This window comes from Oncorhynchus kisutch, linkage group LG27 (assembly GCF_002021735.2).
Source record: "Oncorhynchus kisutch isolate 150728-3 linkage group LG27, Okis_V2, whole genome shotgun sequence".
In the NCBI taxonomy this organism is placed as follows: Eukaryota; Metazoa; Chordata; class Actinopteri; order Salmoniformes; family Salmonidae; genus Oncorhynchus; species Oncorhynchus kisutch.
In genome coordinates this window covers 11,493,271-11,781,628 of record NC_034200.2, presented here as the reverse complement: position 1 = coordinate 11,781,628, position 288,358 = coordinate 11,493,271, and the positions used below count along the sequence as shown (strand labels likewise).

Below are 288,358 nucleotides of genomic sequence, written 5' to 3'. Positions count from 1 at the left end.
GTCTTAAAGACAACTTTTATTTGCACCACTTTGTCCCTTTCATGTTGTACTTGCAACATTAGCAGAACATGACTTTGATCCAAAGCTGTCAAAGCATTGTTTGGGGTCTCCATGTTTGAAAACCAGGACTTGACACGATCTAGAATGACACTTGTGAAATTACAGAATTGTGTACGCCACATATTAGTAAATTAGTAGTAGAGCTTTTATTTTATTTAACAAGTTACACAAAGCAGTGATGCTCATTTTGTATTATTCATTTTATGGGGCTTACAGGTCAGAAAGAGACAGACAGGTTTGTCTAGTAGGGTTCTAATAAAACAACAATTCTCAAACGTTGGAGCAGAGATGATATAACACTCACAAGTACAGCATCACAGGAAAGGTAAAGCAGGCAGTCACAGTCAGAAACATAAAAAGGCTAAACATCAAAATAACATTTGCTCACCAATAAATCCTATGTCACCCTACCAACCCTTTTCTCTCATTAATCATGTTTTCTTCTATCTATTCCAAGAAAGAAACAGTGTGTATATAGAATAAAGTGTGGATGTGTTTCGCTGAATGGATCAATGTCGTTCTTCCCCATTCCTGGTCCTTTTCACGTCCTCTAACGAAACTGCAGAGGGCTGACACGCAGACCAATCACATCCTTTCCGATCTCAGTCACCTTGAAAACAAGAAGGTTACCGGTCAGCGATACCACTGACGGGAGAGGACATCTAAAATATATGTTTTAACACTCAGTTACAAAGCAATTAATACAACTTCATATCAAAGCAGGACACTTCTAAATAGAGGGGCATTCTGTACATGACAACACAGTAGGGCAGTTCTCTTGACTGACCTGTGTGACCCTGCAGACCTGGCCCTTGTAGGGGGGGCAATAGCAGGCCCCAGAGAGGGGGCACTTCTCCACTGGGCGTCCACGGTAGAGGGGCGTGTACGAGGCAGCGCACAGGTCAAATGGATTGTGGGGGTCATAGTTCAGCTGGTGGGCATCAGTCAGCGTCTTCTCGCATGCTGCCAAGATCTTGCGTGTCTTTAATACAGAGATGGAGAAGGTAAGAGACAGTGAATATATATAAATAATTTAATGTGTATAAAGGGACATAGCACACACACACACACACACACACACACACACACACACTTTGTTACCTGCTGTGCCACCTCTGGTTTGGGTCCTAGTTCAAGCAGACGACGGGCAAAACTGGCAGCGGTCTTGAAGTTCTTCAGTTTAAAGAATAGATTTAGCGCTGTACGTAAGACAAGGACCATGTGGACTGGCTGGAGACTGCAGTGGGTGAAGTAAGCTGCCATCTGGGAAAAACAACACATACAATCTTTAAAAAAGGATCAATGGATAGTTAGTAGTGAGCTCCTCAATGAATAGGGAGATTGCGGACTAATGGTTCAGTTGGGAAGTAGATAAGAAACACAATGACAATACCTCACACAGCCTCTTCTGCTGGTCCAATGTGTCTTTAGGCAACTTTTTCCTTTCCGTTTCCATGGTGAGGCCAACAATGTATTCTCTGCAGATTGTGATCAGCTGCTGAGCCTAAGAGAGACAGTGACCTCAATCAGGTTATCCCCACTACCATCTGGCCCACACTTGATTAACCTTAGTCTAAACAAATCTACGTACCTCTGCGATCTCCTGCTTGTTGTCGACCACCAGCAGTGGCACAGACAGCAGGATGGTGCGGAAGCGGTCAACGGCCTCCTCGAAGCGGCCGGCAGTGGTGAGCTGGTAGCACTGCTGCAGGCGGGCAATGAGATCTGAGAGACGAAGACCCACAGCGGGCAGCCCCTGCTTGGCCCCACAGTCTTTCCAGTTCCTCTGCGGGTTACCACGCAGGCAGGGCAGAGACGGCAGGCCCAGGTAGCATGTCCTCCCGCGGGATAGAGTCTGCATGAACAGCTGCTTATAGGGCCCAAACTGCACCACCCCAACCTGGTCATGGAGCAACTGAAAAGAGAAAGAGAGACTAGTATAAAGTATAAACCTGTATAAAAGTCCAGTGTGTGTGTGTGAGAGAGAGAGCTTACCCTCATGGCGGTCTCAAAGGAACCAGCCAGGACGTGGTCCACAGGGAGCTGAGAGTTGTTGCACCACAGCTGGGTGGGGCTCACGCCCTTGGTAGGAGGGACAAAGAAACCATCTTCAGCCCCTACTCCGGCACCAGCTGGCAACTCCTAGTGGGAGAGAGAAGAGGCAACATTCTCAGACTGACTAGTCATCAGTCATGCTATGAGTCCTGCTAAACCAAAGAGTGGAGATTTCATGTTAAGGAAGAGAATCATCTCACCAGCTCTGGAGGCAGGTCCAGATCCTCCTCTACCTCCCAGCCTCCTCCCTCCTCCTTCGTGGCACCTCCTTCTTCCCCTAATCCATCCTGGGCATCCATGAAACCATCTGATGGAAAGAAAGAGATGTCAAATAGAAATACAATATGGATGGCGTTAATAGATGGGAGGGGTTGAATGGAGCTTAATAGTGAAGACATCAAAACTATGAAATAACACATATGGAATCATGTAGTAACCAAAAAAGTGTCAAGGCAAGGGTGGCTTCTTTGAAGAATCTAAAATATAACTAAAATATTTTGATTTGTTTAACACTTTATTATTCTACAATGTAGAAAATAGTCAAAATAAAGAAAAACCCTTGAATGAGTAGGTGTGTCCAAACTTTTGACTGGTACTGTATATTTGCAAAAAAAATATGTGGGGGATTGGAAGTGATGCAGAAAATTACATTGATGGAAACTACAATCTATCTGAAATTATAAAGCTGATCTATCCCCTAAAAAAAATATACTAATAAATAGAGAGGAGATAAATGAGAGAAACATAGAAAGAGATGGGGTAAGAGTAGCAATCTAAAGTCTTGTCACCTCATTTAAGGATTTTTTGAGAGGGACTCACCCTCATCCAGCTGAAGCTCTGCGTCCTCTCCCCAGCCCTCTCCTCCTGGGGCATCAACATCCATGTCTGCAGCCATCTGACCAGCCTTCCCTGCAACACCCACAATAAAAAACAAATATAACAACTCCGCACAACAAATATGCTGACACGACACAATACACTACCCCAGGCTAGTCCCAAATGGCTAACACAAAATGTGCTGTCCGTGCAGGCGACCCACCCTTGGCTGCAATGGCTCCCTCGAAGAAGCCCTTGGACACAGTGAGCAGGGGCCAGTTGGTATCCAGGGGGTTGATGGGAGGTGGCGGCTGCAGCAACTGGGCATTGGGGTCCACCTCAGGGACAGTGTCCTTTTCTGGGTCAAAGGTCTCTTTCAGGGCTTCCGCTTCTTCGTCCATCCCGTGGGTGGCAGCAGTCAGATATGCCAGTGACTCTACAAATGGAAGACAGCCACAGAGTTAACAAGCAGTTTAGACCAAAAGCACCACAAACAAGAGTCCCATGTCAGAAACATTGAGGAAGTTGGAAAGAGAGAGTAAGAGGTGTGTGTTCATTTAAGAAGACTCACTCTGGCCACAGTTCTTCAGGATGCGGACTCTCTCGCTGACGTCCCCCAGATACAGAGCACCCTGGTAGTGTCCACTCATGTCCTTTCTGATCTCAGCTGCAACACAGTGATCAAACACTTGTCAGTCAAATAACTCTGGCAAACACAAGCACTATTGGTCTGAAACAAAACACACTCCTCTATCTGTCTAACCTATCTTCATCATCTTGCGTAGCTTGGCCAGGTTGCCGGTGATGAGGTAGAGGAAGGTGAGCTTGTCGAAGTTCTTGGTCCTCTGGTAGCACATCTCCACGACCTGGTGGTGACCCTGCAGCAGCGCCGCCTCACCCAGCCGCTCCCAGCAGCCCCTCTCATCCAGAGCCTTGGCGGCCTCCAACGCCACCTACAGGATCGGAGGGCAAATCACACCACACAGTGTTTCACACAGACGTTCTCTCAGAGATGTTGAATGAAACCTGGGGTCTCAAACTCACCTCAATGTTTCCACACTCCAAAGCCAGACTGAAGCGGGTCTTTTCATCCTTGACGAAGTGCAGGGCCACCTCCGGATAGCCCTTCTTCTGCAGGTAGGCGATGATGGACTGGCCAACCAGCTTGGCGTTACGCACCATGTGCAGCACCTGTAGGAGGTCAGGGGTCAAACAAAGTCAGTCAAAAAGTAACTCCAGAAAGGGAAAGAGAGAAGGAGTATCAAATGAACTCCTCCTCACCTCCTCATATTTGCGGTTGACCAGGGCCAGTTTGAAGCGGTACTCCGTGGGGTCAATGTTCAGCACGCGGGGCCTGCACTCACGGTCAAGACAATAGACACTGTTGCCTCTGACCCGGGTCACGTAGATGGGCAGATCCAGAGTCCGGATGATACCATGATCACTACAGAAAGAGGAGGAGTGTGATTAGAAAAGTTGGATACTGCTCTCCTCTCTCAAACTTGTCACTAGAGCGGTGTCTTGTGCAGTAGTGGTGTGTCTTTACCCTGAGGTGAGGGCGTATTTGATGTGGTTGGAGGTGGTGTAGATGAAGACTCCACTCTCATCCCAGGCTCCACTCTTCACACGGATGTTCTCATGGATGCTGCACAGACTCTCCAGCTTCCTGTTGCAGATCATAATGGCTGCCGGGGCAAGCAGACAATCAGGTTTACTAACAGGTAAAGGAAGGCTAAAATCTGGGGGTACTAGAAAGCGAGTGAACAGCTAGATAGGGTGTACATTTAGGATAGGTTGTTGACAACAGGTAGAGAGAGCGAGAGAATCTGTGAAAGGTTGGAAAAACAACTAGTAGGGAGAAAATCTTGGTAGCAAAACCCGAGATGAAAAGACTGATAAGATGTGTGTTTAGGGTGTGTTCAGTACATACCGTGTTTAGCCAGCAGGGCAACATGGCTGGTGTCGGCACTCCAGACCACATACTTGACCTTGGCGATCTTCACGGTGGCCAGCGAGCGTTTCTGCTGCACGTCAAAGAGGGTGACTCCGTCTGCGTCGCGCAGCAGCAGGGAGCCCGTCCCGGCATAGAAGATCTCCTCGCAGCTAGGTACCTGTACCTTCTTCACAATCTCATTCTTCAGGTTCTTGATCAGCAGCTGGAGGGAGAGCAGGGTTCACCATCATTACTAGTCATCCTCTGACCTCTTGACTGTACTGTAACCATATTTAGAATAACTACAGCCATTGGTCCAGACAATACATGCTATTTAATCATGTGCTCACACACACTTACCGAGTGCATGCGGTCCAGAACAGCGAACCGGTTCCTGGCGACCCAGACTGCGGTCAGACCAGAGGACCTTTTCCCCTCAGGAGCTGCAGGAGGGGGAGAAAGAATTAACATGGGTTTAGTGGGGTTATTAAATCATCTAAAAAGCAAGATATGAAATTGGAAATGCATTCACATTTCACAGATCGTCGTCTCGTTAAAAGAGAGAATAAGAGTGTAGTTTTTACCATCTGGATTCTGAGAGTCGCTCTCTTTGGGGATGGAGTACAAGTCATAGGTGCTGTTCTCCAGGTTAGTTGCCCTCTGCAATAGAAGAGACACGTCAATACATTTTCAACAACTAAAAAAAGTGTCTAAATGATGAGTATGTACAGTACCTTCAGAAAGTATTCACATCCCTTGACTTTTTCCACATTTTGTTGTGTTACAAAGTGGGATTAAATGGATTTAATTGTCATTTTTTTGGTCAACAATTTACACAAAATAATGGCAAAATGGAAGAAACATTTTTTACAAATGTTATAATTTATGAAAAACAAATATTGTGATTAAGTATTCAAACCCTTGAGTCAATACATCACCTTTGGCAGCGATTACAGCTGTGAGTCTTTCTGGGTAGGTCTCTAAGAGCTTTCCATACCTGGATTGTGCAACATTTGCCATTTATTCTTTACAAAATTCTTCAAGCTCTGTCAAATTGGTTGTTGATCATCGCTAGACAACCATTTTCAGGTCTTCCCATAGATTTAAGTCAAAACTGTAACTCGGCAACTCAAGAACATTCAGTGTTCTTGGTAAGCATCTCCAGTGTAGATTTGGCCTTGTGTTTTAGGTTATTGTCCTGCTGAAAGGTGAATTAATCTCTCAGTGTCTGGTGGAACGCAGCTTTTCATTTGTAATTTTTGTATAAAATAATAATAATTTCATTGACATTATGGGGCATTGTGTGTAGGCCAGTGACTAAACTACATTTAATCCACTCTAAATTCAGGCTGTAACACAAATTGTGTAAAAAGGTCAAGGGGTGTGAATACTTGAAGGCACTGTATGTGTAAGTACAGTCAGCTCCAAAATTATTGGCAACCTTGATAAAGATGAGCAAAAACGACTATCAAATAAATAATACAATAGCGTGTGCGTGGCCAAAGGGCTCACCTGACCATAGCACCGGTTTCAAGCCAAGTGGCGTTTACATTTGTTGAATGTAGGGTTGGGTGAGGTCAACCTTTGTCCTATCATGATTATGTAAACATAAAACATTGTGCTATATGATAGTAAAGCCTAGGGCTGTGGCAGTCATGACATTTTGTCAGCCAATGATTGTCAAGCAAATAACTGCCAGTCTCACGGAAATTGACCATTAACTAACAAAGACATGAGGCATCTCCTGGCTTCCACGTAATAGCCGACAAGCCATTGATGCAGACCGTTAGAACATCTAGTATAGTTGATTTGAATAAAAAACACAGAACATCTTTTTTTATAACCGACATACTGCTCTCCATTTTCACAACAACTTTGCCAATATGACTTGACCATGACGAGCGCCCCACCTGTTTTGAGCCCCACCTGTTTAGTTAAAATAATACAAAATAAATAATTTTTGGGGGTACCAGTTTGCATGTTATTTTGGCATTAATACAGGTCACATCAGTAAGGCAGCTCCAAAATGCAGGTGTTTCAGCCTAGCTCTGTGCTTTCTGTGGTGGGGCAGCCAGCAGAAAATACGGAGCGTAGGGGTTGGTAATGTTCTCTAGTTGCGCCGTGATTGGCTCAGTGTTCTGTCACCCATAGGGACACTACGTCACTGCAAAATCTAAGAGTAGAGCTCAAAAACTCAAGGCTGCCATAGTTACATTAGAAGTGCCCATCCAAGAAGGCTCAAGGTCATTGGCCACAGACAAAATGACATGAAATCATATCTACAGTAGCTTCGATTGATGTTGATGTTGATAGGATGTTGATATGATCAGTCCATACTTTCAAAATCTTAACTAGCAGTCATTATCATGAATCAAGTCGACAATCTACTGGTAAATCATTTTCAATCCTTGTCATAGCAAGAGAAATAATGAAGATAAAACGCATCGGTGCACATCGGCCATAGGACATAAACGTTACACAACAAGTTAGAAATCGCAAAATCAACAATGAGTGGTTTGGAAGGAATCAGTGGCTAACAAAGCATTGTAAAGCAATCACTAGCCTGCTGTTCAGTGGAGAGGGTGTGTGGTGCCAAGTCTGGGTTTAAATGTCTCTTTTCTCAAGCTTAAAAGGATAAACATTCAACATTGGCCATGCTGTCAATCCAGCATGACTTCTGCCGTACTCAAAATAACTGGAAACTCGTAACTGAGAAATCTGACAACAGTGCGTTCAAGACCACTGGGAACTCAGACTGGGAAAATAAGTTTTGAACGGTCCTCCAACTCGGAATTGCAAGTCGGAGCTTTCTAGAGCTCTGACCCGAAGATCACTGAAGTCATCATGATTCAACATTGTTTTTTTCAGAGTTCCCAGTTGTCTTGAAAGCACCATAAATCCAGAGAATGCCAGACTTTGATGACAAAATTTGCCCACACAAGGACCGCCACGCCACCTTCCTGTTAAAGTGAATACAGCACAACAAGGGGAGTGCAAAAATGTCTTGTATGCTGCTGCATAAATTATGTAATATGCCAGAGAGATATGTATACGGTAGCTAAGAAAGTAATACTAAATGTATCTTGTGTAGTAAGCTGTTAACTGTTGGTGGTGCGCATGTAGCCTATAGCCTGTTTTAGAGAAATGTCATCATTGAATATTGTAAGAGATTTCATTGTCTGCTTATATGCCCCCTTTATTTATCATGTGGTTCTGACTTGGGTGTACAGGGAGAATAATGTAAGAAGGGCCCATGTTCTGAATTCTGTCGCTGTACATTTCAAAAGTGCTGAACAAATAGTTGCTGACTACGTCCGTCCTAGCTCGCTCAAATTGCGGATTGCCTCTTATCTGATCGTCGTCCCCTTATGCCAAAGTTTCTACATCTCAATTGTCAGTAGAACCCACATTTGTTTAAGCAAGCCAGCCATGCCAGCATTTTTTATTTTTAAAGACTGCCAGACAAGGCTACGCTGACCGCCAGGTATAGCAGTGTAAAGGTGTTGGGACTCTGCTGTTGAGACAGCTTTAAGTAGGCCCCAACAGTTTGTGGGCACCGTTTGTTACCGTTATAGTGCAATTAATGTATTGTTTACTGTTGTGTTGTAGCATGCATATAGATTTTTTTTATCCCACCAAGATTTACATGCAAAAAAATGGCACTGTTTGATTCCCAGAGTAGCCCTCTACATGTTCATCACCAGACTCTTCATCAAACATCTCTCTGACCACCTTCCCGTGATCAAGCCATGAACTGTCCCTCTCCATCCTTGGAGGAGGCATACAGTCAAAGACTTGGCCTCTCTATTGGTTCACCTAACTATAGTTAGGCTACTCATGATGTATTGCTTGTTTGTTTACTTTTGAAGCACCTTGATAGTTCAGAAAATTGCTATAGACAATTAATAAATTATTTCTTCTAAGGCTACATATATTAATATGGGCCATTTCCTGAGTAGCTTATTGAAGATACAGTAGACATAATAAGGATAAAATTAATAATAAGTACATTAAAAACATTGTTTAGCTAATAGTCGGTTAATCAGGAGCTTGTGAGTGTCAGTTGGAGTATGTGTGTTTATGTGATGTTGGGCTGAAGCTACTGACCCGGAAGCTTGGAAATCTATAGACGGGTTGGTTGTTTAGTAGCAAAACGGACTTGTGGGCAACTATGGGGCAAAACCGACGGGGTTGGCTTAGATTGTTGATAACATGTAGACTATATTTAGTCGCCAATGTTTATTGAAAACAAAGTTGCACAACGAGCACTTCTCTCAAATGCATCATTACAGTTGTTGGTTAGTTAGCTAGCAAATTTTAGCCATATTATCATAGATGTGACAGTCAAAACACTCCAAAACAACCCATGGTATCAAGAACAAGATCAAACGAGCCATTTACGATTCGCCACATGGCAGTTTTCAATAGTTGCTAGCTATCTGGCCTCCAGAACCATAACACATGGCCTTATGCCCCTTTGAAGCGCGCCCATCGTTTTCGTAACGTTGTCAGCTAACCAGTCTATTACAGTAAGGTACTTAATTGTTACCCAGAAATGATTTGAGATAAAAACGGATGCATTGGGCCCTAAAATAGTATTTCTGAAGCAAGGTGTGAGCTAGTTAGTGATCGACCTTGCGGCTAAGAGTCTAGCTAGTTAGCTCCGCTAGCTGGAGAAAAGTGTGTGCTTCCCATGTCTCTCGACTGTTGAGCGGTGAAGCTAGGGTGGTCAGTCTGGTCAACACAGCATGTGTGAACGTGGGTTGAGCTAAATGCAAGAGGCGCGCTAGCAATTCTACCCTTGCAGGTGGAAAAGCTAGTTTGGTGTAGCTAGCCTTGTAGTGAGTTACCCGGGATAGCTAAGTCTTAAGGCAAGAGCTATCCCTTTGTAGTGTCGTTAGCTAGCTATTACATTGTTGCAGTTAGTAGTGCTGGTATGGTAAGCTTGCCTTACAGCAAGTAAGCCAGGTTAGCTTTAAGCCTAGTGGTGAAAGCTAGTCCTTTGTTAGCTAGCCAGGTTAGCCAAAGCAAGGGCTAACGAAGTCTAGATAGCTAGCTGTGTGATGCTAGCTACAATGGAGACTGACAAGTAGAAAATTAATTCTACTCGAAGCAAAACTTTCCTGTCGGTCAGTACTCAACACTATCGTCAGGAGCTGAGGTCCTATGTTCGGCAGCATTAACTTCTCATGGCTGCAGGGGCAGTATTGAGTAGCTTGGATGAAAGGTGCCCAGGAGTGTCCAAAGTGAACTGCCTCCTACTCCTCCCAGATGCTAATATATGCATATTATTATTAGTATTGGATAGAAAACAACCTGAAGTTTCTAAAACTGTTTGAATGATGTCTGTGAGTATAACATAATGCATATGGCAGGCAAAAACCTGAGAAGAAATCCAAACAGGAAGTTTGAAATCTGAGGTTGGTCGATTTTCAACCCAGCCCCTATTGAATACCAGTGGGATATGGATAAAGTTGTACTTCCACTACTTCCTTCCTACTTCCAGTAGGGCTTCCACTAGATGTCAGCCGTCTTTAGAAACTTGAATGAGGCTTCTACTGTGTGGTGGAGCTGGATGGGAGCTGTTTGAGTCAGTGGTCTGGCAGAGAGCCAGGTCCTGGTCATGCGCATTTCACATGATAGCGACCTGCGTTCCATGGCTTCTCTACAGACATAGGAATTCTCCGGTTGGAACTTTATTGAAGATTTATGATAACATCCTAAAGATTGATTTTATACTTAGTTTGACAAGTTTCTTCAACCTGTAATATAACTTTTTGAAGTTTTTGTCCGATGTTCGGCTGGACCTGCACGACCGTTTGGATTTGTGTACTAAACGCACTAACAAAAGTAGCTACTTGGACATAAATAATGGACATTATCGAACAAATCAAGCATTTACTGTGGAACTAGGATTCCTGGGAGTACATTCTGATGAAGTTCTTCAAAGGTAAGGGAATATTTATAATATGATTTCTGATGACGCCAACATGGCGGATCATTTTATTTATTTTCTGAGCGCCGTTTCAGATTGCATGGTTTGCTTTTTCCGTAAAGTTTTAAAAATATCTGATAACGGTTACATTAAGGAGAGGTATATCTATATTTCCATGTCTAACAATTGACTTTAACGACATTTATAATGAGTATTTCTGTAAAGTGACATGGCTTTCTGCAATATTACCGGATGTTTTTGGAACTAGTGAACGTAACAAAACATACATGTATTGTGTAACATGAAGTCCTATGAGTGTCATCTGATGAAGATCATCAAAAGGTTAGTGATTCATTTTATCTCTATTTGTGCTTTTTGTGAATCCTCTCTTCGGTTGGAAAAATGGCGGAATATTTCTGTGAGTTGGTGGTGACCTAACAATCGTTTGTGGTGCTTTCGATGTAAAGCCTATTTGAAATCGGACACTGTGGTGGGATTAACAACAAGATTACCTTTAAAACGGTATAAGATACATGTATGTTTGAGGAATTTTAATTATGAGATTTCTGTTTTGAATTTGGCACCCTGCACTTTCACTAGCTGTTGTCATATCGATCCCGTTAACGGGATTGCAGGCCTAAGAATTAACATCTTGGTTCGTATGAAACCAGTTCAGTAAGCAGACAGGAATCTAGTTGTGCTGAGGAGAGGTTCTTGTGAATGCAGTCACTTCCGCAAGGAAGAGGCGAGAATGACCAGCTGGCGGGAAGTGGCTCCCTTGGAAAGGGGCTCACCTGAATAGCTACTCGACCTGTCTGTCTCAACAGACGCAGTGTGATTGGATACTTTGAGCTCATCAAAACGAGTATTAGAAATAGAATCCCAAGAACACATCAAAATAAACAAAGAAATTGTTAAATTGACCACACAATCTAAATTCTGTAGTGGACATCTCAGTCTCCAGACTTTAACCCCATTGAAAACGTGTGGTTTAAACTGAAGAGACCAGTCCATATGCCAGTGTTGTGATCGAGACCACCTAAAGCGAGACCGATTCAAGACCAAGACCGGAGCAAATCGAGTCCGAGTCAAGAACGGAGTTCAAAATGTCCAGTATTTCTGAGTTTATATTTAAGAAATGGATTCTTTAGACATTCAGAAGTGAAAAAATGCATGCAGAGAGAAAATAGAGCCACTAAAAATGATTACTAACCCAAACACAGTGGGGAACAATTGGCCTTCTAAGCCTTCAGAGAAGAGTTTAGGATTTATAAAATAATAATTAGAATATAATAATAATGCTAATTATATTATTTTAAATTATGTTCTGATATAATCGCTTCAGTTAGTGTTGGAAAGGTTAACACTGAAGAGAGAAAAAGATCCAATCAGGATTTTTCTTTGCCGTCTCTGGGGAGATAAATCTAGCTAGCTAAGTCAGCCATTGGCTAGGCCATCAGGAGCTAGATAAAGGCATCTGCCATTCAACTGTATTAGGGCAACATTTTAGAGTGACAGTGAACTCAACTAATAACATTTTGACTTAAATGAGTGGGACAGTTATTTTTGTTGTTGTATTTTACCCCCTTTTCCCTCCCCAATTTCGATCTTGTCTCATCGCTGCAACTCCCCAACGGGCTTGGGAGGTGAAGGTCGAGTCATGCTTCCCCCGAAACAAGACCCGTCAAACAGCGGTTCTTAACACCAGCCCGCTTAATATGGAAGCCAACCTCACCAATGTGTCGGAGGAAACACTGTTCAACTGACGACAGAGGTCTGCCTGCAGGCACTCAGCCCGCCACAAGGAGTCGCTAGAGCGCGATGAGCCAAGTAAAGCCCCCCCCCTGCCAAACCCTCCCCTAACCCGGACGACGCTGGGCCAATTATGCTCCGCCTATGGGAATCCCAATCATGGCCGGTTGTGATACAGCCAGGGATCGAACCCGGGTCTATAGTTTTATTTATTGTATTTAACCAGGTAGGCTAGTTGAGAACAAGTTCTCAATTTGCAACTGCGACCTGGCCAAGATAAAGCAAAGCAGTTCCTACACATTCAACAGAGTTACACATGGAATAAAAATACAGTAGAAATCTATAAACAGCATGTGCAAATGAGGTACACTAGTGACACCTCTAGCGCTGCGATGCAGTACCTTAGACCGCTGCGCCACTCAGAAGGCCCTGAGTGGGACCATTTTTTATAAAAACATATTTAAAATTGAAGGCCAACAGGTCACTACACAATAGCGAGTAGTTGTCCCATGGTGTAGCTAGTTAGCTTTTGTTTTCTGCTAGTTTGTAGCGGCTGCAGTAGGTGATCAAAGAGGATGTTGTTGCTAATTTGGTAGCTTCTCCCTTTTCAAGAATAACTTTAAACAAGAAGTTCAGTTTCAAATGATCATCATCTGGTGAGTGGAACTGGGTTTATTGCAGCGCACTTTGATGTTAGTCATCTCTTTGAAAATAGCTTGTGTGTGAAACATTGTTGCATTTAAAGTGGAGCTGAGAGCATTTTAGCCACATCTGTTCATATACACCCCCAGGAAGAATTAAACTTAGATATGGTCATTTTCAAGTTATGAATTCTTACAATGTTTGGGAATTACGTATACTAATGCAGAGTAGGAAAGCGGCTGTGCGTTTTGACAATTAATAGACATATAGTGGTGTATTACATTAATCATGCATTGAACTGCATCCATCTATCCTGCCAACAATGCCTTAGCGTACGTCATGGAACACGGAGTCAAATATAACCTATTTTTAAAACATCTTATAAAGTTGGTTTTGTAGCAGAAACAGAGAATTTGATATTTATATATTCAAATATTGACTGATATTATGATTGCAGATATGAAACAGAGAACGTAGTTCAAATGCTGTCAGTTCCACTGTAAACTTAAGGTCACCGGTTACTTTGCGTGAAATGTTTTTTTCAATGGGACAAGTCTTGTTGTTGTACATTTTGATTGGGAAATCCTTAATGGTTGTGTTTTTGTATTCTTATGACTGGGACCTACTGGCTTATTATGTCCGAGTTTATGGACTGCTTATCCTTTAATATCACGTGTGTGACTGCTGTCTTTCACTCTATGCAGTGGCGTCTGTAGAAGTGGGTATACTCTAATTTTTCCAAAACCGCAAAGATATTGTCTGTGAGTGCCACAGAACTGATGTTACAGGCGAAACCCAGATAAAAATCCAACCAGGAAGTGCCGCATATTTTGAAACCGCCTCATGCCAATGACTCCTTATCTGGCTGTGAATGAGCTACGAATGAGTTTACGTTTTCCCCAAGGTGTCTACAGCATTGTGACGTCTTTTTAGGCATTTCCCTTGAAGAATGGCTGTAAGGGACCATATATGGCATGTGGTCACATGGTGTCTCCCGCAGAAAACCTTGCGTAAAATACTGAGGTAGCCATTTTTCCAATCGCTTCTTATGAGAAACCAACTGCCTGGACGGATATATTATCGAATATATTTGTTAAAAACACCTTGAGGATGGATCCTAAACAATGTTTGCCGTGTTGGTCGATATTATGTAGCTAATTTTGAAAAAAGTTTGGCGTTATAGTTGTAGCATTTTTCGGTCGATTTCTCAGCCAAGCATGGTGAAGAAACGGGAGCTTTTTCGCCTACAAAAATAATATTTGTGGAAAAAAGGAACATTTGCTATCTAACTGGGAGTCTCCTGAGTGAAAGCATCCGAAGTTCTTCAAAGGTAAATTATTTAATTTGGTTGCTTTTCTTATTTTTGTGAAAATGTTGCCTGCTGCCAGCAGAGCCCAACATAGCATTATGCCATGATAAACTTACACAAATGCTTGTCTAGCGTTGGCTGTAACGCATATTTTGAAAATCTGAGATGACAGTGTTGTTAACAAAAGGCTAAGCTTGTGTTTGAATATATTTATTTCATTTCATGTGTGATTTTCAATGAATAGGAAAAGTTTATAGGGGTATTTATGTCCGTTGCGTTATGCTAATTCGTTTGAGGCTATGATTACGCTCCCGGAGGCGGGTTTGCTCGTCGCAAAAGGTTAAACCACCATATCAAGGCCCATCCATGTCTACGCCCCTGATGCAAACAGGCATAATGACAATTGCGCATCACAAATAGCCTACTAACCAACACTTCAGACTCAGCTTTTCCAATACCTGGTTTGCATACCAATTGCTGGCTTAGTTAGCGTGTACTGGTAAGTTGAAACGTCTTTCCAACTCTACCGGCTACCGATGTCATTCTTCTGTGAGCTGCTCCATGCCAAAACCAGCTGAGAGCTGCACACTCTTGCTGCCTGCAGATGTTATTCCGCTGAAACTAGGTTTTGTGCGGCGCGCATGTGAATATATTTCACGTGCTTGGCGATTGTGTAGGCTACTTTGTGCATGATTTCTCTATTGTACTACATAATTGATAAGTCGTGGTCTCGAGACCGGTCTCAGGCACTACATACAACATTGCCGTAAGTACAGACGAAGGATATCAAGGATCTGGAAAGGTTCTGTATGAAGAAATGGTCTAAGATCCCTCCCAATGTTGTCTCCAATCCCATAAAACATTTTCGAAAAAGGCTCAGTGCCGTTATCCTCGCAAAGGTGAGGTAATGAAAACTGGGTTACAATTAATAAAAATAATAAAGACAATCTCTCAATGGTCTTAGTATAAAATAGATATAATTTCCCAATTTTATAAGTACACAATATAGCTCAGTATTTGTATTATTTATTGTATAGTCTTTTCTGCTCAGCTTGGCACCTGCTCAGGGTGCCAATAATTTTGGACATGACTGTATAACCTATTATGTGCACGCAAGTTTTTTAAGAGCGAGACTCACAGTGCAGAGCAGGACAGCATTCTCTGCGGGGTTGTAAGACATGCTGAACACTGGGAACTTTGACCCACTAGTAGAAAAACAGAACAGTGGTTAGAAATCACATCATGAGAAAACCAGCTGACCTCTCACATTCTTTTAGAAAATTGCAAGCAGTCAGTCTCATCCTTCAGAATTCAGTTAAAGGACAATACAGACTTGCAGTGTTATATGAGCATGCACACACACACACCTGCGCAGCTGCATGACGGCAGTGTCCTTGCTGCTGCTGAAGTCGAGCTGTCGCAGGAAGCGGTCCTTGACGTAGTAGAGCATGTTTCCATACACAGCGTAGGCCGGACGCTCACGCTCCAGCTTAAAAACCAGCATACCACTGTCATGACCTGGAGGACAAACAGCCTGGTTACGCACGCCACCTCTAATTAACAAATGTCTTCAACAACACACTGTCACTGACAAACAGTGAAATTAAGTGCAACAATATTCAGTATGTGTGCCAATCTGCATAGGAGGTGAGTCAAGAATACCACCATCTGCCTTACAATATAATCTACTTTGAGCACAATAAAAAGCTCCATATCAATTTGATTCGTTGTTATCATTATACTTTAGTCACTTACCGGCAGCAAATAGGTTGAGGTTGGGGTGAGCGCCCAGCACCCAGAAGCGGTCGTGGTCCCTGCGGAAGGTCTGGACGCCAGTCCTCTTGGACATGTCCCACACACGGATGCTCTTGTCCTCGGAGTTGGAAAGGATGAGCTCCTGGCGGGGGTGGAAGACAGCACAGGACACGTTGTTGTAGTGGCCCCTGCAGGTGTCCAGCTCCCATGCCTTGGACTCTGGAGAGGTGGGAGAAAGTAAGACAATCAAGTTATAAATAATTGTATGTGTGGGGTACAGAGATGATAAGGTAAGCATTCAAAAATCATGTTAAATACTATTATTGCACACAGAGTGGGGTAATGTGTGTAGGCCAGCGACACAAAAACTACATTTAATACATTTTAAATTCAGGCTGTAACAACAAAATGTGAAAAAAGTCAAGGGGTGTGAATACTTTCTGAAAGCACTGTACATAGTAAGACAATACGTCATCCAGTTAAACACACTCACCGTTCATCCTCCAGATCTTGACCTGCCGGTCGTCAGCCCCTGAGACGATGAGAGGCATGCTGGGATGGAAGGCGGCCCAGTTGACCCCACGGTCGTGACCCTGTAGGGAGAGGAAAACTCACATGGCTCATAGCTGGCCCTCAGACAGCTCAGAGCTAATCTTGGGCAGTACAAACTCCAGGGCCTACCAATTAAATATGTATTAATTTCAGTGATCTGCTCAGCTCACACCGCTCTGCTTCTCCAAAGACGGGCATATAGAATACTACATAGAAAATTCGGAGGCACACCACAACTACTTTCAGTGTTTCCCCCAGAACATTTAGCAGCAGCGGGATGCCCTAGCTACATTGTTGTCGCCACTACAATAAAATAAAAAATATAGAAATATATATGGCATAAACCTGGGATGGCATATATATATATATATATATACACACATATAGAGAGAGAGATCTAGATGGATAGACACACTGAACAAAAATAAAACGCTACATGCAACAATGTCAATGATTTTAATGATTTACAGCTCATATAAGGAAATCAGTCAATTGAAATAAATTAGGCCCTTAATTTATGGATTTCACAAGACTGGGCATGGGGTGGCATAGACCTAACCACTTGGGAGCCAGGCCCACCCAGTGGGGAGCCAACTCAGCCAATCAGAATCAGATTTTCCTCACAAAAGGGCTACATTACAGACAGAAATACTCCTCAGTCTGCGGTTGTGAGGCCGTTTGGACGTCATGCCAAATTCTCTAAAATGACATTGGAGGCAGCTTATGGTAGAGAAATTAAAATTAAATGATCTTGCAACAGCTCTGGTGGACATTTCTAAAGTAAGCATGACAATTGCACATTCTTTCAAAACTTGAGACATCTGTGGCATTGTCATATTATATGACAAAATTGCACATTTTAGAGTGGCCTTTTATTGTCCACAGCACAAGGTTCACCTGTGTAATGATCATGCTGATTAAACAGGCAAAGGAGAAAAGAACATTAACAAGGACCTAAAAAAATATGTGCCATTTAAATTTAAAAAAATACCCTTCATGTGCATATTTTCTGGGATGTTTTATTTCAGTTCATGAAATCTGGGACCAACACTTCACGTGGATTTATATTTTTATTCAGTGTGTGTGTGTAGCTTAGGCCTTGTGTTTAAGGTTATTGGCCTGATGAAAGGTGAATTCATCTCTCTGTGTCTGGTAGAAAGCAGACAACCAGGTTTTTCCTCTAGGATTTAGCTTGTGCTTAGCTCTATTCTGTTTCTTTTTTTATCCTGAAAAACTCCAGTCCTTAACAATTACAAGCATACCCATAACATGATGTAGCCAAGACAATTCTTGAAAATATGGAGAGAGGTATTCAGTAATGTATTGCTTGCCGCGGCATTGGCTACAAGCTAGCTAGACATGCAAACCAGATGACATGTTTTATATGATAGCTTGTTTCAACTCCGATTTGCTAGCTAACGTTAGGTAATGAAGGATCCAGTTATGGTGGTAATTCATGACCTGTCTGACTACTGCAGTGCTGCTTGTCCATGTGCTAGCTAACAGCAACAAGCTGAGACGAGCTAGCTAAACTTGGTGTCAGCATCCAGCAGTGATCAGCTGGTGGTTACATAGTAACGGCATCACCAGCCCGAATTCTAATCGAGCTGGCAGCAATTGTGAAAATGGGCTGCGCTGGCCCAGCTTGAATTTGATCATTACATTCGAGCCAACGGAAAGAGGGCTATTGAGTCCATGCAACGTATTACGTGACTTGTTTCACTCCTGAACAAAGGGGTGTAAATCTTAATGATTCAAGACCATTTAACCTTTAATATTTAATTAATTTGTAAAAAAAAAAAAAATCTACAAACATTATTCTACTTTGAAATTAGGTGTGTAGGCCAGTGACAAAAAATCTAAATGGAATCCATTTTAAATTTGTGTAAAAAGTAAAGGTGTGTGAATACTTTAATTTTAACCATGGTAAAACATTTTCAGTGTAAACCTAAAACGACTAAAACCAGACATAAATGATGTAGAAAAGATAATGGAGCTATATATATATATATTTTTAAATAAGATCATCTTTGAGACCTAACAATCAAAACAAAAACTACAGATAGATAGATCTTTTTTTAAGTCATGGCATGGAGCTCCCATTGGTTGTATTATGTTTGAGTCACTTAGATTGCATAAGAACAAAGCATAAAACATGGCAAATGTGTAGAATTGCAAGAAATTTGCTCTAAAACAGCAACATGTCTCTGTGGGCAAGAGGGCCTCTAAAAACCGCACTATTGACCACACCCACTACTACCACAGCCCCCACGCTAACTTTGCCACCACTGTTGAAAAATATCCTAGGGGAAACACTGACTTGACTTTCAACATACATCAATGACTCACCTCGAGCACGTGTTTGACGACGGCATCGGAAGCGCCGAACAAATCGACGCCAGAGATGCCTCGCACCTCAGTCTCCACGGCACTGGGAGAGAGGTTCTTCTTCCTCAGACCTGGAACCAACAAACATAGCACCACGCACAAGGGGAATCCATATACACGTTACACAGGGGAACCCACATACAGGGGAGGGAGAAAGAGACGGATTGGCACACGTTAATACACTCAGAGATGCCATCAGTGAGAGGAAAGGCAGTGCATGATTTGAGAGCTCTAACACAAAAACTTAGCTGTTGGAACATACACACACAGGCACTGAAAAGCAACAACACAACCTGTTTTCTCAGTGTGGTCCTAACTCGAGTCCAGGAACTACCATCTTTTTTTAACGGCACATCAAAACAGCCATTATGGAGTTAATTAATCACCAACACACAAAGAGCATCCCAGTTCCCCATCATTGGATCACAATTAATCGATCACAAAAAGATGATGTCCAGGACTCGAGTCAGAACACACACTTAAATATGGAGAGAACAGTTTGTGTCAGTTGTCGCTAGCCCAGGGAAATCATGTGGTGAACAAATAAGCCAACAGGATCAGGAAGAGGATTCATGAAGGAGAACTGCACTAGGAACCCATGTGCAGGTGTTGATGTTTCCAGGGAGAGCATGGGGACAGGTGACACAGGTGGGAATGGGAAGGGATGGACTTGGCTGATGGGCTGGTGGTTGGGGTTGTAAAGAGGTGCTCTGATTGGGCGTTGAATGTCAGGAGGGATGAGTAGTATTTTGGAGAGTCCATGCTTGGGTAAGACACTACTACAAACTAAACATCTTTCTGATGCTTTGAGGTTTGAGTCATGCCAAGAGTTCATGCTTACTGACCAACAAACCTATTAATTACAAGTTAATGTAATCTACAGCATTGATCAGGAAATGCAAAGATGATATTGAGAAAGTCTGAAAGAGGATGTTATGGCTACTTACAGTATTACTGACTGTGCCGTGGAGACATTGCGCACTGCACAGGTAGAGCATTATATCATGCATATATATGACTTATTAGTAAAGGGTAATAACAATTGGTAAGTTTGCGAGGTGATGCGTTATCGTCAATGGGAGCAGTTAATAGTGAGTAGTAGCACAGCACTGATGCCTAACATATTTCACTTAGGGTATTTGAGAGGTGAAATGGTAACGGCCAACTGAGCCTGGAGACAGTGGCTGGCTATCATGTAATCGGGGACATTCATGCGCACAGAATAGTGAGAATAAATAAGGGAAATCCACACCTCCCAGCTGCACAGGATTGTGAGCTACAGTACATATCTACCTCAATAACCTCGCACATTTACTCGGTACTGGTACCCTGTGTATATAGCCAAGTTATTGTTACTCATTGTGTATTTATTCCTTGTGTTATTATTTATTCTATATTTTTCCTTTATTGTTGGGAGGCACCCGTAACTAAGCATTTCACTGTTAGTCTACACTTTTTGTTCACAAAGCATGTGACAAATACAATTATATTTGGTTATGAGAAGTCACTGAAGCCATGCATGCCAACACTGATCTACCAAAGGAGGAACATAATTATGTGGTGTGTGTGTGAGTTGAGAATGAGGTAGGAAGCTTAGATACCTAAAATGGGTTAGTATGAGAAGAGTAAAAGAATAATGGAAGGACAGTCAAACACGATCAGACGACAAATAGATATTAAAACATGCAGAAGCACAGAAACACCTCTCCCATATTCTCTCTCTCTCTCACCATCTAACAAAGTGTTACCTTAGCTCATTTAACTACCTTGCTCTACAATTCTTCACTGAAAGGTATTTAGTTCCGTTCATAGCTATGCTCTCGTCATCCGCTTCCCCTATTCTAAAACTATATCCTTTTCAATCTCTCTATTCACCTGTCCATCTCATCTAAGGAGAGAGGTGTTTCTGCAAACAACCCATAGAGATTCATTCTCTACAAAGAGGAGAGGAAGGGGTTCAGGACATGTCCTGTCCCTGGCTTCCTTTCCAGACCACCCAGCCCCCTCCCCAAACCTCACCCCCACCCGCTACCCTGAGTCCCATCCCCACGGCCTCACCAGAGATATCCCACACGCGCACAGTCTGGTCCAGGCTAGCCGACACCACCAGGTCCTCAGATGGGTGGAACTGAGCACACATCACATAGTGATTATGCCCTGTCAGGACACTGCAGGAGAGAAACACAATTTACAATAGAAAAACAGACACATGCAAGCGTTTGAGTGAGGTGTCAACTCTTAGCTCAGGCACAGACTTACCACACGCATGTCCTGGACTGCCAGTTCCAGATGCGGATGGTCTGGTCATCTGAGGCACTCAGAATCCAGGGATAGTCCTGGAGAAAGGAAAGGAATGGGTTTCAGAACACATTAGGGCTATATGTCATTCTATACCAGAACATGAAACTAAGGGATAAACATGACATTCAAAAGGTTGGGCCTTAACGTAAGTGACAACAAAACGGATGTAGGCTAGCCATTTTGTATGTAAAAATGAGAAAGGACTCACATGATGGAAGAAGGTGGTGCGGATGTAGTCCAGATGTCCAAGAAGAGTGAAGAGGCAACGCCGCAGCTTGTAGTTCCACACCTGGTAAAGGGAGATAAACAGTTAATAGTTTCCCAGTATGTTTTAGGATGTATTCTCTGCTAAAACAAATATATGAGGGAGAAGGTGAGGGAGTATGAATTAGGGGTGTAAATGTTTAAACGTTCAAATGAAATTGGGATCCTTAACGTTAAGAAAAATCCCTAATGGAAAACAATGTTTTTTCCCTCTCACAAAATGTAAATCACAGTGCAGCTGGCTCGCTTGCTTTCTCTTCGCTAATGATGAGTGTGTGTTCCGTCTTCAGTCTGTTGTGTGTAGAATATCCTAGCATGTTCATTGATGATAGGCCCTACTTTACTGAAGTTATGAGATATAGGAGGCCAAGAAATTGCTAAATACAGTATTTTATTGTGAGATACAACTTTTGATTGCCGATAGATAGGCCTAGTTTATGTTTCTGACTCAGTCTGCCTGGTGGCCGATCTGCCTATATCGTGCGGGGGGGCACGCTCTCGGTCGCTTGCTAGGTCGCTAGGAAAGATGCTAAATGTTTGTGTTCTCGAAATTACGGAAGCTAATCAGTTTCTTCCGTTTCAAAAACACTGAATCTTAGGAGTCGAAGGGGTGTTCTCTTTCTACTAAACATCTTGGTAAGTCATAGTTTTTAAGTAACTTTAAAGCATTTTGTTACACTCGCATTAACATCTGCTAACCGTGTATATGCGACCAATAACATTGAATTTAATTTAGGAAAGAGTGGTCTGCCCGTAAGAAGTAGACAGGCTGTGTGCAGGCAGATTGAGATTATTTGTTTGACAGTTCTGGTCGCCTAGTGATGGACGTTAGTCCTGCTTCAGAAGCGGCATTCCTTTACAGACAAGTAAAATGCCCATTCAGTGGCGCTTTGATACTATCTACAGAGAAGGTTTTATGTCTGCATTTAAAAATAGAACAGCCTAGATGGTGTCAAAAAAAAATATTAAATTATATATATTTTTTAATGGACCCAAAAAATTACATCCTTCCGACTTTTCCTTAATGTTTGTATTTTATTTATTTACTTATTTAAGGACAATGTGATGTAGGACGTCGGTACCCAGCCAGGCCTAACAATGACAAGGAGGGTCAAGAGGTTAATTTAATTTAGAACAATAGCGTAACAATGAGTTTGCGTTATGCCTATTTAATCAGCATTGGCACTCATGTTTATGGCAAATAATTTGACCAAGTGCCTAGCAGGTCGATATCATCCTATTTTACATTTGACTTTTTTTAAATAAGCTTTACGAGACTGTTTTATTTACCATAATTCTATTATTACGAATTAAATTTACTGTAAGGGAAACAAAAACATCCTGTTGCAGTAGGCCTTTAGAATAATGCAGAACATATCTTTGACTGAGTTGATGAGCGAGCGGAAGGAAACGAAGCCAGTCTACCTGCATCACTTTATCAAATCCTCCTTCAGTCACATGCATGTGAAACTTTTTGATTTATATATAGTATTAAAAAGAACATATTCTGCACTTTCTGTGACACTAACTTCTGTCAAATAACTAAATTCAAGTTAGCTCTTTTTCCAAATATCACTTTCTCCAAGAATATCCTCGCAACTTTGCAGGTTGATATGCATCTGATGCGTATGCTAAAGGGGATGGCCGACAACGTTAGCAATGTTCTCTAGCGGGTACTAATAGGCTGAAAGGTCAGGCGGTTCTAGTGTTAAAAAGCCATTGTATGCTCTTACAGACAAACATAGCGCTTTCAAGGGTATATACACATGTAATAGGACCATTATTCCGCATTGTGAATTGACATGGAATTGTATGATTTTTTTTCCTTATAATTTTAACGGAAAAACTATATATATATTTTTTCAAATGGCAGTTTAAGAGTTAAGCAAAGATTGTACATTTTTCACATCCTTAATATAAATGTCTAACCTTGATTTTGTAGTCATCACCTCCAGACACAAAAAGAGGCTGCTGCTTGTGGAAATCAATTCCTCTGACAGGGCCTTTACAATAAAAACACAAACATCATAATCAATAACCAATCAAACTGGATCAAATTTAAAAGAAAATTGAAATTTGTTACAAAACTCATTTTACCATCATGTTCATCGAACTTGTCAATCAGTGTGCACATTCGATAGTCCCACAGCTGGATGACTCCATTGTGAAGACTAGCAAGGATCCAGGGCCGCTTAGGGTGGAAACTCAGCCCTATGGAAAAGAAATGGTTTTAGAAAGTTGACTTACTAGTCTTGTAAACCCGCCCCTTGGCAAAGCTTGACACATTGTAGGCGGTAACAAGTTTGCCTAGGGAGACTAGCTAGTTATACAACCTGTGTCTACTAGCTATGACACCAATGATTGGCAACATGGTCATCAAGTACACAATCAATGATTATTGGTGCTTTCAAGAAACAGGGAACTCGATGAACGATGTCAGTGATCTTCAGGTCGGAATTCTAGAAAGATACCCTAGTTTCAGATTTTAAATTCTGAGTTGGATGACCACTCAAAAAATATTAGCCCCAATCGGAGCTAGTTTTTCCCCCAAGTTCTCAGTTGTCTTGAACGCACTGAAGTCAGATTTCTGAGATCGGATGCCATGTTCAAAACATACACACACACATACATATAAGCTGGCGACTCACTAGCACGTGGGCTTGTGCTTGAGAGATTGTATATGAGACAGGTGTTCGTTTTCTATAATGCCTGAGTCACTAAAACTGTATGTGCATTATGGATTGTTCTAGTTACATTTGTAAAAGGGGATTTTTATATACAGAACTAAAAGCCAGATCAGTGATAGCCCTCAGTCCTGCCTCTCTCAGCCTATTGCAGACAGTCTGAGCACTGATGGAGGGATTGTGCATTCCTGGTGTAACTTGGGCAGTTGTTGTTGCCAGCCTGTACCTGTCCCACAGGTGTACCGATCCTGTACAGGTGTTGTTAAATGTGTTCTGCCACTGAGAGGACGATAAGCCGTCTTGTCTCCCTGTAGTACTGTCTTAGGCGTCTCACAGTACGGACATTGCAATTTATTGCCCTGGCCACATCTGCAGTCCTCATGCCTCCTTGCAGCATGCCTAAGGCACGTTCACGCAGATGAGCAGGGACCCTGGACATCTTTCTTTTGGTGTTTTTCAGAGTCAGTAGAAAGGTAGAAACACTCTTTAGTGTCCTAAGTTTTTATAACTGTGACCTTAATTGCCTACCATCTGTAAGCTGTTAGTGTCTTAATGACCGTTCCACAGGTGCATGTTCATTAATTGTTGGGAAACAGTTTTTAAACCCTTTACAATGAAGATCTTTTAAGATATTTGGATTTTTACGAATTATCTTTTGAAAGACAGGGTCCTGAAAAGACAGGGTCCCGTTTCTATTTTATATTTGAAATTCTTCAAAGTAACCACCCTTTGCTTTGATGACAGATTTGCACTCTTGGCATTCTCTCAACCAGTTTCATAATGCATTTCAATTAATAGGTGTTGTAGAATTTATTTCCTTCTTCATGCATTTAAGCCAATCAATCAGTTGTGTTGTGACAAGGTTGAGGTGGTATATAGAAGATAGCCCTATTTGGTAAAAGAACAAGTACATATTACGGCAAGAACAGCTCTAATAAGCAAAGAGAAATTACAGTCCATCATTACTTTAAGAAATGAAGGTAAGTCAATCCTGAAAATTTGAATAACTGAAAGTTTCTTCAAGTGCAGTCGCAAAAACCATCAAGCCCTATGATAAAACTGGCTCTCATGAGGACCGCCACAGGAATGGAAGACCCAGAGTATCCTCTGCTGCAGAGGATAAGTTAATTAGAGTTAACTGCACCTCAGATTGCAGGCCAAATAAATGCGTTACAGACATCTCAAAATTAACTGTTCAGGGGAGACTGCGTGAATCAGTCCTTCATTGTCAAATTGCTGCAAATAAACCACTACTAAAAAACTCCAATAAGAACAAGAGACTTGCTTGGGCCAAGAAACACGAGCAATGGACATTAGACTGGTGGAAATCTGTCCTTTGGTCTGATGGAACCAAAAATCTCAAATTTGGACACAACTGCCAAGTCTTTGTGAGCTGCAGAGTAGGTGAACGGTTGATCTCCGCATGTGTGGTTCCCACCGTGAAGCATGGAGGAGTTGGTGTGATGGTGCATTGCTGGTGACACTCAGCGATTTATTTAGAATTCTAGGCACGCTTAACCAGCATGGTTACCACACCATTCTGCAGCAATATGCCATCCCATCTGGTTTGCGCTTAGTGGGACTATCATTTGTTTTCAACAGGACAATAACAACACACCTCCAGGCTGTTTATGGGCTATTTGACCAAGAAAGAGAGTGATGGAGTGCTGCATCAGATCACCTGACCTCATCCCAGTTGAGATGGGAGTTGGACCGCAGAGTAAAGGAAAAGCATAAGTGAGAACTCCTTCAAGACTGTTGGAAAAGCATTCCAGGTGAAGCTGGTTGAGAGAATGCCAAGAGTGTGCAAAGCTGTCATCAGGGGAAAGGGTGGCTACTTTGAAGAATCTCATAAAATATATTTTGATTTGACACTTTATTTGGTTACTACATGATTACATATGTTGTTTCATTGTTGAATAATAGTGAAGACATCAACTATGTAGAAACTAGGAAACAAGAAAAACCCTTGAATGAGTAGGTGTCCAAACATTTGACTGGTACTGTTTTATCGTGAATCGCCCATAAGTTTGAACAAATCGAGATGTGTTTTGGTCATGTAGTGTCGTTAGCATTAGCGAAGATAGCATACGTTTCCTTGCAATCAGAGGGAAAAAGCTAGCAAGCGAAGTCATGAACAATCTAGAGATCGTGACAATGGCATTGCTAATATAATCAATAAATATGTCTTGTAAATGTACAACGACTAAAGATAGCAACATTTTACATTAACATGGGCAACGTCGTTAACTAGCTAACACAGGTTGCTAACTTAACGGCATTAACTTACCTTTCACACGGGCCGACTTCGTCTCGAATTTGGTCAACATCGTAAGAAAGCGGTGACAACCAACGTTAGCTAGCTATATTTTATTTCACGCTGAAAATGTATTTTTTAAAGTCTTTAAAACGGTTGTTTTTCGCAGACTGTTACCCAACCCTTCTTTAGCCCATTTACTTGCGCCGACTATTTCCTGACACGTCGACCTGTTGGTGCAATGTTTTTTTGCTTGGGAACAATAAAGTTCATACACATAGGTCTTTGCAGCTGATGCAAAAAGCTCCACGCCACCGCGCAGTGATGGAGTCACTATTACAGTCTACGGGTGGGGCTTGTATCCCAATAAGTTGTACTGTATTAATTCTGTGGCATCAACCTTTCCTCACAATTATCGTTTATATAGCTCACATAAAACCTCAATCATGTGAATTAATCAATTTGAGCCATTGAACATGTGGCATTACAAGGATTTGCCGTGAAATGCTTACTTACAAGCCCTTAACCAACAGTGCAGTTCAAGAAGATGAAAATATTTACCAGGTAGGCTAAAATAAAAAGTAACAATAAGAACAACAATAAGGAGGCTATATACAGGGGGCACTGGTACCAATTAAGTGTGCAGGAGGGTAATATGTACATGTAGGTGGGGGTGAAGTGAGTAGCAGCTATGTACAAAAGGGAGGGGGAGGTCAATGTAAATTGTCCAGTGGCAATTTTTATTAATTGTTCAGCAGTCTAATGGCTTGGGGTTAGAAGCTGTTGAGGAGCCTTTTGGTCCTAGACTTGGCGCTCCGGTACCGCTTGCTGTGCAGTAACAAAGAAAGCAGTCTATAACTTGGGTGACTGGAGTCTCTGACAATATTATGTGCTTTCCTCTGACACCGCCTACTATATAGGTCCTGGGTGGCAGGAAGCTTGGCCCCAGTGAGGTACTGGGCCGTTTGAACTACCCCCTGTAGCGCCTTACGGTCAGAGCAATTGCCATAACCAGGCGATGATGCAACCGGTCAGGATAAACTCTGGTGCAGCTGTAGAACCTTTTGAGGACCTTCTGCCAAATATTTTCTCCTGAGGGGGAAAAGGTTTTGTTATGTCCTCTTCACAACTGTCTTGGTATGTTTGGACCATGATAGTTCGTTGGTGATGTGGACACCAAGGAACTTTAAACATTCGACCCGCTCCACTACAGCCCCGTCGATGGTAATGGGGGCCTGTTTGGCCCGCCTTTTCCTGTAGTCCACGATCAGCTCCTTTGTCTTGCTCACATTGAGGGAGAGGTTGTTGTCCTGGCACCACACTGCCAGTTCTCCGAACTCCTGCCTATAGGCCATCTCATTCCTATAGGAGGAGGTCCTGGGCTTCCTGACAGGCCTGGACTTCCTGACGGGCCGCCCTCAGGTGGTAAGAGTAGGCAACAACACGTCTGCCACGCTGATCCTTAACACTGGGGCCCCTCTGGGGTGTGTACTTAGCCCCCTCCTGTATTCCCTGTTCATCCACGTGGCCAAACATGACTCCAACACCATCATTACGTTTGCTGAGGTCACAACGAGCAGTATGGCAACTGCTCGTTGTCGGTGATTGTGTCATCAGCAAATCCTGGCCACGCAGTTGTGGGTCAGGGAGAGGTTGAAAATGTCAGTGAAGACACTTGACAGTTGGTCCAAACATCCTGGTAATCCGTCTGGCCCAGCGGCTTTGTGTATGTTGACCTGTTTAAAAGGTTTTGTTCACATCAGCTACCGAGAGCGTTATCACACAGTCATCCAGAACAGCTGGTGCTCTCGTGCATGCTTCAGTGTTGCTTGCCTCGAAGCGAGCATAAAAGGCATTTAGCTCATCTGGTAGGCTCGCTTCACTGGGCAGCTCGCGTCTGGATTTCCCTTTGTAGTCCATAATAGTTTTCAAGCCCTGCCACATCCGACGAGCGTCAGAGCCGGTGTAGTAGTAGGATTCAATCTTAATCCTGTATTGACGCTTTGCTTGTTTGATGGTTCGTCTGAGGGCATAGTGGGATTTCTTATAAGCGTCCGGATCAGTCTCCCACTCCTTGAAAGTGGCAGCTCTAGCCTTTAGCTCGATGTGGATGTTGCCAATAATCCATGGCTTCTGGTTGGGATATGTACATACAGTCACTGTGGGGATGACGTCATCAATGCACTTATTGATGAAGCCGATGACTGAGGTGGTGTATTCCTCAAAGCCATTGGATGAATCCCAGAACGTATTCCAGTCTGTGCTAGCAAAACATTCCTGTAGTGTAGCATCCGCGTCATCTGACCACTTCCAAAATGAGCGAGTCACTGGTACTTCCTGCTTTAGTTTTTGCTTGTAAGCAGGAATCAAGAGGATAGAATTATGGTCAGATTTGCCAAATGGGGGGCGGAGGAGCGCTTTGTATGCATCTCTGTGTGTGGAGTAAAGGTAGTCTAGGGTTTTTTCCCCCCCTGGTTGCACATGTGACATGCTGGTAAAAAATGGGTAAAACTGATTTAAGTTTGCCTGCATTAAAGTCCCCGGTCACCAGGAGTGCCGCTTCTAGGTGAGCATTTTCTTCTTTGCTTTTGGCCTTATAGAGTTGGTTGAGAGTGGTCTTAGTGCCAGCTTTGCTTTGTGGTGGTAAATAGACGGTTACAAATAATACAGATGAGAACTCTCTTGGTAAATAAGGTACTCTACCTCAGGCGAGCAATACCTCGAGACTTCTTTAATATTAAACAGCTGGTGCGCAATGTCATTGACAAAAAAGACACACACCCCCATCCCTCGTCTTACCAGAGATAGCGTCTCTGTTCTGCCGGTGCATGGAAAATCCTACTAGCTCTTTGTTGTCCGTATCTTCGTTCAGCCATGTCTCGGTGAAACATAAGATGTTACAGTTTTAATGTCCCATTGGTAGGAAAATCTTAATAGTAGGTCATCAATTGTATTTCCCAATGATTGCACGTTAGCAAGAAGGACAGATGTCAGTGGGAGTTTAGTCACTCGCCTCCGGATTCTCAGAAGGATCCCTGATCTGTGTCCCCTTTTCCGGCTTCTTTTCTTCACGCAAAAGGCGTGGATCTGGGCCTGTTCCACTGAAAGCAGGATATCCTTCTCGTCGGACTCGTTAAAGGAAAAAGTTGATTCTAGTCCGCGGTGAATAATCGCTTTTCTGATGTCCAGAAGTTATTTTTCGGTCACAATAGACGGTAGCAGCAACATTATTTACACAATAAGTAAAAAAATAAGTTACACAAAACTTTCAAAAAATAACATAATAGCACAGTTGGTGCTAAAACGTCAGCCATGTTCACTATTTACAGTGTTTTCAACCAGCAATGATCTTTCTTCAGATCTGAACAGAGTATAAAACAAAAGGAAAACAAACTGAGTTGGTATGTTTATTCATAAACGTTGTTAGTTTATTTCATAATATACACTATAATGACCAGAAGTATGTGGATACCTGCTCGTCGAACATCTCATTCCAAAATCATGGGCATTAATATTGAGTTGGTCCTCCCATTGCTGCTATAACAGCCTCCACTCCTCTGGGAAGGCTTTCCACTAGATGTTGGAACATTGCTGCGGGGACTTGCTTCCATTCACCCACAAGAACATTAGTGAGGTCGGCCACTGCTGTTGGGCGATTAGGCCTTGTTCGCAGTCGGCGTTCCAATTCATCCCAAAGGTGTTTGATGGGGTTGAAGTCAGGTGCAGGCCAGTCAAGTTCTTCCACACCAATGTCGACAAACCATTTCTGTAGGGACCACAATTTGTGCACGGGGCATTGTCATGCTGAAATAGGAAAGGGCCTTCCCCAAACTGTTGACACAAAATTAGAAGCACAGAATTGTCTTGAATGTCATTGTATTCTGTAGGGTTAAGATATCCCTTCAGTGGAACTCAGGGGCCTAGCCCGAACCATGAAAAACACCCCCTGACCATATTTCCTCCTCCAGTAAACTTTACAGTTTGCACTATGCATTGAGGCAGGTAGCGTTCTCCTGGCATCCGCCAAACCCAGATTCTTCCGCCGGACTACCAGATGGTGAAGCGTGATTCATTACTCCAGAGAATGCGTTTCCACTGCTCCAGAGTCCAATGGCGGCGAGCTTTACACCACTCCAGCCAACACTTGGCATTGCGCATGGTGATCTTAGGCTTGTGTGTGGCTGCTCGGACATGGAAACCCATTTCATGAAGCTCCCGAAGAACAGTTCTTGTGCTGACGTTGCTGCCAGAGGCCGTTTAGAACTCTGTAATGAGTGTTGCAACCAAGGACAGACGATTTTTGCGTACTACAGGACTCGGTGGTCTGGTTCTATGAGCTTGTATGGCCTACCACCTCGTGGCTGAGCCGTTGTTTCTCCTAGATGTTTCCACTTTACAATAACAGCACTTACAGTAGACCGGGCAGTTCCAGGAGGGCAGAAATTTGACGAACTGACTTGTTGCAAAGGTGGCCTTCTATGATTGTGCCACGTTGAAATTCACTGAGCTCTTCAGTAAGGCCATTCAACTGCCAATGTTTGTCTATGGAGATTGCATAGCTGTGTGCTCGGGTGTGGCTGAATTAGCCGAACCCACTAATTTGAAGGGTTGTCCACATATTTTTGTATATATAGTGGATATTACAGAGTTTATTTATACAATATATTCAGGCAGATGATTGAATGATGACAGGGGAAAGACATGTAGCTAATCGGGTAAAGATAATTGGATGAACGACACCAGTCCTGAACAGAGGCTATCAGCTCTGACAGTGTGACATGTCTTTTAATTTTCCTCTTGCAGTAACATGTGGCAATAATAGGCTACCTTCATCTCCCCTCACAGCCATATGCAAATGGAAAGCCTATGTTATTTCTATCACACTCCTCTTCTTATCTGCTGTTCCATGAGTCTATCAACCTGATGTATGTTTACCACAAGTGATGCAAATTAAGTAAGTCACATTGTTTGAGGTGATCCGCTCTAGATGCCAGCTGCCAATACATTCTATGACCAGGATATGTCTGGATGTAGGGCATGGAAGAGGACATACAGGTAGTCTAATGAAGTCACACAATTTGACTAATGAAAATCATTACTAACTAAGGCTACTCCCTAAGATTCAGTCAATGCATATGTTGGCATATGAAATATAAGGAATGTCATGGTCACTCCATTCCACTCAGTCTAAACTAAAGAAACAGCAATATACTGGCAAACACGAGGGGGGTACTTCCACAGTATCTCTAACACAACTATCACTGTGCCCACAGCAAAGGCCACTGGGAAAATACATTTTTTGCACATCACTTAAAATCCACACCTGTAAAGGTTCTCAGAAAAGGTTTTAAATGTTTGTATTTGTATCTGTCGCTTTAAAAAACGAATACTATATATTATCATCATTTGTATTACTTTTCTTTAGATTAAAGCAAGGTCACATATCGGTAGTGGTACCGGTTTCAATACAATCGTGCAAAACACAGTATTTTCTCTTGAAGGCACAAATCCTATTTCAAGATTGTGGTCACGTTGGTGTCACACACCCTTTTTTCACAACGTCGGCATAAATTGTAGCGACATAAAAAGCAAAGGTGGTTTCAGTACTCAAAAAGTTAACAATCTTAGTGGTGTCTGTGGTCCTACTACTGGACAGATGACCCCGGAAATCTGGGGCCATCGTAACCCCGACGGTCGCTGACTGACCTTGGCTTTAGCCCCATCACGACTCGAACCCATCTAGTCAGAGTGCCACAGCCCCAAACGAACTAACCGGTTTAAACACTTGAATAATGTCCCTTATAAACACCTCATTTAAAAAAAATTAACTAGGCAAGTCGGTTAAGAACAATTTCTTATTTACAATGACGGCCGACCCCGTCGATGCTGGGCCAATTGTGCGCCGCCCTGCGGCACTCCCAATCACGGCCGGATGTGATACAGCCTGGATTCGAACCAGGGACTGTAGTGAGGCCTCTTGCACTGAGATGCAGTGACTTAGACCGCTGCGCCACTCAGAAGCCCCAATTGGCTGCATGACTGGCTCTGCGGCTGTGGACTCTTATCGATATAACAATGACTTTTGAACCAACATGAAAACTAGAGGTCAAATCATGTGCACAGACCAGTTTACCATCTCTGGTACAACATGGCAGCTATTGGGAAGATATAACTAACCAAGAACCCAGGTAAAGTCTCTAAAATCAGCTAGCCGTCTTGTGATTATGTTATGAAATTAGGAGGCAAGTTTAACTCTTCCATTTTCTTTTCCTTAAATAATTCAATGACACATTTTGTAAATCTAAACCAGTGGTCAGAAACAACCTGAATCAACCCGAGGTGTTAGTGTTACTTTATTGATGAGTGGAACCGTGAGACTGACTCAACAACCTTTGTTAGGCACGCAGCCCCATGATACAACTCAATCTTCACCCAGCAACTCTTACAACAGAGAAACCTAATATCCCTGCTGTAAGACTCATAACAGTAATGAACATTCTCAAATTCTGAAGAAAAATGTGCAAGGCACTGTTTTAACCAACAGGGCAGTTCAACCAGTTTCAATACTCATTAGGCTAAACAGTGGTGAGTGTAAAAACTGCCAGATAAGTCAAGTGCTAGTCAGTTGAGCTGTGCGTGGGAATGGTACTACCTGTACTATAAATGACCTGGAAGAGCCTATTATGACAAACCAAAGCAATTGACTTAAAATCAGTTATGTAATGATCAGTGAGTTACCGAAGGGTGTGGTCACATTGGTTTGTTTTGCCACCCTTCACAGTGCTCTTCTATTTTGACACAGAAACATATGTTAGGAGGAGAACAGTGCAAACAGTCTCGTTCTCCTCCTTGTCCTTCTGCTATAGTGATTGATGGTCCTCCCTCGTCAGCCCGGTTGCACACGGCCCTAGCCTGTGTATCAATTGAATTGGCTGCTCTGAGATCACATGATCGAGCACTGATCTGCAGCTCCAGTCCCAGAGGCTCCTGAGAGATTCAAGGATTCCAGGTCAAAGTTTAGGCCAGGTGGCTGATGGGGGAAAACAGATAAGACGATCAATTTAACGTTACTCCACAGCTGCACTAAATAAAGATAGGTTGGTAGACAAAGAAAGAGAGAGCGAGTGAGAGGAGAAACATACTGATTCACCAGCCAGCTCTTTGGGTGGTTGGCCCAGGTCTTGTAGCTGAAAATTCAGATAATAATTCAATCAATATCCATACACAGGAAACCATCAGTATGGATGACAACCAACAGTTCATGCACAATTTGTCTCACCTGCTGCATGATTTCCAGAATGCTCTCAAAGCTATTCTCCCCATCTCCCTCCTTCTCAAAGAGGCTGCAGATCTCTCCCATGACCCTGTGCTGCTGTTCGTAGCGCTGGAACTGATCTGGGGGGAGGGACTGACGATTGCTGTTCAGCCACTCAGGATACTGCATGAGGAGTGAATGACAATCCGTTATCCAGTTAGAAAGTTGGGTAAAGGGCAAGGTATATAAAAAATAAGAATAAGTATAATTTGAGGGAAAACCCAAACATAAGCCAAGAAAAAACACACACTAACCTTCTCAGTGATTTCTTTGAGAGACGGGTAGAGCACTTCCTTGGAGAGAAGATTCTGCATGATGGACTGCATGATTGGCAGGATGTTTCCATCTTGCCCGTCCCGCTCTCCATCCTCATCCAAATCCAGCCCTTCCAGAGTCTTTGCCAGATCCTCTCCAGCCAATCCTGCACTCTGATTAATAAAAACACGAGAACAGTCTGAAATGCATTGAAGTACAAAGAAAGGGGTATTCCACCATGGTCAATATTTTCAGAACATTGTCCAAGCGTGGTAATAACCAAACCTTTCATTACTTATTAAAAAACATCAAAATTATAATCATCTGAACTACCTGTAAGTTGTCTGCATTTTTAGCCAATCCACTGAGGGTATCTTTGAGACAGGAAGTGAATTCTTGTTGGGAGGCTACATCAGTACCTGTAAAACAAAATATACACTGCTCAAAAAAATTAAGGGAACACTAAAATAACACATACTAGATCTGAATGAATGAAATATTCTTATTAAATACTTTTTTCTTTACATAGTTGAATGTGCTGACAACAAAATCACACAAAAATGATCAATGGAAATCAAATTTATCAACCCATGGAGGTCTGGATTTGGAGTCACACTCAAAATTAAAGTGGAAAACCACACTACAGGCTGATCCAACTTTGATGTAATGTCCTTAAATCAAGTCAAAATTAGGCTCAGTAGTGTGTGTGGCCTCCATGTGCCTGTATGACCTCCCTACAACGCCCGGGCATGCTCCTGATGAGGTGGCGGATGGTCTCCTGAGGTATCTCCTCCCAGACCTGGACTAAAGCATCCGCCAACTCCTGGACAGTCTGTGGTGCAACGTGGCGTTGGTGGATGGAGCGAGACATGATGTCCCATATGTGCTCAATTGGATTCAGGTCTGGGGAACGGGCGGGCCAGTCCATAGCATCAATGCCTTCCTCTTGCAGGAACTGCTGACACACTCCAGCCACATGAGATCTAGCATTGTCTTGCATTAGGAGGAACCCAGGGCCAACCGCACCAGCATATGGTCTCACAAGGGGTCTGAGGATCTCATCTTGGTACCTAATGGCAGTCAGGCTACCTCTGGCGAGCACATGGAGGGCTGTGCGGCCCCCCAAAGAAATGCCACCCCACACCATGACTGACCCACCGCCAAACCGGTCATGCTGGAGGATGTTGGAAGCAGCAGAACGTTCTCCACGGCGTCTCCACTCTTTCACATGTGCTCAGTGTGAACCTGCTTTCATCTGTGAAGAGCACAGGGCGCCAGTGGCGAATTTGCCAATCTTGGTGTTCTCTGGCAAATGCCAAACGTCCTGCACGGTGTTGGGCTGTAAGCACAACCCCCACCTGTGGACGTCGGGCTCTCATACCACCCTCATGGAGTCTGTTTCTGACCGTTTGAGCAGACACATGCACATTTGTGGCCTGCTGGAGGTCATTTTGTAGGTCTCTGGCAGTGCTCCTCCTGCTCCTCCTTGCACAAAGGCAGAGGTAGCGGTCCTGCTGCTGGGTTGTTGCCCTCCTACGGCCTCCTCCACGTCTCCTGATGTACTAGTCTCCTGGTAGCGCCCCCATGCTCTGGACACTACACTGACAGACACAGCAAACCTTCTTGCCACAGCTCGCATTGATGTGCCATCCTGGATGAGCTGCACTACCTGAGCCACTTGTGTGGGTTGTAGACTCCGTATCATGCTACCACTAGAGTGAATGCACCGCCAGCATTCAAAAGTGACCAAAACATCAGCCAGGAAGCATTAGGAACTGAGAAGTGGTCTGTGGTCACCACCTGCAGAACCACTCCTTTATTGGGGGTGTCTTGCTAATTGCCTATAATTTCCACCTGTTGTCTATTCTATTTGCACAACAGCACGTGAAATGTATTGTCAATCAGTGTTGCTTCCTAAGTGGACAGTTTGATTTCACAGAAGTGTGATTGACTTGGAGTTACATTGTGTTGTTTAAGTGTTCCCTTTATTTTTTTTAGCAGTATATATATATACACACACACATCTCCGCAAAACACAGGGGGAAAAAAACTGACATGGATAAAAACAGACGGGCACGTAAAAACAGAACTGAAAATATGTGGATGCTTACCAACTTTCCCTGCTGCCTCTGACAATTTGTGAAAGTGTTGCAGCAGCTCAGGTTCTTCCTGTGCGAGTTCAGTCATGGCTTTCTCCCACTCTTCCTTTGCCCGAGAGGCCATCTCACCTTCAAACAGTGCCTCGAAGAACTGACTGTCCTCCAGTAGAGGGAGCTAGAGAGATTTGCATCAACAGGTAAACAAACTCTTGGTCAATTGATCTTCCCCCATTCACAGATAGAAATGTATAGGGAAGGGTTGACAGACATTGAGGAGACACTGAAAGATACCTTCTGTACCACAATCAGAACACCAACAACCAGAGTTTCTTATAAGCAAGCACCAGGCAATTGGTGAAGCTAGGGGACATTCTAGAAACCAGGGAAAAGATTCACTTACTTTCTCCTCGCTGCCCTTGGCTGGTGGGGGAGCCATGGCAGCAGCAAGGGCTGGGCCCAAGGGGGCCGAGTTTGTCTTCTCAAAGTCATCGAGTGCACCTTTTAATAGAGGAAAGACAGTAGAAGTGGAGATGTTGTGGCAGTTATCAGCATTTAGCAGGAGCAGGTCAAGACAAGGTGAAGAGATTGAGCAGGTAGCTAGAGGACAAAGGTCAAATCTTCAACGTCGGGGTCAATGTGCAATACAGTCATGTATTAGTTGATTATCAAACTCAGTATGATGAGGTCACTACTTCTACTTCAGAAACCCAATTGTTTTATACATTACCACCATTACCATCTCTGATGTTAGGAGTACAACTTCACCAACCTACTGGAATTATTAAAAACGTCAGATTATGATATGGTAATTGCATTCCTGCTATTAAGATAACAGTAGTCTCTAGTCTAGCAGCCGGCTATACAAAGTGGGATTGGTTACTAGTATGCAACACATTATGAATTCAAATGGGTTATCCAGTAAACAATGACAGAGCTGTCTGACAATCCAGATCACACTAGCTGTAAACCATAAAAAAAATCTAATAATAATAATTCAAGGGCAGCTTGAGTTTAACTTGCAACCACATTTGATGCCGTTCTATTTCTGTCAAATCGGGGTCAAAGCGAACGACAAATTATGATATCATATATACTGCGGTAGCGTTGTAATGCTAATGATGACCCCGTTGTAAACAGCAAAAGGCATGAGATTTTGTGAGATAATGCCTGGCTTTCGTTTTGGACTTGGCATGCAGGTCCAACCAAATTCCACCATCTAAGCTAGCTAAAGTTAGCTAGCTAACAAGGCGCGTTGATCCACGTTTTACACAATACTTGAATGAATGTATCTTTTGGCAGGATTGATAACAATCACACTTCACTCAGGGAGTAATGTAAAATCATACTGTCCAATAACTCATCCAGTTCTGTGTCTTGTCCGGCTGACCCTGAAGCCATCTTCTCTATCCAAACAACTGTGCCGTAGACGCAGTAAAATGACGTGAGTATAAAATGTTTTGTCAGAGTTCACAGTTCCTATTTGTTCTGAACGCGGCACAGCTAAATTTGCAGTGGGAGGGACGAATAAGAAGAACACATTCGTTCCAAAATGATGAATGTCAAATCATAGATAGTCAAAAATTGAATATCAATAGCAGCTTTGTAGAATTGTTCAATACATTTAAAACAGCAAACAAGTTGACCAATAGCCTATGTATACATCCCATCATTTTAGCTGTTTAATCGTATTCAAATGTAAATGTTTAGTATTACCAGTGAGCTCATACAATTTAAGGTTAATCTGTAAATCCTAAATGAATATCAGTTATTTTCCAAATCAGTGAATATGTCCATTCTTTGGTGTCATCTGGACCTTTTCAGACGTCATGTTATTTGAGGTGACAGAGATGAAAAATTATACACAAAACATTCGGAGCACCTGCTATGGCATACAATGACCATAATCCATTGCACATCTACTTATCCGCTGTTTTTCTTTTATACCTGCTACGTACGGAGAGATCTGAAAATACATGATCTAAGTGATTCATAGTTCAGAAATCATTAAAGTATGCGTTATTTACTTTGAAGAACTACAAAATAGTGAATTTGTCAGACAGCAAAGGCGGCAGCTCTATAGAGATGAGGTGATGACTTGGAATGAAATAATTGTCATCAAATAAAACAAATGTAGCCTAATATACACAACGGAAATATTTTATTAAAGTAATGTGAATACATGACGGTTAATAAGTGATAAGCAGTAAATGGGCAGTCACTACCATCATGGGACTTTTATTAATGGATTTATTCTGTGTTGAATACAGCATTCAATGCAAATAATCTAAATTATTTTCAATAATCGAGCAGACCTCAAAAGCACGAATCGCTCAGCACTAAGAGGCATGAGAGAATGGAAAATGACCTTCAAGAAATGTAAAAAGCAGTCTATGCCTGAATGTGAAACAACAATTATCCACCCTAATGATGAATATCACATGCCTGTAGGTTAGGAAAAGGGTTGGTGAAAATGCTCTCCTAACCTGCTATAAAGTCACTTTGGTTGTAGATGTATCGAAGTGGCGTGTTTTTAGAAAGTCCCCTTCTACCATGCTCTGACCGTGGATATTGCTCGTCCGTATACCGCGTTCAAAACAACTGGGAACTCGGAAATTTCCGACTTCAGTGTGTTCGAAACAACTGGGATCTCGAAAAAAAAAAAGAAGAAAAACTGGGAAAAATCGATTTGAACGGTCATCCAACTCGGAATTCCAACTCGGGAACTGAGGCCTCTTTATTGAGCTCCAACTTTCGGACCTGAAGATCACTGACGTCATGACTTGACCTCGTATTTTTCCAGAGTTCCCAGTTTTGAACGCAGCATAACTCCTAGCGTGCTTGTAACTGCGTTTGCTTGTCGAAAGCCAAACTCTTCATTGAGACAATAGTGTCACACAGTATGGGTCATAATGCTCATAAAACCTAGCGGTCAAACGGGAAATGGTTCCAATCGTTTTTTCCATAGGGGATTTTAGAAACACTTAAAGGGCTGTGTTTCGTGAAGGCTTACTCAGGAGTGGCGTTTTGATAACTTGTCCGAGAGACATTTACAAGGTTGACTTATAAATATATTAGTCTATTTACCCCCACACAAATTAAATGCTAATTAGCTGCTAATGTGGCTATCGTGAAGTATAAGCGCCATGATGATCTGGACGAGACTGCTGAATCGAGGCAAAGGTATGAATCTCTGGATTAACTATCTAATGTTAGCGTAAATGTAGCAATTAATAAATTGTCTACATTTCTTTAAATGGACAATTCTGTAAACTCTCTTGGGCAAGTTAAGTGACACAATACCTGTTAGTAGGTGTCATCTAGAGATGACGTGCAGGAATTTGTACTCTTGCATGATGTCTACTTAGATGCTATTTAGCATTTCTGAATAGAGTCGAATATACTGATAAAAGTAGTCTTGTTCGAAAAAGATTTACATGGTTATCAAAACGTTACGCCAGGGTTAGCCTACAGATAACACAGTCCTTATTTGAAGTGTTTCTAAAAATCCCCTATGGGGAAAATGAATGGTGTAAAAACTATTGGAACCATTTCCTTGTTGAACCATTTCCCTGTTTAACCGCTAGGTTTTATGGGTAGTACTACACCGCCACTGTGGGGCTCTATGCTGAAACCATAGAAATAAGAATGAATAGAATGGGCTTCTAACTCTGGCAATTGACTGGTAATCTCATGGGTACACTTGCAATGGCTGCCTGGAATTGTGATACAATAATGTCCATGGTATTTTGGATTTTTTTTATTTATTATTTAACCAGGTAGGCTAGTTGAGAACAAGTTCTCATTTACAACTGCAACCTGGCCAAGATAAAGCAAAGCAGTGTTACACAAACAACAACAACAACACAGAGTTACACATAGAATAAACAAACATATAGTCAATAACACAATGGGGAAAAAGTCTATATACAGTGTGTGTGCAAATTAGGTAAGTTAAGGGAGGTAAGGCAATAAATAGGCCATAGTGCAGAGCAAGGGAAACAACTACTTCAAGGTCTCAGAGCAAGTGACGTCACCGATTGAAACGCTATTAGCGCGCACCCCGCTTACTAGCTAGCCATTTCACACCGGTTACACAGGGAGTACAGGAGGGGGCTGAGCACGGACCCTTGTGGGTCCTTCACCACCTGGGGGGGCTGCCCGTCAGGAAGTCCAGGACCCAATTGCACAGGGCAGGGTTGAGACCCAGGGCCTCAAGCTTAATGATGAGCTTGTAGTCAATGAACAGCATTCTTACATGGGTATTCCTCTTGTCCAGATGGGATAGGGCAGTGTGATGGCGATTTGTGTTGCCTGTGGACCTATTGGAGCGGTACGCAAACTGAAGTGGGTCTTGGGTGGCAGGTAAGGTGGATGTGATATGATCCTTAACTAGCCCCTCAAAGCACTTCATGATGACAGAAGTGAGTGCTACGGGGCGATAGTCATTTAGTTCAGTTACCTTTGCCTTTTTGGGTACAGGAACAATGGTGGGAGAGATTGAATATGTCCGTAAACACACCATCCAGCTGGTCTGCACATGCTCTGATAGCACAGCACAGATTGAAGGGTACACTTCCTGCTTTAACTTCCTGGCATGGGTACACTCAAAATGGCAGCCAGTCCACCCATTACGCCATCATTGACTTGAGTGGAGATGTCCTTTCTATTTATTCTTATTTCTATAGCTGAAACATCAATCCATGGGCAAGTCGGTAGCACATTTTCATTTGTGCCAAAATCGAAATGAAAGAAAAGTTGTCTTGCAAATTCAGCAGGCTATCATGTAAAATGGACTTTATTTTATTAGCTTGTGCTTTGGTGTGGTTATTGTCGTGTCTTGACTATCATTAAAGTGAAGACTGTTATATTATCAAATCAATTCTCTGTGTAATTATTCCATGATTAAACTAATCATGTAAACATGAATTAACTATGAAGTCGGGGCACCACGGGAAAATGATGTTTAGAGTTACTATTTCACAAATTGAACTCTCTTCAGATATTTTCATATCTTATCGACAGTCACTTATTAATGTATTATTACCTCATCGGACATTCTGAACGTTGTACTTTCTTGTAGTCTGCACGAACCCTACTTTATGGATGAATCAGCGATACACAAATTAGGTCAATTATGTATTTACTAACTAATTAAACAATTACAGAATACACACTAACAACATACAGTAAACAGTCTCTAGAAGACTAACAAAACAGGACAGTGGTTATAACACGGTGGCGAATTCAGAGAGAGGAGGGGGGAGAAAGGGAGACAAAGGAGTTACTCTATCAGACATTGGGAAGCTGCGCTCATGAAAATACAAAATCTTAAGCACTCTAATAACTGCTCATTTGAAAAAAGAGAATGCAATTTATATATTTACGATTTAGCTGGCCTTGATCGTCGAAATCCTTTGGTCTCGGAGATGTTGGGTGTATGACTCTGGTTCAGGCACCAGAGATCACCATGTCCTTAGGTAGAAGTCGTGGTGGTGGTAAGAATTGATACTTCGACATACCCTGTACAGTAGTTCTAAGAGTTGATCTCGTTAGAATGCTTCAGAGGTTGCCGGTGTTCTCTTCCTGGGCTACATATGTTTTCAGCTGCAGACCGACAACGCGACATCTAGGATTTGCTTCTTCTGTAGTGATCGATAGTTTAGTTTATAACCATTTTGCAACATTCGGCTTGTTCTGTAGATGTAACCATTTCAAAGTGGAGACTAGCGTTCTCACATTCTCTGGTCTTGTCCTTTGGTGGAGTTGTAGTTTTAAACCATTTTGCAACATCTGGCTCACACCTTAGTCTGCTTGGTCTATAGAGTGGTAGATTTCTTAACCATTTGTAACGTATTCAGTTGGCGCTGCACGTAACTGGTCTAATATGTCAATTCTTCAGCAAGTCCTTTTAAACACTTGGGGAAAAAGGGTGTTCCATTATGTTTGGCATAATGTCTGTGCTCACATGGGCTTGGTTACTGACTGGATAAACTTTACGTTAAAAAACATTTTCTAATTTAGAAGACTTGAGTTACATTTCTATATTTTCAAAAGTATTCTGATACTTAATCATTCATTTTATACAACATTCAGATGTAAACCTCATAATTGAGAAGTGTAGACAGAGATACAGTTATGTGGTTATACTGTCTTTCATGGCGTCGCAACATAAAAACACATTTAACTTGAGGGTTATTTTAGTCTCTGCTGACCATTTCTAACAAATATAAATATTGTTTAATTCTCACATTTTGGGGATGCAGGAGTTTTGGCAGGAGATGATCCTTTGTTCTACTTAGGTCTCTCGCTCCATACTGCTTGGCAAGGAAAGGTATTTATGACCATCATAAAACTGGGGGGGTCTGAAGACCTTAGCCTAGCCGGCACACCCGATCTCCATCTCAGGACTGGCAAGTCATGATATTATCAATGCACGAGCACCTTTTTCCCCACTCCTATAAATAAAATAATAAGTCATACAAAAGTTTTACTGTGCATGAAGTTTCAAATGCATTTGTCATTACAAAATGTGTAATGTGATTTTAACGTGTCAAAATATTGAATCAGTTGTATTCCGCAAATGAAGTGGATGAGGATGCAGTTTTTGCAAGAGGGATGGAATCTGGTTTGAATTGGTCCTCAGAAAAGGTGAGCCGTTTTCGTGATACCAGTTCTCTCTCTGTGGGTCTAACCCCAAGAAGTTCTGGAAAACGGTTAAAGACCTGGAGAATAAACCCGCCTCACAGCTGTCAATGTCCCTTAATGTTAATGATGTGGTTGTTACTGACAAGGAGCACATGGCTGAGCTCTTTAATCACCACTTCATTAAGTCAGGATTCCTATTTGACTCAGCCATGCCTCATTTCCCGTCCAACATTTCCTCATCTCCTACCCCTTCTAATGTGACTAGCCCTGATGCTCCTCCCTCTTTTTTCCCCTGCCCCGCTACAAAGTTTCTCCCTGCAGGCAGTCACTGAGTCCGAGGTGCTAAAGGAACTCCTTAAACTAGACCCCCCCAGATCCTTTCTTCTTTAAGGTTGCAGCCCCTATCATCACCAAGCCTATCTCTGACCTTTTTAACCTGTCTCTCCTATCTGGGGAGGCTCCCATTGCTTGGAAGGCAGCCACAGTTTGTCCTTTATTTTATTTTAGTATTTTTTTTATTTTACCCCTTTTTCTCCCCAATTTCGTGGTATCCAATTGTTGTAGTAGCTACTATCTTGTCTCATTGCTACAACTCCCGTACGGGCTCGGGAGAGACGAAGGTTGAAAGTCATGCGTCCTCCGATACACAACCCAACCAAGCCGCACTGCTTCTTAACACTGCGTGCATCCAACCCGGAGGCCAGCCGCACCAATGCGCCGGAGGAAACACCGTGCACCTGGCCACCTTGGCTAGCGCACACTGCGCCCAGCCCGCCACAGGAGTCGCTGGTGCGCGATGAGTCAAGGACACCCCTACCGACCAAGCCCTCCCTAACCCGGGCGACGCTAGGCCAATTGTGCGTCGCCCCACGGACCTCCTGGTCGCGGCCGGTTACGACAGAGCCTGGGCGCGAACCCAGGGACTCTGATGGCACAGCTGGCGCTGCAGTACAGCGCCCTTAACCACTGCGCCACCCGGGAGGCCCCCAGTTTGTCCTTTATTTAAAGGCCAATTTCTATTTTGCCGTGTTTATCAAAAGTGTTGGAAAAACGTGTCAATAATCAACTGACTGGCTTTCTTGAAGTCAATTGTATTCTTTCTGTTATGCAATCTGGTTTCCACTCAGGTTATTGATGTGTCACTGCAACCTTAAAGGTCCACAATAGTGTCACCATTGCCCTAGATTCTAAGCAATGTTGTGCTACTATTTTTATTGACTTGGCCAAAGCTTTTCAGACGGTAGACCATTCCATTCTTGTGGGCCGCCTAAGGACTATTGGTGTCTCTGAGGATCTTTGGCATGCTAACTACCTCTCTCAAAGAGTGCAGTGTATAAAGTCAGAACATCTGCTGTCTCAGCCATTGCCTGTCACCAAGGGTGAAAAAATTAATTAGCAAAAATATTACATTTACATAAGTATTCAGACACCTTTACTTAGTACTTTGTTGAAGCACATTTGGCAGCGATTTCAGCCTCGAGTCTTCTTGGGTATGACGCTACAAGCTTGGCACACCTGTATTTGGGGAGTCTCTCCCATTCTTCTCTGCAGAACCTGTCAAGCTCTAACAGGTTGGATGGGGAGCGTTGATGCAGAGCTATTTTCAGTTCTCTCCAGAGATGTTCAATCAGGTTCAAGTCTGGGCTCTGGCTTGGCCACTCAAGGACATTCAGAGTCTTGTTCCGAAGCCCCTCCTGCGTTGTCTTGGCCGTGTGCTTAGGGTCGTTGTCCTATTGCTTGGGGTCGTTGTCCTACGGTCACAAGACGCAGGCCTCCTAATTGTCCCTAGAATTTCTAAGTAAACAGCTGGAGGCAGGGCTTTCTCCTATAGAGCTCCATTTTTATGGAACGGTCTGCCTACCCATGTCAGAGACGCAAACTCGGTCTCAACCTTTAAGTCTTTACTGAAGACTCATCTCTTCAGTGGGTCATATGATTGAGTGTAGTCTGGCCCAGGAGTTGGAAGGTGAACGGAAAGGCTCTGGAGCAACGAACCGCCCTTGCTGTCTCTGCCTGGCCGGTTCCCCTCTTTCCACTGGGATTCTCTGCCTCTAACCCTATTACAGGGGCTGAGTCACTGGCTTGCTGGGGCTCTCTCATGCCGTCCCTGGAGGGGGTGCGTCACCTGAGTGGGTTGATTCACTGTTGTGGTCATCCTGTCTGGGTTGGCGCCCCCCCCCCCCTTGGGTTGTGCCGTGGCGGAGATCTTTGTGGGCTATACTCAGCCTTGTCTCAGGATGGTAAGTTGGTGGTTGAAGATATCCCTCTAGTGGTGTGGGGGCTGTGCTTTGGCAAAGTGGGTGGGGTTATATCCTTCCTGTTTGGCCCTGTCCGGGGGTGTCCTCGGATGGGGCCACAGTGTCTCCTGACCCCTTCTGTCTCAGCCTCCAGTATTTATGCTGCAGTAGTTTATGTGTCGGGGGGCTGGGGTCAGTTTGTTATATCTGGAGTACTTCTCCTGTCCTATTCGGTGTCCTGTGTGAATCTAAGTGTGCGTTCTCTAATTCTCTCCTTCTCTCTTTCTTTCTCTCTCTCGGAGGACCTGAGCCCTAGGACCATGCCCAAGGACTACCTGACATGATGACTCCTTGCTGTCCCCAGTCCACCTGGCCATGCTGCTGTTCCAGTTTCAACTGACCTGAGCCCTAGGACCATGCCCCAGGACTACCTGACATGATGACTCCTTGCTGTCCCCAGTCCACCTGGCCATGCTGCTGCTCCAGTTTCAACTTCCACCTGACTGTGCTGCTGCTCCAGTTTCAACTGTTCTGCCTTATTATTATTCGACCATGCTGGTCATTTATGAACATTTGAACATCTTGGCCATGTTCTGTTATAATCTCCACCCGGCACAGCCAGAAGAGGACTGGCCACCCCACATAGCCTGGTTCCTCTCTAGGTTTCTTCCTAGGTATTGGCCTTTCTAGGGAGTTTTTCCTAGCCACCGTGCTTCTACACCTGCATTGCTTGCTGTTTGGGGTTTTAGGCTGGGTTTCTGTACAGCACTTTGAGATATCAGCTGATGTACGAAGGGCTATATAAATAAATTTGATTTGATTTGATTCTCTGCTTCTAACCCTATTACAGGGGCTGACTCACTGGCTTACTGGTGCTCTTCCATGACGTCCCTAGGAGGGGTGCGTCACTTGAGTGGGTTGAGTCACTGACATGATCTTCCTGTTTGGCTTGGCGCCCCCCTCAGGTTCGTGCCGTGGGGGAGATCTTTGTAGGCTATACTCGGCTGGTTGAAGTTGGTGGTTGAAGATATCCCTCTAGTGGTGTGGGGGCTGTGCTTTGGCAAAGTGGGTGGGGTTATATCCTGCCTGGTTGGCCCTGTTCGGGGTTATGGCCGGACAGGGCCACAGTGTCTCACCCCCCCCCCTCATCCTGTCTCAGCCTCCAGTAATTATGCTGTCAGTCTATTATATCTGGAGTATTTATTCTGTCTTATCCGGTGTCCTGTGTGAATTTAAGTATGCTCCCTCTAATTCTCTCTTTCTTTCTCTTCTCTTGGAGGACCTGAGCCCTAGGACCATGCCTCAGGACAATCTGGCCTGATGACTCCTTGCTGTCCCCAGTCCACCTGGTCGCGCTGCTGCTCCAGTTTCAACTGTTCTGCCTGCGGCTATGTTACCCTGACCTGTTCACCGGACGTGCTACCTGTCCCAGACCTGCTGTTTTCTACTCTTTCTCTCTACCGCACCTGCTGTCTCTAACTCTGAATGATCGGCAATGAAAAGCCAACTGACATTTACTCCTGAGGTGCTGACCTGTTGCACCCTCTACAACCACAGTGATTATTATTATTTGACCCTGCTGGTCATCTATGAGTGTTTGAACATCTTGGCCATGTACTGTTATAATCTCCACCTGGCACAGCCAGAAGAGAACTGGTCACCCCTCATAGCCTGGTTTCTTCCAAGGTTCCTGCCTTTCTAGGGAGTTTTTCTGTGCCTCTATCCCTGCATTTGCTTGCTGTTTGGGGTTTTAGGCTGGGTTTCTGTACAGCACTTTGTGACATCGGCTGATGTAAAAAGGGCTTTATGAATAAATTTGATTGATTGACTGGTTGATGCTTTTTTATAAAACACTCTTAGGCCTCACTCCCCCCTATCTGGGATACCTACTGCAGCACTCATCCTCCACGTTTGTATTTTATTTAACTAGTCAAGTTAAGAACAAATACGTATTTACAGTGATGGCCAAACCCTAACCCAGACGACGCTGGGCCAATTGTGCGCCGCCCTATGGAATTCCCCATCACGGCCGGTTGTGATACAGCCTGGAATCGTACCAGGGTCTGTAGTGACACCTCTAGCACTGAGATGCAGTGCCTTAGACTGCTGCGCCACTCGGGAGCCCATATACAACACCCGTTCTGCCAGTCACATTCTGTTAAAGGTCCCCAAAGCACACACATCCCTGGGTCGCTCCTCTTTTCAGTTCACTGTAGCTAGTGACTGGAACGAGCTGCAAAAAAACACTCAAACTGGACAGTTTTATCTCCATCTCTTCATTCAAAGACTCAATCATGGACACTCTTACTAACAGTTCTGGCTCCTTCGCATGATGTAATGTTGTCTCTACCTTCTTGCCTTTGTGCTGTTGTCTCTGCCCAGTAATGTTTGTACCATGTTTTGTGCTGCTGTCATGTTGTCTTGCTACCATGTTGTTGTCATGTGGTGTTGCTACCATGCAATGTTGTTGTTCTAGGTCTCTCTCTATGTAGTGTTGTGGTGTCTCTCTTGTTGTGATGTGTGTTTTGTCCTATATCTTCTTCTTTTTTATCCCAGCCCCCATCCCCACAGGAGGCCTTTTTCTATTTGGTAGGCCGTCATTGTAAATAAGAATTTGTTCTTAACTGACTTGCCTAGTTAAATTAAATATATATTTGAAATCCAAAGTTGAACATGCCAGAGGCATTTCACTGTACTTGTGTGCCACGTGACAATAAAACTTTAAACCACATTAGTAGTATAGGGCTCAGGTGTTCTTGTGGGCTCGTGGACATAGTCCTTATTTGCAAACAGGCACCAGCGTGTGTATGTGTGTGAGAGAGTGTGTTGTGTGCGTGCTTGCATACTTGTGGTGCAGCATTGTAAAACTTCAGATGCCTTCAGTCTGTTTCTGAGAAACTAGTCATTAGGGGAGTAAATAAATAGTGGTTTCCATGGGAACTGTCTCTGTTTCTTAGCAACATATACAAATAATGTCAACGACAACAAAGAAGTACCTGCAAAATAATTTCTTGGTAGCCATTGACTAACATATTGTTATAGGTTACAGATGTAATATTATACCATTTGAAGGACATTGCCTGCTATAAATATGAACCATTATGCCAAATGAAACTGTAATAACTAAATGACAATTGAATTAATAAACCTGTAATTATTTTCATTAATTTACAGTGCCTTCAGAGAGTATTCATACCCCTTGACTTATTCCACATTTTGTTGGTACAGCCTGAATTCAAAATGGATTAAATAGATTTTGTTTCACTCATTTACACACAATACCCCATAATGACAAAGTGAAAACATGTATTTCGAAGTGTTTGCAAATTTATTGACGATGAAATACAGAATATCTAATTCAGCCTAAGTATTCACACACCTGAGTCAATACATGTTAGAATCACCTTTGGCAGCGATTACAGCTGTGAGTCTTTCTGGGTAAGTCTCTAAGAACCTGAATTGTATAATATTTGCACATTATTATTTAAAAAATTGTTCTAGCTCTATCAAGTTAGTTGTTCATTTCTAGACAGCCATTTTCAAGTCTTGCCATACATTTTGAAGGCAATTTAAGTCTAAACTGTAACTAGGCCACTCATGAACAATCAATGTCATCTCGGTAAGCAAATCCAGTGTATATTTGGCCTTGTATTTTAGGTTATTGCTGAAAGATGAATTTTTCTCTCCCAGTGTCTGCTGGAAAGTAGACTGACCCAGGTTTTCTTCCATGAATGCTTAGCTCTATTCTGTTTATTGTCATCCTAAAAAAAATCCACAGTCCCTGCTGATGACAAGCATACCCACAACATGATGCAGCCACCACCATGGTTGAAATTATGAAGATTGACACTCATCACACTCAGTGATGTGTTGTGTTGGATTTGCCCCAAACATAAGGACATAAAGTTTATTCCGTTGCCACATTTTTAACAGTTTTACTTTAGTGCCTTATTACAAACAGGATGCATGTTTTGTAATAGTTTGTTTTCTGTACAGGCTTCCTTCTTTTCACTCTGTAGTTTAGGTTAGTATTGTGGAGTAACTACAATGTTGTTGATCCATCCTCAGTTTTCTATCACAGCCATTACACTCTTAACTGTTTAAGACCATGGGCCTCTTGGTAAAATCCCTGAGCGTTTTCTTCCTCTCCAGCAACTGAGTTAGGTAGGACGCCTGTATCTTTCTAGTGATTGGTTGTATTTATACACCATCCAAAGTGTAATTAATAACTTCACCATGCTCAAAGGGATATTCAATGTCTGCTTTTTATTTGTTACCCTTCTACCAAAAGGAGAACATGGATGTGGTTTATTTCTGCATGTTAAAAAAGTAAAATAAGTAGCATATCTGGATGTCATTTATAGTAGATATATCTGTCAAGATGTATAATCCTGTAATATGATTCTGGCCCGCAATGCCAAAAATATATTCTAATGTGGCCCTCCATGGAAAATGCCCAGGCCTGCTGTAACACAAGAAAATGTGGAAAATCTAAAGGGGTGTGAATACTTGCTGAAGGCACTGTGTATATCGGGTTGTTAATATAGTGATTATTCAGATACTGACCTATTGATGGAGGACGCACAGATCCAGACTTCTAGAATTTGGCAACACACTTGTAGCCTACAGAAAACGTAAAATCAATTCATCTTAGAAACTAGCCTACATAGTCGAGTGCAATTTTGCGTGGAGGAGGGATGGGATGGCGCGCAGTAGAAAGATGATGGCGACATTTGATACCTAATTTGGTTTGCACTGGGCGGGGAGCTGGGTGGATGTGCTTTTCTTACTATGACTAGGAAGAACGGACTAGGAGGGCTACGCTTGCAAACTCCCATTCGGTTGGAGATCCTGAGAGAAACTGAGGATATTGCAGCCACAACGTAACAAAGGTAATACATTTTTGGTTACAGTGTTATATTTGAGATTGTGAAATATAGAGGTCTATTCGAGAGTTTTGCTTTCTCTCAACACGATGACTACAAATTGTACAACCAGTTGAAACGTGTCCTAACTGCATGCCTTTTATAGTTTTAAACACGTCCTAACTGCATGCCTTTTATAGTTTTAAACACGTCCTAACTGCATGCCTTTTATAGTTTTAAACACGTCCTAACTGCATGCCTTTTACATTTTTTTGTTGTTTATCTTTCAGAGTCAGCTTTCTACACTATGCAATTGAAACATCCCTTTTGCACATCAAATAGCCTATAAGTATTTTGGACACAGGGATAGTCACGAAAATAACTTATGCAGTGTTGTAAAACTGTTTTGCCATTTAAATGTCTTTTGCTTCATATGAATGACTTGATGGGGGGATACACTCGTTTTGTTCTAACACTGAGAAACTCCAGGGCGCGGCACAATTGAGCGTCACACCCACCCCAGACTGTGGTTGTCAATGAGCAACCAGAATAACGGAAGGATAACAGTATGCTACGGATGTCAGAATAACAGGAAAGTAGTGAAACGATTTCAGATGAATATTTTGATTATGAGGGCTCTGGTAGTTTGTGGGAATGTGGGTGCAGGCGTTCCTATAGTCCCTACTATTGATCAGAACACTTGTTATAACATAAATATTTCCCCCTATATTGTTGCATCTTGACCAGCTCACCTATGGAGCATGGTGAAACAACGTGAACATTTTGGACACGTTGGTTTTAACAATACAGTACATCATGGCCAAGGGTATTTCTGTGACATCCTCAGTGACTAAAATATCTCAATATTATGGTATTCAGTGTCTCCAGTTTACATCATTGTATTGTATTTATTTTACTAGGCAAGTCAGTTAAGAACAAATTCTTATTTTCAATGACGGCCTAGGAACAGTGGGTTAACTGCCTGTTCAGGGACAGAACGACAGATTTGTACCTTGTCAGCTCGGGGATTTGAACTTGCAACCTTTCGGTTACTAGTCCAACGCTCTAACCACTAGGCTATCCTGCCACCCCTTTGCCTCTATTTCACTTCTTCTCCCTCTCTCTCTTTCTCCCTCCCTCCATTGTGGGATCATTAGCTGACAGACTAGAGTCCCTTGTGTCTATGCCTAGCAGTCTGGGAGCCTATGGCTCTTTATCTGGATTAAGGGTGAAATCGAGTTAACCATGTTGTGTCATGACAACGCTCTTGACCCCTGCCTCAAACAAACACTGAGCCTGCCCTCTTCACCCTCAAGCTTGTGTGTGTGTGACTGTGCAAAAGTATGCTATTGTATATCCTGTTTCCCCTCCTGTCCAGGCTATGTGTGAGCCTATGAGCCTATTTTAAGCACCTCTCTAAAGGAAAGGCTGTCTTTTCCATGCCACCCCCTAAAAGGTGGCTTACCCATTTTCCTAACATGATTTCATAAGTACCAAGTAATGGCTGGGAGTGGATGGATTTTTCCACTACTTCCTCCCATAGGTTTATTTTAAGTGGTTTACGTGATTGGTGTTTCTCTTTGATAGAGAGACAGAAAAAGACAGGGATACAGAAAGAGAGAGAGAGATTTATGAAGGTAAAAGAGTCAAATATTTAAAAAAGAGAGATCGGGAGAGGGGACTTGGCACCTTTTGACTCAGTTAGCAGTTCGGCAGTAGTCTGCATAGCTGGGATAAATAAACGAGTTGGAAAATCTTACAAGAGGGAGGGTGCGCGAGAGAGAGAGAGAGAGAGAGAATGAGAGAGGGAGGTGACTCACTGTTCTGCTATTCCTCTTCATCGTTGTGTTTAAAGTGTGCCTTTCTGAGATTAAGGCACAGGGATTTCCCCATTTTACTTACTTCAACTAGCCTGTTCTGCCTGACTGCTTTGGTCACTCTCACTTTGAGCTCGTCCATAGTTTAACATCTTTATTCATCTGTCTGTTTCCGCTATTTCTCTCTCTCCATATCCCTTCCCTCTTGCTCCCACTCTCTGTCCCCTGCTGTTTGAACAAGACATTTTGTTAATGTAAACAGGTGTGTCTCTTTTAGTCCATCCTACATTATGTAATCTGGGAGCATGGACTCTTCACCATTTGTGGAGGGGACTGGAAGAGAGAGTGGCTTGGGGGAGTGGGAGGGAGCAATAGTTACTCAGTCCTGAGTGTCTCTGGATAATGAGACTGTTAGTGACCGATGACAGATTGGCTGTGAGTTCGGGTGGGGGTCTCTCAGCACCACGCCTGTCTGAAAAGCGGGGGTGGGGGGTAAAAGCATGTCCAGTGACACTGACTCACTGACTTTTAGAACAGGAATCCCTCAGCGGATAAAGCCTTCTCAGAGAATGAAAATGAAAAGAAGGAACCTATACTTTCACATCCTCTTATACAGTTGAAGTCGGAAGGTTACATACACTTAGGTTGGAGTTATTAAAACTGATTTTCCCATGATGTCAAGCAAAGAGGCACTGAGTTTGAAAGTAGGCCCTGAAATACATCCACAGGTACACCTCCAATTGACTCAAATGATGTCAATTAGCCTATCAGAAGCTTCTAAAGCCATGACATAATTTTCTGGAATTTTCCAAGCTGTTTAAAGGCCCAGTCAAATTATTGTATGTAATCTTCTGACCCACTGGAATTGTGATACAGTGAATTATAAGTGAAATAATCTGTCTGTAAACAATTGTTGGAAAAATGACTTGTGTCATGCACAAAGTAGATGTCCTAACCGGCATTCCAAAACTATAGTTTGTTAACAAGAAAATTGTGGAGTGGTTGAAGTTTTAATGACACCAACCTAAGTCTATATCAACTTCTGACTTCAACTGTACATGGTTTTTAAAATGCGAAATCCATGATTGAATTGATAAACTTTTGTTTATTGTCACCCATTATTATGTTACATTTACAAGGAGATATTGGAAAGAAAATATAACTGTTGCCCTCATGTCGTCAAATATGATACACCATCACGAATGTTTTATGAAAACCATAATGGAATCAAGACTTGCCATTAGAACATTGTTTTTATATGAATGCATTCTGTTAATTTGTTCTTTGTTACTGAAGCTGCTCTCAATTCTGTGTCTCCTTAGAAGATCCCTCTGCACCCGATGCACCAAGAACAGTAGTCCTACAGTATTCCACATAAATATCTCATCTCCAGCCTATTCAGCCTTTCACTTTAATCTAACCCATTCTAGTTGTCAAGCATCATCCATATCCCATCATGCCGATAGTAGTGGTGCACTCCAACCCCCTGTTCTGGGTGCGTTTGTGTGCTCTGGTGTTCTCCTGTGTGGCCTTTGCTGTGACCGTCCATGGGGCCAACCTCTCCCATGGCACAGGGGACTGGTGTGTGTTCTGCTGGGCCTTCAGCTTCGCTGGGACCCTGCTGGTGCTGCTGGTGGAGCTGTTTGGCCTGCAGACCCGTGCCCCTGTCTCCTGGAAGAACTTCCCCATCACCTTTGCCTGCTATGCCTCCCTGCTCTGCCTCTCTGCCTCCATCATCTTCCCCCTCTACTTCCTCAAGGGCCAGACCTACCGCAGCGAGACTCAAAACTACCGCATTGTGGCCACCGTCTTCTCCTGCCTGGCAACCATCGCTTACATTTGTGAGGTGAGCATCAGCAAAGCCAGGCCAGGAGAGGTAGCAGGTTACATGGCCACCGCCCCGGGTCTGCTGAAGGTGTGTGAGACTTTTGTAGCCTGCGTCATCTTCGTCTTCATCAGCGACCCAGTGTCCTACGACTCACACGATGCACTGAGGTGGTGCCTGGCCGTCTTCTGCATCTGTTTCATCTTGTCGGCGGCCATTATAGTGCTGTGTATCTGTGAGTGCACCGGCTGCCTGCCCTTCCCCTTTGCCCGCTTCCTGTCCGCCTACGCCATTCTGGCTGTCGCCATGTACCTCTCCGCCACCATCATCTGGCCCATTTTTAAGTTTGACAAGAAGCACGGGGGATCCTCCAGGCCCTATGGCTGTGGCAGATATGCAGGGCTGTGCGACTGGGACAGGCAGATGGCTGTGGCTGTGCTCACCGCAGTCAACCTTGTGCTCTACCTGGCAGACCTGATCTACTCTGCCCGACTGGTGTTTGTTACTGTGTAAGAGGAAGGAAGAGGGAGGTAGTTGATTTGATTACAATGTAGAGAGAGGTTGAGGAGTAGAAATGAAGAGGTAACGAAATAAACTGCTTACTGTATTTTGCGTCATTTATATATCAATGTTCAGACAGAGGTCACCTACTCACCCAGAGAGGGACTATACATTGAGGGGATTGCTGTGGTATTTCATCCTTATACAATGATGGTGTTATGGACCCAAGAACTCAGATTAGATGGACCAGATCTTTTTTTTCTTTTTTTAGTTTTATCTCTGATTATCTGACACACAAATAAATACACACAGTGTTCCATAGACAGGATGGATTTATTGAGTATGTTGATGTTACTATAGTTACATCTTAACTTTGAATGGTCTTTTTATAAGCATGGCTTTTTAGAAATGATGCAATACTGTTAGTATATGTAATATTTAGTTTACAGAACAACTCACACCTACCTAGTTTGGAGTTAAGAAGTAACAACAACAAAAATGTCAATCAAACCCTTAAGTAATTCCTAGAAAATGTGTACACTGCTCCAATGTTTGAAAAAAATTAAAGTTTAGGAATTCATGTTAAGTTGTGTGTTAGCCTAGCTTTTTGGTGATTTTATATTCCTGTTTTCACATTTAAAAAATATATATTTTCATATTCTGCCAAGCTGTTTGGTCAAGAGTTTATTGTATGTTGAAAGAATATATTCAAAAGATAATGCGCATTTACTGTTTGCTATAACTCTGTCGGTGATGAGCTCAAAAAAACATCTTAGAAATAAAAAGTAAGTTGTTAGTTACAATTATTATCCTTAATCTGGCCCATTGGTTTGTACTACTGTGTCAGTCTGCTCTCGTGGATGAGAATGTCCACTTTGTCATAGAGAGGGAGATCTTTTCGCGGCATTGTCTTCGGCTCTACTTCCTGCTGTTACTGATACATGACCTTTGTCCTTTGTTTCGTTTTTTTTTATTCCACTGTGCCTGTTGAGAATGTGCCTACCACATCAGTGTTTTGGAAGAATATAATCCAGTGTTCAATAAAAGTCATGTGATATATTATTAAAGCCTGTGTGCCAGTCACTTCTTGTGTCTGTAACTATTTACTTGTGCTTGTGTCCTGTGAGAGATAAATTACGTATTTACTTCAGTTGTTTAATATTAATAGTTCATGCTTAACTATAGTAAGACATTTCTGTATCTACTAATGCTGTGTTTCTTTAAAGGAATGTTTCCACTCTAGCTACAATACAATATACATATAGGACAAATCACAGCGAGAGAGACAACACAACACTACATAAAGAGAGACCAAAGAGACCTAACATAGCAAGGCAGCAACACGTGACAACACAGAATGGTAGCGACACAACATGGTATAAACATTATTAGGCACAGACAACAGCACAAAGGGCAAGAAGGTAGAGACAACAATACATCACACTAAGCAGCCACAACTGTCCGTAACAGTGTCCATGATTGAGTCTGAATTAAGAAATTTAGATAAAATTGTCCAGTTTAGGTGTTTGTTGAACTCCATCCAGTTGCTAGCTGCAGCAAACTGAAAAGAGGAGTGACCGACAACTCATTGCTCAAGAAGAAAACAAGGTAGTCTCTCTCACTTGATTATAATTTTCCGCAACAGTCCTTGTTCATTATAAAAGTAAACCATTAACACCAAGATTATTTCTCAATCTCTCTCTCCTGATCTCTCTCAAAACACACTCACACACACACACACACACACCGTAGCATTCCACCCACATCCCAAACTGCTGTGGGAGGTGTGGTTGTGGGTTGCTGCCTTATATATATTGGTTTATAAATTAGATGCCACAGTCTGCTCCAGAGAAGTTGATGCAATCTCCCTCTGCCTCTGTGGTAGAGAATGGCACAAACAGGTCCTCGGATAGAGAGCAATTCTGCTACTCAATTTGAAGGAACCAGTAGCTATCCCCAGTGGACACAGCTACTGTACGGGCTGTATCAGGGGGTGCTGGGGTGAAGATGACTCCTCAAAGATCTTCAGCTGTCCTCAGTGCAGACAGACCTTCCAAGACCAATTCTGAAGAGAAACACAATTTTAGCTGAGTTGGTTGAGGAACTGAAGACAGGAGGACTTTAAGCTGCTCCCTCTGGTCAAAGCTGCCCATATGCTGGAGCTGGAGATGTGGCATCTGATCTTTGCCTCATTGGTCAGCTCAAATCAGTCAGATCCTGTCTGGTGTCTCTGGCCTCTTACTGTGCAGCTCACCTCCACTCTCCCAAGGAATGTCCTACCCCAAGAAAGGATAGACCTGGTTGAAGTGACCATGCAGCTGAAGGAGCGAATCTACTCTCATCATGACAGGCTTGTGTAGAACTACTGTTGTACTGATCAGTGTGTCTGTGTGTGTGATGCATGAGCACAGAAGCCATGATACAAACTCAGCTACAGCGCAAAGCACCAAGAAACAGGTAAGGACTGAAAAACAATCATCTCTTGCCATTCAACCTCAGTTGTTTAACCATGACAGAATATGGCCATTTCTGAAAGCATGTTATGTGCACAAAGAATACTTATGCCCATTCCTGTGACTGAAAACTATAAGGAAGCAATATGTTTGGCGCCTTCTAGACTGGGATTGATGGATATAATTTCAACAAAATTAAATCTAAATCTAAAGGTTAAAGGTAAGTTGCATCACAGTTGCATCACAGTGTTCCACCAGAGACTCTGGGTTCGAGCCCAGGCTCTGTTGCAGCCGGCCATGACTGGGAGGTCCGTGGGATGATGCACAATTGGCCTAGTGTCATCCAGGTTAGGGAGGGTTTGGCCGGTAGGGATATCCTTGTCTCATCGTGCACTAGCGACTCCTGTGGCGGGCCGGGCCATTGTACGCTGACCAGGTCACTAGGTGCATGGTGTTTCCTCTGATACATTGGTGCTTCCGGGTTGGGATGCGCACTGTGTTAAGAAGCATTGTGGCTTGGTTGGCTCTCGACCTTCGTCTCTCCTGAGCCTGTACAGGAGTTGTAGCGATGAGACAAGATAGTAACTACTAACAATTGGGGAGAAAAAGGGGGGTACAATTCCCAAAAAATATATAAATCTATAGAACTTTGTTTCCCATATTAAAATGTGAACTCTGTATCAGGGATCTGAGTGACTTGTCCATTCTGGGTTAAGGACTGTCAGGTGTCTGCCATCGGTTCAGGCAGTTGCTTTGAATGTGGCACTATGTTTCCACGTGCAAAGCATCTCCATCTCTTCACACTATCTGACTATGTATCACATCCGGCCATGATTTGGGTGGCACACAATTGGCCCAGCGTCGTCTGGGTTAGAGTTTGGCCGGGGTAGGCCGTCATTGTAAATAATGATTTGTTCTTAAGGTGCCATACCACCACCACCAACTGGACTGGAGTGTGGAACTCAGTTCATCTTCCAATCATCCTCGTGGGTATTTGCTCCTAAAAACCAATGAGGAGATGGGAGAGGAGGGACTTGCAGTGCGACAAGTGTCAAAAATAGAACTATGTTCTGTTTTAGCTCCTGGCTATGCAGACGCTCGTTGACAAGCGCTAGCAGTTTGAATGAAATTATTGAATAACATGTGTGTATAAATGTATTTTGAATGCGAGCGGTGTGGCCAGCATGAGTATACAGTATGTCACACCAGGGGGGCAACTTTGGATTTAGAAGTGGGGGGGACATGATTCTTCTTCTTCTTATATTATTTTTATCCAGTCGGATAAACACTCCAAACAGTCTACCCGACCACTCGGAGGCGTCCACATGGTCCTAAAGCACACCATTGCCTCGTTTTGTATCATATTCCAATGTGATACAAAATGCATTTTCAGAATGTGGGGGGGACATGCCACCCTCCGTCCCCAGTAAAAGTTGCACCCGTGTCACACATAAACTCAGTCATATTTTTATTTTATTTTTTATTTAACCTTTATTTAACTTGGCAAGTCAGCTAAGGGATCAGTGTCGCGTCCACGGGACGGTTGAGCTAATGTAGGCTATTGTGATTAGCATGAGGTTGTAAGGAACAAGCACATTTCCCAGGACATCGACATATCTGATATTGGCAGAAAGCTTAAATTCTTGTTATTCTAACTGCACTGTCCAATTTACAGTAGCTATTACAGTGAAAGAATACCATGCTATTGTTTGAGGAGAGTGCACAATTATGAACTTGAAAATGTATTAATAAACCAATTAGGCACATTTGGGCAGTCTTGATATAACATTTTGAACAGATATGCAATGGTTCATTGGATCAGTCCAAAACTTTGCCTACACACTGCTGCCATCTATTGGCCAAAATCTAAATTGCTCCTGGGCTGGAATAATACATTATGGCCTTTCTCTTACATTTCAAAGATGATGGTACAAACAAAACAAAATCGTGGTTTTTTTCTTTGTATTATCTTTTACCAGATTCTCCAACATTAATTTCACATTTACACAAACTTCAAAGTGTTTCCTTTCAAATCTTATCAAGAATATGCAGATCCTTACTGCAGGTCCTGAGCTACATGCAGTTAGATTTGGGTATGTCATTTTAGGCGAAAATTGAAAAATAGGTTCCGATTCTTAGTTGGTTGCCAATCGCCATATAAAGTCCAAAGAAGATGAAGAAGAAGAAGAAGAAGGGATCAGAAATCAGTTGTGTGCTGGGCCACGACTGGCATTGGAGGAGGACTGTGAGATGGCGGAAGCAGAAGTGTAATTTGAAGCTGAAAGCGGTAGAGTACAAAAAAGTCCAAGAATGGAACAAAAAGGGCAAAAATTGTTGTGGAAAAATGAATCATTCCTTGTAGCAATTTTTTGGGGATAAAGATGTGTATTTGGGAAACCCTTTGGAAGTCACGAGGATGGTGAAGAAGGCGTTGGGAAAAGTGGATGCAATCAAAGTAACCAGGAGTGGTATGGTGTTGATATCGTGTGTATCTAAAGAGCAAAAGGAGCGTGCATTGTGGCTTGCAAAAAATGTTGATGCATGAAGTGAACAGCTTTGATTTTCGGAGCAGGGCACCGGTAAAAGGTGTTATTTCTGGCGTCCCATTGGTCATTGATAATCAATATCTTTGGCAAAAAAATCCAGGAGTAGTTAACTGTTAAGGGTTAATGCCACACGGTCAAGGTTAAGGCTTGCATAGATCGGGAGGACCTCAGGAACGTTCCTGAGGTCAAATTGTGCTTCTCACCCTAAAGGTTCTCCCACTGTCACCCAAAAGCAAATTAAATTTAGGGCCAGGCTTCATTTTGGGCCTACTTTTTTCACAGTCGCTGCACTCAGTGCGAGCTACGGTCAAGCGGGGCATCTTGTTGAACTCGGCACGGCCTTGAGAATATGGGAATGCCATTGTAGGCTCTCTGTGTCTTTAAGCACTGCACTTTGTCACTCCATCCTTGCTGTCTGTGTGTGTGTGTGTGTGTGTGTGTGTGTGTGTGTGTGTGTGTGTGTGTGTGTGTGTGTGTGTGTGTGTGTGTGTGTGTGTGTGTGTGTGTGTGTGTGTGTGAAAGAGAGAGCTTTTCATTGACATCTGTTGGGAGGAATGACTGATTTACAGTTCATGAGGGTTACCTAGTCACACATATGAAGTTTGGAAAGATGTGACTTTTTTAACCCTTCGAAACAGACACTGTGACTCCAATTAAAGGCTCTTCCGGTTGGCACAGGAAGCTAAATGTAAACACATATCCTCCTTGCAGTATGCTTTTACAGAATCCTGAGTTTTAAGTCTATACATTAAGAACTGACTGATTTACACAGGGTTGAATGCACTATTTCTCACAAACTGCAGGTTGGGTATGGCAAGACACTTTTAGGGTGATTTTAACCACTTCTGGTTGCTCCTGGAAGCTTAGATTCAACACAGGTAGTAGACCTCATAGTGGCCTGATGGATTGTCATGGAAGACAGGTTCATAAGACATTCATAACCCACATAGGCTTCAGGTTGAATTTAGGGGTGCAGGAAATGTATTCCGAAGGGGAGAGAAGTTATTGAAAACTGTTTGATGTAAACACCTTCTTTTAACTTTTAAGGGTTAATGCCACATGGTCAAGGTTAGGCTTGCACTGATCGGGAGGACCTCAGGAATGTTCCTGAGGTCGAATTGTGCTTCTAACCCTAACTGTTCTCCCTCTGTCACCCAAAAGCACCTGCAATTTAGGGCCAGGCTTCATTATGAGCTCAGACCAAGCAAGCTACGGTCTAGCGGGCATCTCGTTGAACTTGGCACAGCCTAGAGATTATGGTAATGCCATTGCAGGCTCTGAGTGTCTTTAATGCTCCCTCTGCTAGCTCCTTCATTTAGTTTGACGTTGAGGGAGAGTTTACTTTCCTGGCGCCACTCTGATAGGGCCCTCACCTCTTTCCTGTAGGTTGCCTTGTCATTGTTGGTAATCAGGCCTACTACTGTTGTGTCAGGACCTGAAGCAAGGATACAGTATTCATATTCTTGATACTACTTGAAAGGAAACACATTGAAGTTTGTGGAGATGTGAAATTAATGTAGGAGAATATAACACAATAGATCTGGTCAAATATTTTTTTCAACTAAAAAACGTGAGTTTTATATTTATTTTGTCATCTTTGAAATGCAAAAGAAAGGCAATACATTGAGGTAGGAAGCTGGGGATTGTGTCCACAACAGGGAAACAGTGTCTGTGCAAAGTTTCAGACTGATACATTCAAGAATGAGAGAGCGACATAATATTTAGTATGAAGTCTCCCAGGTGTCCCTCACGGGTTTGCCCAAATGTACCCAGGTGGCCAAATTGGTCAATTGATACATTTTCAAGTACATAACTATAGAGAACATGCAAAAATGCTATGGTAATAAAACATTTAAGTTTACAAACTCCCAGGAATGTCATACATGATGGATCATTAGCTTCCCTTACATAAAAGGCACTAACAGGAGACGCGACGAGAACGCTGATCCAATGCCTCCCAACATAGAAGTGAACTATTTAAGATAAGGGCCAAGTTAGCAGCCAACACTGATCTAATGTCATAAGTGCACACACCACAAACCAAACACAAAGTGGGGAAAAAAACGATTTACACACTATTTACAATTTGAGTATTTATAACACCCACAGTCCTCCACACCAGATTGTGCTGCTGCTGCCAACTCCCATAGGAGTCTCTGTCACGACTTCCGCCGAGGTTGGCTCTCCTGCCCGTTCAGGCGGTGCTCGGCGGTCGTCGTCACCGTCCTACTAGCCACTACCGATCCCTTTTTGTGTATCTGTTGGTTTTGTCTGATTGGTTTCACCTGTGCGTTGTTTAGTTAATTAGTGTCTGTCCCACCTATGTCCCACCCTTGTTTTGTGCGGGATTGTTTATTTTGTCATTCATTTTCGTCTGTCGGTGTTATTGTGTTTCTTATTCTCCGGTTAGTCTGTTATCCTGTGTTGGATCATTTCACCCTGTGTGTGTTTGGGTTGACCGTGTTTGTTTTGTTCACCGGAGAATAAACTTTATATCGCTATCTGCTCTCTGCGCCTGATTCCACCCACCTTGATTAGACGTGACAGTCTCTTTCTGATGTGAAGCAGAAGGTAACAGCACAAGTAGTGCAGGTGATGGGAGATTTCTTGTGGCAGAGAATACAACAACGCCTCCCCGCTGTGCTTTTTCTGAGTGGGTGTGGAGCCAGAGACAGCAATCCTTCTTGGTCCTTTCACAGCCTGGAGGTGTGTTGGGTCATTGTCCTGTTGAAAAACAAATTACAGTCCCACTAAGCGCAAACCAGATGAGATGGCGTATTGCTGCAGAATGCTGTGGTAGCCATGCTGGTTAAGTGTGCCTTGAATTCTAAATAAATCACTGACAATGTCACCAGCAAAGAACCCCCACACCATCACACCTACTCCTCCACACTTCAAGGTGGGAAACACATGCAGAGATCATCCGTTCACCTACTCTGTGCAGACCAAAGGACAGATTTCCACTAATGTCCATTGCTGGTGTTTCTTGGCCCAAGCAAGTCTCTTCTTCTTATTGGTGTCCTTTAATAGTGTTTTCTTTGCAGCAATTCGACCATGAAGGGCTGATTCATGTAGTCTCCTCTGAACAGTTGACGTTGAGATGTGTCTGGTACTTAAATTCTGTGAAGCAGAGCTCCCGAGTGGTGCAGCGGTCTAAGACACTGCATCTCAGTGCTAGAGGTGTCACTACAGACACCCTGGTTCGAATCCAGGCTGCATCATAACCGGCTGGGAGTCCATAGAGCAGTGCACAATTGGCCCAGCGTCTTCTGGGTTTCCCCAGTATAGGCTGTCATTGTAATTAAGATTTTCTTCTAAATTGACTTGCCTAGTTAAAAAAATTTAAAGCATTTATTTGGGCTGAAATTTCTGAGGATGGTAACTCTCATGAACCTATCCTTTACAGCAGAGGTAACTCTGCGTCATCCTTTCTTGTGGAGGTCCTCATGAATGCCAATTTCATCATAGCGCTTGATGGTTTTTGCGACTGCACTTGTAGAAACGTTCAAAGTTATTGACATTTTCTGGATTGACTGACCTTCATGTCTTAAAGTAATGATGGATTGTCATTTCTCTTGCTTATTTGAGCTGTTCTTGCCGTAATATGGACTTGGTCTTTTACCAAATAGGGGTATCTTCTGTGTATCACCCCTACACAACTGATTGGCTCAAACTCATTAAGAAGGAAAGAAATTCCACAAATGAACTTTTAACAAGGCACACCTGTTAAATTGAAATGCATTCCAGGTGACTACCTGATGAAGCTGGTTGAGAGAATGCCAAGAGTGTTCAAAGCTGTCATCAAGGTCAACGGGTGGCTACTTTGAAGAATCAAAAAAGAAAAACATATTTTGATTTGTTTAACACTTTTTTGGTTACTACATGATTCCATATGTGTTATTTCATAGTTTTGAATGTAGAAAAAAGTACAAATAAAGAAAAACCCTCGAATGAGTAGGTGACTGGTTCTGTATATACAGTGCATTCGAAAAGTATTCTGACCCCTTGACTTTTTCCACATTTTGTTACGTTAAAGCCTTATCCTAAAATTGATTAAATTGTAGCCCCCCCCCCTCCCCCATCAATCTACAAACATTACCCTACAATGACAAAGCAAAAACTGTTAGACAACCCTTGAATGAGTAGGTGTGTCCCCAAACTTTTGACTGGTACTGTTTTATGTATTTGTTTTCTCGTTCCTCTCTCCTCGTTTCTAGAAGTGCCAGTCAATCTCTACATCGACTGAACTCACAGAAACACCCAGAATCACATTGGTTCCTCTGGGGGATTTTGGTAAAGTGTGACGTCGGTAGAGATTGAAGGACATGTTCAAAGGGGAATGGCCCAACAAATCTAGGGCAGGTGAGAATGGACACTTCACTGTCATTCTAACATTTTCTATAGAACATTACTACTCCTCACTGTAAAAGTCCAATTCTTATTCCTTCATAGCAGGCACAGTGAAACTCCTGCAGAGCCCCAGATCAGACCAGAGATCTTATTATACTTTAAGTCAGTTTCAACTCCATTAATGACAAGAGTGCTGCATCTGGTCTTAGCTCAGGGCTAAATCTGCATCGTGGCAGTGTTCTGTTGATTCTATTCATCCTCTTGTTACCATTCCTTTCATATTAGTGTTGTACTTTCCTAAACTGACTCCTCCTTTCCTTTCCTTCCCTCCATCCTCTTCCCTCGTAGATTCCTGTCAGCTTGTAGATTCCTGTCAGCTCAGCTTATGTCTGAGGAGAACAGGGTGGTGCCAGTGAGGGCCAGGGACCACTCCTGTCCTGACTACCCAGAGAGGTTTGATCACTGGAGTGCTGTGCACTGAGGCTCTGTCAAGTCACTACTACTGGGAGGCCGAGTAGAGGGGTAGTGGCATTAACATGGCTGTGGCGTACAAAGAGATGACCAGGAGAGGAGAGGGCAACAACTCCCACTTTGGACGTAATGAGTTTGTTCTGTTCCAGAAAATGTCTGGCACAATAATGTGGCCACTAGAATACCCACTCCAACCTCTAGGCCCCGGAGAAGAAGGCTGACATTGTACGTGTCCCCAATCGACAGTTTTTTTGTTAGTTTATTTGCGTTGCTTGTAACTTATTTTTTAAACGTATTTTCTACGTATTTTCTACATAATGTTGCCGCTATCGTCTCTTATGACTCTTACTCACCACGGACTGGCAGAATCCTTTTTTTACTTTAACGAGTCTGACAAGTCCGATACGAATGATATACTGCTTTCTCCGGAACAGGCCCAGATCCCTGTGATTTGCGTGAAGAGGAGGCAGAGAAAAAGGGGCCAGAGGGCGGGCTGCCTTCTGAGAATTCGCAGGTGAACGAATAAACCCCCACTTCCTTCCATTCTGCAAGCAAACATGCAAACTTTGGGGAATAAAATCGATGACCTACGCAGAAGATTAAACTACCAACAGGACATTCGAAACTGTAATATTTTATGCTTCACGGAGTCATTGCTAAACGACGACACTATCAACATACAGCTGGCTGGTTATACACGGTACCGGCAGGATAGAACAGCGGCTTCTGGTAAGCCAAGGGGCGGCGGACTATGTATTTTTGTAAATAACAGCTGGTGCACAATATCTAATGAAGTCTCAAGCTATAACTCACCTGAGGTAGAGTATCTCATGATAAGCTGTAAACCACACTGACTACCTAGAGAGTTTTCATCTGTATTTTTCGTAGATGTTTACATACCACCACAGACTGAGGCTGGCACTTAGACAGCATTGAATGAGCTTTATTCCACCATAACCAAACAAGAAAACGGCGGCATTCCTAGTAGCCGGTGACTTTAATGCAGGGAAACTTAAATCAGTTTTACAGAATTTCTATCAGCATGTTAAATTTGCAATCAGAGGGAAAAAATCTCTGGACCACCTTTACTCCTCACACAGAGATGCATACAAAGCTCTCCCTCGCCCTCCATTTGGCAAATCTGACCATAATTCTATCCTCCTGATTCCTGCTTACAACCTAAAATTAAAGCAGGAAGCACCAGTGACTAGATCTATAAAAAAAGTGGTCAGATGAAGCAGATGCTAAGCTACAGGACTGTTTTGCTAGCACAGACTGGAATATGTTCCGTGATTCCTCCGATGGCATTGAGGAGTACACCACATCAGTCATTGGCTTCATCAATAAGTGCATCGATGACATCATCCCCACAGTGACCGTACGTACATACCCTAATCAGAAGCCATGGATTACAGGCAACATCCGCACTGAGCTAAAGGCTAGAGCTGCCGCTTTCAAGGAGCGGGACTCTAACCTGGAAGCTTATAAGAAATCCTGCTATGCCCTCCGACGAACCATCAAACAGGCTAAGCGTCAATACAGGACTTAGACCGAATCGTACTATACCGGCTCTGATGCTCATCGAATGTGGCAGTGCTTGCAAACCATTACAGACTACAAAGGGAAGCACAACCGAGCGCTGCCCAGAGACACGGGCCTACCAGAAGAGCTAAACTACTTCTATGCTTGCGTCGAGGCAAATAACACTGAAACATGCATGAGAGCACCAGCTGTTCCGGAAGACTATGTGATCACGTTCTCCGCAGCCGACGTGAGAAAGACCTTTAAACAAGTCAAGTACAATCATTGAAATACTAACACCTTCTTGCTACGTTTTGAAGCGAAAAGAAAAGTGGATCCTGTTTCCCCATTCTCTACTCTTCATTTGTCATCATCACATCCCCATTACACATTATCCCGTTTAGGTCTTCTTGACCCTATCCGACCCTATCCAACTCTCTATCCCCAAAGCCCCCAAAGCCCAAAAACAGATTTGCTATAGTTAGTGTCCTATGAGGATATCGTTTTATATCAACCTCACTCAGGCTCTGGGTTAATGGCCTCACTGTTAGCCCAACGGCTCTTTATCATAAGCCTGATATCAGCTGTTGCCACCAAACAAATGGCGTACAAATATGTTATCATTTGCAGAGGATGCTGCTACCCCCTTGTGGTGGTGGTTTTAGTTGAATGATGTTTGGTTGGAAATGACTGTTCATATCAATGGCACTATCAATGACACTGATGATTTGTGTTTTATATAACACATGCACTGTGGTATGTTTTTATCAAAACGTGTCACAGGTAACCTCAGTGGCAACAGCACAGCATGACAGATTACTGAAGATCTACTGCCATATTGATCAGGAGGGAGTCTGTCTGCTGTGTGTGATGGATAAACACAGGGGCCACGATACAGTCTCAGCTACAGCAGGGAGGACAGACCGACAGGTGGGGCTTGTCATAGCATTCACACACCCCATAGGGACCAGAGGATATGAGTGCTGTATTATTCTTCTTAGTTGCGCAACTTTGTAAAGGGGGTGTGTTCTCTAAGTGTGCGAAAGTAAATATTTGTCATCACCCTCCGATTATGATTCAACATGCATCCTCTATTTCTTCATCAGACTGGAGAAAGAGACACAGAGAAGCATTTCCATACAGATGTAATGTCAGAGAACTGTCATCAAATGCATGGTCTTAAACCCATAAGAGTTTAAGCTATATGGAATTGTTTTCAGAAAATCATGCCAATGATAATTTTGCATTTTTACATGTATTTAACCCCTTATTTCTTACACTAAAATAATCTAAGCCCTGTCTAAGCTGGGGGAGGGGTTCTACTAAGCTATATGGAATTGTTTTAAGGTCATACCAAGGATCATTTTGCTATTTGATTTAGAATTTTAAGACCCCTTGAAGTATCCCAAAAATATATTAAAAAATATATTTGATTAAATGTTTTTGGCCTTACTGCTATTAGCCCATACAAATGCATTGAATAACAGATTGCCCACATGGAACAACAGATAGTCCCCCCCACCCCCCAAAAAAATGATCTAAAGGAAGTTTGATCTGAAGTGTGTGTCCTATATCTGAGAGAAAGAAGAAAGATCAGGAAACATATTTTTTTAAATACATGTATTTAACCCTTAATTTTTCTCAGTGAACAGTCTCCATATACTGTATACTTCCATGAATTCTTTTGACTGGTACTGGGAGACCTTCAGACGAGTCTTGTGAGCCCTGTCCTAGAACATGTACGTGTTCGTGAGAGCCTCACCTTTGCATAGAGGGGTCATATGAGTGTGTAGCCAAAACTGTTCGGACGCTACGGACAGAAGTTGGCAGATCAGCTGGACTGACTTCAGATGAGTCCAAAGACGCTTTGTGGGGGTCGTAGGGCAAAACGGAGGACACCATGGTGTTCTCATCTTCCCATAATAGTTTGTAGGCCAAACCGTTCGGACGCTACTGACGATTTTGTGAGAAGACGATTTTCGGGATGTCCCATGGTCTGACAAACACCGCTCTAGCTCTGTCACCTTTCACCGCAGATGTGGAAATGTCACATATGCAGATGTGGTGGATTGAGACGCATTCCAATGCAAAAAAAACGGACATCTTCATCTTAAACGGACATATTTTCATGGTGATGTTTTTATTATGCTAATTAGATTTCCGCAGGGGCGCAGACATCAATCCTCAGCGAGTTTCATATGGTTACCAATAACCCTTGTGGAATTCCAAAGTACATTTCTGTCTAAAAATCTACAGTAGTAATATTTTAGACTTGAGAAAGAAGCATATGAGTTGAAGAAAATCGTTTACAACCCTTGTGGAATTCCAAAGTACATTTCTGTCTAAAAATCTACAGTAGTAATATTTTAACATGATAGTCACAGCTTGCCAGTCCTTATCTCTATTTTTTATTTTCAATAGAGACAGTTGGAGAGAATTTGTGACGAATCCCAGGAGAAAATCCCAGGTAGAGAGAAGAAGGTTCAGGAGCTGAGGGAGGCTTTGGAATCTCTGTTCACTGAGCCACAATGTAGGGAGGAAACTCTGATCATCACAGAACGTTCTTGGCAAAAGCAAAGGCTTAATCATCGCTGTGACTCCTCTCTGTGTCTCCCACCAGCATTCTGCACAGACAGCAATGAAGGACGTTGAGAGGATCTTTAAAGTGAGGGGGATCTGATTCACTGCTTAGAGGTGCTGTGAGGTGAGAGAGCCGATCAGAGTCCAGGAGGAGACTGGAGCAAGAGGTAGCTTAGCTGAGGAAGAAAGACCGAGCTGGAGAAGCTTTTGGAGGGAATCTGATGTGATCCTGTGTGTGTAAAAGCTTCTCCTGCTCAGTCTTTCTTCCTCAGCTTCCTCAAGTATATTTGATCATAAAACTATATGGTTTTCGATCTGGATTTCGAATTTCTATCATTTTGTATCCTTCGCTCACTGTTCCCTCCTCTAGATATGCCCATTCCAGTCCTGGAACTCCAGATCTATCCAGCATCCCGATGGGTCAGACCTGTTGTTTTGGAGCGGTGTCAAAAGCCACCTCTGAACTAACAGAGAGACTGGAAGACGTCTGGAAAGAGAATTGGTTACAGATTCTAAGAGCAGGTCCGACACTGATATGTAAAATATTCAACACCAGCACTTAGAGTGCTGGCGCTTGCTTAAAATGCTGGCGCTTGCTGGACTTTCTTGGGCGCCCTGAAGCCTTCTTCACAACAATTGAACTGCTCTCCTTGAAGTTCTTGATGATCCGATAAATGGTTGATTTAGGTGCAGTCTTACTGGCAGCAATATCCTTGCCTGTGAAGCCCTTTTTGTGCAAAGCAATGATGACGGCACGTGTTTCCTTGCAGATAACCATGGTTGACAGAGGAAGAACAATGATTCCAAGCACCACCCTCCTTTTGAAGCTTCCAGTCTGTTATTCGAACTCAATCAGCATGACAGAGTGATCTCCAGCCTTGATGACATGATGTCAGCTGGTCCTTTTGTTGCAGGGCTGAAATGCAGTGGAAATGTTTTTGGGCGATTCAGTTCATTTGGATGGCAAAGAGGACTTTGCAATTAATTGCAATTCATCTGATCACTCTTCATAACATTCTGGAGTATATGCAAATTTCCATCATACAAACTGAGGCACCAGACTATGTGAAAATGTATATTTGTGTCATTCTCAAAACGTTTGGCCACGACTGTACATTTATGTTATCGCACAAGGTAAGGTCTATTCTACACCAATCACACATCCTAATTATATCTGCTCTGTTTTCTCCCTCTCCTCTCTCCACAGATTCCTGTCAGCTCACACTAAAGCCAAACACAGTATTCTACAACCTCCACCTGACTGAGGGAGACCAGGAAGTGACAATGAAGGGACCCAAACTGTGCCTCAACCATCCAGAGAGGTTCCACATTCTCCAGGTGCTGTGTAAGAATGGTCTATCTGGGGCCCACTTTAACTGGGAGCTAGAGTGGAGAGGGAAGAAGGCCTACATAGCAGTCTCTTACAACAACGTCAGCAGGATGGGCTTTGGTCCAGAAGCCCAGTTTGACCTCAATGATAAGTACTGGGGTTTACTTTGCACCAAAGAAGCCTGTAGTTCCCTACATAACAACATAGAGACTAAACTACCTGCCCCTGGCCCTGAGTCCTGTAGTAGGGTAGGGTTGTACCTGGATCACAGGGCTGGATATCTGTCCTTCTACAGCGTCTCTGAAACAATTACCCTCCTCCATACTGTCCAGACTGTATTCACTCGGGCCACTCAACCAAGGGGCTTTGGACAGAGCTACATTTATTTAGCTCCAGTGATAACAGATATTAGACTCCCAGGTGGAGAGAAAGGCAATCTATTCAAGCACACACAAGCACACTAAAGCTATATACACAAACAGACCCATAACAGACATTTACTTGTATAATTTATATTGAAAACAGGTTAAAAACATTAGTCTCCCTTATATAAACTGTAACAGTGACCTTCGATCATACTTACAACCGTGCCCTTTTATTTAATCCCCATTCAGTATTGCCATAATTGAGCAATACGTCAGAAACCAAGTGCATAGGAAAAGGTGTGATATGATATCAATAACGCACTTCATACTATAAAAACAGAACAAGACAGGACAGTACGGAGCTTGTCATCCCGGTTGGCTGTCCATCTGTGAGCCCGAATGGAAGGATCTGATGTCTTCTCCTATGAACTCATTCACTGCAGGCAAAAAGACACAGAAACAAGTCAGACATTTATATATGAATTCATGCTGTATACTGTATCAATACATCTATACAAACAAACATGGTACAAATGTATTGTTACTGTTGTAACGATGGAGATCAACACCAATGAGAACCTCCCACAAACTTCTCACCTTCCTCTAATGTAATGTGGTGAAAGGATGATGAGCTGGCAAATTCCAGGGGGCTCTCCTGCATTTTAGGTCCAGCCTGAGCTTCCCTTTCCCCAGGTCCCCTGCCCTGGTGGTCCCATACCTCATAGTGGGAGTACGGTGGTGGGTAGAAGTCCTGATATGGGCTAGGGTTGGAAGGAGGCGAGGGGCAGACCTCATGAGGGTAGGGGTAGTGGGGGAAGGGAGAGGTAGTCATGGGGGGACGAGGGGAGGAGGAGATGGGGCTGCTGGAGGGGAAGGGACTCAGAGAGGAGGAGTGGGAGGGAGAGGGGGAAGAGGACAGGTATGGGGAGTCCAGCCAAGGGGAGGGGGAGGGAGGCTGGGGGACTCTGGGGTAAAAGGGAGGCAGTAGCTCAGTGAAGCCCAGCTCCAAGTTCTCAAAGCTGGGGTGTCTCTCCGACAGAGAACCTCTGCTCTCCTCCACAGTTTCCGGCTTGTGGCAGTACTCCTGGTAGCTCTGGCCGGGGTAGGGGGGAGAGCAGGCTGAAGGGTAGGGGGGAAGGTGGAAGGCCAGTCCTCCCTCCTCGAGCATGGGATCATTCCCCCGGTGCACACCGCTGTCCACCCTGCTGGGCCCCCTCATGGAGCAGAGTGTCACCCCCTCCAGGGGCAAGGCAGAGGGATGCGACAGCAGAGGGTCCTCCTCTTTAAACATGACTGAGGGTGAAAAATAAGTGGTAATATGTAGTCTGGTCCCTGACCACGTAGATAAATACCATGGAGATGAATTGTTCAAAATGAACCAAAAACAACAAAGATAGTTCCAGTCTCAGCTGAGAGGCTGATGGATGAAGTGAGGCGAGACTCACCCGGCAGGTACTTGAAACAGTGAGTGCTGCTCCTTTTTCTCTTCCCGTTGGAGACGTAAAGGCACACAGATACTGGGCGGCTCACTGAGAGGTCGCTATAGGCTGGAACTCGCACACACAGCAAGCACTGGGGGAGGACAACATGAACAATGTACATTACAATTCTCGTACATGTGCATGAACACTTATGCTCGCACACTCAAACACACATACACCCAGAAACAGATGATTTACCTCACTACTGTTGTCACGGTCAACATGTGCCTCCTCTTCCCACTGTTGCTTTCCATCTGGTAAATAAGGATATAAATTATACCTTATTTAATGGATGGTGCACATTGAACATTGAAGAATTGTACACAATCATGATTACACACACACACACACACACACACACACACACACACACACACACACACACACACACACACACACACACACACACACACACACACACACACACACACACACACGTCATTACCTGTCCCTCTTTCCATAAAAAGCACTCTGGACATGGGCAGGAAGTTAGACCCACCCAACAGTAGCTCCTCCCCTCCTTCCACAGAGCAGGATGTAAGACTGACTGACTCCACCACTGGCAGCTCCTGAGCAGAGCGCTGGGCTGAGGAGAGAGATTGAGAGGAGAGAGAGAGAGAGACACACAGAGAGAGAAGACAGATGATTCGCTAGAATATTGATAAATATGATACCTTGTCAAAATACAAACTCAAAGAAAGTGTCAGGACAGGGAGAGTTGACTGTGATTGTTGGCTGGCTACTCACAGCACTCTATAGGAAGGGAGGCGACCTGCAGGGCCAGCACCCGTCCAGGCGGGGCCACGTGAGGGGCCAGGGGGAGGTGGGTACGGAACACGAGGCGCACACGCGTGTTCTTCCTCCCTACGTCCGTCTCTCCTTTCCTCAGCTCGATGTCCGAGTTCCTCAGCTTCAGAATGCCAGCACAGTCAATGCTGAGAGACAGAAAGGCTGTCTTATTCGCCACATAGACACACACTCACACCGTACAAAATACCATCTACACACTTACTTAGTACACACACATATACATACACAGGAAAGCTACTCTTTCTGCCTACTCTGTTACTCCATATAAACCTTTTGTGTCCATTCTCTTTGTTTCTCTGTTACTCACAGCGCAGTCATGTTGGTATCTGGGTTGAGGGGGATGTCCAGTATTTTGGTGCCAGCTTGGACGCTCTCCTGACTGGCAGTGCCCACCATCTTCCCTGTCACCCTGAGGATCAGAAGAAACGCTTTTACAATAAATACAAAAACACACCAAAACACTGAGGAGGCACATACAATCACAGATTCACTGTAGTATTGTCGCACGGTCGCCTACCTGTGAATCTGATAGAAAGGATGAGGCCGGATGGACCTGTCATCAGCTGTTCCCACAAACACCTGCAAAGAGAGCGGCTGTCTCTCTGTGTACCCAGTCAGCTGGGAGAGGCAGAAAAGAGAGTTATTGTTTAGATATATACTGAGGGTACAAAAAATTAAGAACACCTTCCTAATATTGAGTTGCAACCCCCGTTTTGCCCTCAGAACAGCCTCAGTTCGTCGGGGAATGGACTACAAGGTGTCGAAAGCGTTCTACAGGGATTTTATTTTATTTTTTTATTTTTATTTCACCTTTATTTAACCAGGGAAGCTGGCCAAGATAAAGCAAAGCAGTGCGACACAAACAACAACAGAATTACACATGGAATAAACAAGCGTACAGTCAATAACAAAATAGAAAAAAAGAAAGTCTATATACAGTGTGTGCAAATGGCATGAGAAGGTAAGGCAATAAATAGGCCATAGTAGCAAAGTAATTACAATTTAGCAGACTAACACTGGAGTGATAGATGAGCAGATGATGATGAGCAGATGATGGTGTGTAAATAGTGATACTGGTGTGCAAAAGAGCAGCAAAGTAAATAAAAACAATATGGGGATGAGGTAGGTAGACTGGGTGGGTTATTTACAGATGGACTATGTGCAGCTGCAGCGATCGGTTAGCTGCTCAGATAGCTGATGCTTAAAGTTAGTGAGGGAAATGTAAGTCTACAGATTCAGCGATTTTTGCAATTTGTTCCAGTCACTGGCAGCAGAGAACTGGAAGGAAAGGCGACCAAAGGAGGTGTTGGCTTTGGGGATGACCAGTGAGATATACCTGCTGGAGCGCGTGCTGTGGGTGGGTGTTGCTATCGTGACCAGTGAGCTGAGATAAGGCGGAGCTTTACCTAGCATAGACTTATAGATGACCTGGGGCCAGTGGGTCTGGCAACGAATATGTAGCGAGGGCCAGCCGACTAGAGCATACAGGTCGCAGTGGTGGGTGGTATAAGGCACTTTGGTAACAAAACGGATGGCACTGTGATAAACTGCATCCAATTTGCTGAGTAGAGTATTGGAAGCTATTTTGTAGATGACATCGCCGAACTCGAGGATCGGTAGGATAGTCAGTTTTACTAGGGTAAGTTTGGCGGCGTGAGTGAAGGAAGCTTTGTTGCGAAATAGAAAGCCGATTCTAGATTTGATTTTGGATTGGAGATGTTTGATATGAGTCTGGAAGGAGAGTTTACAGTCTAGCCAGACACCTAGGTATACAGTGGGGCAAAATAGTATTTAGTCAGCCACCAATTGTGCAAGTTCTTCCACTTTAAAAAAACGAGAGAGGCCTGTAATTTTCATCATAGGTACACTTCAACTATGACAGACAAAATTAGGGGAAAAAATCCAGAAAATCACATTGTAGGATTTTTTTATTCATGAATTAATTAGCAAATTATGTTGGAAAATAAGTATTTGGTCACCTACAAACAAGCAAGATTTCTGGCTCTCACAGACCTGTAACTTCTTCTTTACGAGGTTCCTCTGTCCTCCACTCGTTACCTGTATTAATGGCACCTGTTTGAACTTGTTATCAGTATAAAAGACACCTGTCCACAACCTCAAACAGTCACACTCCAAACTCCACTATGGCCAAGACCAAAGAGCTGTCAAAGGACACCAGAAACAAAATTGTAGACCTGCACCAGGCTGGGAAGACTGAATCTGCAATAGGTAAGCAGCTTGGTTTGAAGAAATCAACTGTGGGAGCAATTATTAGGAAATGGAAGTAACAAAGCCTACCATGAGTAACACACTACGCCGCCAGGGACTCAAATCCTGCAGTGCCAGATGTGTCCCCCTGCTTAAGCCAGTACATGTCCAGGCCCGTCTGAAGTTTGCTAGAGATCATTTGGATGATCCAGAAGAAGATTGGGAGAATTTGATATGGTCAGATGAAACCAAAATAGAACTTTTTGGTAAAAACTCAACTCGTCTTGTTTGGAGGACAAAGAATGCTGAGTTGCATCCAAAGAACACCATACCTACTGTGAAGCATGGGGGTGGAAACATCATGCTTTGGGTCTGTTTTTCTGCAAAGGGACCAGGACGACTGATCCGTGTAAAGGAAAGAATGAATGGGGCCATGTATCGTGAGATTTTGAGTGAAAACCTCCTTCCATCAGCAAGGGCATTGAAGATGAAACGTGGCTGGGTCTTTCAGCATGACAATGATCCCAAACACACCGCCCGGGCAACGAAGGAGTGGCTTTGTAAGAAGCATTTCAAGGTCGTGGAGTGGCCTACCCAGTCTCCAGATCTCAACCCCATAGAAGATCTTTGGAGGGAGTTGAAAGTCCATGTTGCCCAGCAACAGCCCCAAAACATCACTGCTCTAGAGGAGACCTGCATGGAGGAATGGGCCAAAATACCAGCAACAGTGTGTGAAAACCTTGTGAAGACTTACAGAAAACGTTTGACCTCTGTCATTGCCAACAAAGGGTATATAACAAAGTATTGAGATAAACGTTTGTTATTGACCAAATACTTATTTTCCACCATAATTTGCAAATAAATTCATAAAAAATGCTACAATGTGATTTTCTGGATCAGGGAATCACCCGCAGCAAGAGCGACATTGTTGATATATACAAAGAAAAGAGTTGGCCCGAGAATTGAACCCTGTGATACCCCCATAGAGACTGCCAGAGGTCCGGACAACAGGCCCTCCGATTTGACACACTGAACTCTGTCTGCGAAGTAGGTGAACCAGGCGAGGCAGTAATTTGAGAAACCAAGGCTATTGAGTCTGACGATAAGAATACGTTGATTGACAGAGTCGAAAGCCTTAGCCAGGTCGATGAAGACGGCTGCACAGTAAGGTTTTTTATCGATGGCGGTTATGATATCATTTAGTACCTTGAGCGTGGCTGAGGTGAACCCATGACCAGCTCGGAAACCGGATTGCACAGCGGAGAAGGTACGATGACAATCAAAATGGTCAGTGATCTGTTTATTAACTTGGCTTTCAAAGACTTTAGAAAGGCAGGGCAGGATGGATATAGGTCTATAACAGTTTGGGTCTAGAGTATCACCCCCTTTAAAGAGGGGAATGACCGCGGCAGCTTTCCAATCTTTAGGGATCTTGGATGATACGAAAGAGAGGTTGAACAAACTGGTAATAGGGGTTGCAACAATGGCGGCAGATAATTTTAGAAAGAGAGGGTCCAGATTGTCTAGCCCAGCTGATATGTAGGTTTTGCAGCTCTTTCAGAACATCTGCGATCTGGATTTGGGTGAAGGAGAATCTGGGGAGGCTCGGGCAAATAGCTGCGGTGTCCAGAGCTGTTGGCAGGGGTTGGGGTAGCTAGGAGGAAAGCATGGCCAGCCATAGAGAAATGCTTATTGAAATGTTAGATTATCATGGATTTATCGGTGGTGACAGTGTTACCTAGCCTCAGTGCAGTGGGCAGCTGGGAGGAGGTGCTCTTGTTCTCCATGGACTTTACAGTGTCCCCAACTTAAGAGCTACAGGTTGCAAATTTCTGTTTGAAAAAGCTAGCCTTTGCTTTCCTGACTGACTGTGTGTATTGGTTCCTGACTTCCCTGAACAGTTGCATATCACGGGGACTATTCGATGCTATTGCAGTCCGCCACAGGGTGTTTTTTTGCTGGTCAAGGGCAGTCAGGTCTGGAGTGAACCAAGGGCTATATCTATATCTATATCTATATCTATATCTATCTATATATATATATATATATATATATATATATATATATATATATATATATATATATATATATATATATATATATATATATATATATATCTGTTATTAGTTCTACATTTTTTGAAAGGGGCATGCTTATTTAAGCTGGTGAGAAAATTACTTTTAAAGAATGACAAGGCATCCTCGACTGACGGGTTGAGGTCAATATCCTTCCAGGATACCCAGGCCAGGTTGATTAGAAAGGCCTGCTCGCAGAAGTGTTTTAGGGAGCATTTAACAGGGATGAGTGGTGGTCGTTTGACCGCGGACCCATGGCAGATGCAGGCAATGAGGCAGTGATCACTGAGATCCTGATTGAAAACAGCAGAGGTGTATTTGGAGGACAAGTTGGTCAGGCTAATATCTATGAGGGTGCCCATGTTTACAGATTTAGGGTTGTACCTGGTGGTTTCCTTGATGATTTGTGTGACATTGAGGGCATCTATCTTAGATTGTAGTACTTCTGGGGTGTTAAGCATATCCCAGTATAGGTTACCTAACAGAACGAACTCTGAAGATGGTGGGCAATCAATTCACATATGGTGTCCAGGGCACAGCTGGGAGCTGAGGGGGGTCTATAACAGGCGGCAACAGTGAGAGACTTATTTCTGGAGAGATTCATTTTGAAAATTAGATGCTTGAACTGTTTGGGCAGAGACCTGGAAAGTATGACAGAACTTTGCAGGCTTTCTCTGCAGTAGATTGCAACTCCTCCCCCTTTGGCAGTTCTATCTTGACGGAAAATGTTGTAGTTGGGTATGGAAATCTCAGAATTTTTGGTGGCCTTCCTAAGCCAGGATTCAGACACGGCAAGGACATCAGGGTTGGCGGAGTGTGCTAAAGCAGTGAGTAAAACAAACTTAGGGAGGAGGCTTCTGATGTTAACATGCATGAAACCAAGGCTTTTTCGATTACAGAAGTCAAAAAATTAGAGTGCCTTGGGACACGCAGGGCCTAGGTTAACCTCTACATCCCCGAGGAACAAAGGAGGAGTAGGATGAGGGTACGGCTAAAGGCTAGCAAAACTGGTTGTCTAGTGCGTTGGGGACAGAGAATAAAAGGAGCAGATTTCTGGGCGTGGTAGAAAAGATTCAGGGCATAATGTGCAGACAGGGGTATGGTGGGGTGCGGGTACAGTGGAGGTAAGCCCAGGCACTGAGTAATGATAAGAGAGGTTGCATCTCTGGACATGCTGGTTATACTGGGTGAGGTCACCGCATGTGTAGGAGATGGGACAAAGGAGGTATCTAAGGCATGTTGATTGTGGCTAGGGGCTCCACATTAAACTAAAACAATGATAACTATCCTAAACAACAGTATAAGAGCATATATAAGGCATATTGACATTTGAGAGAGACATAAAGCGAGGCATAAAGCAATCACAGGTGTTGATTGGGAGAGCTAGCTAAGACAACAAAGGTTAAGACAACAACAGCTAATCAGCTAAGACAACAACAACAGGTAAAATGGCGATGAATGGGCTGAGAGGGTTGGTTAACTAGACACAGGGCCTGAGTTCGGGGCTAGGGCCGACAGATAAACAAAGGTAAACAAAGTGGAGTACCGTGTTAAATGAACAGTCAGCTATGTAGTCAAGGCATCAGCTATGTAGTCAAGTGATCATAGGGTCCAGTGTACAGCAATAGATGGAACAGGGAAGCAGCGGGGCAGTCGTTGCTATGCTAGCACGCGGGAGACACAGCGTTTAAAGTTAGCAGGCCGGGGTAAGTAGAAGCGTCTGCTCTGACGTCCAGCAAAGGCCGGTTGAAGGCACAGCTGATGGAATTACGTCTGCGGACCAGTCGTGGTGGTACGGCGGTGCGCCGTCGGGCCAGATGGCGAAAGAGGTGCTGGCCCATGTTGACTCCAATGCTTCCCACAGTTGTGTTAAGTTGTCTGGATGTCCTTTGGGTGGTGGACCATTCTTGATACACACGGGAAACTGTTGAGCATGGAAAAACCCAGCAGCGTTGCAGTTCTTGACACAAACTGGTGCGCCTGGAAGCTAATACCATACCCTGTTCAAAGGCACTTAAATCTTTTGTCTTGCCCATTCACCCTCTGAATGGCACACATACACAATCCATGTCTCGACTGTCTCAAGGCTTAAAAATCCTTCTTTCACCTGTCTCCTCCCCTTCATCTACACTGATTGAAGTGGATTTAACAAGTGACATCAATAAGGGATCATAGCTTTCACCTGGATTCACCTGGTCAGTCTATGTCATGGAAAGAGCAGGTATTCTTAATGTTTTGCACACTCAGTTCATACAGTATGTGTTAGTTTGGGATTGAAACCATAATCAATTTAATTGACTTATTATACCTTAACAACCGGATGTCCCCCTGGTGATGCCTTGACGGCTCCTCTGCTTCCCTCCGTCTCGTAGTGGGCTCGGTGGTGTGGGCGGGGCTGCACCTCGATACGCAGTTCATATTGGTCAAACTGAGTTGGCAGAGGCCAATCAAGTGGTGGCAGAGCATTGGATCTGTAAGAACAATGGACCAGTCAGATGTGTGGGCGGGGCTGAGGGGAACATCCTGGCCACCCAAAGAATAATAATGGCAACACACTATTGAGGGATACTGTATAAACACATTGTGTAACCTGAACAGAGGGCTGTGGGCGCTGGCTCTGGTCCTCCCCCAGCCCAGAGCAGGGGGCACAGACAGGTAGTCCATGCCCATGGAAGGGGCCTCTCTCCTCTGCTGCAGCGGCTCTGGGAGTGGGCAGTGGGAGCTATGGGCTGGAGCCTGCACTTGCTCCACCTCCCTGGGGGAAACCTGGAGGACACAAGCCAGGGACTTCTGGTTGAGCATGAAAACAAACTATGGAACTTAAGATCTACAAACCACCAGCTGACCTGCTCCAGTGACGTCTTCCTGGTCTTCTGTGGGATGCTCAGCTCAAAGCTGCTGTTGGGACCCTGTGACTGAGAGGTGGAGTCTCCTTCCTCCTGGTTACAGGAGTGGTCCTCAGAGTAGCTGCTCCTGCGGGAGGTGCAGGGGGAGGCCAGGGGGGAGTTCCTGCGCTTCTTACCCCCCGGGGAGGTTGGCCGGGAGGAGGGCGACAGGCAGAAATGGGAAGTGACCTCATTGAGATCCTCCTCCTCTACTAGCAGCGAATCACAGCTGGACGCAGGACTGAGCCAGCCGCGAGAAGAGGGGCTGGAGGCAGGGCTTGGGCTCAGGGACCCAGTGCCGGTGCCGCCGTCGCGGTAGCAGAATGGGTCCAGTAAGGGGAGGTAGAGGCGCTCCCTCTCCCAGCCACCTCCTGTGTCCCAGTAGTTACTTCCTGCTGGGGCAGTGTCATCCTCTGGAGAGATAGTAGTGATCTGGATGCTAGGGCACTCCAACACACGGGACTCTGAGACCTGGGAGAGAGAGAGAGAGAGATGGAGAAAACCAGACATACAGACAGACATATGTCAGAACATTGACCCAGTGAGTCCCACTGTAACGCCGGTACGATTTGGACTTCTAACCCCTTTAACATTGTGCGTTTGAGCTACAGACCCCTTGTACCAATGAATGTGTCTATTTCTTCTGCATCTGTTGGTAACAACCATTAGTCTGTGTGATTAACCGGGGCTAAGCTAGAGCGGTGTTTGTGAGACAAGGGCAGATCCCAGAGGCGGTCCCGGGACGGGTCTTTTTACAGAAACGTCTGTAGAGTCCGAATGGTTAGAGCTACAAACTATTAAACATATCTATGAAAAGCTGAGACTCTCAGAAACATGGACATGTTTTGCTCTATGACTCTCACAAGCTACATAGGAATCGTTGGATGGTAAGGGGTATTTCTACATAGAAGATCATAGCACATCTGAAGGACATAGCGTCTATTATACCGTAAAAAGCTCACATACTCCACACGGTTGTCACTGACTAGGTGGATATTCATTTCCCACTGAGAAAATAGTTTCTGTACTTACAGCATTATTATTATTATTATTAGTAGTATTTTTTTTGCTTTGCTTTGGACCTTTTTTGTGTCGACATTTGAAGGCGACAGTTTATGTCAAATGTTTTTTGTGTTGTACTTGTAGACCTTGTTGTCCTTAGAATGAAATGGTAAAACGCCTCATTGCGAGGCTAAATATAACGGCTAGAAATGCAGATAAATGAAAGTCATGTAAAATGAAAAGCTGATTTTTGCCAGGGTCTCGGGACTGATAGGGTTAACAATAGAGACATGTACAGTAGGGACCATGCTGTAAGGACAGGTATGGCTTCCAGCATCTCTGTCCCACTCTCACTGACCAGGAGACTAACTGGCCCATCTCTGACCACTCACTTGTACAGATCGCGCTGGAAGACTCTCATAAGTCCCGCTGAACTCCCTCACCAAGGCACGCCTGGGGGGCGGGGAATGCATCCCAGCCCTTTGACTGGCTGAAGAAGACGGTGGGGTAGGGATGCCGATTGGCTGGCCTACATGAGTGGCAGCCAGGTGGCTGTCTGTGACCAAACACAAAAGGTGGAACAAGTGTCAGGAGTCTCTCAGTTACAGTTGACATGGTAAGCTGTATCCTACTGAGTTCACTGTTAGGAGAGTAGAGACTAAATACATTCACGTTGAAGAGTGAAACTACTACTATAAAAAGTATCCCCTAACTCTCAAGAATGGTAATAAAATAAGTAAGGAAATGTCCCCTACTGGTGTTTTAACTGCACATTACACTGCACATTACCCTGCTGTGGTGTGATGGTGCAGTAGACAGTACCAGGGAGTTAGGGTCACTGTAAAGCACCGTGTCCACCACTGTCCAGTGTCCATTATGGATCATTGGTCAGCCTAGTGCAGCAGTGAAGAGGAACAGTACGCACCGTGGTAACTTCTCCTGTAGTACGTTTAAGGCTAGGGTGTGGTATGACTATTTTATGCCCAGTGTGGGCGGCAAAGAGATGCGTGGGTGGGTGAGAGGGGTGTGTATGAAAGCTGAAAGGGGGGGTTAGAAGAAAGGGGGTGAAGGAGAGGGAGGGAGAAAGTAAAGGAGGGAGAACGGAGGGAGGGAGGTGTGGTGCATGCTCGGTAAACAGAGATTGAGGTTTCAATCCAGATGGCAGCTGTTAACTTCACTCACACGCACAGCTGATTAGAACCACATTGAATTCTGCCCTTACACACACACACACACAATCACACAATATACAGGCAAGCACAAGCATGCAATACACAGCACTGCAACTCCATACACACGAACACACACATCCCCCACACACAGACAAGCACACACTAGGCCTACATCCAGACACATAACTTATCTATATCCAGGTAGAGAGAGAGAGAGAGAGAGGCAGAGAGAACAGGAGGCCTCATACTTTTACCAATGATGAACATACTCAGATCAAGTCAAACTAAATAATTCTCATGACATACACCACACAGAGACAAATCACTACAGTGTGGATTAGGCGTCAACATTGGGAACCATTGACCATCTTCTTTTCCCCTTTCTGTCATTCTCTCTCTGTCAATCTCTCTCTCACTGTCACACACATTCACACACACTATCCAAGAAAGTGTTCTAACCAGTATTGCTCGACGTTGGGAGCGACAGGGAGCTCTCTGTCCTCTCCCCTGCGACGGTGTGCTCCTGGTCCGCGTTGCGCAGCGGGGATGGGCCCCGGAGTTGGCGCGGCGGGTCCTCCTCAAAAACCAACTTGAACTCGAACTCCCCCTCCTCCCAGCCCGAACCCGGCGCGGCCCCCATCCCCTCAACACGCGGAATAAATCAGAGAGACTGATGAAGAGAACACCCTGGCTGAAAAGATTGAGATCTACCTAAGTGTGATCCAATAATAATAATACTTTCCTTGGTCCTTTAAAAAAAAAAACATCGACGTTTTCGCAAAATGTATACGTTCAAGGGTAGGTCCAACATTCGTTCTTGTGGTCGTTCTTACTCAGAAACTCTCTCTGTAACTTTTTATAATGTCTTCCGCCGATAAGACATCTTTTTGGACCACCGCTTCATCTATTTCATTCGAAGTTTTGGAGAAGACAAATGTTATGCGTAGGCTAGCCTATATCGTTGAGTTCTTTGAAATTCGTAAACGATCGGACCGTTATCTATCTATTCCATCACAGGAGATCAGTGTTTCATTCTATTGCTCTCTCGCCATCCTTTCTTCTATTCGACCAGAAAAAGAAGTGTATCAAATATTTTTGTAGTACTTTACCCTTAATTGCCTTTGGGTGGGTTTCTCAGCACAGTTGGACCGTTACTGGAATTCCATAGGACATTTGGGTTGTCAGTCAAGGAGACCCCCTCCCCTCTCCCCCTGCTTATGTCCATGAGCTGAGGAGGTTTGGTTGCTTTGAGATTTTTTACCAAGTTCTTATAAATAATCAATCAGTTATGTGGCATATACTGTAGATTATTGCATACATTTCCTCTGACAGTTTGACATCACATCCTTGTATTTCCAGGCGTTTTCTGCCTTCCCTCCCTCCCCCATCACCAAACTTTTTAAATGGCATCAACTCGAGTGTAATACAAGTAATGAACTGGCCCTCTTGAGCCAGATGTTTGGCTGGCGGGCTGTTCCTCCCTGCTGTGGCCTCACTGAATGTCCCAGTGCTCTCTGTCACAAGAAGGACAATGATGCTTCGCTGTCACTCAGAGAGCATGAAGAGGCCAGGCTGTTTCCTGTGGTGTTTTACATGACAGCCCCCACCCTTCTTCTGTTTTCTTCCCTTTCTCCTCCCATTACCCCTCTCCCCCTTTCTCTTCCGTGTCCCTCCTCCAGCTCTCCCAGGCTCACCCCCTCCCTCTCTTCCTCCCTTCCTCGCCTTGCCTTGCGAGATCTGTTTCTGATTATCCTCTGTAGTCTGTCTGCACTCTGTCTGAGACGGGAGACGAAAAGCTTAAATAAACATGCTCCCTCCCTCTCTTTCTCTATCCCCCCCCCCTTCTCTCCATCACTCACCCCTCCTCCAGTTCTCACAATCATTATGCTATACAGGAGTTGGAGGCTTTTTTTTTGTGTCTCACTTTCCATAGTTCATACTCTTGGGGATGTGGGTACCGGAATCTTTTATCCAAATTAAGATAGTTAAATTTGGTGAATGTTGTTGCACAATCAAGATTGAGCATTGCCTAAAGATCATTATTTAGGGTTATAGTTTAAATTAGGGGGGGATTGGGATAATTCAGTAGGTTTATGGTGTCTTTCAGAATTATCTGGCCTTCATGGAGTTTTGTCAAGAAATTAAAAAAGAGCTCTTTAGAGTTGATATAATCAGTAGCGTTTTATTTGGGAGGCAAATGAGTGTTACAAATTAGAAGGATGATATGTGGGTCAAATCCTCAGGCTGGGTTTCAGCTGATGTCAACAGTTGAATGTCATACTCATTGACGGAGGAAGATAGAATTATGTGGATATGTTGCCACCATGTGGTAAAAAGGTGGAACAGTCTTTCCATAACATTCCCAGAAAGGGAATATATACACTACAGGACAGGGGTATTAAAATCCTACCCTGGAGGTCCGGAGTACCGGCTGTTTTTTTGTTCTACCTGATAATTAACTGCACCCACCAGGTGTCACAGGTCTAAATGAGTCTCTGATTAGAGGGGAAGAATGAAAAAAGCACTGGAACTGACTTCGAGGTCCAGATTTGAATTTGAGAGGTATAGGAGATGAAAGAGTGTGGCAGGTAGCCTAGTGGTTAAGAGAGTTGGGCCAGTAACCAAAAGGTCACTGGTTCTAATCCCTGAGCCATATATGTTAAACAAAATCTGTTGATGTGTCCTTGAGCAAAGCACTTAACCCTAGTTGCTCTGGATAAGAGTGTCTGCTAATAACTCAAATCATATATTCAGTGTATCCAAACACCAGGGGGAAGGAAGTGTTTATGATAATACATTTATATTTCAACGACAGAGCTAAAATCAGAAAAGAGAGTGACTGGATGCATGTTTTGGTGGTGAGTGTGTTAGACAGGAACTGACAACTGTCAGTTCTGAAGAAATCAAATGTGTGTGTGATGGTGAGGTCCATGTCTTTATGTACCTGGACAAGGGAGTATCATTTTTCACTCACTCCTTAACTTTCCGTCTCTGCTTCTGCTGTCCTCTTTTTACCTTGTGCCCTACCCCGGAAATAACCAACATTCTTGGGTAAGTGTCAGAGCTCTGTGTGCAAGTGTGTGCATGTGTGTGATTAGTGTCTAATACTCTCTCTGTGTACATGTTTGCGCTTGTGTGGTTTTGGTGGATCATGGTTGTGAAAATGGTATGTTTGCGTCATCAACACACTCTTATAGGTACCCTGGGGATACAGAAATATCCACTGTGATGGATGAGAATGGGAAATGTTTAAAGATTGTAACAATTTGTACAGCAATTGTTTTTTAAACAAATTTTGCAAGCATAATAACATAATTGTTATTACATTTCACTAGCAGATTAAGTATCATTTGGGTTTCCGAGTGGCGCAGTGGTCTAAGTCACTGCATCTGAGTACTAGAGGTGTCACTACAGACCCTGGTTTGATTCCAGGCTGTATCACAACTGGCCATGATTGGGAGTCCCATAGTGCGGTGCACATTTGGTCCAGCGTTGTCTGGGTCTGGGCTGGGGTTGGCTGTCATTGTAAATAAGAATTTGTTCTTAACTGACTTGCCTAGTTAAATAAAGGTTAAAAAAATATGAGAGAGAGAGAGAGAGAGAGAGAGAGAGAGAGAGAGAGAGAGAGAGAGAGAGAGAGAGAGAGAGAGAGAGAGAGAGAGAGAGAGAGAGAGAGAGAGAGAGAGAGAGAGAGAGAGAGAGAGAGTGTGTTAGGACACACCTCTCTTGCCCCTCACAGCGTGGGGCAGCACAATATCAGGGAAAGCAGTTGTAAAGAAGAACATAGACTGTCAGAAAGAGAGAGGGATTGGGATACGAGCTGCCAGAAAAGAGAAACAAAAAGAGAGCATAGAAAAATAGAAAACTGATCCCACCACATAATACATGCCCTACTCAGATCCATTGCTCTTTATCATCATCTTCATCATCTTCTAAATGCTTAATTGGTTAATAAGGTGAGTGGCTGCAAATCTCCTGAACTTTTATCTGGCACATACTGTATTATCATTGTATGCTCATTGTCATTTTCTGTCTCGCTCTCTCTCTCTCCCTCTCTCTCTCTCTTTCTCTCTCTTTCTCTCTCTCTCTCCATATCTCTTTAATCGTTCCTCATTCATTTCCCATTCTCTTTTCATTCCTTTACAAAACTTTTACATTTCTTTCCTCTTTTCTTCATGTATTTTCTCATTGCATCAAGTTCCATCTCTCTCTGTCTCCTCTCTCCCACTCTTCTCCATGTGTTGGTGAGCCCTTCCTGTCTCTGTGTGGTTCTGTGTTCCTTGCTGTTGACCTAACTCTGCCTTGGTTCCTCATGTTTACACATCTCTACACTGATCTGCTTTTGAAAGACACTAAATAGCCTGTTAATAGCCTGTCAAATTAGTGTGATTGGCACGATTTCCACTTCTGTGAACCACTATTTGGTGTCCTTCCTCTGCATAGCTTGACAGAAAGTTAGAAACAGAACTTACAGGATGGAGGAAGACAAGTACAATGCCTTTGATGATAGGAGGATGGGATTGTGCCAATGTTGAGTATTGTGAGAGAAAGAGAGAGTCTTTCGAAGGAGCAGTGTTAACATTTGGCATGTTTTAGCATGCCGTCTCAGTGCTCTGCCAGTGTACTGTTGGCCAGGAGGCCTAATGTGAATATTTGCTTGCCTGATTCAGTGGCATCACATTTTATGTGTGCTGCAAAAACATTGTCTACCGCAAGGAGAGAAGAGTAATAGGAGATAGAGAGAGCTATGTATCTCCAATCCCAAATCAAAACATAGTCCAACCCTTTGGCACTTGGATTCAATTGGTGCAAACAATATGTAATATGCAAAACAATCCACCTAACTTGGGTTCGAAGATCAAGCTCGATGCCACTTCCCAAATCCAAGCTTCATAAGAACAGGTCGAATTTCACCCAAATAGTACTATATACAGTGCCTTGCGAAAGTATTCGTCCCCCTTGAACTTTGCAACCTTTTGCCACATTTCAGGCTTCAAACATAAAGATATAAAACTGTATTTTTTTGTGAAGAATCAACAACAAGTGGGACACAATCATGAAGTGGAACGACATTTATTGGATATTTCAAACTTTTTTAACAAATGAAAAACTGAAAAATTGGACGTGCAAAATTATTCAGCCCCCTTAAGTTAATACTTTGTAGCGCCACCTTTTGCTGCGATTACAGCTGTAAGTCGCTTGGGGTATGTCTCTATCAGTTTTGCACATCGAGAGACCGAAATTCTTTCCCATTCCTCCTTGCAAAACAGCTCGAGCTCAGTGAGGTTGGATGGAGAGCATTTGTGAACAGCAGTTTTCAGTTCTTTCCACAGATTCTCGATTGGATTCAGGTCTGGACTTTGACTTGGCCATTATAACACCTGGATATGTTTATTTTTGAACCATTCCATTGTAGATTTTGCTTTATGTATTGGATCATTGTCTTGTTGGAAGACAAATCTCCGTCCCAGTCTCAGGTCTTTTGCAGACTCCATCAGGTTTTCTTCCAGAATGGTCCTGTATTTGGCTCCATCCATCTTCCCATCAATTTTAACCATCTTCCCTGTCCCTGCTGAAGAAAAGCAGGCCCAAACCATGATGCTGCCACCACCATGTTTGACAGTGGGGATGGTGTGTTCAGAGTGATGAGCTGTGTTGCTTTTACGCCAAACATAACGTTTTGCATTGTTGCCAAAAAGTTCAATTTTGGTTTCATCTGACCAGAGCACCTTCTTCCACATGTTTGGTGTGTCTCCCAGGTGGCTTGTGGCAAACTTTAAACAACACTTTTTATGGATATCTTTAAGAAATGGCTTTCTTCTTGCCACTCTTCCATAAAGGCCAGATTTGTGCAATATACGACTGATTGTTGTCCTATGGACAGAGTCTCCCACCTCAGCTGTAGATCTCTGCAGTTCATCCAGAGTGATCATGGGCCTCTTGGCTGCATCTCTGATCAGTCTTCTCCTTGTATGAGCTGAAAGTTTAGAGGGACGGCCAGGTCTTGGTAGATTTGCAGTGGTCTGATACTCCTTCCATTTCAATATTATCGCTTGCACAGTGCTCCTTGGGATGTTTAAAGCTTGGGAAATCTTTTTGTATCCAAATCCGGTATTAAACTTCTTCACAACAGTATCTCGGACCTGCCTGGTGTGTTCCTTGTTCTTCATGATGCTCTCTGCGCTTTTAACGGACCTCTGAGACTATCATTTGCATTTATACGGAGACTTGATTACACACAGGTGGGATTGTATTTATCATCATTAGTCATTTAGGTCAACATTGGATCATTCAGAGATCCTCACTGAACTTCTGGAGAGAGTTTGTTGCACTGAAAGTAAAGGGGCTGAATAATTTTGCACGCCCAATTTTTCTGTTTTTGATTTGTTAAAAAAGTTTGAAATATCCAATAAATGTCGTTCCACTTCATGATTGTGTCCCACTTGTTGTTGATTCTTCAGAAAAAAAATACAGTTTTATATCTTTATGTTTGAAGCCTGAAATGTGGCAAAAGGTCGCAAAGTTCAAGGGGGCCGAATACTTTCGCAAGGCACTGTATGACTCTTTCTCTTTCTCTCTGTTCACCTCTCTCCCTCAGAATCAATAACAATCCCAATGGCCAATGACAGTGACTTCCTTCGTTCTTCCGACTCATCCATCTCCTTCCTTGATGTCTTCAATGACACAGAGATCAAAGATGAGATCAATGTCCTGTTCTCGAACAGCACTGTTGAGGATCCCAGCGTTGTGAGTAACAACGCCACCACAGCCATTGGGGCCCTCATCCTGGGCCTGGTCTTCCTCCTCGGCGTTCCAGGGAACCTCTTCATCATCTGGAGTATCCTGGCCCGTGCCCGCCGACGCTCCGTCACCACCATCCTCATCCTCAACCTGGCGTGCGCCGACGGCTCCCTCATGTGCCTCACCATCTTCTTCATCATCTATTTGGCTAGGCGGAACTGGGACTTTGGCACCTACATGTGCAAGGGGGTGTTTTACCTGTGCAACACGAACATGTATGCCTCCATCTTCCTCATCACGCTGATGAGCCTGCACAGGCTGGTGGCAGTGGTTTGGCCCCAGCGGGTAGCGGCCCTGGCCAGCAAGAAGATGGTAGTGCGGGCAATAGTTGTGCTCTGGGTCCTGGTGTTCTTCATGGCTATCCCAGCTCTGGTGTTCAGGGAGCAGAGGGATGATCGTAACGAACAGAACAAAACCCAACGGGTTTGTGCCTCAGATCACAGAATGCCTCAACATGTAAGTTTAAGAGATAAGTGAATATTAAGTTAATAGTGGAGTTAGGTACATAATATATTGTTCTGGTTTAAGTGCATTGTTATTTATGTTGATACAGGTACGGTCATGATATGACTACTAAAACCATAAATCCTAACCAATCCTACATTTTTGCTCGAGATCTTGTTATGACAGACTCATTCATGTTCAAATACGCCTGGTATTCCACTATGCTATCACTACATGTGAGCAGTTAATCGTTACCTCATTTTTCATGTTCAGTTGGTGTTCCAGTACACCTTTGAGACTGTAGTGGGATTCCTGGTTCCGTACGGGATTATAGTGAGCAGCTACGTCTGCATCCTGAGACGCCTCAGACAGACCAAATTCCATCGCAAGGTCCGCAGTGAGAATCTCATCCTGGCCATCGTTGTGATGTTTGCCATCTTCTGGTTGCCCTATCACGTCATCAACATAATACAGGTGTGTAATCATAAGGGATTGGTTAATTTTGACGTTTCACTCAGAATGTGGTGAGCAGCACAGGAAGTTGTGCTATTTTACAGTGAAGGAATGAAGGAAAGGTTTTGCTCTGTGGTTGCTTCTCCTAGGTTGTGGCTGAGCATTTGAAAGACGATTCAGCAACAAAAAAGAGGTAAGTGCTCACCAACTGACCCAACATTTCCCCTTCCATTTTAATATAACATAAGCACCACCATACAATGATAGTAAAAAGACTAATGGCAACATGAACTGCATCCCTCCCTCTGCAGACTATATATAATATGGCAGTCCAGTCGTGCTGTGACCTCCGCTCTGGCCTTCATCAGCAGCTGTGCCAACCCTATTCTCTACACATTCGCTGGGAAGTCCTACATCAGAGAGAACGGCATGGCCTTCATGGCTCGCCTCTTTGAAGGGACATCTCTGGACACTGGGATAAGGAAGGGCCAGCAGACAACCAGGGACAGGGAGGGAAAAAGACTCAAAGAGACATTGTCTTTCAGCAGCACTGGGGGCAATGCTATGATGAAATGAAAATAGACACTCATATGCAGGGTTGCACTGCACATGATATCCACTCATCATGACGATGCACTCCTGCACACAGACTTCTTAAAAAAAATGTGTATTGCTATATAGATCTGCTCCTCTACTTGCATATGGGACCATCTGAAACAATCCCTACAATATCCAGTGCACCTCATGTGAGACACAAGTTTCTCACTAGACCCAACTTCTCTGCCACAATTCTTTTGTAAATGTGTTTGTCAAATGTGCCTTTTTTACTTTAATTCAGTGTTTGTGCCGCTTGAATGTTTGTTGAATTGCACACAGGCATTCAACACCCTGCGTTGACAGCCACACACCCAACAACCACAGCACTAGCACACAAACACATATTCTCAACCCCTGCCCCATGGAGAGCATCACTCCAGACACCACACAGCCAGAGCAGCACACAGCCGGAGCAGCACACAGCCAGACACCACACAGCCAGACACCACACAGCGAGACCAGCACACATCCAGAGCACCACACAGCCAGAGCAGCACACAGCCAGACATCACCCAGCCAGACACCACCCAGCCAGAGCAGCACACAGCCAGAGCAACACACAGCCAGACATCACCCAGCCAGACACCACCCAGCCAGAGCAGCGCACAGCCAGAGCAGCACACAGCCAGAGCAGCACACAGCCAGAGCAGCACACAGCCGGAGCACCACACAGCCGGAGCACCACACAGCCGGAGCACCACACAGCCGGAGCAGCACACAGCCAGAGCACCACACAGCTGGAGCACCACACAGCTGGAGCACCACACAACCGGAGCACCACACAGCCAGACACCACACAGCCAGAGCAGCACACAGTGAGAGCTGACAACATTGTCATCCTGTGTGACTCCAACGACAAATATCTTGATGGAAGACGGTTTTTCCCAAAGAGAGGATCAGAGCAGAGACTGAGACCACCGACTCACATAATCATTCACACAGGGACGAAAAATCTCTGCAAGCAGGGTGGATGTAACCAAGGCTCTGACCAAGATGTTTTATTTTTCATTTTTTTTACTTCAGTTTAATTTAGTAAATACTAAATTGTTGGTTAAGAACTTGTAAGTAAGCATTTCACTGTAAGGTCTACAGCTGTTGTATTCGGTCCATCTGACAAATAAAATGTGATTTGATTTGATGTTGATCTATTAACAATTTTAGAGACATGGTTGAGTAGGAACATTTCTGACACTGAGTTAAAAATCCAGGGTTACATAATATATAGAATTGATAGGTGCACTCTAGGTGGGGGAGTAGCAACCTATGTCCTCGATAAATGACTGTCTATGAAGACTTCACGTGACATTGTCCCTCTACATTTTGAAGTTTTTTTGTTAAAATAGCTCTACATGTCATTGATTTACAGACCAAGTAGACTCCATTAACAATATTATCACCACAGTAATTGAATGCATTGGTCAAATTAATGGATCATGTTAGGTGACTTCAATAAGAATCTGCTAAGGATTATAAAACTATTTAAAAAATATGTACTTTACTGAATTAAAGTACCAAAATTATAGGCAAGACACCCCCAATAAAGGAGTGGTTCTGCAGGTGGTGACCACAGACCACTTCTCAGTTCCTATGCTTCCTGGCTGATGTGTTGGTCACTTTTGAATGCTGGCAGTGCTTTCACTCTAGTGGTAGCATGAGACGGAGTCTACAACCCACACAAGTGGCTCAGGTAGTGCAGCTCATCCAGGATGGCACATCAATGCGAGCTGTGGCAAGAAGGTTTGCTGTGTCTGTCAGTGTAGTGTCCAGAGCATGGAGGCGCTACCAGGAGACAGGCCAGTACATCAGGAGACATAGAGGAGGCCGTAGGAGGGCAACAACGCAGCAGCAGGACCGCTACCTCCACCTTTGTGCAAGGAGGAGCAGGAGGAGCACTGCCAGAGCCCTGCAAAATGACCTCCAGCAGGCCACAAATGTGCATGTGTCTGCTCAAACGGTCAGAAACAGACTCCATGAGGGTGGTAATGAGGGCCCGACGTCCACAGGTGGGGGTTGTGCTTACAGCCCAACACCGTGCAGGACGTTTGGCATTTGCCAGAGAACACCAAGATTGGCAAATTCGCCACTGGCACCCTGTGCTTTTCACAGATGAAAGGAGGTTCACACTGAGCACGTGACAGACGTGAGTCTGGAGACGCCGTGGAGAACGTTCTGCTGCCTGCAACATCCTCCAGCATGACCGGTTTGGCGGTGGGTCAGTCATGGTGTGGGGTGACATTTCTTTGGGGGGCCGCACAGCCCTCCATGTGCTCGCCAGAGGTAGCCTGGCTGCCATTAGGTACCGAGATGAGATCCTCAGACCCCTTGTGAGACCATATGCTGGTGCGGTTGGCCCTGGGTTCCTCCTAATGCAAGACAATGCTAGACCTCATGTGGCTGGAGTGTGTCAGCAGTTCCTGCAAGAGGAAGGCATTGATGCTATGGACTGGCCCGCCCGTTCCTCAGACCTGAATCCAATTGAGCACATCTGGGACATCATGTCTCGCTCCATCCACCAACGCCACGTTGCACCACAGACTGTCCAGGAGTTGGCGGATGCTTTAGTCCAGGTCTGGGAGGAGATCCCTCAGGAGACCATCCACCACCTCATCAGGAGCATGCCCAGGTGTTGTAGGGAGGTCATACAGGCACATGGAGGCCTAATTTTGACTTGTTTTAAGGACATTACATCAAAGTTGGATCAGCCTGTAGTGTGGTTTTCCACTTAAATTTTGAGTGTGACTCCAAATCCAGACCTCCATGGGTTGATACATTTGATATCCATTGATAATTTTTGTGTTATTTTGTTGTCAGCACATTCAACTATGTAAAGAACAAAGTATTTAAGAAGAATATTTCATTCATTCAGATCTAGGATGTGTTATTTTAGTGTTCCCTTTATTTTTGGAGCAGGTTACATTCAGGTGTTCTTTCAGTGATCATTCCATCATCTACTCCATTTGGAGAAATTAAGATACCCAAAGCACCACCCAAATGGATTATGCTTGTAATTATACTTCAGTATTCCACAGTAACATCTGACAAAAAATATCTAAAGACACGGAAGCAGCAAACTTTGTGAAAATTATTATTTGTTCTCAAAGCCTTATTATTCTCAAAGCCTTTGGCCATGACTGTACACTCTCAAAATAAGGCCCAATGGGCAAAAAGTGGTAAAAATGTTGTTTCCCTGTGATGACGTTGAATCAACGTGGAAAACTGATTGGATTTGCAAAAAGTCATTAACATAAGGGAATTTCATATTTTTTTCACCTAACTTTTACCCTAAATGCAATGACATGGTGACATATTTTGTTGATTTCATGTTGAATTCACGTTAGTTGACAACCAAATGTAAATAAAAACTAGATGTTGAACTGACATCTGTGCCCAGTGGGAGGTGCTAGTTAGTTCCAAAAAAAGGGTTTTTAATTTTGTCCCTGCAGGCCAGGGTAACCCCTTTTGGAGCTGTGGAGGACTGATAAGGGAATTTATATGTTTAAGGTAATGACTAAAGAATTCCACCCTGAAAAGTAATTATTAGATTATGTAACATATGTAATAAATTAGAATGATAAACTTCAGTCTAATAAGGTTTGGTCGAGACAAGTAGAAATGTGTGTGTCTAGGAAAATACAGAGAACAATTCAACTATGTATGACCTGACCTGGTTAGAAACTTACAACAGGACAGGGAGTCTTGTCAAGGTTCCTCTAATCTCGGGAGGAGGGAACTGCCAGCTTGGAAGTGATAAACGAGTGGTGAGAACTATGGGGAAAGATACATCCCATCTACTGTTTGTGTGTATGTATGTGCGTGTAGTAGGTAGGGAGGGAGTGAGTTATAAAATGGCATGTCTTTGTATTATGGACTTTAGAACGTTCTCGTGAATAAAGAGCCAACCTTTTGCACAAGCTGAGTCTTTGCCTAATTATTGTTAAACCCAGGGTCTTACAAACCTCGGGGATTGGTCAAAGCTTAAATAATTGTTAGTTATCATCATTGGGATTGAAAATTCTCGTGACAAGGACCTTTTAATATTGGTTACTTGAATAAACATTTGTATGGTTCTTCATTACACTGATAGAGCCAAAAGGTTTTCATTACACTGTAAAAATCCTGGCTACTAGTTGCAATGAAAATACAGAAAATATACAAAACATTGCTGTATTTTAAGAGCTGGATTGAGGTATTTTTTGCAGCCTCTTTTGCAGCCTCCAGTGTTTTTGTACCTGGCCGTTCTTGTAGTCCCTCTAAAAAGTGAATGCTGCGGTGGATCGGTTTGTCAAAGTGGGCAAGCCTCTGATGGCCTCCGCAGCGCAACACGTAGCCTATAGTTCGTCATCATTCTTGCCACAGCCAGAGAGAAGACAGGAAAGAAACCACCATTTACCTACCTCTAGGTTGCTGTACATATTTATTTGTTTTTTCATTCTATCGTTTTTCATGGAACGTTTGTGGTAATTAAATATAATTTATTTAGAAGTTATCAGAATACATTTTCCAGGAATAGTTTTACCAGCTCCGTGCAATGTTCCCTCTAATTGTTTTCGTCACTGAGCAAATGTCAGGTCTGCTGAGAGCAAACTTGAAAGTTGTGAAAATTCTGTGCAACTTCCAGTGCACATTTACTGTGAATCATCAAATCAAATCAAATCAAATTTTATTTGTCACATGCGCCGAATACAGCAGGTGTAGAAATGCTTATTTACAAGCCCTTAACCAGCAATGCAGTTTTAAGAAAAATACCTAAAAAAAGAATGAAATTAAAGTAACAAATAATTAAAGAGCAGCAGTAAAATAACAATAGCGAGGCTATATACAGGGGGTACGGTACAGAGTCAATGTGCGGGGGCACCGGGCTGTGCCCAATTAAAGTTAGTTTTAACAGTGATCAAGTAGGCTACTACTACATTATGTGATCATAATGTAGGCCTACCAGAGTGGCTTCCATCAAAAACAATGGAGAAAACGCATCCCATAACATTTTAACATGGACATATCTGTTCTATCGTTCAGACTACAGTAGTAGCCAATGTGTGGTGTTCACTGTAGGCCTATTAGATTCCATGAGACTTTTGAAAGAAACATGCCGAGTTTGGCACTAACCAGTTTATTCACTTGTCCTTCAGGCAAGGATGTGACTGAAAAATGTTGTTGTTGTTTGATGCAAGAAACCACTTCACAAAACAAAATGCATCATTATTCACAGAGAATCAGACAAATTATGCTACCCTCTGCCTATTAGCTACTTAGCTTATTCAAGCCTGTCTCAAAATAAAACACTGCCCCTTTAAGACAAAAAAAAGCTCTTTATCTGACTGGCTTCTCAAAGATTTCTAGAAATGCACACGTTTTGTGCTCTTGTAGGAAGCAATCAGTCCCCCATTGCTGACATAAATGATCTTTAACTGGGCTAATAACTCAGTAACTAGCGAAGGACATGAACAAATGTACAAAGGTGCACACATTGCTACATGCAACTCTCGCTTTGATCTAAAAACAAGCACATCTACTCACGACCGCTCATGCTGTAAAAACAGTCCAGTTGAAAGTGAATGGCACAGATCCCCATATGGAAATAGTTGATTTGCATATAGACCTACTGCAGCTCTGATTGATTATGGCACACTGGTCTGTGTAGAGTACGAGCCTGAGTCATGCCTGTCAGTGCAATAAAATCCTACTCTGATGTGTTCTGCCTACAACAAAATCTCTTGCATAGCAGGTTTTTTTATGCTAAGTCTTGCATAGTTTTGTTTTGGTATGTTGCTATAAAAGTGGCTAATATTGCATTGATTCGATCACAATTACTACAGAGGTAACATTGGCTCCATGTATTTTCAAATTGGAAAAAGTGAGCGATCCCCCTGGCTGTCACCCTGGCCTGATGTTGCATATATTGGCTTCACTATCTAGCTACTTCCCTTCCTTCCCTCTCCTGCCAGACAGCAGTGCATGCCAAGCGGCAGGGAAGCTGTGCCCCATGGTATTGCTGTGTTCCTGGCTAGCAGCACACAAACTCGCCCCATTGAGCGGTAATGTTAGACTGTATCACGACAAACAGATTACTACCAATGCAATATTATGAGTTATATCTTGTGTAGGCTGCTATCCTACTCAAAATAACATCTAAGTAAGATGGAACAAATGACCCAAGTAAACTACTGCACTGCGACATGTGATAGAGCTGCCTAGTGGGAAGCAACTACATAGCACTTTGATGCAACACCGCAATGGTAATTTGCATCAGCTTGTTGATGCATTAGCTAATTGGCATGTCACAGCGACATGCAAATGGTGCCCAATACTAAAAGTTATTTCTCCATCACTCATTGAAATAAACAACACTTTCTTTTGCAAGTTTTAACTACCGCCATGCTGATGTTATTGCCAGCTAACCAGCATAAATTAGCTGGCTGGGAAGGGCTCATCAGGACAACTGACTGAACCTAAACCTTTTTTAATAGTATTTTTTATTAACAATAATAAATCAATACAAAGGTACATGGGAAACACAAGTACACATAAAGAGTATACAAAGGACAGTTGGGCTAGAGGGTACTATAACACATTACACAAAGACCATAAAAGCTGTTCAACTCTCACCCCCTCTGGTGGCATTTTCTAAATTGCGCATAGTATTTTATTCTACCCCCAAAGTACATTTTGTTTTCAAAACTATAAGTCGTACAAACACATTCTTAATACTGTTAGAAATGTAAGAAACAATGTGACTACTATAGAGCCTGAGATATAGCAGACCCCAAAAAGCTGAAACTTGGAGAATAAGATCATTGAAAGTCTAGGTTTTAGAGAAAATATGTCACCAATCACTGTTCCAAAAATAATTTTAAAAAATGACAAAAAATGGTTGGATCTAATGGTGGCACACTAAACATGCGCAAATTCCCATTCAAACACAGTGCTTGTGCAACGTGCCATACATTCATTTTTCGTCTTACAGGAGTTATATACAGTGTGGAGAACAATAGAGCCATACATATTGTATTTGTATGTATAAGTATTTGATACACCGCCAATTTTGCAGGTTTTCCTACTTACAAAGCATGTAGAGGTCTGTAATTTTTATCATAGGTACACTTCAACTGTGAGAGACGGAATCTAAAACAGAAATCCAGAAAATCACATTGTATGATTTTTAAGTAATTAATTTGCATTTTATTGCATGACATAAGTATTTGATACATCAGAAAAGCAGAACTTAATATTTGGTACAGAAACCTTTGTTTGCAATTACAGAGATCATACGTTTCCTGTACTTCTTGACCAGGTTTGCACACACTGCAGCAGGGATTTGGCCCACTCCTCCATATAGACCTTCTCCAGATCCTTCAGGTTTCGGGGCTGTCGCTGGGCAACACGGACTTTCAGCTCCCTCCAAATATTTTCTATTGGGTTCAGGTCTGGAGACTGGCTAGGCCACTCCAGAACCTTGAGATGCTTCTTACAGATCCACTCCTTAGTTGCCCTGGCTGTGTGTTTCAGGTCGTTGTCATGCTGGAAGACCCAGCCACGACCCATCTTCAATGCTCTTACTGAGGGAAGGAGGTTGTTGGCCAAGATCTCGCGATACATGGCCCCATCCATCCTCCCCTTAATACGGTGCAGTCGTCCTGTCCCCTTTGCAGAAAAGCATCCCCAAAGAATGATGTTTCCACCTCCATGCTTCACGTTTGGGATGGTGTTCTTGGGGTTGTACTCATCCTTCTTCTTCCTCCAAACATGGCGAGTGGAGTTTAGACCAAAAAGCTCTATTTTTGTCTCATCAGACCACATGACCTTCTCCCATTCCTCCTGTGGATCATCCAGATGGTCACTGGCAAACTTCAGACGGGCCTGGACATGCGGTGGCTTGAGCAGGGGGACCTTGTGTGCGTAGCAGGATTTTAATCCATGACGGCGTAGTGTGTTACTAATGGTTTTCTTTGAGACTGTGGTCCCAGCTCTCTTCAGGTCATTGACCAGGTCCTGCCATGTAGTTCTGGGCTGATCCCTCACCTTCCTCATGATCATTGATGCCCCACGGGGTGAGATCTTGCATGGAGCCCCAAAACGAGGGTGATTGACCGTCATCTTGAACTTCTTCCATTTTCTAATAATTGCGCCAACAGTTGTTGCCTTCTCACCAAGCTGCTTGCCTATTGTCCTGTAGCCCATCCCAGCCTTGTGCAGGTCTACACTTGTATCCCTGATGTCCTTACACAGCTCTCTGGTCTTGGCCATTGTGGAGAGGTTTGATTGAGTGTGTGGACAGGTGACTTTTATACAGGTAACGAGTTCAAACAGGTGCAGTTAATACAGGTACTGAGTGGAGAACAGGAGGGTTTCTTAAAGAAAATCTAACAGGTCTGTTAGAGCCGGAATTCTTACTGGTTGGTAGGTGATCAAATACTTATGTCATGCAATAAAATGCAAATTAATTACTTAAAAATCATACAATGTGATTTTCTGGATTTTTGTTTTAGATTCCGTCTCTCACAGTTGAAGTGTACCTATGATAAAAATTACAGGCCTCTACATGCTTTGTAAGTAGGAAAACCTGCAAAATCGGCAGTGTATCAAATAATTGTTCTCCCCACTGTACATCTTAGGAGAAAGCTGAAGTCTCTTCCTATCCATTGACATAAACATATCCTCCGTCTGATTCCCTGTTAATCCAATAGATAGCAGTAGGAGAGCATATGACGTCTCTTAGCCAGTTTAAACCAGTTGCGTCTGCTTTGGGTAGTGAGTCACTGTGCCAAAATGGCTGAACAGAATTTCAAGCCTCACATCTTAAAATGACCATATCAATCAGGGCTTTTAAGAGATGGAGTTTTAAAAAACACAGACACAGACAGGTGAAGAAACTTCAAACCTCTCTTCCCCCTTTTCAAATTGTAAACGATGAGCTAGCTAAAAAGCGCATGTGGATGGAGAAGGAAATGCATTGCTAATGACTATCAGGGTGTACCCTTTCCATGCATACTGTAACAGCTTTCTTCCTGGGAAGGAGAGTCGGACCAAAACACAGCGGGGTTAAAGTTCATGTTCATGAGACACTTAACATGAACTAACTACAAAACAATAAATGTGAAAACCGAACACAGTCTTATCTGGTGCATAGACACAAAGACAAGAAACAATCACCCACAAAACCCAACACAAAACAGGCTACCTAAATATGGTTCCCAATCAGAGACAATGACTAACACCTGCCTCTGATCGAGAACCATATCAGGCCAAACATAGAAATAGACAAACCAGACATACAACATAGAATGCCCACCCAGCTCACGTCTTGACCAACACTAAAACAAGGAAAACACAAAAGAACTATGGTCAGAACGTGACACATACTAAATGTTTGCACTTTTGGGGGGGGTGGGGGTGATTCTTCTGACATTTCCGGCAGTAAGTTTTGAGTTCGATTTTCAAAAAGACAAGGCCTCTAGCTTTGAAATGCTATGTCACTATAGCTGTAGCCTGTAGCTTTAAAGTTATATGTTTGGTACCGCCCAAACTCACCAGGCACTGTACAGGGCCAAAAACAGCCGCTCAGAGTTTAACATAAGGGATATATACACATTCATAATTTCAACAGCTTTTTTGTTGGTAGAGTATAAAATTGCCTTAAAATATTGTTACATTTATTTTTGTAAAGTAAGACAACTTTTTTTCTGTAAATGTACCTTTGTGAATATTACATTTGCCCAAAATATTTTTACAAATTATTTCTATTGTAGGTCAAATAATCCAAGCAGTAACTCTCTCCATAATAGGGTAACATCTTCCTAAATATGATAAATTATAAATCTACTGATGTCTTGCCACAGATTCTTTACATGAATACAAATCCAAAATAGATCTAACACTGTCTCTGGGTGGTCGTTACAAAAGGTACAATTTGAGTTTGTCTTTTTCATATAGTGGTTGGCAGAATAATATGTATGAATCATTGAAAAGAAACTTCCTTGATTTTGTTAATAAGTAGGTATGTGTGAGGCAACATCCAAACATTTGTTTCCAACAGATGTTCCAACAGATGTTATCAATAAAAAGATTCCAGTAATGCATGACATGAGGTATAGATAGATACATCCGGTTGAAACAAGGCATGTATGGCTCTATTGTTTTTCTATGAACCAAAAGAAAAATACATATTTCCTATTGGTGGTGAGTCAACAGGGGTAATGAAAGGTACGTTCTGAGGGTCAGGTCTTGACACGTTCCGGAATAATAAAGCATCACCCCTGGGAATGGGATCAAAAACGATTGCAAAATCTTTAGGTGTTATACAGAGATCTTGTAGAGTGATAAGAATTCCTCATAAATAAGTTTAAAAAAAACAGCATTTACAAGTTGGCTCACCAATAGGATATTATTTTGGTACCAACAGGGTTAGAATTTAGGAAGCCTCTAGACTTTTGATCCTTAGTAATGGTTATGCCTAAATATGTAAGTTCTTCGTTCACTGGAAAACCACAGTATTTGTATTTGTATTTGTATTCATTATGGATCCCCAATAGCTGCTGCCAAAGCAGCTACTTTTCCTGGGGTCCAGCAAAATTAAGGCAGTTTATACAATTTTAAAAACATTACAATACATTCACAGATTTCACAACACACTGTGTGCCCTCAGGTCCCTACTCCACAACTACCACATATCTACAGTACTAAATCCATGTGTATGTATAGTGAGTATGTTATCGCCTGCGTGTGTCTGTGCCAATGTTTGTGTTGCTTCACAGTCCCCGCTGTTCCATAAGGTGTATTTTTTATCAGTTTTTTAGATCAAATTTTACTGTTTGCGTCAGTTACTTGATGTGGATGTAGTCCTGGCTCTATGTAGTACTGTGTGCCTTCCATAGTCTGTTCTGGACTTGGGGACTGTGAAGAGACCTCTTGTGGTATGTCTTGTGGGGCTTGCATAGGTGTCAATACCTCTCATAAATAAAAGTAATGCTGAAGTCAATCTCTCCTCCACTTTCAGCCAGGAGAGATTGACAGGCATATGATTAATATTACCTCTGTGTACATCCAAGGGCCAGTCGTGCTGCCCTGTTCTGAGCCAATTGCAAAGTCATTTTTTGTGACACCTGACCACTAGACTGAACAGTAGTCAAGGTGCGACAAAACTAGGGCCTGTAGGACCTGCCGTGTTGATAGTGCTGTTAAGAAGGCAGAGCATTGCTTTATTATGGACAGACTTCTTCCCTTCTTAGCTACTACTGCATCAATATGTTTTGACCATGACAGTCAACAATCTAGGGTTACTCCAAGCAGTTTAGTCATCTCAACTTGCTCAATTTCCACATTATTTACTCCAAGATGTAGTTGAGGTTTAGGGTTTAGTGAGTGTTTTGTTCCAAATACAATGCTTTTAGTTTTAGAAATATTTATGGTAACTTATTCCTTGCCACCCACTCTGAAACTAACTGCAGCTATTTGTTGAGTGTTGCAGTCATTTCAGTCGCTGTAGTAGCTGACGTGTATAGTGTTGAGTCATCCGCATACATAGACACTCTGGCTTTACTCAAAGTCAGTGTGTCAGAGTCGTGTGTATAGGTGGCAGGGAAGTCAGGCGCAGGAGAATTAAACTGAGTGTAATGGAGTTATTTAATAACAATAAACGAAACATACTTCAAACACTAAATGTAACAATAAACAAAGTGAGTACGAGGACAGGTCACGCACCAATACAAAAACAACACAACACTGAATAACAAACAATCTGACAAAGACATGAGGGGAAACAGAGGGTTAAATACACAACAGGTAATGAATGGGATTGAAACCAGGTGTGTAGGAAGATAAGACTAAATCAATGGAAAATGAAAAATGGATCAATGATGGCTAGAAGACCGGTGACGTCGACCTCCAAGCACTGCCCGAACAAGGAGAGGCTTCGCCTTCGGGAGAAGTCGTGACACAGTGGCATGTCGTTAGTAAAAATTGAAAAAAGCAAGGGGCCTAAACAGCTACCCCGGGGAATTCCTGATTTTAACTGGATTATATTTGAGAGCATTCCATTAAAGAACACCCTATGTGTTCTGTTAGACAAGTAGCTCTTTATTCACATTATAGCAGGGGGTGTAAAGCCATAACAAATACATTTTTCCAGCAGCAGACTATGATCGACAATGCCAAATGCTGCACTGAAGTCTAACAAGACAGCCCCCACAATCATTTTATCAATTTCTCTCAGCCATTTGTGTAAGTGCTGTGCTTGTTGAGTGTCCTTCCCTATAAGCATGCTGAAATTCTGTTGTCAATTTGTTTACTGTGAAATAGCATTGTTTCTGGTCAAACACAATTTTTTTGGTCAGCTATTTGAGCCAGAAAAAGGGACTTTACTATTTTTGGGTAGCGGAATGACTTTAGCTTCCCTCCGTATCTGTTTTTAGGCACCCAACTTCTTACAAATTCTGTTAAGAATAGTCCTGTACAAGGTATTTCTATAGCGGGACAATAAATTATTATAAACCAGCTGGCTGACGAACTACACTTTTTCTGGAAGATGCTAGTCAGAGTCCCATATCGATCAATGTGAAAAAAATATGAAATACACAATAAAGTAAGCATAATATAGACAGGAAATGTTTAAAACGTCAGTTACAATACTATTTACATGTACAGGGACACTGGAGTGATGGAGGTAGATATGTATAAGGGTGAGGTGACTAGGCAACAGTATATAAGATAAACAGAGTAGCAGCAGCTTGCATGTGAGTTGGTGTGCGGGTGTGTAGAGTCAGTATAAATGTGCATATTATGTGTGAGTGAGCAAATGATGGAGTGAGTGTTTGCGTGTGTATTGGAGACAGTGTGTGAGTGTGTAGGGCCCTGTGGGTTTGCATAGAGAAAACTGAAATAAAAGGTCAATAGAGATACAAGGAAATGTCACGTTCGTCAAATTGATGAGACCAAGGCGCAGCGTGATAAGCACACATTCTTCTTTTAATGAAGGAAAAACACTAAACAAACAAAACGAACGTGAAGCTATATCACACGAGTGCTGACAGGCAACTACACATAGACAATAACCCACAAACTATCCAAGGCATATGGCTACCTAAAGATGGTCCCCAATCAGAGACAACGATAAACAGCTGCCCCCCCCCCCAAAGGTGCGGACTCCTGGTCGCAAACCCAAAACCTATATGGGAGGGTCTGAGTGGGCATCTAACTTTGGTGGCGGCTCTGGCTCTGGACGCCGCCCCCCTTCTTTACATTGAGCCCTCCGCCCTTGAAGCACTGACCCGTGGATCATCGCCGGAGGCTCATTACTGCGAATCATCGCTGGCGACCCCGGACTGGGGACCGTCGCTGGAGACCCCGGGCTGGGGACCTTCACTGCATGGATCAACACCAGAGGCCCCGGGCTGGGGCCCGTCACTGGAGACCCCGGGCTGGGGCCCGTCGCTGGAGGTTACGGTCTGTGAACTGTTGCCGGACGCTATGTACTGGGTACTGTTGCCTGACACTCCGGATTGGGTACTGTCGCCGGACACTCTGGACTGCCGAGGCGCACTGTACACCTGGTGCCGGCACTGGTGGTACCGGGCTGGGGACACGCACCTCAGGGCGAGTGCGGGGAGGAGGAACAGGGCGTACTGGGCTCTGGAGGCGCACAGAAAGCCTGGTGCGTGGTGTTGGCACTAGTGGTACTGGGCTGGTGACACGCACCTCAGGGCGAGTAGCGGGGAGGAGGCGCAGGATAAACTGGACCGTGGAGACGCATTGGAGATCCAGAACATAGACCTGGCACAATGCGTCCTGGCTGGATGCCCATTCTAGCCCGGCAAATGCGAGGAGCTGGACTAGAGTGCACCAGATTAGAATAGCGCACTGGAGACACCATGCGCATCTCTGCATAACACGGTGCCTGACCAGTTACACACTCCCCACGGTAAACACAAGGAGTTGGCTCAGGTCTCCTACCTGACTCAGCCAATCTTCTCGTGTGCCCCCCCCAACAAAGATAACTAAGGTCAGGGCGTGACAGGTAAACTCGGTCTGTGTAACTATTTAGTTAGGTATTTATCAGTCGTATTGCTTGGGGATGGAAGCTGTTCAAGAGGCTGTTGGTGTCAGACTTGACGCACCAGCCTTCTTGCCGTGCGGCAGCAGATAAAATAGTCTACGGCTTGGGTGGTTGGGGTCTTTGACAATTTTCCAGGCCTTCTTTTCACACCGCTGATATAGAGGTCCTGAATGGCAGGGAGCTCAGCCACCGTAAAGTACTGGGCTGTCCACACAACCCTCTGTAGCCCCATGCAATATCAGTGTAGACGAAGGGTTAGGTGACAAATATTAGTAAGGTGGTCCTAATGTTTTGTACACTTTGTATATATAAATCTTATATATTTTTGTGTTTGTATGCATAGATTGTGGGCTGTAGGCTTGAGAGAAGTGGAAATACTGGGTGAAATACACTAGCAAATGAGACATCAGAATGTGTTCAAACGTGGTAATAAAATGTGTAATAACATACTGCAGTCTTCTGGGGCTGCCTTTTTTGGTTTCTGGGATAAGACTTTCAATGACTATCATGTATTTAGATATTAAAAGTACGTGGCTAGGCACAGTCACCTCCAAATTAATTTGCACCCTTGATTAAGATGAGCAAAAAAGACTGTATATAATAAATAATACAATTACCGAGCTATAATGTATGCAAAACATTTTGGGAAAATTATATTATTTTATACTAATACAATATTCAGTTTAACAAGTAATAATAATTGGGACCTCTCGACTGGCGCAGCGGTCTAAGGCACTGCATCGCAGTGCTAGAGGCATCACTTGAGACCCTGGTTTGATCGCAGGCTGTGTGGCAGCTGGCCGCAACAGGGAGACCCATGTGGCGGCGCACAATTGGCCCAGCGTTGTCCGGGTTAGGGGACGGTTTGGTCGGCCGGGATGTCCTTGTCCCATCGAGCTCTAGCGACTGCTTGTGGCGGGCCGGGAGCATGCATGTTGACTTCGGTCGCCAGCTGTATGGTGTTTCCTCCAACACATTGGTGCGGCTGGCTTCCGGGTTAAGCGAGCAGTGTGTGAAGAAGCAGTGCGGCTTGGCGGTGTCGAGTTTCGGAGGACGCATAGATCTCTTCCGAGTCCGTATGGGAGTTGCAGCGATGGAACAAGACTGTAACTACCAATTTGGGAGAAAAATGGGTAAAAAGTACCCCCCAAAATAATAACAAGCAATAATAATAATTTACGCGGATAATGGCACCTAGCCTTTTTCTATAAGGCTTTATGAGATTGAAGACCACATTGGGAGAGATCTTAGACCATTCCTCCATATAAAATCTTTCCAGATCCTTGATATCCTTCAGTCTTCACTTATGGACTCTTTAATTTAAACCACAGGCTTTCAATGGAATTCAAGTCCGGAGACTATGATGGCCATTACAAAAGGTTGATTTTGTGGTCAAAACCATTTCTATGTGGATGTTTATGTGTGCTTGGGGTCATTTGTCTTGCTGGAAGATTAACTGGTATTCAAGTTGTATTCAAGTTTCAGCCTCCTGGCTAAAATGTTCTTGGTAGAGTTCATGATGCTATTGACCTTAAAACCTCTTAAGGATTAGATCCTTTTTTTTTAAATGTTAAAAAATTTGAGTAAAATGACAAACCCAAATCTAACTGCCTGTAGCTCAGGACCTGAAGCAAGGATATGCATATTCTTGATGTAACTTGAAACAGTAGGGGTTCAAACTATAGAACCCAGTTCCCACATTTGAATATTAAAATTGATTTTATCAAACAAAACTATGATTCATGTTATCTCTGGGACCCTCAGGATGACAAATCAGAGCAGGATTACTGAATGTAAATACATAATTTACCTTCAGAGGTGAACGTATCAAACCAAGTAACGTGATTAAAGTTTTTTGTTGTTATGATATGTTTTCACTGCAATAGCTACTGTAAATTGGACAGTGCAGTTAGATTAACACAAATTTAAGCTTTCCGCACATATAAGACAGGTCTATGGCCGGGAAAGTTGGATCTTACTAACAACGTCATTCTAGCAACAACCACACCGATCACGTAGCGGTTAACAAGGGCCCCAGGAGCAGTGAAAGCAAAACGGTCCCATAACATCAGTTCCACCACCATATTTTAATGTAGTTATGAGTTTCTTTCTGCATATGCATACTTCTTTCGATACCAATCCCACCGCTGGTGTGTGAGGCCAAAGAGCTCTACTTTCGTCTCATCTGACCATAGCACTCTGTTCCAATCCAAGTGCCAATGCCGTTGAGCAAACGTCAGATGTTTACATTTGTTGGTTGATGTCAATAAAGGCTTTTTTATTGGCATGGAGGTGGTGTGTAATTGTAGATTTATGAGACTTGGTGTCCCCAAGATGCGACCAAGTTCTGTAATTCTTTTCTGTAATTCTCTGTGGCCCGTGGACTTTTCTTTGCTTCCCCAAATACCTTTATTTGGGTCCTCTACCAGGCAAGTTTTCCACTGTTCCAGGGACTTTAAACTTCTGAAATTGTTGCCCGAATAAAGGTAAGTGGAATATTTTGGCATTTCAGTGGGTTTTTCTACCCATAGCCATATTTATGAAAGTCAACAACCATTTCTCTCTTCATTTGTGAGTAAATTTCCTTTCCCATGGTGATGTATGACAAAGGGATTTTACTTGCGTGTTACCTCATTTTTATACACCAGTGAAACAAGAAGCCATGGAAGTCCACAGTGCAGTTCCTTAAACTTAGAATAATTTATAAAAGTACAATGTCAATGCAGATTTTATTTTGTCCGATTTTATTTCAAATCATTTTTATAGGTGCCAATAATTTATAAAAATGTATTTCTATTTTTTACCCCCTTTTCTCCCCAATTTCGTGGTATCCAATTGTTAGTAGTTACTATCTTGTCTCATCGCTACAACTCCCGTACGGGATTCGGGAGAGACGAAGGTCGAAAGCCATGTGTCCTCCGAAACACAACCCAACCAAGCCGCACTGCTTCTTAACACAGCGCGCATCCAACCCGGAAGCTAGCCGCACCAATGTGTCGGAGGAAACACCGTGCACCTGGCGACCTGGTTAGCATTCACTGTTCCCGGACGCCACAGGAGTCGCTAGTGCGCGATGAGACAAGGATATCCCAAACCCTCCCTAACCCGGACGACGCTAGACCAATTGTGCATCGCCCCATGGACCTCCCATTCGCGGCCGGCTGCGACAGAGCCTGGACTCGAACCCAGAGTCTCTGGTGGCACAGCTAGCATTGAGGTGCCAATAATTTTGACACTTATCTTTTTGATAGTAGTTTTTTTTAGCAGTTGTATTAGCTAGTATAAAATAATATAGTTCCCACATTTTTTTTGCATACAATATAGCTCTGTATTTGTATTATTTACTTTATACACAATTATCAAGGGTGCCAATCATTTTGGGGGTGACTGTACTGTATATGTTAAAGAGAGTGAGACCTTAAGTTGTGCGTTTCTGGTATCCATAAGTATATGGAGGCCCTCTTTGGTCTCACTTTCAACCAACACCTTCAACATGAACAGAGTTCAAAGAAAAGAGGCTGGGGTAATTCTTGGTAATATTACTGATTGTATACAGGAAGAGCTGGTCTTTCTCCACAGAGTGAGTATGGCATCTCCCCTCTCCTTCTGACTGGCCAATTCTGACAGAGAAAAGTACCCCACCACCAGGTCAAATTGCACCTGAAAGTATACACAGCATCATCATCACCACTAAAGCCAACACATTGTTAGCTTTTCACATAATCAGACACAAAGACGGGAACTTAGACAGGTTCATCATTTTCACTGCCGCCTGGTCAACAAAGGACAGTATAATGACTATGTAATCTCTCAGTCTGTCTGTACATTGACATGAATGACTGGACATGCATGCCCCTAAGAAGGAGATCTGCTATAGTGTTAATTTCCCCAGAGTTGTCCACACACACCATCTCCTTCAATGTATCAGTCCAAAAGGAGTGTGATGCCCTGGGAGAAAGGAAGAAGAATATTAATTTGAGTTCTCACTACACAGACAGACAACTGAAATTATGTTTTTGTTCTGATCCTTACCAGATAGCTGTTTCTAACCCTGAACCGAAGTCCAGGAGATAATGAGGAGAGGAGGGAACTATTTTCTTTATCAGGGAAGAGTGGTGGGATAAAAAAGAGAGAGGTTCATGTAATGCTCTCAATGTTGCCAAGAGGGGATTAGACTGTATGTAGCATGGCAGTTTTAGCCCTTTCAAACCAGGACGAAAAGCCACCAACTATTTTTTCTTCCTTTTCTTAATATCTGAAATGTATTGCAGGTAACAAAGCCTGTACTTTTATTTTCAACCAACCAAGGTAGTCATGAATGCGGTAATATGTCCCGCCAACGCCTTAGTTTAACGCCTCTTGCACACCAGTTGCGTAGAACTGTATGGTCCGGCAGAAGTCGGAATGGTTCCGACATCATTTTTAGCCGACACTGTCAGCTACCATTCACCAGCACGATCAAAGACCCTTGCCCAATCCATGATGAATCAATGTGCTGTGCTGAAATGAATTGAGTAAAGTGTTGAACTTCTTCCGTCCCTTTCTCTGTTTTAGCTAGCCACGGACTACTCTTTAGCTAGCTTGTTAGCAGAGCAGTAGATCCAAAAATAATTTTGTATTACTTTGCCTAGATAATTGTTTGTACACTATGTCGACTTTGGTGTCTATTTCAGACCTTGTGGTATTTTTCAAGGATGAGCATAAGCGCATTTAAAAGGGGAGAAGACCCCTATAAGTCTGGCCATGTGGAGAAGTGCAGCTATAGTGAGGGGCAACTTACCGGTCTGGTCAGGGCGAGCATGAGGGATAAAGTGAATTCCTGTGTTGGTGAGTGTACAGTGCCTTGCGAAAGTATTCGGCCCCCTTGAACTTTGCGACCTTTTGCCACATTTCAGGCTTCAAACATAAAGATATAAAACTGTATTTTTTTTGTGTGGAATGACATTTATTGGATATTTCAAACTTTTTTAACAAATCAAAAACGGAAAAATTGGGCGTGCAAAATTATTCAGCCCCTTTACTTTCAGTGCAGCAAACTCTCTCCAGAAGTTCAGTGAGGATCTCTGAATGATCCAATGTTGACCTAAATGACTAATGATGATAAATACAATCCACCTGTGTGTAATCAAGTCTCCGTATATATGCACCTGCACTGTGATAGTCTCAGAGGTCCGTTAAAAGCGCAGAGAGCATCATGAAGAACAAGGAACACACCAGGCAGGTCCGAGATACTGTTGTGAAGAAGTTTAAAGCCGGATTTGGATACAAAAAGATTTCCCAAGCTTTAAACATCCCAAGGAGCACTGTGCAAGCGATAATATTGAAATGGAAAGAGTATCAGACCACTGCAAATCTAACAAGACCTGGCCGTCCCTCTAAACTTTCAGCTCATACAAGGAGAAGACTGATCAGAGATGCAGCCAAGAGGCCCATGATCACTCTGGATGAACTGCAGAGATCTACAGCTGAGGTGGGAGACTCTGTCCATAGGACAACAATCAGTCGTATATTGCACAAATCTGGCCTTTATGGAAGAGTGGCAAGAAGAAAGCCATTTCTTAAAGATATCCATAAAAAGTGTCGTTTAAAGTTTGCCACAAGCCACCTGGGAGACACCCCAAGCATGTGGAAGAAGGTGCTCTGGTCAGATGAAACCAAAATTGAACTTTTTGGCAACAATGCAAAACGTTATGTTTGGCGTAAAAGCAACACAGCTCATCACCCTGAACACCCTATCCCCACTGTCAAACATGGTGGTGGCAGCATCATGGTTTGGGCCTGCTTTTCTTCAGCAGGGACAGGGAAGATGGTTAAAATTGATGGGAAGATGGATGGAGCCAAATACAGGACCATTCTGGAAGAAAACCTGATGGAGTCTGCAAAAGACCTGAGACTGGGACGGAGATTTGTCTTCCAACAAGACAATGATCCAAAACATAAAGCAAAATCTACAATGGAATGGTTCAAAAATAAACATATCCAGGTGTTATAATGGCCAAGTCAAAGTCCAGACCTGAATCCAATCGAGAATCTGTGGAAAGAACTGAAAACTGCTGTTCACAAATGCTCTCCATCCAACCTCACTGAGCTCGAGCTGTTTTGCAAGGAGGAATGGGAAAAAATTTCAGTCTCTCGATGTGCAAAACTGATAGAGACATACCCCAAGCGACTTACAGCTGTAATCGCAGCAAAAGGTGGCGCTACAAAGTATTAACTTAAGGGGGCTGAATAATTTTGCACGCCCAATTTTTCAGTTTTTCATTTGTTAAAAAAGTTTGAAATATCCAATAATTGTCGTTCCACTTCATGATTGTGTCCCACTTGTTGTTGATTCTTCACAAAAAATACAGTTTTATATCTTTATGTTTGAAGCCTGAAATGTGGCAAAAGGTCGCAAAGTTCAAGGGGGCCGAATACTTTCGCAAGGCACTGTAGCTATTAAGTTAAGCATCTTAGCAATACAACGTGTTCTATACTGCTGTCAACATTCTACAAGGAAAGAGCCACTTAATCCATTTAAAAATCTTTAACCAGATCACCCCGGATACCAGACTTAGATGAGCGACAACTCAGTACGAGAATGTTGTCATTGATGAGAATTAATCTAAAAATCTATTAACAGTCAGAATTTACTTTGTTTAGACATCCAGCCTGCATTGTAATTTCATGACCAAAGACCAATCTTCAAAGGCACAGTATGTATTTATTCGGAGAGGTACATGCATTCAAACAGTCTTGATTTATAGGATCCTTCCAACTAGAACACTGTAATTTTCACATGAGGAAAACTGCAGTTTTTCCATAAACTTTGAATTGATAACATAGGATTTTATCACTTGACATATGTCAAGTTTTCCTAATTTGAAAATTACAGTTGATCAAATATTCTACAGCTGTAATGTCATCAGTCAAATCAAACTGTATTTATACAGCACGTTTCTTACAACAAATGCATTTGAAGGTGTTCAAAGTCATGCATTGAAAGGCATGTGGCACTTAACATCCTTCCTGTTGGCAGATTCTCTCTACCACATGCGAATGCCTCCGTGGAGCTCAGAAGTGTAGCCATGCAGCCTATTTTAGTTGTTCACAATATCGGCCATACGGATGTGGAATGCGAGTGGAGGAAACCAGCCGTGCCCAACCAGGTTTAGTCAGTGGAGGACCTGTCCCGATGAGCCCAGAGAGAAGAATCTTCAGTGTCTAAGGATCTGTCTCCGGGGCACGTTCAGTGGGATGGTATGTCTCCTTGAACCTGAGCCAGAACAACTGCTACCCTCCCTGTAATCCCTGTCTGTACCAAACATTGTTAAAAAACAAGGGCACCTGGGGCATGCAGGCATCCTGGCTGGCATGGTGCTGTCGGTGGAGCAGAAGGAGGCTATATGGCAGGCAACAGTTGGACAGCGTACAAACCCCAACTGGCACACCATGACGAGATTGAGGTTGACAGCCAACAATTATGGAGCAGTGGTTAGGGCCAAGCGTGTAACTCCGTTGCTGCTAAAAAGGGTGTTGTCCGTAAAGTGGGGCGCAGATAACGAAGATGAGGGCATCAAGGCATTCAAAATGGCTACCGGGATGGATGTGCAGGAGTCAGAGGTTTGGGTCACAGGGTCTGGGATCCTCACTGGATGGTCTGGTGGGCATCACAACAGTGGCGGAGGGCCCCTGAGACCCTCAACAACTTTTACAGATGCACCATTGAGAGTATCCTGTCGGGCTGTATCACGGCCTGGAACAGTAACTGCACCGTCCGCAATGGTAGGGCTCTCCAGAGGGTGGTGGGGTCTGCCCAACTCATCACCGGAAGCACATACAGTGGGCGTGGTCATCAGCACTGAGCACTCCTTCCCAAGGCCGACCCGCCCGCCCGTTAGGCAGGATTATACCGCTTGGAGTTTGCCAAAAGGCACCTTGAGGACTCTCAGGCCATGAGAAACAAGGTTCTCTGGTCTGATGAAACCAAGATTGAACTCTTTGGCCTGAATGCCAAGCGTCACGTCTGGAGGAAACCTGGCACCATTCCTACAGTGAAGCATGGTGGTGGCAGCATCATGCTGTGGGAATGATTTTCAGCAGCAGGGACTGGGAGAATAGTCAGGATCAAGGGAAAGAAGCAAGGTACAGAGAGATCCTTGATGAAAACCTGTTCCAGAGCGCTTTGGACCTTAGACTGGGGCAAAGTTTCACCTTCCAACAGGACAACGACCCTAAGCCCACCGTCAAGAAAACGCAGGAGTGGCTTTGGGACAGCCTGAGCCTGGACTTGAACCCGGTCGAATATCTCTGGAGAGACCTGAAAATAGCTGTGCAGTGATGCTACCCATCCAACCTGACAGATCTTGAGAAGATCCGCAGAGAAGAAGGAGAGGAACTCCCAAAATTCAGGTGTGCCAAGCTTGTGGCATCATACCTGGGAAGACTCAATGCTGTAATCGCTGCCAAAGGTACTTCAACAAAATACTGAGTAAAGGGTCTGAATACTTATTTAAATGGACTATTTCCGTTTTTTATTTAAAATAAGTTAGCAAAAATGTCGAACAGTTTTTGCTTTGTCATTATAGGGTATTGTTTGTAGATTGATGGGGGGGACTACAATTTAATAATTTTTAGAATAAGGCTTTAACGTAACAAAACGTGGAAAAAGTCAAGGGGTCTGAATACTTTTAGAATGAACTGGATATACAGAACCAGTCACCTACTCATTCAAGGGTTTTTCTTTATTTTTTACTATTTTCAACATTGTAGAATAATATTGAAGACATCAAAACTATGAAATAGGACATATGGAATCATGAAGTAAGCAAAACAGTGTTAAACCAATTAAAATATATTTTATATTTGAGATTCTTCAAAGTAGCCACCCTTTGCTTTGATGACAGCTTTGCACACTCTTCGCATTCTCTCAACCAGCTTCATGAGGTAGTCACCTGGAATGCATGTCAATTAACAGGTGTGCCTTAAGTTAATTTGTGGGATTTCTTTCCTTCTAAATGTGTTTGATCCAATCAATTATATTGTGACAACGTATATTCGTATCAGTGGCAACCCATCATTGAGGGCACCTGTTTTGAGCCCCACATTTTTAGCAAAATAAAAATATATATACAGTTGAAGTCGGACGTTTATATACACCTTAGCCAAGTACATTTAAACTCAGTTTTTCACAATTCCTGACATTTAGTACTCGTAAATATTCCCTGTCTTAGGTCAGGTAAGAATGTGAAATGTCAGAAAAAAAGAAGAGAGAACGATTTATTTCAGCTTTCATTTCTTTCATCACATTCCCAGTGGGTCAGCATTGCCTTTAAATTGTTTAACTTGGGTCAAACGTTTTGGGTAGCCTTCCACAAGATTACCACAATAAATTGGGTGAATTTTGGCCCATTCCTCCTGACAGAGCTGGTGTAACTGAGTCAGGATTGAAGGCCTCCTTGCTCGCACACGCTTTTTCAGTACTGCCCACAAATGTTCTATATGATTGAGGTCAGGGCTTTGTCATGGCCACTCCAATACCTTGACTTTGTTGTCCTTAAGCCATTTTGCCACAACTTTGGATGTATGCTTGGGGTCATTGTACATTTGGAAGACCCATTTGCGACCAAGCTTTAACTTCCTGACTGATGTCTTGAGATGTTTCTCAATATATCCACATCATTTTCCTACCTCATGATGCCATCGATTTTGTGAAGTGCACCAGTCCCTCCAGCAGCAAAGCAGGTTGCTGCCACCCCTGTGCTTCAAGGTAGGAATGGTGTTCTTCGGCTTACAAGCCTCCCCCTTTTTCCTCCAAACATAACGATGGTCATTATGGGCAAACAGTTTTATTTTTGTTTCATCAAACCAGAGAACATTTCTCCAAAAAGTAAGATCTTTGTCCATAGTCTGGCTTTTTTATGGTGGTTTTGGAGCAGTGGCTTTTTCCTTGCTGAGCGGCCTTTCAGGTTATGTCGATATAGGACTCATTTTTACTGTGGATATAAATAATTTTGCTCCTGTTTCCTCCAGCATCTTCACAAGGTCATTTGCTGTTTTTCTGGGATTGATTTGCACTTTTCGCAGCAAAATACCTTCATCTCTAGGAGACAGAACGCGTCTCTTCCTGAGCGGTATGACGACTGCGTGGTCCCATGGTGTTTATACTTGCGTACACTTGTTTGTACAGATGAACGTGGTACCTTCAGGCATTTGGAAATTGCTCCCAAGGATGAACCAGACTTGTGGAGGTCTACATTTTTTTTCTGAGGTCTTGGCTGATTTCTTTTGATTTTCCCATGATGTCAAGCACAGAGTTTGAAGGTAGGCCTTGAAATACATCCACAGGTACACCTCCAATTAACAAAAAGTATGTCAATTAGCCTATCAGAAGCTTCTAAAGCCATGACATCATTTTCTGGAATTTTCCAAGCTGTTCAAAGGCAGAGTCAACTTAGTGTATGTAAACTTCTGACCCACTGGAATTGTGATACTTTTGAATAAGTTAAATAATATGTCTGTAAACAATTGTTGGAAAATGTGTCATGCACAAAGTAGATGTCCTAACCGACTTTCCAAAACTATAGTTTGTTAACAAAAAATTTGTGGTGGTTGAAAAACGAGTTCTAATGACTCCAACTTAAGAGTATGCAGACTTCAACTGTATATATTGTAGATATATATACACTACCGTTCAAACGTTTGTGATCACTTAGAAATGTCCTTGTATTTGAAAGAAAAGCATTTTTTTTGTCCTTTAAAATTACATCAAATTGATCAGAAATACAGTTTAGACATGGTTAATGTTGTAAATTACTAAATGGCAGATTCTTTATGGAACATCTGCATAGGGGTACAGAGGCCTATTAACAGTAACCATCACTCCTGTGTTCCAATGGCACGTTGTTTTAGCTAATACAAGTATGTCATTTTAAAAGGCTAATTGATCATTAGAAAACCCTTATGCAATTATGTTAGCACACCTGAAAACTGTTGTCCTGATTAAAACGTGTTATGGGATAGGGTCCTTTTTTCCCAATTTCCATCTGACTGACTTCCCCAAAGTAAACTGCCTGTTACTCAGGCCCAGAAGCCAGGATATGCATATAATTGGTACCATTGTATAGAAAACACGCTGAAGTTTGTAGAAATGTTAAAATAATGTATGAGACTATAACTCAATTGTTATGGGCGGAAAAGATCCAAAGAAAATAGTTTTTTTTTAGACCCCATGCTTTTATAATGGAAAGCTATGGGTCATATGCAATTCCAGCTCCCAGATTGCAATTCCTATGGCTTCCTATAGATGTCAACAGTCTTTGTTCAAGGTTTCAGGCCTGTTTCTTCCCAAAAGAGGAAGAATTTTGAGTTTTGGTACTGGGAGTCAGAGTTGGAAATCAGTCTGTCCCCGCGCGCCAAAGAGGACACAGACCTGCTAATTTTACTTTCCTATTGAACATACTTCTTTACTTATGAAATATTATAGATTAATTACATTTTCGGGTACCTGATGATTACGTAGAAATGTATTTTGGCTTGTTTTAACAAAGTTTAGCGGTAGCTTTTTGAATTCCTTTCTCTGCATGTTAAACGAGTGGATTACTCAAATTGATGGCGCCAACTAAACAGACGTTTTGGGATATAAAGAAGGATTATATCTAACAAAACGACCATGCATTTTGTAGCTGGGACCCTTGGGATTGCAAATCAGAGGAAGATTTTCAAGAAGTAAGTGAATATTTAATTGCTATTTGTGATTTTACAAAGCCTGTGCTGGTTGAAAAATATTTTGATGTGGGATGCCGTCCTCAAACAATTGCATGGCATGCATTCGCTGTAAAGCCTATTGTAAATCGGACAATGCAGTTAGATTAACAATAATTTAATATTTTAAACGATATAAGACACTTGTATGTACCTAGATGTTTAATAACCATAATTTTTATGATTATTTATTTGAATTGCTCACCATCCAATTTCACCGGAAGTTGTCGATGGGACACTAGCCCTAAATAGAAGCAATAAAAATGGCCTTCTTTAGACTAGTTGAGTATCTGAAGCATCAGCCTTTGTGGGTTCGATTACAGGCTCAAAATGGCCAGAAACAAAGACTTTCTTCTGAAACTTGTCAGTCTATTCTTGTTCTGAGAAATTAAAGCTATTCCAAATTACCTGGCCTCCACAATCACCTGACCTCAACCCAATTGAGATGGTTTGGGATGAGTTGGACCGCAGAGTGAAGGAAAAGCAGCCAACAAGTGCTCAGCATGTGGGAACTCCTTCAAGACTGTTGGAAAAGCATTCCAGATGAAGCTGGTTGAGAGAATGCCAAGAGTGTGCAAAGCTGTAATCAAGTCAAGTTGAATACTCAAAGGGTGACAAAAAATTAAGAAAAACCCTTGAATGAGTAGGTGTCCAAACTTTTGACTGGTACTGTGTGTACTGTATATACGGTGCATTCAGAAAGTATTCAGACACCTTGACTTTTTCACCATTTTGTTAAATTACAGCCTTATTCTAAAATGAATTTGATAATTTTTTCCCCTGATCAATCTACACACAATACCCAATAACGACTAAGCAAAAACAGGTGTGTCGAAATGTTTTCAAATGTATAGAAAAACAAAAACATAAATACCATATTTACATAAGTATTCAGTATTGAGACTCGAAATTGAACTCAGGGGCATCCTGTTCCCATTGATCATCCTTGAGATGTTTCTACAACTTCATTGGATATAGCTTGTTCTGATATCAGCACACAGCTTTTTTATGTTGTCAAATGTCACCTATAATGTGTCTTTCTAATGTAAAAAAAAAAATGAAATTAAGGTTGTTTTTACATAAGCTATTGCTATTCGTGTATCAATGACCACATCTTAAACACAAAACTGACGTTATTGATAACAAATACACAACAAAGTAATTCTGTAAGAGCTCGACAAATATGTAAAAAATAAATTAACTGTGTTCATTGTGAACATGTTCAGGGATTTTGTATGCATGTTTGGAGAGCTAAAAGCTGTAGCTGGATACGAGTGTCATGGTACAGTATGTCAATCATCCATGAGTTAATTATTTGCCAGAGCTTCCCATTAGGATGAGCAGGTAGAGGAATATGTTTATGATGGACAGGATCAGGGCAGCAAATACATACTCCTCTGGATCCAGGGCATACTTCTGCCTGCCCATTACCAGCTGGTAGTCAATCACCAGGAGGGAAAAGGTGTCGGAGGAAGAAAGGGTTTAGGGTGCAATAGATGGAGGTATTCATTCTGGCTACAAGGCTGCATAAACAGAAAGGGCCTAATAATAGGAGATATAACATTGAGTGAGTTCTGTGTCAGTGAGAAGAGCAGGGCTCCCAGTGATCCGTAGACTATCTGCAGCACATGGGAGTGGTAGAAACAGCAGAAGAAGCTGAACATGAGAAGGTCCATTGCCAGCACCAGCAGGATACCATTGCAAAACGTGAAGTCCACTCGAGTCTGCAGACCAAAGAGAGGAGAGTGATTCACTTTTATTTCTGAATTCCAAAGCGACCCTGGGCAATATGGTATTTGTTGTCCAATAAGCCTGGTCAGTCAGACCTGGGCTGAGAAGATGATGATGATGATGTGAAGGAGATGACCACTGTTGCTCCCATGATGATGACTACAGCAGTGTTGTCGAATGAGGCCACAGTGCCGACCATGTAGGAAAGGCTGAGAGCGACCACTGACTAGAGGCAGTACACACACCATAACACTTAAAATACCACTCACTCAATCCCAAATCTCACTTTATCCTATCATTGTGTTTAAGTGGTGATAGAATCAAAGCAAGATCAAAGACGGTTGTTCTCATTAGTCATGCAACTAAGTTCTAGGAGAATGTATTTGGCATTAACCAATAGGGAACTGTGAATACAGTAAGATACATTTATAACCATCACCGGTAACTTCACTTTTTAAATAATGTTTGTGAACACATCTAAAAAACAATTGTATAGTTTATAAGTGAACAGATAAATCTAGAGCTCAATTCAGTCTAACCCACACTTCAGTATTTACTTAGTGACTTTGCATGGGCCAGTTTGTCAGTCGCTGGTCTAGCTAGTTGTGATGGGGTTGTGTTTGTGAGTGCGTGTGACCCACCAGGTTCCAGGGATGGCTACTGCTAAATGAGCTGCAACAGATCAGGCAGATGGCCACTGAAGCAAACAGGATGGAGGAGCTGAGGTAAATCAAATGTTATTTGTCACATGCTTCGTAAACAACTGGTGTGAACTTAACAGTACAATGCTTACTTACGGGCCCTTCCCAACAATGCAGAGAGAAGGAAAATAATATAATATAATAATATAAAAATTGTCCATATGTTGCTCTCACCACTGCCCTCACCATACTGGAGAAAGTGTACACACACAATGCTGAATGTCACCAGCAACTGCAGGGTCACAATACTGAACACCAGGTAGAAAGACAGGGTTACCATTAGCCCCTTGGCAGGTATACTTGGGAGGATACCAAGAAACTTAGGGCTCCAAGACCAAATCTCTCTGACATATCAGTACAAACCTTTCTGATATTGTCTCGTGGTCAAAAGATGACACCAATAGGATGCCGTCTGTCACTCTCTGGTGGAGAGGATCCTTTGTGAGTGGCAGAACAACAGTCTCATATTATTGGCCATGACAACACTGGAATATTGTAGTGACTTTGCAGACTTTTCAGTGGTCATGTAACCCAACAAGTGAATTCAACGGACATACATTCTTCCAGCAGAAATTTTCAATTTCGCATTAACATTTTATTGTAATTGGCAGTAATACGAGGAAAGACCTGATTAATCCACCAGCATGATAGATTCCCCTCTTTCCTTGCTTATTGCAGGACAGGATAGATAGTTACCTGGCTCTCCCACATGGTTACACTCTCTAGGTGGGAGGGGTCCGAAGTCCACCCATGCCTGTAATGGGTACAGGACTGGGGGGTAGAGTAGGGCATACTGAGCCTCTGTGGACGTGGGGTAGTTCTGTGTACCTGTCATTCTGAGCGAGAGCGTAGTGTGAAGAGGAGTGGGTTGGAAGAGACTGATGTTTGGAGGAAAATATAGAGGGCTTAGATGATATCAAAAGGCCTGTGAGAAAAGAGATGTGAGATACTAGCCTGGGGGATTCCACTGTCCACATGAGGAACCTGGAACTGAGTAAACCTTCATAAAGAAATGTAACAGTTACATGTCAGAACAATGCAACAACAACATCCTTGCATTTATGACCAATTCAGCATACCGTGTATGTTAATATCACCAGGGAATGTTTTGTATTAGTGTTCTCACTGACACATTGTTTTGTCTATAGATGTGTGTGAATGCAGATATTTCTCAGTAACTACAGTTCTCAATAACAGGAATCAGTAGGTCAAACCACTGGGATAAACTGAATTCAAAAACATAAATATATTTCCTTAAAAGATAAATATTAAATATTTTTTCCCTTAAAATATATATATTTTCTCCATAAAATATTATAATTTGTATTTCATTTTTTACAAATTACAACTGGAAAACGGACCCCAAAAAGATTAAATCCATTATTTTACTATAGCATTCATACACAATTAGATCATATGTTTGTGTTGTCCAATTTATTTCATTATTTTGTCCAAACTGGCACATCATCCTCTACGAACTGGAGATTTTTGACAACCCCAGAATTATGTCATCTTAGTTCCGTCATTGAAGTAGTGGACCAATTGGGAGATGACTAACTGAGCACTTACCTTCTTTATACCTGGGTTTCACTTGTGCTGAACCTCAATTACCGCACTGCACTTCCTGTGTAGTGGAGCGATGATCTAGCGGCTAGCCTACACACAGACTGGCACTTTGCTGTTTGACTCAGACTGAGAAACTGGAACTTCTACCTTCACCTTTAGCAGCTTGTGCCCGTTTGGGTTATTTCCAGAACTGAAATGTCACTGACAGTGATGGTGAACTAAGGCCTTGTTCACCCTGCAGGCCTTAATGCTCAAATCAATGTAGTTTTTCAAATCCATTTTGGATTACTGACTGTCCAAACAGCAAGTTACAAGTGACCAAATAGAATTTGTGTGTATTCAGACAGCATTCATTTACTGCATTCATTTAAGGCTACGCTTGTTGTCATAATAACGATGAGTGTGTGCAGTGGGGTAGGCTGACTGGTTGTGGTGCTCAGGGTTCCTATCAGAAGTTATGTAGCAAGCTAAGGTGACAACAATACATGCCATGGATGTTCCCCAATTGCTTTGAATTCTCAAAATCATAGGGTAAGAACACAGTTAAAGCCTCAAAGGATAAGATGATCCAACTTTCAAAACGAGTTCTTTTTGGCTAGTCACAGCAGTCAACTAGCGAGCTAGTCACCGCAGCCAACTAGCGAGCTAGTCACAGCAGCCAACTAGCGAGCTAGTCACAGCAGTCAACTAGCGAGCTGGTCACAGCAGTCAACTAGCGAGCTAGTCACAGCAGTCAACTAGCGAGCTAGTCACAGCAGTCAACTAGCGAGCTAGTCACAGCAGTCAACTAGCGAGCTAGTCACAGTAGCCAACTAGCGAGCTAGTCACAGTAGCCAACTAGCGAGCTAGTCACAGCAGTCAACTAGCGAGCTACTCACAGCAGTCAACTAGCGAGCTAGTCACAGCAGTCAACTAGCGAGCTAGTCACAGTAGCCAACTAGCGAGCTAGTCACAGCAGTCAACTAGCTAGCTTGGTACTAAAGCTGTTCAGCTTTCTAGCACATTCACTCATTTGTTTGTGAACAATTCAGACTTCAGGAAAAATAAGACTTGAATCGGATATGAAAATATATTGGATTAGAATCACTGCCCATGTGAACACGGCTTAAGTGATAGATCATACAGTGCCTTCAGAAAGTATTCATACCCCTTGACCTATTCTAGTTTGTTACAGTCTGAATACAAAATGGATTAAATATTTTTCTCTCACCCATCTATACACAATACCCCTTAATGATTAAGTGAAACATGTTTTTAGACATTTTTGCAAATGTATTAAATGAAATACAAAAATCTAATTTACATAAGCATTCCCACAAGAGTCTACCTTGTAGAAGCACCATTGGCAGCGATGTCTGTCTTTCTGGTGACACAGCATTCCATACCTGGATTGTGGAACATTTGTCTATTATTCTTTAAAAAATTCTTCAAGCTCTGTCAAATTGGTTGTTGATCATGGCTAGTTAGGAAGGACACATGTATCTGTGTAGTGACTGGGTGTTTTGATGCTTTTTAAAATATATATTTTTTTTAACTCACCTACCAATAGGTGCCCTTCTTTGTGAGGATTTGGAAAACCTCCCTGGTCTTTGAGGTTAAATCTGTGTTTGAAATACTCGACTGAGGAACAATACAGGTAGCTATGTGTGTGGGGTATAGAGATGAGGTAATCGTTCATAAATACTTGTAAAGGAGAGCCACAGTCGGTGCAATGTGTGCAAGAAAACATTTTGCTCAAAACATTGTTTTACCCTTTTTGTGTGGGCTTTACTGTTTTATACTTGGGATATCGCTTCTCACCAAGAACAGTTAAAAAAATATATATCACCAGAAGACATCTTTTTAAAGGATTGAGTAACCAGTACCATATTTTTTTAAATCCAATGAATGCAGGAAGGAATATAACATTTCACATGGTTGAATTTTAGTTTAAAGATATGCTAGTTTTCAATGCATGCTAGTCATTTACAGTAGATAACTGTGAATCTGTCACAGCAGTCATTACTGCCTATTTGGCAAAGACCTTTAATAACATGCCATAAAACAGTTAAACAGTACTCAAACACCTAAACAAGGACATTGACAAAACAGGGCTTAAAAGCATATTTATTGTAAAAAATACATATAAAACCAACTTTGAGACATACAAAAGATTGGAGCTTAGAAACAGTCAAATGAACAGACAAAGACCAAGCCAGTTTGAATTGCAATACATATTTACACTTTAATAAATAAACGTAATTGTTCTATTATACCAAAGAGAAGGCAGATTGTCCATATCTTGGGATGCAGATATCGCTGTGGTGACAAACATTCTCATTGAATATATCAGCATAACCGTCAAAGCTCAGCGTCTAGGAGGAACAGAACCCTGTGATTAAACGCCAAGAATACAATACATAGAAAATATCATCCCTGGAGAATAGCTATGCTTTTGTATTTGTAAAAATTGAGGTATTGCACCACACAGTAAAAAGGGAGAATAGTAATGTAACATTTGGGGCTTCAGATTGTCCAGATTTTTACTGACAACCCCCTCCTCCCCCCCTCTCAAAGTACACAACATAATGATTCATCATATTCACCACACAAAAAAAAGTACATTTAGGGCTTATGATCAATTCCTCTTTTTCACACACATCCCTTCCCACTGTTTCAGTTACACAGACATACATACTTTTGGCGTAATAGTTTATTTTTTGAAGTGGAAAGAGTAACATGCAGTGCTGCCGGGGCACGACACGTCGTAGCACCTCAGAGTGCAGGATCTGGTGCAACAACTCCGGGAGATCATCCAATAGGAATGCTGAACAGGACTGATCCTCATACTGGTCTACAGCAGTCCGCCTGTGCTTTGATAAACTCACTGTAGCGTCACCACTGATCCCCAGACTAGACTACACCATAGGAGCCTGGACAGACACAAACCTCTCACCAGGCAAAGGCAGCCAACACAGGCAACGGTAGCTTGTTTAACACATATGGTAATAATACAATGTCTAAAAATCCTCTTATGGGGAAGGGTGGTGGCTTAACACAACAAATCCCCTCATCAGATGTTCATTGCCTCCAGCGATGGGAATCATGGGATAGGCGAGGCAGATGCCGCATGGCGTAATCATGCCCTAAAATACATCATCCCTCACATTGACATGAACACAGCCAGATGGCCAGACAAGTGCACAGGGCCTGGTCCAATATTCCGGACTACACCCCAGACAGAGCGAGAGAGGCAGGGGGACACACCACCACATGCCTTCAGCACGACAGGACAGGTTGGTCTCACTGAGAGGAGGGCCAAGTCATCGTAGCAGTATGTTTTTAATCACACTGTTTTAGCAACAAAGTAGCACTATGGTCGTTCCACCTTTGTTCCTAAGGTGGAACGACCATAGTGCTACTTTGTTGCTAAAGCAGAGGAAAGAGGGTAGACATCAACCATCATTGATTGTTCTGAAATCATTTCTGTTAGAAACATAAGACTAGCATTCATGCAACATATTTTTGAAAGCTAATTGATTGCATCCAAATTGGGCATTTTAATTTATAGGATTCATATAATATCTATTCAATATAGTACCTAACATATGAATTGGGCCACACTTTCTTCAAACAATGAGTTAGACATGAGGAATCCAAAGGAATGGTCAAAAGCCAGGCACCGACCCCCCACACCAGTCCCAACCCAACAAGTATATACAGTGCCTTTGGAAAGTATTCAGACCCCTTGACTTTTTCCGCATTTTGTTAGGTTACAGCCTCATTCTAAAATTGAGGACTTTTTTTTGTGGTTGACATTTGTACATTTCTAACAAAAAAACAGAAATATTCCACTTACACAAGTATTCAAACCATTTACTCAATACTTTGTTGAAGCACCTTTAGCAGTGATTACAGCCTCAAGTCTTCTTGGGTATGACACTACAAGCTTGGCACACCTGTATTTGGGAAGCTTCTCTCATTCTTCTCTGCAGATGCTCTCAAGCTCTGTCAGGTTAGATGGGAAGCGTTGCTGCACAGCTATTTTCAGATCTCTCCAGAGATGTTAGATCGGGTTCAAGTCCAGACGCTGGCTGGGCCACTCAAGGATATTTAGAGACTTGTCCAGAAGCAACTCCTGTATTGTCTTGGCTATGTGCTTAGGGTCATTGTCCTGTTGGAAGGTGAACCTTCTCCCCAGTCTGAGGTCCTGAGCACTCTGAAGCAGGTTTTCAACAAGGATCTCTGATGTACTTAGCTCCGTTCATCTTTGCCTTGAACCTGACTGGTCTCCCAGTCCCTGCCGCTGAAATACATTCCCCACAGCATGATCCTGCCACCACCATGCTTCAACGTAGGGATGGTGCCAAGTTTCCTGCAGATGTGATGCTTGGCATTCAGGTCAAATAGTTCAATCTTGTTTCTCAAGGTCTGAGAGTCTTTAGGTGCCTTTTGGCGAACTCCAAGCAGGCTGTTATGTACCTTTTACTAAGGAGATGCATACATCTGTCCACTCTACCAAAAATGCTTGATTGGTAGAGTGCTGCAGAGATGGTTGTCCTTCTGGAATGTTCTCCCATCTCCACAGAAAAACTCTGGAGCTCTGTCAGAGTGACCATCGGGTTCTTGATCACCTCCCTGACCAAGGCCCTTCTCCCCTGATTGCTCAGTTTGGCCAGGAAGCAAGCTCTAGGAAGAGTCTTGGTGATTCCAAACTTCTTCCATTTAAGAATGATGGAGGCCACTGTGTTCTTGGGGACCTTCAATGCTGCAGACATTCTTTGGTACCCTTCCCCAGATCTGTGCCTCGACACAATCCTGTCTTGGAACTCTTCGGACAATTCCTTTGACATCATGGCTTGGTTTTTGCTCTGACATGCACGGTCAACTGTGGAACCTTATAGAGACAGGTGTGTGCTTTTCCAAATCATGTCCAATTGATTGGAATCCACCTGTGTTAAATTCAATTAAGTAGTAGAAACATCAATGATGATCAATGGAAACAGGATGCACCGGAGCTCAATTTCAAGTCTTATAGCAAAGGGTCTGAATACGTATGTAAGTAAGTTATCAGTTGACACATTTTATTTCGCAATTTAAATAAATAATACTGTTTTCGCTATTTCATTAAAGGGTATTGTGTGTTTATGAAGATTACATTTTTTTTAATCCATTTTAGAATAAGGCTGTAACGAAACAAAAATGTCGAAAAAGTCAAGGGGTCTGAATACTTTCCGAAGGCACTGTAGTATCAGTTCTCTGTGACAGACAAGTAGTGTCAGGAACTCTTATCTGTTACTAACTACAGAAACAATTTCAGAACAATCTGAGATGGTGGGGGTCATGGCTTGCTGAAATGACATGTAACAACGCTAGGGTTAAAACAATCTCACCCAGAGGGTATAAGGGCACTAAGAACACACACACACCTCTCATTTACACAGCCAGTGAGAAGTCTGCAGTTCGCCTCTGCTGTCTAGAGTCGGGCGCGGTCATCCAGGATATTGACTGTCCCCATTTGTCCGTCCAAACACACACACACACACACACACACACACACACACACACACACACACCTGTTGTTACTAAATTAGCAACTGTGGTTCAATCAAGCACACCTTATCGAAGAAGAAAGTTCAGCCTTGTGGTAAAAAGTGCTCAGTATGGGCATAACACCAGTACTATGGCCTGGGAAATGCCAACAACCTACTGTAGCTGCGGTAAAAGGCGCTAACACAGTGGGTTCAGCACCAACCAACATCATCCGCTTTTAACTCCACAATCAACTCACACCCAACATCCCTCTCCTGAAATGTATCATGGCGACAATAGAAAACCACCTACAATCACTACTACTACAGCAACCCCATCCACAAAATAAAGCCCTGCTTTCCAACATCGGGCTATAAAAAAACAATGCATTGCAATATTTAAGCATGAACAGTTAACATTTTCAGAGCTGGGTTGTTTTTTTTATGGACAGAAACATTTATTCACTGGAACGTGAATCTCTGCCCAATATTGTTTTGCTGCATCATAAAAGACAAAAATGACCTATCCCATATGGAAAAGTTCACATTAGGGGAAGAGGAATGCATGGGACAACAGAAACACACGTTTCCTCTCCTCCTCGAGTTAAAAAGGACTTTCACGGGACTGTCAACCTGGTATGATGATTTACCGTTTTTCTGGAGTGCAGCAGTTTATAGTTTGGGCTATGTTCAGAGGAGAGGTGGCTGTCTATTCCAGCGGTAGTTATAGTGGTCTGAGTTGAGCTCAAACGGACTGAACCAGCTCAAATGGACTGAACCAGGTCGAAGAGAAAAAAATGTGGTCTGCGGTCGCATCCTTGTGGGGCTGTGTCTGGGTCAGTAAAATTAGGACGCTTGCCTCTGGTATTTTTCATTGACATCCTTGTGGGGCTGTGTCTGGACTGTAAAATTAGGAGGCTTGCCTATGGTATTTTTCATTGACATCCTTGTGGGGCTGTGTCTGGGTCTGTAAAATTAGGAGGCTTGCCTCTGGTATTTTTCATTGCCGTAATATATTTGCTGCAATTATAGAAACATTGCAGTCTCCTGTGGGGGAAAAAAGTAGATAAAATATTTATACTTTCCTCACACTTGGAATGTAACTCTTCCTATTTCACATAATATTTTATCCACACTAACTTCTACCCTGTTGGCTAGTGTGACATCATGGGGTTGGAATAAATGGAGTCATGAACACGTACGTACCCGAGTCAGGTGTGTCCCTGAGCAGGACATGTGACCCATGAGTCAATCAAAAGGGTGTTCGGGACAGCATGGCTTCACCTTGGACCAGGAGTCTATACAGCTGGACAGAGAAAGAGAGAGACAGACATGTAATGAGACATACAGAAATGGAATGGCCGTTTTCCCTTTTGATTATCACTTATTCTGGACCATGCAGAACACATGTATTACAGCAGTTTAAGTTACATAATTCAATCCCATCTGCGGTCCCAGGGTGGGGACTTAACTCGGACCATGGTGCAGGCAGCTGACTGACTCACTGTGAGACAGCCGGATTAGAAACACTTGTTGTGGTTACTGTATTTCTTTCAAAAGGAGGTTCACACCTTAAAATACCTCTTAGTCAAACAGAGGTGAATGACTTGCGATAAGGTTAGGTCATTCTGGTAAAGAAAATAAGGTTATAGCCGCTCACTGCTTGACGCTCCCACAAGTGTTCTTCAATTTCAAAAATCAAATAAAAATGTGAAACGCTTACTTATGGGCCCTTTTCAACAATGCAGAGAGGAAAAATAGAAAAATAAAAACATTAATACCAAACATTAGGAACGCCTTCCTAATTTTGAGTTGCACCCCCCTCCCCCCTTTTGCCCTCAGAACAGCCTCAAGTCGTCTGACATGGACTCTAAAACGTGAATAAAGTGTTCCACAGGGATGCTGGCCCATGTACACACGGGAAACTGTTGAGCGTGAAAAACCCAGCAGCGTTGAAGTTCTTTTGCCTTGCCCATTCACCCTCTGAATGGCACACACACAATCCACATCTCAATTGTCCCAAGGCTTAAAAATCCTTCTTTAAGCTGTCTCCTTCCCTTCATATACACTGATTGAAGTGGATTTAACAAGTGACGTCAATAAGGGATCATAGTTTTCACCTGGATTCACCAGGTCAGTCTGTCATGTTCTTAATGTTTTGTATACTCCGTATATACATGGGGTACTGTATACTGAATTAAAAAAACTAACGCAACATGTAAGGGGTTGGTGCCATGTTTCATGAGCTGAAATAAAAGATGCCAGAAATGTTCCATACGCACAAAAAGGTTATTTCTCTCATATTTTCTGCAATAATTTGTGAGCATTTCTTCTTTGCCAAGATAATCCATCCACCTGACAGGTGTGGCATATCAAGTGGCTGATTAAACAGCATGATCATTACACAGGTGCACTGTGTGCTGGGGACAATAAAAGGCCACTCATATGTGCAGATTTGTCACACAACGCCACAAATGTCTCAAGTTGAAGGTGCAATTGGCATGCTGACTACAGGAACGTCAACCAGAGCTGTTGCTAGAGAATTGAATGTTCATTTATCTACCATAAGCCGCCTCCAATGTAATTTTAGAGAATTTGGCAGTACGCCCAACCAACTTTACAACCGCAGACCACGTGTAAGCACGCCAGCCCAGGACCTCCACATCCGGCTTCTTCACCTGCGGGATCATCTGAGACCAGCCACCAGGACAGCTGATGATGTCCTAGCTCCTCAGCGGGTGGGCCTATGCCCTCCCTGGCCCATCCATGGATGCGCCCCTGTGCAGCCATGTGAAATCCATAGATTAGGTCCTAATGAATTTATTTCAATTGACTGATTTCCTTCTATGAACTGTAACTCAGTAAAATTGTTAATTGTTGCATTTATATTTTAGTTCAGTATACATATGGGAAGGGGCAAAGTGACAGGAAACAGGATAGATAATTTGTAGTAGCAGCAGCATGTGAAGATTTAAGCGTTAGAGCAAAGGGGGTCAATGCAGAAAACCAAATAGCTACTCGGACTAACCATTTAGCAGACTTATGGCTTGGGGGTAGAAGCTGTTCAGGGTCCTGTTGGTTCCTGACTTGGTGCATCGATACCACTTTCCGTGCCGTGGCAGAGAAAACTGTCTATGACTTTGGTGGCTGGAGTCTTTGATACATTTTAGGATCTTCCTCTGACACCGCCTGGTATAGACTGGATTGCAGGGAGCTCAGCCCCAGTGATGTACTGTGCCGTAAGTACTACCCTCTAGCGCTTTGTGGTCAGATGCCAAGCAGTTGCCACCAAGCAGAGATGCAGTCAGTCAAGATGCTCTTAACTGTGCAGCTGTATAACCTTTTGATGATCTGAGGGCCCTTGACAAATCTTTTCAGCCTCCCTCTGGTGTGGGTGGACCATGTTTAATTCCTTATGCTGGGCATACACTATACAACTTCTAAAATCTTAACTTGGCCATGCTCACAGTTTCTGATTTCCTTGTCCGAAATCTTTAATTCTGTCCATTCTCAACCCCAGGTCGTGGGTGCCCACATTACACGATAATTCCCTAGGTGATCCTGCCGACACGCAAACAGGGAGTTGCTTTATAAGTGTGTACATTATTATGTGCAGAAACATAAATATATATATTTTTTAAAGAGACGGAAGTGAAGAATATAGACCCGCAAATGGTTGGGCCGACGTGGACAATCTGGACTTATATTCTTGAGGGAATTGGAGGTGAAAACATTTAATATTGAAAAAGGCAGCTGCATTCTCTCCACGGCTTCACCAATATGTCATAATTAAGGCTAAACCCCGCTTATTTCTACAATTTCTCTCCTTTAAAATCTGATTTTAAACCTAACTTTAACTACACTGATAATTTAAGGTTCAGCAAAAGGTTTAGGTCTTGATGAATTTTGACGATATAGACAATTTTGACTGTGGCAACTAGTGACAACCTGCGCGTTGTTGTTGCTTTCTTCTTCGCCATCATTGTTTTGGTCTCACATGTTGAGTGCTCCTTGGCTATTAGCTGCAGTCCTTGTCCAATCGCGTTGAGGCACCGCTCATACTACAAGATGGACAACCAACATTTGACACTTCAGAACATTTTCTGGACAACAAAAGGTTGTTGTCCTGGCACCACACTGCCAGATCATGACCTCTTCCCTATAGGCCGTCTCATCATCATTGGTGATCAGGTCTACCACAGTCTTGTCGTCAACAAACTTAATGAGGGTGTTGGAGTCGTGTGTGGCCATGCAGTCATGGGTGAACAGGGAGTACAGGAGGGGACTAAGCATGCACTAAGCATGCACACGAGGGGCCCCCGTATTGAGAGTCAGCGTGGCGGATGTGTTGTTGCCTACCCCCTACCCATCACCTGGGGGCAGCGCGCCAGGAAGTCCAGGATCCAGTTGCAGAGGGAAGTGTTCAGTCCCAGGGTCCTGAGCTTAGTGATGAGCTTGGAGGGTACTATGGTGTTGAACGCTGAGCAGTAGTCAATGAACAACGTTCTCAATTCTTAAATTATTCAATGGAGATTTTAGTGATATCAAAGATGACTTGTGGGAGAAAAACATTACATGATTTCTTTTCGCAGTAAGCAGTGACAAAATAACCATGTAATTTCACATAGAACGGAAGGCATATTACTAAATGAGATTTCCAAAGACTGCAACTCATGATTGCATCACAACTCTTTGCACAGATCTGTGCTTGGTTCCCCCTTTGTCTCCTGGGCCACATGTACAGTGCTTTCAGAAACTATTCACCACTCCTTGACCTTTTCCACATTTTGAGATTTTGTGTCACTGGCCTATACACAATAACCCATAATGTCAAAGTGGAATTATGTTTTTAGAAATGTTTTCAAATTATTTAAAAATTAAAAGCTGAAATGTCTTCAGTCAATAAGTATTCAACCCCTTTCTTATGGTGAGCCTAAATAAGTTCAGGAGTAAACATTTGCTTAACAAGTCACATAATAAGTTGCATGGACTCACTCTGTGCAATAGTGTTTAACATGATTTTTGAATGACTACCTCATCTCTGTACCCCAAACATACAGATAATTGTAAGGTCCCTCACTCAAGCAGTGAATTTCAAACATGTTCAACCACAAAGACCAGGGGCACCTATTGGTAAATGGCAAAAAAAACACAAAAAACAGATGTTGAATACCCCTTTGAGCATGGAAGTTATTATTTACACTTTGGATGGTGTATCAATACACCCAGTCACTACAAAGATACAGGCGTCCTTCCTAACTCAGTTGCTGGAGAGGAAGGAAACCGCTCAGGGGATTTCACCATGAGGCCAATGGTGACTATAAAACAATTACAGAGTTTAATGGCTGTGATAGGAGAAAACTGATAATGGATCAACAATACTAACCTAAATGACAAAAAAAAGGAAATCTGTACAGATTCAAACAATTCCAAAACATGCATCCTGTTTCTAATACGGCACTAAAGTAATACTGCAAAAAAGGTGGCAAAGAAATGTACCTTTTGTCCTGAATACAAAGCGTTATGTTTGGGACAAATCCAACACGTCACTGAGTACCACTTCATATTTTCAAGCATAGTAGTGGCTGCATCATGTTATGAGTATGCTCGTCATCGGCAAGGACAAGGGAGCTTTTTTTAAAGGATAATAAGAAACGGAATAGAGCTAAGCGCAGGCAAAATCCTAGAGGAAAACCTGGTTCAGTCTGCTTTCCAACGGACAAATTCACATTTCAGCAGGACAAAAAACACAAGGCCAAATATACACTGGAGTAAGCTTATCACTGAATGTTCATGAGTGGCCTAGTTACAGTTTTCACTTAAATAGGCTTGCAAATCTATGGCAAGACATGAAAATGGCTGTCTAGCAATGATCAACAACCAACTTGACAGAGCTTGAAGATTAAAAAAATATATATACATGTGCAAATGTTGCACAATCCAGGTGTGCAAAGCTCTTAACTTACCCAGACTTACCCAGAAAGACTCAGAGCTGTAAATTGCTGCCAAACGTTATTCTAACATGTATTGACTCAGGGTTGGAGATACCTATAAGAGATTTATTTTATATATATATATATATATTGGCAAAAATGACTAAAAACATGTTTTCACTTTTTCATTATGGTGTATTGTGGTCGATTGATTCAAAAATAAAATATATGTAATCCATTTTGAATTCACACTAACAAAACAAAATGTGAAATAAGTCAAGGGGTGTGGATATTTTCTGAAGGCACTAAATCCACAGTAGGTGTGTATTAAATCCTCAGTAGGCACATTCACACTGCACCTCAGCCCGGGGCTAAAGAGTTTATCGTAGTCCAAAACATGTACTCGTATCTAGAATATTGTACCATAGGCTTTGATACTTTTTGAATGTCAGCGCAGCTCAAGCAATTTCTCACATTTCTGTCAACACATTCAAATGAATAGAGGACGCGTACCGGAGACGACTTTCGCGTCTCAGGACTAGCCTCCTAAGCTCTGCCCTTATGGAAAAAGATTGCAGTCAGAGTGCAGTATAACTGCATTACGCTGCAAATACCACGTCCAAGAGAAGGGAAAAAAAATGTCATTTTGCAGTGTGACTGCAGTTACAGTTGACTGTAGTTATTCTGCAATACTGCGTCTAAAATACCACAATCAGCTGCAGTTACTGCACTTTTACTGCAGTTTCAAAACTGCAATTTTTTTTTGTAAAGATGGGCTAAGGGAGATTTTAGCCGGGGGCTTGCACCAACACCGTAGCCCAGAGCTAGCTGGCCCTGCTCTGGCTTTAGGGGGAAACATGGTGCCAAAATAGCCAGCGTGAAACAGGGTCAAGAACAATGCATAGAATCTTCACTGTCCTATCACAAAAGCTGCACTTTCACTTACTTTGCATATGCTTGTGATTCGTTCTGCACGCAATTTTGACAATTACACTTATACTATGGTTCACAAGACTGTGCCTGTCTCAGTGGACTAATCCATTGCGGAAGCCACGGGGATGGCACAGTCCATTACTAAGACATGTGATACTGAAATTGTATATGGTTATATAATGGAAAAATAACGGTGCAACACTAACATCTAATATTTTATAACAAATGCGTTTTCTCCCGCATTGGATAAGTTCGCCGTTCGTGCTTCTGAAACAATATTCAGCGTGCAGTAGAATTGGCGCCTTCTCCTATGTTGCTATGTGCAAAATAGCAAAATTAACCAGCATATTGGGATTGAGAACAATGCGCTGGAGGCAGCAGCAGAGACGAGGAAAAAGCCCTTGCCTTAGCTTAATTGAATATTGAGGAGACAGGAAACCCCAACTTAATTAGGTTTATAATCAATAGCCTAACTGCTAAATGTGCTTGACTTTATAAATCATCCATATAGATCTACAGATATAAGACAGATATTGCTTCTGTTGCCTGTTTGTTTAATACCCTACTGATTCTGTGAGCACCAAGCCTCATGCTTGGTAGGCAGTCATTGCAAATAAGGATTGGTTCTTAACTGACTTGCCTAGTTAAATAGAGGTTCAAAAAATAAATGCAACGGCAAAATTTTGGAAAAAGCAATTTCACAGATTTGGTTGCTTTATCATTTTATTTTGTTAGAACAGACTGGTATTACTTATAAATGTATTGTTAACACTGTTCCAAACAGGCAGAACAATAATATTGTAATCTAACAGCACCTGTTTGTTACACATATGCACGCAGCACTCGCTCCTATACCCTCCTTTTTCTTGATCTCCTTATTGTTATTATTACAATAATTATGATTACCATTAGTAATAATAAGTAGTCGTTATCATTGGTAGGCTTTGTATAGTAGCCTTGTATAACCACCATCGAGCTGTAGGCCTAAGAGAGGGTACTGTTTGATCTTAAAACCACAACTTACTTAAACCTACATTTCAATATACAGGCTACTGTATCAATCAATCATTCATGCGTCCATGCCATCACACGAGACATTCATGCTTTGAAATGCAAATCAAGCATTTTTGTTTTAAAATTAACCAAAGGGCGCTATGAATAATTTTCCTAAATGATACATAAACTGCAATTCACGAACGCATGCAATTGTTTTTAGGTCTGCTGTAATAAAAGGCTTTATAGATCTTTTGTCCCCGTTAGAGAAGACTCTCCGGTACACTTATTTATTTTGTGTTGTTTACATGGTTTCAAATGGTCCGAAAAAATACACACAATACTCACGCAACCCTTGCTCCTATACCTTCCTTTTTCAAATGCCAAATGTCTTCCACAGACCTGACTTCCTCTTTCCCTCCTGAGCAACCAGTAAACATTTGCCTGTTTCCGAGTTTCTTTTTCACTTCCTCCACATACATTTTGCTGTCATGTGTTACTGTGTTTAGAGTTTTCTATAACAAATTTATTGTTGTAATTATGATGGGCTATAGGTCAGGCCCTATTGGTCACATGCATGCGATGCTTACATGTTTCACGTAAAGAGAGCAAGGGTTGAAGGAGTGTTTCTCCAAATTAGGGATTTTGGTAACAGAACTTCTCAGTCAGAAACAAGTAAAAAAACAAAATGGCTGAAATGTTGCAAAAAACACTTGCTCTGCTGTGGTTCCTTTTGGCTGCAGTAGACCCTTCTCCTTTCTTCCTGTGCCAATCTAATTATCCTAAACCTACTGTCAAGTTACCAGGAGGCTGCATGACAGTGAATTTGCAAAGTCTACTCAGACTGGTCTGTGCTCTTGGTTATAACAGGCGATGAAGCAATGTATCAACATTGCTCTCTGCTCGAATGTAACAAATGTACAACTCTGACAGAACACTCATCAGGGTCTGGATCTGCATCCCGCTCGCCATCACGGCAAACTTCGATTTGAAAAAAAACCGGATGGAATAGACACGAGTGAAGAGAAGGTGAGAAGCAGGTGAGTGAGGGCTGGTAGGGTCTGTGGGATACGGCTGGCATGAAAGTATAGTGGATATTATTGGACCTGCACAGACAAGTGACTGGTGCATAAATGTATAAACAAAACTGACTTCATAAACATTTCATAACAGGCGCAAGCAGAATCTTTAGATTGGTAGGGGTGAAAAAGTCGTTAGTATCATATGAAAACGGTACTACGGTATTCTAAAAATGTTGGTATCATAAGTATCATGAGGTTTTGGTACGATGATATTACCATAGTATATATATACCGTGCAACACTAATGTCCGGCCTATTGGGCCAAAATCAATGATAGACTATTGTATAGATAATAGAATGAAAATGAACTAAACTTTTAAGAGATCAGATTTTTGGTTTGTTTATTTAGCTAAAAGGACATACTTTGCCAGCTACCCACCTCGTTCCTTTCTGCTAGCATGTGCACGTTTGTTCACCCAACCTAGAATACCTCAAATGTCAACCGCATTACCACCCGAGAGAATTCTCTTCGGTCATCGTCACAGCCGTATATATTCCCCCTCAAGCCGATACCACGAAGGCTCTCAGGGAACTACACCGCATATCCCGAGGCAGCATTTATTGTAGCTGGGTACTTTAATAAAGCAAATATGAGGACATTGTCTGCAGTACTCAAGCTTCAAAAACTCTCAACCATTGTTACACTCCCTTTCGGAATGGCTACAAGGCCCTCCCCCACCCTCCCTTTGGCAAATCAGATCACAACTCCATTCTGCACCTCCTTCCTATAGGCAGAAACACAAACAGGAAGTACCGTGCTAAGGTCTACTCAACGCTGGTCTGACCAATCAGAATCCATGCTTCAAGATTGCTTTGATTACGCGGACTGGAGTATGTTCCGGGTTACCTCTGAGAATAACATGGACACATACACTGACACGGTGACTGAGTTCATCAGGAAGTGTATAGGGGATGCTGTTCGCACTGTGATGATTAAAACCTATCCAAACCCAAAAACGTGGATAAATCTAAAAGCACAAACCACTGCATTTAACCACAGCAAGGTGACTGGGAATATGGTCGAATAGAAACAGTCCAATTATGCCCTCCGTAAAGGCATTCAAAAAGGCAAAACGTCAGTACAGAAACAAAATGGAGTCACAATTCAGCGGCTCAGACACGAGATGTATGTGGCAGGGACTCCAGACAATCACGGATTATGAAGGGAAAACCAGCCACGTTGCTGATACCGAAGTCTTGCTCCTGGACAGCTAAACATGTTCTTCGACCGCTTTGAGGATAACGCCGTGCCGCCGACACGGGCCGCTTCCCAAGGACTGAGCTCTCGTTCTCCCTGGCCAACACGAGTAAGACATTTAAGCATGTTAACCATCGCAAGGCTGCTGGCCCAGAATGCATTCCTAGCCACGTCCTCAGAGCATGTGCAGACCAGCTGGCTGGAGTGTTTACGGACATATTCAATATCTTCCTATCCCAGTCTGCTGTCCCCACTTGCTTCAAAATGTCCAGCTTTGTTCCTGCACCCAAGAAAGCGAAGGTAACTGAACAAAATCACTATCGCCCCGTAGCACTCACTTCTGCCATCATGAAGTGTTCTGAGGGGCAAGTTAATTTCCCCCCCCCCCCCCCCCTCGGCTGAATGATCTGAATCTAGGATTACAGGGACTCTCCGAAACTATATTCAATGTGCAGGACAAAATTGAGGCTATGATTAAGAAGTTGGAGCTCTCCTCTGTCTGCATTATCAAGCACAATATACAGGTCTTTCCATCATTGTATGATTTTTTGTGTGCAAATGAACTCAAGCTTACGGACAATGGCAAACCATCGAATCCCCAAGCTGACATGGTAAAAATCTGTCGTTCTGCCCCTGAACAAGGCAGTTAACCCACTGTTTCCCGGTAGGCCATCGTTGCAAATAAGATTTTTTCTTAAATGACTTTCCTAGTTAAATAAAGGTAAAAAAAAAAAGTCAAATGTGATATAGTGAAGAACCCGAGTGAGTTGTGTGAGCAATTACGCGGGTACTTTCCCGAAATGGATGACACAAACAACTGGATTAGTTATCCCTTTCATGCACTGCCTCCAGTCCACGTACAGATATCTGAACAAGAAACTCATCGAAATTGCAACAAGCGGTTCTGTGAAAATGTCATTTAAATCAGATGCCACTGCCAGATTTCTGGATTGGGCTGCGCTCAGAGCTTTGTCTATTTCAACAGTTTATCTTTGCTGAATATTAAAATACATTTCAGATCATGAACGAAAATAAATACATTTGGCAAATTTGCCTTGGCAAATCACGCTGTTAAGACACTGATGCCCTTTGCAACCACGTACCTTTGTGAGAGTGGATTTTCGGCCCTCACTAGCATGAAAACTAAATAGAGGCACAAACTGTGTGTGGAAAATGATTTAAGACACTTTCTCCAATACAACCCAACATTGCAGAGTTATGTGAATCCTTTCAAGCACACCCTTCTCATTAACCCGTGGCGAGTTATTCACAATTTCCGATTAACAAATAAGGTTTTATGTGTAGAATGGTTAAATAAAGAGCACAATTATTGATTATTAATAAGAGCTCTGTCCTATAAGAACTCTGTCACTTCCCACGAGCCTGGTTGTGACAAAAAAATGTATTGTATGTGGCAGGCTTACAATGATGGCAAAAAACAACATTTCAGAGTGCGCTGACTGACCCTGGTGATGGAGAGGGGGTACGCAGCTAGAGGTTGAATGTTTGAAGGGGTACAGGACTATAAAAATGTTGGGAACTACTGATAAGGAAATCAGTCAATTTAAATAAATACATTAGGCCTTAATATGGCTATAGCAAAAGACGGGGAGCCTATAAATGCATGCTGGGCCGGGCATGTCATGAACTGGTGAAGTGAGCACAACTGGAGAGGATGTGTTAATAAGGGCCTTATTGCTTATATCATTGGTCACGTGGCTGAGATGGGCACAAGCACTGTCTATGACAAACTGTTCACACCCTTCTTGTTGGCGAAGAGAACATTTTGCAGGTTTACACGCTTATTTCCTGCTATTCTACAACTTTTGCCATGTCTTGTGTGTTCATGTGATATCTGAGTGACTCAAACAACACAACAAAATCAATGGGCTAAAAAAAACCTAGCTAAATAACATTAGCTGAAATGGGCTAGTTGATCTAGACATTTCTGTCACGTTATGAATAAGCTCTTTCTTCTGTCTGCAATTACAAGAGGAAAAGTGCCGATCCGAAAATTGCACCTTGTGCATTGTAATATTACAACTTTAAAGAGTAAGCCTGAATGAGCTCCTTAAAAAATATATATATTTAAGTTTAGGAACCACTGGCCCAGGGCTTTGAGAAGTGTGAGTCCTTAGCCCTGAGCTCGAGCTTAGCCCATGTTAACAAAGGCTTGGTGAACACAGGATAAGCTAGCCCAGGGTCAGCCATAGCCTGGGGCTAAGATAGCCAGAAGTCGAGGTTAAAAACAATGCGTGTGAAAAGGCCTAGTGCTATTACCCCTTGTGGTAGACACATAGGCAGGCCAGCCGGGCAATGGTCTCTCCTTGCTGCAGCTCCTCCAGACAGATGGAACACTCACCGCTGTCCTTACTGAGCACGTCCGCTGAGAACACAACACACACACATCACAAACATGACAGTTAGACGTTAAAGTATCCTCACAAACCCATGGGGCAGGGAAGGGGCTTTTAACATACATACTTTCAACACACATTATGCCTGAACTTTCATATATGCTACGGTTTGTGTAATAGACTGTAAATATTATTATTTGGTGGGTGCTTACATTTGTCCTATTTCAAACATGTACAAGTGTGTATTAATATGTTTTTCCATATCCCTCTGAGAACGGGATCACGGCCAGGGTCTGCCATTCAAAGGTAACCCTGGAGCAAATATGATTAAGTGCCTTGCTCAAGAGCACAGACAGATTTTTCACCTTGTCGGCTCGGAGATTTGAACTAGCAACATTACGGTTACTGGCTCAACGCTCTAACCGCTAGGCTACCTGCCACCACTTTAACACCACTGTTTAACATACAATGTCAACCCTTTCTCTGGGTGAATGTAAAGAGCCTCTTTTGTTTGTGACAAATGAAACAGGCCTCTGCTCTGAGTTTTTGGTGCACTCATACTCACTGTTGTAAGGGAGAGATGGAGATGTGAGGCAGCTCAACAGGTGATTCTCAATCTTGCCCCCCGAGAAAGACTTGGAGCAGAACGGACAGCGGATGTCTGGGGATGAGATGGCAAAAAACATGCACATGATTAACAAGGAAACATTAGACAAACAAAGGCGGGGAGAAGATCAAATCAACTTGTCCATCATGAATGCCATGGGTCTTTAGTAGATGTTGACATTTGTGTGACTTGAGTATCATCCTGACAATGATGAAGTCAGGTCAACTCAACTCATGATTAGTTTTCCAGTCATCATCATTCCACCAGAACAACATGCATAACTAGAGGAGTCCAGCCTCTGGGGTGGGACAACATGGGGAAAGAGTGTGCCCAGTTGGCTTCCATATCCCCTCCCTCCCTGGCCCTGCTGTCAGCTGTGCCCACGTGATTACTTTGACCCATTTCCTAGACTTGCTTGGGGGCTGGATTAATGGCGCGTGGGAAAATAAATCCAAAGCTTGGTTTGGGTAGGGGTCTCACTGACATACAACCACTTCTGTCCATCTGTCTGATTAATAATGTAGGCCTACACTGGGATTCTTCCTTGTCAGTCAGGACCTGGCCATATGTGAAAGCTTCTTTTAAAAAAATAGCTGTGGATTGTTTTATAAATTCCCCATTACATGCCACCATTAGTACATGTACAGTTAATCCCCGTAATTTGGTTACATCAATCGGTTCCTGCATGTATAAATTACAGTCATTTACCGATCTCATTCTCAGAGTGGAAATGTTGTTTGTAGAGTTCACAACCTGCTACACAACCTGAAACAAGTTTTGGTTAATTTCATAACCATAATTGACAAGTTGTCCATTTTTTTCATTGTCTTTTGTTTGGAGTGGTCCATGTGACCAATGAGCATGTGTCTAGTTTCTCTGTCCTGTTAATGTTGAGGGAACGTGGGCGCCTGAGCACACATAGAAGTACCTGGCCTGCTGCGCAGCAATGTAGGAAAGTCAAAGTATTTTTTATTTTATTTTTTACATCCATTGCGAACGACAATATAAAGCTATTAATACTATAGTTCCTCACTGGAGGTTATTTGAAAAATCTTTCCAACAATCTCCCCCTCGATAATCACCAAGCCTCAGAGTGTTAAAGAGCAAAATGTAATGTGATGAGCTCATACAGCGCAATTGGAAAGTATTCAGAACACTTGACTTTTTCCACATTTTGTTACGTTACAGCCTTGTTCTAAAATTGATTAAATCGTTTTTTCCCTCTCAACAATCTACACAATACCCCATAATGACAAAGCAAAAAAAAAAGTTTTGAAATGTTTGTAAATGTCTTAAAAATAAAAAACTGAAATAACTTATTTACATAAGTATTCAGGCCATTTGCTATGAGACTCGATATTGAGCTCAGGTGCATCCTGTTTCCATTGATCATCCTTGAAAATGTTTCTACCACTTGATTGGAGTCCATCTGTGGTAAATTCAAGTCATTGGACATGATTTGGAAAGAAACACCTCTCTATATAAGGTCCCACAGTTGACAGTGAATGTCAGAGCAAAGACCAAGCCATAAGGTCGAAGGAATTGTCCGTAGAGTTCCGAGACAGGAATGTGTTGAGTCCCAGATCTAGGGAAGGGTATCAAAAAATGTCTGCAGCATTGAAGGTCTCCAAGAACAGTGGCCCCCATCATTCTTAAATGGAAGAAGTTTAGAACCAACAAGACTGTCCAAACTGAGAAATCGGGGAGAAGGGCCTTGATCAGGGAGGTGACCATGAACCAGATGATCACTCTGACAGAGCTCCAGAGTTCCTCTGTGGAGATGGGAGAACCTCCCAGAAGGACAACCATTTCTGCAGCACTCCACCAATTTATGGTAGATTGGCCAAACGGAAGCCATTCCTCAGCAAAAGTCCCATGATAGCCCGCTTGGAGTTTGCCAAAATGTCACCAAAGGACTCCCAGACCATGAGAAACAAGATTCTCTGGTCTGATGAATCAAGATTGAACTCTTTGGCCTGAATGCCAAGCGTCACGTCTGGAAGAAACCTGGTACCTTCCCTACGGTGAAGCATGGTGGTGGCAGCATCATGCTGTGGGGATATTTTTCAGAGGCAGGTAGACTAGTCAGGATCGAGGGAAAGATGAACGGAGAAAAGATTCTTGATGGGAACCTACTCCAGTGTGCTCAGGACCTCAGACTGGGGAGAATGTTCACCTTCCAACAGGACAACAACCCTAAGCAAATAGCCAAGACATCGCAGGAGTGGCTTCAGAACTAGTCTCTGAATGCCCTTGAGTGGCCCAGCCAGAGCCCGGACTTAAACCCAATCAAACACCGCTGGAGAGACCTGAAAATAGCTGTGCATCCAACCTGACAGAGCTTGAGGAACTTGAGAGGAACTGCAGAGAGGAATGCAAGAAACTCCCCAAATACAGGTGTGCCAAGCTTATAGCGTTAGGGTCTGAATACTTATGGAAATGTGCTACTGTTTTTTTATATATATTTTTTTACATTTGCAAAAATGTCAACCTGTTTTTGCTTGGTCAAACATTGAGTCACCATCAGTTGATTCTTGTAAAAATGGCAATTCTGAAAATGTTTGTCCTGTACAACAGTGGTCCTTCTGCAGGGTGCTGAAATTCATACTTCTAATAAAAACTATTAGCAAACTTTTACTGGGACGTCACTAAGCATAAACTATAACATTAACCCCTGCCCAAACCTTAAGCATAACCCTTACCATAACCATTTAAAATGTAAACTTCCATTGCATAGTGGCATCCCAACCTCTGTCTCTAACTACAGAAAACATTTCAGCACAATCTGAGATGGTGGGAGTCAATTCCCTTTCTTGTGCTTTTTGAGGTGGAACGACGCAGCAGCCTGATTATCACAACTTAATACAATGGGTTCAGCTGTGAGTCAAGTAGCCTGTATGCACGAGAGAAAAATCACCCCTCCAAGAATGCCGTTTCAGTAGTAAGTCTGACCAATTTGTGTCACGTCTCACATATTAGCTATAACAGATGTTTGCGCCCAAGCCAATTAACGTTGCTACCTAGGGTACATTTGTGTTTTTGTTCACACTGACTGACTGCCTAAATGATGCCGTGTACAGGATTTAAATCTGCCAAAAGTGAATAGCAACTGCAACTTAATAAAGCAATACATAAAAAACACAAAAAGGGTTGTCACCATGTCGGTTGACACGGTAGAGGCCAATCCAAGCCTCCGACGCCGGGCGTTGATTGATGCCTCTCATTCGTGCGGATCTTGCGCTGACGTTGCGCCAGTTAGAGTGTCGATTGCCGGGTAAACGTTCAGAGAAAGTGCGGTGAGACACGCGGCCTGTCTCCTCTCCAGGCAGATGTTCCCCGTTGACAGCACCCTCGGGACTGCTATTACCGTCTTCCTCGCGCTTGCATTCGCTGTTGTCTTCCGCTGGTGATGACTGGCTGATGGATGGGTCGCTGTTGTGGTCGGCGGGGCTTCCAACGGCACTCGCCTGTTGCCCTATGTCCGAATCGCTGCCTTCCTCCGATCGGCTACGGTTGGTCTCCGAATCGTCAAAACTCCCCGAAAAGTCTATTTTAAGACTGGCGGGCCTATTGCAGCGGGGTCGTCGATAGGAATCCCGCTTTATGCCATCTTTGACGAAAGCCGAAGACACTGGGTCCTCTTGTAAACGACTAGCTCTTGTCCCCATCTCTTTCGTTTTTTACCCACAAAACAGGAGATTAGCTAAAAATGTGATATTTTCGAAATGTCTATTTAAATTCTTACCACGATTTCCTAAATTATCTTCGTTCTATAAATAGAGTATTGTCAAACGGTTCCTTTCCTGTTTCTGAATCGTCTCTTCTCTCCACATTTAATTTTCTTTGACATCCCTCACGTCTGACTGCTTTTGGTTACCAGCGGAAGTGAGTTCAGTTTCATCTTCTTCTTCTTTGGGTTTAATTGCGAACTACGCGCAAAAAGGTGTATCGTCGCCACCAGCTGGATGGTTGTGAAGAAATTCACAAAGGAAAAGTACATTCCATTATGGGAAAGAGAACATTTTAATTAATCCACACAAACTACAAAATAATTTACAAAAATAAATAATATATATTCCCACTCCTTCAGACAATTCAAAACTTTAAATCCCCTGCTCAGGCTCTGGGGCCTGAGAGTGTGGCACTGCATGAGCCAATACTCCAATAGCTCCTCAGATGTATTTTAATCCCAAAGGGGAACATCAATGATGTCAATCTATTTAGATTTTTTTCAACTTGCACAGTACCATTCATCACCATTGCTATAAAAGCCGATAACCATTTGATTCATCATACGAACATCGACCACTCCAAAAATATTCTTTAGTATATCAATGTCAACTTCTTCCGGCACTCCAGAAATCACTCTTTTGACATGTGCCCTGCTCCGTAGCTCAATGCACGACCCAGGATAATCATCAACTTGAGTGAGGCCCAACACACATTCCCTCTGATCAGCACAAACACAATAAATCAAAACATGCGTACTTCTCGTGATCTTCACCGATGGTACTTTACCCAAAACTTTCATACCAAGGTAAAGACAGTTTCAAGTTAGATATTCAACTGATATTCACGCTTTCAAACCACTTGAGCCACAGACTCCAAATAAGTGTCATGATGTTGGAAAAATTGCACACAACATTGCACAGGTCTTATTTTCACGATTTGGACATTAATTCGCTTTCCAAAGCTAATAAACATGTGGAAATGTGAGCAGCATTTTGTATTTTGCTGACCAACTGGCAGGTGTCTTCACGGACATTTTCAACATGTCCCTGATTTAGTCTGTAATACCAACATGTTTCAAGCAGATGACCATAGTCCCTGTGCCCAAGAACACAAAGACAACCTGCCTAAATGACCACAGACCCGTAGCACTCACATCCGTAGCCATGAAGTGCTTTGAAAGGCTGGTCATGGCTCAGATCAACACCATTATCCCAGGAACCCTAGACCCACTCCCATTTGCATACCGCCCAAACAGATCCACATGTGATGCCATCTCTATTGCACTCCACACTGCCCTTTCCCACCTGGACAAAAGGAGCACTTATTTGAGAATGCTATTCAATGACTACAGCTCAGCGTTTAACACCATAGTACCCTCAAAGCTCATCACTAAGCTAAGGATCCTGGGACTAAACGCCTCCCTCTGCAACTGGATCCTGGACTTTCTGATGGGCCGCCCCCAGGTGGTGAGGGTAGGTAGCAACACATCTGCCACGCTGATCCTCAACACTTGAGCTCCTCAGGGGTGCGTGCTCAGTCCCCTCCTGTACTCCCTGTTCACCCATGACTGCATGGCCAGGCATGACTCCAACACCATCATTAAGTTTGCAGACGACACAACAGTGGTAGTCCTGATCGCAGACAATGACAAGACAGCCTATAGGGAGGAGGTCAGATACCTGGCCGGCTGGTGCAAGAATAACAATGTAACCAAGACTATGGAGATGATTGTGGACTACAGGAAAAGGAGGACCAAGCACGCCCCCATTCTCATCAACAGGGCTCATCGACAGGGCTGTAGTGGAGCAGGTTTTGAGCTTCAAGTTCCTTGAACAACAAACGAGAATGGTCCAAACACACCAAGACAGTCGTGAAGAGGGCACAACAATGCCTATGTCTGTTTATAAAATATGCATAGTCACTTTAACTATACATTCATGTACATACTACCTTAATTGGGCCGACCAACCAGTGATCCCGCACATTGGCCAACCAGGCTATATGCATTGTGTCCTGCCACCCACCCCCTGCAAACCCTTCTTTTACACTACTGATACTCTCTGTTAATCATATATGCATAGTCACTTTAACCATATCTACATGTCCATACTACCTCAATCAGCCTGACTAACCGGTGTCTGTATGTAGCCTTGCTACTTTTATAGCCTCGCTACTGTACATAGCCTGTCTTTTTTTGTGTGTGTGTCAATTTTACCCCCTTTTTCTCCCCAATTTCGTGGTATCCAATTATTAGTAGCTACTATCTTGTCTCATCGCTACAACTCCCGTACGGGCTCGTACGGGCATCCTCTGATACACAACCCAACCAAGCCGCACTGCTTCTTAACACAGCGCGCATCCAACCCAAGCCAGCCGCACCAATGTGTCGGAGGAAACACCGTGCACCTGGCAACCTTGGCTAGCGTGCACTGCTCCCGGCCCGCCACAGGAGTCGCTGGTGCGCGATGAGACAAGGATATCCCTACCGGCCAAACCCTCCCTAACCCGGACGACGCTAGGCCAATTGTGCGTCGCCCCATGGACCTCCCGGTCACAGCCGGTTACAACAGAGCCTGGGCGCGAACCCAGAGTCTCTGGTGACACAGCTGGTGCTGCAGTACAGCGCCCTTAACCACTGCGCAACCCAGGAGGCCTTTGTTTATTTCTTTACTTACCTATTGTTCACCTTGTACTTTTTTTGCACTTGTAAGTAAGAATTTCACAGTAAGGTGAATACAACACCTGTTGTATTCGGCGCACGTGACAAATAAACTTTGATTTGATTTGATATTCCTAGTTTAATTAGTTAGGGAGTGTAAACAAAGTACAAACTTTTTTTGAATTCAAATTTCAATAGCTCCTTGGTCATGTGACCTACTGACCTCAACCAAGGTTCAGAATGTCCACTGACTACCCTTCTGTATTGCACACCCTTTAGTTTGTCAATTTTCATATCACTCAATTTTACATAATTTTTTTCAAAATGTACCATTTAAATAGCTCCTTGGTCATGTGACCTACTGACTTCAAACAAGGTTCAGAATGTACATTCAGTGAGCCTACACATTGCACACCCTTTAGTTTGTCCATTATACATTCATTTGTCAACTTTCTAATTTCAATAGCTCCTTGGTCGTGTGACCTACTGTCCCCAACCAAGGTTCAGAATGTCCACGGACTACCCTTCTATATTGCACACCCTTTAGTTTGTCCATTTTCATCTCACACAGTTGTACACATTTTTTTAAACATGTTTAATTTCAATAGTTCCCTGGTCATGTGACCTTACATCCCTCAAACTACTTTCAGAATATCCACTGACTAGCCTTATACATGGCACACCCTTTTGTTTATCCATTTTCATCTCACATGATTTTACATTAATTGCCTGCTCTGATTCCCTGAAGGACAGTCACTCACACACCTATTCACTTGGGTCTTCTCCCTGGGGCCTTCCTGACCTCCAGGCATGCCCCCATTGACCTGGTGATTCCAGGCCTCTAGTGTGAGATGGAAATGGACAAACTAAAGGGTGTGCAATGTGTAGGCCCACTGAGTACATTTTGAACCTTGTTTGAGTCAAGTAGGTCACATGACCAGGGAGCTATTGAAATTAAAATGTTTGAAAAATTCATGTAAACATGTGTGAGATGAAAATGGACAAACTAAAGGGTGTGCAATGTGCAAGAACAATGAGAGTAAATTCTGAACCTTGTTTTAGGTCAGCAGGTCACATGACCAAGGATATATTGAAATTCAAATGTTTTCAAAATTACAGTAAAATCATGTGAGATGAAAATGGACAAAATAAAGGGTGTGCAATGTTTAGGCCCACTGAGTGGACATTATGAACCTTGTTTGAGGTCAGTAGGTTACATGACCAAGGAGCTATAGAAATTTCCAATTTAGAAAAATTAATGTAAAATCACCTGATATGCAAAGGTACAAGCAAAATTGTGTGCAATATAGAAGGGCAGTCAGTGGACATTCTGAACCTTGGTTGAGGTCAGTGTCACGTCCTGACCTTAGAGACATACAAAAGGGACTATTTTAGGTTGGTCAGGGCGTGATTTGGGGGTGGGCATTCTGTTTTGTTCTTGTGTTTATATTTTATGTGTTTGGCCTGGTATGGTTCCCAATCAGAGGCAGCTGTCAATCGTTGTCTCTGATTGAGAACCATACTTAGGTAGCCTGTTTTCCCACTCTTGTTTGTGGGTGGTTGTTTTCTGTTTAGTGTGTTGTTTCACCTGACAGGACTCTTTCGTTTCTTTCATTCACTTTGTTATTTTGTTTTGTGTGTTCAGTTCTAATAAATCAACATGGACACTTACCACGTTGCATATTGGGCCGATCCTTCCTACTCCTCCACAGACGAAGGGCAGAAACGTTACAGTCAGTAGGTCACATGACCAAGGAGCTATTTAAATGTGAGTGAAAATGTATAATCTATTGAAATTAGATTTGAAATTTGATTCTTAAAATTATTTTAAAATCTCATGATGCAAATGGACAAACAAAAGGGTGTGCAATGTGTAGGTCCACTGAGTGGACATTATGAACCTTGTTGGAGGTGTGTGGGTCTAAAAAGAAGTGTGTGTCTTTGTCATCGGGTTAGCTAGAACCAGTTTTGAATGTTTTAGGAGTATTGGTTAAAGAGCTATTAAAATGTGAAAATGTTGATTTGTAACTATGTTGACGGTCCCTAACTGCTGTTGGTGGACGTAAGGAAAACTACAGGTGACTATCCGTCGAATATCCAACCTGAATCTGTCTTTACCTCGGTAGCTATCATCACCAATATTCCCTGAATTGTTCCAATTTATTTCACCTTTATTTAACCAGGTAGGCTAGTTAAGAACAAGTTCTCATTTGCAACTGCGACCTGGCCAAGATAAAGCAAAGCCGTTCGACACAAACAACAACACAGAGTTACACATGGAATAAACATACAATCAATAGTACAGTAGAAAAATCTATATACAGCATGTGGAAATGAGGTAGGATAAGAGAGGTAAGGCAATAAATAGGCCACAGTGGTGAAGTAATTACAATATAGCAATTAAACACTGGAATGGTAGAATGTGCAGAAGATGAATGTGCAAGTAGAGATACTGGGGTGCAAAGGATCAAGACAAATAAATACATTATGGGGATGAGGTAGATTGGATGGGCTATTTACAGATGAGCTACAGTGGGGCAAAAGTATTTAGTCAGTGTGTGAACCTTGTGAAGACTTACAGAAAACATTTGACCTCTGTCATTGCCAACAAAGGGTATATAACAAAGTATTGAGATACATTTTTGTGGAGTTTGGACTGTGAATGTTTGAGGATGTGGACAGGTGTCTTTTATACTGATAACAAGTTCAAACAGGTGCCATTAATACAGGTAACGAGTGGAGTACAGAGGAGCCTCTTAAAGAAGAAGTTACAGGTCTGTGAGAGCCAGAAATCTTGGTGCTTAAAGCTAGTGAGGGAGGTAAGAGTCTCCAGCTTTAGTGATTTATTTATTTATTTTTTTTTTTTTGCAGTTCGTTCCAGTCATTGGTATCAGAGAACTGGAAGGAGAGGCGCCCAAAGGAAGAATTGGCTTTGGGGGTGATCAGTGAGATATATCTGCTGGAGCGCGTGCTACGGGTGGGTGCTGCTATGGTGACCAGTGAGCTGAGATGAGGCGGGACTTTACCTAGCAGAGACTTGTAGATGACCTGGAGTCAGTGGGTTTGGCGACGTGGGTTTGGAAACATAGGCTACTAGATACTGTACAATGGGATATTATCAACACTAGACGTTCTCACCCACATCTATTTAGTTTATTTTTCTATTATTTTGGACAAAAGTTTATTCATCCTTATTTCCACCGCCATCAGATTTAAGCTCCATATCCACTTCTGCCATCGCCCGCTGAATGTAAAATGCTAACGCTCGGCGGGCCAGAGTTCAGTTTGCGTTTTTAGAATGACATTTACTGTAGGGCAGGCCACGTTTGAATACTTTTAAGCACACCCTTCTTTCTCCCCTACCTTAAAATATCACTGGTCTGATGACTGGACAGTAGATTTGTTTTAAATTTTACACCCTCTCTATAACGATTTTCAAAAATCGCTGAAGTTGGAGACTTATCTCCCTCACCAATTTCAAACATCTGCTATCTGAGCAGCTAACCGATCGCTACAGCTGTACATAGTCTATCGGTAAATAGCCCACCCAATTTTACCTACCTCATCCCCATACTGTTCATATTTATTTACTTTTCTGATCTTTTGCACACCAATATCTCTACCTGTACATGACCATCTGATCATTTATCACTCCAGTGTTAATCTGCAAAATTGTAATTATTTGCCTACCTCCTCATGCCTTTTGCACACAATGTATATAGACTTTTTTTCTACTGTGTTAATTGTTTACTCCATGTGTAACTCTGTCTGTTCACACTGCTATGCTTTATATTGGCCAGGTCGCAGTTGCAAATGAGAACTTGTTCTCAACTAGCCTACCTGGTTAAATAAAGGTGAAATAAAATAAATTTAAAAAATCCCTCATTTTCCTGTGGGCGAAAACAACTAGTTGATGAGAGGGGTCGAAGGAGAATGGCAAGAATCGTGCAACCTAACAGGTGGGTCACAAACAGAAAAATAACAGCGCAGCATCTCGAAACGCACAACTCTTCGATCCTTGTCACAGATGGGCTATTGCAGCAGACGACCACAACGAGTTCCACTCCTATCAGCTAAAAACAAGAAGCTGTTCCAGTGGGCACGTGATCACCAACACTGGGCAATTTAGAAGTGGAAAAACATCACCTGGGACATGACAGTGAGATCAGTTTCCTTGAGTGGCCTGCGCAGTCCCCAGACCTCAAGCCATTAGAGCATCTATTGAGAGATGGAACAGGCTGTTCACAGCATGAATGTACCGCCGTCCAATCTGCAGCAACTGCGTGATGTCATGACGTCAGCATGGACCAACATCGCTGTGCAACGTTTCCGACATCAAAACATTGATGTAGCAATTAAGGAATCTAGATTTAACATGTGTGTTAAAAATCTGTCAGTGGCGGCCACCTGGGCAGCTTGGTCCCGTTTCAATTTAAACCCCTGAAACATATCAAAGCCAGCCCACGGAAACATAGAACTAGGCCTGTCCTATCACATTCTTTTGTCATTTTCTTACTCTCTTTCTTAAGAGAGACAACTCTCTTATTGTGACCTATGTATTATATGTTAACTTTGACGCCCTCTATTGACGAGATACAGATCTTTACGTAGCCAGGGTTGGATCTCAATACAGCTTCCTCTCCACTTCCGCTTTAATAATCTACACTGATTTGAAATAACTGAACAGGTGAAACCAAAATCCCAGTATCCACCATATTGCTTTCACCTGTCCAGGGTTTTCAGATCTTTGCAGGTGAAGGGAAGGAGCCAAGGAGATGAGCCAAGAGTATTGACATTTCCCCAGTGTATGTGTATGAAAATGACTCAAATGAAGTAGGCTTAGTATGCTGCCTGCCAATTATTCTTGCCAGCAGTTCATTGATAAATGCCAACTTCAGTTTGCAGGTGACAGCTGCACCCTATTTCAGCCAACCGTTCTTGTGAGGTAAGAGGAACCCACCTTACTCGTTTGGACGCTTTCTTATGTTCTTCGAGAGAAAGAGTCAACAAAGGGAGGACAGGGAAGTAGGTTACTTTTTACAGCCTCGCTCAAATAATCAATGGTTCGTGCAATCCGGGATCCCTGGGACGTCCCTACACTAAACTCTAACCACTACCCCAACCCTTACCTAAACCCAAACTTAGCCATTTTAAATGTCAACTTCAATTGGGTGATGTCAGAGTCTGGAAAGTCCCAAGGATTCCGTTTCAAAGAATCGAATCCAGACAACAACAAAAAACTATTCGGCACAACCCCCCTTTCAACAACCACAGCAACTTCTTTTACAATCGGTAAAGGCTAGGTGGGCAAATTATATATTGCCACAAGTTCACAGACAAACAAATACCGCAGGCAATCCTAATGGTAAGAGGTGGAAAGCATCACCGTGGGAAGTAGTTTGAGGTGGGGGTGTTGCGATTATTTTTTTATTTTTTTAAGGGGTTGAGAAATAAAAAGCCCATGCTGAAGATGTAAATATTGGTCGGGACTAGTAAAGGCTCAGTTCACTACCTTTGTGAACAAATGTAAACTAAATGTATTTAAATGTTTACCAGCATTTGTAACTTGAGTCTAATCATTATCTGTACAAAAAAGTGAATCTGATAAACAGGCTCTGTCCAGTTTGTTTAAATACTTTGCAAATGCACTTTATTTCTATGTGAGAACTGAAATGGTCTATTCATTTTTTTTTTTGTAGACACTCTTAACCAGAGCAACTTACATTAGTGAGGGCATACATTATCATACTATTTCAAACTGGTACCCCAGGGGACTTGAACCCACAACCCTAGCATTACAAACACCATGCTCTACCAACTGCACCACATTACATAAACCCAAACTAACTTTGCACTTTTTGATGTAGCCTAAATGTTTGAGGACCGTGTTTTGTCCTTTCTGGATTCCATTAGAATCAATCAAATGTATTTATGAAGCCCTTTTTTACATCAGCCGATGTCTCAAAGTGCTTTACAGAAACCCAGCCTAAAACCACAAACAGCAAGCACTGTAGATGTAGACGCACGGTGGCTAGGAATAACTCCCTAGAAAGGCAGGAACCTAGGAAGAAACCTAGAGAGAAACCATGCTTTGAGGGGTATCCAGTCCTCTTCTTGCTGTGGTGGGTGGAGATTATAACAGTACATGGCCAAGATGTTCAAATGTTCATAGATGACCAGCAGAGTCAAATAATAATAATCACAGTGGGTGTAGAGGGTGCAACAGGTCAGCACCTCAGGAGTAAATGTCAGTTGGCTTTTCATAGCCGAGCATTCATAGTTAGAGACAGCAGGTGCGGTAGAGAGAGAGAGCCGAAAATAGCCAGTCTGGTACAAGTTGGCACGTCCGGTGAACTGGTCAGGGTTCCATAGCCGCAGGCAGAACAGTTGAAATTGGAGCAGCAGCACAACCAGGTGGACTGGGGACAGAAAGGAGTCATCAGGCCAGGTAGTCCTGAGGCATGTTCCCAGGGCTCAGGTCCTCCGCGAGGGGAGGGAGAGAGAGGGAATTAGAGGGTGCATACTTAAATTCACACAGGACACAGGATAAGACAGGATAAATACTCCAGATATAACAGACTGACCCTAGCCCCCCGACACAAACTATTGCAGCATAAATACTGGAGGCTGAGACAGGATGGGTCGGGAGACACTGATGCCGCGTCCAACAATACCCACCGGACAGGGCCAACCAGACAGGATAGAACCCCACAGCAGGGGTTCAAACTGTAGAACCCAGTTCCTACATTTGAATACAAAAATGTATTTTATCAAAGAAATCTATGCTACATTTTATTTCTGGGACTCTCAAGATGACAAATCAGAGCAATATTACTGAATGTAAGTACATTATATACCTTCAGAGGTGAATATATCAAACCAGTTGCCGTGATAAGTTTTGTTGTTGTTGTGCACTCCCCTCAAACAATAGCATGGCATAGCTACTGTAAATTGTACAGTGCATTTAGATTAACAATAATTGAAGCTTTCTGCCCATATAAGAATTGTCTAATGTATGTCCTGGGAAATTGTTACTTACAAACGTCATGCTAATCACGTTAGCGCAACCATCCCGGTGGAGGTTCACTGATCCCGTAAAGGTTTTAAAGGTCGAGACAGAGTCTGCGTCTCTCACATGGGTAGACAGACCATTCCATAAATCTTGCTCTATAGGAGAAAGCCCTACCTCCAGCTGTTTGCTTAGAAATTCTAGGGACAATAAGGAGGCCTGCGTCTTGTGACCATAGTGTAGGTATGTACAGCAGGACTAAATCAGAGAGATAGATAGGAGCCAGCCCATGCTTTGTAGGTTAGCAGTAAAACCTTGAAATCAGCCCTAGCCCTGGAAACCAATGTAGAGGGGCTAGCACTGGCGTAATATGATCAATTGTTTTTGTTCTAGTCAAGATTCTTGAGGTGGCAGGTAGCCTGGTGGTTAGAGCGTTGGACTAGTAACCAAAAGGTTGCAAGATCGAATTCCAGAGCTGCCCCTGAACAAGGCAGTTATATATATCTAAAAAAAAATCTAGCAGCTGAAGTTTATTTAGTGCTTTATCCGGGTAGTCGGAAAGTAGAGCTTTGCAGTAGTCTAATCTAGAAGTGAAAAAAGCATGGATTCACTTTTCTGCATCATTTTAGAACAAAGTTTCAGATTTTTGCAATGTTACGTAGATGGAAAAAAGCTGTCCTTAGAATGACAATTGCAGAGAAAGAGACAAGGCAACAACTCTTACAATTCCTACCATTGAATCGTGCAAGATACTGTTCTTAATTATACAACTACCTTTTTTGCCAAAGCTGAGATGTGAAAATGTTTTTTTTTGCCAGGGCTACAGATGTCTATCGTTCACTAATACTAGTAAAGGCAAAGTGCACTAGTTTTGGAAAATATTCCCCCCCCCCCCAAATTTTTATTTTATTTTTATAAGCCCCCTCAGCACCCCTACTTCCCGTGGCCATGGCTCGAAGGGATTCATGAAGTTGTAAATATTGGAACTATTTTGGTTATAATTTTGGTTATAATTTTAAGGGATATTTTGATCTGTTGTGTCAGCCGAGATGCATTATTGACTGGGGGAAATACAATACTGTAAATTGTAAATTTAAATTGCTCATGCAATGGGAGATTGCCTAACATTTGTTTTGACAGGATCGGAAAGGGCGATATGATGACATGCTGGATTTGGAGTGTGAGGGAGAAGTTATGGTTAGACTTGCACTGTTGAATAGCATCATTCTAATCTGAGTAGCCTACATATGTTTTCTTTCATCCAAGACACAGGACCAATCCCTCTGTGTAATTGTATAAATCCTCTGTGAAAGAATACACATAGGCTACCTAGCGCAAGAATGTACTGTTATGGAGTGTAGCCCACCCTTCCCAGTGGGCAAAACCTGATTTGAATCATGAAGTATTAGCTCGAACACCCCCCCCCCCCCCCCCCCCAAAAAAAAATACTGACCAGAATATGATTTACACTACATGACCAAATGTATGTGGACACGTGCTCTTCAAACATCTCATTCCAAAATCATGGCCATTAATATGTAGTTGGTCCCCCCCTTTGCTGCGAAAACAGCCTCCACTCTTCTGGGAAGGCTTTTCACTAGATGTTGGAACATTGCTGTGGGGACTTGCTTCCACTCAGCCACAAGAGCATTAGTGAGTGTAACAGTACTCTTCTTGCGTTGTGTACAATCAGTCATCGACACGGAACTCCAACATGTAGCACCAGTCATGTAGATTTATTCTGATAGGAATGGCACAAAATTGCACGTCATGCAATGCACGTCTCACCATCCAACTCTGCACTCACGCACGCTGGTTTGGTGCTTGTTCACTGGGTAGTTACCAAAATAATACAATTACAATATACAATATAATATCTTTAACAATATACCTGTTAGGAACGGCACAAAATTGCACGTCATGCAATGCACGTCTCACCATCCATCTCTCACGCACTGTACAAAATATATGAACCCCCCCCCCACCAGACACAGTAAGTTGCTAGCTAGTACTGGCGGGAATTCTTTACAACAAAATGCACAACAAATATTCTCCAAAAACCGCTGCATCTTATGTTCGAATAACATTTACAAACAATTTGATATAAATTGTACATTTAAATCATCACTTGAGAGTATAAAAATCACTTTTGATGTACAGTGCTTTGCAACCAACAACTTACCGCTGGTTTGGTGCTTGTTCACTGGGAGGATTCTAACTGGAACATCCCCCCTCGTAAGCAAGCTACGCAAACCAGCCAATAAGATGCCATGTTGAGTAGGTGAAAGCAAGACAAACTCAAACCAAAAACCCATTGGCTTAACAATAAAGTGGCAAGGGGAATCACCAATATAACCCTGTTACATGAGGTCAGGCACAATGTTATTGTATGCTGTAGCATTACGATTTCCCTTCACTGGAACTAAGGGGCCTAGCCCGAACAATAAAAAAACAGCCTCAACCCATTATTCCTCCTCCCTCAAACTTTACATTTGGCACTATGCATTGGGGAAGGTAGAGTTCTCCTGGCATCCGCCAAACACAGATTTGACCTTCGGACTGAGATGTTGAATCTTGTTTCATCACTCCAGAGAACGCGTTTCCACTCCAGCCGACGCTTGGCATTGCATATTGTGATCTTAGGCTTGTGTGCGGATGCTCGGCCATAGAAAACCATTTCAAGAAGCTCTCAACGAACTGTTCTTGTTCTGACTTTGTTTCCAGGGACAATATGGAACTCAGTAGTGAGTGTTGCAACTGAGGACAGGTGATTGTTACGCACTACGCGCTTCAGGACTCGGATGTGCCGTTCTGTGAGCTTTTGTGGTCTACCACTTCGCGCCTGAGCCGTTGTTGCTCCTTCACAATAACAGCATTTACATTTGATCGGGGCAGCTCTAGCAGGGCAGACAATTGACAAACTGACTTGTTGGAAAGGTGGCATCCTATGACGATGCCACATTGAAAGTCACTGAACTCTTCAGTAAGGCAATTCTACTGCCAATGTCTGTCAATGGAGATTGTATGGCTGTGTGCTCGATTTTATACACCTGTCAGCAACAGGTCTGGCTGAAATAGGGTTTCCACATACTTTTCTATATTTAGTGTATTTTTCTGACCACCATACGACCAGCTGGTCATACTTCTGAGCACTATATTAAGTGCTATATTTTGTAGTCTACTGGCCATAGGGATAACGTCAGTGCTTGGACGTCCCAACGATCCCGTTTAGACTTTTCAAACAATCAAGTCCAGACAAAGAAACTATTCGGCACACCCTGCCTTTCAGCAACCACCAGCTAAGCGAGCAAATCGTATATTGCCATTAGTTCACAGACAAACAACCACTGCAGGCAGTCCTAATGGTAAGCGGCGGAGCGCTGCTCTCACTTGAAGCGACTGCTGTCATTTTGAATATTGGAACTATTATGGTTATACATTTAAGTGGTGTTAGCCGAGATGTATTATTTGTTGGGGGAAATACAATGTTTTAAATTGTAAACGGATGGTAAATTGCTCTTGAGTTATTATGGGAGATAGCCTAACATTGGTTAACATTTGTGTTGACAGGATCTGAAAGGGCGATATGATGCTATGGTGGATTTGGAGTGTGAGGGAGAAGTTATGGTGAGCCTTGCACTGTTGAATAGCATAGTTCTGTTCTAATCTGAGTAGACTACATATGTTTTCTTTAATCCAAGAGCAAGGACCAATCCTTCTGTGTAATTTTATAAATCTGTGAATGAATGCATATAGGCTACCTAGCCCAAGAATGTACTGTTAAGGAGTGCAGCCTACCCTTCCCAGTTGGTAAAACCTGAATGAATGACATAATATTCTTGTCGCAAACTGGTTGAATATATATATATATATATATATTTTAGTTGGTCTTAATTATTTGTGACCTATCTGACCAGCTGGTCATAATTCTGACAGTAATATGTGGGCTACTGGTCATACCTCATAACCTGGTAATGACCGTTTATTACCTACTGTGAAAAGTATTGCAGAGGATAGTTGGATATTGAAAACACAATTCATTACATTTGTATTTGTTTCCATAGTCACCAATTAAAGTTGAAATCTCCAACATTCTTACATTTAAAATAGATCAAGCAATGGCAAAAACAAATCTATACCACAATTTATGGCACATCTGCATACAGTAATTGTTTCATAATTCACCCACATACATTACATGCATAGAAATACTGGGACAGAGTATATAAAGGCTGATTGTTTTATTTGATTGATTAATAAAAGTGGTGTGACGGGTTAGATCCTCATCAAGGACCTCTGAGCACAGAAGGTGATCTGGAGCGTGGTTTCCCTCTTGAAGAGTTGTGCATTACAACTGTATCATCCCTGAAGACATTTTTTGGACTCTGCTAAAGTATTTCCATGGTACTAGTTGAAGAAGCTTGTGGCAGTTATCACTAAGTTATATCTTCAAAAAATAGCAACTTTTTTATGCAGACTTTGCATCCTCCTCCACCATGGTGGTCAGGGGCATATTTTAGGACTTTCCAGAGGGCCCGCAACTCATTAACCTCCTACATTTTCTGGCTTTTCATGACACTTCAGCATACAAAGCGAAGAATATAAGTTAACGAATGGCATATTGTGGGCATGCAGGACACAACAGTAACGCAGAGTATAATATCTTTAAAAAGTCAGAATCTACAAAGAAATTCTCATTGTCTATGTCAAATGTCTCAACTGCTTACATTTACTTACCAACTACAATGGAGCACACACACGAGTGGTAAGCGAAGGCATGTTTGCTCCTCTGTCCCTTCATATTGAAGTGGGACATGTATTCATTGGTCATCAATCTGAAACATTTTAAGAAAGAGGATATCAATATTAGATAGCAGTTGGATAATTATAATTTTGAACTAATCTCTACATTTTAAAGTTTTGCTTAATGTTAATACATGTTGTAATATTCAAACAACTTTTTCTAAATGCCCCACTCCGTATTCCTGGGGACAGAGGTTCCCCAAATTGAGGACAGCTTGGCAGTCTTAAAAGGATACTTCAGGATTTTGGCAATGAGGCCCGATATCTACTTCCCCAGAGTTAAATTAACTATTGGATACCACTTTTGTCTCTGTGTCCGGTATGAAGGATGTTAAGAACTAGTTTCCTGAGCCAATGTTAATTAGCGTTACCACAATGCAAGCAGATATCCATAGACTTCCAGTCACTGACTATCGCTAGTCTGAAGTAGATAAAGGACCCGAAGTATCATTTTAATTTTTTTTTTTTTAAAGGTAAAGAGGCAATAAAATACAATATTTTTCAAAAGCTATGTGACTGTCAAATCATTCCTGCAACAAATATTGTCAGGGAGAATGGGCAAGAGAAATGTGAGAAACTTTACATGACTCACCAAGGGAGGTGTCTGTTGAATCAGGACACAAGGGTTTTGCACCAAAAAAAAAAAAGGCGAGTTAAAATAGGATTTTATTTGCTTTACACAGACTTATATTATTAGAAGCAGTGCTAATTTAAGATGGATCTACTTACACTACACTGTTAGAAAAAATGTTTCCAAAAGAGTTCTTTGGCTGTCCCCATAGGAGAACCCTTTTTGGTTCCGCATATAACTATTTTTAGTTCCAGGTAGAACCCTTTTGGGTTCTGTTGAACTTTCTGTGGAAAGGGTTCTACATGGAACCCAAAAGAGTACTACCTGGAACCAAAAAGGGTTATTCAAAGGTTTCTCCTACGGGGACAGCTGATGAACCCTTTTAGGTTCTAGCTAGCATCTTTATCGTTTTTGTGTAAGATCAAACAATCATGGGCAGCTGAATAGCATGTCTCTTGGGAAATCCAGTCTCAGTGAGACCTGATGCAGAGAAAATGTTAATGATCATCAGCATAGCTAGTACAACCCTACTGTAGTTTGTACAAAGCTGGTTAGTAGGAATCTATACACATTGAAGATCATAGTATCAAACAGAAAAAAAAGAAACAAAATTGCACAAAAAAAACTTACTGCCAAAACTGGATTTAAGGAGTAGTGGTGCTGCTCTCTCCTTTTGTGGCAGAATAGGTCACTGGTAATGGAGTGGGCCATGCATTAGGTCATTGACATGTTTCAGGAACTGTAAAGACCGAGAGGAATCACAATTAACCATTACCTAAGGCCTTCACTAAAGTTAGACTTAGCCTAGCAAGTTCATTGACTGTTGCCCCTCAGCAGTCTGGCAGACATAGAGAGAGAGAGAGAGATCGACAGAGACATAGAGAGAGCAAAACATATGCTATTTACATTTCTTAGTCAGCCGGCTGGATAACTTCTGTACTCCTTCCCTTTGTTCCCTCCTCCATCCTGGCATCCAAGCTAGAAGATTCCTGCAAAAAAAGTAACATTGGAATGAGTGAGGGAGAGCAGGAAAACTGTATCCTATTCTGTAATCATCAGGAACTGATTTTCTTATTTACAATGACTGCCTACCCCGGCCAAACCTGGACGACGCTGGGCCAATTGTGCGCCGCCCTATGGGACTCCCAATCAAGGCCGGATGTGATCTAGCCTGATATGCATACCTCCTTATTTAGCTACTAAAATTAAAATAAAATGACTGCACGTATGTTAATTGCTTAAAAGAGTTATGGGAAAATAGTCATTTTCAGGGTCAAATTCAGGTGCAATAATTGACTGATTTATTTATGGGAATAAATGTGATTAAAAATAGGGTTGTGTAAATACTGGTGGATTGTAGTAGGATATTGAAAGACAAAAGACAGACCTAAGTGTTATTTGTTAAATTCTGAAAAATGTAGTTAGTCGTATTAGAACATCAAAACAGCATTCAGTGGAACAGAAGAAACATGCAGCACAATAAACAGTGCAATTAGCTAACACTGACAATATTACCATTAGAAGCCAACACACAGTAAGCTATCAGATATCATTAATTAAACCACCATTATTTAATTGTACTGCAGTTTTACGGCAAAAAAAAATGGTAAGGGTATCCTGTATTATTGTACATGGGGCGGCAGAGTAGCCTAGTGGTTAGAGCTTTGGACTAGTAACCGGAAGGTTGCAAGTTCAAATCCCAGAGTTGACAAGGTACAAATCTGTCGTTCTGCCCCTGAACAGGCAGTTAACCAACTGTTCCTAGGCTGTCATTGAAAATAAGAATTTGTTCTTAACTGAATTGCCTGGTTAAATAAAGGATAAAAAAAAAAAATCTTACATGCTTACACCTAGAACAAATTTTATGGAAGTGAATGTGCACTTTCAAATTGGATGGACTGCAAACTACAAAAAACACTGTCATAGCCTGTAGTACCAGCAAAAGTATCAGATTCTCTAAATTAGGGACCATCTCTGATAGCTATAGGACCAGAGACTGTCACAAATGTTTGCTTTTATTTTACCTATCAAATTAGCTGAATTGGAGGTGAAATATCACATTTCTTTGAAAAAAAAAAAAACACTGCTCAAAAAAATAAAGGGAACACTAAAATAACACATCCTAGATCTGAATGAATGAAATACTTTTTTCTTTACATAGTTGAATGTGCTGACAACAAAATCACACAATTATCAATTCAAATCAAATGTGTCAACCCATGGAGGTCTGGATTTGGAGTCACACAAAATTAAAGTGGGAAACCACACTACAGGCTGATCCAACTTTGATGTAATGTCCTAAAAACAAGTCAAAATGAGGCTCAGTAGTGTGTGTGTGGCCTCCACATGCCTGTATGACCTCCCTACAATGCCTGGGCATGCTCCTGATAAGGTGGCGGATGGTCTCCTGAGGGATCTCCTCCCAGACCTGGACTAAAGCATCCGCCAACTCCTGGACAGTCTTTGGTGCAACGTGGTGTTGGTGGATGGAGTGAGACATGATGTCCCAGATGTGCTCAATTGGATTCAGGTCTGGGGAACGGGCGGGCCAGTCCATAGCATCAATGCCTTCCTCTTGCAGGAACTGCTGACACACTTTCCAGCCACATGAGGTCTAGCATTGTCTTGCATTAGGAGGAACCCAGGGCCAAACGCACCAGCATATGGTGTCACAAGGGAATCTCATCTCGGTACCTAATGGCAGTGAGGTCTAGCATTGTCTTGCATTAGGAGGAACCCAGGGCCAAACGCACCAGCATATGGTGTCACAAGGGGATCTCATCTCGGTACCTAATGGCAGTCAGGCTACCTCTGGCGAGCACATGGAGGGCTGTGCGGCTCCCCAAAGAAATGCCACCCCACACCATGACTGACCCACCGCCAAACCGGTCATGCTGGAGGATGTTGCAGGCAGCAGAACCTTCTCCACTGCGTCTGCAGACTCTGTCACGTCTGTCACATGTGCTCAGTGTGAACCTGCTTTCATCTGTGAAGAGCACAGGGCGCCAGTGGCGAATTTGCCAATCTTGGTGTTCTCTGGCAAATGCCAAATGTCCTGCACGGTGTTGGGCTGTAAGCACAACCCCCACCTGTGGACGTCGGGCCCTCATACCACCCTCATGGAGTCTGTTTCTGACCGTTTGAGCAGACACATGCACATTTGTGGCCTGCTGCAGGTCATTTTGCAGGGCTCTGGTAGTGCTCCTCCTGCTCCTCCTTGCACAAAGGCGGAGGTAGCGGTCCTGCTGCTGGGTTGTTGCTCTCCTACGGCCTCCTCCACGTCTCCTGATGTACTGGCCTGTCTCTTGGTAGCGCCTCCATGCTCTAGACACTATGCTGACAGACAAACCTTGCCACAGCTCGCATTGATGTGCCATCCTGGATGAGCTGCACTACCTGAGCCACTTGTGTGGGTTGTAGACTCCGTCTCATGCTACCACTAGAGTGAAAGCACCGCCAGCATTCAAAAGTGACCAAAACATCAGCCAGGAAGCATAGGAACTGAGAAGTGGTCTGTGGTTATCACCTGCAGAACCACTCCTTTATTGGGGGTGTCTTGCTAATTGCCAAAATTTCCACCTGTTGTCTACTCCATTTGCACAATAGCACGTGAAATGTATTGTCAGTGTTGCTTCCTAAGTGGACAGTTTGATTTCACAGAAGTGTGATTGACTTGGAGTTACATTGTGGTGTTTAAGTGTTCCCTTTATTTTTTTGAGCAGTGTATATATTTCATCACCTGGTGAGTAAAAACCTCAAATGGCCCTACTCCTGAAGAAATTAATCTGTCTGGATAAGCTGAAGTGGACTCGGCCCGAATACCATTATCAAATAAAATTGTATTTGTCACATTCGCCAAATACAACCTTAACGTGAAATGCTTACTTTTACAAGCCATTAACCAACAATGCAGTTAAGAAAAATAAGGGTTAAGAAAATATTTACTGAATAAACTAAAGTATAGCACAAATAAGTCCCACAATAAAATAAGAATAACGAGGCTATATACAGGGGGTACTGGTACCAAGTCAATGTGCGGTGGGACATGTAGGTAGGGGTAAAGTGACTATGCATAGATAATAAACAGCGAGTAGCAGTAGCGTAAAAAAAAAGGGGGGTGTCAATACAAATAGTCCAGGTAGCCATTTGATGAACTGTTCAGAAATGCTACGGCTTGGGGATAAAGGCTGTTATTAAGGAGCCTTTTTGACCTAGACTTTGTGCTCTGGTACTGCTTGCCGTGCGGTAGCAGAGAGAACAGTCTATGATTAGGGTGGCTGGAGTCTGACCATTTTTAGGGCCCTCCTCTGACACCGCCTGGTATAGAGGTCCCGGATGGCAGGAAGCTTAGCCCCAGTGATGTACTGGGCCATACGCACTACCCTCTGTAGAGCATTGTGATCGGATGCCGAGCAGTTGCCATACCAGGCAGTGACGCAACCATGCTCGATGGTGCAGCTGTAGACCCTTTTGTGGATCTGAGGACCTATGCCAAATCCTTTCAGCCTCCAAGGGGGAATGGGCAGTGTTGTGCCCTCTTCACGACTGTCTCGGTGTGTTTGGACCATGATAGTTTGTTGGTGATGTGGACACCAAGGAATATGAAGCTCTCAACCTGCTCCACTACAGCCCCATCGATGTGAATGGGGGCCGTGCTAGGCCCACCTTCTCCTGTAGTCCATGATCATCTCCTTTGTCTTGATCACGTTGAGGGAGAAGTTGTTGTCCTGGCACCACTCTGCCAGGTCTCTGACCTCCTCCCTATAGGCTGTCTCATCGTTGTCGATGATCAGGCCTACCACCATTGTGTCATCGGCAAACTTAAGAATGGTGTTGGAGTCCTGCTTGGCCTCGCAGTCGTGGGTGAACTGGGAGTATAGGAGGGGACTAAGCACACACCCTTAAACTGCCCCCGTTTTGAGGATCAGCGTGGCAGTTGGATGCAGATTCTGAGAAAAACCTGACAATCAAAACTCACCTTGGGCTGTGCAAGTATCGTCGCCTTAGCCACGGTGTCTCAAGTGCTACTTACCTTTTTTTAGTTGGTCATGGACCTACAAGGAATCACTGTACGATGTGAGCACTGTGATCTCCCACATCATGGACAACTGAGAATAAAACCCCATTGTGTTTGCTTTGCGGACACTATTGAACACAGAGAAGAACTAGGCCCAGATTGAAAAAGAGGCCCTGCCAATCTTCGGAGTCTAGAAATTACATAAATATCTATACGGACGAAAGTTCATGTTGATTACAGACCAAAAGCCTCTTCTGGCTATCTTGGGACGCAAGTCTGCTGTTCTAACCTTAGCAGCATTGAGAATGCAAAGATGGCACTCATACTCATGCCGAACGACGACATCGAATACAGAAAGTCATCTGTTCACAGTAACACGGACGTGTTGTCAGGACTACCAAGAGAAGACAAAGACATCACAGCTGAGGGGGGAAGCATATTATACTTCTCACATGTGGATGAGCTGCCAATTTTTGCAAAATACTGAGCAAAGTACAAGAAAAGATCCTCTACTCAGCAAAGTGTGGCTCACAGTAAATGGGTGGCCATGCTACGTGACAGGTGAAACTATACTTCGTGAGAAGACACGAGTTGTCTAAACATCCTGGCACCTGTCATGAAGGCCTTAGCCCGTAGCTACATCTGATGGCCAGAGTTGGACAGTGACATTCGGAAGGAAGTGCAGAGTTGCCAAATCTGCCAAACAGTACAGAAGATGCCGGCTGTCGCACCACTTCACCCTTAGAGAATTCACATTTGTTTCACTGAAAAGGACAATCAGAACTTTTTAAGAGATCATCAACAGCTATTCAAAGTGTTTGGAAGTTATTCACGTGACATCAGCAAACCTCATCAAAAAGCTACAAAGGCTGTTCACAGCCTACAGATCGTGCAAACAAAATCATCTCAGACAATGGACCCCAGCTGGTCTCTTCCGATTTGAAACAATTCCTGAAAAACAATGGCATCAAGCAGACCCTTCTTCCCACCTACCATCCTGCCTCGAACAACCAGTACTTAATTTGTGTAACGTATACGCTGGGAGTCAGGAAGCAGGTGCAGAAGGTGAGTTTAATGATAAGAATAAGGCAGGTGTACGTGGTGAATGTGACCAAAACTGCCTGATTACTGAGGGCTAAATAAAGGGAGAGTAATCAAGGTGATGAGGCCACGTGTGCATAACAATTGGGAGCAGGTGTGCGTAATGATGGTTGCCAGGACCAGTGGTTAGTAGACCTGCGACATCGAGCGCTGGATCCACCTCTCCTTTTTGGACTTTCATTTCGGGAACTATTTGGCCAGAGCTGGTACCTCTCAAGGCATGATTATTTATTTTTTTCTCTCTTTTTGCAATGTAAAAATTCCTGATATTATTGTGTTGATTTGGGTTGGCTAGGGCTTAAAGTTTGCGCAACATTGTAGCCTGTGTTGGTGTCTGTGAGAAGCAGGCCTGTGTCTCTCACAGACCTGGAACGAGATTCACATTCTATGATCTCTCTCCCGATAGACATGAATTAGCCTGAAACTCTCCTCTCTCCAGCGTTGCACTTCATAATTTATTTCCTTATAGAATCATAGCTGCGCAAAGGGTTCGGGGGAGGGGGGTCCGCAGCACCCCTGAGAGTTACTGATGTCTGTTCAGAAATAAATTAAATAATTCAGAATAGCATATCATTTAACCAAAATATTTGATCAACTTCTAAATAGGCTTTTTGTTTTACAAAGTAAAACAAGCGAGAGAGAGAGAGAGAGAGAGAGAGAGAGAGAGGGGCTTATGGCACTAGTGCATCGGCCATCACCAGCCAGTGAGCTGCACATCATTGGGTGAGTCAGTGAAACTGAAAAGCTTAAGACACATTTCCTCCTCATAGGAGGAAATGTTGCCTAGGCAATTGATGGATTTAAGACAAGGTTGTTTTCATTGATCTCAGTTTGTCAAAGTAGCCTGTCATTTCGAATTCCGAGTTGGATGACCGTTCAAAACTAATTTTCCCAGTTGGAGCAAATTTTTTTCTTCCCGACTTCCCAGTTGTCTTGAACGCACTGACGTTGGAAGTCGGAGATTAAAAAGATTATGCCAAAGTCTCCAGTCATGTAGAATTGCATGAAATGAGTTTATGAAAGGCCACATTTTTCCTCAGACTCTAGGCCACTAAAAATGGTATCCATGTGTGACTACTGCTCTATGCCACTATGCAAATGCGATGACAAGGTGATCTCCTTTTTCCGGTACCTCAGAGGTCCCTAGGTCAGTGTTTACAACTTCCATGCAGTGACCCTTTAAAGATTCACTGGACATTTGAGAAGCAGTGCTGAAGTTCAGCAGCATTCTATATTTGGTTTTCACCTGGTTGAGTGCTTCAAATCTCTCATCCAAGAGTCGACCACAATGTTGAAGTAGTTGACTCCAAGGTTTTTCAGTGCGTCAGTCACTGGTTCATCAGGAGCCTCATAGCTGAAATTCCTCTGGCTGTTTCTCAATCTCTTCTCTTTCAGAACAGCCTCCACATTCATTTCTTCATAAATACTTTTGGCTGTTGTCCAGTTATATACTGAGGGAGGCCTTTGCATTTGAGATTAAATTCACTGCAATATCCAACTGCATTGAGGTGGATTAGAGGAGCTTGTTCACCTTGTTTGTCATTGTCAGTATCACACCCCATACGACACAGAAAATCAAGTAGCGGTAGAACCCAACTTCCTCTGCAAGTGCTTGTGCCTCCACTTTGGCCACAGGATCGTTGACAGTCTGTCTGGCTTCCAGTAATGCCTCCCGAACTTCAGAAGCCTGATACCTGTTTGCATGAACACTTTGGAGCCTATTCTCCCATCTTGTGTCACTTCCATGACTTGTGTCACTCCACACATCTTTGTGTGCCAGCTGAGAAGGTGAAGAGCTTTTGCACATGCCCAAAAAACCCAACTGCATCTTTTGGAGATTTGGCAGCATCTGCAATGACAAGGTTTAGAGCATGTGCTCCACATGGGATGAACACGGTTCTGGGATTTCTTTTGAGCAGTCTGGATTGTACTCCTTGGTGCTTGCCCTTCATTTTGGGCCCCACTATCATAAGCTTGCCCTCTGCAATCTTCAAATGGAATATTCAACTCGTTCAGCTTATCTAAGATGACAGTGGACAGATTCAAGCCTGTTGTAACCGCAACATTCACAAAGCCGAGGAAGTGCTTCTTGATCTCTGGCTTTCCCTTTAAAGCCACAATTCTCAGAATAATGGACATTTGCTCCTGGTGACTGTGCTTCCAGAATCGTGTCACGCTCATACTGTGTGCGCTTCCCAAGGTAATGAGCATGTGTGTCTCCATCTTTAATTTTGTTGAGATGATTTTCCATAACTGGGTCTAATTTTGCCAGTAATTCAACCTCTTTTAGGAAGTCTCCATTATCTGGTTGGAAGAGCTTGTCTGATGAACCCCTGAATGCTAGGTTTCTTTCAGCCAGAGACTCGGTGATACTCATTAAACATGCATGGACATCCAGCCATTTCTTTTAGCCTCCAAATTTGTCATTTGTATCTGGTCAAGAGTCTGTCCCCGACTTAGGCGCAGATCAAGTTCTCTCCACTTAATCATATTATCTGTGTTCAGGACTACCCTCATGGTGTTTCAGAATGGCGTTGATATTTGACCAGTCATTCACGCCTTCCTTTATTATTTTGTAGGCTTTTGTAGAAAAGAGCATACAGCAAAAACAATACACAGCGTTGTTTTATATTGAGTGTGAAAGCCAGCTCCTGGTAATCTATTCCCCATTTGACAGCTGTCTCTGTAATAAGCCTGAATGGAAACCTTTTCTAGACTTGTCTGGACCTCTGCGCACTAACTTGGTCCTCAAAGTCTGTTAAGCAGCAACTGTTCTATTTATCTGAGTTGTTTGTATCTGATGGTGGCTGGATGTGGATCAACTGAGTCTGCTTGTACTGGCTGATGATCCAGCATCTCCTCTACTGACAATCTTAAGCATAGCACCTGTAAATTATAGCTGCATCAGGCACATTCAGTCTCGCCCCATGGATGACAGTGGACAGATTCAAGCCTGTTGTAACCGCAACATTCACAAAGCCGAGGAAGTGCTCCTTGATCTCTGGCTTTCCCTTTAAAGCCACGCTTCTCAGAATAATGGACATTTGCTCCTGGTGACTGTCAGGTGTACAGTCCAAGAGAGAAGTACATTGAGTCTCTTGAGTCACTATTGAGTCGCTGAAATGCAGTGCCTTAGCCCACTGTGCCACTGCTTTCCATCTTGCATTAGTCCAGAGTTGTAACTAAACCTTGATTGAGAGACTAGATAATCATTGCCTTGTTTTAAAATGATGTGCGCCTATGAGGAGTGCAATCACACCCATATATTGTCTGGACTGGTCCCCACAGAGGTTGCTGCTGGAAAGCGCAAATTCCATTTTGTGCACTCGCAGATGAACTCATGTTCACGCACGACACTTATCTTTTCCGAGCTGCAGTTTATAAACACCATTACCCGTTGGCGTTTATCAAAAGTAATAAATAGTTGTATTTCACTCTCACTTTTGTCAGGCACAAAGTCATAGAACACAGCCCTGGAAGTGGCTGGCAAGCAAGCAAGCGAGACACAGACAGACCAAGAGATGCACTGCCCAGCTAGGTTAGCAAGACAGACTGACTAGAAAGAGATGCACTGCAAGCTAGCACATCAACTTAACGTTACTGTTATTTGCTAACATCAAACTTGGAGAGGAGAGAACACAAGTTTACCTGATTGCTCTTCCCACAATTCACTGTGGTTTTCTCTTTTCGTGACCAGAAGGATAGTTCTGCCTCATCCTCTCATCGAAGTTGTAAACATTGACACGAAGGGGAGACGGGGCCCTTGCGTAATTTGCAGGGCCCTACACAACTTGCGTATAGGGCCGCCCGGCTCTGCCCAACAGACCGCTCCAGTCCTGACCACTCACCAATGTTCCCACACAGCAACCTCAGCCCAAGTAAAGTTGCTCAACCAGCACTTGAAACTGGAAACTTACCAGCTCCAGTGAACTCAAAGATTGCCATGAAAGCCTGCAGAGCGCAGGTACCCTGAAAGGATCCGTATGGTTCCTAAAAAACTTGACCTGTAAATAAACAGAAACAAAAGAGTGCTCAGTTAAGAGACTGAGTTCAAAGACTAGAAAATAAAAAACTAGACTAAAAAGGTCAAAGGAGACGTTCTTAGTTCAGTTGTTGAAGTTTATTGAAAAAAAATTATAAAGAAAATCAAAAGCAAAAAAAAATACAATTTTAAAACATTTAAACCCACCTCAAATTTGTATCTCAAACAGACCGTTGAGAAAATGATTGCTTTTCCCTCAGAGGATGGTGTCATGAACTGGCCAATCAGTGATCTACTGTCGTTGTAAGGACAGACGCTAGATTACGAGAAGCAAGTACAGGGAGTGAAGATTTAATGAAAAAACAGATCGGAAACAAACCACGGAGAGCGTCTGGACAAGAGAAATATAACGACATTAATGCTGACAGATATAGGAATAGGAATAGACAGATATAGAGGAGGCAATCAATAAAGTGATGGAGTCCAGGTGAGTCCAATGAAGCGCTGATGCATGTAACGATGGTGACAGGTGTGTGTATGGTAATGATGGACCGTCTAGCACCCTCGAGTGCCAGGGAGTGGGAGAAGGTATGACAGTTGTTGGGGTACGTCCACACCATTCCAACACACAAAAGCTGCTATTCAACATACCCAATAAAAAAAGTTGGAAGGAAAACTATTTCTCTTCAATTGTAATGAATTATTGGTCATATTTCATAGAAATCTGGAAGGACAGTTACTGTAGGGGAAAAAGTGTAATAGATTGGTCTTTAATACCACTATTAAAAATTCCACGAAAGGAAAAACCCACACTAACTGAAATATTCTTTACGTTTTAATGTACTGTGTATATATATATATTTTTTTGCAGGACAAATGCAAAACAAATGGACCTCGTTTCGGGGGCAGCCTTCAGCAGCATTCTCACATAGTAACTTCATTGGGAGGAAGGATGTTTGACGTGCTTTTCCTTTTTTTTTCATACCTTCATTTATTCAACATAAAGAATACTAATACAGTATTAATATCTCAAAAGCACCCCTTTAGACATATTGTTTGACAATATACTCTTCAAACATGTCAAATGTTCAGTGTGGGGACTCTGGTACTTTTAATGATATGACCCATTTTATACAGTGCCTTCAGAAAGTATTCAAACAAAAATATCTAATTCACATAACTATTTACACCCCTGAGTCAATACTTAGAAGCACCTTTCTATTACAACTGAGTCTTTTTGGGTAAGTCTTTATGAGCTTTGGACACCTGGATTGTACAATATTTGCCCTTTAAGAAAAATATATATTCTTCAAGCTCTATCACGTTGATTGTTGCTCATTGCTAGACAGCCATTCTCATGTCTTGCCATAGAGTTTCAAGCTGATTTAAGTTAAAACTAACTAAGCCACTCAGGAACATTCAATGTCATCTTGGTAAGCAAATCCAGTGTAGATTTGGTGTTGTGTTTTAGGTTTTTGTCCTTCTGAAAGCTGAATTAGTCTCCCAGTGTCTGTTGGAAAGCAGACTGAACTAGGTTTTCCTCTGAGCGTATAGCTTTATTCGGTTTATTTCCCCCCCCTAAAAAACTCACTAGTCCTTGCTGATGACAAGCATACCCATAACATGATGCAGCCACCACCATGCTTCAAATATGAAGAGTGTACTCAGTATTGTGTTGAATTTTCCCCAAACATAATGCTTTGTATTCAGGATAAAAGGCTCATTTATTTGCCACCTTTTTTGCAGTATTACTTAAGTGCCTTGTTGCAAATAGGATGCATGTTTTGGAATAGTTTTTATTCTGCATGCTTCCTTGTCACTTTCATTTAGGTTAATATTGTAGAGTAACTACAATGTTGTTGATCCATCCTCCATTTCTCATATCACAACCATTAAACTGTGTAACTGTTTAAAAATCCCCGTTGGCCTCATGGTGAAATGCCTGAGCAGTTTGCTTCCTATCCAGCAACTGAGTTAGGAAGGACACCTGTATCTTTGTAGTGACTGGGTGTATTGATACACCATCCAATAGCCTAATTAATAACTTCACCATGCTGAAAGGTGGTGTCTGCTTTTTATTTATGTAATTTTTTACACATTCCAAACGATGCCCTTCTTTGCAAGGTATTGAAACACCTCTGGCCTTTGTGGTTGAATCTGTGCTTGCAATTTCGAACTGTTACAGCAGTTGTTCTTCTAAACTGAACAAAAATATAAATGCAACATGTAAAGTGTTGGTCCCATGTTTCATGAGCTGAAATAAAATATATCCTAGAAATGTTCCATATGCACAAAGCTTATTTCTCTCAAATGTGTTTACTTCCCTGTTAGTGAGCATTTCTCATTTGCCGAGATAATCCATCCACCTAACAGGTGTGGCATATCAAGAAGCTGATTAAACTTGTTATGGCTGCAATCCCGTTAACGGGAGCGATATGTCAACAGCCAGTGAAAGTGCAGGGCGCCAATTTCAAAACATCAAAAATCAAACATGCATGTATCTCATACCATTTTTTAAAGCTAATCTCTTGTTAATCCCACCAGTGTCCGATTTCAAATATGCTTTACAGCAAAAGCACCACAAACGATTGTTAGGTCACCACATAGCCACAGAAAAACACAGCAATTTTTCCAGCAAAAAAATTTCCGGACAGTCACAAAAACCACAAATAGAGATAAAATGAATCACTAACCTTTGATCATCTTCATCAGATGACACTCATAGGACTTCATGTTACACAATACATGTATGTTTTGTTTGATAAAGTTAATATTGATCAAAATATGAGTACCTTCTTTTGTTAGCGGGTTTGGTATACATAGCCAAACGCTCATTCTGGTCAGCGTTACATCGGGCAAAAACTTTAAAAAGTTATATTACAGGTTGAAGAAACATTTCAAACAGAATCAATCATTAGGATGTTTTTAACATATAGCTTCAATAAAGTTCGAACTGGAGTATTCCTTCGTGTCTTCATGAGCAATGGAACGCAAGTGGGTTCCATGAGGAATAAGCGTGATCAGAAAATGGCTGACTGCCAGTCACCTGATAGATTCTGCTCTCATTCAGTCCCACAACAACGTAGAAGTCTCATTCAAATTTCTATTGATGGTTGACATCTAGTGGAACCCCTAGGCAGTGCAACATCATTAATATCTCAAGGGGATTTCATTTTGGACTCTGGTGAATACATACTAAGCTCAGATTTCTCACTTCTTGTTTTGATTTCTCCTTAGGATTTTGCCTGCTATATGAGTTCTGTTATACTCACAGACATCATTCAAACAGTTTTAGAAACGTTAGTGTTTCCTATTCAATACTAATAATAATATGCATATATTAGCAACTGAGACTGAGGAGCAGGCCATTTACTTTGGACAACTTATTCATCCAAGCTACTCAATACTGCCCCCCAGCCATAAGAAGTTAAACAGCATGATCATTACACAGGTGCACCTTGTGCTGGGGACAATAAAAGGCTTCTTTAAAATGTGCAGTTTTGTCACACAACACAATGCCACAGATGTCTCAAGTTGAGGGAGCGTGCAATTGGCATGCTGACTGCAGGAATGTCCAGCAGAGCTGTTGCCAGAGAATTTGATGTTAATTTCTCTATCATAAGCTGCTTCCAATGTCATTTTAGAGAATTTGGCAGTATGTCCAACCAGCCTCACAACCGCAGACCCACCTGTATGGTGTTGTGTCGGGGGAGCTGTTCGCTGATGTCCACGTTGTGAACAGAGTGCCCCATGTTTGGCGGTTGGATCATGGTACAGTATGGGCAGGCATAAGCTACACACAATGAACACAATTGCATTTTATCGATGGCAATTTGAATGCACAAAGATACCGTGACGAGAGGCCCATGTCATTGAGCATGTTTGGGATGATCTGCATCGACGTGTACGACAGCGTGTTCCAGTTCCCGCCATCATCCAGCAACTTTGCACAGCCATTGAAGAGGAGTGGGGCCACAATCAACAACCTGATCAACTTTATGCAAAGGAGATGTGTCGTGATGCAAATGGTGGTTTCACCAGATGCTGACTGGTTTTCTGATCCACGCCACCACTTTTTTTTGAAGGTACTATATCTGTGACCAACAGATGCATATGTGTATTCGGTAAAATCTTTGAAAATATTGTATGTTGCGTTTTATATTTTTGTTAAGTATATTTTCAAACCATAGCTCCAGGATTGATAATGTACCTGTTTTATATAAGCTCGCTTGCGCTAAGGTGAGAGGGGTGGCAATATCTGAGCTGTGTCCTTAAAACCGTGTGCCAAAGTTCCAATTTCAGTATTCATTGGTGGGGATATTTAAAAACCAACCTAAAGCTGGTTTTAGCAGTAACGTGGTTGATTTTGACAACGGAAGCGCAACCTTTCCAACCGTGACGCACAGTGCCCATATGCACATGGAACAAGAGAGAGAGATGTGCTTTTTTGTGCCTGTAAAAATAGAAAAAAAAAATGTTTTTTTTTCACCATTTTTTTTTATTCATTTCATTAAAAACCAAGCATAGCTTCCCCTCCTCCCAATGAAGGCAGTTTTTTTGGTCATGCCCAATCCATTTGCCAAGTAGTCAAAACTATAGACCATAAAGTGTTTAGCTCATGATACCGCTTTGAAGTAAATCTTAATTACCAAAGCTTTATTAAAAGTTCAAGTTCGGCAGCAGCCAAACATCCCCTTTTTATCCATGTAGGCTATTACGTTATTGTAGCCAGCTCCTGTTATTATTTTGGATGTGTGTAAAAAATTCCATGTAGGCCACACGTGTCAAACTCATTCCACCAAGGTGTGTGTCTGTGGGTTTTCGCTCCTCCCTTGTACTTGATTGATGAATTAAGGTCACTAATTATTAAGGAACTCCCCTCACCTCATTATCTGGGGCTTAATTGAATGGAAAAGCAAGAACCCGCAGACACTAGGCCCTCCATGGAATTAGTTTGACACTTCTGATGTAGACTATATGCCCATCATGGAACGAGATATGAGATAATCTGGTGACACTGGTATTTGGAAACATTGAAGTTATTTTCCTGTAACAATTGCTTGTTTTCCATTTAACTTGAAAAAAACTATTACAACACTGTTGTAACACTTCAAACATATTGAGCAAACACTGCATGTTTAGTTTTTTTTGCATTTCCTATCACTCTTTACTGTAGCCTATGCAATTTAATAGAGTGTAGTATCAATCCACAATGGACTAGGATGAGAATATTCTGTGCCCCCAGCCAAATTGGAGTTGATGACAATGCAAAGACCTACAGAACTTGAGACAAAAACATTATTATTAAGCCATGGAAAGCCTTGATTGGCCAGTGAGTGGCCAAGTCCTCCTCACACCTACAACTTGTTTATTCATCAAAACCCAGCACTTTTGCGCCACCGCCAGCTATTGCGCTCATAATAATGGATGTGAAATCAGCAAAAATATTTCTGACACACCTGGACCTATAGCGCTACCACCAGTGCTTAGATTTACCATTGCGTTAGGTTTGTTAAAATAGAGCCCTATAAGTCATTAACCAATCACAACCCTCCTTTAGGATTGCACATTCAGCCAATCACCAGCAGAAGGAGTTCCCTTTGAATCCATTTTCCTATTCACTGTGTTGGTGGTGCTCATAAAATGTATCCTACCTTCAAAATTAGCCTAGAGCCAACTCTGGACATTTGATGTACTTGTAGAGTATATTGTTCCAAACAATGTCTTGAAATTAACACAAAAAGTTGTACATTTTGAGATAGTCATATTTTGAATGTTGAATAAATGAATGTGAAAAACAAAATCTCAATCAAGACCTACTCCATATGTTAGAGCCCACTATAAGGAGTATAATGACACCAAGATGTTGTCTGTATCATGTACGGTTCACATCATCATAGGTTCTTACAGGAGACATGTATAGGTCTAAAAAGGGCCCAAAATGTCCACTTTCATCATGATTTCCTATAAAATGGTGACACAATATATATTTCTACCAGGGGAGAACTACTGACCCTGTCTTTGAAGTTACCGTTGTTGAGCAGTGCTGCACATATCTTTAGTGGAAAACAGGATCCCCATTATAGTGAATGGAAAAATTGCAATGTTCGTGTAAAAAAAAATATATATATATATATTATATATTCAAAGACAATCATGGTACCAATAGTTTCTTGTAATACACCGGATGTATGTTCTTGAACAGATTCTTTAAAAATTGCACACAGATGAAGTTATAAGGAAAATGTAGTTGCTAAGGGCAGCCTGTAGTACCTCAGTCGGCCTTCAACTTCAGTTATTCAATGAGAGGGTGCAGCACTGAACTAGTCTGCAACGTCACTTTCTGGTGTAGCTCAAACGAAGCATGTTATGTCTCCATGAGACGCAATCTTAACTGACGTTTTACATCGTCACATCCGAGTTTACTTCAAATGTCCCTTGCTCAAGCGAGGGAGAGTGATGATCGGAGAAGCAACCTAAAGCTATTAATGTACCTAGCAAGCTAACATAGCTAGCTATCACTACTGTCATCTAGGTAGCTACAGTTACCCATAGCTGGCTAGCTAGTTTTATAGTTTTGGTAATTTATTCCAATACATTTCAGAATTACACAAAATATGTTTATGAAGCTAGCTACGTTGTATAGGCTCCTTCCTATGAGACTAAGCCAATTTGAGTGTCATTCTCATTTGCCAACTCTAAAATCAATGTCATCTATATATTTCCTTTAGCAAGCTAGCCTCAAAATTATGTGTCATGCTGAAAATGCAGCCGTGTTGATTACATTTGACATTTCGTGGCCACCAGAGTTTGACACGACTACAGTTTGCATTAAAATGTGGGTCTTGTTATCAAACAAGTTATCAAGTTATCAAAGTTCTTCACTCTCTAACTCGAGGACCGAGGGGGCGATGTTTGTGAATTGGACCTCCACTTAATTAAGTTGGCAATCAAACTGCATCCAGTTTCGACGGGGATCTCCCCAAGGGAAAGTGGCTAGGGCGACAGCTGAGGGGGTAAAATGAACTTGTTTGGACTGCAGCCATTGGGTCTTTAAATAGGAATGAATGGTGTCACGTGATCGATGGCTTTGTCTATTCATATATAGAGTCATTGATTTCTACTCTTTCCCAGGAAAAAGGAGGAAAATTCAGTGGGATGTTCAAAAGATCCTCTAAACCAGCAGAACACTCAGTACCTGTGCAGGTGATAATGATGTCAATATATTAAACTATTGCAATGTATCTACAACTTGATTTGATGAAGTCTGACTGTATTGACTTAACATACATCCTATTGATAGGATAATTTGTCTGTAAACACCGAGCTCTCAGCCAGCAATGTCAGCCTCGACAACAACACTAAGGTATGTGTGAGGCTGGGGGAGACTTTCATCCCTGCTCATTGATCAATGGGCAAAATTATCAACTTACCTCCTACTTTTTTTTCAGGAAAAAGGAGGGATGTTCAAAGGAATTTTCAAGAAGTCTCCCAAGCCTTCCCAGGATGTAACACATGCTCAGGTGTGTGTGTCCATGTCTCAAGGCTTAAAAATCCTTCTTTAACCTGTCTCCTCCCCTTCAGCTACACTGATTTGAAGTGGATTTAACAAGTGACATCAATAAGGGATCATACTGTAGCTTTCACCTGGATTCACCTGGTCAGTCTGTGTCATGGAAAGAGAAGGTGTCCTTAATGTTTTGTATACTCAGTGTATATTATCTTAACTGATATGTTTCAGTAATTGGAGGATATTGTATGAAAAATGTTTTTATGCACAAGTATATGTATTTTTAGAACACATGTACTGTTTACTGTGTCTCAGGATCATTTGTCAACAGACAGTGAGCTTTCATCCAGGCGAGGCAGCGATGACAGTCTCATTGTTAACATCAACACTAAGGTTAGTCTTCAGTTAACAGATTCCTCATTTGACTATTTCCAATGGCATACAGTAGGATCACCACTGACCTGCCCTTATTTTACAGGAGAAGGGGGGAGTGTTCAGTGGAATGTTTAGAAAATCCCCCAAGCCCCTGGAGGCTAGGACACATTCTCAGGTGAGTGTGATGTCTCTTCAGAGGTATAGTTTACCTAACAGAAACAGTAAACAACCTTGTAACGGTATAGTAGTTTTTCACGTGGCAACATTGATAGTCACAGGTAAACCTAAAATGCATATTGTCATCTTTGTGTCTTTTAGGGTAATCTGGATGACCTATCTACTCACAGTGATCTCTCAGCCAGCACTGCCAGTCACTCGGAAAAGACCCCGAAGGCGAGTCTTACCCATAAACTTAGCATAGTCCTCATTTTACTTTTTATGATTTCTGCTTCACGTTGATTTATACTATTTACTTGTACCTGTACTAATTCTCTGTATAATTATTTGACTCAGTTAGTCCTACTATATGTAGGGTATCCACCCACTCTATCCAGAGTCGGTGAAAACGAGCTTTGATGAAATTTTACTTCCTTATGTTAGAAAATACATTTAACCAAGACAAATATGATGATTCATGTTCTGAATTGTTCATTTGGGGTCTTTCACTAACATTATATCAACAAATTCGGATTTCGTAATGTACTACATCAGATAATAAGCACAGAGCTCTGTTGACAGAGCGGTGCAGCTTTCTCGCAACAACTTTTGAGGATATTACATGTTGTGGGGGTTGTCTTCAAAAAAAAATTCAGCGGGTCACAAAAAGCTAAATTAGCTTGACACTAACTGAATTAAATGTAAAAGCATTTGAAAATAAAACGCTTGGGGTATGCTCAGTGCTCCGTTGACATTTCACTGAGATACACTTGTTTTTGTAAGAAGCTTTTCATATTAATTTAGCATTACTATGAAAAGCGTTTACTAAAATATGAAAATACCACATGTCATGTCCTAAAATTGATATCTCTATATTGTTTTATGCCTTGCGGATTCAAGAAGACAGATTACGAGTTTAACTGGAAAGTAATGTGATCTGATTATAATAAACCAGTGACTGTTCATCTGGGTAAGGGGGTGGCTCTAAGACCATCCTATCAGGGCTGTGTATGTAAATATCTTCAAATTTGTTTCCTGAATCCCACATGATCAAAACTGAGCATTTCTAGGGCCAAAGGAGGCTCAGGGAAATAAAATATTGCAAATATATTTTGGAATAATTTTCATAAAATAAACACATACGGGGATTTTATTAGACATACAAAGCATTCTGAAAGTATTCAGACCCCTTCAATTTTTCCACATTTTGTTTCATTACAGCCTTGATCAAATATTTTTTTCACTCATCAATCTACAGACAATACCCCATGATGATGAAGAAAAAACTGTTTTTTATCAATTTTATGAAAAATAATTTAACTGAACTATCACGTATTTCTGTTTATTTTTTTAAATAAATGTTACAAACATTTCTAAAAACCTGTTTTTGCTTTGTCGTTATGGGAAAAGGTGAAGGGGTCTAAACACTTTCTGAATACTTTTTATTTAAAAATAAAATGACCAACTTCTTTGGGGTTTTAACTTTAGCTGACATAAAGCTGTGAAATGTTCCTTATTTTTGACCTATTTTTTTCTGTCCTCCATTGAGTTAGTCACCCTAATTTTGGCCATCCTACAAGGGTAAAAACTCTAATAGCTTTTGAACGAATTATGATAACGACATGAGGTTTGCACCATTGGTTTTCTTAGAGGATTATCTACAAAATATACCGTTTTGATTGGACACCCTACTATATAAAAAGGACAACTAAACAATATTATCCAGTAGGCTTTAACTCCTCTAGATGCTTTTGATGTTGATGAGTGATGACATTTTATACTTTATTGCAGGATAAGGAAAGGGATGAAGACCTATCAGGCTCCAGGGAGAAACTCACCTTTTCTGACAAACACTTTGAAGCCAAGCAGGTGAGGATTTTGGTGGGGTTTATTTTTGTACTATTTTTGGTACTCTTTATACTTCAATTGGGAACTTCAGTTCTCAAAACGTACTTAGTATTTATTTTTCATATAACAACCTTAGTGTTCAGGTCAAGTCTAAGATACTTGTTCTCTCTCTGCGTGTGTCAGGGCGAACGTTCTACAAACAATGATCTCTCAGCCAGCAACGAAAGTTTATCAGAAAAAACCTGCCCACCAACCTACACCTACACCAGTCCTTACATACAAAAGTATGTGAACATCCCTTTTAAAATGGTCGATTCGACTATTTCAGCCACACGCGTTGCGTCTGGGTTTGGCGGATGCCAGGAGAACTCTACCTGACCGAATGCATAGTGCAACTGTAAAGTTTGGTGGATGAGGAATAATGGTCTGGGGCTGTTTTTCATTGTTCAGGCTAGGCACCTTAGTTCCACTGAAGGGAAATCTTAACGCTACAGAATACAATGACATTGTAGATGATTCTGTGCTTCCAACTTTGTGGCAACCGTTTGTGGAAGGCCCTTTCCTGTTTCAGCATGACAATGCCCCGTGCACAAAGCGAGGTACATACAGAAATGGTTGCCGACCGAGAGCCAGGCCTAATTGCCCAACATCAGTGCTTGACCTCACTAATGCTCTTGTGGCTGAATGGAAGAAAGTCCCCACACAGAAGTGTTGACGCTGTTATAGCAGCAAAGGGGGGACCAAATTCCATATTCATGGCCATGATTTTGGAATGACATGTTTGACAAGCAGGTGTCCACATACTTCTTGTCATGTCATGTAATGTACTTTTTAAAATAATTTATAAATACTATTGATTTATCTTATTTACTTAGAGACCCATGCAGATTTGCGGGAAGGATATACGTGTTTATATCAAATCAAATTGTATTAGTCACATGCTCCGAATATAACAGGTTACAGTGAAATGCTTACTTACGAGCCCTTAACCAACAATGCAGTTAAAAAAATACAGATAAGAATAAGAAATAAAAGTAGCAAGTAATTAAAGAGCAGCAGTATAATAACAATAGCGAGACTATATACAGGGGGATACCGGTACAGTCAATGTGCCGGTTAGTTGAGGTTATATGTACATGTAGGTAGAGTTATTAAAAGGACTATGCATAGATGATAACAACAGAGAGTAGCAGTGGTGTAAAAGAGGGGGAGAGGGGGGGCAATGCAAATAGTCTGGGTAGCCATTTGATTAGATGTTCAGGGGTCTTATGGCTTGGGGGTAGAAGCTATTTAGAAGTCTCTTGGACCTAGACTTGGCGCTCCGGTACCACTTGCCGTGCGGTAGCAGAGAGAACGGTCTAGGACTAGGGTGGCTGGAGTCTTTGACCATTTTTAGGGCCTTCCTCTGATACCACCTGTTATAGAGGTCCTGGAAGGCAGGAATCCTGGCCCCAGTGATGTACTGGGCCGTTCGCACTACCCTCTGTAGTGCCTTGCGGTCAGAGGCTGAGCAGTTGCCATACCAGGCAGTGATGCAACTAGTCAGCATTAGAGGCCAACCGATTCATCGGAATGACCGATTTTTGCCGATATTTTATATATTTTTACACCTTTATTTAATCTTTATTTAACTACGCAAGTTAGTTAAGAACAAATTCTTATTTTCAATGTCGGCCTAGGAACGGTGGGTTAACTGCCTCGTTCAAGGGCAGAACGACAGATTTTCACCTTGTCAGCTCGGGGGATCCAATCTGGCAACCTTACAGTTAACTAGTCCAACGCAATAACGACCTGCCTCTTGTTGCACTCCACAAGGAGACTGACTGCGTGTTACTCGAATGCAGTAAGCCAAGGTAAGTTGCTAGCTAGCATTAAACTTATCTTATAAAAAAACAATCAATCAATCATAATCACTAGGTAACTACACATGGTTGATATTACTAGATATTATTTAGCGTGTCATGCGTTGCATATAATCTGACTGAGCATACAAGTATCTGACTGAGCGGTGGTAGGCAGAAGCAGGCGCGTAAACATTCATTCAAACAGCAGTTTCGTGCATTTTGCCAGCAGCTCTTCATTGTGCGTCAAGCATTGCACTGTTTATGATTTCAAGCATATCGACTCCCGAGATTAGGCTGGTGTAACCGAAGTGAAATGGCTGGCTAGTTAGCTCGCGCTAATAGCGTTTCAAACGTCACTCGCTTGCTCTGAGCCTCTGAGTGGTTGTTTCCCTTGCTCTGCATGGGTAACGCTGCTTCGAGGGTGGCTGTTGTCGTTGTGTTGCTGGTTCGAGCCCAGGGAGGAGCAAGGAGAGGGACGGAAGCTATACTGTTACACTGGCAATACTAAAGTGCCTATAAGAACTTCCAATAGTCAACGGTTAATGAAATACAAATGGTATAGAGAGAAATAGTCCTATAATTCCTATAATAACTACAACCTAAAACTACTTACCTGGGAATATTGAACACTCATGTTAAAAGGAACCACCAGCTTTCATATGTTCTGAGCAAGGAACTTAAACGTTAGCTTTCTTACATGGCACATATTGCACTTTTACTTTCTTCTCCAACACTTTGTTTTTGCATTATTTAAACAATTGAACATGTTTCATTATTTATTTGAGGCTAAATTGATTTTCTTGATGTATTATATTAGTTTAAAATAAGTGTTCATTCAGTATTGTTGTAATTGTCATTATTACAAATAAAATAAAATAAAATAAAATAAATCGGACGATTTAATAGGTATCGGCTTTTTTGGTCCTCCAATAATCGGTATCGGAAAAATCATAATGGTCGACCTCTAGTCAGGATGCCCTCGATGGTGCAGCTATAGAACCTTTTGAGGATCTGAGAACCCATGCCAAATCTTTTCAGTCTCCTGAGGGGGAATAGGTTTTGTCATGCCCTCTTCACGACTGTCTTGGTGTGCTTGGACCATGTTAGTTTGTTGGTGATGTGGACACAGCTCTCAACCTGCTCCACTACAGCCCCGTCGATGAGAATGGGGGCGTGCTCTGTCCTCCTTTTCCTGTAATCTACAATAATCTCCTTTGTCTTGATCATGTTGAGGGAGAGGTTGTTGTCCTGGCACCACACGTCCAGGTCTCTGACCTCCTCCCTATATAGGCTGTTGCGTCGTTGTCGGTGATCTGGCCTACCACTGTTGCGTCATCGGCAAACTTAATGATGGTGTTGGAGTCGTGCCTGGGCATACAGTCATGAGTGACCAGGGAGTACAGGAGGGGACTGAGCATTCATCCCTGAGGGGCCCCTGTGTTGAGGATCAGCGTGGCGGATGTGTTGTTACCGACCCTTACCACCTGGGGGCGGTCTGTCAGGATGTCCAGGATCCAGTTGCAGAGGGAGGTGTTTAGTCCCCGGGTCCTTAGCTTATTGATGAGCTTTGAGGGCACTATGGTGTTGACCTCTGAGCTGTAGTCAATGAATAGCATTCTCACATAGGTGTTCCTTTTTTCCAGGTGGGAAAGGACAGCTGTGCTTCCATTTGTAGTCCGTAATGGTTTGCAAGCCCTGCCACATCTGACGAGCGTCGGAGCCGGTGTAGTACGATTCGATCTTTGCCTGTTTGATGGCTATTCAATCTTGTTTCGTTTTAGGGTGGCATAATGGGGAAGATGTTCAGGAATCCATTTAACTCCTCAACTCAGGTAATCCATTACTGTATAAAAACTACTAGATTGTATGACCAAGTAGGCTTTCATTCTTCTTTATGCTTCAAGTAATGGTATTTATGATGAGATTGATAACATTCCTTCAATCGCAGGATAAGGAGAAGACTGAAGACACATCAAGATCAAGGGACAAACTAATGTCATCTGATAAACATTCCAATGCCAAAGATGTAAGCATTTTAGTAGAATGTCTTTCAGTACTCTTCAATTCTACAATATGGTATCTCAATGCTGAATATATACTGTTGCTTACCTTTGATAGAGTATATTTTTAATATGGCAACATAAACATTCAAATAAAATAAAAAACTGAGTTTGTTACATAATTTATACGACACACACATTCCCAGCAGCCTTTGCTTCTCTCCAACTCACACAATGAAAAAACAGGACCAGAACAGTGAGTGACTGTGTGTGTCCTTGTCAGGTCAAAAGCAATCTTATCCAGAGAGATAGGAAGGAAGGAACTGAAATGCCAGCAGTTGCTCCTAGACCCACTGAAGAGGTAGGCAAACAGATCAAACTGCTCCTTATGTCTAATTTTATAACTTCTCTGCTAAGGTTGTCTGTCACTTCTCCTCAACAGGAGCTGAAGGGTACAGCCTTACATGACCGACTGAAGAAGAGAGAGATGGGCGACAATCAGGTACGGTTTACACCAGTCATGTTAATTTGTTGATGTATGTGTAATAACATCTGTATGTAGCGTACCCGTATCTCTGTAAATTAATGCACAGGTTAGTGACTATATTTGTCCTTCTTGCTAATTCAGGCTAACAGGAATATGATCCCGAGAGAGAGGACAGAGAAAACTGCTGAAACTCCAGAGGTTCCTCCCAGACCTACAGAAGAGGTAGGCTAGGAGAATTCTGACTGATCGCGATTGATATTCATATCTAAATGATCTGTATCTATCAGTTGTCCTGTGTAATGGTGACTCATAGACTGTGTTTAGACAGGCAGCCCAATTCGGATATTTTTTTCACTAATTGCCATTGGTCTTTTGACCATTCAGATCTGAAGTAGGTCTGATGTGAAAAGATCTGATGTGATTGGTCAAAAGTAGATCAGAATTGGGTTGCCTGTCTAAATGCAGCAGTACAGGAGGATTTTGTCTTCTGATTCCAGGAGATTAACATACCAGCCAGACTTGGTCAGCAAAAAAATCCAAAAGACAATCGGACACACACACACACACACACACACACACACACACACACACACACACCCTTGTGGGAACCTACAATTTATTTCCATTCAAAATCCTATTTTCCTTAACCCCTAAACCTAAACCTAACCTTAACCGCTAACCCTAACTCTGTGATGAGGCTGCCTTTCACTGGCCTCATCACCATTTTAAAATAGTGATGAAGTTTATATTATCTCAAATGCTTAAGTGTATACATGTGTGGTTTGGATAAAGTGCACTAAGTCCATTGCCATGCATACCGTAGTTATCCACCAGTTTAGGTGTGCCTCACCTTAATTGTTTTTTAATGAGTTGATTGCTCCAGTTGAGTGCTTAGTTCACCCATGCTTTCAGTCTCCCTGAATAGTAGTTTTAATCATATTCTATTTAATGTAGCTCTGTCTTTGAAACTAAAGTGTAGTTGACCAAATATGGTAATTTAAACTAATTAATGCAATTAACTTAAATTGTGTTTTCCGTAGTATTTCGCGGTCTAATTAACAAAGTAACTAATAATTAAACTAATTAAATGTACAGTACATTCGCATTGGTTAATCATTATGGGCATTTGTGCGAATGTGTAAATGCTGTCCTTTTCTTATCAACTTGGAGTGTAACACCATTTTACAATATGCTCCATAGCAGTTTGTTTGTTGCGTCCTGTGTGTACAGTCAGTTGAGTTTAGCTGTTCTGGTAGACTCTCTTTAGTCCCAGTAACGGGGAGAGTAAGGCTCTGTTTAGAGCTAGAAATGGGGTAAATCCCTAGTTATGCCGTTTAGCATTTAGGCCTCGGTTTTTGCTGCAGTAGGAACCCTATTGAGGGACTGAGCTTTAGACTCGCCATCATCTGTCATTTTTGTGAGTTTTCATAACCTGAATGTTGCTGCTATGGACAACTGTTTGTCAAGCCATGTTTCCTAAAATCCTACATCTGCAATAAATCAAGTGCTATTTTTCTACCACCATGGCTCCTCCTCATTCCCACCTATCACCTCCCTTGGCTACTCTGGGTCCACTATTCTACACTAACCCTCACCCTAATTGTAACCCTAAACCTAACCCCTAAGCCTAAAATAGACTTTATCCTTGTGGAAACCTGGGAAATGTCCCCACAAGGGAGAAACTCTTGTTTTACTATCTTTGGGGGAATTTCCGGTACCCACGAAGATAGTAATACAAGCCCACAAGTGAAGCACACACAGAGACTCACACACACACACTCTAAGAGAGTGTCATATTGTCTGTAATATGATTTTGCCTGACAATCTATCGGAATGACATTTGTTTGTTGGTTATTTCAGGACCAATCTGATGATCTTAAAGAGGGTGAATCTCTCCTCACTGGGGAAAAGGAGGAGGGAGAAGACAAGGACGGAGAGGTGGTGGTTAACCCTACGGATAGCACAGCTTCCACTAGACCAGTGTTCCTTACTGTGGCCATGCAATCTTGCAAATATCAGGGTTTCGCTTTAATTTAGTTTGTTATTATTCCATTACAAAATGCTGGTATTTTCCAGATTTTCTCACAATGTTTCACACTTCCCTTTACTTTCCCTTTGAATTCATGTATATTTTTTTATTCTATTGTTCTCAGGCCAAGATGAAAAAACCTAGGCGACACAATCCATTCATGCCACGCGGTGCAGGAGGCAAGGTAACATGTAAATGAGCTCCCATCATATTGTGTACACTACGTTTCACTTCCTCCAGGTGTTAACCATAGTTTGTGTCTGGGTTTAAAATATGTACAGTGCCTTCGGAAAGTATTCAAACCTCTTTACTTTTCTTTATGTTACAGCCTTATTCTAAAATGGATTAAATCATTTAATAAATCTTCAGCAATCTACACACAATACCACATAATGACAAAGTGAAAACAGGTTTTTAGAAATGTTTGCAAATGTATTAGAAATGAAAAACATATAAACCTTATTTATATAAGTATTCAGACCATTTCCTTTGAGACTTGAAATTGAGCTCAGGTGCATCCTGTTTACATTGATCATCCTTTAGATGTTTTTACAACTTGATTGGAGTCCACCTGTGGTAAATTATATTGATTGGACATGATTTGGAAAGAAACACACCTGTCTATATAAGGTCCCACAGGTAACAGTGCATGTCAGTGCAAAAACCAAGCCATGAGGTCGAAGGAATTGTCCGTAGAGCTGCGAGACAGGATTTTGTCGAGGCACAGATCTGGAGAAGGGTAGCAAAACATTTCTGCAGCATTGAATGTCCCCAAGAACACAGTGGCCTCCATCATTCTTAATTGGAAGAAGTTTGGAACCACCTAGACTCTTACTAGAGCTGGCAGCCTGGCCAAACTGAGCAATCGGGGGAGAAGGGCCTTGGTCAGGGAGGTGACCAAGAACCTGATGGTCACTCTGACAGAGCTCTAGAATTCCTCTGTAGAGATCAGAGAACCTTCCAGAAGGACAACCATCTCTGCAGCACTCTACAATTCAGGTATTTTATGGTAGAGTGGCCAGACGGAAGCCACTCCTTGGTAAAAGGCACATGACAGCCCGCTTGGAGCATACCAAAAGGCAACTAAAGACTCTCAGACCACGATAAACAAGATTCTCTGGTCTGATGAAACAAGATTGAACTTTTTGGCCTGAATGCCATGCGTCACATCTGGAGGAAACCTGGCAACATCCCTACAGGGAAGCATGGTGGTGGCAAAATCATGCTGTGGGGATGTTTTTCAGTGGCAGGGACTGGAAGACTAGTCCGTATCGAGGCAAAGATGAATGGGTTACAGACCCTAAACCCTAAGTACAGAGAAATCCTTGATAGAAACCTGCTCCAGAGCTCTCAGGACCTCAGACTGGGGCGAAGGTTCACCTTCCAACAGGACAATAACCTTAAGCACACAGCCAAGACAATGCAGGAGTGGCTTTGGGACAAGTCTCTGAATGTCCTTGATTGGCCCAGCCAGAGCCCGGACTTAAACCTGATCGAACATCGCTGGAGAGTCCTGAAAATAGCTGTGCACCATCCAACCTGACAGAGCTTGAGAGGATCTGCAGAGACAAATGGGAGAAACTCCCCAAATACAGGTGTGCCAAGTCTGTAGTGTCATACCCAAGAGGACTCGAGGCTGTAAACGCTGCCTAAGGTGCTTCATCAAAGTACTGAGTAAAGGTTCTGAATATACTTATGTATTTTTTTTTATAAATGAGCAAAAATGTCTAAAAACCTGTTTTTGCTTTGTCATTATAGGGTATTGTGTGTGGATTGATGAGGGGAAAAAACAATTGAATCCATTTTAGAATAAGGCTGTAACGTAACAAAATGTGAAAAAAGTGAAGGGGTATGAATACTTTCCGAAGGCGCTATATGTTATGGTTGCGTTGTGGGAAAACTGTATAATACTGTAGAGTAAAAGTTTTTATATTTGATTACATTTGAAACAGTGCCACTTGCTCCTAAGTGCATTTCTTATAGTTTTTGTTTTTGAGGAAATGAGCATCCAGCATCATTGTAAAACATCTACTACATTCTCTGCTGTTGTATCGCGCGTGCAATGATGTCAGAGGAAAAAAAAAAAAAAAGTTTGTTGTTCGAGGTAACGTCTTTGTTGTTGTAATATAGCAAACGTATGTGGCAGTTTCACTGCTATGGATTCCACCTTTTAACAGAGTGTCTGTTTCAGGGTAAAGCCATGCCGAAGAAGGTTGAAACCCAGCCGGGAGCTACAGGCAGTGACTCAAACGAGGTAACTCTACTCCATGATCCTCCTAACACTGTTCTTCCACATACCTGTACCGTTATAATGGATACCTAGGTTTTGTTTTTGTATCTGAAGGCTTTGACTGTCACGGCTGGCAGACTGAAAAGTTGTCCAGGATTGCAAAATGGCCGTCACATTGGCTGATCCATTAGATGACTCGGTTCTTTTTCTAGCCCTTTGACTCCTAACTAAGAACATTATGTTCAAGTGGTGTTTTTTTTCTCTCCTGTTCTTTTTCTTTCTTTCTCTACCTACCTAACTGCCACCCACACCACCACTCCCAGATTGTTGTGCCAATTCCTTTCCACTGCGGATTAGATTAGATTGCTATGTGCCCAAACTTGTTCCCTTGCTTCCTTGTTCTTTGAACCCAGGAAGATTTTAATGTCCCACTTCTGCAAAACAGCAGAGCTAGTATGCACCATTTCCCTCTTTCTGTCTGTAATCTGAAATTGTCCACACATTTTCTATTTTCATTTTCGGCCTGTGAATGTGATCTCTGTATCATTCTCCTGTATCCCTCAGTACAATGTTGCTACCATGGCATGACAAACATTGTTTTGCCAAGACATATTCTATGTTTCTCTACTGTGTTAAATGTATAGACAGACCTACAGTACATAACAGCATGTATTCATCACCCCCCCCTTCCTATCTCAGAATGATGGTGGAAATAAATCTTTATTCGACCAATTGGAGGAATTCCGTGTTAATCCGGCAGAGCCAGAGGAGCAGGTTGGTTGCTGTAAACAATGCTAAATAATGTCAATTTGTACTCTTTAAGATTACTTTTCAAACTTGGTTTCCTCTCACTGACTGCTAACTACCATCAAGTTTTGCATTTGATTGAAATTGATTTTTGATTGAAAAGTATGGAGTTTCTCAAGTGGCGATTCAAAGCTGACTTAGAGAAATGTCTCTCAGCAGGATATGGATGGCCTGATGGACTGGTGGGGCACAGTGGAGCGTGAGTCCAACACACACACACACACACACACACACACACTTCATCCAAATGATGCCATTTTTATTTTGCTACAGAGTGGGAAGACATGCCTCAAGAGGATGACTTGACTGAAAAAGAGGAGGCCAAGTAAGTGATGCTATAGTTGGGTCTCACTTCGTGTACAGGCACACACACATACAGAAGAGCCTTGTTGTAAAGCCCCTGGGTAAACAGTAGTAAGCCCCTGGGTCACACTGTAGTAAGCATTGATGATGGTTATATGAACTCGTTTTCCAGGGCGTTTGCAGTGACAGCTGAGAAGGTGCAGAAAGGTATCCGTGTGTTCAACAAGCTGTTCTCAGAGCGTGCAGAGAGCCTGTGGCAGCACGTCATTGACCTGAACAGCATCGCAGATGCCCTTGACTGCTTCAACAAGAAGACCAAGATCGCCCAAATCACTGGCGGCTCCACCAGCGCTGTAGGAGGCGTGTGTACCATTGTAGGCCTCGCCCTGGCCCCTGTCACCATGGGAACCTCCCTGATCATCACAGCGGTGGGACTGAGCGTGGCCACAGCAGGCGGCCTTACCTCAGCCGGAGCTGGACTCTCCAACACGGTCAACAACTCCATGGACCGTAAGAAGGTGGAGGCCATCGTGACGGACTACCAGAAGAAGATGACCGACATCAACAAGTGCATGCTGTTCATCAAGCAAGGGATAGAGAGCCTGCGCAGGTTCGATCTGATGAAGATGAAGAAGCATGCGTACAACCGTGACTTCCCGGGCCTCAACAACATCTATGAGGACGGTGCCATGGCTGGGAAGGCCATCCTCATCAACGCCAACGAGATCATGCGTGTGGTGCAGATAGCCAATGTGGCTGGCAGCACCGCGGCCAGAGCTGTCCAGATTGCCAGCATGGCCACCGGAGTGCTCACCGGCCTCTTTGTGGGCATGGACATCTACTTTGTGGCCAAGGACTCCAAGGAGCTGAAGAAGGGAGCCAAGTCTGAGTTTGCAGCCAAGATCAGGGAGGTGGCGACCCAGCTGCATGATGGACTGGTGGAGCTTAATGGCATACGGGTTGAGCTGCAGTCCACAGATCCAGACAACACCAATGGCACCAACACCCCAGACAGTACCAATAATCTGAAAAAGCTGGACAGTGATGACGACACAGACAATTATAAAACTTCTGACAGCAAAAGCATTGTTGATAACAGCAATACTGCAGATAACAGCCATAAGACCAGCAAAGCCTAAACTGTACTTCATTCCAACCCATCTCTACAACTACACAAACTATCCTGTCAGCATTAAAATGACTCGAAGCCGGAACTCTGAGGCTATGATTCATATGTCTCTCTTTGATGGCACAAGCACCAATGCCTGAAACTTTTGTTTGACATAGACTGCGCATAGGCAGGTGAAAAGATGACATCACCAGTCACCACTGGCTAGGGTGAAGAATTATTATTAAAACTCTCTGTAATATCTGGGGAAATTATGTTGTACGACAAGCCCATGTCCACATTTTGGAACTGTAGATGTGTGCATTGAGCCTGTCTTGACAACATTATCTACAGTACTTTATGAAACGTAAGGGTTGTGAGCTAAAGCAATTTGTTCGTGGAGGCAGGAAACTGTTCAGAGATGCAAATTATGAAATGAGGTTACACAATGTTAAAAATACATTCTCAGGCACATTATTGAAGGGATCATGCTAACAGTCTTTTCCTTAGAGCCAAATGTAAAAGCTAAACATAATATTTTCAAGTTCAGCCAAATATGTATTTTGATGGTTTAGATTATTCATAGGCTATGTATTTACAGTATGAAGGGTATGGGTTTAGTCACTATTTGATTCCTAAGACTATTGCTTGTTACATTGCTTTGTTTTATTTATAGGTTGGTAGAGGAATATTAGTTCATATTGAAACATTCAGGTTTTTATCAAGTCTAATTTGTATTTTAGATTAGGATTGTATTTTCTATTACTGTTGAGTGCCTTCCTCATTTATATGATGCCTTTCAAGCACTTTAGGATTATTCTATTTCCCTGTCTCGGGTTAAAACTATAATTTTGATGTCATGGAAGGTCAGTCCTTGCATCTTTAGCTCCGTCTATTAATTTGAGAGTGGTTACATATGTTCAGGCTCATCTCTCGGCTTTAACCAAAACAGAGGCAGGGTGGCCAATTTGTTATTGTTTCATATAAGGATTCTAGCTTTAATTCTAGTATATTTTTGTTGTAATTGTTCATTGGTCAACTTTAGTAGTTTTTCTGTATTTATTTAAAGATATATCAAATGTAATAAGTTGCCAATAAACTTTGAAATGTATGTTAACATACAGTTCTTTGAATTCCATGAACAGGGTTGCAGACATTTCCTTCTTTCTGCCAGTGCTGCTGTGTCAATAGGCCTTTGATATTGTATTTGTTCAACAAATGGCTGAGCTCATTTGTCAAATTGACCTTCATGGTAATGTTTGCTGTGGCAAGGTGGTAGGCTGTATATTTTATTTGACCTTTATTTAACTAGGCAAGTCAGTTAAGAAGAAATTCTTATTTTCAATGATGGCCTGTTCAGGGGCAGATCGACAGATTTGTACCTTGTCAGCTCAGGTGTTTGAACTTGCAACCTTCCAGTTACTAGTCCAACGGTCTAACCACTAGGCTATCCTGTATGCGCTGCACTTGAAAGGCAAAGGTAAGCGATTTGATTTAGTGGCTGCAACACGATGTTTCCACCCCCATGCTTCACAGTAGGTATGGTGTTCTTTGGATGCAACCCAGCATTCCTTGTCCTCCAAACCCGACGAGTTGAGTTTTTACCAAAAAGTTATATTTTGGTTTCATCTGACCATATGACATTCTCCCAATCTTCTTCTGGATCATCCAAATGCTCTCTAGCAAACTTCAGACGGGCCTGGACATGTACTGGCTTAAGCAGGGGGACACGTCTGACACTGCAGGATTTGAGTCCCTGGCGGCATATTGTGTTACTGATGGTAGGCTTTGTTACTTTGGTCCCAGCTCTCTGCAGGTCATTCACTAGGTCCCCCCGTGTGGTTCTGGGATTTTTGCTCACCGTTCTTGTGATCATTTTGACCCCACGGGGTGAGATCTTGCGTGGAGCCCCAGATCGAGGGAGATTATCAGTGGTCTTGTATGTCTTCCATTTCCTAATATTTGCTCCCACAGTTGATTTCTTCAAACCAAGCTGCTTACCTATTGCAGATTCAGTCTTCCCAGCCTGGTGCAGGTCTACAATTTTGTTTCTGGTGTCCTTTGACAGCTCTTTGGTCTTGGCCATAGTGGAGTTTGGAGTGTGATTGTTTGAAGTTGTGGACAGGTGTCTTTTATACTGATAACAAGTTCAAACAGGTGCCATTAATACAGGTAACGAGTGGAGGACAGAGAAGCCTCTTAAAGAAGAAGTTACAGGTCTGTGAGAGCCAGACATCTTGCTTGTTTGTAGGTGACCAAAAACTTATTTTCCAACATAATTTGAAAATAAATTCATAAAAAATCCTACAATGTGATTTTCTGGATTTTGTTTTCTCATTTTGTCTGTCATAGTTGAATTGTACCTATGATGAAAATTACAGGCCTCTCATCTTTTTAAGTGGGAGAACTTGCACAATTGGTGGCTGACTAAATACTTGTTTGCCCCACTGTATGTATATATATATTGACAGATTAATCGGTACTCGGCTTTTTTTGTCCCTCCAATTATCGGTATCGTCATTAAACTCATAATCGGTTGACCTCTAGTCCACAGACCTATGTTTAACAGAACATAGGATCATAAGTACAGCAAAGTTTATATGGCAGCATCCTCATCACCACTGACCTGGACACTACTGGACTACAGTGCCTTCGGGAAAGTATTCAGATGCCTTGACTTTTTCCACATTTTGTTAGATTACAGTCTTATTCTAAAATTGATAAATCGCTTTTCTTCATCAATACACACACAATACCCCATAATGACAAAGCTAAAACAGGTTTTTAGAAATATTTTTGTTGTTGAAATATCACATTTAAATAAGTACTCAAAAAGCACCTTTGGCAGCGATTACAGCCTAGAGTCTTCTTGGCTATGATGCTACAAGCTTGGCACACCTGTATTTGGCGAGTTTCTCCCATTCTTCTCTCAGATCCTCTAAAGTTCTGTCAGGTTGGATGGGGAGCATTGCTGCACAGCTATTTTCAGGTCTCTCCAGAGATGTTAGGTTCAAGTCCGGGCTCTCGCTGGGCAATTCAAGGACATTCAGAGACTTGTCCCGAAGCCACTCCTGCGTTGTCTTGGCTGGGGGCTTAGGGTGAACCTTCGCCCCAGTCTGAGGTCCTGAGCACTCTGGAGTAGGTTCCCATCAAGGATCTCTCTGTACTTTGCTTCATTCATCTTTGCCTCGATCCTGACGAGTCTTCCCCGTCCCTGCCGTTGAAAAACATCCCCCACAGCATGATGCTGCCACCACCATGCTTCACCGTAGGTATGGTACCAGGTTTCCCCCAGACGTGATGCTTGACATTCAGGCCAAAGAGTTCAATGTTGGTTTCATCAGACCAGAGAATCTTGTTTCTCATGGTTTGAGAGTCTTTAGGTGCCTTTTTGACAAACTCCAAGATGGCTGTCGTACGCCTTTTACTGAGGCCTGATTGGTGGAGTGCTGCGGAGATGGTTGTCCTTCTGGCAGGTTCTTCCATCTCCACAGAGGAATGCTAGAGCTCTGTCAGTGTCACCTCCCTGACCAAGGCCCTTCTCCCCCGATTGGTTAGTTTGGCCGTGCGGCCAGCTCTAGGAAGAGCCTTGGTGGTTCCAAACCTGTTCCATTTAAGAATGATGGAGGCCACTGTGTTCTTGAGGACCTTCAATGCTGCAGAAATGTTTTGATACTCTTCTCCAGAGCTGTGCCTCGACACAATCCTGTCTCGCAGCTCTACAGACAATTCATGTGGGACCTTATAAAGACAGGTGTGTGTGTGCCTTTCCAAATCATGTCCAATCAAGTGAATTTACCACAGGTGGACTCCAATCAAGTTGCAGAAACATCTCAAGGATGATCAATGGAAACAGGATGCACCTGAGCTAAATTTCTAGTCTCATAGCAAAGGGTTTGAATACATATGTAAATAAGGTATTTCAGTTTTTTTATCTTTTATAAATTTGCAACAATTTCTAAAAACCTATATTCGCTTCATCATTATGTGGTATAGTCTGTAGATTGCTGAGGATTTTTATTTTTAATCCATTTTAGACTAAGGATGTAAGATAACAAAATGTGGAAAAAGCCAAGGCAATGTATGGGCTCACTGGTTTGCCAACAATACTAGCATTTGATTTTAATTTTCCCAGATGGTCTCTCATCTTGGTAGCAACTATGCCTAGCCTTTGAATATAGCCAAAAAAGTTGAGGAGGATGTTTCAACTGCTGCTAATTTACACTTGAGCTTTTAATCTTGTCTATTAAAATCTCATCTATTTATTTATTCCTGATAAGACCTTTCTTATTGTCAATGTATTTTTGAGACACAATCCATTGTTTAGATGGCAGACAGTGAAACTACAGTTATGAGTCAGAGTCACATAGGAAACCTAGCTCCTCTGTTACATTGGTCCACAGGTGACCATTTAACCACACCCCATTCCCCAGCCTGGTCTCATAGACTACACGTAACATAGTAAATGTAAATCTGACGCTAATTAGTATGATATGTTACTTTTGGTATGGTTACAGTGAAGGAATACTCTCCTATTTTACTTGTCTGTGACCCACTGAAAACCTTTACCGGTCAGAGGAATAAGGCAACCTCACACGTTATTGCCAAACAGGGGTATGGAAATGGTCTGAAAGGTACAGAGAATGGGAGTTAATGAATATATATGGATGCAGTAAATACAACAGAATAACTATACATGGATACAACAGTGCAAAGGAATGGAATAGAATATTGACAGCAATAGCACAACAGTGATAAATATACTGAACAAAAATAAAACCGCAACATGTAAAGTGTTGCTCCTATGTCTCATGAGCTGAAATAAAAGATCCCAGATATTTTCCATATGCACATCCTGTGACAATAATCTGATTAAACAACATGATCATTACACAGGTGCACCTTGTGCAGTTTTGTCACACAACACAATGTCGCAGATGTCTCAAGTTTTGAGGCAGCGTGCAATTGGCATGCTGACTGCAGGAATGTCCACCAGAGCTGTTGCCAGAGAATTGTTTTTTCATTTCCCTACCATAAATGGCCTCCAATGTCGTTTTAGAGAATTTGGCTGAGGGGAGGATGGCTCATAATAATCTCTGGAATGAAGCAAATGGAATGGCATCAAACACATGGAACCCATATGTTTGATGTATTTGATACCATTCCACTTATTCCACAACCACTAGCCCGTCCTCCCAAATGAAGGGTTCACCAGCCTCCTGTCTCATAATGCAAATTCATAACATATTGAATGAATTGCATTTCATAACATATTATATGAATTGTAATTGGTAATATATCATATGAAATGGTTGATGGACTTCCACAAATTAATAGCCACCATATGAAACGCAATGTATAATACTAAATGGAGGGTTACAGATTTACGTTTACTATGTTACGTCTACCCCTGACTTCAGGTTGCAGCAGCCAGCCCAACCCATTCCCAGGTGAATTGGGACTGCAAGGCACTGAGGTAAGAAAGACAAAAAGGTGAGTTTCGTGTCTCACACCCTCATCACCAGAGAGGAACAACAAAGAAAGCGTTTTGACAAGTTTTGGACTGGGATCCCTCTTCACTGGATAGGGACCCTTTCCTGTCTGTAAGTCACTTCTAAAATAATCAAGTGTGCAGTGGTGTAAAGTACTTAAGTATAAATACATTAAAGTACTACTTAAGTAGTTTTTTGGGGTAACTGTACTTTACTATTTATATTTTGTACAACGTTTACTTTTACAGCAATACATTCCTAAATATATACATTTTACTCCAATACCGTTTCCCAGACACCCAAACCTACATGTTACATTTAGAATGCTCAGACAGGACAGCAATATGGTCTAATTTACACACCTACCAAGATAATGTGTTGTCATCCCCACTGCCTCTGATATGGCGGAATCATTAAACACAAATACTGAGTTTGTAAATTATGGCTGAGTGTTAGAGTTTGCCCCTCCGTCTGTCTGTAAAAAAAGAAAAATGAATTCATGCTGGCTGGTTTGCTTAATTAATATAAGTAATGTGATGTACAGCATTTACTTTAACTTGGAACTTTTACTCAAGTGTGAGAATTTAGTCTTTTTTTCGACCACTGTACTTAAGTACATTTAAAACCAGATATTTTTACTCAAGTAGGCTTGTATTATACTGGCTGACTCACTTCTACTTGAGTCATTTTCTATTAACATATGTTTACTTTTATTTAATATGACAATTTAGTATATTTTCAACAACTGCAAATACTCTATAGTTTTATGCAAAGGACTGGCTTGTTTTTCAAAGCAAGATTAGGCTATTTGACAAGGTGTTTTATTATAAGAATGTGTTGCTTGTTGCTGTGGGTTAGAAAGACTTAATAACACAATACAGATGTGCCTGGTATGAGCTTCTGAAAAAGATGAGTGATGCTGAAATTATAGGAGTTGCCTCCCATTGATATATACACTGCTCAAAAAAATAAAGGGAACACTAAAATAACACATCCTAGATCTGAATGAATGACATTTTCTTATTAAATACTTTTTTCTTTACATAGTTGAATGTGCTGACAACAAAATCACACAAAAATGATAAATGGAAATCAAATGTATCAACCCATGGTGGTCTGGATTTAGAGTCACACTCAAAATTAAAGTGGAAAACCACACTACAGGCTGATCCAACTTTGATGTAATGTCCTTAAAACAAGTCAAAATGAGGCTCAGTAGTGTGTGTGGCCTCCACGTGCCTCTATGACCTCCCTACAACGCCTGGGCATGCTCCTGGACAGTCTGTGGTGCAACGTGGCGTTGGTGGATGGAGCAAGACATGATGTCCCAGATGTGCTCAATTGGATTCAGGTCTGGGGAACGGGCGGGCCAGTCCATAGCATCAATGCCTTCCTCTTGCAGGAACTGCTGACACACTCCAGCCACATGAGGTCTAACATTGTCTTGCATTAGGAGGAACCCAGGGCCAACCGCACCAGCATATGGTCTCACAAGGGGTCTGAGGATCTCATCTCGGTACCTAATGGCAGTCAGGCTACCTCTGGCGAGCACATGGAGGGCTGTGAGACCCCCCCCCCCCAAAGAAATGCCACCCCACACCATGACTGACCCACCGCCAAACCGGTCATGCTGGAGGATGTTGCAGGCAGCAGAACGTCTCCAGACTCACGTCTGTCACGTGCTCAGTGTGAACCTGCTTTCATCTGTGAAAAGCACAGGGTGCCAGTGGCGAATTTGACCATTTTGGATGCTCTGGACACTACGCTGACAGACACAGCAAACCTTCTTGCCACAGCTCGCATTGATGTGCCATCCATCTCCGTCTCATGCTACCACTAGAGTGAAAGCACCGCCAGCATTCAAAAGTGACCAAAACATCAGCCAGGAAGCATAGGAACTGAGAAGTGGTCTGTGGTCATCACCTGCAGAACCACTCCTTTATTGGGGGTGTCTTGCTAATTGCCTATAATTTCCACCTGTTGTCTATTCCATTTGCACAACAGCATGTGAAATGTATTGTCAATCAGTGTTGCTTCCTAAGTGGACAGTTTGATTTCACAGAAGTGTGATTGACTTGGAGTTACATTGTGTTGTTTAAGTGTTCCCTTTATTTTTTTGAGCAGTGTATATTATTAATGTTGTAAATGACTATTGTAGCTGGAAACGGCTGATACATATGGGCGTACAGAGGCCCATTATCAGCAACCATCAATACTGTGTTCCAATGGCATGTTGTGTTAGCTAATCCAAGTTTATAATTTTATAAAGCTAATTGATCATTAGAAAACCCTTTTGCAATAATGTTAGCACAGCTGGAAACTGTTGTTCTGATTAAAGAAGCAATAAAACTGTCCTTCTTTAGACTAGTTGAGTATCTGGAGCATCAGTATCTGGAGCATCAGTATCTGGAGCATCAGTATCTGGAGCATCAGCATTTGATAACAAGCTCAAAATGTCCAGAAACAAATAACTTTCTTCTGATACTCGTCAGTCTATTCTTATTCTGAGAAATGAAGACTATTCAATGCGAGAAATTGCCAAGAAACTGAACATCTCGTACAACGCTGTGTACTACTCCCTTCACAGAACAGCGCAAACTGGCCCTAACCAGAATAGAAAGAGGAGTGGTGGGCCCTGGTGCATAACTGAGCAAGAGGACAAGTACACAAGTGTCTAGTTAAGGAAACAGATGCCTCAAGTCCTCAACTGACAGCTTCATTAAATAGTACCTGCAAAACACCAGTCTCAACATCAACAGTGAAGAGGCTACTCCGAGATGTTGGCCTTCTAGGCAGAGTTGCAAAGAAAAAGCCGTATCTCAGATTGGCCAATAAAAATAAAAGATTAAGATTGGCAAAAGAACACAGACACTGGACAGGGGAGGATTGGAAAAAAAGTGTTATTGACAGACAAATCTAAGTTTGAGGTGTTCGGATCACAGAGAACATTCGTGAGACGCAGAAAAAAAATGAAAATATGCTGGAAGAGTGCTTGATGCCATTTGTCAAGCATGGTGGGGGCAATGTGATGGTCTGGGGGTGCTTTGGTGGTGGTAAAGTGGGAGATTTGTACAGGATAAAAGGGTTCTTGAAGAAGGAAGGCTATCACTCCATTTTGCAATGCCATGCCATACACAGTGGACGGCACTTAATTGGAGCCAATTTTCTCCTACAACAGGACAATGACCCAAAGGTCAGCTCCAAACTATGCAATAACTATTTAGGAAAAAAGCAGACAGCTGGTATTCTGTCTATAATGGATGGAGTGGCCAGCACAGTCACCGGATCTAAACCTTATTGAGCTGTTGTGGGAGCAGCTTGACCGTATGGTACGTAAGAAGTGCACATCAAGCCAATCCAGTTTGTGGGAGGTGCTTCAGGAAGCATGGGGTGAAATCTCTTCAGATAACTTCAACAAATTGACAACTAGAATGCCAAATGTCTTCAAGGCTGTAATTGCTGCAAATGGAGGATTCCTTGACTAAAGCAAAGTTTGAAGGACACAATCATTATTTCAATTAAAAATCATTATTTATAACCTTGTCAACGTCTTGACTATATTTCCTATTCATTTTGCAACTCATTTCATGCATGTTTTCATGGAAAACAAGGACATTTCTAAGTGACCACAAACTTTATTTTTACTATATTCTACATTGTAGAATAATAGTGAAGACATCAAAACTTTGAAATAACACATGTGGAATCATGTAGTAATCAAAAAAGTGTTAAACCAAATAAAAATATATTTTCTATTTGAGATTATTCAAAGTAGCCACCCTTTGCCTTGATGACAGCTTTGCACACTCTTGGCATTCTCTCAACCAGCTTCATGAGGTAGTCACCAGGAATGCATTTCAATTAACAATTGGGGGGTACTGTATATATAGACACACTGAACAAAAATATAAATGCAACATGTAACAATTTCAAAGATTTTACTGAGTTACAGTTAATAGAAGGAAGTCAGTCAATGGAAAAAATGAATTAGGCCCTAATTTATGGATTTCACATGACTGGGCAGGGGCACAGCCATGGGGGGTCATAGGCCCACCTACTAAGGAGCCAGGCCCACCCACACCCACTAAGGAGCCAGGCCCAGACAATCAGAACTAGTTTTTCTTCAGACGATCCCGCAGGTGAAGAAGCCGGATGTGGAGGTCCTGGGCTGGCGTGGTTACACATGGTCTGAGCTTGTGAGGCCAGTTGGATGTACTGCCAAATCCTCTAAAATGACGTTGGAGGTGGCTTATGGTAGAGAAATTAACATTCCATTATCTGACAAAAGCTCTGGTGGACATTCCTGCAGTCAGCATGCCAATTGCACTTTCCCTCAAAACTTGAGACATCTGTGGCACAAAACTGCACATTTTAGAGTGTCCTTTTATTGTCCCCAACACAAGGTGCACCCTTGTGATGATAAGAATGTTTAATTAGCCTCTCGATATGCCACACCTGTCAGGTAGATGAATTATCTTGACAAAGGAGAAATACTCACTCACAGGGATGTAAACAAATGTGTACCAACATTTTGAGAGAATTAAGCTTTTTGTGCATATGGAAAATGTAAGGAATATTTTATTTCAGATCATGAAACATGGGACTAACACTTTACATGTTGCGTTTCATATACAGTAGGAGACAGGAATTGGGGTTCACAGCATGATCTCTCTTGGAATTGTCTCCATATCGAGACGTTATACCACTTTGTGCAGCCACAGTCTGTATTTTGTATAGTTTCAATAGTCACTGATATTTTAAAACTTCTGCTACTGTTAGGGAAGAAGTGGTCTCCGTGGGTTTCCTCTGAACTAAATTAGCATTTGTAGACACTGTTTTCGGGTTGACCGACAAGATAATGATCTTGGTGCAGTTGTCTGTTGTGAGATCTGAGCGTCTTAAGCAAGCCCTATTCCCCTCCCTTTCCTTTTTGCTGCTTGCCCTGTACGATTTTACAAGCATATCACTGTGGTTTCCCAGAGGCAGGATGGAACAGTGCACGTTGAAGCCAGATGTGAAAAGAAATCAACAGAAACAGGTAAGAGCATACTACTACAGGAAAACAACATATCTCTTATACAACACTTCTACTTAAAAAAAAAAACAAGATTATAATAACCTATCTGACCCTATAACACAAACCACCACATCAAAACTTTACTTGAATACATTACGAGACTCGTTACAAAACGAACACTGAAGACATCGTTCTATAAACACAATTTCAGATGAATAAACCAAGAAAGAACATTAAGCTGAACATAGGCCTACTGTCAATACCGCATAGTTGAATACACTAACTCTTATCTCCTCTCTCGTTGCGTCCTTCTCTCCACAGCCTTTACCTCCACCGAAGCCTGCAAAGGAGGTATACTATAATATTTAAAAGCTTTAGATTACTGAGGACTCACCTTCCTCCTGAGTTATGTAATGTCATGTTTGAAACTTCTGTTCTGTATGAGAAACCCTGCTGTAGGGTAGCACCATGGTGTAGGCGGAGGACAGCTAGTTTTTGTCCTCCTTTGGGTACATTGACTTCAATACAAAATCAAGGAGGCTCATGGTTCTCACCCCTTCCATATATTTACATTTGAATTAAGTCCTCCAACCTATCAGAGCTCTTGCAGCATGAACTGACATGTTGTCCACCCAATGACAGGATCTAGTACTAAAAAAATAAGCTAAAGCTAGCTAGCGCTGCAGCACATAAAATGTGGTGGGTAGTTGACTCAAAGAGAAAGACAATAGTTGAACAGTTTTGAACAAATGTATTTCTTCAAAAATAAAGAAGCAATATTTTAATATTTTTTTCTACCCTCACTTTCTTATTTAGCTATTAAATGCAGCGTTAGCTAGATAGTTTAGACTACTCAAAAACCCGGTTCTAAACAGAGAGATGCTATTTATCTAGCTTGCTATGGATATCCAACACTGGAACTCTTCCAAGTCAAGGTAAGCTTTTGGTTTCATTAATTTATTGCCACCAGAGCCCGCCAGTGTAACTGCTAAACTACTTGCTAACTGTACACTGTACTGCCTGATTGTAGCTGGTTTACTAACCCATTATTATTATTAGCTATTATTATTATTATTATTAGCTATGTTGTTGACTTAAAATTAGCTAATGACAACGATATAGGCTGTATGTAGCGTTTAGTGTTTATCATATGACGGTTTGGCATGGAAAGGGTTTTCCACTTGGTCACAGACAGCTGATGTTTTGTGCACTGAACTCCACAAGCGAAGGGAAAAGTTGAGGAGAGCGCATAGAGAAGGAATTATACAACGATCTGGCTGCTATGAAAGTGAACTGATTTTGCATGTGATCAGGGTGTATTAATTCCTCCGATTCTGTTGAAAAATGAAAGAAAGGGGATAAACGTACCTGAATGTGTCCAGTAGAAAATCTTTTGCTACTGTTGGACTAATGATTACGCCCTAGATCAGCTAGATGCAGGCAAGATTGACACATTCAATACCGCTTTGCACAATGTCTGTCACATTGATTACTCAAATTTCTCTTGACCTGTGCACCTGTGTTGTAAACGTTCATTCATAGGCTAGGTTGTAGCAACCTCATGATGGGTATAGGTCAAGTTCGAGTATCATATAGTAAGTAGTAGGGATGTACGATATATCGGTGAACACATCAGAATCGGCAGATATTAGCTAAAAACGGCAACATCGGTATCGGCCAATGTCTAGCTTTAACGCCCGATGTGCAAAACCATGTCAAAGCTGACATACATACCTATATAACAAAGGTACATGCCTCATGACTGCATGTAAAATGTTGAGCTATATGTGCAACACAGCATTCCTAAACTAGCCCACAATGTCTGCTGTGTGGATCAAGCAATCGAACAAGTCAAGCTGTCATTTGAAAAAGTAACAACGTTTCAGCGAGACAACTCAAAAGGCGAAATCCATTAAAGCCAAGATAATGGAATTCATTGCCCTTGACAATCAACCGTTCTCTGTTGTGGGTGATGTTGACTTTCGCAGACTGGTTGAGCACAGGTTAACACAACCAGGTGCGCTATTTTTTCCGATGTTGCCCAACCGGAGTTACACAGTAATAGCATCACTGCTAATAGCTTCATTTGGAACGCAGTTTGGGTCTTTGTGTGTCAAAAAAGATACAGAAGCACTGTCAAAGCTGTACAAAAAAGTCAGCAAACAAACAAACACCGGCCACGACCGCAACTTCTGGGGTAGCTAGATTTAGCTTGGTACCTAGCTAGCACCAATACAACCAGCATGAAGAGAATGACCAGACACTGCAGTCATTTTCATTATTCTTAGCAATGATTTGGGATTCTTTGTGAGTACGTATTAGCTAGGTTGCCACTTGTTGTTCGCCTATTGAAATTGAACTTCAGTTCACGAAAATAACTAGACAGCTAATTAACCCTTTTGCCCAAAGCTACGTTATAAGCAGCCAACTAGCTTCATCTAGCTAGTTGAGGCTCAACCGGACTGGGTTATGTGTTGTGAAGCAAGCCACAATAAGGGTTAGACACACTAGTGGAATTTGCAGTTTGCCTTCAAAATAAAAGTATGTCATTGGCAGTGATGCAAACGAATACAAATAGTAGAATTATGCAATACTTTTATTTTCAAGGCTAACCGCAAAGCCCACTTGTGGCCAATCCTTTTTGTGGCTAGTCTCACATAGATGGGTCCGACCACCATTAATCAAATATGAACTGTCGTATAAATTAGGGTTATTTTAGATGATGACACCTAGCTATAGCTACTGAAACAGATTATGCCGCTTTGCTATGTTTTTTGGGGGAGAACATTGTTTGCATCCATGAGCTAGCTAACTTTTTTTTTTAATGACCAGCACTGTAAGTGTGCGAGACAACTTTACCAGCATCATAGCATACGTATAGATGAATCGTGACATATGAAATACGAGTGATAGTGTAATCAATGTGTAGTAACCAGTAAAAATTTATGAACGCGTTACATTATTATGTGACGTACGTTCATATTCAGGTCCTGATTGGTCAACACATTTATTTGACAAGTCAAATAGTATATTTTTTGACACGCAAAGACCCAAATGGCATACCATAGAAATCGTGGTTGAGAATGAAACTGAACAAATGAACAAGGTAACGTAAGTAAGTGAAATAAATAGGTTTTGATTATGTTTTACTGGCAATGGGGACACACGCAAATGCCTTCAAAATAAGTGTTTGGTCAGTGTGGTGTGCGTGTGTGTAACGTTTATTTAACTAGGAAGTCAGTTAAGTAAGTTAATTAAGAACAAATTCTTATTTACAATGACGGCCTGCCCGGCCAAACCCGGACGACGTTCGGCCAATTGTGCGCCGCCCTATGGGACTCCCTATCACGGCTGGATGTGAAACAGCCTGGATTCGAACCAGAGACTCTAGTGACGCCTCTTGCGCTGAGATGCAGTGCCTTAGACTTCTGCGTCCGTGTGTGTGTGTGTGTTAACTATTTAGCTGTACTAGAATGCTTAAAAGGCCACAATTTTGTTTTATATCAGTTATTTGTATCGTTTTTTTTGGCAAGGAAAATATCGGATATCAGTATCAGCCAAAAATGTCATAATGGTGCATCACTAGTAAGTAGCCTAAACATATCCATGTTACATTGAGCTGGGTGACTGGAACATGAATGACAGTCATCTAATATGCTGTAATATAAAAAATAATCATCCTCCCTCATCTTAAGGCACCGACTGCCACTGCTTGAATTCAGACATTGATTTATGTGGGATGTGTCTACCTCCTGGTTATATTTCATATATATTATATTTCATTTAGCAAATATATAAAGTTTTTGACCTGACAAAGATTTTCCTCATCATTTGAGAAAAAGTATTTGTCTGTGTGTGTTCAAATCAGTTGGATCGGGTATACAATTCAGCTGAAAATATAAGAACAGACTATTTTTGCCCGTCAGGCCAACAGGAACTTGATCCAGACAGAGACTAGAGGGAAACAAGCCAGAACTCCAGTGGTTCCATCCAGAGTTAGACCCACTGCAAAGGTAGGCCTATCAGCTCCCACCATAACCACCACACTACTGCATCCCTTACACACTGCTGGCATAAGCTTGTACTGGCAGAGAGGTTCCATAGAGAGACATGGCCAGTAAATCTCAATGTTTCATATCTCATTGAAATTGTATCTTTTTCCGCATGGGTACGCGGGTAATATCAGGAACCAATTGTTATGGCCAGAAACGGCAGTCGCAAGAGGACACAGGCAGAGCACATAAAGGTACATGCACACGCACAGATTTTGACAATGACATGTCATGTTCCTCTGCCTTAGTTTGAACCTTCTCAGGCCTTTAGTCTCAAACCACTGTCTCTTCATCAGGGCTCAACAGAAATGGACATTTCACCGATTAAGGCCTCTGATCCCCGAGAAGATGAGACCGACTTCAAGCAGGTATGTTCGGTGCTTCTGGTTTCATTGAAGAGAAATGTGTCATAGTATAGAACCATGTTTTCTACAGGTCTCTCTTATAAAATAAGAATATCCTGTATAAATAAAGGTTGAATACAAATGCTTCACTCTCTTTATCATGGATATCTTTTTTTAGGACAAATTTGGGGGTCTTGGTGGAATGTTTCAGAAATTACAAAAAGATCCAACCCCTACCTTTACAGTGAGTGGACAGAGCATTGTCTGACTATCTTTGTAGTGGTGTATGCAGAAACACCTGTCAGTTAGTTGGCACACCAATCACCTATGTTTTCCTTATGATTGATCTTATAGTTTCTCTTCTCTCTCAGAGCTACATGTCAGATAATGAGATGCCTGAAGAGCCCACCCCAGAAAAGGAGCAGTCCTCTGAGAACACCAAGAAGAGGCTGAGTCAGGCCAAACAAGTGTGTGTGGGAGAGGAGAGCGATATCTATAGACTACTAAACATATGCGATTGCATTAGAGATACAATGAGAGACAAAGTTTGTTATTAAATAGTGGATGATTTTCAACATGTATCACTCTTTCAGGACAAAGGAGGACTGATGAGAGGAATGTTCCAGAAAGCAACTAAAGACAAACTCTCTTCTCCTTCACTGACGGTAACATTTTCTTATTTTCTACTCTTGTTTAACTGTTGTTAACTTTGCTGTTTGGGTGCTCTACTACAACGATGATTTTGAAGCGCTTACAAGGTGTCATTGTTTTCATTGGTCCTAGGTCAGTACAGTAAGTAGTGATCCCAATGACAAACAAGAACAGACAGCTGAAAGCACTCCTGTATGTATCATGATAGGATGATACAAACAAACAAAAAAGATTCAAGCCTGGTTATTTTCTCATCCTGAAATATGCAAATAAGTCTAACTGTATTCATGTATCTCCTCTATTGTTCTGGAGAAGGGGGGGGGGGGGGTTGTTCAGTGGAATCCAAAGAAACACCCCCCCCCCCCCCCCCCCAAAACTGCTGGAGAAGGGACACCTGCACACGTGTGTAGCATATGTAGATGCCCAATTGTGCACTAATCTTTTTTTGTACTGGAATACACATTTTCTGTTCCAGGACAATTTCTCAGTTCACAGTGAGCTTTTAGCCAGCAACAACAGTATCTCTGACAACAACAACATCAAAGTAAGCTGGTTTAAGGAAGTTAAACTCTGCTAATTTGATCCCGCTGATAACTTCATGGTGGTGTTCTGTGTAAACGGTCCCTCTGTGTGTTTCAGGAGAAGGGAGGCATCTTCAGTGGAATGTTCAAGAAGTCTACCAAACCTGTGGAAGAACCACCTCAAACAGAAGAGGTAAAGTAATACGGTATACTATTTACCTGTTGTAAATGATGTATAAGATTTCTGTTCTCTTGACAAATCTGCAATCACAACACTTAAACTCTTAATGGCAATTTTATGTTGCCATTAAATTTGATTTAATATCAAGCAAATAGATTAATAATTCATTTGTTCACGTATTGTCACTGTGCATGTAACATAATTTGATGAAAAAAAGTATACCCAAACTCTCTTTAGCCCAGCTTAAACAAAAAAAGGGAATCAGGTGCTCAACTGAAGGACTTGAAAATCCCCAAAACATTCCTTACCCCGGGACACTTCAACTGGTGACTATCCAGGACAATAAAGAAAAATGATCACTCAGTTTTTGCATAAATCTGATAGATTTATTGCCGGGACAAACAAACAATAGGCTTACGTTTCTGCATGGATCACCTTCATCAGAGCATAACATCATTTCCTCTTTGTGTTGCCTGTCATTGTCATACAGGACCAGCAGTCGCTACACAGTGAGCTCTCAGCCAGCAATGACAGTCTCTCTGACAACAACAACCCTAAGGTGAGGCAGAGTTGAGTACTATATTCATATTTGCTCAGTAAGAGGGTTATGACTAAAGTATTACGGATATTATCATAGAAATAGTTGACAACCTGATTATGTTCTGATGCCATTTAGGCAAAAGGAGGACTTTTCAGTGGAATCCTCAAAAAATCTCCCAAAGCTCCTCGAGAGGGCACACTTGCAGAGGTGAGCGTTCTGGAGATCAACACGTGACTCAAAATATTATTTCCGACCTACTTGTAAATATGCTGACTTGTATAGAAAATGTACCCCATAGCAAATGTTATTCTGCATTCTCACTGGCTGAACAGATATATCTTTATCTGTTTCTCAACCAGGCATTACACGGTGAACATTCAGGCAGCAATGACAGTCTTTCTAAAAACAACAGTAAAGTGAGTAAGGTTTGACAGTTCTTGACATCTGCTGAAGTGTTCTTCACAAATAGCTTCCATTGTTTATTGGAAACTATTGTGTTCCAGGAGAAAGGAGGCATATTCAGTGGAATGTTCATAAAATCCCCCAAGCCTGCTGCTGATGCTTCTCAACCTGAGGTAATATAGCGAAGTCAAGTGTTTGGCGTGGACCAGTCTTACATTTTCTATTTGTTCAGCTTATTCTATGCGTACACACTACTGGTAGCTAGTTACGTAAGTCTGCTCACATTACAACACACTTGTGAGTCCAAAACAACAATGTGTGTACAAAACAAGTGAACTAAACTAGAAGGGGTATCTTAAATTGGAGCACTGTTGTTTAAGTAACTCTTCCCCGTCATGTCTCAGGACAAGGGGTCATTACAGGGTGAGCTCTCAGCCAGCAATGACAGTCTGGCTGACAACAGCAACCCTAAGGTGAGGCAGAGTTACTGCATTTATAATTTGAGAAAACCACTTATTCAAATGGGAATTCAAATGCCACTGTCTTCTTCTATCAGGGAAAAAAGGGGCTATTCAGTGGAATCCTTAAAAAGACCCCCAAATCATCTGGAGATGAAACACCTGCGCAGGTGAGATCAAACATGTCTGTTTGCTTTAGTTACTTACTGTAAAGAGTTTGTTCATTTTCTAACTACAGAACTGTGTTCTGTTCCAGGACAATCTTGCAACATGCAGTGAGCTCTCAGTCAGCAACAACAGCCTTTCTGATACCAACAACACCACGGTGAGGAGGTTTGGTGGAGTATTATCTTCAGACAATACTATGTATCCAGATAACATTATATGTCAACACAGTAAAACTTTAAAAAATCTAATCTAAACAGTCTTTTTGTATTTCAGGAGAAAGGAAGTTTATTCAGTGGAATGTTCAAGAAATCTCCTATTCCTGCCGATGAAGGCTCTCAACAAGAAGAGGTATCTAGAGATGACGATATTGGCTCTTAATTTGACGTGGACTAATGATATTTATAAGTCTATTATTATTAACCGTCGTTAATTGGTCTAGTAACACTTAATTGCCTCATAGGACAAGCGGTCATTACCAAGTGAGCTCTCAGCCAGTAATGACAGTCTCTCTGACAACAACACTATTAAGGTGAATCGATGTCCAGTTACCTGGAGCAGGATATTACTACTATCACTTGTGTGTTTCAGGAGAGAGGTAAATTCAGTGGAATGTTCCGAAAATCACCTAAACCTGCCGATGAAGGCTGTCAACCAGAAGAGGTAACTACATTAGGTCTTAATTTGACCATGACTAGTCGGTAATATTTATAACTTTTGGTGAGTGTCATAGTAACACTCGATTGTCTCATAGGACAAGCGGTCATTACACAGTGAGCTCTCAGCCAGTAATGACAGTCTCTCTGACAACAGCAACCCTAAGGTGAGACTGAACTCCGCTCACTTGATCTCCAGGTGACATGATTTCAGTTGCTCTTTCTAAACTGAATCTGTGTGTTTCAGGGTAAAGGTATATTCAGTGGAATGTTCAAAAAGGCTCCTAAAACAGCTGAAGCCTCGCAACCAGAAGAGGTAAACATGTTAGTCCTAAGAATAATTTCTATTCAATCTCTATGGTACATACAGTGCATTCGGAAAGTATTCAGACCCCTTCCCCTTTTCCACATTTTGTTATGTTACAGCCTTATTCTAAAATAGATTCTTTAAAAATGAATCGCCATCAATTTACACACAATACCCCGTAATGACAAAGCGAAAAACAGGCATTTTTACATTTTTACAAATGTATTCTAAATAAAATACAGAAATACCTTATTTACATAAGTATTCAGACCCTTTGCTATGAGACTCAAAATTGAGATCAGGGTCATCATTGTTTCCATTGATCATCCTTGAGATGTTTCTACAACTAGATTGGAGTCCACCTGTGGTAAATTCAAATGACTGGACATGATTTGGAAAGGCACACACCTCTCTATATAAGGTCCCACAGTTGACAGTGCATGTCAGAGCAAAAACCACGCCACGAGGTCGAAGGAATTATCCGTAGAGCTCCGAGACAGGATTGTGTCGAGGCACAGATTTGGGGAAGATTACCAAAACATTTCTGCAGCATTGAAGGTCCTCAAGAACACAGTAGCCTCCATCATTCTTAAAAATTTATCAAATTTGGAATCACCAAGAATCTTCCTAGAGCTGGTCACTCAGCCAAACTGAGCAATCAGGGGAGAAGGACCTTGGTCAGGGAGGTGACCAAGAACCCAATGGTCACTCAGACAGAGCTACAGAGTTCCTATGTGGAGATGGGAGAACCTTCCAGAAGGTCAACCATCTCTGCAGCACTCCACCAATCACGCCTTTATGGTAGAGTATCCAGACGGAAGCCACTCCTCAGTAAAAGGCACATGACAGCCCGCTTCGAGTCTACCAAAAATACACAAAGGTATCTCAGACCATGAAAAACAAGATTATCTGGTCTGATGAAACCAAGATTGAAATCTTTGGTCTAAATGCCAAGCGTTACGTCTGGAGGAAACCTGGCACCATCCCTACGGTGAAGAATGGTGGTGGCAGCATCATGCTGTGGGGATGTTTTTCAGTTGCAGGCATTAGGAGACTTGTCAGGATTGAAGGAAAAGTGAATGGAGCAAAGTGCAGAGAGATCCTGCTCCAGCGCGCTCAGGACCTCAGACTGGTGGCGAAGGTTCACCTTCCAACAGGACAATGACCTTAAGCACACAGCCAAGACAAAGCAGGAGTGGCTTCGGGACAAGTCTCTGAATGCCCTTGAGTGACCCAGCCAGAGCCCGGACTTGAACCCGATTGAGCATCTCTGGAGAAACCTGAAAATAGCTGTGCAGCAACACTCCCCATCCAACCTGACAGAGCTTGAGAGATATTTTATTGATTTATTTAGCCTTTATTTAACTAGGCAAGCCAGTTAAGAACGGCCTACCCCGGCCTACCCCTAACCCGGACAACGCTGGGCTAGTTGTGCGCCGCTCTATGGGACTCCCAATCGCGGCTGGTTGTGATACAGCCTGGAATTGAATCAGGTCTGTAGTGACGCCTGTAGCACTGAGATGCAGTGCCTTAGAACGCTGCGCCACTCGGGAGCTCTGCAGAGAAGAATGGGAGAAACTCCCCAAATAGGATACACATGGTACTTGCAGGTTCCTTCTCGACAAGGCTACAACAATAAAAAGTAATAAAACGTACGATTATGAACATGAAGTAAATGGCTCAGTAGATAATAATAAACATTTTAGCATATGTATAATACAGGGATGTACAATATTTACACATGTATCAGGGAACGGGGGATTGGGGGGCAAATGTATATGTGTGCGTGAGTGAGTGCATGTGTGCGGAGAGTCAGTACAGGCGATCAGTCATTTTGAAGTATTCAACAGTCTGATGGCTTGTAGATAGAAACAGTTTCTGAGCCTGTTGGTACCAGACCTCATGCTCCGATACCGTCTGCTCGACGGTAAGTGAGTGAACAGCTAATGGCTGCGGGACTTCCTCAGGCACCATTTCAAGTAGATGTCCTGGATGGATGGGAGCACAGTCCCAGTGATGTACTGGGCCGTCTTCAACAGGGCCTGCGGTAGGGTCTTGCGGTCGTGGATGGGGTACCAGGCTGTGATGCAACCGGTCAGGACGCTCTCGATGGTGCAGCGGTACTATTTGGGAGGACCCGGGGTGGCATGCCAAATTTATTCAGCCGCCTTAGGAAGTAGACACGTTGTCGCGCCCTCTTGACAAGTGTGGTGATGTTGTTGATCCATGTCAAGTCCTCGGTGATGTGGACGCAGAGGATCTTAAACTGCTGACTCTCTCTACTGCAGTCCCGTTGATGTGGATCGGGGCGTGTTCCCCCTCCTCTGCTTCAACTCCTTTGTTTTGCTGACATTGAGGGAGAGGTTGTTGTCCTGGCACCACAATGCCAGTTCATACCTCCTCCCTACAGACTGACTCATTGTTTTTGGTTATCAGGCCTACAACGGTGGTGTCGAAAACTTGATGATGGAGTTGGTGTCGTGTAAAAACCAGGGCTGAGGACACACCACTGGGGGGCCCCTGTGTTAAGAGTCAGTGTGAAGAATATGTTGTTGCCGATCCTCACAGCCTGTGGTCTGCCTGTCAGGAAGTAGAGGATCCAGTTGCAGAGGATGGTGTCCAGAACCAGGGCTCTGAGCTTGGACAGAACAATAGTGTCGAATGCTGACCAGTAGTCAATGAACAGCATTCTCACATAGGTGTTCCTCTTGTCCAGATGTGTTAGGGTTGTGTGAATGGCGATGGAAATGTCATCTTCCGTGGCTCTGTTGGAGCGGTAGGCAAATTGGAGTGGATCCAGTGTGGCTGGCATGTTGGCATTGATGTGGGCAATGACCAGCGTCTCAAAGCACTTCATGGTGACATGGGTGAGTGCGACGGGGCGACAGTCATTTGGGCATGTTGTAGTGGGCAGTAATATTTCACATGTGTCTATATGATATTATAAATACCTCACAATCGACTCGTAATATGACTACGCAATTATACTATTAAAATGTTTATCTGACTCCTGGGCCACCATTTACTGTAGTGGGCGGTAATATTTTATATTTGAATATACAGTATATGACATATACATCACATGCGACTCGTAATAATACTAAGCAATTGGCTCATTCAAATGTTTATCTGACTGCATAAAGATTAGCAATATGCAAGAGACAATGGTTGAGTTACAGCAATACGCAGTGAAGAAACGTCTGAGAACAGAATTCTAAATACAAGTGTATTGTAGCTTAAGTTACAAGACATTAACAAGCATTACTAGGCATTATTCTAAGCATGGTCAGAGAGAGAGAGAAATCATAACCTGAACGGCCATGCCCCAAAAGTCCATGGGGTGGAGAGAGAAAAAATAGTGAGTCTCACCACAGCAGTTCAGGATTTTTTTAAAAGGAACATTTTATAAGCATCTAAGTTATTTAGATTCAAAAACTGAGTTGTTGACCAATAGAATTACTGTAAAGTTCACCTCCAATCAGATATCAGACCTACATGATGTAACGTCTGTATCTCAGAGGTGACACAATGGATGGTTGGGAGAGATAATACAGAGAATGCTGAATTCCTAAGACAACACAGGAAATGATTGCATACAGTTGATAAGAAGAGTCACTTTGGATGCTGCCCTACAATGTGTCCTTGGTTTTCTTGGTCGCTGGAATGATGATGGTATCCTTGAAGCAAGTGGAGACTACAGCCTGGGACAAGGACAGGTTGAAGAGGTCTGATCAGCGAACACACTAGCCTCATTTATACCTGGTGCTAACATGCTGCCTTTGTCCTCATCTTATCCACATTCTGATAGTGCACATCGCATCTACACGTCAGTAAAATATGTATTTTATCTGTCCACAGTGTCATTATTGTGACCAAATATCCTGGTCCCTGCCTGTATGCCAATTGTTTGACATATTCTTTCAAAATAATATTTATTTTAAGACATTGATGCTTTAAGTCAATGGCATCACCTGTCCATGATTTTAGAGGGCGGGATAATGATGATTTAAATAGTTTCACTGTCCAGACCTGCCTACACTTCTAAGATATCCAAATAGAATGCGTGTCTGACTACCTCTGGAGGTGGGTAGAAAGATCTGATCACAATGAGTCTTTTTATCATCTACACTTGCCCAAAAATGTGGGCACAATCTAATTGTGGAGAAGATCAGAACAAAGGACGTATGTTAGAACCAGGTATAAATGGGGCTTCTGAGGACATGGCCAGGAATTTATGTTGGGGTATGTCCGGATTGTTATTGTGGGTACAACATCCTCAACACATTACCTAATGAAGCCTGTGACTGACTATGTATATTTGTCAGTGTTGATGGATGATGAGTTCTGGTTGGATGAGTTCTGGTTGGATGAATCTTTGAACATATTCCAATCAGTATTCTCAAAACACTCCTGCAGCATTGAGTCTGCCTCTTCTGTCCAGGCCCTCACTATTCTCTGTGTTAGTGGCTCCCTCTTGAGTTTCTGTAGGAACAGCGAGACGTGATCTGATTGGCCGAAGTGGGGTTGGGGAACAGTTTTGTATGTTTGTGTACACATGATCCAGCACATTGTTTCCTGTCATCAAATCAAATTATATTGGTCACATACACATATTTAGCTAATGTTATTGCGGGTGTAGCGAAATGCTTGTGTTCCTAGCTCCAACAGTGCAGTAGTATCTAACAATTCACAACAATACACACAAATCTAAAAGTAAAAGAATGGAATTAAGAAATATATAAATATTAGATTGAGGAATGTCAGAGAGGCACCTTTACTGACCTCGCCCTCTGGATGGCAGCGGGGTAAACAGGCCGAGGCTTGGGTGGTTGATGTTCTTGATGATCTTCTTGGCATCGGGTGCTGTAGATGTCCTGGAGGGCAGGTAGTTTGCCCCCGGTGATGCATTGGGCAGACCACACCATCCTCTGGAGAGCCCTTCGGTTGTGGGCGGTGCAGTTGCCGTACCCGGCGGTGATAAAAGGGCCAAGCCAAATTCTCAGCCTCCTGAGGTTGAAGAGGTGCTGTTGCACCTTCTTCACCACACGGTCTGTGTGGATGGACCATTTCTGATCATTATTGATGTGTACGCCGAGGAACTTGAAGCTTTCCACCTTCTCCACTGCGGTCCCGTCGATGTGGATAGGGGAGTGCTCCCTCTGCTGTTTCCTGAAGTCCACGATCATCTCCTTTGTTTTGTTGACGTTGAGTGAGAGGTTATTTTCCTGGTTATTAACTCTCATGGGGCAGGATATACACGTAGGCAGAGTTGTGGAGTCTGACTCGAGTCACAAATTTGATGAATTGAGGCTCGACTTGATTGAAAATAAATTCATTTGAGACATCACTTGGACTCGGGACTCGACTTTGACTTGAGACTGATAACTTGAAATGATCTGGCCAGGTTTTGTCATGTTTTGTCATTCATTCTATGGCACAGAGTCTCTGGATTACTCTCCACGAAGCCAAAGACAGTAGCCGCACCATCGGCCTTGCAAAAAAACATGCACAAGGATAGGGAAACGCACACTCTTCCCAATGACTGGACCAGCAAACTGTCAATCAACATAGGTTGGGTGAGCTAGTGAACAGATTGCTTATTTTTTTGTACAGCTATACGATAGTGGGCAAACATAAAAAATGTAGGGAGAGCTGAAAGAGAGCGAACGGGCTCCACGTATTTTACTGGTTTATTTATGACACCGCCCCCGGTTAGAGGGTAATTAAAGTTGCTCAAGAGTTAATACATACAGGAACTTTATTCAAACACACGGAGGAAGATGAACATGGGGATGGTGCTGTAATGGACAAAAAGTGAGAGATAATGAATATGCTATACAGGAGATAAATGCACTCGCCTGAATAGATATAGCCAGATAGGCCAATTGGACCCCCTCAATAATATACCATGATGAATTTGATGGATTGGAAATAAGTTTCCCACAAAAGCTACTGGCTTTACACTGCACAGTACTACTCAATTCCTAATTTTATTATGCTTTTGGTTTGGCCCGGTCCTCAGAGGCCATGGTTTGGGGAAAAAAGTTGAGTAACGCTTGAAAGGGAAATGAAGCAATTGCTTCTCTGTAACAAATAAAGAAGTACAGTCATATTTAACATGGTAAATTCACATGAAGTATATAGAAAATTGTGTTTTTCAAATGGAGAAAGTTTCTATTGCAAGGTGATGAGATGTGTATCTCAAGTGTGAACAGTTTCTCAAAGCTAGTGATAATTGGTAATGGTCATATTGGGCTCAATTTGGTGAGTTCAAAGACAACTTTGGTAGTATTACAAACTTTGAAACAACTGGTTTCTAGTAGGCTACATAATTAGAAAAGGCCTGTTTCTCCGAACCTCAGGCAGTAGGCTCGAGAACACCGTTCCCTCACCAGTCAAAGGCAGACAGACTCTGACCAGCAGCAGCAACCTATCCTCCTTATTTACAGTGCATTCGGAAAGTATTCAGACCCCTTGACTTTTTCCACATTTTGTTACGTTAACAGCAATATTCTAAAATGAAATATTTGCAAATAAAACAGATTTAGGGGTTTCCGAATGCACCAAGATTGAATTGTTTGGCCTGAATGCCAAGCGTCACGTCTGGAGGAGACCAGGCACCGTTCATCACCTGGCCAGTCAGGATCAAGGTAAAGATGAATGAAGCAAAGTACAGAGAGATCCTTGATGAAAACCTGCACCAGCGCGCTCAGGACCTAAAACTGGGGGAGAATGTTCACCTTCCATCAGGACAACGGCCCTAAGCACCCAGTCAAGACGATGCAGGAGTTGCTTCAGGACAAGTCTCTGAATGTCCTTGGGTGGCCCAGCCAGAGCCGGGCTTGAACCCGATCAAACTTCTCTGGAGAGACCTGAAAATAGCTGTGCAGCGACGCTCCCCATCCAACCTGACAGAGCTTGAGAGTATCTGCTGAGAAGAATGGGAGAAACTCCCCAAATACAGGTGTGCCAAGCTTGTAGTGTCATATTGAAGAAGACTCGAGGCTGTAAAAGGCTGTAATCGCTGCCAAAAGTGCTTCAACAAACTACTGAGTAAAGGGTCTGAATACTTAAGTAAATGTGATACGTTTATATATATATACATGTGTATATATATATATACATACACACATTTGCTAAAAATCTAAAAACCTGTTTCTGCTTTGTCATTATGGGGTATTATGTGTAGATTGATGAGGGGGGGAAAAAACATTTTATACATTTTATAAGACTGTTAACATAACAAAATGTGGAAAAAGTGAAGGGGTCTGAATACTTTCCGAATGCACTTTGTTTTAGAAAACACATTTGAAAGCCAAAATTGAGGAGGGAAAGCACTCAATGTTTATGCAACCTAATAATCAACCCCTAAAAATACTTCCAGAACAACTTTTATATATTTATTTTCAATTGAGAAAATCTACAACAGAAATCAGCCCACCCTACTCGTCATTGATAGGGATGTGACATTGATAGGGATGTGACATTGATAGGGATGTGACATTGATAGGGATGTGACATTGATAGGATGTGACATTGATAGGGATGTGACATTGATAGGGATGTGACATTGATAGGATGTGACATTGATAGGGATGTGACATTGATAGGGATGTGACATTGATAGGGATGTGACATTGATAGGGATGTGACATTGATAGGGATGTGACATTGATAGGGATGTGACATTGCACAGCAGAAAGCTGGTTTATTTCTTTATGGAAGGGAAACCATGTACTTTGTGTTTGTATATACCGTTTCTTGATGAGTAAAATGTATTCTCATACAGGGTGTTGACCCTGGAACCCCCAAAAATATGTAAAACAAAGCTGCACTGCTAGGGCTAACCAAAAAGGACTGGTTTTGAAAGTTGGATCATCAAATCCATTGAGGCTTTAAACATTTTCGTAAACTATATATTTTTTTACATTTAAAGCAACTGGGAAATGTCCATGGCAGGCATTGTTGTTACACATTGGGAGAGAGAGTCAGCTTTGGCAGTGCCTCTTTGACACAGAGACTGGTTAGGGTCAAGAAGATCATTCTGAGAGAGACAACGAGAAAGTTAATCAGAGGCGCAGCACACAAGTGTTTTTGGAAAGAAAAGAAAGGTCAATAGTTTTTGACGTCAGATGAGTCGGGAGTGTTGGTTTCTTGAGGAGGGAGAAACTCTGGCCATTTTGAAGTCAGAGGGACACAGCCAGTCGTCAGGGATGAAGTTGATGAGGGAAGTGAGAAGGTCTCCAGAGATGGTCTGGAGAGGGGATGGTGTCGAGCGGGCAGGTTGTTGTGTTGGCCAGACCTCACTAGTCGCAGGATGTCACCTGAAGAGAGAGGGGAGAAAGAGGTCTCTGCTTCAAGATATCGCTGCTTCATTCACATTGAAGGCTTACTGTGCTTTTGTTTTGAATTCAGGATTCAGATTTGGGAACAGGCTGTAATGACAACCTCTCAGAAAGCAAGGTAATCTACCCTGAAAGGGTTGTCTCTGTTGTCTGGAACTTCTAGTGATGGTTAGTGTTAGTTTATTAACTCCCTCTGTATCTGATGTAGGAAAAAACAGGGATTTTGGGACTCACTGGGATTTTCAAAAGGTCTCCAAGACCATCGCCAAAGCCATCCCCACGCTTCACTGTTGATAAGGTAGTAAAGTTGTCACTCTCTGGTGTTCTTTGTAACAGTATCAATGTACAATCAAACAAATGTTTATAGTAACCCTGTGCTCTAAATATGTCAGGACCCTCTTACTGAGTACAAGGAACTCTCTGCCAGCAATGACAGCCTCTCAGACTTCACCACAATTAAGGTAAGATTTTGTATACTTACATTTAAGTATAAATACATTTGATTTCATATAATTATGTTTTAGAAAATGACTATTTTTGTTGTAGGAAAATCTCTCTGCACAAAGAGAACTCTCAGCCAGCAATGGTAGTTTTTCCGACACTACAACCACCAGCATAGTGAGTCTTGCACCTTATTTTACCTACACCTACCTTTATCATCACTTTGTTAACCCACCAATGTGCCTTGCATGTTTACTGAGTATGTATTTTTGACACAGGAGAAAAAAGGAGTGTTTGCAGGAATCTTCAGGAGAACTCCAAAACCTTTCGAGCAACAGGTAATTACAGTCATGTAACATGAGCATTAGCATGTAGCATTAGCAACTGTAGCCAACTGATACATGTTACTATGCAGTTTACACCCAGAACAGAAAACAATGTACACAACATGTCATGTTTACACGTCCTATCTTTCTCTCTCTATTAGGACAGTATGGACACAGAGCCACCTGTGAGAGGTAGTCAGCTGAAGCGCCGGAGGACAATCAAGAAGAAGAGACGGGTGAGTGATCAGTTATTTAGGTGAATCGACCCATGATTGACCTATGATTTCAGAGATTTCACTCACGTCGCTACTCAATACAATTACTTGTCTAGTCCCAGTTGGTTTTGAGGCCATACTTTTGTTATGTACTATGAATGATTTTGTTATTTTCATGTTGAATATTAAATCAAAGTTGCTTCTCAGGTTGTGTCATTCCAAGTGAAAAGAACTCTCCCGACGATTCCAAAACGTACTGCTGCTCGGGTATTGCTCTTTCTTCTTACGTTCCTCAACCCCTCCAACTCAGTCCATCACTTAATGCCCCTCTATGTAAAATAGTTTGTAATACAGTAGTAGTAAAATACATGCTGTGGTTTTTTGATTTCTTCCTCAGGACTCTGATAAGGAGCCTATCATTGAGGAGGCTGTGGAGTTGCAAGGGCTGGCCCCACTGCAGGTCAGCTATAGAACATGTGTATCATGCACACTGGTGCTTTATATGTTGCCTGTGTCCAGTGGTCTGATGTGTGTCTGTCTGTTCCAGGAGAGCACAGTGGAGATCCAGCCTGTGGAGATGGCAGCATACCCCACTGATGGAGTCAACCTTTTGGAGTCTGAAGAGGTATCTGTGTGTCTGTCTGTCTCTCGGTATCTGTCACTCATTCACACTCTCTGATTTGGAGATGACTCTGACATGTTTTCTCATTGTTGTTTCTTTTTCAGGAGAGCGACGGCTTGTTGGACTGGTGGAGATCAGTCGAAGGTGTGTTTCCACCTCAAACTATTTCTGTATGTCTGTGCGTGCATTTAAATGCCTGAGGGAATATTTATGTGCTGGTGAATGTATGTGTTGGAGAAGTGGGACAACTCTTGTGTTGTGGGTTACCAGGTTGGGAGCAATGGAATGAAACATCCCATTTCCAAGAGGATGAAGCAGATATGTGAGTCATTCATCTCTCTGTGCCTTACGTTCAAGTTCAAAACATTATTGTCCATCTTCTGTTGACATGGAAAGTTCATTTTAAAACGCCTCTGTCCCTCCCTCTTTCCCTCCCTCAGGGCGGTGGAGCAGGTGGCTGACCGTGTGTTCATGGCGGCTCGGCTGTTTGTGCGTCTCTTCAACCAGCGGGGAGCGTCACTGCAGGGCCGTATCCTGGAGCTGCTGGCCCAGGCCGACGCTGCCGACCAGTTCCACAAGAGGACGGTGACGGCCGCTGTAGGGGGTGGCGTGGCCAGCGTGTGTGGCAGTGTGGCCACCATCACCGGCCTCATCCTTGCCCCCTTCACCTTCGGAGCCTCCATCATCGTCACCGCTGTTGGCATCTCCGTGGCGACCGCTGGAAGCATCGCCTCGGCAACGGCCAACATCACTGATACAGTGCACTCCAACATGGACTGTAAGAAAGTGGAGAAGATGATTCAGGGCTACCAGGAGGAGATCAAGGATATCAGGGAGTGTATGGAGTTTGTACAGGTGGGTTACTGTTCTTTCTCTCTCGCTTACTCACTAACGGGCACACGCATGCATATTCACATCCTGTATACACATACACACTCCTCCCCCTCTGTCCCTCACGTGTCCTTTCTCTCTGTGTGTCTGCAGGAAGGTATGGAAGCTCTGCAGGAGGGGAACTTTGAAAAGTACACTGAGAGTGCAACCAAGAAGGCTCTGAACCACAACATTAAGCACGTGATGAAGGAGGGGGGGCGGGCCGGAAAGAAACTGATGATCAACACAGACAAGCTCATCAGCACCGTGCAGGTTCTAGGCGTGGCAGGGGGGGCCGCCAAAGCAGTTAAGGCCATCAGCGTTACCACGGGCGTCATGTCCGGTCTCTTCCTCGCACTTGACGTCTTCTTCCTCGCCAAGGATTCCCATGAGCTGCGCAAGGGCGCCAAGACAAAGTTCGCCTCCGAGATCCGAGAGATGTGCAAGGACCTGCAGGACGGGCTACTGGAGCTGAACAAGGTGAAAACCCAGCTGCAGAAAACCATGGATGGGATCGAGCTGGAAGAGTACGAGGAGGAGGAGGAAGTGGAGGTGGAAGTGGATGATGACCTGGAGTCAGACCCAGTTAAACTCGCTCAGCTGGAGCAAGAGCTGGACCAGTTAGAGGAGAAGTTGGACAAGAAGGTCCAGGAGGAACAGAAATGGAATAAAAGCAAGGAGGAGGCAGCTAAGAGTGAGGAAAGGGAAATGAAGGAGGAGAAGAATAGTACAAAGAAGGATAGTAATAAAGAGGAGGGAAAGAAGGCGAGACCTAAAAGTAAAACAATCGAGTTGGGTGAGACTGAGAAAGTGGAGATGGAGAAAGAGCGGACGACTGAGAGGGGAGACACTAGTGGTAGTGTGAAAGGTGATACTAGCAGCGTTCAGAATAAAAAAGGGTCAGAGAAAGGGAAAAAGAAAGATAAAGGAATGGAGAGTAGAAACACCAATGAAAAAGGAAATGTTGAGGGCAAAAAAGAGAAAGGAAATGATAGAGGCAGTACGAATGAGGAGGGTGAAGAAAAGGCAAGAGAGACTGAAAAACAAAGAGGTAGAGGCAATAAAAATGAGCTGGCTGATACAGAGAAAGGGATTTCAAATGAAAATGTAGAGTCTGAAAGGGGGAAGAGTGAAAGATTGAAGGAACAAAAAGTAGCTGGATTGGAGACTAAGATGAGGGTGAGGGAAACTTCAGAAAGAGGAAACGCAAGCAGACATAGCAGCAAGACTGACAAAGAGCAAATCCCGAAGAGGAGTCCGAGGGAGTCAGGCAGTAGAGATGAAATACCAGCGATTGCTCCAGAGAGAAGACGCAGTAAAGATCTGAAGTGTGGGAGCATAACTGAAACGGGTGAGATGGAGAGAACGAGTAAGACTGAAAGGGGTGGGGTAGAGAGGGGGGTTAGGAACTGGAGAGCAGAGATGGATAGGGGAAGTCAAGATAAGCAAAGTGTTGACTTAAAGGGAGACTCAGAGAGGGGGAAGACAAAAGAGGAATCTGAGGTGAAAAGAACGAGTGGGGTTGAGAGAGGGACAGCTAAAGGGACCTCTAAGGAGGAAAGAGTGATGGAGAGAATGTCCAGGAGGGAAAACAAAGACAGGGAGTTGGGGTGTAAGAGGGAAAGAGCTGAGGAAAAGCGTGGGAGTAAGATTGAGAAAATACAAAGAAAATTTGAAAGTGGTAGGGAGGGAGGCATCAGAAATGAAGATGAGGAGGTTCATCAGAGTGAAAGGGACAGGAAGGAGGGTGATGTTGAAAGGAATAGGAGAGATGGTGATGCTGAGCAGAAGCCTCTCCGCCAAGGCGCTCATCCACGCTCCAAAGCCATCTGCCAATTTTACATCTGATGCATTATTAACTGAGTACTTAAAGAAGTATTCTAAAAGGTATTAACCTAGTGTTTGGTTTTATATTATTTACTTGGAGACAAATTGAGACAAAGACAGTCAGTGTTTTAAATATTTGATAGAGCAACGGAACTCAAATGTGCCTTTTTATACACATTTTTCATGACAAAGAGATTTTTTAAACTGTAAAGATTGTTGTATGAAAATGAATTTCCCGTGGACCGACATACATAAACAATTGTCTGGAAGGAATGGGATGTATGGAATAACAAGCAGCAGAAGTTCCGTTTTTTTTTTTTTTTTTTGTCACTGGTTATCTGGACAAGTCACAATTTCGCAGGTGTTAGCATGTTTAGAATTTCAGAAGTGAAGTGGACATTCGGCCATAACTTTCAAATGTGGTGGAGCTCCTTGTTCCGCTCCTCATTCTAGCATCTCTTCCATCCCTTCACTTAACATGTGTGGACCTAGAATTTAATCGAGCACCTGACCAAATGCTGGGGACTTTAGTTCTCGGTTAACCAACATTATATGAACAAATCGCTGTCCAAAAGCTGGTAGCAATTCATACAGATGTCAATTAACTCCATAGGAAGAGTCGCACTGACTCAAAGCACTTTATAGAGCAATGGCTGCTGCTCATTGGGCCGATTCTGACCCGAATTAAGCGCACATAAATGGAACGTAATTACTTTTTTTATGCACTTTTCTCTCTATGCGTATTCTGACCTAAACTTAAGCAAGAGAAAAGCATGCTATTCACCCGCTATTTGTTCGGGGTGGAGATCTAATAAAATGGAGGTGTGGCAGAGGTGTGTTTATAGATCCTCCATATTCTAATTTTGCCTTAATTCCCTCATAATTCCACCACCTTTATGCAAAGGAAATCATGAATAAGGTTAGAACGAACCTGCCGGTTTCAAGTGGGAAAAGCATCTACTTTATTTTATATATATATATATATAAATAACAGCATTCTCCATGCACTGTAATACATACATTGATAAGAGTATATAAGTGAGTAACCCGTTTGGAGAAAGGGATTGAAAATACACATAGCAATTGTTTTAGATCATTCATAGTTATGATCCCTGGAGAAGAACGTGAAACCAGTCATATGGAAGAAAACTGAAAATCATATCAACATGATGTGTATTGCGGCCCCTTTTCCAAAGTGAAGTAGGCTCTAAAGAGCTGTACCGTTATTATGAATTATGAACCTGACGATTTGATGCATGCGCTTTCGAATGTTTTAATGGTATGCCCGGGCATTTCTACGTTTTATTTTACAATTTGTATCATGTTAAATATGATCCACTATTGGGAACCACCACCAGTAATACCCACATACATTTATAACTGTCACTTTAATGTTCGTTTTCTTCCATTTGTAGCTTCCATTTTGCATCATTCCGTTTACGTGTCTTTCCTCTGTCACGTCTGTGGACGTTAGTGGTTCATATTAGGCTAATGTTGTGCAATAATTTGGGACATGTAGCCTATTTGAATCATTATGGAACTCAGACCACACGTAGCAGGTTAAACCTGGAGCCTGGCACACGGTTCACGACGACTGGACCAGTCACATAGTTCCATGATTAGTGAGGAATAGGATAGATATAATTATTGTTCATTCCTATTGTGCACTTTTCCCCACCTTACAATATTTAATGGATTGAATATGACAACTTTCAGGGTGTATTTTTTTTATTCATAAATGCATTCTGTGCGTAAATGTTCTCCAAACCTGTTTTTTTTTATTTTATGATTCATACATACTTTCTTAACCCTAAAATGTGTTTAAATAATCAGAGTATTTTTAAATCTACCAGTTGGTGCTGAAACGGAGACGAATATGCATATATTTAGATGGCTTTCTTTTATTGATCTCTATATTCTGAACCCATTCTCAATGTCTTCTAGTCAGTCTGTTGACAATTTGAATTAAAAAAAAGGTACACAGTATTTAAAAGGGATGGCTTAAAATGAGCGTAGGTTACTGAAAATCCTGTTGAAAGAAAACTGACCAGGAAGTGAGAGGGATTTCAGCAGTTGAATTAACCTTTTCATGGGTGAGTTCCAAATATCTTTAACGGTCCCCAGCGTGTTTTTTTTATGCACGTGATGTCAGAATGCACTCACCAGCTTGGTTTCCAACCAATTGGCAACAGATTTTTTGTGTGAGTGTGTGAGTGAGTGAGTGAGAGGAGAGAGAGCGGGAAGAATGAATCTGGTGAAAATTTAGCCTAACATGGAATGTGATTATCACAATACGGTGTGCATGGCAACACATGATGTCATGACACATTATTATGAGGCAACACCATGTAATCAGTCTTCTGCATTTCTTTGCGACTGTCATCAGTTGTGTGTCTGTCTCTGTGTTATATCTTTATAATGGCAGACACTTGAGCTGATTCCAGACCAGCTGGACAGGACATAATTCTATCAGCCTTCAAGGGGAATCCATCTTTAGCTTTTGTCAGGTCACACACAAGTTTACATACAGAGACGTGTTGTATATTTGTGTATCATGAATTAGTGTCTTCACCAGCCCAATCTAGTGACCACCATCCTCTGGACTCAGCCAGCCTAAACGGACAGGTATACACATCACTGGGACATTGTTTCTAGGGCTGTCCTGGACTAATCTTGGTTGACCGAAAATAGTCTTCTTTTGACCAAATGTTTGTACAATCAACTATATGCATTGAGCTTGTCTGATGCTTTAAAGTTACGGTTTGATGAAATAAGACACAAATGACTCAAGAGGGAGCGAGAGATCAAGATAACCAGAAGAAGAAAAACTTAACCTTAACCAACCATTCTCCTCCCGCTCCTGCTGGCTTTCGCAGATAATGCCATTACTCTCCTGAAGTTGTCGGTAATAGGCTACAAGAAGAGGCTGCAACTTTTCTCATGTGGAATTCAAATGTATCTTACCATTTCTACCGATCTGTGTGCCAGTTATGGTTTTCATATGCACATTTTCATGGTTTCATAGTTTCATTTAATTTATAACAGCCTAATGCCAATTATATCTCAATCAGTGTGATGTGATTCATCAAAATTCTATCCAAATCTAAATGAAAATGATAAACCTAAAAAGTTACTTCTATTGTCAACTATGTAAAAATAGCCTACATAAGGCCAACAAATAAAAACATTGCATCCTGTGCAGGTAGAAAATACCCTGATGAAAATAAATATCATATAAATCATATTGGCTGCAACAAACTTGAAACATTGTATCAAGTATTAACTTGGGTCTGCCCGAAACTCAACAAATGTATAAAATATTCTGGGCCTCCAATATTCTGGGTTTCCTGTGCCAGTGAACTCAGGTCAGACACAGGTGTAGGCTATTTGCACAAGGGATAAGAAGCAGTGTTTGACATGGGCAGGAGCTCACAAGAGCAGAGTACCGGCACCTCAAATGTTCTAACTGCTTGAGTTCCTGTTCCTCTTATAGAATATTATCTCAAAATAATTGTGAAGCACCTGCATAAATGTAAACAGTATCAGCACCCAAAATGAATTCTGGAACCTATTTTAGTCAAAGATAAGCACTGATAAGAAGTAATCAGTTAGGCCTATTTTATGACGATTCCACTGGATCAGAGCATGACCTTTTTCCCTTTATCGAGAGAGCTAGAAATATTGTAATTCTCAATGGTTGAAAAAACAGACTGTTTGCTTGCTGTTTGAGGTGAAGAAAACATTACTTTGAGAAGCTCCACAGCTCATTAGTGGTGGTGCTTTAAGCCAATCAGAAATACTATCAGATCCCCAGATGGGCACATTTACAGTGCCTTAAACTATTCAGACCCATTGACCTTTTCCATGTTTTGTTATGTTACAGCCTTATTCTAAAATGGATTAAATAAAACAAAATGTCCTCAGCAATCTACACCCAATACCCCATATTGACAAAGCGAAAACAGGTTTTCCATCATACTTAATTGGAAGAAGTTGGAAACCACCAAGACTCTTCCTAGAGTTAGCTGCCCAGTCAAACTGAGCAATCAGGGGAGAAGGGCCTTGGTCAGGGAGGTAACCAAGAACCCGATGGTCACTGACAGAGCTCCAGAGTTCCTCTGTGGAGATGGGAGAACCTTCCAGAAGGACAACCATCTCTGCAGCATTCCACCAATCAGGCCTTTATGGTAGAGTGGCCAAACGGAAGCCACTCCTCAGTAAAAGGCACATGACAACCCACTTGGAGTTTACCAAAAGGCACCAAAAGATTCTCAGAACATTAGAAACAAGATGCTCTGCTCTGATGAAACAAGATTGAATAGTCTCCCAGTCCCTGCCACTGAAAAACATCCTCACAGCATGATGCTGCCACCACCATGCTTCACCGTAGGAATGCTGACAGGTTGCCAGAGCCTGGACTTGAACCCGATCGAACATCTCTGGACAGACCTGAAAATAGCTGTGCAGTAACACTCCCCATCCAACCTGGCAGAGCTTGAGAGAATCTGCAGAGAATAATCAGATCATCTCCCCAAATACAGGTGTGCTAAGCTTGCGGTGTCATACCCAAGAAGATTCGAGGCTGTAATTGCTGCCGAATCTGCTTCAACAAAGTACTGAGTCAAGGGGTCTGAATAGTTATGTAAATGTGATAGTTTAATTTTTAATAAATTAGCAACAAATTCTGAAAAACTGTTTATGCCTTGTCATTATGGGGTAATGTGTGTAGATTGAGGGGGAAAACAATTTAATACATTTTAGAATAAGGCTGTAACTTAATTTAAAATGTGGAAAAAGTGAAGAGGTCTGAATACTTCAGGAAGGTACTGTATATGCCTACATTTGCGTGCAGGCCTGGTAGCCTATAGGCCTACTTCTCTGCGTAATCAGGTGTGCGTCCTTACTCAACATTGACAGGAGCGCTCCAAACAAAAGACAATGACTAAATTGACAAAACTCATAAATGGAATGAAATAAACCAAAACGTGTTTGTCACAAGTGAAGCATTGTTTGCAGAGGGCACAACCTATGTGTCCACTCTGACATTGAGAATGATAAGACTGGAATAATAATATATTTAATGTATTAACAGAAATGTTCATAACCAAACATTGTAGATTTGGAATTTTAGCAATTAACGGTAAATATAGGCTACTACTGGTAGTAGGGAATAGACCCCAACAATCAAAACGCAAACAACTCACAGTGAAGTTATGAAACAATGAATGTGCACAAATTAGCGGGAGAGAGAGAATTCAGTAGAGAGAAGTGCATTGTGTGCTGCATGGTCAATCTGACATCCGCATTGGCCATGCAACATTTACCGTGATATGGCCTCTGCAGAAGTCAAGGTATTCAGACTGTACTAATTGCGATTTGCGGAGCAGCACAGAGCTGTTGTGAAGGAAGTTGTCAAGGAAGTGAGTTTGATTATACAAGATGTACCGCCCGCACCTACTGTCACCAAATATGTAAATGCAGACCTATTCAGAGCACTCATTGTTATAACATTTGGGAGATCGCACAGCGATATGGTACAGAGCTCGATTTGGCCTTTGTATGCCTCCGCAATTGTGTCACACCTTCCATATGGACAATGGCGACCGTCATTCAGGGCAGGTGAGCCTCACCTGTTTAGCAAAAAAAAAAAACATGTTAATTTGTCAGTTTTTAAACAATGTATACAAAAAAAAACGAGTTAAAACACTGTGTTTCCTTGAGTAAGGCACCCCCAGTGTTTCGGCCAAGCACAGTGCTTTCTGTGCTGGTGGGGCAGCCAGCTGGAAAATACGGAGCGTGGGGGGTGGTAATGTTCTCTAGTTGCGCCGTGATTGCCTCGGTGGTCTGTCACTCACTCAAGGAGTCATCATCGTGAATCAAGTCTACTGGCAAATCCTTTTCATATGAAGAGAAGTTAGATAAAACGCATCCGTGCTCGTCGACCATTGGACAAACCAATGAATCGCAAATTCAACAATGAGCGGTTTGGAAGGAATCAGTGGCTAACTGCAAGCATTGCAAAGCAATCACTAGCCTGCTATTCAGTGGAGAGGGTGTTTGGTCCAAGTCTGTGTTTAAGGGTCTCTTTTCCAAGCTTAAAAGGATCAACATTGACATGCCATGGACCAGAAAAGGTTGAATACATTGGCCATGCTGTCAATCCAGTATGACTTCTGCCACGTCCAAAACAACTAGAAACTCTAAAATCTCAGACTTTAGCGAGTTCAAGACAACTGGGAACTACGAAGAAAAAAAAAAAATCCGACTGGGAAAATAAATTGAGCGTATAAGTCAGGAACTCGGGCCTCTTTCTAGAGCTCCGACCTGAAGATCGCTGAATTCAGGCTGAAGTCCTGAACAAATAGTTATATTGACTACGTCCGTCCTAGTTCGCTCATTACAGAGTGCCTCTTATCCGCTCGTCATTCCCGTATGCAGTTTGTACATCTCAATTGTCAGTAGAAACAACATTTGTTTAACCAAGTCAGCCATGTTTTTTTTAAAGGCAGTAAATGAGGCTGAATGAACTGTTTCGCTGCCAGACAAAGCTCTGCTGATAGCCAGGTATAGCAGTGGTAAGGATTCACTCCATGGTGCTGAAAAGAAGGCTCTGCTCTTGGGACAGCTTTATGTAGGCATTAACAGTTTGTGGGCACCTTTTGTCATATAGTGTAATTCATTATAGTGCAATTAATGCATTGTTTATTGGTTTTGCTGGCCTGCATCTAAAAATATGTATTTAAAAAATTATATATGGGGGAGCTTGCCCCACCAAGATTTACATGCTAAAATCGCCACTTCATATGGAGACTCCAACCACATTTTCGGATCAAGCATAAATTGGCTTTTAGTCTAGGCTTCCGCAATGGGGACAGCCCAAGTGTACCTACTACCTATATGAACACCAACGCATCATCTGTTTGCATGCCTGGTTGGGAGGTTCTTGAAGTGGAACCATGATAAAGGATATGAGAAGGGACTGTTTGAAGTGATCTGATATCCAAACACGGTGCCCTCTGGTGATTCACAGAACACGCCAGTTATTTATTGTTGTGCTATCTTCACCCAAACACAATAATACCTGATAAATTAGGTGTGCATCTGAAAACCTGTTTCAATGAAATAAAGAAGCACTAATTCATTTGAGTATTTAATTGCAATTTATTATTACAGTACAACTTAGACCGAGTAGTATAAAAGAGTAATGACATGAAAATCAGGAACATACAAACTCAAGTGGACAATTTTTTTTCTTTAAACGTTCACTCAATCTTTAAAGTTGTTGTCATTGCTTGATTACCAATGCTAGTAAAGCCAATGTGGTGGTTTGACTTGTGGCTCAGGTCAGAGAACAGCCATTTCTGCTCTCTGGTCAAAAGAGCAACAGCAGCACAACAAATCACTTCATAACGCTCACTATCTACATCTCGTTTCAATGTACCTGGCTGCAAGACAATGCTAAATGAATAACACAATGATAGGAGTGGGATGAAACAGGGATGAACTAAATTGCATCAAGAGAAATAAAAAGACCTGTGGGACAATGGAAGGGTGGTAGTGGGGGCAGGTGTTCTCGGAGTGTGTGCATTGACGTTCTCTCACGTTTCGGAGTAGTGTGGGTATTAAAATAGGAGTCGGAGGAGCCACTGGAAGCCATGTGGATGCGTTGTCTGTACAAGTGTGCATCAGTCTGCATGTGGTCTAAGAGTCCTCATCTCCGTTGACACTGTCACCATCGTCGTCTCCATCCACATGCTCTCCTTCCTCCTCCTCTTCATCATCATCATCATCCTCCTCCTCCTCCTCTCTTTGTTGACTCTTCACCTGCGAGAGCATATTAGGTGTTGTGAGTATAAATAACACTCAAATTACACTGAACAAATATAAAATGCAACATGTATAGTGTTGGTCCCATGTTTCATGAGCTGAAATAAAATATACCAGAAATGTTCCATACGCGTTCTCTCTCAGATTGTGTGCAAATTGGTTTACGTCCCTGTTAGTGAGCATTTCTCCTTTGCCAAGATAATCCATCCACCTGACAGGTAAGATGATTAAAACAGCATGATTATTACAAAGGTGCACCTTGTCCTGGGGACAATAAAACATCACTAAAACGTGCCGTTTTGTCACAACGCAATGCCACAGATGTCTCAAGTTGAGTGAGCATGCTGACTGCAGGAATGTCCATCAGAGCTGTTGTCAGAGAACGGAATGTTAATTTCTCTGCCATAAGCTGCCTTTCAATGTCGTTTCAGAGAATTTGGCAGTACGTCCAACCGGCCTCACAACCACAGACCATGTGTAACCAAGCCAGCCCAGGACCTCCACATATGGCTTCTTCACCTGTGGGATAGTCTGAGACCAACCACCCGGACAGCTGATGATGACACTGGGTTTGCACAACCAAAATATTTCTGCACAAACTGTCAGAAACCATCTAAGGGAAGCTCATCTGCGTGCTCGTTGTCCTCACCAGGGTCTTGACCTGACTGCAGATCGGGGGTCGTAAACGACTTCAGTGGGCAAATGCTCACCTTCGATGGCCACTGGACAAGTGTGCTCTTCACAGATTAATCCCAGTTTCAACTGTACCGGGGCAGATGGCGTCATGTGGGCAAGCAGTTTGTTGATGTCAACATTGTGAACAGAGTGCCCCATGGTGCCGGTGGTGTTATGGTTTGGGGAGGCATAAGATACTGACAATGAACACAACTGCATTTTATCAATGGCAATTTGAATGCACAGAGATACCGTGACGAGATCCTGAGGGCCATTGTCGTGACATTCATCCGCCTGAATCACCTCATGTTTCAGCATGATAATGCACAGCCACATGTCGCAAGGACCTGCACACAATTCCCCCCGGAAGCTGAAAATGTCTCAGTTCCTCCATTGCATGCATACTCAGACATGTCACCCATTGAGCATGTTTGCGATCGAAGTGTATGACTGTGTTCCAGTTCCCGCCAATATCCAGTGACTTCGCACAGCCATTGAAGAGGAGTGGGACAACATTCCACCGGCCAAAATCAACAGCCTGATCAACTATGCAAATGAGATGTCGCAGTGCATGAGGCTAATATTGGTCACACCAGATACTGACTGGTTTCCTGATCCACGCCCCTACCTTTTATTAATGTATCTGTGACCAACAGTCATGTGAAATCCATAGATTAGGGCCAAATTAATTTATTGCAATTTACTGATTTCCTTATATGTACTGTAGCACAGTAAAATCTTTAAAGCTGTTGCATGTTGTGTTTACATTTTTGATCAGTGTTAAACACACTTCAACATACTGCCATTCATCAATACGTTTTCTCCTCTTCCCCGCCCTCGTTTCTTCCATCTCACCTCCTCCTCTTCCAGCAGATCCCCCTCCTCCTCAGAGTCGTTGAGATCCTCCCTCTCGATGCTCTCCTCCTTCTTGATGCTGCAGTGCTGCTGTGAGGACACCTGTCCAGGCTCAGGCTTTGCACCCTTCTCATCTGCTCGCAGAAAGAGCCCAATCCGGGTCAAACAAGCCAGAGAAAAAGTCGTCGTCAAAAGTTGAAAAATGAAATCACTTATCTGTACATACAAGTCATAGGAATGCTGAGATTGCCGGTATACATACAGAGTACAAACCAGCTCATTCATTTTTATTTTTTTTATGTTATAAAAGTTGACTGTCCACGTAACCTGGTTCAAACATCTACCATGTAACCCTGAAGGAGGCATTGTATGCCAATACATTGGTTGCTATACCCATTAAATGTTTGGGAGCATAGTGTGCGACTTTCTTTTTATAAAAGCATTGATCACATGGTTAAGGTGACACTTCTACACCCTACCTGACTTCTTGCTGTGGTCCTTCTCCATGCGGTCTAGGCTCTCCAGCAGGTAGTCTACTTTGTGTTTAATCATTGTCAGCTCCTTCTTGATGGTCTGCAGGTCATCTGTTTTCACTGAGAGAAAGAGATAGAGGGAAAAAAAGAGACGGATAAAGGTTTAAGAGATGGACCCCAATACCTTATGAAGCTCTGTATGCGGTGCTGCGAGAGTAACCTTCATTAGCAACATGCGATTAACCTCAAGCCCTGCACCGTGAGCATCAGGGCATAAAACATTTTTTTTTGGTCCACCAGCCACAACTTCTTTTCTCTCTAAAATACAAAAAAAAAAACGTATTATTCCTAAAACAATAAATGTATTACTAGTAAGAAGTAATGGGTTATTGTTTAATTTTATTTCATTGTGTGACCTGAGTCTTAACCAAAATATCACAGATGAGACAAAACATTTCAGCTGCCCCTTTTAAGGATGGGAGGTTAACGTGGTAACACGACTTGTCATGTTTGTGCATGTGAGATTGAGTCTGACTAGTATAAGCGTGGTCTTCTCTTCCCTAGCAGTTGAAACCCAAACATAGAATAACAACCTATCTTGTGAACAAAACAATGTAAATAGCCAAGAAACAAGGACAAGGTCTCACCTCAGTAGACTGGTTTCAAATAAATTAGACCAACTTTTATGCCTATGCGCAGAGCTTCAAAAAATGAATCTGTCACTCAGCTCTTCAAATGCACACAGCCTACAGCCAGGCAGTGACGCAGCGCAAGGTGGAATAGGCTATTATAGGATTCGTAGAGCTTTGATTTTGTGCGATTCATTTACCAGCTATGAAGCAAAAATGGCAGAAATACTTTATAACAGTTACTGCAGCATTTATTTTACTATAAATGGGATCATACTTGACTTTCAATTCGCAAATGAAAGTGAAATGCTCGCACTGTGGAGCTCTTGACCACCCGCCAGGTGAAATAGACATCTTACCCGCCAATGCCAAAATCTACCCGCATTTGGCAGGTGTTAATTTTAGTCCCCGGTGAGCATTGACAGCAGGTACTGCATGAAGGTGCTACAAATAGTCCACTGGGCAATGTGAAAGTTTACTGTGCTAGTTGAGTGGCTAGAGCAGAGGGGGCTGGGCACTGACTTGTTCTTGAGGATGCCCTCTGGCTGCTCTTGGAGGAAGAGGAGAAACTGGCCTTGCTGCGGCGGCTGCCCCCTCCAGTCATGCTGATCCGCGGGCGCTTGGACGGGATCACTGCTCGGGACAAGGATGGAGGAGGAGGGGGCACACGGGATGGGTACGAGTACACTCTGAGAATAGAAGAGCGAGTAATGAATGAACAGACTACTGCCTTTACACTAATTCCTCTTGGATATTGAGTTATCTACACTGAACAAAAATATAAAAATGCAACACGTGTTGGACCCATATTTCATGAGCTGAAGTATATCCCAGAAATTTTCCATACGCACAAAATGCTTAATTCTCTCATCTTGTGCACACATTTGTTTACATCCCTGTTGGTGAATTTCTCCTTTGACAATATAATCCATCCACCTGACAGCTGTGGCATATCAAAAAGCTGATTACACAGCATTGTTACACAGGTGCACCTTGTGCTGGGAACAATAAAATCCACTAAAATGTGCAGTTGTCACACAACACAATGCCACAGATGTCTCAAGTTGAGGGAGCATGCAATTGGCATGCTGACTGCAGGAATGTCCACCAGAGCCTTTGCTAGAATTTAATGCTATTTTCTCTACCATAAGCCATGTCCAAAGTCGTTTTAGACGTCGTGTCCAACCAGCCTTATAACCGCAGACCATGTGCATGGCGTAGTGTGGGCGAGCAGTTTGCTGATGTCAATGTTGTGAACAGTGTCCCATGGTGGCGGTGGAGATATGGTATGGGCAGGCATAAGCTACTGACAATGAAAACAATTGCATTTTATTGATGACAATTTGAATGTACAGAAATACTGTGATGGGATTGTGAGGCCCATTTTAAGGAATCTCTGACCAACAGATGTATATCTGTATTCCCAGTCAAGTGAAATCCATAGCTTAGAGCCTAATTTATTTATTTCAATATAATATATGAACTGTAACTAGGACGGTCACATTTCGTCAGCCGGTGATTGTCAAGCAAATAACTGGTCAATCTCACGGTACCTGACCATTAATTAGCATAAACACATTTAGCATCTCCTGGCTTCCACACATAGCCTACAAGCCAATGATGCGGACCTTTGGAACATCTACATTTATAGCCTACACCTTCACAATAAATCCATTATTTATTTTAGACCGGTCTAAAGAAGAAACATATAAAGAAAGTGTAGTCTATTTCAGAAGAACATAATGACAACTCAGAGTATGTTAGGTCCTGATCTGGCTATACCAAATGGCTGTGGGCTACACTAGTTAATTTAGCAGACAAGATTAGCTTAGAATTCCATGGCATTATTTTATAGTATGAAGAATACAATTGAACAAAGCTGAATGAAATAGAAAGGATATTTTCTCCAAACAATGAGGGAGTGCACACATGCGTCTCTTCTTGTTGAGAGGTTAAGAAATAGCTATTCCTTTATGCTTAATTTAGAGTTATTAATTTAACTTTAGTTGTTCTACAAACATTGGGCTATATGTTTAGATTTTTAACCCTTGTGTAGACTTATATTTCACTCAACCCCTAAAATAAAAGGAGCTTCATTGAATTTTAAACCCCAAATCTATTTTGCATCAAGAAACAACCCGTCATTCATCAAACTTTGTGAATATCTGGGGTTTTCCCTCTGCACAATGCAGAAAGAATGCATTTAATCAGTGGACACCACTCGTTTTTATTACAACACACCTGTCAATTATTATTATTATTACTGCATAGGTATAAACAATAATATTTTAGCATGAGATAGCACTTGTATAGCCTAAGAAAGTAGTAGAAATTTGCAGAAAGTAGTTTAGAATGCATTTTATTGAAGGGAAACGGTCTTGAACTTTTTTTTTGCAACATAGTGATATAATCTTATATACTGTACAATGAGGAGCTCAACTACAAAATACTAGTCTTCTCCCATTTAAAAAAAACCAACATTGCCCCCCACCCACAAGGTGTATGAACAATAAATATGATTAAAATAAGATACAAAACAAAAATCAATCAACTCTAATCAGCACATGTAGGACAATATGCAAGTGTGTGCATGGTCTTTGCAGATGTATTTCTCATATGTGCAGCACATAGTATTTATTTCACAGTCCTTCTTTGGGGGGGCAGAATTTGCATCTCCTCCTCTTGCCTGCCCCAGCTGCAGGGAGTGCCTGCTCCAGCTGAACAGCTTTCACAAGTGCTGCAGAGGCTGCTGTGCGGGGCAGGCACTCCCTTCTTTGAATGTGTGAGGTTACAAGTGCCTTTCCCAGCTGCTCCAGGAACACCCTCCTCTTGTTCCGCATCCAGTTAGGGTTGATCTTGTTCCATATCACGAAGGCATTGTATGAGGACACATCAATGATGTTATGGAAGATGACCAGGAGCCAGCCATCCTCATAAGTTCCAATCACGTTATCCAGGTTGTCCACGCCTCCTTTGTTGTGGTTGTAGTCCAGGATAATGGCTGGCTTCCTGTCCTCACGATCACTGATCTCAGCCGTTTTGTGCACTGTGCTCAGGAGGACCACATTCTTGTTCCTCTTTGGGAGGTAAGAAACTAGAGTGGTGGTGGGGGTGAAGGCAAACTGATGAGAAGGCCTCTCTCCCCCTTGTTGCAAAGAGTGCAGGAGGGAGCTCAGGCTTGTTCTTTCTAACTGTGCCAACCATGGTGATCTTCCTCTTCAGGAGCTACTGGCTGAGTTCAATCAGTAGCACACAATCTCAATTTCTGTGTGTGTGTCTTTGTGGTGTATAAATAATTTTATAACTGCCGGGTCAAAATTGACCCTAAGACAATCTTTGTACCCTGGTGGTGTACAGCCTTCATGGAAATATGAACAAAGGCGATGTTTCACTTTTTCTAATGTTGGTCACTCTAGGAAAAGTCATCAACTGCGCGCGTCCTTATCCCGTTCCGACGTGCATATTGAAGATATTGGAAGAACTGTCCACATTTACTTTGTCAGCCAACAAGATGAGTAGGCCTAACGAACAGCAAAAGCACTAGCCTATGTCAATCTACTATCCCGCATAGTACATAGGTTGACCTATTCTATTCTGTGTGAGAAATAAATATTCCAAAAATAGTCTGGGACAGTTGTGGGATGCAATAGATCCCAAATTAATACAACCATGACCATCAAAAAACATTTTTTTACACAATATGGCTGATGCAACAGATCAGAACGTTTAGCTTAAAATGCTGATAAACTATTAGGCTATTTTTTCACATTATAAGTGCAGCAATGCACACAGGGTAGAAGGCTGTATGCGCGCATATTCCATTAGCGGAAAACACCATTATCAAAAGTGTATTTTTATGGTGAAAATGATCTTCCCCAAACTTGAAATTCACAAGCTGCTCATGTATTCCAGTTAGGCTCTACACCCCTTGTAAAGCGGATTAATGTGCTTAATTTTAATAAGTTATTTTGCCACTTTAGTTGTGATACAAACCTTATTGAAACATATGGCTATGTGAAAGATTACATGAGGTTTGGGAATATGAATCGAAAAAGGTCTCAAAAAAGGGCATTGTTTTTTATGCTGGGCATCATTCACAAGTGATAGGCTTATATTGTCATCTATCAGACTATTCTTGATTGAATCTGGTCTTTACATATACTAAATAATATGTGTGAAACTTGTTTTGATTTAGAATGGACCATTATCATGCACCTGTATCGAAACAGGGTCAGCGGGAAAAAAATACATGTAATCTATGCACTTAAAAAGTGAATGGAGGATGCTTTTCCCTGTGGTTTATTTTCATGCCAGCCAGGCTATACTTCTGTTGTAAATATAAGCAACGTGCTTAATATTGGGAAAGTTGAGAGATAAATATAATAGGCCTAGCCTATAGAAAGCTGATCCTCCTATTTTTAGTAGAGGCCATCACTCCGTTTTCAGACAATTGCAATTGCAATATGAGCTCATGGGCTCTCAAAGTGTTTGATTAGATTTTCGAATACATTTGTATTGATGTCAGAGTGATTAGAGGGACAGAGAGCTGAGTATCTGCAGGTAGCAAGTTTGGTAGGCTACTAATGACCAGCATCAGAGCTTGGAGAAGCCTAATTACCGTGACTAAACGGTCACATGGAATTTGACTGCCTTCATGACTCGTGTGTGGCGGTAATACGCACCGAAAACAGCCCAACAGTAACGCTGTTAGTAAAATTGTTGCATTTATATTTTTGTTCAGTATAGGTAAAATAGAGCTAAAACATAGGATGTGGGAACAGACAAAGCACTGGACTCACCGGTCATAATAATCTCTCTGGAAGTCATAGTCCAGATCAAACGTGGGACTACTGTGGGGAGAAGAAAAAGAGCTGTCAAAATAAGATACACGTATGCAGTGGAGAAGAAGAATTATCAGAATAAGATTGAGACCCAGAGGTTCAAAATATTAGATATTTAAAAATGGGATTCTTTACATTGAATCAGACCTGTACATTTCTCCCGCCGAGCGCTTTGCGGTCTTTGACCTGTGGGGTTTGGGTTCTCCAGCCAAGTTAATGTCTGAGGAAGAGAGAGATAGTTGGCAGTTGGAAATACAATCTTTATTCATATTCAGTCTATTCTCCACAAGCAGGTCGGGTATGGTCAGGTCAGTTTTGCACAATACCCATAGAACCGTGAGTTTGAGGCATTGCTCACCAGCCCCAGGCTGGCTTTAGTCCTTACCCAGCACCTGTCCCACGATCATGCGTCCATCCTCGGCCCCTACAGCGGCCCGGGCACATCTCTCGTTGGCGAACTGGACGAAGGCAAAGCCCTTGTGCACAGAACAGCCCACGATCTTGCCATACTTGCTGAAGATTGCCTCCACGTCTGCCTTGGTGACCAGGAGCGTGTTGAGGTTCCCGATAAAGACCCGCGAGTTCAGTGAGCGCGGGTCCGTCTTGTTGGTCACGTTGCTGGCCATCAGGCTGCTGGTGGTGGGGGACAGACTGGTGGAGGAGGGGAGACGGGTGAAAGAATTTATTAACTGTCAATATAAGATAAAACTACTGAACCATCTTTATATACAAACACGAGTGTCAAGGAATGTTCCGAATGAACACGGTTGACCTTGTTCAGTGTAATATTATATCAACAGTATCACCAAAAGATGTAAAATAGTTTAAGCATCTCAGGCTCCAGCCATGTAGCTTGCACAAATGTGTTTGTGGCGTATCTTAAAATCCGTCTTTGATGTCCCTTGTGTTGGTAATGTAACAACCATTAGCCTTAAAGGGATACTTTGGATCTTGGCAATGAGACCCTATATCTACTTCCCCATAGTCAGGTTCATTTGTGGATACCATTGCTGTCTCAGTGTCCAGCATGAAGGAAGTTCAAGGTAGTTCTGCGAGCCAATGCTAACTAACGTTACCCATAGACTTTGTCATTGCGCATTCTGATAGTATGTATAGTAGATACCGACGGACTTCCAGTCATTATGCTAACACTAGTTAGCATTGGTTCGGAAAACTACCTCGAACTTCCTTCATACTGGACACAGAGACATCAATGGCAACCACAAGTTAATCTGATTCTCTGGATGTAGATAAAGGGTCTCATTGCCAAAATCCCAAAGTATCCCTTTAATATTGGTAGTACATATACGGTACGTATGTCTAGTGTTGTGCATATGGCACAAATCCAGGAGGTCCTGCTGTAAAAAAAGATCCAGGATAAGCACAATAAGTAATCAGACAACTTCTATTACCATATGTGAAAAATACCATAACGTCATATTTATGCAGACATACAGAAGCTGCACATCCCATTTCATACACAAACCAAAACTCATTCAATAGCTTAATACAATTCACATTTCCAGGAAGAAACGGATGCACATGGGTGTCCATGACTTCAGACAACAGCAGTGTGGAAGGGGGCAATGTGTGTATTCCAATCCACCTGTAGCAGTTTGTTGCAGGGTTTGTTTCATATTGCCTGAATTGCACATCTAGGGCCATAGTTAACAAGTGTCTCAAAGTAGTAAATGGATAAGTGCTTGAACATTGAGTGTCACACCATGGGCTACTATTTAGCACTGTAAGGTCGGGAAAGGGCTTGAGAGTGTACAAATTAGGTGCTTATAATACTAGTGGCAAATGTGGTAATTTAAGGAAAGCTGAGCAAAGGAGTTTGGGCACAATCGGACGTTAGGGAGTGAGATCTCACTGGCACTGCATACAACCTGAGTGTCAAAAAAGGAGACGTTAACAACCGTTGGGGGTTAAATAACCAATCACTCACTCCATAGCGTCTGTGTGCAGGGCGATCGTCTGTCTGTCAGTCAGTTCTGACACTGAGCGCAGGGCCAGTGTGTGCGGGCAGGTGTCTTGAGTGCTCTCAGCAAAAACTACAACTTCATCAGCACCCTCTCAGAACGCAGAACTTCGCCCCCACGACTTATACTGAGGCGGGCGACAGAGAACACACCTCAGTGACATTGTATGTACAGGGTTATTACAGTCTTACCTGGTTGGGTTTTGTACATAAATCAATTATGAGCCAAATGCAGAGAAAAACAGGGTTCAGGGCAATCCTATAGAGGAGCACATTCAGGGGACACTTTCGGCTAATGATGTGTAACTGCCTAGCCTATCAACTTGTTTAGGAGATGCAATATACTTCAAGTACTTTTAATGACAGATTATGCAACAGCAGCAATATGTTGCTAGATTTTTAAAAATGTATTACAGGTCAGGCATCCATTGCAAGACAAGTTCCAGCGACAGACAGTGGGCCTAGACATGCTTAGCTCTAATTGCAATTAATCATAAAATGTACTAGATAGGCAGTCATGTGTGATGCACACAGGGAAATAACATTGGGATGTTATGTTGCATGAACACACTGAGAAGCTAAATATTCTGAACGTAAGAGAGGACAAGCAGGCCTATGCCTACATTTGAGGATTTCCCCAACAGGGAATGTTCTATGCAGGGGCCACCAGAACACTCAAGATGCTTATGGGCCTTCAGCAGCACTGCGAGGGGTGGTGAGCACTTCAGGGACTTGGTGTTAGTACTGTAGAGCTGAAGGTCCTGACTCCCTTGTTTCAAGCAACCCAAGTGGACAATTATAACAATTGTCAGAGCAGGTATATCCCCCCCTTGTTTTTACACTGCTGTATCTCACTGGTTTGTTATCTATGCACTTTACCCGTACCTACACGTACAAATTCTCTCACCTAACCTGTACCCCCCCCCCCCCCCCCCCCACACATTGACTCGGTTCTAGTACCCCCTGTATATAGCCTTGTTATTTTAGTATGTTATTTCAATTTTACTTTTTTTTTTACCTTAAGAAAATATTTACTAACTGCATTGCTGGTTAAGAGCTTGTAAGCATTTCACGGTAAGGTCTACCTGTTCAGCCCATGTGACAAATAAAATTTGATATGATACAGGTGAAAATAAGATGGTGTAGGGTACTTCAAGGGTAACAGTGATGTGGAGACTCAGATTGGCATACATTTTAAAGTGAACAGAACTAAAACCACTGATTGCAAAGTCAGACAAAACCACAACGCCAAGGACAACTTCAACATTTTACAAACACATTATACTTGAGAGCAGATGCAAAGTTTGGTAAAAGAATCACGGCACAAACCATAATTATGTTACCAAACTTTGCATTGGCACCATTCCTGAAGTAAATGTGTTTTTATACAATTGAGGAAATTGTTAAAAGTAGTCATTGTGCATAGAGTTATGGTTTGTTAACTTTTTGATATCATTGGTTTTTGTTTGGCCTATATTTTAAAGTGAAATCTTAGTCTCAGCATCACTCTTATTGTGAAATTGCCCTGTACTAGGCATGATTATTATTAGTAGTAGATGGGGGAGGGGAAAATTGATAGTTACATATCGGGATATTGAAACTCATCTCTCTGCAGCAGACATACGGTGAGCAAAATGTTTGGCACATTGAATCGCAATAAAATCACAGTATCAAATAGCAATACATATTGTATCGGCACCCAAGTATCGTGATAATATCATGAGGTACCCAGCAATTCCTGGCCCTAATTAGGATGATCATTTCACATGAAGTAAAACAGGTTGGGGCTTTGCTTTAGCACTTAAAATGTTTGTGGTAGTGGAAGAGGTGTTCATATTTGAAAAGCAGACTAAGATTTCATACCCAAGTTGTCATCTAACTTGTTGGAAGTGGTAAAAAAAACGGCAGTTGTTGCAAAGATTTCATGCGGTTAATAAAACAAGGCTCATACACATTGACAAATGGAATTTAATGACTTTTCCCATGACTTCTCCATGAGTTAACCAAACGTCCATGTAAGTACAGTGCCAGTCAAAAGTTGACACCTAATCATTCAAGGGTTTCTTTATTTTTACTATTTTCTACATTGTAAAATAGTGAAGACATCCAAACTATGAAATAACATAGTAGTAACCAAAAAAGGTTTACATATACAAATAATATTCGAGATTCGTCAAAGTAGCCACCCTTTGCCTTGACAGCTTTGCACACTCTTGGCATTCTCTCAGCCAGCTTCATGAGGTAGTCAATTGGAATACATTTCAATTAACAGGTGTCCCTTGTTAAAAGTTAATTTGTGGAATTTATTTCCTTCTTAATGCATTTGAGCCAATCAGTTGTGTTGTGACAAGGTAGGGGTGGTATACAGAAGATTTGGTTAAAAAAAAAGACCAAGTCCATATTATGGCAACAACAGCTCAAATAAGCAAAGTGAAAAGAAAGTCCATCATTACTTTAAGACATTAAGGTCAGTCAATCCGGAACATTAAGAATTTAAAGTCTCTTCAAGTGCATTCGCAAACTGGCTCTCATGAGGACCGCCACAGGAAAGGAACACCGATTTACCTCTGCTGCAAAGGATGAGTTCATTAAAGTTAACTGCACCTCAAATTGCAGCCAAAATAAATGCTAGAGTTAAAGTACCAGACACATCAGCTGTTCAGAAGAGACTGCGTGAAATCAGGCCTTCGTGGTCAAATTGCTGCAAAAAAAAAAACACTACTAAATAAGAAGAGACATGGCTAGGGCCAAGAAACATGAGCAATGGATATTAGACCAGTGGAAATTGGTCTTTTGGTCTGATGAGTCCAAATTTGAGATTTTTGGTTCCAACCACTGTTTTTGTGAGACGCAGAGTAGGTGAAAGGATGATCTCCGTATGTGTGGTTCCCACCGTGAAGCATGGAGGTGGTGTGATGGTGCCTTGCTGGTGACGCTGTCAGTGATTTATTTAGAATTCAAGGCACACTTAACCAGCATGGCTACCACAGCATTCTGCAGCGATATGCCTTCCCATCTGGTTTGCGCTTCGTGGGACTATCAATTGCTTTTCAACAAGACAATAACCCAACACACCTCCAGGCTGTGTGTAAAGTCTATTTGACCAAGGAGAGAGTGATAGAATGGTGCATCAGAGGACATGGCCTCCACAGTCACCCGACCTCAACCCAATTGAGATGGTTTGGACCGCAGAGTGAAGGAGAAGCATACAAAAACATTCCTGGTGAAGTTGGTTGAGAGAATGCCAAGAGTGTGCAAAGCTGTCAAGGCAAAAGGTGGCTACTTTGAATAATATCAAATACAAAATATATTTTGAGTTGATACACTTTTTTGGTTACTACATAATTCCATACATGTTATTTCATAGTTTTGATGTAGCATAGACTCGTGATGCACCGATACGACATTTTTGGCCGATATCTTCCTTGCCAAAAAAGAAATTGAGCGATCATTTTTGCAGCATTTTAAGCATTCTAGAACAGTTAAATAGTACACACACATAGCAGGCATCACTATAGTCCCCGGTTTGAATCCAGTCTGTATCACATCGGCCGTGGTTGGGAGTCCCATAATTGGGATTGGGTGGCGCACAATTTGCACAGCGTTTAGCCAGGGTAAGCAGTCATAAGAATTTGTTGTTCACCGACTTGCCTAGTTAAATAAAAGGTTACACACACACCAAAAAGTTATTTTGTTGGCATTTACATATGTGCCCATTACTAGCAAAAAAAATCAAAACCTATTTCACTTACTTGCTGTATCGTTCATTTGTTCAGTCGTTCCATTCAACCATACAGTACATGTCAAGCAGTGAAGCTTCAGCTGTCGGTCCGTGGCCTTACTCGGTGCACACTCTCACTGTGTCCATTTCCATCTTGTCCAGCTGTGTATGTAACATTTCACGTAAACCCTGTTGCTTGTCTGTATCGACGTAGTGGTCCTTGTACATAGCATTGAGAATGGTGGCGACACAGTAAAGCGAGAATGCCACCGAATCGCTTGTTCACAGCCTGTGTGGACAGTTTTGTTGAGCAGGCATTTCAATGCCATGAGAGGGTATCACATCTGCTGCAAGTGCAGTTGATCTTGAGTCAGTTGTTCGCACATTCTTTAGCATGCAATATGGCATTCCTCAGTACGAAATCCTTGATGACCCACTGTGCTGTCAGAATCAGCATGCTCAGGGGGCTGATATAGCTGGTCCAAATGTCAGTCGTGAAGCTAATAGCAGCGTCGCTATTACTGTAACTCCAGTAGGGCAACATCTGAAAAATAGCGCACTTGGTAACGTTAAAAAGCAACGTCGGTATCGACCCGATGTCTAGTTTAACGCCGATGTGCATACATATAATGTAGGTACATGACGTAATGACCACTTAAAATGTTGCCCTACACGTGCAACACAGCATTCATAACCTAGCCCACAATGTCTGCTGTGTGGATCGAGCAGTCAACAAGTCAAGCAGTCATTTGAAAGAGTAAGAACAATTCAGCGAGACAACTCAAAAGGCGAAATCCATTAATGCCAAGATAATGGAATTCATTGCCCTTGACAATCAACCGTTCTCTGTCGTGGGTGATGTTGGCTTTCGCCGACTGGTCGAGCACCGGTACACGCGAACGTTACCAAGTGCGCCATTTTTCAGATGTTGCCCTGCCGGAGTTACACAGTAATCGCGCCACTACTATTAGCTTCACAACTGGCATTTGGACCAGCGATATCAGCCCCATGAGCATGCTGAGTGACAGCACAGTGGGTCGTCGGATTTCGTACTGAGGAAAGTCATAGTGCATGCTCATGAATGTGCTGGTTGACATACCGCTGCTGGCATTTGAGAACATGAGCACGCTAGCTCCATTCGAACAACTGACTCGAGAAATAAGATCATCAACTGCACTTGCAGCAGACGTGATACCCTTTGTTAAAGCATTGAAACGCCTGCTCAACAAAACTGTCTACACAGGCTGTGAACAAGCGAGGCGGTGGCACTCGCTTTAATGTGTCGCCACCATGCTCGATGCTCTGTACAAGGACTGCTACTTCGATGCAGACAAGCAACAGGGTTTACGTGAAATGTTACATACACAGCTGGACAAGATGGAAACGGCCACAGTGCCAGTGCGCACAGAGGAAGAGAGGAGACGGACAGACAGAACTGAAACTTCACTGCTTGACATGTACTGTATGATAAAATCCTGGTTGAGAATGAAACGACTGAACAACGAAACAGCACAGCAAGCAAAATAAATAGGTTTTGATTATGTTTTACTGGTAAAATGAGGACATAAGTAAATGCCAACAAAATAACTATTGGGTCAGTGTGGTGTGTAACCTAGGCAAGTCAGTGAAGAACAAATTCTTATTTATAATGACAGCCTACCTTGGCCAACGTTGGGCCAATTGTGCACCGCCCTATGGGACTTCCAATCACAGAGGGATGTGATACAGCCTGGATTCGAACCAGGGTCTGTAGTGGATGCATCTGGCACCGAGCTTTAGTGCCTTAACACACATGGATGCAGTGGTCTAACTATTTAACTGTACTAGAATGCCGCTAAAATGTTAAAATATCTGGAACTTTTTTTTGACATGGAAAATATTGGAATCGGACAAATTCCATCTTGGTGCTTCACTAATTTCATATCAAAGATCAAATGGCTGTGGTAGGCCTCAAATATTTTTATTCAGCTGAAGCAAGCACACAAATTTACAGGAAATGTATATTATAGTTTAGTCAATTTTAGCTACTTTAGAAGTGTTTACTTTGCAGACTGAGAAGCATCTATTTAGTTGCAATGTCCAATACATTGAATGCCCAAATCAACTGGAAATATCTATAACAAGTTTTGAAGCCATATAATCCAAAAGGCTACATGTGATCTTTTTTCCTAAAATTACTGGTCGCAATTTACAAATTATTATTTTGTTTCCCATTACGATTCATCACGATTGAACCAAATCCCAACTAATACAATGGCGAAGTGAATAATTTGTTTTGTCAAAAATATTTTTTGATCAGTGTTTCCCCAACCCTGGAGTACCCCCAACAGTACACATTTCATTGTAACCCTGTACAAGCATACCTGATTCAACTTGTCATCTAATCAATGAGTTGTGTCTGTCCTGGGCTACAACAAAAATGTGTACTGTTGGGGTATTCGAAGACCAGGGTTGGGAAACACTGGTTCAAATTAATCAACATTGTATGGCCTTATTCAGGAGTGTCAGTGGAAAGTTTTGGGGACATGACAAAAACATAAATACATGCTAATAATAGCTAAACAGTTAACTACAGGGTACAAGATATGTTTGAATTGGCTACCTAGTTAGTCTGTTCTCTATCCTATTGTATAGGCTATATAGGTCTACCTGGTGCTGTTATTGTCCGATTGTCTCTGTCTCCTTGAGCAACGGCCTACTCGTCTCGCACGCATGCAGGTGATGTGCATAATAAACAGATGCGATAAAGTGTCACTCTGATCCTGGCTGATACGTAGATTTGTATTTAATTGATACAATATTTTAAAACTATGCCTAAATTACATTAACATAAATTAATATCGATAACTTCTCCAAAACGGTTAGGATTTTAGAATTTTCCAAAACTTTTCCAGGCATGGAAAACACCATTTAAAAATTCCATGACTTTCCCACGATTATTCATGACCTTTCGAACACTGAAAACGTGTGTACCTCTAGATCTGTAAAAGTGTTTCGGATTCCAGATTTGAATGGCAGAGTGGAGGAAGATACTAACTTTGTTGAACTTGTTGGGAAAGTTGTCAAAGTAGATGTGTCAAAAGTTGCATTGTTCACAGTGAATGGAATCAGGGTGGGAAATTAACTTAGGTCCACCAGCCACTGTGGCAAGTAGATTTTTATTTTTTTAATTAGACAAAATATTATTTTCTCAATAATTGAACACAAGAAATGAGCACGCTTTCTAATGTTTCAAAAACAAGAAATGTACTACCAGTAATAAGTAATGGGGCGGCAGGGTAGCCTAGTGGTTAGAGCGTTGGACTAGTAACCGGAAGGTTGCAAGTTCAAACCCCCGAGCTGACAAGGTACAAATCTGTCGTTCTGCCCCTGAACAGGCAGTTAACTCACTGTTCCTAGGCCATCATTGAAAATAAGAATGTTCTTCACTGACAAAAAAATAAAGGGGTATATTGCTTAATTTCATTTTATTTTTTTTGACCTGCGTCTTCTAACCAATGTACTAACATCAAGCCTGCCCTGCCAAAAAGCTGAGTGATACAGCTGATCATTATTATAGTTCGGGTCTCTACACTGACATTTTTTACAAGGAGTACATGAGGTGCTCCTAAGTTGAAATGTAGACACATAATTAAATCTAGGAGAACAATGAATACAACTTTTCAGGAGTGATGCATGCTTAATCAAGGACAAACATTAGTTGAGAAACATTTTCAGCTGGCCCTTTAAGGAACAGGCCGTTACCATGGTAAATCTCTGACTGACGTTTTCCTAAATGAAGACAGTTGCAGCAAACTCAAACATTGAAAAACAACCAAGTATGCGAACTAAACTAATGAGGTCCACGCGCCAGTCGGTGGCTGGCGGTAATATACTTTAAAGTTGGTTGCCAACAGCCATATAAAATCTACAGAATAATGAACGAGGAGAGATTAATCAAGGACACTAAAAACTAAACTAGAGGTTTCCCATTTTATCTGTGGATTAATTGTTTGAGTAGAGAACACAGTGTGACTTAAAATTAGTCAAATTCTACAAAGACTCAGCAAAAAAAATACCATATGCAGTAGGAATGCACGATATATCGGTAAGCATATCGGAATCGGCCAATATTAGCTAAAAATGCCAACATCGGCCCTGTCTAGTTTAACGCCGATGTGCAAAACCGATGTCAAAGCTGACGTTCATACCTATGTAATGTAAGTAGATGTAATGACGCCACGAAAAATACAGCCCTACACAGAACAAAAGCATAAAAATACTAAGCGCACACTTCCAACAACTGAACAAGTTCAAGTCGAGCAATCATTTGAAAGAGTAAGAACATTTCAGCGAGACAACTCAACCGCGAAATCCATTAGTGCCAATATAATGGAATTCATTGCCCTTGACAATCAACCGTTCTCTGTCGTGGGTGATGTTGGCTTTTGCTGACTGGTCAAGCACCTCGAGCCCGGTACACACTACCAAGTAGGCGCTATTTTTCAGATGTTGCTCAACCAGTTTCACAGTATTTTTGGAAAGCACATCCATGAGCAACTTGCTATGGGTGTCACCGCTATTAGCTTCATGACTGACATCTGGACCCGCGATGTCATCCCTGTGAGCATGCTGAGCCTGACAGCACAGTAGGTCGACGAGGATTTCGTACTGAGGAAAGCTGTATTGCATGCTCAAGAATGTGCTGATTCTCATACCGCTGCTGCTATGAACACGCTAGCTCCATTCGAACAACTGCGTATGCAGCAGATGTGATATCCTCTGTCACGGTATTGAAATGCCTGCTCAAAACTGCCAGTTCTCACAAAATTGCAAAAGTACTCTACCAGAGGCTGTGAACAAGCGATTCCGTGGCATTCTCTCAGCCTCTTTACGGCGTCGCCACCATGCTTGATGCTAGGTACAATGACCGCTACTTCAATGCAAGAAACAGGGTTTACATGAAATGTTACACAGCTGGACAAGATGGAAACGGACACAGTGACACTGAGGAAGAGGCCACGGACAAACCTGAAACTTTACTGTTTGAAGTCCTGGTTGCGACTGATCAAATGAACAATGAAACAGCAAGTTATTGTATTAAATAGGTTGATTGTTTTACTGGTAATGGGGACATACGTAAATGCCAACAAAACAACTTTTTGATCAGAACGTTTCAACCAACTAAATTTTAAATAAAATCTGTATTGTTTTTTTTGGCAAGGAAAATATTGGATATCGGTAAAAAAATATATATATATCGGTGCCTCCCTAATGTGCAGGTAAAACAACCCAATGTTTATCTCCCAGGACAAATTAGAACGCAACAGCAAGCTAACTAAATGTCCATGAATGTGTCATCAACATGCACACACCGAGATGGTTTAGTCATCATGTTAGAATGTTGAAGAAATAAATCCCTTTAAAAATTGGACAAAAAGCATAGAGCAATTGCTCCTAAAACCTCTCATTTAGATAACAGCATACGAGGAATAGATACGAGTCAGAAACACTACAAATTGACTACATGTAAATAGGATAATTGGTCATAAAGTAAAGTCTCATCCAAAACAGAGTTTTGTACCAAAGTATTTCACAAGGTAAATGAAAGTTGGGTTCATTTCAATCCTGCCCAAAGCACACAAGTAATTAATAAAAGTATAAAAGATATCAAAAAAGTTGTCTACAAAGCAATGGTCATGACCTCTATGCACATTTTAAAGTTCGAATGACACTTCTAGCTTAACGACAAATACCGTTTCAAATAATAACAATTAGTATGACAAAGATTTCAAGTGGAACTTTTTCTCACTTGTCACAGTAATTAAACACACCAACAACCTGATCAATCAATGCCAAGGTCTCTGGCAGGGAGGGGCCTGAGGGAAAGCACCACTTCCAAAGTAAATGTAACTACTGTACTAGCTATTATCAAAATGGAGAGTGGACTGTCAATGTCGTTTGAGCTGCACCTACCGATACCTGTAGCACTATTTTTTAGTCTACGATGCAACTTGATTAAATCAGGTATATTAAAATAATTACTATTCCATCTGGAACAGTTTGAAAAACACACCCCTAGCCAGGAAGGTCTAAGTAAACTCACAATCTGCACACTGTAATACAACATTAATATAAAAGCTGTGATCTAGCTAGCTATACCTTGGTTTAGGGTCTAGCAAAGTGAGACTGAGTAAGGACAGAGTACATAACTGCATTATTCATAAAGTAACGTTTAATTAGTGGTAACAAAAAGTACACATTTCTTTGTGTTTTCTGCCACAGTGTTAATATTATCGAAGTAAAATATAAATGACGTAACTATGTGAAAAACGTGTCCAGAGAAAGGTGGCCAACCAGCATTTCTTGCAGAAAAAAATAATTCCCGCAAAAATAGCGTTCCTGTATCAGTCTTTCTGTGGATATCCAAGGACTCCAAAACCAGCTAATCAATCACAAAAATGTAAAAACCACCACCGGCCAAAATCAAGGTTCAACAGGGAAGATTGCTAGTAAAAAAATGTTAGCGTTATGGCTATGCTGCAAGCTAAAGTTAACCAGCCAAACTAACGTTAGCTGCAAAACGGCTGCAGTGCAGCGTGTTATTGTCCAGACAGAGCGCGTTATTCGCAGATTGTCATAAAAATGTAACTAGCTCGGCTTACACAATCATGAACTCAATTTGCAAGACAACAAAAGAGATGGCAAAAAAGCTAGCAAAAATGTTAAGGATCCTTCTAGCCAGCATTTTGCCGGGCCAACTAGCTAGCTAGCTAGCTTGCTAAAACGCTAATGGAACCAAAGTCAGTAAGTACATCAGTATGTTTAGAAACTCTGTGATGGAACCATGATGAGCTAACTAATCGTTAGCTAGCTAACCGCTCGCTCAAATAGAAAAATAAATGGCTTTAAAAAAAGAAAATTCCAAAGATATTGCAGTCAGAGAAAAAAAATTCAAAAGTCTTGAATCAAAATACTCACCAGGAGCTTAAAGGTTAAAATGACTTATTTCAGCAAAATGTCAATATAGTGCTGAGGTACTCTTCTTGTAGCTATAAGAAACTGGTTACACCCTGCACGAAATGGCGCAGCACATAAAGGGGAGGGAGTCAAGACATGTATTAAATCAAATATTATCTATATTGACAAGATAGTCGACTGACCGCTCTAACAATGGAATTACATGTCCGCAAAGGTAGAATGGAGGCGCGATCAGGTGGGAACTTTCTAGCCAATGAGAGGGCAGATTGGCGTGAGAGCGACGGACACAACTCTGAAATAAAATCGTTTTTCTCAAAGTTACTGGAATGCCACGTGGACCCACCTATATGAGAATGTGTAACAACATAAACATTACGAAACGAGTTATCGATCGAATAAGCCTCACGTAGCGAATTCAATTCCATGTTTAGTTGACCAAATTCGACACTCTTCTCATAGTCCTCCAGAGAAAAAAAAAAAGGGGCGTGGGGGGGACCACTTGGTCTACTTATCGGGCGGATTTAAGCCTCTCGCTATCTGACTAAATCCGCTTTAGTAGACACCTATCAAATCTGATTGGCTGCTCGTTATAAAACCCAAGCCGTTCCTGTCAGTGGTTGATTACAATGTCTGTCACCTGCTTTTTTTGTTATAACCTTGCAGCTGATAGGTCGTGTTGATCAGGGTCAAGCTTGTGTTCAAATCGCAAGACCTCTCCCAACAGCAGTGGTATTCCAATTTGGGGGACGCAATTTCTTTCCAAAGAATTTCTCACGACGCACACACACAAAACATTTGTTTATAATAGGGTTCATGAGTGGCGCAGCGGTCTAAGGCTCTGCATCTCAGTGCTTGAGGCGTCACTACCGACACCCTGGTTTGATTCCAGACTGTGTCACAGCCGGCTGTGATTGGGAGTCCAACAGGGCAGCGCACAATTGGCCCGGCGTCGTCTGGGTTTAGCCGGTGTAGGGCGTCATTGTAAATAAGAATTTCAGAATTTACTTGCCTAATTAAATAAAGATTAAATTAATAATAATAATACACTGACCTATAAACGCCACATGCAAAAATATCAAGATTTTACTGCGTTAAGGTTTATTTAACGAAATCAGTCAATTTAAATAAATTCATTAAGCCCTAATTCATGGATTTTACAAGACTAGGAATACAGATATGCATCTGTTGGTCACAGATACCTTTTAAAAAAAGTAGGGGTGTGGATCAGAAAACCAGTCCGTATCTGGTTCGACCACCATTTGCCTCATGCAGTACAACATTTTTGTACATAGCTCATCTGTAAATAGCCCATCCAATCTATCTCATCCCCATACTGTATTTATTTATCTTGCTCCTTTGCACCCCAGTATCTCTACTTGCACATTCATCTTCTGCACATTCTACCATTCCAGTGTTTAATTGCTATATTGTAATTACTTCGCCACCATGGCCTATTTATTGCCCTACCTCCCTTATCCTACCTCATTTGCACATGCTGTATATAGACTTTTCTACTGTATTATTGATTGTATGTGTGTTTATTCCATGTGTAACTCTGTTGTTGTATATGTCGAACTGCTTTGCTTTATCTTGGCCAGGTCGCAGTTGCAAAGGAGAACTTGTTCTTACCTAGCCTACCTAGTTAAATAAAGGTGAAATGATATACAATAAAAAAACATATCTCCTTCACATAGAGTTGACCAAGCGGTTGATTGTGGCCTGTGGAATGTTGTCCCACTCCTCTTCAATAGCTGTGCAAAGTTACTGGATATTGGAGGGAACTGGAACATGCTGTCATACACATCGATCCATAGCATCCCAAACATGCTCACATGTCTGATGAGTATGCAGCCCATGGAAGAACAAGGACATGTTCAGCTCCCAGGAATTGTGTACAGATCCTTGCGACATAGGGCTGAAAAATGAGGTGATCTTGTCACAGTATCTCTGTACATTCAAATTTCCATTGATAAAATGCAATCGTGTTTGTTGTCCATAGCTTCTGCCTGCCCATATCACAACACCACTGCCACCATGGGGCACTCTGTTCACAAAGTTTACATCAACAAACAATGCCATACAGGCTGTTTGCCATATGCCTGGTACAGTTGAAACTGTGATTCATCTGTGAAGACCACAATTCTCCAGCATGCCAGTGGCAATCAAAGGTGAGCATTTGCCCACTGTAGTCAGTTACGATGCCGAACTGCAGTCAGGTTAACACCCTGTAGATGAGTTTCCCTGAGACAGTTTCTGACAGTTTGTGCAGAAATTCTTTGGTTGTGCAATCCCACCGTTTCATCAGCTGTCTGGGTGGCTGGTCTAAGACAATCCCACATGTGAAGAAGCTGGGTGTGGAGATCTTGGGCTGGAGTGCTTACACGTGGTCTGCCAAAATCTCTGAAATGTCATTGGATGCGGCTTATGATAGAGAAATTAACATTAAATTCTCTGGCAACAGCACTGGTGGACATTTCCTTCAACAAAGTACTGAGAATTGATGGGAAATGATGTAAATATATCACTAGCCACTTTAAACAATGCTACCTTATATAATGTTACTTACCCTACATTATTCATCTCATATGCATACGTATATACTGTACTCTATATCATCGACTGCATCCTTATGTAATACATGTATCAATAGCCACTTTAACTATGCCACTTTGTTTACATACTCATCTCATATGTTATACTGTACTCGATATCATCTACTGTATCTTGCCTATGCTGCTCTGTACCATCACTCATTCATATATCCTTATGTACATATTCTTTATCCCCTTACACTGTGTATAAGACAGTCGTTTTTTTGGAATTGTTAGTTAGATTACTTGTTCGTTATTACTGCATTGTCGGAACTAGAAGCACAAGCATTTCGCTACACTCGCATTAACATCTGCTAACCATGTGTATGTGACAAATAAAATTTGATTTGATTTGATTTGAGTAAAGGGTCTGAATACTTATGTAAATGTGATATTTCAGTTTATTATTTTCAAAAACCTGTTTTCGCTTTGTCATTATGAGGTATGTGTGTAGATGTATTAGGAAGAACATTTATTCATTTCATTTTAGAATAAGGCTGTAATGTAACAAAATGTGGAAAAGGGGAAGGGGTCTGAATACTTTCCAAATGCACTGTATATACAGTACCAGTCAGAAGTTTGGACACACCTACTCATTCATGGGTTTTTCTTTATTTTTTACTATATTCTACATTGTAGAATAATAGTGAAGACATCAAAACTATGAAATAACACATGGAATCATGTACTAACCAAAAAAGGCTTAAACAAATCAAAATATATTTTATATTTCAGATTCTTCAAAATAGCCACCCTTTGCCTTGATGACAGCTTTGCACACTTTTGGCATTCTCTCAATCAGCTTCATGATGTAATCAGGCCTTCTTGGTCTAAATGCTGCAAAGAAACCACTACTAAAGGACACTAATAATAATAAGAGACTTGCTTGGGCCAAGAAACACGAGCAATGGACATTAGACCGGTGGAAAACTGTTCTCTGGTCTGATGAGTCCAAATTTGAGATTTTTGGTTGCAACCGCCTTGTCTTTGTGAGATGCAGAATAGGTGAACGGATGATCTCCACGTGTGGTTCCCACCGTGAAGCATGGAGGAGGAGACGGTGTGATGGTGTGGGGCTGCTTTGCTGGTGACACTGCCAGTGATTTATTTAGAATTCAAGGCACAGTTAACCAGCATGGCTACCACAGCATTCTGCAGCGATACACCATCCCATCTGGTTTGCACTTAGTGGGACTATTATTTGTTTTTCAAACAGGACATTGACCCAAAACACACCTCCAGGCTGAAGGAGAGGGATGGAGTGCTGCATCAGATATTGAACTCAACCCAATTGAGATGGTTTGGGATGAGTTGGACCGCAGAGTGAAGGAAAAGCAGCAAACAAGTGCTCAGCATATGTGGGAACTCCTTCAAGACTGTTGGAAAAGCATTCCAGGTGACTACCTCATGAAGCTGGTTAAGAAAATGCCAAGAGTGTGCAAAGCTGTTTTCAAGACAAAGGGTGGCTACTTTGAATTACCTCAAATATATTTGGATTTGTTTAAAACTTTTTGGGTTAATACATTATTCCATATGTGTTATTTCATCATTTTGATGTAGAAAAGTCTAAATTAAGAAAAAACATTGAATGAGTAGGTGTGTCCAAACTTTTGACTGGTACTGTAATTCATATAGGAACGGCTCAAGCTGCTTGCTATAGCTAGCTAGCTGACTAGTTAGTCTGTCAGGCAAGAAAAGTTGTGTGTTTTGGTCAATTTGGGCAGCGCTCACTAAGCGTCAACTTCAGCTGTCACATTCACTAGCTAGTAATACAGACAACCTGCTAACTAGCCACCGAAATGAAGGCTAGAGTAATTTGTGTTTATATCTGTTGAGCTTAGGTTATGGTTTGTCATGTTTACTAGGTGCAGATATTCATAGGCTATACATTGCCTCATTTTCCTTTTATTTGACAGCTTAGCTGTCAAGTTAAGGTAGTAGATGCCCACGCAGTTTAGCTCATATGATGAGTTAGATATGTTTCCACTACCGTTCTAAAGTTTGGGGTCACTAAAAAATTCCCTTGTTTTTTAAACGAGAGCACATTTTTTCTCCATTAAAATAACATCAAATTGATCAGAAATACAGTGTATACATTAACATTGTAAATGACTATTGTAGCTGGAAACGGCTGATTTTTAATGGAATATCTATAGGCGTACAGAGGCCACATTATCAGCAACCATCACTCCTGTGTTCCAATGGCACGTTGTTAGCTAATCCAAGTTTACCATTTTAATAGGCGAATTGACCATTAGAAAACCCTTATGCAATTATGTTAGCACAGCTGAAAACTGTTGTTCTGATTAAAGAAGCAATAAAACTGGCCTTCTTCAGACTAGTTTAGTATCTGGAGCATCAGCACTTGTGGGTTGGATTACAGGCTCAAAATGGCTAGAAACAAAGACTTTCTTCTGAAACTCGTCAGTCTAGCCTTGTTCTGAGAAATGAAGGCTATTCCATGCGAGAAATTGCCAAGAAACTGAAGATCTCGTACAATGCTGAATACTACTCCCTTCACAGAACAGCGCAAACTGGCGCTAACCAGAATAGAAAGAGGAGTGGGAGGCCCCGGAGTACATTAGTGTCTAGTTTGAGAAACAGACGCCTCACAAGTCCTCAACTGGCAGCTTCATTAAATAGACCCACAAAACACCAGTCTCAACGTCAACAGTGAAGAGGCGACTCTGGGATGCTGGCCTTCTAAGCAGAGCTCCTCTGTCCAGTGTCTGTGTTCTTTTGCCCATTTTAATCTTTTCTTTTTATTGGCCAGTCTGAGATATGGCTTTTTCTGCCTAGAAGCCCATCATCCCAGAGTCACAACTTCACTGTCGACGTTGAGTCCCTCTTTTGAAAGCATTGCATGATATATTTTATTAAACTAAATCACCAGTGCTGTGGCAAATGCCACCTCACCACACGTTTCTGGCGGCCCAGTATGGGTGCAAATCCAATTCAAAAGTCGAACATGCACGAGATGGTGCACGTTAGCAAGATGAAACATCAGTGCACGAGCAAACTGAGTCGAGAGAGAAGAAATGTGGTCGAGCGAGCAGAGGACGGGTCCCACGAGTGCACATGCCAGTCGAGAGCGCTATAATTAAACTTGAGATCTTGTGTAACTTTAAGCGAGCAGAACATCATTGTCACAGATCAAAAATAAAAATGTCTTTAATAGTACATATAGAACAGTAAGCAATAATCCGCGATTCAAATGTGTAAAAAAATCATTTGGACGCATTTAATTGTCCACCAGCAAGTCACTTGCCATTGGCAAGTTTTCGCTTCAATTTCTCAAATTGCTTTCTCTCAAGTCTTGACACCTAATGGGTCACGTTCAGTGGAGTGATGGACGAACGTACAAATTCCTGCCATTGGCCAGTCCAGTGTTGTGATTGGCTATTACAGGCCTTCTGTTTGCGATGCACTGCAGAGCCGTCTATTTAGCTAGCTAGCCAGTTTGAGAAGTAAGCACCGAACATCTTGGGAAACCCAACATTCTCATAACCAAATTAATTGGGAAATAAATTCTAATAAATATACTATCCCTTGAGTGGAATCTACTTGCTGAGGGAGAGATTACATTTACACAATAGTTCAGGGGTGCAACTTTGGTTTTAGAAGTGGGGGTACTTTATTGTTTTTTTGTATATATTTTTTATCTGGACAGATAAACACTCAAAATATTTCCCCTGCAATATTTACCCAGAGGGAAATGGGGGAGGGTCATGCTTTTTCAATTTCAGTCAAGGGTAGGGTTTAGTATTTTGCAGCATATTTGTACTGAACTATGCATACCACAGTAAGGGATGGATATTCCAACCCTGAGCCCCGGCCTGCTCTGCTCTTGCTGATCAATTTTTTTGTGTGCACTGCCTAACCAATGGCTGTGCTGTGTAGGCCTACGGTGGCAGTTCAAGAGGAGTCAAAGGCTTCTTCCAAAAATGTTTTTTGATTAGGCCTCGTCCAAAACATTTATGCGGACTAGCCTATAACCTATGTTCTGTTCAATTTGAGATGGAGAGTGTGAAGATGAGGAATATGTTTCTTGCTCATGATGTAGGCCTATTTATCAGAGTTATTGACCTCACAATAAGCCAGATTCGAGTAACTTACATTGTGGTGCTGAAACTTGAAGCAGCAGCTGGGCACAATCAATCGGAAATGGACAACTCACGGTGCTGAAAGTAGGCAAATTGCAGTAGGCATAATGAATTTAAACCCTCTTATTTTAGAGACTTACTAACAACAAGAGGGCTTTGTGTTGGAGCTTGTTTCTTCCTATTTAAGAAATAAGAGGTAGGCCTACCTATTTGACATACAATTAGGCTATAGGCTGCTATATCCATAGATTTGATATAGCAGCCTGCATTCCTCCACCCACCATTCCTCTCTGTGTCAGTGAAGGGCTGTTAAGTTAAAAACCAAGACTCAAATTGAGGGAGTATGAGAGGGTATGCCATAGGCCTATTTTAGAAAATGGCAAAAAGCACAGACCTACCCTTTGTTAGCTTACAATAAAACTGATCCAATTATATAACAGCCCTTTGGTCTACAATGCTTTATTAGAAACAAGCTGTAAAATACCTGGGAAAGACGTGACTCTGATGCATATGATGATATCATTGTTAGTTTCTTTTACATTCAGAGGCTGAGCTACAACTTTCTACAGCAGAGGAGACAAAACATTGACTTGCATGGGAAGTAATCTAATTCTGTCACTATCAATTGATTAAGATATTCACTTTCTGTACAATAGAAGATGTTTAAACCCAGACAGCTTTTAGGAAAACAATTGTGACCTTCTCTTGTTGGGATAAGCCACAGAAGTAGCCAGCAGAACTTCTTCAGGATTGGTGTCCCGTCTGCGGGATGGTTGAGCTAACGTAGGCTAATGTCATTAGCATGAGGTTGTAAGAAACAAAAATAATTCACAGGACATAGATATATTTCTGATATGGGCAGAAAGCTTAAATTCTTCTTAATCAAACTGCACTGTCCAATTTACAGTAGCTATTAGAGTGAAAGAATACCATGGTATTGTTTGAGGAGAGTGCACAATTATGAACTTGAAAATGTATGAATAAACCAATTAGGCACATTTGGTCTTGATACAACATTTTGAATAGATATGGAAGATTTTACTGGATCACTCTAAAACGTTGCACTTACATTGCTGCCATCTAGTGGCCAAAGTCTAAATTGCGTCTGCGCTAGAATAATTCATTATGCCTTTTCTCTTGCATTTCAAAGATGGTACAATTATTATTCTTTTAAGTTGTTTTTTTCTTTGTATTATCTTTTACCAGATCTAATATGTTATATTCTCCTACATTCCTTTCACATTTAGACAAACTTCAAAAGTTTTTCCTTTCAAATGGTATCAATAATATGCATATCCTTACTTCAGGGCCTGAGCTACAAGGCAGTTAGATTTGGGTATGTCATTTTAGGCGAAAATTGAAAAAAAGGGGCAGTTCCTTTGAAGCTTAAATATTTTTGCATCGGTAGGCCTAACTTTTGACAGTACTATGCTCAGATTCCTAATGACATCTCAGATTTCATTGCAAACAAGACACACTGATTTGGCGTTGGAGAAAAATGATAAGATGAACACAGACCTATCTCTGTCCATTCTTAGCATGTAATTTCTGTCATTTGTATGCATAAAAAAAAAGATTCTGATATGTACAATCAAATGCAATTGCATGAAATGTTTCTAAAAGGCTAGTTTTTTTCCTCAGAACTGTAAATACAATGATAGATTCATGAAATGCTTTTACTATTAAGGAGATCTTTCCAACCGTACTCTTGTCCACAGCGGTATGGGAACACACAACCTTCTGGCCCACAGCCCTGTGCGCTATCAAAATTCCTGCTTTGCTATGCAATGCTTACAGGACAAAGAACAGTTTCTAAAACTGCAGTTCTAAGGCTCTGGTCTGTCCAAGAAGTGAGGGTAAATGGTAGAAATGTTCTCTGCTATCCATTTGATATGTTTATTATTATTTTGGGTATAGGGGAGTGTCTCTTGTTTTTTTTTTCAAGCATTCAGGGACGGTTTAGGGAAAATACATTTGCTGAAGGGAGGGCCATCCATTTTCATTTCAGAGGTCAGATTATCTCCATGTAACCCTTATTATAACATTCACTCCCTCAGGTTCGGCAGGTTTTTTCTTTGCTTGCTTCTTGTTGTACTATATCCTGTAAAAATGTTCTTATTACTGTTATTAGTACTGTTATTTCAGTGAATTCAGAACAAAGTGGGACACATTTTGCATTTCTGTCTCCTTGTAACCTGTTCAGACATCTTATCCAACATATTAGCCCAACACATTTCTGAAATCCTCAGATGTTTCCTAATCACACAAAATGTAATTGACATTGCAATAAAATTAAGACTATAATAATGGTGTCCCAGTTTATCTAATAATAATAATAATAATAATAATACATGGGACTTATGTAGTGTTTTTCAAGGACCCAAAGTCTTAACAATTAAAGAAATGAAAAAGAAAAAGAACAGAACAGGGCTCAAAACAAAACACCAGACTTGACGAGACATGACTAAAAAGAGGGATGGGCTAAAAGAAGGGAAAGAGTGGGATGTATCAGTGTATGGGGAGGCGAGGGTTGGGATTTGGATACGAACCCGGTTTCGTGTAGGGGGTAGGGTAAGTGTTAGGTGCTGCTCAGTATGGTGCAGAGAGGAGTGTCTTAGTAGTGTATTTCTTTGCTTGCTTGTGTGTGTCAAATCAAATCACATTTTATTGGTCACATACACATGGTTAGCAGATGTTAATGTGAGTGTAGCGAAATGCTTGTGCTTCTAGTTCCGACAGTGCAGTAATATCTAACAAGTAATCTAACAAATTCACAACGACTACCTTATACACATACATGTAAAGGGATGAATAAGAATATGTACATATACATATATGGATGAGCGATGGCCATGCAGTATAGGCAAGCTGCAGTAGATGGTATAGAATACAGTATATACATATGATTGACAGTCATCTGAGTCAGTGCAGTAAGGTTGTCTATACCTGGTGGCTTATCATTATTGATGGACAACAACCGTTTTCCCACCTCTTCCACACAATCTTGACCAAATTCAAAACGGCAATCCTTCTCTTTCATTATTAGATCTTCAATACACAAATATGATGGTTCACTGTTCAATGTTGTCATTTCACTTCTCAGTTTGTCTACTTTACAGGTGAAATAGCCATTGAAATGATTGGCCATATCAAAAGGTTTTGTTAAAAATTACCCATCAACTTCAATGAACGATGGAGATGAATTGGGTTCTTTCCATAATATCATTTAAGATATTCTAGTTTTTCCCCTTGTTTTTCATGCCATTTATTTTGGTAATATAATTTATTTGTACAAAATGTCTCAATTTACAATGTGTCAACCAATCAGCTGAGCAGTTGGTTGGTTGGTCACCTCCTTTGCATCACTTCTTTGAACCATACACATTTTCAATTCATCATCGGTCCAGGGGGATCTAACAGTTCTCACAGTTAGTTTCTTAACAGGTGCATGTTTGTCAACAATTGGCAAGAATAATTGTACAAATACTCCTAGTGCTGCAACTGGATTCTCCTCCTTATACACATCAAACCAACATAAATGTTTTTACATCTTCAACAAAAGAGTCCTGAGAAATGTGATCTCTTATAGATAACTTTAGGCCCTACCTTTGGAACTTTGGCTTTCCTTGTTATTGCCACAATGTAAGAGTCACTGCTACAGCCAGTGGGAGCTGATATTGCTTTGGAGCAAAGCTCTGCATCACTGGTGAAGACGCACTCAATAGAAGTGGATGTGTCACAGATCCGACACTATGGTATAAACTAGTTGGTTGAGTGATAACCTGGGTTATGTTACAGGTATCAGTCACATTAAGAAGCTTCCTCTTGAGAGGACATCTAGATGATAACCAGTCAATGTTTAGGTCACCAAGAAAATACATTTCCTATAGCAGCACCATAAAATAAGAGGCTTCAGATGAGGCAGGTAAACCTGCAACCACTAACAACTGTTGATGTAAAAAGGGCTTTATAATTGATTGAATTCTTGTCTTTATTCATGTCTTTATCTTGCTGATTAAAAAAAAGAGCAAGTGGTTTTCAATAGTGTGTGTGGAGTATGTTTGAGCTATTATGTGGGTAGCCTTTAGCCTAGTAGCTAGATCCTTTTGTGCATTAGCAAACTCCTCGTCCGCTCAATAAATAACAGAAGATGGCTAAAGGACACAGAGACCACCTGGGATATACATTGTTGTTTTGTCCCCAGACCTCGGACAAGTTTATACAAAAGCCACTGTTCAACCATGTGAAACGTAATGATTTGTTGGTGAATTTCTCTTATTTTTTTAATGAGTTGTAATAAAACAAATGTTTTGCATCTCTGGTGGCTGAAGACTTCTATTCTAGTACATTTTAGACAAAATGTTTGACCAAAGTGTGGGTCAAACGAGAACATCTGTGTTGCCCTTGCTTTAAAAGAGTAAGCTCAACCTGGGGGGGTATTCCTGAAAGATGGTTTAACAAATTCAGGATTCCCTGAACATATCCGGCTTTCCTTAACCAGATAAGGGAGTCCGGAATTTCTTGGTTCCAGAACGTCTGCTTCTCGTTTAAAGTAATTAGGCTAAGCGAATCTCAGATTGCATGCAACATTCAAAAAAGGTAGATGATAGATATGGAGTCAAAAAAGGCATAGCACAGAACAAGAAACAATTGTAACACACAAATATGTTTACATATTTACAAAAAAAAAGTAATTCATCCCCTGCCGCAAAAGCCAGAGGGAGCCTGGCAGAAAATGACAGACAGAGTAAACGTAATATCTAATAGGCCTAGCTTACACACATGGCTGATTAGCAATAAAGCTTTCAATTTATAGAGAAGTGTTATTTCAACACTGGTGATATTACATGTCAAGGCTCTGGATAAATACTGTGTGTAAGTTGTAGTAGCCTGTCACAGTTGCAATGGCATGCCCATTCCATAGCCTATGTAGGATGAATAATAATTTTCATAACAACATGGGAAACAATGTGTACTATGTTCAGTTGTAACCCCATGGGAGTCGCAGATCTGACAAAAAAAAAGTAAGGAAGATCATTGAGTTGAATGACTTGGTTTGGTGAAGATGTAGGCTACACTATTCAATAGCTACCCGTTTATGCTGTGAAAAGATGTTCTATTCACGTAGTCTCCTTCATCTGGTCCAGAGGGTCTTTGACTGAGGATATGTCCCATCTATAGAACCAATGTCGCTTGGAATCTGCAAGATAAATTAGGCTATTCATCATGTTGTCTAGTCTTATCAATTTGAGATTAGCAAAGCATCACTGGCAGTCAACTGACCGGAGCCTACTGTACCTGCAATTCTGATGGCCAGGAAATGCAACAAAGACATGTCACCTGATTTGCCGCCTTTCACCCATGTGGACATAGATTACTTCGGCCCCATAGAGGTGAAACGTTCATGTGAAGCGGTATGGTGTGATCTTTACTTGCCTTGTGAGTCGAGCTGTCCATTGAGAAGTTGCTAGTTATCTGGATGCTGATTCCTGCATCAATGCCCTGCCCCTGTCGAAGGGGCCCAGTAACAAGTATCAGAACAGACAATGGCACCAACTTTATTGGAACACACAGAGAGCTAGGAGAAGCTCTGAAAGAGCTGGATCACAACAAGATTCAAAATGAATTACTGAAGGAAGGAGTGACATGGTCATTCAATCCTCCCTCTGGAGCCCACCATGGGGGTGTATGGGAGAGGTTGATCCGACTGGTGAAAAATATCCTCTATTCAGTCCTTAAAGAGCAAGTACTGGATGATGAGGCTTTGCAGACAGCCTTGTGTGAAGTTGAGGCGATTATGAACGACAGACCAACCACTACTGTAACAAATGACCCTAATGATCTAGAACCCCTGACTTCGGACCATCTGCTACATCTGAAAGCTAAGCCAGTCCTGCCACCAGGACTATTCCAGAGAAGCGACCTATACTCACGAAGGAGATGGAAGCAAGTACAATATATCACTGACCTCTTCTGGAAGAGATGGATCAGGGAGTATCTTCCACTTATGCAGGAGCGGAACAAGTGGAACAAAACTTCAGTCCTGCTGACCTTGTGGTCATCGTTGATGACACCGCCCCAAGGAACTCTTGGCTAATGGGGCGTGTGATGGAGGCTTTGCCAGGGGCCAAAGGTCTTGTCCGGAGAGTCATGGTTAAGACTAAGACCAATATCTTACAGTGACCTATCAATAAACTGTCTGCTCCTTGAGGCGACGGAGTGACACACACACACACAGTGCTCCATCTTAGAATCACGTGCATCTCTGATTTGTTGATGTCGTACTCTTACATCCTTCGATGTCGTAGTCATACATTTTTGGACGTCAAACTCTTGACATTTTTGGAAGTTGAACACCTTTACACTTCAACTCAGACTGAGATCTATGGACTATTTTCCTATATGGCACCTTGTATATCTGTATATAGCTATGAACTGTAATAGTGCTCTGGTATAGAATGTTTAGTGTATTGGCTCTACGTTTGAATATTAAGTAATTGTTGTGCATTCAGTGCAGTCAACAATTAGGGGCCGGTATGTTAGAGCCGATTTGGACATATTTGTATAAAAGACTGAACATAACGAGCTCCATGTACATTTGTGTAAATATAGTAAATATTAATGTACATGATGAAATATTAGGTACCTTTATGATGTATATTTACCTGATTGAGATATATTCATTTGTTAGTGTATCTCAGTCTTTGTTAGATATAAGAAGAATAAACATTTTTGTTGCACCATATCCCTGGATGTCATTGAACGTTTGGCCGTTTGGAAACCTTGAGTGTGGACTGTATGCGTACCAAACAACCCCGCTTCAGGCTTGGGCAGTGGCTATGGTAAAGAGGATAGGAAGCCACTACAGGAACATCTCTTCAATGCGAGGCAGACTTCTTACGGCTCTACACATTTGCCTTGCCAAATCGTTCCGCATTACCCACATTGTACAGGAAACTTCCAGTGGATATTTTCTTTTTTAATCGCTAAGCAATACAGTTTGCGTTGCAGTCACAGCAAAACTGCTTTGGGTTACAGTGCTACTGGTTGAGTATGTTGGCCAGATATGATTCATTCTGCAGAAAAATATATATAACGTTCCTAAAGAAAACCTTCGGAATGATCTAACGTAGTGGTTCCCAACCTATAGTATTGTGAGTCTTTTCAAGAACACCCAGGGGTCCTAGCACCCCTAGTTGAGAGCCACTGATCTAAAGGATCTACTCGAGGTCCAATAATTAATTCCCTTTGTAATGCATTGGGGACAATGCAGGCTCCGATGTAATTTGGATTTTCCGCAAATGGACAGTCCATAAGGACGGACAAGATTCTGATTGGAGCCCTGTCTTTATTCACCAGGCCAGGCTAAGATCAAGTTAACCTAGTAGGTAGCATGCTTGCTACAGAGCATTTGTTGCTATGGATTCTGATCAGGCTATACGTCAAGCTCTCTTTCTGGAAACAGGAAATTCTGAGTAAACTCAAATTCTGGTTTGACAGATCTCGCTAACTCACTAATCTGGCTTTCTGGAATAACCCTCTGATGCCTGAAACAACCAATGTCAAAATAACACAAGGGACACGGTCTTCTGTTTATTGCACAAATTGTACATGTTTCCAACTGCACCAGTAGAACACAATATTAGGCAGCAGTGGAATAAATCATTGATCAAAAGCCTAAAAGATGCACAAGAACAAAGAAAAATAGGTCAAGATCTTGAAGGGAGAAAATTGAAAATGAAAAGGAACCAAACTCAATTCACTGTTCAACTGAATCCTGCCGATATAGGCTAATGTAACAATTGGGGAGATCATTTACAAAAAAAGAAAAAACTAATTACGTCATCTTTGTCTCTTCATTTTAAAAGTACTTTGTCCTCATATATAATATAAACCTCTGCATCGATACCAATCAAATATTTTGACAAATTATTTCTTAAGTCAAACATAATTTGCTAAAGATGATTTCTTTACAGTTTTAATATATGTACATATCAATTGATCTAACTTCTATAATTCTCATACAAAATGAGAAAAAAGCTGGATGTTATCGCTTCCACAAAAAACAAAAAAAATGGCAAGCAGAACAATCCTCCCTTCTTCTGTCCCCCTGGCCTGAATGCTATAACACAGACCCAGAGGCCTGAATGGGCAGATGGGCCCAGATATAGAGAATAATGGCTTCTGAAAGCCCACACAGGTCAAAAAGAGAGCCAAACAGCAGTCTCTACATCTGATCTCCAGAACCTGATCAAACCTCGGTCCTTCTTTATAGAGTCTGATCTCTGGCAGAGGCTGACGGCTGGCACGAGCCGTGGATATAGGTAGCAGGACCCGAGGCTTAGGGCCTCATCATCAGGGTTCCTCAAACAGAAAAGTGAGAAACCTTTTGGATGTATATACTGTATGTATTTTGCGATGAGACCATCCAGGTGGTCCTCAGTAGCCCTCCAGCTCACCGTCTCAGCGAAATGTACTCTCAACGGAAGAGAGGATGGCTTAGGGAGGGAGGGGCTGAGGTCAGGGTGCTCGTCCAGGAGGAGTGTAAAGGAGAAGGATGGGGGAGGAATCTTTCTTTCTCCCTGCTCCAGCCGGAGCTGTTTCAGACATTCCCGCTAAGTGCAAATCCCAAACTAAACAACTAGAGTCAAATGTACTCTCAGAGAAAGAAAGTACACCTTGACGTCACTGAGGTTGTTCCGGGGGCCAATGTAGCCAATGTTTCATAACATTGCATGGTTGGCCGCCAAACGAACACTTTGTCTAAGAAACTCACACCATATATCCCTGATTAAAGTGCACTCAGTAGCGTGGTGGGGGTTGGGCTGAGGGATACGAAAAGCAACACAGCAGAGTGGAAGGGAAGAAGTCACCTGGTATAAGCCATCTGGAGGCTAAACTGATTGGCCACGTGCTGATGTTCTGAAACTAACTTCGAGAAGAAGAGGGTGTAGAAAGTGTAAGGGGTTCGGGTTTCAAATCAATGGAGTGTATCACATTTGGGGGATGATCAGAGGTTAGAAGGTGCATTTCCCATCCCTCCATTTCTGCCATCACCAACAGAAAAGTACGAGGGTGAGGGGTTGTTAAGGAGAGTGGGGTAAATGTGTGCTCTGATGTTCAGCAGATTGTGAAATGTGTGTGTTGTTGAAGTGGGTAAGTTCTTAGGGGCTTGGCAGAGCACATGTATGGGTGTACGAGTCCAAGTGGTTGTCTAGGGATGTGAGCATTCATCAGCCTCCCTCTAATACAGATCAGAACAAAATCAGGGTTGAGGCTATTTGCATCAGCAGACTGTATGAACAAAAATGTCTACAATTCAGTCCCTGTCGGATAAGAAATTTGATTTTGTGTCTTGGTTTATACGAGTCACCCTCCCTACCCCTTAGCTGTGTGTATGTACTTATGTCTGCCTGTGTGTGTATGCTGTGTGTGTATGCGAATACCTTTACTGTTACTTATGGTCTCTCAGTGTTCATGTGTGTCGATAGTGCCTGCCTATGTGGATAAATTCTAGGGAAATAAAGAGTGTGTGTGTGTGTGTACTCTCACATGTCTCTTTGGCTCAAGAGGACATGCACTGGACGTGGTCTGGCCCTCCGTCCTCTTCATCAGAAGAATCTGGAGAGCTCCACGATTCATCAGTGTCTCCCTCTGCACCCTCACGACGTGTCTGGAAAAGAAAAGGGAGGGAGAGAGGGAAAGGGAGAGCGAGAGAGCGGGGTGTAGTGATTTGATTACTGGAATAGAGATTACACATGGTGGGTGGGTTGTGGTGTGTTCAACTTACCCTCTGGGGCCGTCTGTTTCTCATGTGCCTCATGAGGAACCACAGGAGCTGTGTGTCGTACTGGTCTCCATGGCGAACACTGTCCTCATCACGCTCACGCTTGTTCTTCTTCATCACCTGAACGACCACAACAACAGTCACATCAAAACTCACAGCTTTGGTATGCAGTATTCAAATCAAACTTTGTCACTTGCGCCGAATACAGCAAGTGTAGACTTTACCGTGAAATGCTTACTTACAAGCTCTTAACCAACAGTACAGTTCAAGAAGAGTTAAGAAATTATTTACCAAATAAAGTCAAAAGTAATAAAAAGTAACACAATAAGAATAACGAGGCTATATACTGGGGGCACCAGTACTGAGTCAGTGTACAGACTAATTGAGGACATCTGTACATGTAGGTGGGGGCAAATTGACTATGCATAGATAACAAACAGTGAGTAGCAGCAGTGTACAAAAGGGAGGGGGGGGGGGGGTCACTGTAAATTGTATGGTGGCGATTTTATTAATAGTTCAGCAGTCTTATGGCTTGGGGGTAGAAGCTGTTGAGGAGCCTTTTGGTCCCAGACTTGGCGCTCCGGTACCGCTTGGTGTGCGGTAGCAGAGAAAACAGTCAATGACTTGGGTGACTGGAGTCTCTGACAATTTTATGGGCTTTCCTCTGACACTGCCCATTATATAGGTCTTGGATGGCAGGAACCTTGGCCCCAGTGATGTACTGGGCCGTTCGTACTACCCTCTGTAGCGCCTTGCGGTCAGATGCCGAGCAGTTGCCATACCAGGTCGGTGATGCAACCGGTCAGGATGCTCTCGATGGTGCAGCTGTAGAACCTTTTGAGGATCTGGGGACCCATGCCAAATCTTTTAAGTCTCCTGAGGGGGAAAAGGTTTTGTCATGCCCTCTTCACGACTGTCTTGGTATGTTTGGACCATGATAGTTCATTGGTGATGTGAACACCAAGGAACTTGAAACTCTCGACCCGCTCCACTACAGCCCTGTCGATGGTAATGGGGGCCTGTTCGGCCCACCTTTTCCTGTAGTCCACGATCAGCTCCTTTGTCTTGCTCACATTGAGGGAGAGGTTGTTGTCCTGGCACCACACTGCCAGTTCTCTGAACTCCTGCCTATAGGGCGTCTCATCGTTGTTGGTGATCAGGCCTACCACTGTTGTGTCATCAGCAAACTTAATGATGGTGTTGGAGTCGTGTTTGGCCACGCAGTCGTGGGTGAACAGGGAAAACAGGAGGGGACTAAGTACACACCCCGAGGGGCCCCAGTGTTAAGGATCAGCGTGGCAGATGTGTTGTTACCACCTGGGGTCGGCCCGTCAGGAAGTCCAGGGTCCAGTTGCAGAGGGAGGTGTTTAGTCCCAGAATCCTTAGCTTAGTGATGAGATTCGTGGGCACTATGGTGTTGAACGCTGAGCTGTAGTCAATGAAAAGCTTCTCGCATATGTGTTCCTTTTGTCCAGGTGAGAAAGGGCAGTGTTGAGTGCGATTGAGATTGCATCATCTGTCGATTTGTTGGGGCGGTATTCGAATTAGAGTGGGTCTAGGTTTTCCGGGAGGATGCTGTTGATGTGAGCCATGACCAGCCTTTCAAAGCACTTCATGGCTACCGACGTGAGTGCCATGGGGCGGTAATCATCTAGGCAGGTTACCTTCGCTTCCTTGGGCACAGGGACTATGGTGGTCTGCTTGAAACATGTAGGTATTACAGACTCGGTCAGGGAGAGGTTGAAAATATCAGTGAAGACACTTGACAGTTGGTCCACGCATGCTTTGAGTACACGTCCTGGTAATCCATCTGGCCTTGCGGCTTTGTGAATGTTGACCTGTTTAAAGGTTTTGTTCACATTGGCTACCGAGAGCATTATCACCCAGTCATCCAGAACAGCTGGTTCTTTCGTGCATGCTTCAGTGTTGCTTGCCTTGAAGCGAGCGTAAAAGGCATTTAGCTCATCTGGTAGGGCCATGTCACTGGGCAGCTTGCGTCTGGGTTTCCCTTTGTAGTCCGTAATAGTTTTCAAGCCCTGCCACATCCGACGAGCGTCAGAGCCGGTGTAGTAGGATTTAATCTTAATCCTGCATTGACGCTTTTCTTGTTTGATGGTTCGTCAGAGGGCATAGCGGAATTTCTTATAAGAGTGCGGATTAGTCTCCCGCTCATTGAAAAAAACGGCAGCTCTAGCCTTTAGCTCAATGTGGATGTTGCCAGTAATCCATGGCTTCTAGTTGGGATATGTACATACAGTCACTGTGGGGACGACGTCGTCAATGCACTTATTGATGAAGCCGATGACTGAGGTGGTGTACTCCTCAATGTAATTGGATGAATCCTGGAACATATTCCAGTCTGTGCTAGCAAAACAGTCCTGTAGTGTAGCATCTGACCACTTCCGTATTGAGCGAGACACTGGTACTTGCTGCTTTAGTTTTGGCTTGTAAGCAGGAATCAGGAGGATAGAATTATGGTCAGATTTGCCAAATGGAGGGTGTGGGAGAGCTTTGTATGCATCTCTGTGTGTGAAGGAAAGATGGTCTTAGATTTTTTTTTCTTTGGTTGCAAATGTGACATGCTGGTAAAAATGTTGTAAAACTGATTTAAGTTTGTCTGCATTAAAGTCCCCGGCCACCAGGAGCGCCACTCCACTTCTGGGTGAGCATTTTCTTCTATGCTTATTGCCTAGAGTTGGTTGAGAGCAGTCTTAGTGCCAGCTTCGTTCTGTGGTGGTAAATAGACGGCTACAAATAATAGATGAGAACTCTTGGTAGATAGTGTGGTCTACAGCTTATCATAAGGTACTCTACCTCATACCTCGAGACTTCATTCATTGTAGACATCGCGCACCAGCTGTTATTGACACACTACCACCCCTCGTCTTACCAGAGGTAGTGTCTCTGTTCTGCCTGGTGTATGGAAAATCCCGCTAGCTCTATATTGTCCGTATCGTCTCGGTGAAACATAAGAGGTTACAGTTTTTATTGTCCCGTTGGTAGGATAATCGTAAATCATCAATTTTATTTTCCAATGATTGCACATTAACAAGAAGAACAGATGTCAGTGGGAGTTTACTCGCTCGCCTACGGATTCTCAGAAGGCTGCCCTTTTCAGGCATCTTTTCTTCACGCAAAAGGTGGGAATCTGGGCCTGTTCCAGTGAAAGCAGGATATCCTTCTCGTCGGACTTGTTAAAGGATCATAAGAGACGGTAGCAGCAACATTATGTACACAATAAGAAAAAAAATAAGTTACACAAAACGCAAAAAAAATAAATAAACTAGCACAATTGGTTGGGAGAATGTAAAACGTCAGCCATGTTCTTCGGCGCCATCAAGCCTATATGTCGTGGGAATGTTTGGGATATTGGTGATATGTTGTGGTTTGTGTGGATAGAATGGTATGAACCGTACGTCTTTGAGGCCCTTGAGCCCTGTGAGATTCTCGGCAGTGGGGGACCACAGTTTAACGTCATGATCCAGACCACTGGTGGCCAGACCTGGGAGGTGAGGGTGGGGCTCCAGGCAGTTGACCTGGGAACAGAGGATGAGACAAAGTGTGAAGTGACAGATTGAGATGAATGAGTGAAACTGACACTGTACAATTTTGTTTGAGAGTGTTGCTTGCGCTCGCCAGCTTCTTCAAGCACCGCACACAGCTTCCCACCCACCATCCCTCCTTCCCTCTCTCACCACTCCTCCTCGGTCTCCCTCCATGAACTGGACAATGCGAGCGGAGACCTTGTCCCACAGGTAGATGTGTCCACAGTCACTGCCACTGATCACAAACTCACTGCTAGGGCCATAGAAGTTCACCCCTTTCACTGTGAAACGGAGAAATAGAGAGGTCCAGAGGTTAGAGCGTTGGGCCAGTAAGCAAAAGGTCGCTGGTGCGAATACCCGAGCCGACAAGATGAAAAATCTGTCAATGTGCCCTAGAGCGAGGCACATAGATCTAATTTGCACCAGGGGCTTCGTACTACAATGGCTGACCTGTAAAAATAACAAATTTCACTGCACCTATCCGGTGTATATGTTGCTGTTTTCTTTACTTATAATTAACTAGTTCATAATCATTCCTTCCCCTTTTGTCCCCCAGTACCCGTAGCGTTGTTGCGATGGCCCTTGTATCTCCTGCGGTAGTCTGCACCGTCACTGTGGCTGGAGTCAAACAAGTAGATATCCTCATCGTTGTAACTAGTCAGGAGCTCTGAACAGACAGACCGAGAGAGACATGATCACTAATGGGGAGAACAGACATGAGGACAGTCATAACAGCAAGAGTCAGAAGACCTCAGACTTGTGAATAAAAATGTGTTTGAGTCATGTGCTTTACCTGTGCCATCATGACTGTACACTAAGCAGGTAATGTTCGTTTTGGACTCGCTGGATACCAGGTGAGATGGACAGAACTTCTTCAGTACGCCATTATTTTCATTCTCATTAATCTTCCTCTGGTCATATATCCTAAAAAGGTTGAAGATGAGGAGAGGTAAGAGAGAGAACATAGTAAGAATGTGCAGAATCCAAAGAATGCACTTTCTCTGCTTTACGATACACATATAAAAGGGATTTGAGTCTCACCTAACATACTGATCTCTCCCACCCACAGCAAAGTGGTGTGTGTTGACAGGGTTCACAAATATGGTGTACAACCCCACTTTCTTATCCCCCTCCTTCACCACCACCAGTTTACTGAGAGAAAAGGAAAAGAGTAAAACAAAGTGGGTAAAGGGTTAAACGGCTGTTATGTTATACATTGGGCCTGGAGTTATTCATGGTCTGGTCACATGGTCAGGGAAAACGAATGACCTTAGTACAGTAATGTCCAAGTGATCTTGCATTAAGGCGTTATCACTCACTTGGCAGGCCGGTCGAGGCGCAGGTCGATGGCAAACACTATGGCGTCCTCCCCAGCCGACAGGAAGGAGCAGGGAGAGTCTGGCTCCAGGGCCAGCTGACACACAGACAGAATAAACACAACACACTTAAATCACCTCAGGTCTCTGCTTAAAAAGGCTTAGAACTACTGCATCTCAAATGACAAACAGTTCCCCAGATTGTGCCCTACTTTTGACCAAAGCTGCCATACACTGAGTGTACAAAACATTAAGAACACCTGCTCTTTCCATGACATAGACTGACCAGGTGAAAGCTATGATCCCTCTTGATGTCACTTGTTAAACCCACTTCAATCAGTATAGTTGAAGGGAGGAGACAGGTTAAAGAAGGATTTTTAAGCCTTGAAACAATTGAGAAATTGATTATGTATGTGTGTCATTCAGAGGGTGAATGGGCAAGACAAAAGATGTGCCTTTGAACAAGGTATGGTAGTAGGTGCCAGGCGCACCGGTTTGTGTCAAGAACTGCAACGCTGCTGGGTTTTTCGAGCTCAACAGTTTCAAGTGTGTATCAAGAATGTTCTACCACCCAAAGGACATCCAGCCAACTTGACACAACTGTGGAAAGCATTGGAGTCAACATGGGCCAGCATCCCTGTGGAATGCTTTTGACACCTTTAGAGTCCATGTCCTGACGAATTGAGGCTGTTCTGAGGGCAAGGGTGGGAACAACTCTATATTAGAAAGATGTTCTTAGTAATGTTTTATACACTCCTTGTAGGGTTCTGGTGGTCAAAAGTTATTTAATATATGTAGAATAGGGTTTCATTTGAGCCGCAAACTGAAGTCTGGCTTCTTGGACAAATGTTGAAACTCATTATCACGAATACAACCACACTCCTGAGGTATACACATTTTTATTTTATTTTTTTACCTTTATTTAACTAGGCAAGTCAGTTAAGAACAAATTCTTATTTTCAATGACGGCCTAGGAACAGTGGGTTAACTGCCTGTTCAGGGGCAGAACGTCAGATTTGTACCTTGTCAGCTCGGGGGTTTGAACTCACAACCTTCCGGTTACTAGTCCAATGCTCTAACCACTAGGCTACCCTGCTGCCCCAGGTCTCCATACCTTGTGTGCTGCCCCTTTATGCTGAGCCACTCTCTTGGTGTTCTTGCAGCGCTGAGTGGCAGAGAGCTCAGCCACTCTGATCTGACCGTCCCGGGCACACATGGCCAGGGTGGAGTCTCCACTGTGTGGCAGGAACTTTGCCTGGGGAGGAAGAAAGGTACATTTCAACATCTCTCAAAAGTCCCCTACCACATTTATAGCTTACCTTTCTCATTTTACAATGACTTGTTAAATGGCTGTCTGTCAACAACACAAGAAATGTTGCCCTTTTCTACAATCCCATCCTATCCTAGCCTGATTGTCCTCTCCCCTAACCTGAAAGACGTTGCTCTTATGCCCGCTGTCAAACTCGAGCTCAGCACGGCGACGAGCCCAGTCCCACACTACCACCCGCAGGTCATCACTGCCGGAGGCCAGGCGTGTGCCTGAGGGGTTGAAGTGCAGGGTGTTCACACAGCCAGTGTGTCTCTCCAGGCGCCCCTGGAGCTCCAGCCTCTGGACCAAGCCTCGTGCACCACACACACGCCTCACAAACTGGTGCGAGCCCCGGCCAATCTCCCTCGACTTCAGGGAGGGCACCGCCCGCCATGACGGCCTGCTGAGGTCACGCAGCTCCGCCCCCAACCACGAGTCCATGGCCTGCTCGTCCTCTTCCTCCTCTTGATCTTCCTCTTCTTCCTCATCATCGTCATCCTCGTCAGAGCTGGAGGGGTGGTGGGCGGTGCCACCACTCGGGCGGTTCCTCTTTCTGGCGGCCCGCTTTCCTGCATCCCTCTCATTCACTCTCTCTCTTCTACCTCCCTCGCTCTCTCGCTCCCCTTCCTCGGTCAGCGAGTAGAGGCCACTGCCGTCCATGCTGTCTGTGTCCTCCTCCTCCTCTCCAGGCACCCTTGCAACCTTAGCATCTGGCATTGGCTTGTTCTTAGCCTCGTCTCCTGCCTCTCTGGGAGCTAAGGGAAGCAGTTGGGCAAGAGAGCAAGTTGTCACACATTGAGTAAAAAGAGTTACTGTCAAGAAGTGTTGAGGAAACTCATCGATTGTAAAACAAATATTAAGTGTATAATGTCAAAGTCATGGTGTCCTGTGTAGTTGCTAGATGTTGAACTATGACAGCTATTTGCTATAGTCCTCTCCTACTACCTGCTTGAGAGCCAGAGTGTCCCTCTGTGGCTGCGGAAGCATCTCCCTCCCGTCGCTGGTCTTCTCCTGGATCTGGCTCCTCAGACCCATCTGAAAAACAAATGTACAGAGATGCCCACATTAGTTTTACGTAGCAGGTTCTGGTGGAGTTAGTATTTCCAGTCAGCCAAAAGCAGAACATGGAGTAGCCAGCCAAATAGAAAAAGTAGCCAGCAAGGGAATTCCGGGCATGGGCCAGAGGATGTGAATGGAGTGGAGCGGGCCGAGCGTCTGCCTTCTCTTTCGCTCCGGTCCTGCTCAGCCAGGAGCTCTGGGCATGCTCTGCACAGCATGTTTCATTTCCTTCATCATTGTTCTTTTAAATTAGGCCTATTCTGTTGTATTTATTTAAAAAAAATAGTTTAGCAGTTTCTAAGTTGTCTATCAACTGTACGTTGGAAATCGCCACAGAGCCAGTTACAACTGAAGTATCTGATAATCAATAGAGTAGAGAAAAAGCTATTTGTTTTTTTTAACACTGTTAAAGGACCTACCTGGTCCTCCAGGTAGGTCCTTGTTTAACAGCCTACGACTTGAGGTTGAAATGTTGAAGCTTCTTAAAATAGCCTACTTCAAAACCAAATGGTACATAGTCACAAAAGTAGATGGGGTGTTTGTTAAATTATCTTTTCAAGCAACAACAAAAAAATGAACGGAGCTAATTTAGAGCTGCATTTTTCTTTCCTGTGAGCACTGAGCTATTTTTGGGGAAGTGGAAAAGGACGTTGAGCGCCGGAGAGGTGCGCAAAGACCACTCCGTGAGCGATGAGTGTGTTTTCCAACAATTCCTCTGCTCTCATATTCTGGCTCAGGGGTCCGGGGGGGCATGCCCCCACAATAAACTGCAGAATTAGCTTTATTTTGGTAGCCTCTGGTACATTATGATGCCTTGAAAACAGACAGCTATTGGATACTTTAACTTTACCTCCCAAATTGGTAATTAGTTGTGGTATTGAGTAGAAAGAGATGACTGCAATTAAAATGACTTAACATTTATGAATTCAGTGTGTTAGTTGTTTTGGATTACATCTAGACCTATACCGAACAAAAATATAAATGTAACAATTTCAACGATTTTACTGAGTTACAGTTCATATAAGGAACTCAGTCAATTGAAATTAATTAATTAGGCCCTAATCTTTGGATTTCACACAACTGGGCTGGGGCGCAGCCATGGGTGTGCCTGGGAGGGCATAGGCCCACCCACTGGGGAGCCAGGCCCGGCCAATCAGTTTAGTTTTCCCCCACAAAAGGGCTTAATTACAGACAGAAATACTCCTCCATTTCATCAGCTGTCCGTGTGGCTGGTCTCAGAGATCCCGCAGGTAAAAAAGCCAGATGTGGAGGTCCTGGACTGGTGTTTATAAATGGTCAGCGATTGTTAGGCCGGTAGGCCGTATTGCCAAATTCTCAAATTGTGTGGTGTGACAAAACTGCACATTTTAGAGTGTCCTTTTATTGTCCACAGCACAAGGCGCACCCATGTAATGATCAAGCTATTTAATCAGCTTCTAGATAAATCGATCCACCTGACAGGTGTGGCAAAGGAGAAATGCTCACTTACAGGGATGTAAACAAATGTGTGCGTATGGAACATTTCTACTATCTTTTATTTCAGGTCATGAAAGATGGGGCGTTGCGTTTATATTTTTGTTCAGTATATATGATCAGGACTATTTTCTAAGTAAGACAGATTTAATGTTAAAAAAAAGTGATCTTCTCTTGAGATTCAAGTCATATTTACAGTTGGTAGGGTTTTAGACCGGTCAATCAATCACTGTGGGTGGAAGGTGGTAGATTAGTAATCTAGTCAGAAAAACAAATCTAATCTACCCTTTCAATTGTATTTATTGTGGCAAAGACTCAATCTTGTTTACTCTTTCAATTTAGTTTATCGTGGCATAAACCTAAGAAAATGGACTATGTTCTGTCAACTAAACATGGATTCCCTGTTGCGAAACAATATAGAATTGCAGGAAAATGGTTTGTGCAGCACCACTTTTACACAAAGTCACGCACCCATGAATAAACCTACAGGTAGGATGGAAGAATGAGGCAGGTGTTAAACATGGGCTTTGCTACACAGAAAGCAGCAGTTGACTACTCCATTGTCAACACTTTACTCAAATCAGTAGGCCTAGAGTAGCCAGCCAAATAGAAAAACTACAGGGTTCTACATATTTTTGCTGAAGGAGCTCTATTTTGGTGGCCTCTAGTACACAGCGAAATGACTAAATACTGTCATGACTGTCCTGTGAGGATCTGAAAGGGTCAGATCAGACAGTAACCAGACCCTCTCTCACCCACAGAAAAGTGGAGGGAGCTGGTGGGGGGGTTGACACCTCACACCCTGTTGTAAATCAAGGAGAGAGAACATCCCTCTCCAAATTTCACAGAGGAATGTGCTTTGTCCACACAGAGGTTTCCCACCGAAACTAACACGCTTTAAAGCGAATAATGGAAAAATATTCCTAACAGAGAATGTGGGGAATGGTCAGTAGTGAGCTATACAGTGGTTCCTCCTTTAAAAGTTGCGTCATACTGCCACACACCTTGCAGGCTGCTGCAGCATTCTATAGCAAGTTATTTAATTGTCAGACATGTTTTACGTTAATGCAAGTTAGTGCTAGTTTGACCACCAGAGGGCATCTTTGAGGAGCATTTGATAGTCTCCCATATTGGCATTACTAGAGAATTTCAAACCTTTTTTGTAATAACATAGTACATGGGATTGATTGTAAGAAATTATTAATATTAATATTATGTATTAATATTATGGTATCTCTATTTAGAGAAAAACAAAACCCTCGGGACCCTCGGGGTTTCCTTAAGGATGGAATGGAAAACATGGCGCTGTACAACACAATGGTTGGGAGTAGGCTACAGCACAAGAGGATTGGAGGATTCTAAATTGTTTGCCTTCATTAGACAACTTTGTTCCAATATTTCTGTAAATCAATTATATTTATTCACATAGTAATTTGTTATGGATCCATAACTAAAATCAACATCTGCATTTTGAAAGAGTATTTTTATCATTATTTTATTGACGAAAGCATAAAGAAATACAGTACAGTATATGCTTTTATATTTGGATAATAAAGCATTGAAAGCATTTTGAAGATATAAGCCACCTGCATTTGTTTATTAGGCTACTGTGCAGTCTGACAAGTAATCATAGTAAACATGCTTGTCTCAGAGCAGCGCGAAACGGTGCTGAAATAGACATCTACAGCGGGAAGGCATATATATATATATATTTTTAAAAAACAATATTTTGGAGATTATTTTGTTTTTAAAAAAAGTTAGCAATTGTAATCTGAATAAAGGCCAAAATAATATTTATAAAGGCCATAATATAGCCCTTCTAATAGCCATAATGTTGTGTAGTTTCGACCCAATGGATAATCTGACAAATAACTTCGCGTCCTGCAGGCCTAGGCATGGATCAAAGCTGGCGAGACATTCAATAACTATAAACTAATCAAAATAAAGAAAGTCGCACACTCCATGTGTAATCTCCCAGCAATTTAATGGGTATTTACCAACGTTTTGGCATCACTGTGCCTTCCTCAGAGTAATGCCATGAATACTTTAACCAGGTTATGTAGAACCCCAGTGCAATTAGTGTAACCAATGACAGTAGTGAGGGGTGTGTCATAATGATTAAGTTAATTCAAATTAATTTGTGAAACTGTTTAAAAATAGTATATGACATTAAATATATGATGCTATTGTTGCATAGAAACATAATAGAATATTGTACATCATATTAGCATCAACATACATTATTGTTTCATTCAATTTCACATAATTTTGTATTGAATTTTTGTTACATGTAATCTTTTGGTTCAACAATATATATATAATGAACATCATCAACAGAGGGAACATATTAGGTGTACACTAATAAGCTGTAAAAGTATTTTAGAATAAAAAAATGTGTTCATAAGAAGGGCCTGAGATCAAAGTCAATATTCAGACCACTAGGGGTCAATAGTTTTAGGATAGGATATCCAGTAAGTCTCCCTTTGTAGTAGTAGGATCTCGATGTTATCTCCTCTCCTTGGTAGGGGAACATGCTCAACGCCTGTGTTTGAGGGAGGAGATGGAATGGTTAACTTCAACAAAGTGAGCTGCTACTGGATAGTCAATGTTCTTACACCTGATTGAGCTGCGTTGTTTTAATTGTCTTTTCGTTTGTCCTACATTTTTTCCACATGAACAGGTGATGATAGATTACTCCCTTGGTCTTGCATGAGATGATACCCCTAACAGTGATCTTTCGACCTGTATGTGGTTGTCTGAAGAAAGACATATCCTGCCTGTTTGGCCCTGTCTGGGGGTATCGTCGGACAGGGCCACAGTGTCTCCTGACCCCTCCTGTCTCAGCCTCCAGTATTTATGCTGAAGTAGTTCGTGTCGGCGTGGCTAGGGTCAGTCTGTTATATCTGGAGTATTTCTCCTGTCTTATCCGGTGTCCTGTGTGAATTTAAGTATGCCCTCTCCAATTATTTTTCTCTCTCTCTCTTTCTCCCTCTCTCTCAGGACCATGCCTCAGGACTACCTGGCCTGATGACTCCTTGCTGAGCCCAGTCCACCTGGCCATGCTGCTGCTCCAGTTTCAACTGTTCTGCCTGCGGCTATGGAACCCTGACCTGTTCACCGGACGTGCTACCTGTCCCAGACCTGCTGTTTTCAGTGGTAGAGATACTCTGAATGATTGGCTATGAAAAGCCAACTGACATTTACTGCTGAGGTGCTGATCTGTTGCACCCTCGACAACCACTGTGATTATTATTATTTGACCCTGCTGGTCATCTATGAATATTTGAACATCTTGGTCATGTTCTGTTATAATCTCCACTTGGCACAGCCAGAAGAGGACTGGCCACCCCTCATAGCCTGGTTCCTCTCTAGGTTTCTTCCTAGGTTCTGGCCTTTCTGGGGAGTTTTTCCTAGCCACCGTGCTTCTACACCTGCATTGCTTGCTGTTTGGGGTTTTAGGCTGGGTTTCTGTACAGCACTTGGTGACATCAGCTGATGTAAGAAGGGATTTATAAATAAATACATTTGATTGATAGTGCTATTGCTCTGTGCGCATGAGCCACATTTGTAGTTCCCATTTGGGATAAGTGTCAAGAGTGTCTCAGTGGGCATGTCAGATCTCACCAAACTATTTCCAATATTGTGACCACGCTTATAGACCACCATTGGGGGTTCCTTGAAGGGGTGTGCGATTTTTTTGGTCTGATTGCAGAATATGCCACTGCTTTTTCAGGATTGCTTTCATTTTCTCTGAACCCTTGGTGTACTTAGTGCATGAGACGGTTGCGTTGTTTTTCTTCTTTGGTTGAGTTTAGTAATTCCACTCTTTTTGATATATTTTCATCATTGCAGCATCAAGGGTTTTGTCCTTGTGCCTCTTTTTTTTTTTAGCATTGCTGTCACAATCTGACTGGTGGCCACAGATTCGTTTAACCCTGCATAACTGGCTATATGGTAGACCATTCTTGAGGGGAAGGGGATGCATACTATCCGCACATGGCAAGGTATTGCGATCTGTGGGCTTTGTGTACGAGTGTGTGTAATGCATCATTATCTTTGATGATCCATAAGTCCAGGTAGTTTATTTCTCTCTCATCAGTCTGCATGGTGAATTTGAGGTATTCAGAGCTCTCGTTTAGTAGAGTTTGGAATTCATTTAGTTCCTGCTGACTTCCTTCCCAGAGCACAAAGACATCATCTATGTATCTCTTCCATAAAAGTATTTTAGAAAGTAAGGGGCATGTCCCTGTTTTAAAAAGGAATGCTTCTTCAAATTGTCCCACATACAGGTTTGAATAGTTGGGGGAAAAGGGGAGCCCATGGCTACACCCCGAATTTGAAGGAAAAAGTCTTGACTCAAAGACAAAGTAGTTATGGGATAATACCAGTTCAGTAAGTTGTAAGATACAATCATTGGATGGAGCAAGGGTAGAGTCTCTCTGCTGAAGGAAGTGTTGTGGCACCTGCAAGCCACAAGTGTGTAGGATGTTAGTGTACAAGCTCTCCACATCAAGTGGCCAGCAGGGTGCCCCCTGGTATCCTTCCTAAGCCCTCTATCAATGAGATCATGTGGAGATCATGACTAGTGTATTTGACATAAGATGGGAGATTCTCAACCATCGGTTTAATGTGGTACTCCACAAATTTAGAAATGTTGGATTTTAGACATTCAATGACATCATCTTCACCGGACATTGAGCAATTTGCTCAAAATTGCTACAGAAAAAAAAGGAAGAAGATCAAGCAAGCCGAGTCCCAAGCATCCGCTCACACTCCATGTGTGGGGGGGGAATTTCTCGCCAGGGACCAGTCCCATATTTGATTTTTGATGGTAAGTTTGGCAATTTACAAAGCAAAAGGTACATAAAATATTGTATCCTACACCTCACGGACTGTTATGTGTTCCACAATAATTTACTCTTGCCTCCTTTTTCAGGTATCATGGCTCAAGATTTCTTTGAGGAAGAAATCATCAAGAAATAGGGTCCAGCATATGTCAGAGGTGTTTCTGGGACCACATAGTTTCTATCAAGGTAGGATTATAGCGATATTTTGTTACGTTTAGGCCCATTTACATGTATATTTCTATTATTGTACCTAATGTTGGCTGTTAGGCTAAATGTCTTTTTTTCTTCTCCAAATGCAGACAATGACCCAAAACACACTGCCGGCCCGGGTTTGCGTTGCAAACGAGGATATAAATTGGGTCAAGACGCCAGCAGAGTATGTAGTAAAATAAAGGTTAAATAAAATTAAATGATAGACAACACCTTTGGTAGGCCTACAGTATATCTAAAAATATTTTTTCTCATCTCGTTTGGCATCAACTGAAAACATTCATCTGTAACTTTGCCAAGCCGACAAGCAAAGATGAACTGGTCAAGGCACTCAAGATGTTTTCTCTAGAAAAATTGACAATACAATGCAACAAATGCATTGACCATCTCAAAAAAGGTTTTACCTGTGGCCGTGGAGCTGGGTGGAAGTGTGACTAAAATGTTGTTTAAATAAACATCTGCATTTGAATGCATTTTTTCTCGTTATTTAATTAACGAAAGCATAAAGATGTCGATGAAGAAATACTGTACTGCTGTTTTGAGTTAGAAATATAACACTTTAGAGTACTTAATTAAGCATTGAATACATTGCAAGTGAAAGGATTTTCACAACAGTAGCCAGGATATAAAACGTATATTGCCCTGCTAATAATAAACATTTGCATGATGGGCAACACCTGCTAGAGTACACTTGTGAAAAACAAGTGCCTCCAGTTGTCCATCACAACTGTAAATAAAAACACAGCATCTTGTTTACATCTTGTTTACATTCTTTATTGCAACCACAATGTCACAAATAATTTGTATCTACCTTTCCAATTACTTTTGTAAATCCCAAACTCTAAATGTGCGCTTTTCATTATTAGCTACATTGCACATTCGGACGTGCAGACTTTTTTTCTTTAAATGATTGTTTTATGTAGGATTCTACATTTTTGACCAGTTGCAATTGTAAGTAGGCCTAATAAAAAAATCCTACTTCTATTAGGCTGTTAAGCATCATAGCCTACCTCAGCCAGTGAAGATATTTTATATAGGTCTAGGCTCCGAGTAGACTCCAATTAAGCCCTCTTGTTGTTTGTAAAGTCAAATTAAAATGAAGATTATTGTTGAAATGAATTACTCAACTGGTGTAGGTTTTCTCAATCTGTTGGTGTGCAACACTTAGATAACAAGTTAGCTATATTTTCAGCACCAACCACTGTTTCCCTCCTATTGATTGAGCCACGGTTGCCGCCAGTTGTTTTTTGAATGGAACCTTTATTTAACTAGGCAAGTCAAGTAAGAACAAATTCTTATTTACAATGACGGCCTACCCCGGATGACGCAGGGCAAATTGTGCACCGCCCTATGGCACTCCCAATCATGGTCGGATGTGATAGAGCCTGTATTCGAACCAGGGACTGTAGTAAAGCCTCTTGCACCGAGATGCAGTGCCTTAGACCGCTGCACCACTCGGGAGCCATATACAGTGGGGCAAAAAAGTATTTAGTCAGCCACCAATTGTGCAAGTTCTCCCACTCAAATAGATGAGAGAGGCCTGTAATTTTCATCATAGGTACACTTCAACTATGACAGACAAAATTAGGAGAAAAAAATCCAGAAAAATCACATTGTAGGATTTTTAATATTGTCTCACCAGGTGTTATGGTCGGATTTGCGTTTATCATCAAAGAAATTGGCCTAACACTGAGGCCTGTACTCTGGAGCGGGATCGAGGTGGAGGGTCCGTCATGTTCTTGGGCAGTGTGTGTCACAGCATCGTCGGACTGAGCTTGTTGTCATTGCAGGCAAACTCAACGCTGTGCGTTACAGGGAAGACATCCTCCTCCCTGATGTGGTACCCTTCCTGCAGGCTCATCCTGACATGCCCCTCCAGCATGACAATGCCACCAGCCATAATGCTCATTTTGTGCGTGATTTCCTGCAAGACAGGAATGTCAGTGTTCTGCCATGGCCAGCAAAGAGCCCGGATCTCAATCCCATTGAGCACGTCTAGGACCTGTTGGATCGGAGGGTCAGGGCTAGGGCCATTCCCCTCAGAAATGTCTGGGAACTTGCAGGCGCCTTGGTGGAAAAATGGGGTAACATCTCACAGCAAGAACTGGCAAATCTGGTGCAGTCCACGAGGAGGAGATGCACTGCAGTACTTAATGCCGCTGGTGGCCACACCAGATACTGACTGTTACTTTTGATTTTGACCCCCCCTTGGCTCAGGTCACGTCTGTGGAACTTCTACAGTTTATGTCTCAGTTGTTGACTCTTGCTATGTTCATAAAAATATTTACACATGTTAAGTTTGCTGATAATAAACGCAGTTGACAGTGAAAGGATGTTTATTTTTTTGCTGAGTTTACTTCTTGCGCTTCACGGAGCAGTGCAGAGCTGTTGACAAGGAAGTGAGTTTGTGTTTATACAGGATGTACCGCCCCCACCCACTGTCAACCAATCATGTCAATGCGGAGCAATACAAAGTTAATATTTTGGTTTGCTTGTCCCGATGGGTTAGCATGGACATATAACCATGTTGCATGATTTATGAATGGCAAAGGGATATAGGAGATCAATTTTCAGTCAGTTCAACACTTTTTATAAAACTAGTCAACACTTGCTCTTCAGTTGTCAATCAAAGCACAGTAAATAGGCTGTGCACCACAACTCCGCGTGGTTAACCGACGGCCGGCTCTAATGAAAAACACTGAATGAGGCTGCCTCTCCACTACCTATGGTTCCTGCAGTGAGGATTCAACATCTTCATCACATTTTTTCATAACTTATCTGCAGATAATTGCCAAAAAGCAGTAGTAGCCTACCAGTATGCAAATTAAGGAGCCAAATGAACGACCTTCTCACTGATGCAATTCGGGTTTGTTCTGTTGACCTAAACATTTTTATTTTTAAAAGAGCCATTCGTTTGCGAACAACCCAACCCATAACTAGGCTACACTGACAAGTCACTTTAGAGGTCACTGGCAAGTCTCAACATGGGCTTTGAATCCTAGGAAAATACAAACAAGATCTTTGGTTTACTTGTCCTGATGTGATACCATGGACATGAATACATTGTATGATTTATGAATAGCAAAGGGATTTAAGAGATTGACTTTATTCAGTCAGTTCGACACTTTATAAACGAGTCAACACAAGCTGTTTGGTCATCAATCAAAGCACAGTAAATAGCCTATGGGCCCCGACTCAGTGGAAGGCTATATGAATCTGCCACAAAAAAATAATTACGTGGATTTCAACTCATCGTTACCACTTACATTACACAGGACGTGTAAATTCACTCACAGGAGACTCATGCTCTCCCTCTGTGAAAATACATTTGACTACAGCCAACCACAGCGTACGAAAATAACACTGGTACCGAGAGGCGGGACAGACAGCAGACTGACAAACCAGCAGTGTTTCCTTGTCGTCGCTCGCTTTGTGACTGACAGGCGCCTGTCCTATCTATAGATCAGTAAAATATGTATATAGTTTATTCTAGCGTAAGACTTTTCTGACTGGCGAATTGAAACAATTTTATGAAATGATGCCTAGTTAATAAAGTGGAAAAAGTAGCCGACTGACAATGATTCTGTTACCGGCTGTTTAGCCGACAGCCAGCGCTTATGGAAAGCTATGCAACAGTGAGGCCTGTGTGATCCCTCACCGTTAAGCACACTGGATTTACCATCTGCCTCTGCCATCCTGTTTCTTTCTTCCTGTGGACAGGAGGAGAGCCTGGAATGAACAGAGAGACAGGGTCAAGTGAATTACATTGTTGGCTGCTTTTGAAGACACCTAATTATATTGATTGTCAATAATTGCAATATGTCCAAACAACTGACTTGACCTTCTAAGTTCTAGCAATGTAGCAAGACATCACTCAAGAGAGCTAGCCAGTTTTGTCAGCTAGCTAAGGTGACTAATGAACAAATTAAGCTATCATATGATTGAAATCTTGCAAACTAGCTAGCTAAACACATCAGCAACTAGGCCTTGAAGGAAAATTCCACCCCAAAACTATTTTGGTATTTGTTTCCATTGTTGATATAGTCTGAAAATGTTTTACATGTCAGCAATCAAGTTAAGATATAATTCAGTTTCAAAATACATACAGCAAAATGCATTATACCGGCTATATTTCTGTACTTTGAAAGTTATTTATCTTGAAGACTTGATTGCTGACATGCAAAACATTTTGGGACTATATCAACAATGGACTAATTAAACAAATATCAAAAGATAGCTTTAGAGTGAAGTTTTCCATTAATGAAAATAAGTGTGCACTTACCTATAGACTGGCAGTTAGTTTCACGTGTATCTAACTTTGCAGCCAGTAGCTTGGAGTAAGCTAGCTGATTTAACGCCACTCCACAGTGAAGGAAGTTTCTGATGAAATCCACCAACGGACTAGAGCAGAGACCAGGCTTTGTGTAATCTAGCTCAGACAACACTGATTCGCCCATGATCACTACTTAACGCTAACCTTGTACCTATGTTTGTCCTCTGTAGTCTGTGTTAGATGAAATCCATACTTTTTCAATAAAACGTTAATGAAAAATGGCCCACTGTTTGCTATTTGAGATTAAATTAGCACCTGCTCATTTGCAAAGGCACGCAACTACAGAGGACAAACATAGGTACACGGTTTGCGTTTCATAATTTAAAATGTTTTGAAGTATTGATCTGGGGCAAATCGTTGTAGTCTGAGCTAGATTCCACAAAGCCTGGTCTCTGCTCCATTTTGTTGGTGGTTCATCAGAAACTTCCCTCACCATGGAGTGGTTTAGTCCACTAGGAGTAAGCTAGGCTGTAATAGACAATTAGTTGGTATATACAGCCTGAACTGCCTGCAAAATCGTGTAAATGTTCCTTACAAGTCAGAATGTTGAATACAATTACATTTGAATGTAATGTCTACCGGTTATCTGTGCAGTTTACCCTTCAGATGCACATAATTTGACACAAAATATCCACAAGAAATTATTGTTGACCCATTTCTATCAAATGCACAAAACCATGTAAATACCTGCTGACTTCAGTTAGTATGTATGCATCGCGTGCACATGTTTGCTCATGACCAAAGGCACGTGCACTAGGGCTGGGAATTTCCAGGGACCTCACGATATGATATTATCATGATACTATATATATTGCGATTCTCATGATTATATATGTATTGCGACTCAACTAGTTGTTCCAAACACATTGCTCGCCTTATGTCTGCTGCAGAGGGACAAGAAAGAGCCATGAGAAAACAAGTTTTGGTCAGTCGAAATAAGTGCTAAAAACAAATTGGCTCCCTATTTAAAAATAAGATGGAGAAAAGCCTATGATGATGATTGGTGCAGGTACAGCCAATTTGAGCAAAATAATATTGTCAAGAAGATACATCCTCGAAAAATAATATCCCGATAAGTAACTGTATGGATTGTTCCCCCCGCTTGAACGTTTGCTACGTTGCTGAACAGTTTGTACTGAATGGCACCTTTTCCAAAAACGTTATTGTAGTTATTGAACTGACAGGCTGTGGCTTGAAGCAATGAGTGACGTTTTAAAAGGTTAGCGGTGCATTTTGAATCTACAACCCAACCCCTCACCGTTTTTCAACTGCATCGTTTCCATTAATTGAACGTTCTATTGCGTTTTAAATGTACTGAACGGTGCCTTGAAGTCGTTTGAACAGTCGTTTAGATGGTTTTGCGCATGTGCCAAGTGATAGAAATGTAAACTTCAGTACTGGCGCTCTAAAAAGTCGGGTAATCATTGCTTTCCTGTCGATATATTGTTTAAAACATCTCTACCATCTGAAGGACTAACGTTAAAATGCAATTTTATAAAACATTCTGGCTTGTAAAGAACATTTATTTACACGATGTTGCAGTCATTAGTTTCAGGTTGTACATACATACATACCAATGAATTATGTATTACAGCCTGATTAATCAGACGGAGTAAACTAACTAACAGTAACTATCAAACTAATCTTAGCTACTTGCTGCAGCAACACTGACATTTAACAAAACAGCTGACAGGCCATGTTACTTCAAATTAACCAGAGATAGCTAGCTAAGTATTAGCACGAAGTATTCTGTTGGTTGATTTGAAACGCTAATCTACACATGTTGGTACATTTAGTTAAATGTTGTTCAGGACTTTGACCAATTTCACGGTAGTTACCACATATAAACATGCTAGCTAGCTAATGTTACCTCTAGTCGTAGGCCCAACGAGGCGCACGTCGTTTAGTCCTAATCTTCGGGGTAATGTATTGTCTTCAAGCTATTACTTAGCTAGCTATAGCATATTGGGTAGAAAAACACACGACATGAGGAATGTGTGTATAAAGAGACAGTCAAATTAAAGACGACGCGTGTTTGCTCTGTTTATGTTTTGACGTTCAGCTTGTTTTTTTTCATCATTCCTTTTCCGGCGAAGGACTTTTTTTCACCGGAAGTTTGTGTGTACAACAATGCACTGTTCTTATTATACAGTGCAATGCACCGTTTCATCTAATCTAAATATTTTAACTATTTATACAATGTACTTTCTGTAATCGATCATATTTGTCCTACACATAACAATAAGTGAAGTGAAAATGGTTTCCCACCTGTAGTCCATAAACATGGCATCATGATGCGCATAATAGCTGATATTATTAATAATTATTACAATTTAATAACCTTTAGCGATGGGGAGGTCGAGCAGAGGGGTTTACTATAAAGCAGAATCAATGACTTGTCTAAATATTCTGAAATACCTTTTTATGTTTTACAAGGATACACTTGAAATGGGCATGGTCTAATTGACTCAACAACCAAAAACACATAACTAAGTTAAGCTTTCTTAATGAATCAGAACATCTATAGTTACAGTGCCTTCAGAAAGTATTCTTACCCTTTAATTTATTCCACATTTTGTGTTACAGCCTAAATTCAAAAAAATAATTCTCACCCATCTACACACATTACCCCCAAAAGTGAAAACATGTCTTTTATTTTAGCACATTTTTTGAAATGGTTGCATTTATATTTTTGTTTTTTGTTCAAATGTAACGAATCCCTACATTTTTTCTATAGTAATGTACAAATGATACTTGACATCAATATTTAATCAAAAGGGGACCTTCGCGCTCTCCCAGAATTTTGGTTGGTGCGTAAAACCCGTAAATTCAGATAAGCAAAAAGGTTTGATTTGATCCACACTTAAAAAGATGTGGCATAAAGCTGAATTCATTTGTCCATTTTATTTAACTCAGGAGGAGATTGACATCGATCTGGAGGCCTCTGAAACTAAGGTTGCTTCCCTGGCCATACAGAACAAGTTCAGACATTTCCAAATCAAAAAGTAGTAGAGAAAGCTTTATGTAGGAGAAAATGGTATGTTAATGAGAAACAGAAAGACTGAAAGGGAATGAGAGGGTCAGGATTAAATGGTAGGAATTACATTTCAGGTTTATCATCATGACCAAATAATAGTGATTCAGTTTGAGTTTGAGTTTATTTTTATTTTTACAGGGACAGTGCACATTAATCAACATTTCAGTAAAAGTGCAAACCGGCTAATTTTCAACCGCAGTCCCTGGGCAGGTTATTAAAAACAATGACAATATAAACAATAGCAACATAGAACAAGCAAGACATAGCATACAGACATAGCAACATAGGGCAAGCAAGACATAGCATACAGACAGAGCAACATAGGGCAAGCAAGACATAGCATACAGACAGAGCAACATAGGACAAGCAAGACGTAGCATACAGACAGAGCAAGATAAAACAAAAAGCAGCAAGACAAAATTCATAAAAGCAACAAAGTGTTTCCACACCTCACAAGCTACAGACAACAGACAACATGGAGAGCGGCAACACACAGCTAGGGACCATGTTCACAAATCTGATTGGCATTTAGCCATGTCTTCATGCATTTTGTGAAAGTGTGATATGTGGTGCAGTTATGTGTGTCTGATGGCAGTGTATTCCAGACATGGGAAGCTCTCACAGAGAAAACGGATTTACTAAAGGTGCTTTTCCTTAAGGGAACTATACAGTCACCTCTCATGGCAGACCTTGTGGATCTGCTGCCATATGTCTGGGTTTTCTGTTTAACAAAAATATTGAGTGTAGGGGGAGCCAGGCCATTGAGGATCTTGAATACAAGACATGCGTCGGTGTATTGCACAAGATTTTCCCAACTCAAGAGCTCATGCTTTCTAAGGATGTGACAATGATGATGGCTATTGGGCTTCCTATCAAGCACTTTGAGAGCCTGTTTGTAGACAGACTGAATAGGTTTTAATGTTGTACAGCAAGCTTGGGCCCAACTAGTCAAGCAGTATGTTAAGTGGGGCAGTATCATAGATTTGAAGTACAGTTTTGCTACCTCTGTAGTCAAACAATTTCGTATAAATCGGAAATTAGCTAGGTTGAATTTGGTTATTTGAATTACCTTTTTCACATGCTTTTTAAAAGAGAGGTTGGAATCAAGTATGATGCCAAGGTACTTAAAATCGGATACCACCTGGAGCTTCTCCCCTGACACATAGACATCTGGCTCAGTAGCATCTGTTGCCCTCTTTGTGAAGAACATGCAAACAGTTTTTTTCACATTGAGATGCAAACACGAGTCACTGAGCCACTTTGAGACACATTTGTTCCCCATGCTGAGATGCTGGTTAAAGATTAGGGTTAAATGGAGGGTGATTGAATAATGCACATGACTTGAATTTTTACTGCTTTTTCACAATTCACTATTATTTACTACTTTATCACTGAACTCACTTTCCTTGAGAGTCAAGTGTAATTTCTGGTAGTTGTTTTAATAGGGATTTTTTGTCCCAAAATCCATTTACATTGACCAGTGGTGTTCTATATTAGTTGCTGACCAAAATAAAAAGTTATTACAATTAATTCAAGTCTTGAGTTTATATTGGTTACATTTAAACTGCGTAGGTCTCACACATTATATCAAGTCAAGATATCAACCCAATCAAATTGTATCTGATTGAATTGTAAATGCATTTGTAAACAACAGTTCACTGGCTGAAGAAGATGAGCAACCATGGGAGACTGCTTGGTTGACGCGACTCTCGTGGTACAGAGCGAAGGAGAGCTATGACACATTGGTCTGGACAAGAGTCAGTTTGTTGGTGCAATATTTTCAGAAATTCTGACGTAGATAAATGTAGTATATTTAATTGAACTGCTAATAATACTAGGTAAATTTCATATTCACAAATGCAAATGGTCTAATTCAAAACCTAACTTTTTTTCACTTTATAAATTAGTTTAAACAATATGGCACTACTTTAACTAAAATGAAAAACAAAAAGGCAATTAAAACTTGTATTATTAATGAATATGATTTGTTTGTTTAGGATTCCTGGCAATGTAAATCGTTTGTTTGTATGCTTGTTTGCATGTGACTATTCCTCTTTTGTTTGTTGATATTTGTTAATAAAAAGTCAAATAAAAAATGTTTGCAATATTCGCGTAAACATTTACTCAACTTTGGTTATCTCAAACGGTAATTTTTTTTCAGGGGGTTGAGAACTCTTGTTGTTTGGATTTGAAAAAACATCAGTTGTGTTGAAAGCGGAGGATTCCAGAGGCTGTGTGTGCTTGTCCGTGTGGGTGTTTGAGTGAGAAAGACACAGAGGAGAACCAATCAGTAAAAAAAGAATAGCCCCGTTTATTATCAACGCTTTGTGCCTACAACATCAAGGAGCCTTTCCAGGCTCTGAAGTCAGGAAGACTTCGAGTTTGGTGTCAGCCAGACTATGGGAGACTGCTTGGCTTCAAATTACTGCACATATTTTCTGCCATGTCATATCATGCCACTAGAGGCTGCTGTTGCCTAGACGTGGGCAATGCATTTCAATAGCATGAATTTACATTAATCACAGTGGATATCACAGAAGGACCATGTAGCTGCTGAAATGTTGTGTTTTTCTCCTCTACAACTAACACCAATGAGGAGACATTAGGATACACAGTTGTTTGAAATACACAAGGCTTACAAAAGCCATATTGTGTGAGTTTTCAAAGGACCTCCCCCCCCAAAAAACACTCCTTTCCCTTTATTTCTCTCAGATACAGTAACAAACGAAGCGTAACAGGCCATGGGTTAAGCAAACGGCCTTCATTTTCTACAGTCAACCAGATATGCTTGGCATCCCAGTCAACACTCCTCCTGTCTCCCTGTCCCCTTACAGTACACATTCCCCATCTCTACATTTCGTTCCCCCTCATATCCCTCTCCACAAGGGCCGGAGGTGACTAAATAGGAATTAGCACTGCTAGCCACTGAATACCTAAGGAAGGGGGAGTTAGTATGAGATCATGTAGCAGACTTGTATTTATAACTCACCTCTCCCCTTTCAATTTGTAAACTTATCTCACAGGCAACACACACACACACACACACACACACACACACACACACACACACACACACACACACACACACAGACACTTGCAAGTCGACAAATTCACAGAGCACAGACAAAATAAAAATGCTTTTGCCATAGTAAAACTATCTGTTGGTTATCACGGAGTCAAGACTGATTAGCCCCCAGGGCAGGCTAACTGACCTATGTATTTTATTTCTAGTGACACCAAACCAGAAGCGTCACCCTTACCTCTAAACCCCTGTCCCTGTGTATCCTAGTGCCACATTGTAGTGCCGGGCCAGTGCCAAGAGAAGCAAACTGGATACCAGCACCCCTGCCAACATGTCCCTCATCGTCCTACATCTATTATTTTTAGCCAGGATCGGAGCCCATCTTAACTAAATATGGGAAAGTGTCTCTGATCTCCAGGACTATCTCTGACCATCCCTCTGTCCATCAATGCTAGTCTCTCTTCATTTGTCTCCCTCTAGGTAGTGGACTGTCATTCAATCACCTCTTTCTATTTCAAACGCTCTGTCTTTCACAATCCTCTTCTTTATTGAAG

General features: G+C 42.3%; 10 protein-coding genes across 28 annotated transcripts; 4 read left to right on the top strand and 6 right to left on the bottom strand.

Annotated features, from left to right (window-relative positions):
- Positions 1–187: 187 nt before the first annotated feature.
- Positions 188–27,111, bottom strand: LOC109871593 (coatomer subunit alpha). The gene is made up of 28 exons (XM_020462499.2): positions 26,737–27,111; positions 23,860–23,973; positions 23,692–23,765; positions 21,707–21,787; positions 21,457–21,533; positions 21,256–21,365; positions 19,159–19,268; positions 16,751–16,850; positions 16,258–16,476; positions 15,870–16,020; positions 15,641–15,707; positions 5,449–5,524; positions 5,225–5,307; positions 4,862–5,087; positions 4,478–4,616; positions 4,213–4,375; positions 3,976–4,122; positions 3,695–3,884; positions 3,503–3,598; positions 3,155–3,367; positions 2,935–3,024; positions 2,316–2,422; positions 2,056–2,202; positions 1,652–1,975; positions 1,454–1,564; positions 1,162–1,323; positions 848–1,042; positions 188–670 (listed from the first exon to the last, which is right to left on the bottom strand). Exons 1-28 carry the CDS (start codon positions 26,774–26,776, stop codon positions 611–613), a joined length of 3,672 nt encoding a protein of 1,223 aa, XP_020318088.1. The 5' UTR covers positions 26,777–27,111; the 3' UTR covers positions 188–610.
- Positions 27,112–33,038: 5,927 nt separating this feature from the next.
- On the bottom strand, positions 33,039–39,233 carry LOC109872081 (peroxisomal biogenesis factor 19-like). Of its 2 annotated transcripts, none has more exons than XM_020463183.2 (8): positions 38,856–39,233; positions 36,773–36,870; positions 36,385–36,547; positions 34,607–34,692; positions 34,273–34,446; positions 33,983–34,141; positions 33,846–33,890; positions 33,039–33,733 (listed from the first exon to the last, which is right to left on the bottom strand). In XM_020463183.2, exons 2-8 carry the CDS (start codon positions 36,806–36,808, stop codon positions 33,647–33,649), a joined length of 750 nt encoding a protein of 249 aa, XP_020318772.1. In that variant the 5' UTR covers positions 36,809–36,870; positions 38,856–39,233; the 3' UTR covers positions 33,039–33,646. The 2 variants fall into 2 exon arrangements, with proteins under 2 accessions (XP_020318772.1, XP_020318770.1); XM_020463181.2 differs by lacking the exon at positions 38,856–39,233 and adding an exon at positions 37,719–37,880.
- A 10,048-nt stretch (positions 39,234–49,281) lies between these two features.
- Positions 49,282–55,345, top strand: LOC109872071 (myeloid-associated differentiation marker homolog). The gene is made up of 2 exons (XM_020463171.2): positions 49,282–50,146; positions 53,259–55,345. Exon 2 carries the CDS (start codon positions 53,393–53,395, stop codon positions 54,272–54,274), a length of 882 nt encoding a protein of 293 aa, XP_020318760.1. The 5' UTR covers positions 49,282–50,146; positions 53,259–53,392; the 3' UTR covers positions 54,275–55,345.
- A 14,664-nt stretch (positions 55,346–70,009) lies between these two features.
- Positions 70,010–82,821, bottom strand: LOC109871506 (nuclear factor of activated T-cells, cytoplasmic 4-like). The gene is made up of 13 exons (XM_020462401.2): positions 81,971–82,821; positions 80,732–80,895; positions 79,299–79,808; positions 79,043–79,218; positions 78,761–78,923; positions 72,687–72,787; positions 72,477–72,578; positions 72,107–72,294; positions 71,805–71,945; positions 71,558–71,613; positions 71,324–71,450; positions 70,476–71,171; positions 70,010–70,315 (listed from the first exon to the last, which is right to left on the bottom strand). The coding sequence occupies exons 1-13, from the start codon at positions 82,149–82,151 to the stop codon at positions 70,245–70,247; spliced, it is 2,676 nt and encodes an 891-aa protein (XP_020317990.2). The 5' UTR covers positions 82,152–82,821; the 3' UTR covers positions 70,010–70,244.
- A 2,482-nt stretch (positions 82,822–85,303) lies between these two features.
- LOC109871505 (leukotriene B4 receptor 1-like) lies at positions 85,304–90,944 on the top strand. The gene is made up of 5 exons (XM_020462400.2): positions 85,304–85,467; positions 88,110–88,768; positions 89,030–89,230; positions 89,359–89,402; positions 89,521–90,944. The coding sequence occupies exons 2-5, from the start codon at positions 88,127–88,129 to the stop codon at positions 89,783–89,785; spliced, it is 1,152 nt and encodes a 383-aa protein (XP_020317989.1). The 5' UTR covers positions 85,304–85,467; positions 88,110–88,126; the 3' UTR covers positions 89,786–90,944.
- Positions 90,945–121,681: 30,737 nt separating this feature from the next.
- On the bottom strand, positions 121,682–142,104 carry LOC109871975 (E3 ubiquitin-protein ligase znrf1-like). 3 transcript variants are annotated; one of them, XR_004205884.1, is made up of 6 exons: positions 141,364–142,104; positions 138,165–138,260; positions 137,523–137,628; positions 126,310–126,409; positions 125,002–126,150; positions 121,682–121,947 (listed from the first exon to the last, which is right to left on the bottom strand). XR_004205884.1 is itself a non-coding variant. In XM_031807389.1 (5 exons), the coding sequence occupies exons 1-4, from the start codon at positions 141,872–141,874 to the stop codon at positions 126,352–126,354; spliced, it is 771 nt and encodes a 256-aa protein (XP_031663249.1). In that variant the 5' UTR covers positions 141,875–142,104; the 3' UTR covers positions 121,682–126,150; positions 126,310–126,351. The 3 variants fall into 3 exon arrangements, 2 of the variants coding, with proteins under 2 accessions (XP_031663249.1, XP_020318615.1); XM_031807389.1 differs by having other exon boundaries at positions 121,682–126,150; XM_020463026.2 differs by lacking the exon at positions 125,002–126,150.
- Positions 142,105–149,411: 7,307 nt separating this feature from the next.
- Positions 149,412–188,919, top strand: LOC109872222 (uncharacterized). 6 transcript variants are annotated; one of them, XM_031807387.1, is made up of 22 exons: positions 154,903–154,971; positions 155,177–155,233; positions 174,215–174,286; positions 174,384–174,446; positions 174,532–174,603; positions 174,906–174,983; positions 175,069–175,140; positions 175,284–175,358; positions 176,913–176,990; positions 180,595–180,645; positions 180,762–180,839; positions 181,097–181,174; positions 181,256–181,315; positions 181,442–181,522; positions 181,798–181,847; positions 183,157–183,238; positions 183,454–183,513; positions 185,521–185,583; positions 186,259–186,333; positions 186,526–186,565; positions 186,640–186,691; positions 186,842–188,919. In XM_031807387.1, the coding sequence occupies exons 1-22, from the start codon at positions 154,969–154,971 to the stop codon at positions 187,806–187,808; spliced, it is 2,307 nt and encodes a 768-aa protein (XP_031663247.1). In that variant the 5' UTR covers positions 154,903–154,968; the 3' UTR covers positions 187,809–188,919. The 6 variants fall into 6 exon arrangements, with proteins under 6 accessions (XP_020318973.1, XP_031663248.1, XP_031663247.1 ...); XM_031807386.1 differs by having other exon boundaries at positions 186,523–186,565; XM_031807388.1 differs by lacking the exons at positions 154,903–154,971; positions 155,177–155,233 and adding an exon at positions 149,431–149,542 and having other exon boundaries at positions 186,523–186,565.
- Positions 188,920–193,254: 4,335 nt separating this feature from the next.
- Positions 193,255–222,337, top strand: LOC109872221 (uncharacterized). The gene is made up of 35 exons (XM_020463381.2): positions 193,255–193,380; positions 198,250–198,307; positions 198,608–198,637; positions 202,213–202,299; positions 202,473–202,532; positions 202,635–202,706; positions 202,861–202,926; positions 203,054–203,149; positions 203,276–203,347; positions 203,809–203,877; positions 203,973–204,047; positions 204,526–204,594; positions 204,712–204,783; positions 204,936–204,992; positions 205,080–205,151; positions 205,383–205,451; positions 205,535–205,606; positions 205,693–205,761; positions 205,878–205,952; positions 206,193–206,264; positions 206,356–206,424; positions 206,505–206,573; positions 214,980–215,027; positions 215,118–215,207; positions 215,302–215,370; positions 215,456–215,527; positions 215,629–215,688; positions 215,838–215,912; positions 216,099–216,158; positions 216,289–216,351; positions 216,439–216,516; positions 216,618–216,657; positions 216,784–216,835; positions 216,954–217,368; positions 217,498–222,337. The coding sequence occupies exons 2-35, from the start codon at positions 198,257–198,259 to the stop codon at positions 219,229–219,231; spliced, it is 4,299 nt and encodes a 1,432-aa protein (XP_020318970.1). The 5' UTR covers positions 193,255–193,380; positions 198,250–198,256; the 3' UTR covers positions 219,232–222,337.
- A 4,010-nt stretch (positions 222,338–226,347) lies between these two features.
- On the bottom strand, positions 226,348–247,697 carry LOC109871795 (heterogeneous nuclear ribonucleoprotein C-like). Of its 10 annotated transcripts, none has more exons than XM_031807382.1 (10): positions 247,516–247,534; positions 247,173–247,264; positions 236,459–236,619; positions 234,896–235,161; positions 234,646–234,730; positions 234,469–234,519; positions 230,192–230,358; positions 229,047–229,160; positions 228,568–228,701; positions 226,348–227,034 (listed from the first exon to the last, which is right to left on the bottom strand). In XM_031807382.1, exons 3-10 carry the CDS (start codon positions 236,461–236,463, stop codon positions 226,912–226,914), a joined length of 945 nt encoding a protein of 314 aa, XP_031663242.1. In that variant the 5' UTR covers positions 236,464–236,619; positions 247,173–247,264; positions 247,516–247,534; the 3' UTR covers positions 226,348–226,911. The 10 variants fall into 10 exon arrangements, with proteins under 10 accessions (XP_031663242.1, XP_031663241.1, XP_020318394.1 ...); XM_031807381.1 differs by lacking the exon at positions 247,516–247,534 and adding an exon at positions 247,355–247,478; XM_020462805.2 differs by lacking the exon at positions 247,173–247,264 and having other exon boundaries at positions 247,516–247,697.
- Positions 247,698–261,446: 13,749 nt separating this feature from the next.
- On the bottom strand, positions 261,447–283,869 carry LOC109871594 (DDB1- and CUL4-associated factor 8). Of its 2 annotated transcripts, none has more exons than XM_020462500.2 (13): positions 283,616–283,869; positions 281,071–281,141; positions 270,769–270,858; positions 269,944–270,578; positions 269,629–269,769; positions 268,518–268,612; positions 268,240–268,350; positions 267,992–268,122; positions 267,758–267,865; positions 267,349–267,479; positions 267,070–267,189; positions 263,657–263,773; positions 261,447–263,539 (listed from the first exon to the last, which is right to left on the bottom strand). In XM_020462500.2, the coding sequence occupies exons 2-13, from the start codon at positions 281,105–281,107 to the stop codon at positions 263,432–263,434; spliced, it is 1,824 nt and encodes a 607-aa protein (XP_020318089.1). In that variant the 5' UTR covers positions 281,108–281,141; positions 283,616–283,869; the 3' UTR covers positions 261,447–263,431. The 2 variants fall into 2 exon arrangements, with proteins under 2 accessions (XP_020318089.1, XP_020318090.1); XM_020462501.2 differs by having other exon boundaries at positions 281,092–281,141; positions 283,616–283,844.
- Positions 283,870–288,358: the final 4,489 nt, after the last annotated feature.

Coding starts and splice junctions, on each gene's coding strand:
- LOC109872081 (XM_020463181.2), bottom strand. CDS start 37,770: ATGGCTTCAGGGTCAGCCGGACAAGACACAGAACTGGATGAGTTATTG. Junction 36,548..36,772: donor CCAAGGGCAGCGAGGAGAAA/GTAAGTGAATCT, acceptor AAATCTCTCTAG/CTCCCTCTACTGGAGGACAG. Junction 34,693..36,384: donor AGAGGCAGCAGGGAAAGTTG/GTAAGCATCCAC, acceptor TTTGTTTTACAG/GTACTGATGTAGCCTCCCAA.
- LOC109871795 (XM_020462805.2), bottom strand. Junction 234,731..234,895: donor GATCGTGGGACAGGTGCTGG/GTAAGGACTAAA, acceptor TCTCTTCCTCAG/ACATTAACTTGGCTGGAGAA. Junction 230,359..234,468: donor CAGAGAGATTATTATGACCG/GTGAGTCCAGTG, acceptor TTCTATTCTCAG/AGTGTACTCGTACCCATCCC.
- LOC109871505 (XM_020462400.2), top strand. CDS start 88,127: ATGGCCAATGACAGTGACTTCCTTCGTTCTTCCGACTCATCCATCTCC. Junction 88,769..89,029: donor ATCACAGAATGCCTCAACAT/GTAAGTTTAAGA, acceptor TTTCATGTTCAG/TTGGTGTTCCAGTACACCTT. Junction 89,231..89,358: donor ACGTCATCAACATAATACAG/GTGTGTAATCAT, acceptor TGCTTCTCCTAG/GTTGTGGCTGAGCATTTGAA.
- LOC109872222 (XM_031807386.1), top strand. Junction 180,646..180,761: donor CATTTAACTCCTCAACTCAG/GTAATCCATTAC, acceptor CTTCAATCGCAG/GATAAGGAGAAGACTGAAGA. Junction 183,514..185,520: donor CACGCGGTGCAGGAGGCAAG/GTAACATGTAAA, acceptor TGTCTGTTTCAG/GGTAAAGCCATGCCGAAGAA.
- LOC109872221 (XM_020463381.2), top strand. CDS start 198,257: ATGGAACAGTGCACGTTGAAGCCAGATGTGAAAAGAAATCAACAGAAA. Junction 205,452..205,534: donor CTGACAACAGCAACCCTAAG/GTGAGGCAGAGT, acceptor TTCTTCTATCAG/GGAAAAAAGGGGCTATTCAG. Junction 205,607..205,692: donor GAGATGAAACACCTGCGCAG/GTGAGATCAAAC, acceptor GTTCTGTTCCAG/GACAATCTTGCAACATGCAG.
- LOC109871975 (XM_031807389.1), bottom strand. CDS start 141,874: ATGGGGACAAGAGCTAGTCGTTTACAAGAGGACCCAGTGTCTTCGGCT. Junction 137,629..138,164: donor TCCATCTCTCCCTTACAACA/GTGAGTATGAGT, acceptor TTGTGTTCTCAG/CGGACGTGCTCAGTAAGGAC. Junction 126,410..137,522: donor CTATGTGTCTACCACAAGGG/GTAATAGCACTA, acceptor TTCTCTGTCCAG/CTGTATAGACTCCTGGTCCA.
- LOC109871593 (XM_020462499.2), bottom strand. CDS start 26,776: ATGTTGACCAAATTCGAGACGAAGTCGGCCCGTGTGAAAG. Junction 5,308..5,448: donor CGACTCTCAGAATCCAGATG/GTAAAAACTACA, acceptor CCCCTCCTGCAG/CTCCTGAGGGGAAAAGGTCC. Junction 4,123..4,212: donor TCAACCGCAAATATGAGGAG/GTGAGGAGGAGT, acceptor GACCTCCTACAG/GTGCTGCACATGGTGCGTAA.
- LOC109872071 (XM_020463171.2), top strand. CDS start 53,393: ATGCCGATAGTAGTGGTGCACTCCAACCCCCTGTTCTGGGTGCGTTTG.
- LOC109871506 (XM_020462401.2), bottom strand. CDS start 82,151: ATGGGGGCCGCGCCGGGTTCGGGCTGGGAGGAGGGGGAGTTCGAGTTC. Junction 80,896..81,970: donor CCCAACGTCGAGCAATACTG/GTTAGAACACTT, acceptor GTTTGGTCACAG/ACAGCCACCTGGCTGCCACT. Junction 72,295..72,476: donor GATACCAACATGACTGCGCT/GTGAGTAACAGA, acceptor TCTGTCTCTCAG/CATTGACTGTGCTGGCATTC.
- LOC109871594 (XM_020462500.2), bottom strand. CDS start 281,107: ATGGCAGAGGCAGATGGTAAATCCAGTGTGCTTAACG. Junction 269,770..269,943: donor ATAAGAGCAACGTCTTTCAG/GTTAGGGGAGAG, acceptor CTTCCTCCCCAG/GCAAAGTTCCTGCCACACAG. Junction 263,774..267,069: donor GGCTCAAGGGCCTCAAAGAC/GTACGGTTCATA, acceptor GTGGTCGTTCAG/GTGATGAAGAAGAACAAGCG.